Source organism: Pleurodeles waltl, chromosome 7 (genome assembly GCF_031143425.1).
Source record: "Pleurodeles waltl isolate 20211129_DDA chromosome 7, aPleWal1.hap1.20221129, whole genome shotgun sequence".
NCBI classification, from domain to species: domain Eukaryota; kingdom Metazoa; phylum Chordata; class Amphibia; order Caudata; family Salamandridae; genus Pleurodeles; species Pleurodeles waltl.
In genome coordinates, this window is record NC_090446.1 from 749,752,463 (window position 1) to 750,040,820 (window position 288,358).

Consider the following 288,358-nt stretch of genomic DNA (forward strand, 5'->3'; position numbering starts at 1 on the left):
CATTCCAGTCGAGTTCGCCCCTTGCATCCTGGTACATGCAGTTTGAACAATTAACGCTTCCTTGAAAAAATCTGTAGTATTTCACTAAAGTTAGTGCAGACAGTACTGTTCATCTCTAGACACGTGTTTCTGGGTTAGTGCCCTTCATCAGTAGAGACCAAAGAACAACAAAAATATCTGGGGTTGCAGGAAATGCCGCCGATATCGTCTCAGGTTTAGTACCACTCCCCGGCTCACAGGTGCGTCTCCAGAGCTCGTCAGCTCAATGGCTCGAGGGAGCCTTTTAAACATGAAGTCCGATTGGGAGCACACTGCCTAACATTCCAGTCGAGTTCGCCCCTTTCATCCTGGTAAATGCAGTTTGAACAGTTAACGCTTCCTTGAAAAAATCTGTAGTATTTCACTAAAGTTAGTGCAGACAGTACTGTTCATCTCTAGACACGTGTTTCTGGGTTAGTGCCCTTCATCAGTAGAGACCAAAGAACAACAAAAATATCTGGGGTTTCAGGAAATGCCGCCGATATCGTCTCAGGTTTAGTACCACTCCCCGGCTCACAGGTGCATCTCCAGAGCTCGTCAGCTCAATGGCTCGAGGGAGCCTTTTAAACATGAAGTCCGATTGGGAGCACACTGCCTAACATTCCAGTCGAGTTCGCCCCTTGCATCCTGGTACATGCAGTTTGAACAATTAACGCTTCCTTGAAAAAATCTGTAGTATTTCACTAAAGTTAGTGCAGACAGTACTGTTCATCTCTAGACACGTGTTTCTGGGTTAGTGCCCTTCATCAGTAGAGACCAAAGAACAACAAAAATATCTGGGGTTGCAGGAAATGCCGCCGATATCGTCTCAGGTTTAGTACCACTCCCCGACTCACAGGTGCGTCTCCAGAGCTCGTCAGCTCAATGGCTCGAGGGAGCCTTTTAAACATGAAGTCTGATTGGGAGCACACTGCCTACCATTCCAGTCGAGTTCGCCCCTTGCATCCTGGTACATGCAGTTTGAACAATTAACGCTTCCTTGAAAAAATCTGTAGTATTTCACTAAAGTTAGTGCAGACAGTACTGTTCATCTCTAGACACGTGTTTCTGGGTTAGTGCCCTTCATCAGTAGAGACCAAAGAACAACAAAAATATCTGGGGTTGCAGGAAATGCCGCCGATATCGTCTCAGGTTTAGTACCACTCCCCGGCTCACAGGTGCGTCTCCAGAGCTCGTCAGCTCAATGGCTCGAGGGAGCCTTTTAAACATGAAGTCCGATAGGGAGCACACTGCCTAACATTCCAGTCGAGTTCGCCCCTTGCATCCTGGTACATGCAGTTTGAACAATTAACGCTTCCTTGAAAAAATCGGTAGTATTTCACTAAAGTTAGTGCAGACAGTACTGTTCATCTCTAGACACGTGTTTCTGGGTTAGTGCCCTTCATCAGTAGAGACCAAAGAACAACAAAAATATCTGGGGTTGCAGGAAATGCCGCCGATATCGTCTCAGGTTTAGTACCACTCCCCGGCTCACAGGTGCGTCTCCAGAGCTCGTCAGCTCAATGGCTCGAGGGAGCCTTTTAAACACGAAGTCCGATTGGGAGCACACTGCCTAACATTCCAGTCGAGTTCGCCCCTTGCATCCTGGTACATGCAGTTTGAACAATTAACTCTTCCTTGAAAAAATCTGTAGTATTTCACTAAAGTTAGTGCAGAGAGTACTGTTCATCTCTAGACACGTGTTTCTGGGTTAGTGCCCTTCATCAGTAGAGACCAAAGAACAACAAAAATATCTGGGGTTGCAGGAAATGCCGCCGATATCGTCTCAGGTTTAGTACCACTCCCCGGCTCACAGGTGCGTCTCCAGAGCTCGTCCGCTCAATGGCTCGAGGGAGCCTTTTAAACATGAAGTCCGATTGGGAGCACACTGCCTAACATTCCAGTCGAGTTCGCCCCTTGCATCCTGGTACATGCAGTTTGCACAATTAACGCTTCCTTGAAAAAATCTGTAGTATTTCACTAAAGTTAGTGCAGACAGTACTGTTCATCTCTAGACACGTGTTTCTGGGTTAGTGCCCTTCATCAGTAGAGACCAAAGAACAACAAAAATATCTGGGGTTGCAGGAAATGCCGCCGATATCGTCTCAGGTTTAGTACCACTCCCCGGCTCACAGGTGCGTCTCCAGAGCTCGTCAGCTCAATGGCTCGAGGGAGCCTTTTAAACATGAAGTCCGATTGGGAGCACACTGCCTAACATTCCAGTCGAGTTCGCCCCTTGCATCCTGGTACATGCAGTTTGAACAATTAACGCTTCCTTGAAAAAATCTGTAGTATTTCACTAAAGTTAGTGCAGACAGTACTGTTCATCTCTAGACACGTGTTTCTGGGTTAGTGCCCTTCATCAGTAGAGACCAAAGAACAACAAAAATATCTGGGGTTGCAGGAAATGCCGCCGATATCGTCTCAGGTTTAGTACCACTCCCCGGCTCACAGGTGCGTCTCCAGAGCTCATCAGCTCAATGGCTCGAGGGAGCCTTTTAAACATGAAGTCCGATTGGGAGCACACTGCCTAACATTCCAGTCGAGATCGCCCCTTGCATCCAGGTACATGCAGTTTGAACAATTAACGCTTCCTTGAAAAAATCTGTAGTATTTCACTGAAGTTAGTGCAGACAGTACTGTTCATCTCTAGACACGTGTTTCTGGGTTAGTGCCCTTCATCAGTAGAGACCAAAGAACAACAAAAATATGTGGGTTTGCAGGAAATGCCGCCGATATCGTCTCAGGTTTAGTACCACTCCCCGGCTCACAGGTGCGTCTCCAGAGCTCGTCAGCTCAATGGCTCGAGGGAGCCTTTTAAACATGAAGTCCGATTGGGAGCACACTGCCTTACATTCCAGTCAAGTTCGCCCCTTGCATCCTGGTACATGCAGTTTGAACAATTAACGCTTCCTTGAAAAAATCTGTAGTATTTCACTAAAGTTAGTGCAGACAGTACTGTTCATCTCTAGACACGTGTTTCTGGGTTAGTGCCCTTCATCAGTAGAGACCAAAGAACAACAAAAATATCTGGGGTTGCAGGAAATGCCGCCGATATCGTCTCAGGTTTAGTACCAATCCCCGGCTCACAGGTGCGTCTCCAGAGCTCATCAGCTCAATGGCTCGAGGGAGCCTTTTAAACATGAAGTCCGATTGGGAGCACACTGCCTAACATTCCAGTCGAGTTCGCCCCTTGCATCCTGGTACATGCAGTTTGAACAATTAACGCTTCCTTGAAAAAATCTGTAGTATTTCACTAAAGTTAGTGCAGACAGTACTGTTCATCTCTAGACACGTGTTTCTGGGTTAGTGCCCTTCATCAGTACAGAAAAAAAAACAACAAAAATATCTGGGGTTGCAGGAAATGCCGCTGATATCGTCTCAGGTTTAGTACCACTCCCCGGCTCACAGGTGCGTCTCCAGAGCTCGTCAGCTCAATGGCTCGAGGGAGCCTTTTAAACATGAAGTCCAATTGGGAGCACACTGCCTAACATTCCAGACGAGTTCGCCCCTTGCATCCTGGTACATGCAGTTTGAACAATTAACGCTTCCTTGAAAAAATCTGTAGTATTTCACTAAAGTTAGTGCAGACAGTACTGTTCATCTCTAGACACGTGTTTCTGGGTTAGTACCCTTCATCAGTAGAGACCAAAGAACAACAAAAATATCTGGGGTTGCAGGAAATGCCGCCGATATCGTCTCAGGTTTAGTACCACTCCCCGGCTCACAGGTGCGTCTCAAGAGCTCGTCAGCTCAATGGCTCGAGGGAGCCTTTTAAACATGAAGTCCGATTGTGAGCACACTGCCTAACATTCCAGTTGAGTTCGCCCCTTGCATCCTGGTACATGCAGTTGGAACAATTAACGCTTCCTTGAAAAAATCTGTAGTATTTCACTAAAGTTAGTGCAGACAGTACTGTTCATCTCTAGACACGTGTTTCTGGGTTAGTGCCCTTCATCAGTAGAGACCAAAGAACAACAAAAATATCTGGGGTTTCAGGAAATGCCGCCGATATCGTCTCAGGTTTAGTACCACTCCCCGGCTCACAGGTGCATCTCCAGAGCTCGTCAGCTCAATGGCTCGAGGGAGCCTTTTAAACATGAAGTCCGATTGGGAACACACTGCCTAACATTCCAGTCGAGTTCGCCCCTTGCATCCTGGTACATGCAGTTTGAACAATTAACGCTTCCTTGAAAAAATCTGTAGTATTTTACTAAAGTTAGTGCAGACAGTACTGTTCATCTCTAGACACGTGTTTCTGGGTTAGTGCCCTTCATCAGTAGAGACCAAAGAACAACAAAAATATCTGGGGTTGCAGGAAATGCCGCCGATATCGTCTCAGGTTTAGTACCACTCCCCGACTCACAGGTGCGTCTCCAGAGCTCGTCAGCTCAATGGCTCGAGGGAGCCTTTTAAACATGAAGTCCGATTGGGAGCACACTGCCTAACATTCCAGTCGAGTTCGCCCCTTGCATCCTGGTACATGCAGTTTGAACAATTAACGCTTCCTTGAAAAAATCTGTAGTATTTCACTAAAGTTAGTGCAGACAGTACTGTTCATCTCTAGACGCGTGTTTCTGGGTTAGTGCCCTTCATCAGTAGAGACCAAAGAACAACAAAAATATCTGGGGTTGCAAGAAATGCCGCCGATATCGTCTCAGGTTTAGTACCACTCCCCGGCTCACAGGTGCGTCTCCAGAGCTCATCAGCTCAATGGCTCGAGGGAGCCTTTTAAACATGAAGTCCGATTAGGAGCACACTGCCTAACATTCCAGTCGAGTTCGCCCCTTGCATCCTGGTACATGCAGTTTGAACAATTAACGCTTCCTTGAAAAAATCTGTAGTATTTCACTAAAGTTAGTGCAGACAGTACTGTTCATCTCTAGACACGTGTTTCTGGGTTAGTGCCCTTCATCAGTAGAGACCAAAGAACAACAAAAATATCTGGGATTGCAGGAAATGCTGCCGATATCGTCTCAGGTTTAGTACCACTCCCCGGCTCACAGGTGCGTCTCCAGAGCTCGTCAGCTCAATGGCTCGAGGGAGCCTTTTAAACATGAAGTCCGATTGGGAGCACACTGCCTAACATTCCAGTCGAGTTCGCCCCTTGCATCCTGCTACATGCAGTTTGAACAATTAACGCTTCCTTGAAAAAATATGTAGTATTTCACTAAAGTTAGTGCAGACAGTACTGTTCATCTCTAGACACGTGTTTCTGGGTTAGTGCCCTTCATCAGTAGAGACCAAAGAACAACAAAAATATCTGGGGTTGCAGGAAATGCCGCCGATATCGTCTCAGGTTTAGTACCACTACCCGGCTCACAGGTGCGTCTCCAGAGCTCGTCCGCTCAATGGCTCGAGGGAGCCTTTTAAACATGAAGTCCGATTGGGAGCACACTGCCTAACATTCCAGTCGAGTTCGCCCCTTGCATCCTGGTACATGCAGTTTGCACAATTAACGCTTCCTTGAAAAAATCTGTAGTATTTCACTAAAGTTAGTGCAGACAGTACTGTTCATCTCTAGACACGTGTTTCTGGGTTAGTGCCCTTCATCAGTAGAGACCAAAGAACAACAAAAATATCTGGGGTTGCAGGAAATGCCGCCGATATCGTCTCAGGTTTAGTACCACTCCCCGGCTCACAGGTGCGTCTCCAGAGCTCATCAGCTCAATGGCTCGAGGGAGCCTTTTAAACATGAAGTCCGATTGGGAGCACACTGCCTAACATTCCAGTCGAGATCGCCCCTTGCATCCAGGTACATGCAGTTTGAACAATTAACGCTTCCTTGAAAAAATCTGTAGTATTTCACTGAAGTTAGTGCAGACAGTACTGTTCATCTCTAGACACGTGTTTCTGGGTTAGTGCCCTTCATCAGTAGAGACCAAAGAACAACAAAAATATCTGGGTTTGCAGGAAATGCCGCCGATATCGTCTCAGGTTTAGTACCACTCCCCGGCTCACAGGTGCGTCTCCAGAGCTCGTCAGCTCAATGGCTCGAGGGAGCCTTTTAAACATGAAGTCCGATTGGGAGCACACTGCCTAACATTCCAGTCAAGTTCGCCCCTTGCATCCTGGTACATGCAGTTTGAACAATTAACGCTTCCTTGAAAAAATCTGTAGTATTTCACTAAAGTTAGTGCAGACAGTACTGTTCATCTCTAGACACGTGTTTCTGGGTTAGTGCCCTTCATCAGTAGAGACCAAAGAACAACAAAAATATCTGGGGTTGCAGGAAATGCCGCCGATATCGTCTCAGGTTTAGTACCAATCCCCGGCTCACAGGTGCGTCTCCAGAGCTCATCAGCTCAATGGCTCGAGGGAGCCTTTTAAACATGAAGTCCGATTGGGAGCACACTGCCTAACATTCCAGTCGAGTTCGCCCCTTGCATCCTGGTACATGCAGTTTGAACAATTAACGCTTCCTTGAAAAAATCTGTAGTATTTCACTAAAGTTAGTGCAGACAGTACTGTTCATCTCTAGACACGTGTTTCTGGGTTAGTGCCCTTCATCAGTAGAGAAAAAAAAACAACAAAAATATCTGGGGTTGCAGGAAATGCGCTGATATCGTCTCAGGTTTAGTACCACTCCCCGGCTCACAGGTGCGTCTCCAGAGCTCGTCAGCTCAATGGCTCGAGGGAGCCTTTTAAACATGACGTCCAATTGGGAGCACACTGCCTAACATTCCAGACGAGTTCGCCCCTTGCATCCTGGTACATGCAGTTTGAACAATTAACGCTTCCTTGAAAAAATCTGTAGTATTTCACTAAAGTTAGTGCAGACAGTACTGTTCATCTCTAGACACGTGTTTCTGGGTTAGTACCCTTCATCAGTAGAGACCAAAGAACAACAAAAATATCTGGGGTTGCAGGAAATGCCGCCGATATCGTCTCAGGTTTAGTACCACTCCCCGGCTCACAGGTGCGTCTCCAGAGCTCGTCAGCTCAATGGCTCGAGGGAGCCTTTTAAACATGAAGTCCGATTGTGAGCACACTGCCTAACATTCCAGTTGAGTTCGCCCCTTGCATCCTGGTACATGCAGTTGGAACAATTAACGCTTCCTTGAAAAAATCTGTAGTATTTCACTAAAGTTAGTGCAGACAGTACTGTTCATCTCTAGACACGTGTTTCTGGGTTAGTGCCCTTCATCAGTAGAGACCAAAGAACAACAAAAATATCTGGGGTTTCAGGAAATGCCGCCGATATCGTCTCAGGTTTAGTACCACTCCCCGGCTCACAGGTGCATCTCCAGAGCTCGTCAGCTCAATGGCTCGAGGGAGCCTTTTAAACATGAAGTCCGATTGGGAACACACTGCCTAACATTCCAGTCGAGTTGGCCCCTTGCATCCTGGTACATGCAGTTTGAACAATTAACGCTTCCTTGAAAAAATCTGTAGTATTTTACTAAAGTTAGTGCAGACAGTACTGTTCATCTCTAGACACGTGTTTCTGGGTTAGTGCCCTTCATCAGTAGAGACCAAAGAACAACAAAAATATCTGGGGTTGCAGGAAATGCCGCCGATATCGTCTCAGGTTTAGTACCACTCCCCGACTCACAGGTGCGTCTCCAGAGCTCGTCAGCTCAATGGCTCGAGGGAGCCTTTTAAACATGAAGTCCGATTGGGAGCACACTGCCTAACATTCCAGTCGAGTTCGCCCCTTGCATCCTGGTACATGCAGTTTGAACAATTAACGCTTCCTTGAAAAAATCTGTAGTATTTCACTAAAGTTAGTGCAGACAGTACTGTTCATCTCTAGACACGTGTTTCTGGGTTAGTGCCCTTCATCAGTAGAGACCAAAGAAGAACAAAAATATCTGGGGTTGCAGGAAATGCCGCCGATATCGTCTCAGGTTTAGTACCACTCCCCGGCTCACAGGTGCGTCTCCAGAGCTCATCAGCTCAATGGCTCGAGGGAGCCTTTTAAACATGAAGTCCGATTAGGAGCACACTGCCTAACATTCCAGTCGAGTTCGCCCCTTGCATCCTGGTACATGCAGTTTGAACAATTAACGCTTCCTTGAAAAAATCTGTAGTATTTCACTAAAGTTAGTGCAGACAGTACTGTTCATCTCTAGACACGTGTTTCTGGGTTAGTGCCCTTCATCAGTAGAGACCAAAGAACAACAAAAATATCTGGGATTGCAGGAAATGCTGCCGATATCGTCTCAGGTTTAGTACCACTCCCCGGCACACAGGTGCGTCTCCAGAGCTCGTCAGCTCAATGGCTCGAGGGAGCCTTTTAAACATGAAGTCCGATTGGGAGCACACTGCCTAACATTCCAGTCGAGTTCGCCCCTTGCATCCTGGTACATGCAGTTTGAACAATTAACGCTTCCTTGAAAAAATATGTAGTATTTCACTAAAGTTAGTGCAGACAGTACTGTTCATCTCTAGACACGTGTTTCTGGGTTAGTGCCCTTCATCAGTAGAGACCAAAGAACAACAAAAATATCTGGGGTTGCAGGAAATGCCGCCGGTATCGTCTCAGGTTTAGTACCACTCCCCGGCTCACAGGTGCGTCTCCAGAGCTCGTCAGCTCAATGGCTCGAGGGAGGCTTTTAAACATGAAGTCCGATTGGGAGCACACTGCCTAACATTCCAGTCGAGTTCGCCCCTTGCATCCTGGTACATGCAGTTTGAACAATTAACGCTTCCTTGAAAAAATCTGTAGTATTTCACTAAAGTTAGTGCAGACAGTACTGTTCATCTCTAGACACGTGTTTCTGGGTTAGTGCCCTTCATCAGTAGAGACCAAAGAACAACAAAAATATCTGGGGTTGCAGGAAATGCCGCCAATATCGTCTCAGGTTTAGTACCACTCCCCGGCTCACAGGTGCGTCTCCAGAGCTCATCAGCTCAATGGCTCGAGGGAGCCTTTTAAACATGAAGTCCGATTGGGAGCACACTGCCTAACATTCCAGTCGAGTTCGCCCCTTGCATCCTGGTACATGCAGTTTGAACAATTAACGCTTCCTTGAAAAAATCTGTAGTATTTCACTAAAGTTAGTGCAGACAGTACTGTTCATCTCTAGACACGTGTTTCTGGGTTAGTGCCCTTCATCAGTAGAGACCAAAGAACAACAAAAATATCTGGGGTTGCAGGAAATGCCGCCAATATCGTCTCAGGTTTAGTACCACTCCCCGGCTCACAGGTGCGTCTCCAGAGCTCATCAGCTCAATGGCTCGAGGGAGCCTTTTAAACATGAAGTCCGATTGGGAGCACACTGCCTAACATTCCAGTCGAGTTCGCCCCTTGCATCCTGGTACATGCAGTTTGAACAATTAACGCTTCCTTGAAAAAATCTGTAGTATTTCACTAAAGTTAGTGCAGACAGTACTGTTCATCTCTAGACACGTGTTTCTGGGTTAGTGCCCTTCATCAGTAGAGAAAAAAGAACAACAAAAATATCTGGGGTTGCAGGAAATGCCGCCGATATCGTCTCAGGTTTAGTACCACTCCCCGGCTCACAGGTGCGTCTCCAGAGCTCGTCAGCTCAATGGCTCGAGGGAGCCTTTTAAACATGAAGTCCGATTGGGAGCACACTGCCTAACATTCCAGTCGAGTTCGCCCCTTGCATCCTGGTACATGCAGTTTGAACAATTAACGCTTCCTTGAAAAAATCTGTAGTATTTCACTAAAGTTAGTGCAGACAGTACTGTTCATCTCTAGACACGTGTTTCTGGGTTAGTGCCCTTCATCAGTAGAGACCAAAGAACAACAAAAATATCTGGGGTTGCAGGAAATGCCGCCGATATCGTCTCAGGTTTAGTACCACTCCCCGGCTCACAGGTGCGTCTCCAGAGCTCGTCAGCTCAATGGCTCGAGGGAGCCTTTTAAACATGAAGTCCGATTGGGAGCACACTGCCTAACATTCCAGTCGAGTTCGCCCCTTTCATCCTGGTAAATGCAGTTTGAACAATTAACGCTTCCTTGAAAAAATCTGTAGTATTTCACTAAAGTTAGTGCAGACAGTACTGTTCATCTCTAGACACGTGTTTCTGGGTTAGTGCCCTTCATCAGTAGAGACCAAAGAACAACAAAAATATCTGGGGTTTCAGGAAATGCCGCCGATATCGTCTCAGGTTTAGTACCACTCCCCGGCTCACAGGTGCATCTCCAGAGCTCGTCAGCTCAATGGCTCGAGGGAGCCTTTTAAACATGAAGTCCGATTGGGAGCACACTGCCTAACATTCCAGTCGAGTTCGCCCCTTGCATCCTGGTACATGCAGTTTGAACAATTAACGCTTCCTTGAAAAAATCTGTAGTATTTCACTAAAGTTAGTGCAGACAGTACTGTTCATCTCTAGACACGTGTTTCTGGGTTAGTGCCCTTCATCAGTAGAGACCAAAGAACAACAAAAATATCTGGGGTTGCAGGAAATGCCGCCGATATCGTCTCAGGTTTAGTACCACTCCCCGACTCACAGGTGCGTCTCCAGAGCTCGTCAGCTCAATGGCTCGAGGGAGCCTTTTAAACATGAAGTCTGATTGGGAGCACACTGCCTACCATTCCAGTCGAGTTCGCCCCTTGCATCCTGGTACATGCAGTTTGAACAATTAACGCTTCCTTGAAAAAATCTGTAGTATTTCACTAAAGTTAGTGCAGACAGTACTGTTCATCTCTAGACACGTGTTTCTGGGTTAGTGCCCTTCATCAGTAGAGACCAAAGAACAACAAAAATATCTGGGGTTGCAGGAAATGCCGCCAATATCGTCTCAGGTTTAGTACCACTCCCCGGCTCACAGGTGCGTCTCCAGAGCTCATCAGCTCAATGGCTCGAGGGAGCCTTTTAAACATGAAGTCCGATTGGGAGCACACTGCCTAACATTCCAGTCGAGTTCGCCCCTTGCATCCTGGTACATGCAGTTTGAACAATTAACGCTTCCTTGAAAAAATCTGTAGTATTTCACTAAAGTTAGTGCAAACAGTACTGTTCATCTCTAGACACGTGTTTCTTGGTTAGTGCCCTTCATCAGTAGAGAAAAAAGAACAACAAAAATATCTGGGGTTGCAGGAAATGCCGCCGATATCGTCTCAGGTTTAGTACCACTCCCCGGCTCACAGGTGCGTCTCCAGAGCTCGTCAGCTCAATGGCTCGAGGGAGCCTTTTAAACATGAAGTCCGATTGGGAGCACACTGCCTAACATTCCAGTCGAGTTCGCCCCTTGCATCCTGGTACATGCAGTTTGAACAATTAACGCTTCCTTGAAAAAATCTGTAGTATTTCACTAAAGTTAGTGCAGACAGTACTGTTCATCTCTAGACACGTGTTTCTGGGTTAGTGCCCTTCATCAGTAGAGACCAAAGAACAACAAAAATATCTGGGGTTGCAGGAAATGCCGCCGATATCGTCTCAGGTTTAGTACCACTCCCCGGCTCACAGGTGCGTCTCCAGAGCTCGTCAGCTCAATGGCTCGAGGGAGCCTTTTAAACATGAAGTCCGATTGGGAGCACACTGCCTAACATTCCAGTCGAGTTCGCCCCTTTCATCCTGGTAAATGCAGTTTGAACAGTTAACGCTTCCTTGAAAAAATCTGTAGTATTTCACTAAAGTTAGTGCAGACAGTACTGTTCATCTCTAGACACGTGTTTCTGGGTTAGTGCCCTTCATCAGTAGAGACCAAAGAACAACAAAAATATCTGGGGTTTCAGGAAATGCCGCCGATATCGTCTCAGGTTTAGTACCACTCCCCGGCTCACAGGTGCATCTCCAGAGCTCGTCAGCTCAATGGCTCGAGGGAGCCTTTTAAACATGAAGTCCGATTGGGAGCACACTGCCTAACATTCCAGTCGAGTTCGCCCCTTGCATCCTGGTACATGCAGTTTGAACAATTAACGCTTCCTTGAAAAAATCTGTAGTATTTCACTAAAGTTAGTGCAGACAGTACTGTTCATCTCTAGACACGTGTTTCTGGGTTAGTGCCCTTCATCAGTAGAGACCAAAGAACAACAAAAATATCTGGGGTTGCAGGAAATGCCGCCAATATCGTCTCAGGTTTAGTACCACTCCCCGGCTCACAGGTGCGTCTCCAGAGCTCATCAGCTCAATGGCTCGAGGGAGCCTTTTAAACATGAAGTCCGATTGGGAGCACACTGCCTAACATTCCAGTCGAGTTCGCCCCTTGCATCCTGGTACATGCAGTTTGAACAATTAACGCTTCCTTGAAAAAATCTGTAGTATTTCACTAAAGTTAGTGCAGACAGTACTGTTCATCTCTAGACACGTGTTTCTGGGTTAGTGCCCTTCATCAGTAGAGAAAAAAGAACAACAAAAATATCTGGGGTTGCAGGAAATGCCGCCGATATCGTCTCAGGTTTAGTACCACTCCCCGGCTCACAGGTGCGTCTCCAGAGCTCGTCAGCTCAATGGCTCGAGGGAGCCTTTTAAACATGAAGTCCGATTGGGAGCACACTGCCTAACATTCCAGTCGAGTTCGCCCCTTGCATCCTGGTACATGCAGTTTGAACAATTAACGCTTCCTTGAAAAAATCTGTAGTATTTCACTAAAGTTAGTGCAGACAGTACTGTTCATCTCTAGACACGTGTTTCTGGGTTAGTGCCCTTCATCAGTAGAGACCAAAGAACAACAAAAATATCTGGGGTTGCAGGAAATGCCGCCGATATCGTCTCAGGTTTAGTACCACTCCCCGGCTCACAGGTGCGTCTCCAGAGCTCGTCAGCTCAATGGCTCGAGGGAGCCTTTTAAACATGAAGTCCGATTGGGAGCACACTGCCTAACATTCCAGTTGAGTTCGCCCCTTTCATCCTGGTAAATGCAGTTTGAACAATTAACGCTTCCTTGAAAAAATCTGTAGTATTTCACTAAAGTTAGTGCAGACAGTACTGTTCATCTCTAGACACGTGTTTCTGGGTTAGTGCCCTTCATCAGTAGAGACCAAAGAACAACAAAAATATCTGGGGTTTCAGGAAATGCCGCCGATATCGTCTCAGGTTTAGTACCACTCCCCGGCTCACAGGTGCATCTCCAGAGCTCGTCAGCTCAATGGCTCGAGGGAGCCTTTTAAACATGAAGTCCGATTGGGAGCACACTGCCTAACATTCCAGTCGAGTTCGCCCCTTGCATCCTGGTACATGCAGTTTGAACAATTAACGCTTCCTTGAAAAAATCTGTAGTATTTCACTAAAGTTAGTGCAGACAGTACTGTTCATCTCTAGACACGTGTTTCTGGGTTAGTGCCCTTCATCAGTAGAGACCAAAGAACAACAAAAATATCTGGGGTTGCAGGAAATGCCGCCGATATCGTCTCAGGTTTAGTACCACTCCCCGACTCACAGGTGCGTCTCCAGAGCTCGTCAGCTCAATGGCTCGAGGGAGCCTTTTAAACATGAAGTCTGATTGGGAGCACACTGCCTACCATTCCAGTCGAGTTCGCCCCTTGCATCCTGGTACATGCAGTTTGAACAATTAACGCTTCCTTGAAAAAATCTGTAGTATTTCACTAAAGTTAGTGCAGACAGTACTGTTCATCTCTAGACACGTGTTTCTGGGTTAGTGCCCTTCATCAGTAGAGACCAAAGAACAACAAAAATATCTGGGGTTGCAGGAAATGCCGCCAATATCGTCTCAGGTTTAGTACCACTCCCCGGCTCACAGGTGCGTCTCCAGAGCTCATCAGCTCAATGGCTCGAGGGAGCCTTTTAAACATGAAGTCCGATTGGGAGCACACTGCCTAACATTCCAGTCGAGTTCGCCCCTTGCATCCTGGTACATGCAGTTTGAACAATTAACGCTTCCTTGAAAAAATCTGTAGTATTTCACTAAAGTTAGTGCAAACAGTACTGTTCATCTCTAGACACGTGTTTCTTGGTTAGTGCCCTTCATCAGTAGAGAAAAAAGAACAACAAAAATATCTGGGGTTGCAGGAAATGCCGCCGATATCGTCTCAGGTTTAGTACCACTCCCCGGCTCACAGGTGCGTCTCCAGAGCTCGTCAGCTCAATGGCTCGAGGGAGCCTTTTAAACATGAAGTCCGATTGGGAGCACACTGCCTAACATTCCAGTCGAGTTCGCCCCTTGCATCCTGGTACATGCAGTTTGAACAATTAACGCTTCCTTGAAAAAATCTGTAGTATTTCACTAAAGTTAGTGCAGACAGTACTGTTCATCTCTAGACACGTGTTTCTGGGTTAGTGCCCTTCATCAGTAGAGACCAAAGAACAACAAAAATATCTGGGGTTGCAGGAAATGCCGCCGATATCGTCTCAGGTTTAGTACCACTCCCCGGCTCACAGGTGCGTCTCCAGAGCTCGTCAGCTCAATGGCTCGAGGGAGCCTTTTAAACATGAAGTCCGATTGGGAGCACACTGCCTAACATTCCAGTCGAGTTCGCCCCTTTCATCCTGGTAAATGCAGTTTGAACAGTTAACGCTTCCTTGAAAAAATCTGTAGTATTTCACTAAAGTTAGTGCAGACAGTACTGTTCATCTCTAGACACGTGTTTCTGGGTTAGTGCCCTTCATCAGTAGAGACCAAAGAACAACAAAAATATCTGGGGTTTCAGGAAATGCCGCCGATATCGTCTCAGGTTTAGTACCACTCCCCGGCTCACAGGTGCATCTCCAGAGCTCGTCAGCTCAATGGCTCGAGGGAGCCTTTTAAACATGAAGTCCGATTGGGAGCACACTGCCTAACATTCCAGTCGAGTTCGCCCCTTGCATCCTGGTACATGCAGTTTGAACAATTAACGCTTCCTTGAAAAAATCTGTAGTATTTCACTAAAGTTAGTGCAGACAGTACTGTTCATCTCTAGACACGTGTTTCTGGGTTAGTGCCCTTCATCAGTAGAGACCAAAGAACAACAAAAATATCTGGGGTTGCAGGAAATGCCGCCGATATCGTCTCAGGTTTAGTACCACTCCCCGACTCACAGGTGCGTCTCCAGAGCTCGTCAGCTCAATGGCTCGAGGGAGCCTTTTAAACATGAAGTCTGATTGGGAGCACACTGCCTACCATTCCAGTCGAGTTCGCCCCTTGCATCCTGGTACATGCAGTTTGAACAATTAACGCTTCCTTGAAAAAATCTGTAGTATTTCACTAAAGTTAGTGCAGACAGTACTGTTCATCTCTAGACACGTGTTTCTGGGTTAGTGCCCTTCATCAGTAGAGACCAAAGAACAACAAAAATATCTGGGGTTGCAGGAAATGCCGCCGATATCGTCTCAGGTTTAGTACCACTCCCCGGCTCACAGGTGCGTCTCCAGAGCTCGTCAGCTCAATGGCTCGAGGGAGCCTTTTAAACATGAAGTCCGATAGGGAGCACACTGCCTAACATTCCAGTCGAGTTCGCCCCTTGCATCCTGGTACATGCAGTTTGAACAATTAACGCTTCCTTGAAAAAATCGGTAGTATTTCACTAAAGTTAGTGCAGACAGTACTGTTCATCTCTAGACACGTGTTTCTGGGTTAGTGCCCTTCATCAGTAGAGACCAAAGAACAACAAAAATATCTGGGGTTGCAGGAAATGCCGCCGATATCGTCTCAGGTTTAGTACCACTCCCCGGCTCACAGGTGCGTCTCCAGAGCTCGTCAGCTCAATGGCTCGAGGGAGCCTTTTAAACACGAAGTCCGATTGGGAGCACACTGCCTAACATTCCAGTCGAGTTCGCCCCTTGCATCCTGGTACATGCAGTTTGAACAATTAACTCTTCCTTGAAAAAATCTGTAGTATTTCACTAAACTTAGTGCAGAGAGTACTGTTCATCTCTAGACACGTGTTTCTGGGTTAGTGCCCTTCATCAGTAGAGACCAAAGAACAACAAAAATATCTGGGGTTGCAGGAAATGCCGCCGATATCGTCTCAGGTTTAGTACCACTCCCCGGCTCACAGGTGCGTCTCCAGAGCTCGTCCGCTCAATGGCTCGAGGGAGCCTTTTAAACATGAAGTCCGATTGGGAGCACACTGCCTAACATTCCAGTCGAGTTCGCCCCTTGCATCCTGGTACATGCAGTTTGCACAATTAACGCTTCCTTGAAAAAATCTGTAGTATTTCACTAAAGTTAGTGCAGACAGTACTGTTCATCTCTAGACACGTGTTTCTGGGTTAGTGCCCTTCATCAGTAGAGACCAAAGAACAACAAAAATATCTGGGGTTGCAGGAAATGCCGCCGATATCGTCTCAGGTTTAGTACCACTCCCCGGCTCACAGGTGCGTCTCCAGAGCTCGTCAGCTCAATGGCTCGAGGGAGCCTTTTAAACATGAAGTCCGATTGGGAGCACACTGCCTAACATTCCAGTCGAGTTCGCCCCTTGCATCCTGGTACATGCAGTTTGAACAATTAACGCTTCCTTGAAAAAATCTGTAGTATTTCACTAAAGTTAGTGCAGACAGTACTGTTCATCTCTAGACACGTGTTTCTGGGTTAGTGCCCTTCATCAGTAGAGACCAAAGAACAACAAAAATATCTGGGGTTGCAGGAAATGCCGCCGATATCGTCTCAGGTTTAGTACCACTCCCCGGCTCACAGGTGCGTCTCCAGAGCTCATCAGCTCAATGGCTCGAGGGAGCCTTTTAAACATGAAGTCCGATTGGGAGCACACTGCCTAACATTTCAGTCGAGATCGCCCCTTGCATCCAGGTACATGCAGTTTGAACAATTAACGCTTCCTTGAAAAAATCTGTAGTATTTCACTGAAGTTAGTGCAGACAGTACTGTTCATCTCTAGACACGTGTTTCTGGGTTAGTGCCCTTCATCAGTAGAGACCAAAGAACAACAAAAATATGTGGGTTTGCAGGAAATGCCGCCGATATCGTCTCAGGTTTAGTACCACTCCCCGGCTCACAGGTGCGTCTCCAGAGCTCGTCAGCTCAATGGCTCGAGGGAGCCTTTTAAACATGAAGTCCGATTGGGAGCACACTGCCTTACATTCCAGTCAAGTTCGCCCCTTGCATCCTGGTACATGCAGTTTGAACAATTAACGCTTTCTTGAAAAAATCTGTAGTATTTCACTAAAGTTAGTGCAGACAGTACTGTTCATCTCTAGACACGTGTTTCTGGGTTAGTGCCCTTCATCAGTAGAGACCAAAGAACAACAAAAATATCTGGGGTTGCAGGAAATGCCGCCGATATCGTCTCAGGTTTAGTACCAATCCCCGGCTCACAGGTGCGTCTCCAGAGCTCATCAGCTCAATGGCTCGAGGGAGCCTTTTAAACATGAAGTCCGATTGGGAGCACACTGCCTAACATTCCAGTCGAGTTCGCCCCTTGCATCCTGGTACATGCAGTTTGAACAATTAACGCTTCCTTGAAAAAATCTGTAGTATTTCACTAAAGTTAGTGCAGACAGTACTGTTCATCTCTAGACACGTGTTTCTGGGTTAGTGCCCTTCATCAGTAGAGAAAAAAAAACAACAAAAATATCTGGGGTTGCAGGAAATGCCGCTGATATCGTCTCAGGTTTAGTACCACTCCCCGGCTCACAGGTGCGTCTCCAGAGCTCGTCAGCTCAATGGCTCGAGGGAGCCTTTTAAACATGAAGTCCAATTGGGAGCACACTGCCTAACATTCCAGACGAGTTCGCCCCTTGCATCCTGGTACATGCAGTTTGAACAATTAACGCTTCCTTGAAAAAATCTGAAGTATTTCACTAAAGTTAGTGCAGACAGTACTGTTCATCTCTAGACACGTGTTTCTGGGTTAGTACCCTTCATCAGTAGAGACCAAAGAACAACAAAAATATCTGGGGTTGCAGGAAATGCCGCCGATATCGTCTCAGGTTTAGTACCACTCCCCGGCTCACAGGTGCGTCTCAAGAGCTCGTCAGCTCAATGGCTCGAGGGAGCCTTTTAAACATGAAGTCCGATTGTGAGCACACTGCCTAACATTCCAGTTGAGTTCGCCCCTTGCATCCTGGTACATGCAGTTGGAACAATTAACGCTTCCTTGAAAAAATCTGTAGTATTTCACTAAAGTTAGTGCAGACAGTACTGTTCATCTCTAGACACGTGTTTCTGGGTTAGTGCCCTTCATCAGTAGAGACCAAAGAACAACAAAAATATCTGGGGTTTCAGGAAATGCCGCCGATATCGTCTCAGGTTTAGTACCACTCCCCGGCTCACAGGTGCATCTCCAGAGCTCGTCAGCTCAATGGCTCGAGGGAGCCTTTTAAACATGAAGTCCGATTGGGAACACACTGCCTAACATTCCAGTCGAGTTCGCCCCTTGCATCCTGGTACATGCAGTTTGAACAATTAACGCTTCCTTGAAAAAATCTGTAGTATTTTACTAAAGTTAGTGCAGACAGTACTGTTCATCTCTAGACACGTGTTTCTGGGTTAGTGCCCTTCATCAGTAGAGACCAAAGAACAACAAAAATATCTGGGGTTGCAGGAAATGCCGCCGATATCGTCTCAGGTTTAGTACCACTCCCCGACTCACAGGTGCGTCTCCAGAGCTCGTCAGCTCAATGGCTCGAGGGAGCCTTTTAAACATGAAGTCCGATTGGGAGCACACTGCCTAACATTCCAGTCGAGTTCGCCCCTTGCATCCTGGTACATGCAGTTTGAACAATTAACGCTTCCTTGAAAAAATCTGTAGTATTTCACTAAAGTTAGTGCAGACAGTACTGTTCATCTCTAGACGCGTGTTTCTGGGTTAGTGCCCTTCATCAGTAGAGACCAAAGAACAACAAAAATATCTGGGGTTGCAAGAAATGCCGCCGATATCGTCTCAGGTTTAGTACCACTCCCCGGCTCACAGGTGCGTCTCCAGAGCTCATCAGCTCAATGGCTCGAGGGAGCCTTTTAAACATGAAGTCCGATTAGGAGCACACTGCCTAACATTCCAGTCGAGTTCGCCCCTTGCATCCTGGTACATGCAGTTTGAACAATTAACGCTTCCTTGAAAAAATCTGTAGTATTTCACTAAAGTTAGTGCAGACAGTACTGTTCATCTCTAGACACGTGTTTCTGGGTTAGTGCCCTTCATCAGTAGAGACCAAAGAACAACAAAAATATCTGGGATTGCAGGAAATGCTGCCGATATCGTCTCAGGTTTAGTACCACTCCCCGGCTCACAGGTGCGTCTCCAGAGCTCGTCAGCTCAATGGCTCGAGGGAGCCTTTTAAACATGAAGTCCGATTGGGAGCACACTGCCTAACATTCCAGTCGAGTTCGCCCCTTGCATCCTGCTACATGCAGTTTGAACAATTAACGCTTCCTTGAAAAAATATGTAGTATTTCACTAAAGTTAGTGCAGACAGTACTGTTCATCTCTAGACACGTGTTTCTGGGTTAGTGCCCTTCATCAGTAGAGACCAAAGAACAACAAAAATATCTGGGGTTGCAGGAAATGCCGCCGATATCGTCTCAGGTTTAGTACCACTCCCCGGCTCACAGGTGCGTCTCCAGAGCTCGTCCGCTCAATGGCTCGAGGGAGCCTTTTAAACATGAAGTCCGATTGGGAGCACACTGCCTAACATTCCAGTCGAGTTCGCCCCTTGCATCCTGGTACATGCAGTTTGCACAATTAACGCTTCCTTGAAAAAATCTGTAGTATTTCACTAAAGTTAGTGCAGACAGTACTGTTCATCTCTAGACACGTGTTTCTGGGTTAGTGCCCTTCATCAGTAGAGACCAAAGAACAACAAAAATATCTGGGGTTGCAGGAAATGCCGCCGATATCGTCTCAGGTTTAGTACCACTCCCCGGCTCACAGGTGCGTCTCCAGAGCTCGTCAGCTCAATGGCTCGAGGGAGCCTTTTAAACATGAAGTCCGATTGGGAGCACACTGCCTAACATTCCAGTCGAGTTCGCCCCTTGCATCCTGGTACATGCAGTTTGAACAATTAACGCTTCCTTGAAAAAATCTGTAGTATTTCACTAAAGTTAGTGCAGACAGTACTGTTCATCTCTAGACACGTGTTTCTGGGTTAGTGCCCTTCATCAGTAGAGACCAAAGAACAACAAAAATATCTGGGGTTGCAGGAAATGCCGCCGATATCGTCTCAGGTTTAGTACCACTCCCCGGCTCACAGGTGCGTCTCCAGAGCTCATCAGCTCAATGGCTCGAGGGAGCCTTTTAAACATGAAGTCCGATTGGGAGCACACTGCCTAACATTCCAGTCGAGATCGCCCCTTGCATCCAGGTACATGCAGTTTGAACAATTAACGCTTCCTTGAAAAAATCTGTAGTATTTCACTGAAGTTAGTGCAGACAGTACTGTTCATCTCTAGACACGTGTTTCTGGGTTAGTGCCCTTCATCAGTAGAGACCAAAGAACAACAAAAATATCTGGGTTTGCAGGAAATGCCGCCGATATCGTCTCAGGTTTAGTACCACTCCCCGGCTCACAGGTGCGTCTCCAGAGCTCGTCAGCTCAATGGCTCGAGGGAGCCTTTTAAACATGAAGTCCGATTGGGAGCACACTGCCTAACATTCCAGTCAAGTTCGCCCCTTGCATCCTGGTACATGCAGTTTGAACAATTAACGCTTCCTTGAAAAAATCTGTAGTATTTCACTAAAGTTAGTGCAGACAGTACTGTTCATCTCTAGACACGTGTTTCTGGGTTAGTGCCCTTCATCAGTAGAGACCAAAGAACAACAAAAATATCTGGGGTTGCAGGAAATGCCGCCGATATCGTCTCAGGTTTAGTACCAATCCCCGGCTCACAGGTGCGTCTCCAGAGCTCATCAGCTCAATGGCTCGAGGGAGCCTTTTAAACATGAAGTCCGATTGGGAGCACACTGCCTAACATTCCAGTCGAGTTCGCCCCTTGCATCCTGGTACATGCAGTTTGAACAATTAACGCTTCCTTGAAAAAATCTGTAGTATTTCACTAAAGTTAGTGCAGACAGTACTGTTCATCTCTAGACACGTGTTTCTGGGTTAGTGCCCTTCATCAGTAGAGAAAAAAAAACAACAAAAATATCTGGGGTTGCAGGAAATGCGCTGATATCGTCTCAGGTTTAGTACCACTCCCCGGCTCACAGGTGCGTCTCCAGAGCTCGTCAGCTCAATGGCTCGAGGGAGCCTTTTAAACATGACGTCCAATTGGGAGCACACTGCCTAACATTCCAGACGAGTTCGCCCCTTGCATCCTGGTACATGCAGTTTGAACAATTAACGCTTCCTTGAAAAAATCTGTAGTATTTCACTAAAGTTAGTGCAGACAGTACTGTTCATCTCTAGACACGTGTTTCTGGGTTAGTACCCTTCATCAGTAGAGACCAAAGAACAACAAAAATATCTGGGGTTGCAGGAAATGCCGCCGATATCGTCTCAGGTTTAGTACCACTCCCCGGCTCACAGGTGCGTCTCCAGAGCTCGTCAGCTCAATGGCTCGAGGGAGCCTTTTAAACATGAAGTCCGATTGTGAGCACACTGCCTAACATTCCAGTTGAGTTCGCCCCTTGCATCCTGGTACATGCAGTTGGAACAATTAACGCTTCCTTGAAAAAATCTGTAGTATTTCACTAAAGTTAGTGCAGACAGTACTGTTCATCTCTAGACACGTGTTTCTGGGTTAGTGCCCTTCATCAGTAGAGACCAAAGAACAACAAAAATATCTGGGGTTTCAGGAAATGCCGCCGATATCGTCTCAGGTTTAGTACCACTCCCCGGCTCACAGGTGCATCTCCAGAGCTCGTCAGCTCAATGGCTCGAGGGAGCCTTTTAAACATGAAGTCCGATTGGGAACACACTGCCTAACATTCCAGTCGAGTTCGCCCCTTGCATCCTGGTACATGCAGTTTGAACAATTAACGCTTCCTTGAAAAAATCTGTAGTATTTTACTAAAGTTAGTGCAGACAGTACTGTTCATCTCTAGACACGTGTTTCTGGGTTAGTGCCCTTCATCAGTAGAGACCAAAGAACAACAAAAATATCTGGGGTTGCAGGAAATGCCGCCGATATCGTCTCAGGTTTAGTACCACTCCCCGACTCACAGGTGCGTCTCCAGAGCTCGTCAGCTCAATGGCTCGAGGGAGCCTTTTAAACATGAAGTCCGATTGGGAGCACACTGCCTAACATTCCAGTCGAGTTCGCCCCTTGCATCCTGGTACATGCAGTTTGAACAATTAACGCTTCCTTGAAAAAATCTGTAGTATTTCACTAAAGTTAGTGCAGACAGTACTGTTCATCTCTAGACACGTGTTTCTGGGTTAGTGCCCTTCATCAGTAGAGACCAAAGAAGAACAAAAATATCTGGGGTTGCAGGAAATGCCGCCGATATCGTCTCAGGTTTAGTACCACTCCCCGGCTCACAGGTGCGTCTCCAGAGCTCATCAGCTCAATGGCTCGAGGGAGCCTTTTAAACATGAAGTCCGATTAGGAGCACACTGCCTAACATTCCAGTCGAGTTCGCCCCTTGCATCCTGGTACATGCAGTTTGAACAATTAACGCTTCCTTGAAAAAATCTGTAGTATTTCACTAAAGTTAGTGCAGACAGTACTGTTCATCTCTAGACACGTGTTTCTGGGTTAGTGCCCTTCATCAGTAGAGACCAAAGAACAACAAAAATATCTGGGATTGCAGGAAATGCTGCCGATATCGTCTCAGGTTTAGTACCACTCCCCGGCACACAGGTGCGTCTCCAGAGCTCGTCAGCTCAATGGCTCGAGGGAGCCTTTTAAACATGAAGTCCGATTGGGAGCACACTGCCTAACATTCCAGTCGAGTTCGCCCCTTGCATCCTGGTACATGCAGTTTGAACAATTAACGCTTCCTTGAAAAAATATGTAGTATTTCACTAAAGTTAGTGCAGACAGTACTGTTCATCTCTAGACACGTGTTTCTGGGTTAGTGCCCTTCATCAGTAGAGACCAAAGAACAACAAAAATATCTGGGGTTGCAGGAAATGCCGCCGGTATCGTCTCAGGTTTAGTACCACTCCCCGGCTCACAGGTGCGTCTCCAGAGCTCGTCAGCTCAATGGCTCGAGGGAGGCTTTTAAACATGAAGTCCGATTGGGAGCACACTGCCTAACATTCCAGTCGAGTTCGCCCCTTGCATCCTGGTACATGCAGTTTGAACAATTAACGCTTCCTTGAAAAAATCTGTAGTATTTCACTAAAGTTAGTGCAGACAGTACTGTTCATCTCTAGACACGTGTTTCTGGGTTAGTGCCCTTCATCAGTAGAGACCAAAGAACAACAAAAATATCTGGGGTTGCAGGAAATGCCGCCAATATCGTCTCAGGTTTAGTACCACTCCCCGGCTCACAGGTGCGTCTCCAGAGCTCATCAGCTCAATGGCTCGAGGGAGCCTTTTAAACATGAAGTCCGATTGGGAGCACACTGCCTAACATTCCAGTCGAGTTCGCCCCTTGCATCCTGGTACATGCAGTTTGAACAATTAACGCTTCCTTGAAAAAATCTGTAGTATTTCACTAAAGTTAGTGCAGACAGTACTGTTCATCTCTAGACACGTGTTTCTGGGTTAGTGCCCTTCATCAGTAGAGACCAAAGAACAACAAAAATATCTGGGGTTGCAGGAAATGCCGCCAATATCGTCTCAGGTTTAGTACCACTCCCCGGCTCACAGGTGCGTCTCCAGAGCTCATCAGCTCAATGGCTCGAGGGAGCCTTTTAAACATGAAGTCCGATTGGGAGCACACTGCCTAACATTCCAGTCGAGTTCGCCCCTTGCATCCTGGTACATGCAGTTTGAACAATTAACGCTTCCTTGAAAAAATCTGTAGTATTTCACTAAAGTTAGTGCAGACAGTACTGTTCATCTCTAGACACGTGTTTCTGGGTTAGTGCCCTTCATCAGTAGAGAAAAAAGAACAACAAAAATATCTGGGGTTGCAGGAAATGCCGCCGATATCGTCTCAGGTTTAGTACCACTCCCCGGCTCACAGGTGCGTCTCCAGAGCTCGTCAGCTCAATGGCTCGAGGGAGCCTTTTAAACATGAAGTCCGATTGGGAGCACACTGCCTAACATTCCAGTCGAGTTCGCCCCTTGCATCCTGGTACATGCAGTTTGAACAATTAACGCTTCCTTGAAAAAATCTGTAGTATTTCACTAAAGTTAGTGCAGACAGTACTGTTCATCTCTAGACACGTGTTTCTGGGTTAGTGCCCTTCATCAGTAGAGACCAAAGAACAACAAAAATATCTGGGGTTGCAGGAAATGCCGCCGATATCGTCTCAGGTTTAGTACCACTCCCCGGCTCACAGGTGCGTCTCCAGAGCTCGTCAGCTCAATGGCTCGAGGGAGCCTTTTAAACATGAAGTCCGATTGGGAGCACACTGCCTAACATTCCAGTCGAGTTCGCCCCTTTCATCCTGGTAAATGCAGTTTGAACAATTAACGCTTCCTTGAAAAAATCTGTAGTATTTCACTAAAGTTAGTGCAGACAGTACTGTTCATCTCTAGACACGTGTTTCTGGGTTAGTGCCCTTCATCAGTAGAGACCAAAGAACAACAAAAATATCTGGGGTTTCAGGAAATGCCGCCGATATCGTCTCAGGTTTAGTACCACTCCCCGGCTCACAGGTGCATCTCCAGAGCTCGTCAGCTCAATGGCTCGAGGGAGCCTTTTAAACATGAAGTCCGATTGGGAGCACACTGCCTAACATTCCAGTCGAGTTCGCCCCTTGCATCCTGGTACATGCAGTTTGAACAATTAACGCTTCCTTGAAAAAATCTGTAGTATTTCACTAAAGTTAGTGCAGACAGTACTGTTCATCTCTAGACACGTGTTTCTGGGTTAGTGCCCTTCATCAGTAGAGACCAAAGAACAACAAAAATATCTGGGGTTGCAGGAAATGCCGCCGATATCGTCTCAGGTTTAGTACCACTCCCCGACTCACAGGTGCGTCTCCAGAGCTCGTCAGCTCAATGGCTCGAGGGAGCCTTTTAAACATGAAGTCTGATTGGGAGCACACTGCCTACCATTCCAGTCGAGTTCGCCCCTTGCATCCTGGTACATGCAGTTTGAACAATTAACGCTTCCTTGAAAAAATCTGTAGTATTTCACTAAAGTTAGTGCAGACAGTACTGTTCATCTCTAGACACGTGTTTCTGGGTTAGTGCCCTTCATCAGTAGAGACCAAAGAACAACAAAAATATCTGGGGTTGCAGGAAATGCCGCCGATATCGTCTCAGGTTTAGTACCACTCCCCGGCTCACAGGTGCGTCTCCAGAGCTCGTCAGCTCAATGGCTCGAGGGAGCCTTTTAAACATGAAGTCCGATAGGGAGCACACTGCCTAACATTCCAGTCGAGTTCGCCCCTTGCATCCTGGTACATGCAGTTTGAACAATTAACGCTTCCTTGAAAAAATCGGTAGTATTTCACTAAAGTTAGTGCAGACAGTACTGTTCATCTCTAGACACGTGTTTCTGGGTTAGTGCCCTTCATCAGTAGAGACCAAAGAACAACAAAAATATCTGGGGTTGCAGGAAATGCCGCCGATATCGTCTCAGGTTTAGTACCACTCCCCGGCTCACAGGTGCGTCTCCAGAGCTCGTCAGCTCAATGGCTCGAGGGAGCCTTTTAAACACGAAGTCCGATTGGGAGCACACTGCCTAACATTCCAGTCGAGTTCGCCCCTTGCATCCTGGTACATGCAGTTTGAACAATTAACTCTTCCTTGAAAAAATCTGTAGTATTTCACTAAAGTTAGTGCAGAGAGTACTGTTCATCTCTAGACACGTGTTTCTGGGTTAGTGCCCTTCATCAGTAGAGACCAAAGAACAACAAAAATATCTGGGGTTGCAGGAAATGCCGCCGATATCGTCTCAGGTTTAGTACCACTCCCCGGCTCACAGGTGCGTCTCCAGAGCTCGTCCGCTCAATGGCTCGAGGGAGCCTTTTAAACATGAAGTCCGATTGGGAGCACACTGCCTAACATTCCAGTCGAGTTCGCCCCTTGCATCCTGGTACATGCAGTTTGCACAATTAACGCTTCCTTGAAAAAATCTGTAGTATTTCACTAAAGTTAGTGCAGACAGTACTGTTCATCTCTAGACACGTGTTTCTGGGTTAGTGCCCTTCATCAGTAGAGACCAAAGAACAACAAAAATATCTGGGGTTGCAGGAAATGCCGCCGATATCGTCTCAGGTTTAGTACCACTCCCCGGCTCACAGGTGCGTCTCCAGAGCTCGTCAGCTCAATGGCTCGAGGGAGCCTTTTAAACATGAAGTCCGATTGGGAGCACACTGCCTAACATTCCAGTCGAGTTCGCCCCTTGCATCCTGGTACATGCAGTTTGAACAATTAACGCTTCCTTGAAAAAATCTGTAGTATTTCACTAAAGTTAGTGCAGACAGTACTGTTCATCTCTAGACACGTGTTTCTGGGTTAGTGCCCTTCATCAGTAGAGACCAAAGAACAACAAAAATATCTGGGGTTGCAGGAAATGCCGCCGATATCGTCTCAGGTTTAGTACCACTCCCCGGCTCACAGGTGCGTCTCCAGAGCTCATCAGCTCAATGGCTCGAGGGAGCCTTTTAAACATGAAGTCCGATTGGGAGCACACTGCCTAACATTCCAGTCGAGATCGCCCCTTGCATCCAGGTACATGCAGTTTGAACAATTAACGCTTCCTTGAAAAAATCTGTAGTATTTCACTGAAGTTAGTGCAGACAGTACTGTTCATCTCTAGACACGTGTTTCTGGGTTAGTGCCCTTCATCAGTAGAGACCAAAGAACAACAAAAATATGTGGGTTTGCAGGAAATGCCGCCGATATCGTCTCAGGTTTAGTACCACTCCCCGGCTCACAGGTGCGTCTCCAGAGCTCGTCAGCTCAATGGCTCGAGGGAGCCTTTTAAACATGAAGTCCGATTGGGAGCACACTGCCTTACATTCCAGTCAAGTTCGCCCCTTGCATCCTGGTACATGCAGTTTGAACAATTAACGCTTCCTTGAAAAAATCTGTAGTATTTCACTAAAGTTAGTGCAGACAGTACTGTTCATCTCTAGACACGTGTTTCTGGGTTAGTGCCCTTCATCAGTAGAGACCAAAGAACAACAAAAATATCTGGGGTTGCAGGAAATGCCGCCGATATCGTCTCAGGTTTAGTACCAATCCCCGGCTCACAGGTGCGTCTCCAGAGCTCATCAGCTCAATGGCTCGAGGGAGCCTTTTAAACATGAAGTCCGATTGGGAGCACACTGCCTAACATTCCAGTCGAGTTCGCCCCTTGCATCCTGGTACATGCAGTTTGAACAATTAACGCTTCCTTGAAAAAATCTGTAGTATTTCACTAAAGTTAGTGCAGACAGTACTGTTCATCTCTAGACACGTGTTTCTGGGTTAGTGCCCTTCATCAGTAGAGAAAAAAAAACAACAAAAATATCTGGGGTTGCAGGAAATGCCGCTGATATCGTCTCAGGTTTAGTACCACTCCCCGGCTCACAGGTGCGTCTCCAGAGCTCGTCAGCTCAATGGCTCGAGGGAGCCTTTTAAACATGAAGTCCAATTGGGAGCACACTGCCTAACATTCCAGACGAGTTCGCCCCTTGCATCCTGGTACATGCAGTTTGAACAATTAACGCTTCCTTGAAAAAATCTGTAGTATTTCACTAAAGTTAGTGCAGACAGTACTGTTCATCTCTAGACACGTGTTTCTGGGTTAGTACCCTTCATCAGTAGAGACCAAAGAACAACAAAAATATCTGGGGTTGCAGGAAATGCCGCCGATATCGTCTCAGGTTTAGTACCACTCCCCGGCTCACAGGTGCGTCTCAAGAGCTCGTCAGCTCAATGGCTCGAGGGAGCCTTTTAAACATGAAGTCCGATTGTGAGCACACTGCCTAACATTCCAGTCGAGTTCGCCCCTTGCATCCTGGTACATGCAGTTGGAACAATTAACGCTTCCTTGAAAAAATCTGTAGTATTTCACTAAAGTTAGTGCAGACAGTACTGTTCATCTCTAGACACGTGTTTCTGGGTTAGTGCCCTTCATCAGTAGAGACCAAAGAACAACAAAAATATCTGGGGTTTCAGGAAATGCCGCCGATATCGTCTCAGGTTTAGTACCACTCCCCGGCTCACAGGTGCATCTCCAGAGCTCGTCAGCTCAATGGCTCGAGGGAGCCTTTTAAACATGAAGTCCGATTGGGAACACACTGCCTAACATTCCAGTCGAGTTCGCCCCTTGCATCCTGGTACATGCAGTTTGAACAATTAACGCTTCCTTGAAAAAATCTGTAGTATTTTACTAAAGTTAGTGCAGACAGTACTGTTCATCTCTAGACACGTGTTTCTGGGTTAGTGCCCTTCATCAGTAGAGACCAAAGAACAATAAAAATATCTGGGGTTGCAGGAAATGCCGCCGATATCGTCTCAGGTTTAGTACCACTCCCCGACTCACAGGTGCGTCTCCAGAGCTCGTCAGCTCAATGGCTCGAGGGAGCCTTTTAAACATGAAGTCCGATTGGGAGCACACTGCCTAACATTCCAGTCGAGTTCGCCCCTTGCATCCTGGTACATGCAGTTTGAACAATTAACGCTTCCTTGAAAAAATCTGTAGTATTTCACTAAAGTTAGTGCAGACAGTACTGTTCATCTCTAGACGCGTGTTTCTGGGTTAGTGCCCTTCATCAGTAGAGACCAAAGAACAACAAAAATATCTGGGGTTGCAAGAAATGCCGCCGATATCGTCTCAGGTTTAGTACCACTCCCCGGCTCACAGGTGCGTCTCCAGAGCTCATCGGCTCAATGGCTCGAGGGAGCCTTTTAAACATGAAGTCCGATTAGGAGCACACTGCCTAACATTCCAGTCGAGTTCGCCCCTTGCATCCTGGTACATGCAGTTTGAACAATTAACGCTTCCTTGAAAAAATCTGTAGTATTTCACTAAAGTTAGTGCAGACAGTACTGTTCATCTCTAGACACGTGTTTCTGGGTTAGTGCCCTTCATCAGTAGAGACCAAAGAACAACAAAAATATCTGGGATTGCAGGAAATGCTGCCGATATCGTCTCAGGTTTAGTACCACTCCCCGGCTCACAGGTGCGTCTCCAGAGCTCGTCAGCTCAATGGCTCGAGGGAGCCTTTTAAACATGAAGTCCGATTGGGAGCACACTGCCTAACATTCCAGTCGAGTTCGCCCCTTGCATCCTGCTACATGCAGTTTGAACAATTAACGCTTCCTTGAAAAAATATGTAGTATTTCACTAAAGTTAGTGCAGACAGTACTGTTCATCTCTAGACACGTGTTTCTGGGTTAGTGCCCTTCATCAGTAGAGACCAAAGAACAACAAAAATATCTGGGGTTGCAGGAAATGCCGCCGATATCGTCTCAGGTTTAGTACCACTCCCCGGCTCACAGGTGCGTCTCCAGAGCTCGTCCGCTCAATGGCTCGAGGGAGCCTTTTAAACATGAAGTCCGATTGGGAGCACACTGCCTAACATTCCAGTCGAGTTCGCCCCTTGCATCCTGGTACATGCAGTTTGCACAATTAACGCTTCCTTGAAAAAATCTGTAGTATTTCACTAAAGTTAGTGCAGACAGTACTGTTCATCTCTAGACACGTGTTTCTGGGTTAGTGCCCTTCATCAGTAGAGACCAAAGAACAACAAAAATATCTGGGGTTGCAGGAAATGCCGCCGATATCGTCTCAGGTTTAGTACCACTCCCCGGCTCACAGGTGCGTCTCCAGAGCTCGTCAGCTCAATGGCTCGAGGGAGCCTTTTAAACATGAAGTCCGATTGGGAGCACACTGCCTAACATTCCAGTCGAGTTCGCCCCTTGCATCCTGGTACATGCAGTTTGAACAATTAACGCTTCCTTGAAAAAATCTGTAGTATTTCACTAAAGTTAGTGCAGACAGTACTGTTCATCTCTAGACACGTGTTTCTGGGTTAGTGCCCTTCATCAGTAGAGACCAAAGAACAACAAAAATATCTGGGGTTGCAGGAAATGCCGCCGATATCGTCTCAGGTTTAGTACCACTCCCCGGCTCACAGGTGCGTCTCCAGAGCTCATCAGCTCAATGGCTCGAGGGAGCCTTTTAAACATGAAGTCCGATTGGGAGCACACTGCCTAACATTCCAGTCGAGATCGCCCCTTGCATCCAGGTACATGCAGTTTGAACAATTAACGCTTCCTTGAAAAAATCTGTAGTATTTCACTGAAGTTAGTGCAGACAGTACTGTTCATCTCTAGACACGTGTTTCTGGGTTAGTGCCCTTCATCAGTAGAGACCAAAGAACAACAAAAATATCTGGGTTTGCAGGAAATGCCGCCGATATCGTCTCAGGTTTAGTACCACTCCCCGGCTCACAGGTGCGTCTCCAGAGCTCGTCAGCTCAATGGCTCGAGGGAGCCTTTTAAACATGAAGTCCGATTGGGAGCACACTGCCTAACATTCCAGTCAAGTTCGCCCCTTGCATCCTGGTACATGCAGTTTGAACAATTAACGCTTCCTTGAAAAAATCTGTAGTATTTCACTAAAGTTAGTGCAGACAGTACTGTTCATCTCTAGACACGTGTTTCTGGGTTAGTGCCCTTCATCAGTAGAGACCAAAGAACAACAAAAATATCTGGGGTTGCAGGAAATGCCGCCGATATCGTCTCAGGTTTAGTACCAATCCCCGGCTCACAGGTGCGTCTCCAGAGCTCATCAGCTCAATGGCTCGAGGGAGCCTTTTAAACATGAAGTCCGATTGGGAGCACACTGCCTAACATTCCAGTCGAGTTCGCCCCTTGCATCCTGGTACATGCAGTTTGAACAATTAACGCTTCCTTGAAAAAATCTGTAGTATTTCACTAAAGTTAGTGCAGACAGTACTGTTCATCTCTAGACACGTGTTTCTGGGTTAGTGCCCTTCATCAGTAGAGAAAAAAAAACAACAAAAATATCTGGGGTTGCAGGAAATGCGCTGATATCGTCTCAGGTTTAGTACCACTCCCCGGCTCACAGGTGCGTCTCCAGAGCTCGTCAGCTCAATGGCTCGAGGGAGCCTTTTAAACATGAAGTCCAATTGGGAGCACACTGCCTAACATTCCAGACGAGTTCGCCCCTTGCATCCTGGTACATGCAGTTTGAACAATTAACGCTTCCTTGAAAAAATCTGTAGTATTTCACTAAAGTTAGTGCAGACAGTACTGTTCATCTCTAGACACGTGTTTCTGGGTTAGTACCCTTCATCAGTAGAGACCAAAGAACAACAAAAATATCTGGGGTTGCAGGAAATGCCGCCGATATCGTCTCAGGTTTAGTACCACACCCCGGCTCACAGGTGCGTCTCCAGAGCTCGTCAGCTCAATGGCTCGAGGGAGCCTTTTAAACATGAAGTCCGATTGTGAGCACACTGCCTAACATTCCAGTTGAGTTCGCCCCTTGCATCCTGGTACATGCAGTTGGAACAATTAACGCTTCCTTGAAAAAATCTGTAGTATTTCACTAAAGTTAGTGCAGACAGTACTGTTCATCTCTAGACACGTGTTTCTGGGTTAGTGCCCTTCATCAGTAGAGACCAAAGAACAACAAAAATATCTGGGGTTTCAGGAAATGCCGCCGATATCGTCTCAGGTTTAGTACCACTCCCCGGCTCACAGGTGCATCTCCAGAGCTCGTCAGCTCAATGGCTCGAGGGAGCCTTTTAAACATGAAGTCCGATTGGGAACACACTGCCTAACATTCCAGTCGAGTTCGCCCCTTGCATCCTGGTACATGCAGTTTGAACAATTAACGCTTCCTTGAAAAAATCTGTAGTATTTTACTAAAGTTAGTGCAGACAGTACTGTTCATCTCTAGACACGTGTTTCTGGGTTAGTGCCCTTCATCAGTAGAGACCAAAGAACAACAAAAATATCTGGGGTTGCAGGAAATGCCGCCGATATCGTCTCAGGTTTAGTACCACTCCCCGACTCACAGGTGCGTCTCCAGAGCTCGTCAGCTCAATGGCTCGAGGGAGCCTTTTAAACATGAAGTCCGATTGGGAGCACACTGCCTAACATTCCAGTCGAGTTCGCCCCTTGCATCCTGGTACATGCAGTTTGAACAATTAACGCTTCCTTGAAAAAATCTGTAGTATTTCACTAAAGTTAGTGCAGACAGTACTGTTCATCTCTAGACACGTGTTTCTGGGTTAGTGCCCTTCATCAGTAGAGACCAAAGAAGAACAAAAATATCTGGGGTTGCAGGAAATGCCGCCGATATCGTCTCAGGTTTAGTACCACTCCCCGGCTCACAGGTGCGTCTCCAGAGCTCATCAGCTCAATGGCTCGAGGGAGCCTTTTAAACATGAAGTCCGATTAGGAGCACACTGCCTAACATTCCAGTCGAGTTCGCCCCTTGCATCCTGGTACATGCAGTTTGAACAATTAACGCTTCCTTGAAAAAATCTGTAGTATTTCACTAAAGTTAGTGCAGACAGTACTGTTCATCTCTAGACACGTGTTTCTGGGTTAGTGCCCTTCATCAGTAGAGACCAAAGAACAACAAAAATATCTGGGATTGCAGGAAATGCTGCCGATATCGTCTCAGGTTTAGTACCACTCCCCGGCACACAGGTGCGTCTCCAGAGCTCGTCAGCTCAATGGCTCGAGGGAGCCTTTTAAACATGAAGTCCGATTGGGAGCACACTGCCTAACATTCCAGTCGAGTTCGCCCCTTGCATCCTGGTACATGCAGTTTGAACAATTAACGCTTCCTTGAAAAAATATGTAGTATTTCACTAAAGTTAGTGCAGACAGTACTGTTCATCTCTAGACACGTGTTTCTGGGTTAGTGCCCTTCATCAGTAGAGACCAAAGAACAACAAAAATATCTGGGGTTGCAGGAAATGCCGCCGGTATCGTCTCAGGTTTAGTACCACTCCCCGGCTCACAGGTGCGTCTCCAGAGCTCGTCAGCTCAATGGCTCGAGGGAGGCTTTTAAACATGAAGTCCGATTGGGAGCACACTGCCTAACATTCCAGTCGAGTTCGCCCCTTGCATCCTGGTACATGCAGTTTGAACAATTAACGCTTCCTTGAAAAAATCTGTAGTATTTCACTAAAGTTAGTGCAGACAGTACTGTTCATCTCTAGACACGTGTTTCTGGGTTAGTGCCCTTCATCAGTAGAGACCAAAGAACAACAAAAATATCTGGGGTTGCAGGAAATGCCGCCAATATCGTCTCAGGTTTAGTACCACTCCCCGGCTCACAGGTGCGTCTCCAGAGCTCATCAGCTCAATGGCTCGAGGGAGCCTTTTAAACATGAAGTCCGATTGGGAGCACACTGCCTAACATTCCAGTCGAGTTCGCCCCTTCCATCCTGGTACATGCAGTTTGAACAATTAACGCTTCCTTGAAAAAATCTGTAGTATTTCACTAAAGTTAGTGCAGAGAGTACTGTTCATCTCTAGACACGTGTTTCTGGGTTAGTGCCCTTCATCAGTAGAGAAAAAAGAACAACAAAAATATCTGGGGTTGCAGGAAATGCCGCCGATATCGTCTCAGGTTTAGTACCACTCCCCGGCTCACAGGTGCGTCTCCAGAGCTCGTCAGCTCAATGGCTCGAGGGAGCCTTTTAAACATGAAGTCCGATTGTGAGCACACTGCCTAACATTCCAGTTGAGTTCGCCCCTTGCATCCTGGTACATGCAGTTGGAACAATTAACGCTTCCTTGAAAAAATCTGTAGTATTTCACTAAAGTTAGTGCAGACAGTACTGTTCATCTCTAGACACGTGTTTCTGGGTTAGTGCCCTTCATCAGTAGAGACCAAAGAACAACAAAAATATCTGGGGTTTCAGGAAATGCCGCCGATATCGTCTCAGGTTTAGTACCACTCCCCGGCTCACAGGTGCATCTCCAGAGCTCGTCAGCTCAATGGCTCGAGGGAGCCTTTTAAACATGAAGTCCGATTGGGAACACACTGCCTAACATTCCAGTCGAGTTCGCCCCTTGCATCCTGGTACATGCAGTTTGAACAATTAACGCTTCCTTGAAAAAATCTGTAGTATTTCACTAAAGTTAGTGCAGACAGTACTGTTCATCTCTAGACACGTGTTTCTGGGTTAGTGCCCTTCATCAGTAGAGACCAAAGAACAACAAAAATATCTGGGGTTGCAGGAAATGCCGCCGATATCGTCTCAGGTTTAGTACCACTCCCCGACTCACAGGTGCGTCTCCAGAGCTCGTCAGCTCAATGGCTCGAGGGAGCCTTTTAAACATGAAGTCCGATTGGGAGCACACTGCCTAACATTCCAGTCGAGTTCGCCCCTTGCATCCTGGTACATGCAGTTTGAACAATTAACGCTTCCTTGAAAAAATCTGTAGTATTTCACTAAAGTTAGTGCAGACAGTACTGTTCATCTCTAGACACGTGTTTCTGGGTTAGTGCCCTTCATCAGTAGAGACCAAAGAACAACAAAAATATCTGGGGTTGCAGGAAATGCCGCCGATATCGTCTCAGGTTTAGTACCACTCCCCGGCTCACAGGTGCGTCTCCAGAGCTCATCAGCTCAATGGCTCGAGGGAGCCTTTTAAACATGAAGTCCGATTGGGAGCACACTGCCGAACATTCCAGTCTAGATCGCCCCTTGCATCCAGGTACATGCAGTTTGTACAATTAACGCTTCCTTAAAAAAATCTGTAGTATTTCACTGAAGTTAGTGCAGACAGTACTGTTCATCTCTAGACACGTGTTTCTGGGTTAGTGCCCTTCATCAGTAGAGACCAAAGAACAACAAAAATATCTGGGTTTGCAGGAAATGCCGCCGATATCGTCTCAGGTTTAGTACCACTCCCCGGCTCACAGGTGCGTCTCCAGAGCTCATCAGCTCAATGGCTTGAGGGAGCCTTTTAAACATGAAGTCCGATTGGGAGCACACTGCCTAACATTCCAGTCGAGTTCGCCCCTTGCATCCTGGTACATGCAGTTTGAACAATTAACGCTTCCTTGACAAAATCTGTAGTATTTCACTAAAGTTAGTGCAGACAGTACTGTTCATCTCTAGACACGTGTTTCTGGGTTAGTGCCCTTCATCAGTAGAGAAAAAAGAACAACAAAAATATCTGGGGTTGCAGGAAATGCCGCCGATATCGTCTCAGGTTTGGAACCACTCCCCGGCTCACAGGTGCGTCTCCAGAGCTCGTCAGCTCAATGGCTCGAGGGAGCCTTTTAAACATGAAGTCCGATTGGGAGCACACTGCCTAACATTCCAGTCGAGTTCGCCCCTTGCATCCTGGTACATGCAGTTTGAACAATTAACGCTTCCTTGAAAAAATCTGTAGTATTTCACTAAAGTTAGTGCATACATTACTGTTCATCTCTAGACACGTGTTTCTGGGTTAGTGCCCTTCATCAGTAGAGACCAAAGAACAACAAAAATATCTGGGGTTGCAGGAAATGCCGCCAATATCGTCTCAGGTTTAGTACCACTCCCCGGCTCACAGGTGCGTCTCCAGAGCTCATCAGCTCAATGGCTCGAGGGAGCCTTTTAAACATGAAGTCCGATTGGGAGCACACTGCCTAACATTCCAGTCGAGTTCGCCCCTTGCATCCTGGTACATGCAGTTTGAACAATTAACGCTTCCTTGAAAAAATCTGTAGTATTTCACTAAAGTTAGTGCAGACAGTACTGTTCATCTCTAGACACGTGTTTCTGGGTTAGTGCCCTTCATCAGTAGAGAAAAAAGAACAACAAAAATATCTGGGGTTGCAGGAAATGCCGCCGATATCGTCTCAGGTTTAGTACCACTCCCCGGCTCACAGGTGCGTCTCCAGAGCTCGTCAGCTCAATGGCTCGAGGGAGCCTTTTAAACATGAAGTCCGATTGGGAGCACACTGCCTAACATTCCAGTCGAGTTCGCCCCTTGCATCCTGGTACATGCAGTTTGAACAATTAACGCTTCCTTGAAAAAATCTGTAGTATTTCACTAAAGTTAGTGCAGACAGTACTGTTCATCTCTAGACACGTGTTTCTGGGTTAGTGCCCTTCATCAGTAGAGACCAAAGAACAACAAAAATATCTGGGGTTGCAGGAAATGCCACCGATATCGTCTCAGGTTTAGTACCACTCCCCGGCTCACAGGTGCGTCTCCAGAGCTCGTCAGCTCAATGGCTCGAGGGAGCCTTTTAAACATGAAGTCCGATTGGGAGCACACTGCCTAACATTCCAGTCGAGTTCGCCCCTTTCATCCTGGTAAATGCAGTTTGAACAATTAACGCTTCCTTGAAAAAATCTGTAGTATTTCACTAAAGTTAGTGCAGACAGTACTGTTCATCTCTAGACACGTGTTTCTGGGTTAGTGCCCTTCATCAGTAGAGACCAAAGAACAACAAAAATATCTGGGGTTTCAGGAAATGCAGCCGATATCGTCTCAGGTTTAGTACCACTCCCCGGCTCACAGGTGCATCTCCAGAGCTCGTCAGCTCAATGGCTCGAGGGAGCCTTTTAAACATGAAGTCCGATTGGGAGCACACTGCCTAACATTCCAGTCGAGTTCGCCCCTTGCATCCTGGTACATGCAGTTTGAACAATTAACGCTTCCTTGAAAAAATCTGTAGTATTTCACTAAAGTTAGTGCAGACAGTACTGTTCATCTCTAGACACGTGTTTCTGGGTTAGTGCCCTTCATCAGTAGAGACCAAAGAACAACAAAAATATCTGGGGTTTCAGGAAATGCCGCCGATATCGTCTCAGGTTTAGTACCACTCCCCGGCTCACAGGTGCGTCTCCAGAGCTCATCAGCTCAATGGCTCGAGGGAGCCTTTTAAACATGAAGTCCGATTAGGAGCACACTGCCTAACATTCCAGTCGAGTTCGCCCCTTGCATCCTGGTACATGCAGTTTGAACAATTAACGCTTCCTTGAAAAAATCTGTAGTATTTCACTAAAGTTAGTGCAGACAGTACTGTTCATCTCTAGACACGTGTTTCTGGGTTAGTGCCCTTCATCAGTAGAGAACAAAGAACAACAAAAATATCTGGGATTGCAGGAAATGCCGCCGATATCGTCTCAGGTTTAGTACCACTCCCCGGCACACAGGTGCGTCTCCAGAGCTCGTCAGCTCAATGGCTCGAGGGAGCCTTTTAAACATGAAGTCCGATTGGGAGCACACTGCCTAACATTCCAGTCGAGTTCGCCCCTTGCATCCTGGTACATGCAGTTTGAACAATTAACGCTTCCTTGAAAAAATATGTAGTATTTCACTAAAGTTAGTGCAGACAGTACTGTTCATCTCTAGACACGTGTTTCTGGGTTAGTGCCCTTCATCAGTAGAGACCAAAGAACAACAAAAATATCTGGGGTTGCAGGAAATGCCGCCGGTATCGTCTCAGGTTTAGTACCACTCCCCGGCTCACAGGTGCGTCTCCAGAGCTCGTCAGCTCAATGGCTCGAGGGAGGCTTTTAAACATGAAGTCCGATTGGGAGCACACTGCCTAACATTCCAGTCGAGTTCGCCCCTTGCATCCTGGTACATGCAGTTTGAACAATTAACGCTTCCTTGAAAAAATCTGTAGTATTTCACTAAAGTTAGTGCAGACAGTACTGTTCATCTCTAGACACGTGTTTCTGGGTTAGTGCCCTTCATCAGTAGAGACCAAAGAACAACAAAAATATCTGGGGTTGCAGGAAATGCCGCCAATATCGTCTCAGGTTTAGTACCACTCCCCGGCTCACAGGTGCGTCTCCAGAGCTCATCAGCTCAATGGCTCGAGGGAGCCTTTTAAACATGAAGTCCGATTGGGAGCACACTGCCTAACATTCCAGTCGAGTTCGCCCCTTGCATCCTGGTACATGCAGTTTGAACAATTAACGCTTCCTTGAAAAAATCTGTAGTATTTCACTAAAGTTAGTGCAGAGAGTACTGTTCATCTCTAGACACGTGTTTCTGGGTTAGTGCCCTTCATCAGTAGAGAAAAAAGAACAACAAAAATATCTGGGGTTGCAGGAAATGCCGCCGATATCGTCTCAGGTTTAGTACCACTCCCCGGCTCACAGGTGCGTCTCCAGAGCTCGTCAGCTCAATGGCTCGAGGGAGCCTTTTAAACATGAAGTCCGATTGGGAGCACACTGCCTAACATTCCAGTCGAGTTCGCCCCTTGCATCCTGGTACATGCAGTTTGAACAATTAACGCTTCCTTGAAAAAATCTGTAGTATTTCACTAAAGTTAGTGCAGACAGTACTGTTCATCTCTAGACACGTGTTTCTGGGTTAGTGCCCTTCATCACTAGAGACCAAAGAACAACAAAAATATCTGGGGTTGCAGGAAATGCCGCCGATATCGTCTCAGGTTTAGTACCACTCCCCGGCTCACAGGTGCGTCTCCAGAGCTCGTCAGCTCAATGGCTCGAGGGAGCCTTTTAAACATGAAGTCCGATTGGGAGCACACTGCCTAACATTCCAGTCGAGTTCGCCCCTTTCATCCTGGTAAATGCAGTTTGAACAATTAACGCTTCCTTGAAAAAATCTGTAGTATTTCACTAAAGTTAGTGCAGACAGTACTGTTCATCTCTAGACACGTGTTTCTGGGTTAGTGCCCTTCATCAGTAGAGACCAAAGAACAACAAAAATATCTGGGGTTGCAGGAAATGCCGCCGATATCGTCTCAGGTTTAGTACCACTCCCCGGCTCACAGGTGCGTCTCCAGAGCTCGTCAGCTCAATGGCTCGAGGGAGCCTTTTAAACATGAAGTCCGATAGGGAGCACACTGCCTAACATTCCAGTCGAGTTCGCCCCTTGCATCCTGGTACATGCAGTTTGAACAATTAACGCTTCCTTGAAAAAATCGGTAGTATTTCACTAAAGTTAGTGCAGACAGTACTGTTCATCTCTAGACACGTGTTTCTGGGTTAGTGCCCTTCATCAGTAGAGACCAAAGAACAACAAAAATATCTGGGGTTGCAGGAAATGCCGCCGATATCGTCTCAGGTTTAGTACCACTCCCCGGCTCACAGGTGCGTCTCCAGAGCTCGTCAGCTCAATGGCTCGAGGGAGCCTTTTAAACATGAAGTCCGATTGTGAGCACACTGCCTAACATTCCAGTTGAGTTCGCCCCTTGCATCCTGGTACATGCAGTTGGAACAATTAACGCTTCCTTGAAAAAATCTGTAGTATTTCACTAAAGTTAGTGCAGACAGTACTGTTCATCTCTAGACACGTGTTTCTGGGTTAGTGCCCTTCATCAGTAGAGACCAAAGAACAACAAAAATATCTGGGGTTTCAGGAAATGCAGCCGATATCGTCTCAGGTTTAGTACCACTCCCCGGCTCACAGGTGCATCTCCAGAGCTCGTCAGCTCAATGGCTCGAGGGAGCCTTTTAAACATGAAGTCCGATTGGGAACACACTGCCTAACATTCCAGTCGAGTTCGCCCCTTGCATCCTGGTACATGCAGTTTGAACAATTAACGCTTCCTTGAAAAAATCTGTAGTATTTCACTAAAGTTAGTGCAGACAGTACTGTTCATCTCTAGACACGTGTTTCTGGGTTAGTGCCCTTCATCAGTAGAGACCAAAGAACAACAAAAATATCTGGGGTTGCAGGAAATGCCGCCGATATCGTCTCAGGTTTAGTACCACTCCCCGACTCACAGGTGCGTCTCCAGAGCTCGTCAGCTCAATGGCTCGAGGGAGCCTTTTAAACATGAAGTCCGATTGGGAGCACACTGCCTAACATTCCAGTCGAGTTCGCCCCTTGCATCCTGGTACATGCAGTTTGAACAATTAACGCTTCCTTGAAAAAATCTGTAGTATTTCACTAAAGTTAGTGCAGACAGTACTGTTCATCTCTAGACACGTGTTTCTGGGTTAGTGCCCTTCATCAGTAGAGACCAAAGAACAACAAAAATATCTGGGGTTGCAGGAAATGCCGCCGATATCGTCTCAGGTTTAGTACCACTCCCCGGCTCACAGGTGCGTCTCCAGAGCTCATCAGCTCAATGGCTCGAGGGAGCCTTTTAAACATGAAGTCCGATTGGGAGCACACTGCCGAACATTCCAGTCGAGATCGCCCCTTGCATCCAGGTACATGCAGTTTGTACAATTAACGCTTCCTTAAAAAAATCTGTAGTATTTCACTGAAGTTAGTGCAGACAGTACTGTTCATCTCTAGACACGTGTTTCTGGGTTAGTGCCCTTCATCAGTAGAGACCAAAGAACAACAAAAATATCTGGGTTTGCAGGAAATGCCGCCGATATCGTCTCAGGTTTAGTACCACTCCCCGGCTCACAGGTGCGTCTCCAGAGCTCATCAGCTCAATGGCTTGAGGGAGCCTTTTAAACATGAAGTCCGATTGGGAGCACACTGCCTAACATTCCAGTCGAGTTCGCCCCTTGCATCCTGGTACATGCAGTTTGAACAATTAACGCTTCCTTGACAAAATCTGTAGTATTTCACTAAAGTTAGTGCAGACAGTACTGTTCATCTCTAGACACGTGTTTCTGGGTTAGTGCCCTTCATCAGTAGAGAAAAAAGAACAACAAAAATATCTGGGGTTGCAGGAAATGCCGCCGATATCGTCTCAGGTTTGGAACCACTCCCCGGCTCACAGGTGCGTCTCCAGAGCTCGTCAGCTCAATGGCTCGAGGGAGCCTTTTAAACATGAAGTCCGATTGGGAGCACACTGCCTAACATTCCAGTCGAGTTCGCCCCTTGCATCCTGGTACATGCAGTTTGAACAATTAACGCTTCCTTGAAAAAATCTGTAGTATTTCACTAAAGTTAGTGCATACAGTACTGTTCATCTCTAGACACGTGTTTCTGGGTTAGTGCCCTTCATCAGTAGAGACCAAAGAACAACAAAAATATCTGGGGTTGCAGGAAATGCCGCCAATATCGTCTCAGGTTTAGTACCACTCCCCGGCTCACAGGTGCGTCTCCAGAGCTCATCAGCTCAATGGCTCGAGGGAGCCTTTTAAACATGAAGTCCGATTGGGAGCACACTGCCTAACATTCCAGTCGAGTTCGCCCCTTGCATCCTGGTACATGCAGTTTGAACAATTAACGCTTCCTTGAAAAAATCTGTAGTATTTCACTAAAGTTAGTGCAGACAGTACTGTTCATCTCTAGACACGTGTTTCTGGGTTAGTGCCCTTCATCAGTAGAGAAAAAAGAACAACAAAAATATCTGGGGTTGCAGGAAATGCCGCCGATATCGTCTCAGGTTTAGTACCACTCCCCGGCTCACAGGTGCGTCTCCAGAGCTCGTCAGCTCAATGGCTCGAGGGAGCCTTTTAAACATGAAGTCCGATTGGGAGCACACTGCCTAACATTCCAGTCGAGTTCGCCCCTTGCATCCTGGTACATGCAGTTTGAACAATTAACGCTTCCTTGAAAAAATCTGTAGTATTTCACTAAAGTTAGTGCAGACAGTACTGTTCATCTCTAGACACGTGTTTCTGGGTTAGTGCCCTTCATCAGTAGAGACCAAAGAACAACAAAAATATCTGGGGTTGCAGGAAATGCCACCGATATCGTCTCAGGTTTAGTACCACTCCCCGGCTCACAGGTGCGTCTCCAGAGCTCGTCAGCTCAATGGCTCGAGGGAGCCTTTTAAACATGAAGTCCGATTGGGAGCACACTGCCTAACATTCCAGTCGAGTTCGCCCCTTTCATCCTGGTAAATGCAGTTTGAACAATTAACGCTTCCTTGAAAAAATCTGTAGTATTTCACTAAAGTTAGTGCAGACAGTACTGTTCATCTCTGGACACGTGTTTCTGGGTTAGTGCCCTTCATCAGTAGAGACCAAAGAACAACAAAAATATCTGGGGTTTCAGGAAATGCAGCCGATATCGTCTCAGGTTTAGTACCACTCCCCGGCTCACAGGTGCATCTCCAGAGCTCGTCAGCTCAATGGCTCGAGGGAGCCTTTTAAACATGAAGTCCGATTGGGAGCACACTGCCTAACATTCCAGTCGATTTCGCCCCTTGCATCCTGGTACATGCAGTTTGAACAATTAACGCTTCCTTGAAAAAATCTGTAGTATTTCACTAAAGTTAGTGCAGACAGTACTGTTCATCTCTAGACACGTGTTTCTGGGTTAGTGCCCTTCATCAGTAGAGACCAAAGAACAACAAAAATATCTGGGGTTTCAGGAAATGCCGCCGATATCGTCTCAGGTTTAGTACCACTCCCCGACTCACAGGTGCGTCTCCAGAGCTCGTCAGCTCAATGGCTCGAGGGAGCCTTTTAAACATGAAGTCTGATTGGGAGCACACTGCCTACCATTCCAGTCGAGTTCGCCCCTTGCATCCTGGTACATGTAGTTTGAACAATTAACGCTTCCTTGAAAAAATCTGTAGTATTTCACTAAAGTTAGTGCAGACAGTACTGTTCATCTCTAGACACGTGTTTCTGGGTTAGTGCCCTTCATCAGTAGAGACCAAAGAACAACAAAAATATCTGGGGTTGCAGGAAATGCCGCCGATATCGTCTCAGGTTTAGTACCACTCCCCGGCTCACAGGTGCGTCTCCAGAGCTCGTCAGCTCAATGGCTCGAGGGAGCCTTTTAAACATGAAGTCCGATAGGGAGCACACTGCCTAACATTCCAGTCGAGTTCGCCCCTTGCATCCTGGTACATGCAGTTTGAACAATTAACGCTTCCTTGAAAAAATCGGTAGTATTTCACTAAAGTTAGTGCAGACAGTACTGTTCATCTCTAGACACGTGTTTCTGGGTTAGTGCCCTTCATCAGTAGAGACCAAAGAACAACAAAAATATCTGGGGTTACAGGAAATGCCGCCGATATCGTCTCAGGTTTAGTACCACTCCCCGGCTCACAGGTGTGTCTCCAGAGCTCGTCAGCTCAATGGCTCGAGGGAGCCTTTTAAACATGAAGTCCGATTGGGAGCACACTGCCTAACATTCCAGTCGAGTTCGCCCCTTGCATCCTGGTACATGCAGTTTGAACAATTAACGCTTCCTTGAAAAAATCTGTAGTATTTCACTAAAGTTAGTGCAGAGAGTACTGTTCATCTCTAGACACGTGTTTCAGGGTTAGTGCCCTTCATCAGTAGAGACCAAAGAACAACAAAAATATCTGGGGTTGCAGGAAATGCCGCCGATATCGTCTCAGGTTTAGTACCACTCCCCGGCTCACAGATGCGTCTCCAGAGCTCGTCAGCTCAATGGCTCGAGGGAGCCTTTTAAACACGAAGTCCGATTGGGAGCACACTGCCTAACATTCCAGTCGAGTTCGCCCCTTGCATCCTGGTACATGCAGTTTGAACAATTAACGCTTCCTTGAAAAATCTGTAGTATTTCACTAAAGTTAGTGCAGAGAGTACTGTTCATCTCTAGACACGTGTTTCTGGGTTAGTGCCCTTCATCAGTAGAGACCAAAGAACAACAAAAATATCTGGGGTTGCAGGAAATGCCGCCGATATCGTCTCAGGTTTAGTACCACTCCCCGGCTCACAGGTGCGTCTCCAGAGCTCGTCCGCTCAATGGCTCGAGGGAGCCTTTTAAACATGAAGTCCGATTGGGAGCACACTGCCTAACATTCCAGTCGAGTTCGCCCCTTGCATCCTGGTACATGCAGTTTGCACAATTAACGCTTCCTTGAAAAAATCTGTAGTATTTCACTAAAGTTAGTGCAGACAGTACTGTTCATCTCTAGACACGTGTTTCTGGGTTAGTGCCCTTCATCAGTAGAGACCAAAGAACAACAAAAATATCTGGGGTTGCAGGAAATGCCGCCGATATCGTCTCAGGTTTAGTACCACTCCCCGGCTCACAGGTGCGTCTCCAGAGCTCGTCAGCTCAATGGCTCGAGGGAGCCTTTTAAACATGAAGTCCGATTGGGAGCACACTGCCTAACATTCCAGTCGAGTTCGCCCCTTGCATCCTGGTACATGCAGTTTGAACAATTAACGCTTCCTTGAAAAAATCTGTAGTATTTCACTAAAGTTAGTGCAGACAGTACTGTTCATCTCTAGACACGTGTTTCTGGGTTAGTGCCCTTCATCAGTAGAGACCAAAGAACAAAAAAAATATCTGGGGTTGCAGGAAATGCCGCCGATATCGTCTCAGGTTTAGTACCACTCCCCGGCTCACAGGTGCGTCTCCAGAGCTCGTCAGCTCAATGGCTCGAGGGAGCCTTTTAAACATGAAGTCCGATTGGGAGCACACTGCCTAACATTCCAGTCGAGTTCGCCCCTTGCATCCTGGTACATGCAGTTTGAACAATTAACGCTTCCTTGAAAAAATCGATAGTATTTCACTAAAGTTAGTGCAGACAGTACTGTTCATCTCTAGACACGTGTTTCTGGGTTAGTGCCCTTCATCAGTAGAGACCAAAGAACAACAAAAATATCTGGGGTTACAGGAAATGCCGCCGATATCGTCTCAGGTTTAGTACCACTCCCCGGCTCACAGGTGTGTCTCCAGAGCTCGTCAGCTCAATGGCTCGAGGGAGCCTTTTAAACATGAAGTCCGATTGGGAGCACACTGCCTAACATTCCAGTCGAGTTCGCCCCTTGCATCCTGGTACATGCAGTTTGAACAATTAACGCTTCCTTGAAAAAATCTGTAGTATTTCACTAAAGTTAGTGCAGAGAGTACTGTTCATCTCTAGACACGTGTTTCAGGGTTAGTGCCCTTCATCAGTAGAGACCAAAGAACAACAAAAATATCTGGGGTTGCAGGAAATGCCGCCGATATCGTCTCAGGTTTAGTACCACTCCCCGGCTCACAGATGCGTCTCCAGAGCTCGTCAGCTCAATGGCTCGAGGGAGCCTTTTAAACACGAAGTCCAATTGGGAGCACACTGCCTAACATTCCAGTCGAGTTCGCCACTTGCATCCTGGTACATGCAGTTTGAACAATTAACGCTTCCTTGAAAAAATCTGTAGTATTTCACTAAAGTTAGTGCAGAGAGTACTGTTCATCTCTAGACACGTGTTTCTGGGTTAGTGCCCTTCATCAGTAGAGACCAAAGAACAACAAAAATATCTGGGGTTGCAGGAAATGCCGCCGATATCGTCTCAGGTTTAGTACCACTCCCCGGCTCACAGGTGCGTCTCCAGAGCTCGTCCGCTCAATGGCTCGAGGGAGCCTTTTAAACATGAAGTCCGATTGGGAGCACACTGCCTAACATTCCAGTCGAGTTCGCCCCTTGCATCCTGGTACATGCAGTTTGCACAATTAACGCTTCCTTGAAAAAATCTGTAGTATTTCACTAAAGTTAGTGCAGACAGTACTGTTCATCTCTAGACACGTGTTTCTGGGTTAGTGCCCTTCATCAGTAGAGACCAAAGAACAACAAAAATATCTGGGGTTGCAGGAAATGCCGCCGATATCGTCTCAGGTTTAGTACCACTCCCCGGCTCACAGGTGCGTCTCCAGAGCTCGTCAGCTCAATGGCTCGAGGGAGCCTTTTAAACATGAAGTCCGATTGGGAGCACACTGCCTAACATTCCAGTCGAGTTCGCCCCTTGCATCCTGGTACATGCAGTTTGAACAATTAACGCTTCCTTGAAAAAATCTGTAGTATTTTACTAAAGTTAGTGCAGACAGTACTGTTCATCTCTAGACACGTGTTTCTGGGTTAGTGCCCTTCATCAGTAGAGACCAAAGAACAACAAAAATATCTGGGGTTGCAGGAAATGCCGCCGATATCGTCTCAGGTTTAGTACCACTCCCCGGCTCACAGGTGCGTCTCCAGAGCTCGTCAGCTCAATGGCTCGAGGGAGCCTTTTAAACATGAAGTCCGATTGTGAGCACACTGCCTAACATTCCAGTTGAGTTCGCCCCTTGCATCCTGGTACATGCAGTTGGAACAATTAACGCTTCCTTGAAAAAATCTGTAGTATTTCACTAAAGTTAGTGCAGACAGTACTGTTCATCTCTAGACACGTGTTTCTGGGTTAGTGCCCTTCATCAGTAGAGACCAAAGAACAACAAAAATATCTGGGGTTTCAGGAAATGCCGCCGATATCGTCTCAGGTTTAGTACCACTCCCCGGCTCACAGGTGCATCTCCAGAGCTCGTCAGCTCAATGGCTCGAGGGAGCCTTTTAAACATGAAGTCCGATTGGGAACATACTGCCTAACATTCCAGTCGAGTTCGCCCCTTGCATCCTGGTACATGCAGTTTGAACAATTAATGCTTCCTTGAAAAAATCTGTAGTATTTTACTAAAGTTAGTGCAGACAGTACTGTTCATCTCTAGACACGTGTTTCTGGGTTAGTGCCCTTCATCAGTAGAGACCAAAGAACAACAAAAATATCTGGGGTTGCAGGAAATGCCGCCGATATCGTCTCAGGTTTAGTACCACTCCCCGACTCACAGGTGCGTCTCCAGAGCTCGTCAGCTCAATGGCTCGAGGGAGCCTTTTAAACATGAAGTCCGATTGGGAGCACACTGCCTAACATTCCAGTCGAGTTCGCCCCTTGCATCCTGGTACATGCAGTTTGAACAATTAACGCTTCCTTGAAAAAATCTGTAGTATTTCACTAAAGTTAGTGCAGACAGTACTGTTCATCTCTAGACGCGTGTTTCTGGGTTAGTGCCCTTCATCAGTAGAGACCAAAGAACAACAAAAATATCTGGGGTTGCAGGAAATGCCGCCGATATCGTCTCAGGTTTAGTACCACTCCCCGGCTCACAGGTGCGTCTCCAGAGCTCATCAGCTCAATGGCTCGAGGGAGCCTTTTAAACATGAAGTCCGATTAGGAGCACACTGCCTAACATTCCAGTCGAGTTCGCCCCTTGCATCCTGGTACATGCAGTTTGAACAATTAACGCTTCCTTGAAAAAATCTGTAGTATTTCACTAAAGTTAGTGCAGACAGTACTGTTCATCTCTAGACACGTGTTTCTGGGTTAGTGCCCTTCATCAGTAGAGACCAAAGAACAACAAAAATATCTGGGATTGCAGGAAATGCTGCCGATATCGTCTCAGGTTTAGTACCACTCCCCGGCACACAGGTGCGTCTCCAGAGCTCGTCAGCTCAATGGCTCGAGGGAGCCTTTTAAACATGAAGTCCGATTGGGAGCACACTGCCTAACATTCCAGTCGAGTTCGCCCCTTGCATCCTGCTACATGCAGTTTGAACAATTAACGCTTCCTTGAAAAAATATGTAGTATTTCACTAAAGTTAGTGCAGACAGTACTGTTCATCTCTAGACACGTGTTTCTGGGTTAGTGCCCTTCATCAGTAGAGACCAAAGAACAACAAAAATATCTGGGGTTGCAGGAAATGCCGCCGATATCGTCTCAGGTTTAGTACCACTACCCGGCTCACAGGTGCGTCTCCAGAGCTCGTCCGCTCAATGGCTCGAGGGAGCCTTTTAAACATGAAGTCCGATTGGGAGCACACTGCCTAACATTCCAGTCGAGTTCGCCCCTTGCATCCTGGTACATGCAGTTTGAACAATTAACGCTTCCTTGAAAAAATCTGTAGTATTTCACTAAAGTTAGTGCAGACAGTACTGTTCATCTCTAGACACGTGTTTCTGGGTTAGTGCCCTTCATCAGTAGAGACCAAAGAACAACAAAAATATCTGGGGTTGCAGGAAATGCCGCCGATATCGTCTCAGGTTTAGTACCACTCCCCGGCTCACAGGTGCGTCTCCAGAGCTCATCAGCTCAATGGCTCGAGGGAGCCTTTTAAACATGAAGTCTGATTGGGAGCACACTGCCTAACATTCCAGTCGAGATCGCCCCTTGCATCCAGGTACATGCAGTTTGAACAATTAACGCTTCCTTGAAAAAATCTGTAGTATTTCACTGAAGTTAGTGCAGACAGTACTGTTCATCTCTAGACACGTGTTTCTGGGTTAGTGCCCTTCATCAGTAGAGACCAAAGAACAACAAAAATATCTGGGTTTGCAGGAAATGTCGCCGATATCGTCTCAGGTTTAGTACCACTCCCCGGCTCACAGGTGCGTCTCCAGAGCTCGTCAGCTCAATGGCTCGAGGGAGCCTTTTAAACATGAAGTCCGATTGGGAGCACACTGCCTAACATTCCAGTCAAGTTCGCCCCTTGCATCCTGGTACATGCAGTTTGAACAATTAACGCTTCCTTGAAAAAATCTGTAGTATTTCACTAAAGTTAGTGCAGACAGTACTGTTCATCTCTAGACACGTGTTTCTGGGTTAGTGCCCTTCATCAGTAGAGACCAAAGAACAACAAAAATATCTGGGGTTGCAGGAAATGCCGCCGATATCGTCTCAGGTTTAGTACCAATCCCCGGCTCACAGGTGCGTCTCCAGAGCTCATCAGCTCAATGGCTTGAGGGAGCCTTTTAAACATGAAGTCCGATTGGGAGCACACTGCCTAACATTCCAGTCGAGTTCGCCCCTTGCATCCTGGTACATGCAGTTTGAACAATTAACGCTTCCTTGAAAAAATCTGTAGTATTTCACTAAAGTTAGTGCAGACAGTACTGTTCATCTCTAGACACGTGTTTCTGGGTTAGTGCCCTTCATCAGTAGAGAAAAAAAAACAACAAAAATATCTGGGGTTGCAGGAAATGCCGCTGATATCGTCTCAGCTTTAGTACCACTCCCCGGCTCACAGGTGCGTCTCCAGAGCTCGTCAGCTCAATGGCTCGAGGGAGCCTTTTAAACATGAAGTCCAATTGGGAGCACACTGCCTAACATTCCAGACGAGTTCGCCCCTTGCATCCTGGTACATGCAGTTTGAACAATTAATGCTTCCTTGAAAAAATCTGTAGTATTTCACTAAAGTTAGTGCAGACAGTACTGTTCATCTCTAGACACGTGTTTCTGGGTTAGTACCCTTCATCAGTAGAGACCAAAGAACAACAAAAATATCTGGGGTTGCAGGAAATGCCGCCGATATCGTCTCAGGTTTAGTACCACTCCCCGGCTCACAGGTGCGTCTCCAGAGCTCGTCAGCTCAATGGCTCGAGGGAGCCTTTTAAACATGAAGTCCGATTGTGAGCACACTGCCTAACATTCCAGTTGAGTTCGCCCCTTGCATCCTGGTACATGCAGTTGGAACAATTAACGCTTCCTTGAAAAAATCTGTAGTATTTCACTAAAGTTAGTGCAGACAGTACTGTTCATCTCTAGACACGTGTTTCTGGGTTAGTGCCCTTCATCAGTAGAGACCAAAGAACAACAAAAATATCTGGGGTTTCAGGAAATGCCGCCGATATCGTCTCAGGTTTAGTACCACTCCCCGGCTCACAGGTGCATCTCCAGAGCTCGTCAGCTCAATGGCTCGAGGGAGCCTTTTAAACATGAAGTCCGATTGGGAACACACTGCCTAACATTCCAGTCGAGTTCGCCCCTTGCATCCTGGTACATGCAGTTTGAACAATTAACGCTTCCTTGAAAAAATCTGTAGTATTTTACTAAAGTTAGTGCAGACAGTACTGTTCATCTCTAGACACGTGTTTCTGGGTTAGTGCCCTTCATCAGTAGAGACCAAAGAACAACAAAAATATCTGGGGTTGCAGGAAATGCCGCCGATATCGTCTCAGGTTTAGTACCACTCCCCGACTCACAGGTGCGTCTCCAGAGCTCGTCAGCTCAATGGCTCGAGGGAGCCTTTTAAACATGAAGTCCGATTGGGAGCACACTGCCTAACATTCCAGTCGAGTTCGCCCCTTGCATCCTGGTACATGCAGTTTGAACAATTAACGCTTCCTTGAAAAAATCTGTAGTATTTCACTAAAGTTAGTGCAGACAGTACTGTTCATCTCTAGACACGTGTTTCTGGGTTAGTGCCCTTCATCAGTAGAGACCAAAGAAGAACAAAAATATCTGGGGTTGCAGGAAATGCCGCCGATATCGTCTCAGGTTTAGTACCACTCCCCGGCTCACAGGTGCGTCTCCAGAGCTCATCAGCTCAATGGCTCGAGGGAGCCTTTTAAACATGAAGTCCGATTAGGAGCACACTGCCTAACATTCCAGTCGAGTTCGCCCCTTGCATCCTGGTACATGCAGTTTGAACAATTAACGCTTCCTTGAAAAAATCTGTAGTATTTCACTAAAGTTAGTGCAGACAGTACTGTTCATCTCTAGACACGTGTTTCTGGGTTAGTGCCCTTCATCAGTAGAGACCAAAGAACAACAAAAATATCTGGGATTGCAGGAAATGCTGCCGATATCGTCTCAGGTTTAGTACCACTCCCCGGCACACAGGTGCGTCTCCAGAGCTCGTCAGCTCAATGGCTCGAGGGAGCCTTTTAAACATGAAGTCCGATTGGGAGCACACTGCCTAACATTCCAGTCGAGTTCGCCCCTTGCATCCTGGTACATGCAGTTTGAACAATTAACGCTTCCTTGAAAAAATATGTAGTATTTCACTAAAGTTAGTGCAGACAGTACTGTTCATCTCTAGACACGTGTTTCTGGGTTAGTGCCCTTCATCAGTAGAGACCAAAGAACAACAAAAATATCTGGGGTTGCAGGAAATGCCGCCGGTATCGTCTCAGGTTTAGTACCACTCCCCGGCTCACAGGTGCGTCTCCAGAGCTCGTCAGCTCAATGGCTCGAGGGAGGCTTTTAAACATGAAGTCCGATTGGGAGCACACTGCCTAACATTCCAGTCGAGTTCGCCCCTTGCATCCTGGTACATGCAGTTTGAACAATTAACGCTTCCTTGAAAAAATCTGTAGTATTTCACTAAAGTTAGTGCAGACAGTACTGTTCATCTCTAGACACGTGTTTCTGGGTTAGTGCCCTTCATCAGTAGAGACCAAAGAACAACAAAAATATCTGGGGTTGCAGGAAATGCCGCCAATATCGTCTCAGGTTTAGTACCACTCCCCGGCTCACAGGTGCGTCTCCAGAGCTCATCAGCTCAATGGCTCGAGGGAGCCTTTTAAACATGAAGTCCGATTGGGAGCACACTGCCTAACATTCCAGTCGAGTTCGCCCCTTGCATCCTGGTACATGCAGTTTGAACAATTAACGCTTCCTTGAAAAAATCTGTAGTATTTCACTAAAGTTAGTGCAGAGAGTACTGTTCATCTCTAGACACGTGTTTCTGGGTTAGTGCCCTTCATCAGTAGAGAAAAAGGAACAACAAAAATATCTGGGGTTGCAGGAAATGCCGCCGATATCGTCTCAGGTTTAGTACCACTCCCCGGCTCACAGGTGCGTCTCCAGAGCTCGTCAGCTCAATGGCTCGAGGGAGCCTTTTAAACATGAAGTCCGATTGGGAGCACACTGCCTAACATTCCAGTCGAGTTCGCCCCTTGCATCCTGGTACATGCAGTTTGAACAATTAACGCTTCCTTGAAAAAATCTGTAGTATTTCACTAAAGTTAGTGCAGACAGTACTGTTCATCTCTAGACACGTGTTTCTGGGTTAGTGCCCTTCATCACTAGAGACCAAAGAACAACAAAAATATCTGGGGTTGCAGGAAATGCCGCCGATATCGTCTCAGGTTTAGTACCACTCCCCGGCTCACAGGTGCGTCTCCAGAGCTCGTCAGCTCAATGGCTCGAGGGAGCCTTTTAAACATGAAGTCCGATTGGGAGCACACTGCCTAACATTCCAGTCGAGTTCGCCCCTTTCATCCTGGTAAATGCAGTTTGAACAATTAACGCTTCCTTGAAAAAATCTGTAGTATTTCACTAAAGTTAGTGCAGACAGTACTGTTCATCTCTAGACACGTGTTTCTGGGTTAGTGCCCTTCATCAGTAGAGACCAAAGAACAACAAAAATATCTGGGGTTGCAGGAAATGCCGCCGATATCGTCTCAGGTTTAGTACCACTCCCCGGCTCACAGGTGCGTCTCCAGAGCTCGTCAGCTCAATGGCTCGAGGGAGCCTTTTAAACATGAAGTCCGATAGGGAGCACACTGCCTAACATTCCAGTCGAGTTCGCCCCTTGCATCCTGGTACATGCAGTTTGAACAATTAACGCTTCCTTGAAAAAATCTGTAGTATTTCACTAAAGTTAGTGCAGACAGTACTGTTCATCTCTAGACACGTGTTTCTGGGTTAGTGCCCTTCATCAGTAGAGACCAAAGAACAACAAAAATATCTGGGGTTGCAGGAAATGCCGCCGATATCGTCTCAGGTTTAGTACCACTCCCCGGCTCACAGGTGCGTCTCCAGAGCTCGTCAGCTCAATGGCTCGAGGGAGCCTTTTAAACATGAAGTCCGATTGTGAGCACACTGCCTAACATTCCAGTTGAGTTCGCCCCTTGCATCCTGGTACATGCAGTTGGAACAATTAACGCTTCCTTGAAAAAATCTGTTGTATTTCACTAAAGTTAGTGCAGACAGTACTGTTCATCTCTAGACACGTGTTTCTGGGTTAGTGCCCTTCATCAGTAGAGACCAAAGAACAACAAAAATATCTGGGGTTTCAGGAAATGCCGCCGATATCGTCTCAGGTTTAGTACCACTCCCCGGCTCACAGGTGCATCTCCAGAGCTCGTCAGCTCAATGGCTCGAGGGAGCCTTTTAAACATGAAGTCCGATTGGGAACACACTGCCTAACATTCCAGTCGAGTTCGCCCCTTGCATCCTGGTACATGCAGTTTGAACAATTAACGCTTCCTTGAAAAAATCTGTAGTATTTCACTAAAGTTAGTGCAGACAGTACTGTTCATCTCTAGACACGTGTTTCTGGGTTAGTGCCCTTCATCAGTAGAGACCAAAGAACAACAAAAATATCTGGGGTTGCAGGAAATGCCGCCGATATCGTCTCAGGTTTAGTACCACTCCCCGACTCACAGGTGCGTCTCCAGAGCTCGTCAGCTCAATGGCTCGAGGGATCCTTTTAAACATGAAGTCCGATTGGGAGCACACTGCCTAACATTCCAGTCGAGTTCGCCCCTTGCATCCTGGTACATGCAGTTTGAACAATTAACGCTTCCTTGAAAAAATCTGTAGTATTTCACTAAAGTTAGTGCAGACAGTACTGTTCATCTCTAGACACGTGTTTCTGGGTTAGTGCCCTTCATCAGTAGAGACCAAAGAACAACAAAAATATCTGGGGTTGCAGGAAATGCCGCCGATATCGTCTCAGGTTTAGTACCACTCCCCGGCTCACAGGTGCGTCTCCAGAGCTCATCAGCTCAATGGCTCGAGGGAGCCTTTTAAACATGAAGTCCGATTGGGAGCACACTGCCTAACATTCCAGTCGAGATCGCCCCTTGCATCCAGGTACATGCAGTTTGTACAATTAACGCTTCCTTAAAAAAATCTGTAGTATTTCACTGAAGTTAGTGCAGACAGTACTGTTCATCTCTAGACACGTGTTTCTGGGTTAGTGCCCTTCATCAGTAGAGACCAAAGAACAACAAAAATATCTGGGGTTGCAGGAAATGCCGCCGATATCGTCTCAGGTTTAGTACCACTCCCCGGCTCACAGGTGCGTCTCCAGAGCTCATCAGCTCAATGGCTTGAGGGAGCCTTTTAAACATGAAGTCCGATTGGGAGCACACTGCCTAACATTCCAGTCGAGTTCGCCCCTTGCATCCTGGTACATGCAGTTTGAACAATTAACGCTTCCTTGACAAAATCTGTAGTATTTCACTAAAGTTAGTGCAGACAGTACTGTTCATCTCTAGACACGTGTTTCTGGGTTAGTGCCCTTCATCAGTAGAGAAAAAAGAACAACAAAAATATCTGGGGTTGCAGGAAATGCCGCCGATATCGTCTCAGGTTTGGAACCACTCCCCGGCTCACAGGTGCGTCTCCAGAGCTCGTCAGCTCAATGGCTCGAGGGAGCCTTTTAAACATGAAGTCCGATTGGGAGCACACTGCCTAACATTCCAGTCGAGTTCGCCCCTTGCATCCTGGTACATGCAGTTTGAACAATTAACGCTTCCTTGAAAAAATCTGTAGTATTTCACTAAAGTTAGTGCATACAGTACTGTTCATCTCTAGACACGTGTTTCTGGGTTAGTGCCCTTCATCAGTAGAGACCAAAGAACAACAAAAATATCTGGGGTTGCAGGAAATGCCGCCAATATCGTCTCAGGTTTAGTACCACTCCCCGGCTCACAGTTCCGTCTCCAGAGCTCATCAGCTCAATGGCTCGAGGGAGCCTTTTAAACATGAAGTCCGATTGGGAGCACACTGCCTAACATTCCAGTCGAGATCGCCCCTTGCATCCAGGTACATGCAGTTTGTACAATTAACGCTTCCTTAAAAAAATCTGTAGTATTTCACTGAAGTTAGTGCAGACAGTACTGTTCATCTCTAGACACGTGTTTCTGGGTTAGTGCCCTTCATCAGTAGAGACCAAAGAACAACAAAAATATCTGGGTTTGCAGGAAATGCCGCCGATATCGTCTCAGGTTTAGTACCACTCCCCGGCTCACAGGTGCGTCTCCAGAGCTCATCAGCTCAATGGCTTGAGGGAGCCTTTTAAACATGAAGTCCGATTGGGAGCACACTGCCTAACATTCCAGTCGAGTTCGCCCCTTGCATCCTGGTACATGCAGTTTGAACAATTAACGCTTCCTTGACAAAATCTGTAGTATTTCACTAAAGTTAGTGCAGACAGTACTGTTCATCTCTAGACACGTGTTTCTGGGTTAGTGCCCTTCATCAGTAGAGAAAAAAGAACAACAAAAATATCTGGGGTTGCAGGAAATGCCGCCGATATCGTCTCAGGTTTGGAACCACTCCCCGGCTCACAGGTGCGTCTCCAGAGCTCGTCAGCTCAATGGCTCGAGGGAGCCTTTTAAACATGAAGTCCGATTGGGAGCACACTGCCTAACATTCCAGTCGAGATCGCCCCTTGCATCCAGGTACATGCAGTTTGTACAATTAACGCTTCCTTAAAAAAATCTGTAGTATTTCACTGAAGTTAGTGCAGACAGTACTGTTCATCTCTAGACACGTGTTTCTGGGTTAGTGCCCTTCATCAGTAGAGACCAAAGAACAACAAAAATATCTGGGTTTGCAGGAAATGCCGCCAATATCGTCTCAGGTTTAGTACCACTCCCCGGCTCACAGGTGCGTCTCCAGAGCTCATCAGCTCAATGGCTTGAGGGAGCCTTTTAAACATGAAGTCCGATTGGGAGCACACTGCCTAACATTCCAGTCGAGTTCGCCCCTTGCATCCTGGTACATGCAGTTTGAACAATTAACGCTTCCTTGACAAAATCTGTAGTATTTCACTAAAGTTAGTGCAGACAGTACTGTTCATCTCTAGACACGTGTTTCTGGGTTAGTGCCCTTCATCAGTAGAGAAAAAAGAACAACAAAAATATCTGGGGTTGCAGGAAATGCCGCCGATATCGTCTCAGGTTTGGAACCACTCCCCGGCTCACAGGTGCGTCTCCAGAGCTCGTCAGCTCAATGGCTCGAGGGAGCCTTTTAAACATGAAGTCCGATTGGGAGCACACTGCCTAACATTCCAGTCGAGTTCGCCCCTTGCATCCTGGTACATGCAGTTTGAACAATTAACGCTTCCTTGAAAAAATCTGTAGTATTTCACTAAAGTTAGTGCATACAGTACTGTTCATCTCTAGACACGTGTTTCTGGGTTAGTGCCCTTCATCAGTAGAGACCAAAGAACAACAAAAATATCTGGGGTTGCAGGAAATGCCGCCAATATCGTCTCAGGTTTAGTACCACTCCCCGGCTCACAGGTGCGTCTCCAGAGCTCATCAGCTCAATGGCTCGAGGGAGCCTTTTAAACATGAAGTCCGATTGGGAGCACACTGCCTAACATTCCAGTCGAGATCGCCCCTTGCATCCAGGTACATGCAGTTTGTACAATTAACGCTTCCTTAAAAAAATCTGTAGTATTTCACTGAAGTTAGTGCAGACAGTACTGTTCATCTCTAGACACGTGTTTCTGGGTTAGTGCCCTTCATCAGTAGAGACCAAAGAACAACAAAAATATCTGGGTTTGCAGGAAATGCCGCCGATATCGTCTCAGGTTTAGTACCACTCCCCGGCTCACAGGTGCGTCTCCAGAGCTCATCAGCTCAATGGCTTGAGGGAGCCTTTTAAACATGAAGTCCGATTGGGAGCACACTGCCTAACATTCCAGTCGAGTTCGCCCCTTGCATCCTGGTACATGCAGTTCGAACAATTAACGCTTCCTTGACAAAATCTGTAGTATTTCACTAAAGTTAGTGCAGACAGTACTGTTCATCTCTAGACACGTGTTTCTGGGTTAGTGCCCTTCATCAGTAGAGAAAAAAGAACAACAAAAATATCTGGGGTTGCAGGAAATGCCGCCGATATCGTCTCAGGTTTGGAACCACTCCCCGGCTCACAGGTGCGTCTCCAGAGCTCGTCAGCTCAATGGCTCGAGGGAGCCTTTTAAACATGAAGTCCGATTGGGAGCACACTGCCTAACATTCCAGTCGAGTTCGCCCCTTGCATCCTGGTACATGCAGTTTGAACAATTAACGCTTCCTTGAAAAAATCTGTAGTATTTCACTAAAGTTAGTGCATACAGTACTGTTCATCTCTAGACACGTGTTTCTGGGTTAGTGCCCTTCATCAGTAGAGACCAAAGAACAACAAAAATATCAGGGGTTGCAGGAAATGCCGCCAATATCGTCTCAGGTTTAGTACCACTCCCCGGCTCACAGGTGCGTCTCCAGAGCTCATCAGCTCAATGGCTCGAGGGAGCCTTTTAAACATGAAGTCCGATTGGGAGCACACTGCCTAACATTCCAGTCGAGTTCGCCCCTTGCATCCTGGTACATGCAGTTTGAACAATTAACGCTTCCTTGAAAAAATCTGTAGTATTTCACTAAAGTTAGTGCAGACAGTACTGTTCATCTCTAGACACGTGTTTCTGGGTTAGTGCCCTTCATCAGTAGAGAAAAAAGAACAACAAAAATATCTGGGGTTGCAGGAAATGCCGCCGATATCGTCTCAGGTTTAGTACCACTCCCCGGCTCACAGGTGCGTCTCCAGAGCTCATCAGCTCAATGGCTTGAGGGAGCCTTTTAAACATGAAGTCCGATTGGGAGCACACTGCCTAACATTCCAGTCGAGTTCGCCCCTTGCATCCTGGTACATGCAGTTTGAACAATTAACGCTTCCTTGACAAAATCTGTAGTATTTCACTAAAGTTAGTGCAGACAGTACTGTTCATCTCTAGACACGTGTTTCTGGGTTAGTGCCCTTCATCAGTAGAGAAAAAAGAACAACAAAAATATCTGGGGTTGCAGGAAATGCCGCCGATATCGTCTCAGGTTTGGAACCACTCCCCGGCTCACAGGTGCGTCTCCAGAGCTCGTCAGCTCAATGGCTCGAGGGAGCCTTTTAAACATGAAGTCCGATTGGGAGCACACTGCCTAACATTCCAGTCGAGTTCGCCCCTTGCATCCTGGTACATGCAGTTTGAACAATTAACGCTTCCTTGAAAAAATCTGTAGTATTTCACTAAAGTTAGTGCATACAGTACTGTTCATCTCTAGACACGTGTTTCTGGGTTAGTGCCCTTCATCAGTAGAGACCAAAGAACAACAAAAATATCTGGGGTTGCAGGAAATGCCGCCAATATCGTCTCAGGTTTAGTACCACTCCCCGGCTCACAGGTGCGTCTCCAGAGCTCATCAGCTCAATGGCTCGAGGGAGCCTTTTAAACATGAAGTCCGATTGGGAGCACACTGCCTAACATTCCAGTCGAGATCGCCCCTTGCATCCAGGTACATGCAGTTTGTACAATTAACGCTTCCTTAAAAAAATCTGTAGTATTTCACTGAAGTTAGTGCAGACAGTACTGTTCATCTCTAGACACGTGTTTCTGGGTTAGTGCACTTCATCAGTAGAGACCAAAGAACAACAAAAATATCTGGGTTTGCAGGAAATGCCGCCGATATCGTCTCAGGTTTAGTACCACTCCCCGGCTCACAGGTGCGTCTCCAGAGCTCATCAGCTCAATGGCTTGAGGGAGCCTTTTAAACATGAAGTCCGATTGGGAGCACACTGCCTAACATTCCAGTCGAGTTCGCCCCTTGCATCCTGGTACATGCAGTTTGAACAATTAACGCTTCCTTGACAAAATCTGTAGTATTTCACTAAAGTTAGTGCAGACAGTACTGTTCATCTCTAGACACGTGTTTCTGGGTTAGTGCCCTTCATCAGTAGAGAAAAAAGAACAACAAAAATATCTGGGGTTGCAGGAAATGCCGCCGATATCGTCTCAGGTTTGGAACCACTCCCCGGCTCACAGGTGCGTCTCCAGAGCTCGTCAGCTCAATGGCTCGAGGGAGCCTTTTAAACATGAAGTCCGATTGGGAGCACACTGCCTAACATTCCAGTCGAGTTCGCCCCTTGCATCCTGGTACATGCAGTTTGAACAATTAACGCTTCCTTGAAAAAATCTGTAGTATTTCACTAAAGTTAGTGCATACAGTACTGTTCATCTCTAGACACGTGTTTCTGGGTTAGTGCCCTTCATCAGTAGAGACCAAAGAACAACAAAAATATCTGGGGTTGCAGGAAATGCCGCCAATATCGTCTCAGGTTTAGTACCACTCCCCGGCTCACAGGTGCGTCTCCAGAGCTCATCAGCTCAATGGCTCGAGGGAGCCTTTTAAACATGAAGTCCGATAGGGAGCACACTGCCTAACATTCCAGTCGAGTTCGCCCCTTGCATCCTGGTACATGCAGTTTGAACAATTAACGCTTCCTTGAAAAAATCTGTAGTATTTCACTAAAGTTAGTGCAGACAGTACTGTTCATCTCTAGACACGTGTTTCTGGGTTAGTGCCCTTCATCAGTAGAGAAAAAAGAACAACAAAAATATCTGGGGTTGCAGGAAATGCCGCCGATATCGTCTCAGGTTTAGTACCACTCCCCGGCTCACAGGTGCGTCTCCAGAGCTCGTCAGCTCAATGGCTCGAGGGAGCCTTTTAAACATGAAGTCCGATTGGGAGCACACTGCCTAACATTCCAGTCGAGTTCGCCCCTTGCATCCTGGTACATGCAGTTTGAACAATTAACGCTTCCTTGAAAAAATCTGTAGTATTTCACTAAAGTTAGTGCAGACAGTACTATTCATCTCTAGACACGTGTTTCTGGGTTAGTGCCCTTCATCAGTAGAGACCAAAGAACAACAAAAATATCTGGGGTTTCAGGAAATGCCGCCGATATCGTCTCAGGTTTAGTACCACTCCCCGACTCACAGGTGCGTCTCCAGAGCTCGTCAGCTCAATGGCTCGAGGGAGCCTTTTAAACATGAAGTCTGATTGGGAGCACACTGCCTACCATTCCAGTCGAGTTCGCCCCTTGCATCCTGGTACATGTAGTTTGAACAATTAACGCTTCCTTGAAAAAATCTGTAGTATTTCACTAAAGTTAGTGCAGACAGTACTGTTCATCTCTAGACACGTGTTTCTGGGTTAGTGCCCTTCATCAGTAGAGACCAAAGAACAACAAAAATATCTGGGGTTGCAGGAAATGCCGCCGATATCGTCTCAGGTTTAGTACCACTCCCCGGCTCACAGGTGCGTCTCCAGAGCTCGTCAGCTCAATGGCTCGAGGGAGCCTTTTAAACATGAAGTCCGATAGGGAGCACACTGCCTAACATTCCAGTCGAGTTCGCCCCTTGCATCCTGGTACATGCAGTTTGAACAATTAACGCTTCCTTGAAAAAATCGGTAGTATTTCACTAAAGTTAGTGCAGACAGTACTGTTCATCTCTAGACACATGTTTCTGGGTTAGTGCCCTTCATCAGTAGAGACCAAAGAACAACAAAAATATCTGGGGTTACAGGAAATGCCGCCGATATCGTCTCAGGTTTAGTACCACTCCCCGGCTCACAGGTGCGTCTCCAGAGCTCGTCAGCTCAATGGCTCGAGGGAGCCTTTTAAACATGAAGTCCGATTGGGAGCACACTGCCTAACATTCCAGTCGAGTTCGCCCCTTGCATCCTGGTACATGCAGTTTGAACAATTAACGCTTCCTTGAAAAAATCTGTAGTATTTCACTAAAGTTAGTGCAGACAGTACTGTTCATCTCTAGACACGTGTTTCAGGGTTAGTGCCCTTCATCAGTAGAGACCAAAGAACAACAAAAATATCTGGGGTTGCAGGAAATGCCGCCGATATCGTCTCAGGTTTAGTACCACTCCCCGGCTCACAGATGCGTCTCCAGAGCTCGTCAGCTCAATGGCTCGAGGGAGCCTTTTAAACACGAAGTCCGATTGGGAGCACACTGCCTAACATTCCAGTCGAGTTCGCCCCTTGCATCCTGGTACATGCAGTTTGAACAATTAACGCTTCCTTGAAAAAATCTGTAGTATTTCACTAACGTTAGTGCAGAGAGTACTGTTCATCTCTAGACACGTGTTTCTGGGTTAGTGCCCTTCATCAGTAGAGACCAAAGAACAACAAAAATATCTGGGGTTGCAGGAAATGCCGCCGATATCGTCTCAGGTTTAGTACCACTCCCCGGCTCACAGGTGCGTCTCCAGAGCTCGTCCGCTCAATGGCTCGAGGGAGCCTTTTAAACATGAAGTCCGATTGGGAGCACACTGCCTAACATTCCAGTCGAGTTCGCCCCTTGCATCCTGGTACATGCAGTTTGCACAATTAACGCTTCCTTGAAAAAATCTGTAGTATTTCACTAAAGTTAGTGCAGACAGTACTGTTCATCTCTAGACACGTGTTTCTGGGTTAGTGCCCTTCATCAGTAGAGACCAAAGAACAACAAAAATATCTGGGGTTGCAGGAAATGCCGCCGATATCGTCTCAGGTTTAGTACCACTCCCCGGCTCACAGGTGCGTCTCCAGAGCTCGTCAGCTCAATGGCTCGAGGGAGCCTTTTAAACATGAAGTCCGATTGGGAGCACACTGCCTAACATTCCAGTCGAGTTCGCCCCTTGCATCCTGGTACATGCAGTTTGAACAATTAACGCTTCCTTGAAAAAATCTGTAGTATTTCACTAAAGTTAGTGCAGACAGTACTGTTCATCTCTAGACACGTGTTTCAGGGTTAGTGCCCTTCATCAGTAGAGACCAAAGAACAACAAAAATATCTGGGGTTGCAGGAAATGCCGCCGATATCGTCTCAGGTTTAGTACCACTCCCCGGCTCACAGATGCGTCTCCAGAGCTCGTCAGCTCAATGGCTCGAGGGAGCCTTTTAAACATGAAGTCCGATTGGGAGCACACTGCCTAACATTCCAGTCGAGATCGCCCCTTGCATCCAGGTACATGCAGTTTGTACAATTAACGCTTCCTTAAAAAAATCTGTAGTATTTCACTGAAGTTAGTGCAGACAGTACTGTTCATCTCTAGACACGTGTTTCTGGGTTAGTGCCCTTCATCAGTAGAGACCAAAGAACAACAAAAATATCTGGGGTTGCAGGAAATGCCGCCGATATCGTCTCAGGTTTAGTACCACTCCCCGGCTCACAGGTGCGTCTCCAGAGCTCGTCAGCTCAATGGCTCGAGGGAGCCTTTTAAACATGAAGTCCGATTGGGAGCACACTGCCTAACATTCCAGTCGAGTTCGCCCCTTGCATCCTGGTACATGCAGTTTGAACAATTAACGCTTCCTTGAAAAAATCTGTAGTATTTCACTAAAGTTAGTGCAGACAGTACTGTTCATCTCTAGACACGTGTTTCTGGGTTAGTGCCCTTCATCAGTAGAGACCAAAGAACAAAAAAAATATCTGGGGTTGCAGGAAATGCCGCCGATATCGTCTCAGGTTTAGTACCACTCCCCGGCTCACAGGTGCGTCTCCAGAGCTCGTCAGCTCAATGGCTCGAGGGAGCCTTTTAAACATGAAGTCCGATTGGGAGCACACTGCCTAACATTCCAGTCGAGTTCGCCCCTTGCATCCTGGTACATGCAGTTTGAACAATTAACGCTTCCTTGAAAAAATCGATAGTATTTCACTAAAGTTAGTGCAGACAGTACTGTTCATCTCTAGACACGTGTTTCTGGGTTAGTGCCCTTCATCAGTAGAGACCAAAGAACAACAAAAATATCTGGGGTTACAGGAAATGCCGCCGATATCGTCTCAGGTTTAGTACCACTCCCCGGCTCACAGGTGTGTCTCCAGAGCTCGTCAGCTCAATGGCTCGAGGGAGCCTTTTAAACATGAAGTCCGATTGGGAGCACACTGCCTAACATTCCAGTCGAGTTCGCCCCTTGCATCCTGGTACATGCAGTTTGAACAATTAACGCTTCCTTGAAAAAATCTGTAGTATTTCACTAAAGTTAGTGCAGAGAGTACTGTTCATCTCTAGACACGTGTTTCAGGGTTAGTGCCCTTCATCAGTAGAGACCAAAGAACAACAAAAATATCTGGGGTTGCAGGAAATGCCGCCGATATCGTCTCAGGTTTAGTACCACTCCCCGGCTCACAGATGCGTCTCCAGAGCTCGTCAGCTCAATGGCTCGAGGGAGCCTTTTAAACATGAAGTCCGATTGGGAGCACACTGCCTAACATTCCAGTCGAGATCGCCCCTTGCATCCAGGTACATGCAGTTTGTACAATTAACGCTTCCTTAAAAAAATCTGTAGTATTTCACTGAAGTTAGTGCAGACAGTACTGTTCATCTCTAGACACGTGTTTCTGGGTTAGTGCCCTTCATCAGTAGAGACCAAAGAACAACAAAAATATCTGGGGTTGCAGGAAATGCCGCCGATATCGTCTCAGGTTTAGTACCACTCCCCGGCTCACAGGTGCGTCTCCAGAGCTCATCAGCTCAATGGCTTGAGGGAGCCTTTTAAACATGAAGTCCGATTGGGAGCACACTGCCTAACATTCCAGTCGAGTTCGCCCCTTGCATCCTGGTACATGCAGTTTGAACAATTAACGCTTCCTTGACAAAATCTGTAGTATTTCACTAAAGTTAGTGCAGACAGTACTGTTCATCTCTAGACACGTGTTTCTGGGTTAGTGCCCTTCATCAGTAGAGAAAAAAGAACAACAAAAATATCTGGGGTTGCAGGAAATGCCGCCGATATCGTCTCAGGTTTGGAACCACTCCCCGGCTCACAGGTGCGTCTCCAGAGCTCGTCAGCTCAATGGCTCGAGGGAGCCTTTTAAACATGAAGTCCGATTGGGAGCACACTGCCTAACATTCCAGTCGAGTTCGCCCCTTGCATCCTGGTACATGCAGTTTGAACAATTAACGCTTCCTTGAAAAAATCTGTAGTATTTCACTAAAGTTAGTGCATACAGTACTGTTCATCTCTAGACACGTGTTTCTGGGTTAGTGCCCTTCATCAGTAGAGACCAAAGAACAACAAAAATATCTGGGGTTGCAGGAAATGCCGCCAATATCGTCTCAGGTTTAGTACCACTCCCCGGCTCACAGGTGCGTCTCCAGAGCTCATCAGCTCAATGGCTCGAGGGAGCCTTTTAAACATGAAGTCCGATTGGGAGCACACTGCCTAACATTCCAGTCGAGATCGCCCCTTGCATCCAGGTACATGCAGTTTGTACAATTAACGCTTCCTTAAAAAAATCTGTAGTATTTCACTGAAGTTAGTGCAGACAGTACTGTTCATCTCTAGACACGTGTTTCTGGGTTAGTGCCCTTCATCAGTAGAGACCAAAGAACAACAAAAATATCTGGGTTTGCAGGAAATGCCGCCGATATCGTCTCAGGTTTAGTACCACTCCCCGGCTCACAGGTGCGTCTCCAGAGCTCATCAGCTCAATGGCTTGAGGGAGCCTTTTAAACATGAAGTCCGATTGGGAGCACACTGCCTAACATTCCAGTCGAGTTCGCCCCTTGCATCCTGGTACATGCAGTTTGAACAATTAACGCTTCCTTGACAAAATCTGTAGTATTTCACTAAAGTTAGTGCAGACAGTACTGTTCATCTCTAGACACGTGTTTCTGGGTTAGTGCCCTTCATCAGTAGAGAAAAAAGAACAACAAAAATATCTGGGGTTGCAGGAAATGCCGCCGATATCGTCTCAGGTTTGGAACCACTCCCCGGCTCACAGGTGCGTCTCCAGAGCTCGTCAGCTCAATGGCTCGAGGGAGCCTTTTAAACATGAAGTCCGATTGGGAGCACACTGCCTAACATTCCAGTCGAGATCGCCCCTTGCATCCAGGTACATGCAGTTTGTACAATTAACGCTTCCTTAAAAAAATCTGTAGTATTTCACTGAAGTTAGTGCAGACAGTACTGTTCATCTCTAGACACGTGTTTCTGGGTTAGTGCCCTTCATCAGTAGAGACCAAAGAACAACAAAAATATCTGGGTTTGCAGGAAATGCCGCCGATATCGTCTCAGGTTTAGTACCACTCCCCGGCTCACAGGTGCGTCTCCAGAGCTCATCAGCTCAATGGCTTGAGGGAGCCTTTTAAACATGAAGTCCGATTGGGAGCACACTGCCTAACATTCCAGTCGAGTTCGCCCCTTGCATCCTGGTACATGCAGTTTGAACAATTAACGCTTCCTTGACAAAATCTGTAGTATTTCACTAAAGTTAGTGCAGACAGTACTGTTCATCTCTAGACACGTGTTTCTGGGTTAGTGCCCTTCATCAGTAGAGAAAAAAGAACAACAAAAATATCTGGGGTTGCAGGAAATGCCGCCGATATCGTCTCAGGTTTGGAACCACTCCCCGGCTCACAGGTGCGTCTCCAGAGCTCGTCAGCTCAATGGCTCGAGGGAGCCTTTTAAACATGAAGTCCGATTGGGAGCACACTGCCTAACATTCCAGTCGAGTTCGCCCCTTGCATCCTGGTACATGCAGTTTGAACAATTAACGCTTCCTTGAAAAAATCTGTAGTATTTCACTAAAGTTAGTGCATACAGTACTGTTCATCTCTAGACACGTGTTTCTGGGTTAGTGCCCTTCATCAGTAGAGACCAAAGAACAACAAAAATATCTGGGGTTGCAGGAAATGCCGCCAATATCGTCTCAGGTTTAGTACCACTCCCCGGCTCACAGGTGCGTCTCCAGAGCTCATCAGCTCAATGGCTCGAGGGAGCCTTTTAAACATGAAGTCCGATTGGGAGCACACTGCCTAACATTCCAGTCGAGATCGCCCCTTGCATCCAGGTACATGCAGTTTGTACAATTAACGCTTCCTTAAAAAAATCTGTAGTATTTCACTGAAGTTAGTGCAGACAGTACTGTTCATCTCTAGACACGTGTTTCTGGGTTAGTGCCCTTCATCAGTAGAGACCAAAGAACAACAAAAATATCTGGGTTTGCAGGAAATGCCGCCGATATCGTCTCAGGTTTAGTACCACTCCCCGGCTCACAGGTGCGTCTCCAGAGCTCATCAGCTCAATGGCTTGAGGGAGCCTTTTAAACATGAAGTCCGATTGGGAGCACACTGCCTAACATTCCAGTCGAGTTCGCCCCTTGCATCCTGGTACATGCAGTTCGAACAATTAACGCTTCCTTGACAAAATCTGTAGTATTTCACTAAAGTTAGTGCAGACAGTACTGTTCATCTCTAGACACGTGTTTCTGGGTTAGTGCCCTTCATCAGTAGAGAAAAAAGAACAACAAAAATATCTGGGGTTGCAGGAAATGCCGCCGATATCGTCTCAGGTTTGGAACCACTCCCCGGCTCACAGGTGCGTCTCCAGAGCTCGTCAGCTCAATGGCTCGAGGGAGCCTTTTAAACATGAAGTCCGATTGGGAGCACACTGCCTAACATTCCAGTCGAGTTCGCCCCTTGCATCCTGGTACATGCAGTTTGAACAATTAACGCTTCCTTGAAAAAATCTGTAGTATTTCACTAAAGTTAGTGCATACAGTACTGTTCATCTCTAGACACGTGTTTCTGGGTTAGTGCCCTTCATCAGTAGAGACCAAAGAACAACAAAAATATCAGAGTTGCAGGAAATGCCGCCAATATCGTCTCAGGTTTAGTACCACTCCCCGGCTCACAGGTGCGTCTCCAGAGCTCATCAGCTCAATGGCTCGAGGGAGCCTTTTAAACATGAAGTCCGATTGGGAGCACACTGCCTAACATTCCAGTCGAGTTCGCCCCTTGCATCCTGGTACATGCAGTTTGAACAATTAACGCTTCCTTGAAAAAATCTGTAGTATTTCACTAAAGTTAGTGCAGACAGTACTGTTCATCTCTAGACACGTGTTTCTGGGTTAGTGCCCTTCATCAGTAGAGAAAAAAGAACAACAAAAATATCTGGGTTTGCAGGAAATGCCGCCGATATCGTCTCAGGTTTAGTACCACTCCCCGGCTCACAGGTGCGTCTCCAGAGCTCATCAGCTCAATGGCTTGAGGGAGCCTTTTAAACATGAAGTCCGATTGGGAGCACACTGCCTAACATTCCAGTCGAGTTCGCCCCTTGCATCCTGGTACATGCAGTTCGAACAATTAACGCTTCCTTGACAAAATCTGTAGTATTTCACTAAAGTTAGTGCAGACAGTACTGTTCATCTCTAGACACGTGTTTCTGGGTTAGTGCCCTTCATCAGTAGAGAAAAAAGAACAACAAAAATATCTGGGGTTGCAGGAAATGCCGCCGATATCGTCTCAGGTTTGGAACCACTCCCCGGCTCACAGGTGCGTCTCCAGAGCTCGTCAGCTCAATGGCTCGAGGGAGCCTTTTAAACATGAAGTCCGATTGGGAGCACACTGCCTAACATTCCAGTCGAGTTCGCCCCTTGCATCCTGGTACATGCAGTTTGAACAATTAACGCTTCCTTGAAAAAATCTGTAGTATTTCACTAAAGTTAGTGCATACAGTACTGTTCATCTCTAGACACGTGTTTCTGGGTTAGTGCCCTTCATCAGTAGAGACCAAAGAACAACAAAAATATCAGGGGTTGCAGGAAATGCCGCCAATATCGTCTCAGGTTTAGTACCACTCCCCGGCTCACAGGTGCGTCTCCAGAGCTCATCAGCTCAATGGCTCGAGGGAGCCTTTTAAACATGAAGTCCGATTGGGAGCACACTGCCTAACATTCCAGTCGAGTTCGCCCCTTGCATCCTGGTACATGCAGTTTGAACAATTAACGCTTCCTTGAAAAAATCTGTAGTATTTCACTAAAGTTAGTGCAGACAGTACTGTTCATCTCTAGACACGTGTTTCTGGGTTAGTGCCCTTCATCAGTAGAGAAAAAAGAACAACAAAAATATCTGGGGTTGCAGGAAATGCCGCCGATATCGTCTCAGGTTTAGTACCACTCCCCGGCTCACAGGTGCGTCTCCAGAGCTCATCAGCTCAATGGCTTGAGGGAGCCTTTTAAACATGAAGTCCGATTGGGAGCACACTGCCTAACATTCCAGTCGAGTTCGCCCCTTGCATCCTGGTACATGCAGTTTGAACAATTAACGCTTCCTTGACAAAATCTGTAGTATTTCACTAAAGTTAGTGCAGACAGTACTGTTCATCTCTAGACACGTGTTTCTGGGTTAGTGCCCTTCATCAGTAGAGAAAAAAGAACAACAAAAATATCTGGGGTTGCAGGAAATGCCGCCGATATCGTCTCAGGTTTGGAACCACTCCCCGGCTCACAGGTGCGTCTCCAGAGCTTGTCAGCTCAATGGCTCGAGGGAGCCTTTTAAACATGAAGTCCGATTGGGAGCACACTGCCTAACATTCCAGTCGAGTTCGCCCCTTGCATCCTGGTACATGCAGTTTGAACAATTAACGCTTCCTTGAAAAAATCTGTAGTATTTCACTAAAGTTAGTGCATACAGTACTGTTCATCTCTAGACACGTGTTTCTGGGTTAGTGCCCTTCATCAGTAGAGACCAAAGAACAACAAAAATATCTGGGGTTGCAGGAAATGCCGCCAATATCGTCTCAGGTTTAGTACCACTCCCCGGCTCACAGGTGCGTCTCCAGAGCTCATCAGCTCAATGGCTCGAGGGAGCCTTTTAAACATGAAGTCCGATTGGGAGCACACTGCCTAACATTCCAGTCGAGATCGCCCCTTGCATCCAGGTACATGCAGTTTGTACAATTAACGCTTCCTTAAAAAAATCTGTAGTATTTCACTGAAGTTAGTGCAGACAGTACTGTTCATCTCTAGACACGTGTTTCTGGGTTAGTGCCCTTCATCAGTAGAGACCAAAGAACAACAAAAATATCTGGGTTTGCAGGAAATGCCGCCGATATCGTCTCAGGTTTAGTACCACTCCCCGGCTCACAGGTGCGTCTCCAGAGCTCATCAGCTCAATGGCTTGAGGGAGCCTTTTAAACATGAAGTCCGATTGGGAGCACACTGCCTAACATTCCAGTCGAGTTCGCCCCTTGCATCCTGGTACATGCAGTTTGAACAATTAACGCTTCCTTGACAAAATCTGTAGTATTTCACTAAAGTTAGTGCAGACAGTACTGTTCATCTCTAGACACGTGTTTCTGGGTTAGTGCCCTTCATCAGTAGAGAAAAAAGAACAACAAAAATATCTGGGGTTGCAGGAAATGCCGCCGATATCGTCTCAGGTTTGGAACCACTCCCCGGCTCACAGGTGCGTCTCCAGAGCTCGTCAGCTCAATGGCTCGAGGGAGCCTTTTAAACATGAAGTCCGATTGGGAGCACACTGCCTAACATTCCAGTCGAGTTCGCCCCTTGCATCCTGGTACATGCAGTTTGAACAATTAACGCTTCCTTGAAAAAATCTGTAGTATTTCACTAAAGTTAGTGCATACAGTACTGTTCATCTCTAGACACGTGTTTCTGGGTTAGTGCCCTTCATCAGTAGAGACCAAAGAACAACAAAAATATCTGGGGTTGCAGGAAATGCCGCCAATATCGTCTCAGGTTTAGTACCACTCCCCGGCTCACAGGTGCGTCTCCAGAGCTCATCAGCTCAATGGCTCGAGGGAGCCTTTTAAACATGAAGTCCGATAGGGAGCACACTGCCTAACATTCCAGTCGAGTTCGCCCCTTGCATCCTGGTACATGCAGTTTGAACAATTAACGCTTCCTTGAAAAAATCTGTAGTATTTCACTAAAGTTAGTGCAGACAGTACTGTTCATCTCTAGACACGTGTTTCTGGGTTAGTGCCCTTCATCAGTAGAGAAAAAAGAACAACAAAAATATCTGGGGTTGCAGGAAATGCCGCCGATATCGTCTCAGGTTTAGTACCACTCCCCGGCTCACAGGTGCGTCTCCAGAGCTCGTCAGCTCAATGGCTCGAGGGAGCCTTTTAAACATGAAGTCCGATTGGGAGCACACTGCCTAACATTCCAGTCGAGTTCGCCCCTTGCATCCTGGTACATGCAGTTTGAACAATTAACGCTTCCTTGAAAAAATCTGTAGTATTTCACTAAAGTTAGTGCAGACAGTACTATTCATCTCTAGACACGTGTTTCTGGGTTAGTGGCCTTCATCAGTAGAGACCAAAGAACAACAAAAATATCTGGGGTTTCAGGAAATGCCGCCGATATCGTCTCAGGTTTAGTACCACTCCCCGACTCACAGGTGCGTCTCCAGAGCTCGTCAGCTCAATGGCTCGAGGGAGCCTTTTAAACATGAAGTCTGATTGGGAGCACACTGCCTACCATTCCAGTCGAGTTCGCCCCTTGCATCCTGGTACATGTAGTTTGAACAATTAACGCTTCCTTGAAAAAATCTGTAGTATTTCACTAAAGTTAGTGCAGACAGTACTGTTCATCTCTAGACACGTGTTTCTGGGTTAGTGCCCTTCATCAGTAGAGACCAAAGAACAACAAAAATATCTGGGGTTGCAGGAAATGCCGCCGATATCGTCTCAGGTTTAGTACCACTCCCCGGCTCACAGGTGCGTCTCCAGAGCTCGTCAGCTCAATGGCTCGAGGGAGCCTTTTAAACATGAAGTCCGATAGGGAGCACACTGCCTAACATTCCAGTCGAGTTCGCCCCTTGCATCCTGGTACATGCAGTTTGAACAATTAACGCTTCCTTGAAAAAATCGGTAGTATTTCACTAAAGTTAGTGCAGACAGTACTGTTCATCTCTAGACACATGTTTCTGGGTTAGTGCCCTTCATCAGTAGAGACCAAAGAACAACAAAAATATCTGGGGTTACAGGAAATGCCGCCGATATCGTCTCAGGTTTAGTACCACTCCCCGGCTCACAGGTGCGTCTCCAGAGCTCGTCAGCTCAATGGCTCGAGGGAGCCTTTTAAACATGAAGTCCGATTGGGAGCACACTGCCTAACATTCCAGTCGAGTTCGCCCCTTGCATCCTGGTACATGCAGTTTGAACAATTAACGCTTCCTTGAAAAAATCTGTAGTATTTCACTAAAGTTAGTGCAGACAGTACTGTTCATCCCTAGACACGTGTTTCAGGGTTAGTGCCCTTCATCAGTAGAGACCAAAGAACAACAAAAATATCTGGGGTTGCAGGAAATGCCGCCGATATCGTCTCAGGTTTAGTACCACTCCCCGGCTCACAGATGCGTCTCCAGAGCTCGTCAGCTCAATGGCTCGAGGGAGCCTTTTAAACACGAAGTCCGATTGGGAGCACACTGCCTAACATTCCAGTCGAGTTCGCCCCTTGCATCCTGGTACATGCAGTTTGAACAATTAACGCTTCCTTGAAAAAATCTGTAGTATTTCACTAACGTTAGTGCAGAGAGTACTGTTCATCTCTAGACACGTGTTTCTGGGTTAGTGCCCTTCATCAGTAGAGACCAAAGAACAACAAAAATATCTGGGGTTGCAGGAAATGCCGCCGATATCGTCTCAGGTTTAGTACCACTCCCCGGCTCACAGGTGCGTCTCCAGAGCTCGTCCGCTCAATGGCTCGAGGGAGCCTTTTAAACATGAAGTCCGATTGGGAGCACACTGCCTAACATTCCAGTCGAGTTCGCCCCTTGCATCCTGGTACATGCAGTTTGCACAATTAACGCTTCCTTGAAAAAATCTGTAGTATTTCACTAAAGTTAGTGCAGACAGTACTGTTCATCTCTAGACACGTGTTTCTGGGTTAGTGCCCTTCATCAGTAGAGACCAAAGAACAACAAAAATATCTGGGGTTGCAGGAAATGCCGCCGATATCGTCTCAGGTTTAGTACCACTCCCCGGCTCACAGGTGCGTCTCCAGAGCTCGTCAGCTCAATGGCTCGAGGGAGCCTTTTAAACATGAAGTCCGATTGGGAGCACACTGCCTAACATTCCAGTCGAGTTCGCCCCTTGCATCCTGGTACATGCAGTTTGAACAATTAACGCTTCCTTGAAAAAATCTGTAGTATTTCACTAAAGTTAGTGCAGACAGTACTGTTCATCTCTAGACACGTGTTTCTGGGTTAGTGCCCTTCATCAGTAGAGACCAAAGAACAAAAAAAATATCTGGGGTTGCAGGAAATGCCGCCGATATCGTCTCAGGTTTAGTACCACTCCCCGGCTCACAGGTGCGTCTCCAGAGCTCGTCAGCTCAATGGCTCGAGGGAGCCTTTTAAACATGAAGTCCGATTGGGAGCACACTGCCTAACATTCCAGTCGAGTTCGCCCCTTGCATCCTGGTACATGCAGTTTGAACAATTAACGCTTCCTTGAAAAAATCTGTAGTATTTCACTAAAGTTAGTGCATACAGTACTGTTCATCTCTAGACACGTGTTTCTGGGTTAGTGCCCTTCATCAGTAGAGACCAAAGAACAACAAAAATATCTGGGGTTGCAGGAAATGCCGCCAATATCGTCTCAGGTTTAGTACCACTCCCCGGCTCACAGGTGCGTCTCCAGAGCTCATCAGCTCAATGGCTCGAGGGAGCCTTTTAAACATGAAGTCCGATTGGGAGCACACTGCCTAACATTCCAGTCGAGATCGCCCCTTGCATCCAGGTACATGCAGTTTGTACAATTAACGCTTCCTTAAAAAAATCTGTAGTATTTCACTGAAGTTAGTGCAGACAGTACTGTTCATCTCTAGACACGTGTTTCTGGGTTAGTGCCCTTCATCAGTAGAGACCAAAGAACAACAAAAATATCTGGGTTTGCAGGAAATGCCGCCGATATCGTCTCAGGTTTAGTACCACTCCCCGGCTCACAGGTGCGTCTCCAGAGCTCATCAGCTCAATGGCTTGAGGGAGCCTTTTAAACATGAAGTCCGATTGGGAGCACACTGCCTAACATTCCAGTCGAGTTCGCCCCTTGCATCCTGGTACATGCAGTTTGAACAATTAACGCTTCCTTGACAAAATCTGTAGTATTTCACTAAAGTTAGTGCAGACAGTACTGTTCATCTCTAGACACGTGTTTCTGGGTTAGTGCCCTTCATCAGTAGAGAAAAAAGAACAACAAAAATATCTGGGGTTGCAGGAAATGCCGCCGATATCGTCTCAGGTTTGGAACCACTCCCCGGCTCACAGGTGCGTCTCCAGAGCTCGTCAGCTCAATGGCTCGAGGGAGCCTTTTAAACATGAAGTCCGATTGGGAGCACACTGCCTAACATTCCAGTCGAGTTCGCCCCTTGCATCCTGGTACATGCAGTTTGAACAATTAACGCTTCCTTGAAAAAATCTGTAGTATTTCACTAAAGTTAGTGCATACAGTACTGTTCATCTCTAGACACGTGTTTCTGGGTTAGTGCCCTTCATCAGTAGAGACCAAAGAACAACAAAAATATCTGGGGTTGCAGGAAATGCCGCCAATATCGTCTCAGGTTTAGTACCACTCCCCGGCTCACAGGTGCGTCTCCAGAGCTCATCAGCTCAATGGCTCGAGGGAGCCTTTTAAACATGAAGTCCGATAGGGAGCACACTGCCTAACATTCCAGTCGAGTTCGCCCCTTGCATCCTGGTACATGCAGTTTGAACAATTAACGCTTCCTTGAAAAAATCTGTAGTATTTCACTAAAGTTAGTGCAGACAGTACTGTTCATCTCTAGACACGTGTTTCTGGGTTAGTGCCCTTCATCAGTAGAGAAAAAAGAACAACAAAAATATCTGGGGTTGCAGGAAATGCCGCCGATATCGTCTCAGGTTTAGTACCACTCCCCGGCTCACAGGTGCGTCTCCAGAGCTCGTCAGCTCAATGGCTCGAGGGAGCCTTTTAAACATGAAGTCCGATTGGGAGCACACTGCCTAACATTCCAGTCGAGTTCGCCCCTTGCATCCTGGTACATGCAGTTTGAACAATTAACGCTTCCTTGAAAAAATCTGTAGTATTTCACTAAAGTTAGTGCAGACAGTACTATTCATCTCTAGACACGTGTTTCTGGGTTAGTGGCCTTCATCAGTAGAGACCAAAGAACAACAAAAATATCTGGGGTTTCAGGAAATGCCGCCGATATCGTCTCAGGTTTAGTACCACTCCCCGACTCACAGGTGCGTCTCCAGAGCTCGTCAGCTCAATGGCTCGAGGGAGCCTTTTAAACATGAAGTCTGATTGGGAGCACACTGCCTACCATTCCAGTCGAGTTCGCCCCTTGCATCCTGGTACATGTAGTTTGAACAATTAACGCTTCCTTGAAAAAATCTGTAGTATTTCACTAAAGTTAGTGCAGACAGTACTGTTCATCTCTAGACACGTGTTTCTGGGTTAGTGCCCTTCATCAGTAGAGACCAAAGAACAACAAAAATATCTGGGGTTGCAGGAAATGCCGCCGATATCGTCTCAGGTTTAGTACCACTCCCCGGCTCACAGGTGCGTCTCCAGAGCTCGTCAGCTCAATGGCTCGAGGGAGCCTTTTAAACATGAAGTCCGATAGGGAGCACACTGCCTAACATTCCAGTCGAGTTCGCCCCTTGCATCCTGGTACATGCAGTTTGAACAATTAACGCTTCCTTGAAAAAATCGGTAGTATTTCACTAAAGTTAGTGCAGACAGTACTGTTCATCTCTAGACACATGTTTCTGGGTTAGTGCCCTTCATCAGTAGAGACCAAAGAACAACAAAAATATCTGGGGTTACAGGAAATGCCGCCGATATCGTCTCAGGTTTAGTACCACTCCCCGGCTCACAGGTGCGTCTCCAGAGCTCGTCAGCTCAATGGCTCGAGGGAGCCTTTTAAACATGAAGTCCGATTGGGAGCACACTGCCTAACATTCCAGTCGAGTTCGCCCCTTGCATCCTGGTACATGCAGTTTGAACAATTAACGCTTCCTTGAAAAAATCTGTAGTATTTCACTAAAGTTAGTGCAGACAGTACTGTTCATCCCTAGACACGTGTTTCAGGGTTAGTGCCCTTCATCAGTAGAGACCAAAGAACAACAAAAATATCTGGGGTTGCAGGAAATGCCGCCGATATCGTCTCAGGTTTAGTACCACTCCCCGGCTCACAGATGCGTCTCCAGAGCTCGTCAGCTCAATGGCTCGAGGGAGCCTTTTAAACACGAAGTCCGATTGGGAGCACACTGCCTAACATTCCAGTCGAGTTCGCCCCTTGCATCCTGGTACATGCAGTTTGAACAATTAACGCTTCCTTGAAAAAATCTGTAGTATTTCACTAACGTTAGTGCAGAGAGTACTGTTCATCTCTAGACACGTGTTTCTGGGTTAGTGCCCTTCATCAGTAGAGACCAAAGAACAACAAAAATATCTGGGGTTGCAGGAAATGCCGCCGATATCGTCTCAGGTTTAGTACCACTCCCCGGCTCACAGGTGCGTCTCCAGAGCTCGTCCGCTCAATGGCTCGAGGGAGCCTTTTAAACATGAAGTCCGATTGGGAGCACACTGCCTAACATTCCAGTCGAGTTCGCCCCTTGCATCCTGGTACATGCAGTTTGCACAATTAACGCTTCCTTGAAAAAATCTGTAGTATTTCACTAAAGTTAGTGCAGACAGTACTGTTCATCTCTAGACACGTGTTTCTGGGTTAGTGCCCTTCATCAGTAGAGACCAAAGAACAACAAAAATATCTGGGGTTGCAGGAAATGCCGCCGATATCGTCTCAGGTTTAGTACCACTCCCCGGCTCACAGGTGCGTCTCCAGAGCTCGTCAGCTCAATGGCTCGAGGGAGCCTTTTAAACATGAAGTCCGATTGGGAGCACACTGCCTAACATTCCAGTCGAGTTCGCCCCTTGCATCCTGGTACATGCAGTTTGAACAATTAACGCTTCCTTGAAAAAATCTGTAGTATTTCACTAAAGTTAGTGCAGACAGTACTGTTCATCTCTAGACACGTGTTTCTGGGTTAGTGCCCTTCATCAGTAGAGACCAAAGAACAAAAAAAATATCTGGGGTTGCAGGAAATGCCGCCGATATCGTCTCAGGTTTAGTACCACTCCCCGGCTCACAGGTGCGTCTCCAGAGCTCGTCAGCTCAATGGCTCGAGGGAGCCTTTTAAACATGAAGTCCGATTGGGAGCACACTGCCTAACATTCCAGTCGAGTTCGCCCCTTGCATCCTGGTACATGCAGTTTGAACAATTAACGCTTCCTTGAAAAAATCGATAGTATTTCACTAAAGTTAGTGCAGACAGTACTGTTCATCTCTAGACACGTGTTTCTGGGTTAGTGCCCTTCATCAGTAGAGACCAAAGAACAACAAAAATATCTGGGGTTACAGGAAATGCCGCCGATATCGTCTCAGGTTTAGTACCACTCCCCGGCTCACAGGTGTGTCTCCAGAGCTCGTCAGCTCAATGGCTCGAGGGAGCCTTTTAAACATGAAGTCCGATTGGGAGCACACTGCCTAACATTCCAGTCGAGTTCGCCCCTTGCATCCTGGTACATGCAGTTTGAACAATTAACGCTTCCTTGAAAAAATCTGTAGTATTTCACTAAAGTTAGTGCAGAGAGTACTGTTCATCTCTAGACACGTGTTTCAGGGTTAGTGCCCTTCATCAGTAGAGACCAAAGAACAACAAAAATATCTGGGGTTGCAGGAAATGCCGCCGATATCGTCTCAGGTTTAGTACCACTCCCCGGCTCACAGATGCGTCTCCAGAGCTCGTCAGCTCAATGGCTCGAGGGAGCCTTTTAAACACGAAGTCCGATTGGGAGCACACTGCCTAACATTCCAGTCGAGTTCGCCACTTGCATCCTGGTACATGCAGTTTGAACAATTAACGCTTCCTTGAAAAAATCTGTAGTATTTCACTAAAGTTAGTGCAGAGAGTACTGTTCATCTCTAGACACGTGTTTCTGGGTTAGTGCCCTTCATCGGTAGAGACCAAAGAACAACAAAAATATCTGGGGTTGCAGGAAATGCCGCCGATATCGTCTCAGGTTTAGTACCACTCCCCGGCTCACAGGTGCGTCTCCAGAGCTCGTCCGCTCAATGGCTCGAGGGAGCCTTTTAAACATGAAGTCCGATTGGGAGCACACTGCCTAACATTCCAGTCGAGTTCGCCCCTTGCATCCTGGTACATGCAGTTTGCACAATTAACGCTTCCTTGAAAAAATCTGTAGTATTTCACTAAAGTTAGTGCAGACAGTACTGTTCATCTCTAGACACGTGTTTCTGGGTTAGTGCCCTTCATCAGTAGAGACCAAAGAACAACAAAAATATCTGGGGTTGCAGGAAATGCCGCCGATATCGTCTCAGGTTTAGTACCACTCCCCGGCTCACAGGTGCGTCTCCAGAGCTCGTCAGCTCAATGGCTCGAGGGAGCCTTTTAAACATGAAGTCCGATTGGGAGCACACTGCCTAACATTCCAGTCGAGTTCGCCCCTTGCATCCTGGTACATGCAGTTTGAACAATTAACGCTTCCTTGAAAAAATCTGTAGTATTTTACTAAAGTTAGTGCAGACAGTACTGTTCATCTCTAGACACGTGTTTCTGGGTTAGTGCCCTTCATCAGTAGAGACCAAAGAACAACAAAAATATCTGGGGTTGCAGGAAATGCCGCCGATATCGTCTCAGGTTTAGTACCACTCCCCGGCTCACAGGTGCGTCTCCAGAGCTCGTCAGCTCAATGGCTCGAGGGAGCCTTTTAAACATGAAGTCCGATTGTGAGCACACTGCCTAACATTCCAGTTGAGTTCGCCCCTTGCATCCTGGTACATGCAGTTGGAACAATTAACGCTTCCTTGAAAAAATCTGTAGTATTTCACTAAAGTTAGTGCAGACAGTACTGTTCATCTCTAGACACGTGTTTCTGGGTTAGTGCCCTTCATCAGTAGAGACCAAAGAACAACAAAAATATCAGGGGTTTCAGGAAATGCCGCCGATATCGTCTCAGGTTTAGTACCACTCCCCGGCTCACAGGTGCATCTCCAGAGCTCGTCAGCTCAATGGCTCGAGGGAGCCTTTTAAACATGAAGTCCGATTGGGAACACACTGCCTAACATTCCAGTCGAGTTCGCCCCTTGCATCCTGGTACATGCAGTTTGAACAATTAACGCTTCCTTGAAAAAATCTGTAGTATTTTACTAAAGTTAGTGCAGACAGTACTGTTCATCTCTAGACACGTGTTTCTGGGTTAGTGCCCTTCATCAGTAGAGACCAAAGAACAACAAAAATATCTGGGGTTGCAGGAAATGCCGCCGATATCGTCTCAGGTTTAGTACCACTCCCCGACTCACAGGTGCGTCTCCAGAGCTCGTCAGCTCAATGGCTCGAGGGAGCCTTTTAAACATGAAGTCCGATTGGGAGCACACTGCCTAACATTCCAGTCGAGTTCGCCCCTTGCATCCTGGTACATGCAGTTTGAACAATTAACGCTTCCTTGAAAAAATCTGTAGTATTTCACTAAAGTTAGTGCAGACAGTACTGTTCATCTCTAGACGCGTGTTTCTGGGTTAGTGCCCTTCATCAGTAGAGACCAAAGAACAACAAAAATATCTGGGGTTGCAGGAAATGCCGCCGATATCGTCTCAGGTTTAGTACCACTCCCCGGCTCACAGGTGCGTCTCCAGAGCTCATCAGCTCAATGGCTCGAGGGAGCCTTTTAAACATGAAGTCCGATTAGGAGCACACTGCCTAACATTCCAGTCGAGTTCGCCCCTTGCATCCTGGTACATGCAGTTTGAACAATTAACGCTTCCTTGAAAAAATCTGTAGTATTTCACTAAAGTTAGTGCAGACAGTACTGTTCATCTCTAGACACGTGTTTCTGGGTTAGTGCCCTTCATCAGTAGAGACCAAAGAACAACAAAAATATCTGGGATTGCAGGAAATGCTGCCGATATCGTCTCAGGTTTAGTACCACTCCCCGGCACACAGGTGCGTCTCCAGAGCTCGTCAGCTCAATGGCTCGAGGGAGCCTTTTAAACATGAAGTCCGATTGGGAGCACACTGCCTAACATTCCAGTCGAGTTCGCCCCTTGCATCCTGCTACATGCAGTTTGAACAATTAACGCTTCCTTGAAAAAATATGTAGTATTTCACTAAAGTTAGTGCAGACAGTACTGTTCATCTCTAGACACGTGTTTCTGGGTTAGTGCCCTTCATCAGTAGAGACCAAAGAACAACAAAAATATCTGGGGTTGCAGGAAATGCCGCCGATATCGTCTCAGGTTTAGTACCACTCCCCGGCTCACAGGTGCGTCTCCAGAGCTCGTCCGCTCAATGGCTCGAGGGAGCCTTTTAAACATGAAGTCCGATTGGGAGCACACTGCCTAACATTCCAGTCGAGTTCGCCCCTTGCATCCTGGTACATGCAGTTTGCACAATTAACGCTTCCTTGAAAAAATCTGTAGTATTTCACTAAAGTTAGTGCAGACAGTACTGTTCATCTCTAGACACGTGTTTCTGGGTTAGTGCCCTTCATCAGTAGAGACCAAAGAACAACAAAAATATCTGGGGTTGCAGGAAATGCCGCCGATATCGTCTCAGGTTTAGTACCACTCCCCGGCTCACAGGTGCGTCTCCAGAGCTCGTCAGCTCAATGGCTCGAGGGAGCCTTTTAAACATGAAGTCCGATTGGGAGCACACTGCCTAACATTCCAGTCGAGTTTGCCCCTTGCATCCTGGTACATGCAGTTTGAACAATTAACGCTTCCTTGAAAAAATCTGTAGTATTTCACTAAAGTTAGTGCAGACAGTACTGTTCATCTCTAGACACGTGTTTCTGGGTTAGTGCCCTTCATCAGTAGAGACCAAAGAACAACAAAAATATCTGGGGTTGCAGGAAATGCCGCCGATATCGTCTCAGGTTTAGTACCACTCCCCGGCTCACAGGTGCGTCTCCAGAGCTCATCAGCTCAATGGCTCGAGGGAGCCTTTTAAACATGAAGTCCGATTGGGAGCACACTGCCTAACATTCCAGTCGAGATCGCCCCTTGCATCCAGGTACATGCAGTTTGAACAATTAACGCTTCCTTGAAAAAATCTGTAGTATTTCACTGAAGTTAGTGCAGACAGTACTGTTCATCTCTAGACACGTGTTTCTGGGTTAGTGCCCTTCATCAGTAGAGACCAAAGAACAACAAAAATATCTGGGTTTGCAGGAAATGCCGCCGATATCGTCTCAGGTTTAGTACCACTCCCCGGCTCACAGGTGCGTCTCCAGAGCTCGTCAGCTCAATGGCTCGAGGGAGCCTTTTAAACATGAAGTCCGATTGGGAGCACACTGCCTAACATTCCAGTCAAGTTCGCCCCTTGCATCCTGGTACATGCAGTTTGAACAATTAACGCTTCCTTGAAAAAATCTGTAGTATTTCACTAAAGTTAGTGCAGACAGTACTGTTCATCTCTAGACACGTGTTTCTGGGTTAGTGCCCTTCATCAGTAGAGACCAAAGAACAACAAAAATATCTGGGGTTGCAGGAAATGCCGCCGATATCGTCTCAGGTTTAGTACCAATCCCCGGCTCACAGGTGCGTCTCCAGAGCTCATCAGCTCAATGGCTCGAGGGAGCCTTTTAAACATGAAGTCCGATTGGGAGCACACTGCCTAACATTCCAGTCGAGTTCGCCCCTTGCATCCTGGTACATGCAGTTTGAACAATTAACGCTTCCTTGAAAAAATCTGTAGTATTTCACTAAAGTTAGTGCAGACAGTACTGTTCATCTCTAGACACGTGTTTCTGGGTTAGTGCCCTTCATCAGTAGAGAAAAAAAAACAACAAAAATATCTGGGGTTGCAGGAAATGCCGCTGATATCGTCTCAGGTTTAGTACCACTCCCCGGCTCACAGGTGCGTCTCCAGAGCTCGTCAGCTCAATGGCTCGAGGGAGCCTTTTAAACATGAAGTCCAATTGGGAGCACACTGCCTAATATTCCAGACGAGTTCGCCCCTTGCATCCTGGTACATGCAGTTTGAACAATTAACGCTTCCTTGAAAAAATCTGTAGTATTTCACTAAAGTTAGTGCAGACAGTACTGTTCATCTCTAGACACGTGTTTCTGGGTTAGTACCCTTCATCAGTAGAGACCAAAGAACAACAAAAATATCTGGGGTTGCAGGAAATGCCGCCGATATCGTCTCAGGTTTAGTACCACTCCCCGGCTCACAGGTGCGTCTCCAGAGCTCGTCAGCTCAATGGCTCGAGGGAGCCTTTTAAACATGAAGTCCGATTGTGAGCACACTGCCTAACATTCCAGTTGAGTTCGCCCCTTGCATCCTGGTACATGCAGTTGGAACAATTAACGCTTCCTTGAAAAAATCTGTAGTATTTCACTAAAGTTAGTGCAGACAGTACTGTTCATCTCTAGACACGTGTTTCTGGGTTAGTGCCCTTCATCAGTAGAGACCAAAGAACAACAAAAATATCTGGGGTTTCAGGAAATGCCGCCGATATCGTCTCAGGTTTAGTACCACTCCCCGGCTCACAGGTGCATCTCCAGAGCTCGTCAGCTCAATGGCTCGAGGGAGCCTTTTAAACATGAAGTCCGATTGGGAACACACTGCCTAACATTCCAGTCGAGTTCGCCCTTTGCATCCTGGTACATGCAGTTTGAACAATTAACGCTTCCTTGAAAAAATCTGTAGTATTTTACTAAAGTTAGTGCAGACAGTACTGTTCATCTCTAGACACGTGTTTCTGGGTTAGTGCCCTTCATCAGTAGAGACCAAAGAACAACAAAAATATCTGGGGTTGCAGGAAATGCCGCCGATATCGTCTCAGGTTTAGTACCACTCCCCGACTCACAGGTGCGTCTCCAGAGCTCGTCAGCTCAATGGCTCGAGGGAGCCTTTTAAACATGAAGTCCGATTGGGAGCACACTGCCTAACATTCCAGTCGAGTTCGCCCCTTGCATCCTGGTACATGCAGTTTGAACAATTAACGCTTCCTTGAAAAAATCTGTAGTATTTCACTAAAGTTAGTGCAGACAGTACTGTTCATCTCTAGACACGTGTTTCTGGGTTAGTGCCCTTCATCAGTAGAGACCAAAGAAGAACAAAAATATCTGGGGTTGCAGGAAATGCCGCCGATATCGTCTCAGGTTTAGTACCACTCCCCGGCTCACAGGTGCGTCTCCAGAGCTCATCAGCTCAATGGCTCGAGGGAGCCTTTTAAACATGAAGTCCGATTAGGAGCACACTGCCTAACATTCCAGTCGAGTTCGCCCCTTGCATCCTGGTACATGCAGTTTGAACAATTAACGCTTCCTTGAAAAAATCTGTAGTATTTCACTAAAGTTAGTGCAGACAGTACTGTTCATCTCTAGACACGTGTTTCTGGGTTAGTGCCCTTCATCAGTAGAGACCAAAGAACAACAAAAATATCTGGGATTGCAGGAAATGCTGCCGATATCGTCTCAGGTTTAGTACCACTCCCCAGCACACAGGTGCGTCTCCAGAGCTCGTCAGCTCAATGGCTCGAGGGAGCCTTTTAAACATGAAGTCCGATTGGGAGCACACTGCCTAACATTCCAGTCGAGTTCGCCCCTTGCATCCTGGTACATGCAGTTTGAACAATTAACGCTTCCTTGAAAAAATATGTAGTATTTCACTAAAGTTAGTGCAGACAGTACTGTTCATCTCTAGACACGTGTTTCTGGGTTAGTGCCCTTCATCAGTAGAGACCAAAGAACAACAAAAATATCTGGGGTTGCAGGAAATGCCGCCGGTATCGTCTCAGGTTTAGTACCACTCCCCGGCTCACAGGTGCGTCTCCAGAGCTCGTCAGCTCAATGGCTCGAGGGAGGCTTTTAAACATGAAGTCCGATTGGGAGCACACTGCCTAACATTCCAGTCGAGTTCGCCCCTTGCATCCTGGTACATGCAGTTTGAACAATTAACGCTTCCTTGAAAAAATCTGTAGTATTTCACTAAAGTTAGTGCAGACAGTACTGTTCATCTCTAGACACGTGTTTCTGGGTTAGTGCCCTTCATCAGTAGAGACCAAAGAACAACAAAAATATCTGGGGTTGCAGGAAATGCCGCCAATATCGTCTCAGGTTTAGTACCACTCCCCGGCTCACAGGTGCGTCTCCAGAGCTCATCAGCTCAATGGCTCGAGGGAGCCTTTTAAACATGAAGTCCGATTGGGAGCACACTGCCTAACATTCCAGTCGAGTTCGCCCCTTGCATCCTGGTACATGCAGTTTGAACAATTAACGCTTCCTTGACAAAATCTGTAGTATTTCACTAAAGTTAGTGCAGAGAGTACTGTTCATCTCTAGACACGTGTTTCTGGGTTAGTGCCCTTCATCAGTAGAGAAAAAAGAACAACAAAAATATCTGGGGTTGCAGGAAATGCCGCCGATATCGTCTCAGGTTTAGTACCACTCCCCGGCTCACAGGTGCGTCTCCAGAGCTCGTCAGCTCAATGGCTCGAGGGAGCCTTTTAAACATGAAGTCCGATTGGGAGCACACTGCCTAACATTCCAGTCGAGTTCGCCCCTTGCATCCTGGTACATGCAGTTTGAACAATTAACGCTTCCTTGAAAAAATCTGTAGTATTTCACTAAAGTTAGTGCAGACAGTACTGTTCATCTCTAGACACGTGTTTCTGGGTTAGTGCCCTTCATCACTAGAGACCAAAGAACAACAAAAATATCTGGGGTTGCAGGAAATGCCGCCGATATCGTCTCAGGTTTAGTACCACTCCCCGGCTCACAGGTGCGTCTCCAGAGCTCGTCAGCTCAATGGCTCGAGGGAGCCTTTTAAACATGAAGTCCGATTGGGAGCACACTGCCTAACATTCCAGTCGAGTTCGCCCCTTTCATCCTGGTAAATGCAGTTTGAACAATTAACGCTTCCTTGAAAAAATCTGTAGTATTTCACTAAAGTTAGTGCAGACAGTACTGTTCATCTCTAGACACGTGTTTCTGGGTTAGTGCCCTTCATCAGTAGAGACCAAAGAACAACAAAAATATCGGGGTTGCAGGAAATGCCGCCGATATCGTCTCAGGTTTAGTACCACTCCCCGGCTCACAGGTGCGTCTCCAGAGCTCGTCAGCTCAATGGCTCGAGGGAGCCTTTTAAACATGAAGTCCGATAGGGAGCACACTGCCTAACATTCCAGTCGAGTTCGCCCCTTGCATCCTGGTACATGCAGTTTGAACAATTAACGCTTCCTTGAAAAAATCGGTAGTATTTCACTAAAGTTAGTGCAGACAGTACTGTTCATCTCTAGACACGTGTTTCTGGGTTAGTGCCCTTCATCAGTAGAGACCAAAGAACAACAAAAATATCTGGGGTTGCAGGAAATGCCGCCGATATCGTCTCAGGTTTAGTACCACTCCCCGGCTCACAGGTGCGTCTCCAGAGCTCGTCAGCTCAATGGCTCGAGGGAGCCTTTTAAACATGAAGTCCGATTGTGAGCACACTGCCTAACATTCCAGTTGAGTTCGCCCCTTGCATCCTGGTACATGCAGTTGGAACAATTAACGCTTCCTTGAAAAAATCTGTAGTATTTCACTAAAGTTAGTGCAGACAGTACTGTTCATCTCTAGACACGTGTTTCTGGGTTAGTGCCCTTCATCAGTAGAGACCAAAGAACAATAAAAATATCTGGGGTTTCAGGAAATGCCGCCGATATCGTCTCAGGTTTAGTACCACTCCCCGGCTCACAGGTGCATCTCCAGAGCTCGTCAGCTCAATGGCTCGAGGGAGCCTTTTAAACATGAAGTCCGATTGGGAACACACTGCCTAACATTCCAGTCGAGTTCGCCCCTTGCATCCTGGTACATGCAGTTTGAACAATTAACGCTTCCTTGAAAAAATCTGTAGTATTTCACTAAAGTTAGTGCAGACAGTACTGTTCATCTCTAGACACGTGTTTCTGGGTTAGTGCCCTTCATCAGTAGAGACCAAAGAACAACAAAAATATCTGGGGTTGCAGGAAATGCCGCCGATATCGTCTCAGGTTTAGTACCACTCCCCGACTCACAGGTGCGTCTCCAGAGCTCGTCAGCTCAATGGCTCGAGGGATCCTTTTAAACATGAAGTCCGATTGGGAGCACACTGCCTAACATTCCAGTCGAGTTCGCCCCTTGCATCCTGGTACATGCAGTTTGAACAATTAACGCTTCCTTGAAAAAATCTGTAGTATTTCACTAAAGTTAGTGCAGACAGTACTGTTCATCTCTAGACACGTGTTTCTGGGTTAGTGCCCTTCATCAGTAGAGACCAAAGAACAACAAAAATATCTGGGGTTGCAGGAAATGCCGCCGATATCGTCTCAGGTTTAGTACCACTCCCCGGCTCACAGGTGCGTCTCCAGAGCTCATCAGCTCAATGGCTTGAGGGAGCCTTTTAAACATGAAGTCCGATTGGGAGCACACTGCCTAACATTCCAGTCGAGTTCGCCCCTTGCATCCTGGTACATGCAGTTTGAACAATTAACGCTTCCTTGACAAAATCTGTAGTATTTCACTAAAGTTAGTGCAGACAGTACTGTTCATCTCTAGACACGTGTTTCTGGGTTAGTGCCCTTCATCAGTAGAGAAAAAAGAACAACAAAAATATCTGGGGTTGCAGGAAATGCCGCCGATATCGTCTCAGGTTTGGAACCACTCCCCGGCTCACAGGTGCGTCTCCAGAGCTCGTCAGCTCAATGGCTCGAGGGAGCCTTTTAAACATGAAGTCCGATTGGGAGCACACTGCCTAACATTCCAGTCGAGTTCGCCCCTTGCATCCTGGTACATGCAGTTTGAACAATTAACGCTTCCTTGAAAAAATCTGTAGTATTTCACTAAAGTTAGTGCATACAGTACTGTTCATCTCTAGACACGTGTTTCTGGGTTAGTGCCCTTCATCAGTAGAGACCAAAGAACAACAAAAATATCTGGGGTTGCAGGAAATGCCGCCAATATCGTCTCAGGTTTAGTACCACTCCCCGGCTCACAGGTGCGTCTCCAGAGCTCATCAGCTCAATGGCTCGAGGGAGCCTTTTAAACATGAAGTCCGATTGGGAGCACACTGCCTAACATTCCAGTCGAGATCGCCCCTTGCATCCAGGTACATGCAGTTTGTACAATTAACGCTTCCTTAAAAAAATCTGTAGTATTTCACTGAAGTTAGTGCAGACAGTACTGTTCATCTCTAGACACGTGTTTCTGGGTTAGTGCCCTTCATCAGTAGAGACCAAAGAACAACAAAAATATCTGGGTTTGCAGGAAATGCCGCCGATATCGTCTCAGGTTTAGTACCACTCCACGGCTCACAGGTGCGTCTCCAGAGCTCATCAGCTCAATGGCTTGAGGGAGCCTTTTAAACATGAAGTCCGATTGGGAGCACACTGCCTAACATTCCAGTCGAGTTCGCCCCTTGCATCCTGGTACATGCAGTTTGAACAATTAACGCTTCCTTGACAAAATCTGTAGTATTTCACTAAAGTTAGTGCAGACAGTACTGTTCATCTCTAGACACGTGTTTCTGGGTTAGTGCCCTTCATCAGCAGAGAAAAAAGAACAACAAAAATATCTGGGGTTGCAGGAAATGCCGCCGATATCGTCTCAGGTTTGGAACCACTCCCCGGCTCACAGGTGCGTCTCCAGAGCTCGTCAGCTCAATGGCTCGAGGGAGCCTTTTAAACATGAAGTCCGATTGGGAGCACACTGCCTAACATTCCAGTCGAGATCGCCCCTTGCATCCAGGTACATGCAGTTTGTACAATTAACGCTTCCTTAAAAAAATCTGTAGTATTTCACTGAAGTTAGTGCAGACAGTACTGTTCATCTCTAGACACGTGTTTCTGGGTTAGTGCCCTTCATCAGTAGAGACCAAAGAACAACAAAAATATCTGGGTTTGCAGGAAATGCCGCCGATATCGTCTCAGGTTTAGTACCACTCCCCGGCTCACAGGTGCGTCTCCAGAGCTCATCAGCTCAATGGCTTGAGGGAGCCTTTTAAACATGAAGTCCGATTGGGAGCACACTGCCTAACATTCCAGTCGAGTTCGCCCCTTGCATCCTGGTACATGCAGTTTGAACAATTAACGCTTCCTTGACAAAATCTGTAGTATTTCACTAAAGTTAGTGCAGACAGTACTGTTCATCTCTAGACACGTGTTTCTGGGTTAGTGCCCTTCATCAGTAGAGAAAAAAGAACAACAAAAATATCTGGGGTTGCAGGAAATGCCGCCGATATCGTCTCAGGTTTGGAACCACTCCCCGGCTCACAGGTGCGTCTCCAGAGCTCGTCAGCTCAATGGCTCGAGGGAGCCTTTTAAACATGAAGTCCGATTGGGAGCACACTGCCTAACATTCCAGTCGAGTTCGCCCCTTGCATCCTGGTACATGCAGTTTGAACAATTAACGCTTCCTTGAAAAAATCTGTAGTATTTCACTAAAGTTAGTGCATACAGTACTGTTCATCTCTAGACACGTGTTTCTGGGTTAGTGCCCTTCATCAGTAGAGACCAAAGAACAACAAAAATATCTGGGGTTGCAGGAAATGCCGCCAATATCGTCTCAGGTTTAGTACCACTCCCCGGCTCACAGGTGCGTCTCCAGAGCTCATCAGCTCAATGGCTCGAGGGAGCCTTTTAAACATGAAGTCCGATTGGGAGCACACTGCCTAACATTCCAGTCGAGATCGCCCCTTGCATCCAGGTACATGCAGTTTGTACAATTAACGCTTCCTTAAAAAAATCTGTAGTATTTCACTGAAGTTAGTGCAGACAGTACTGTTCATCTCTAGACACGTGTTTCTGGGTTAGTGCCCTTCATCAGTAGAGACCAAAGAACAACAAAAATATCTGGGTTTGCAGGAAATGCCGCCGATATCGTCTCAGGTTTAGTACCACTCCCCGGCTCACAGGTGCGTCTCCAGAGCTCATCAGCTCAATGGCTTGAGGGAGCCTTTTAAACATGAAGTCCGATTGGGAGCACACTGCCTAACATTCCAGTCGAGTTCGCCCCTTGCATCCTGGTACATGCAGTTTGAACAATTAACGCTTCCTTGACAAAATCTGTAGTATTTCACTAAAGTTAGTGCAGACAGTACTGTTCATCTCTAGACACGTGTTTCTGGGTTAGTGCCCTTCATCAGTAGAGAAAAAAGAACAACAAAAATATCTGGGGTTGCAGGAAATGCCGCCGATATCGTCTCAGGTTTGGAACCACTCCCCGGCTCACAGGTGCGTCTCCAGAGCTCGTCAGCTCAATGGCTCGAGGGAGCCTTTTAAACATGAAGTCCGATTGGGAGCACACTGCCTAACATTCCAGTCGAGTTCGCCCCTTGCATCCTGGTACATGCAGTTTGAACAATTAACGCTTCCTTGAAAAAATCTGTAGTATTTCACTAAAGTTAGTGCATACAGTACTGTTCATCTCTAGACACGTGTTTCTGGGTTAGTGCCCTTCATCAGTAGAGACCAAAGAACAACAAAAATATCTGGGGTTGCAGGAAATGCCGCCAATATCGTCTCAGGTTTAGTACCTCTCCCCGGCTCACAGGTGCGTCTCCAGAGCTCATCAGCTCAATGGCTCGAGGGAGCCTTTTAAACATGAAGTCCGATTGGGAGCACACTGCCTAACATTCCAGTCGAGTTCGCCCCTTGCATCCTGGTACATGCAGTTTGAACAATTAACGCTTCCTTGAAAAAATCTGTAGTATTTCACTAAAGTTAGTGCAGACAGTACTGTTCATCTCTAGACACGTGTTTCTGGGTTAGTGCCCTTCATCAGTAGAGAAAAAAGAACAACAAAAATATCTGGGGTTGCAGGAAATGCCGCCGATATCGTCTCAGGTTTAGTACCACTCCCCGGCTCACAGGTGCGTCTCCAGAGCTCATCAGCTCAATGGCTTGAGGGAGCCTTTTAAACATGAAGTCCGATTGGGAGCACACTGCCTAACATTCCAGTCGAGTTCGCCCCTTGCATCCTGGTACATGCAGTTTGAACAATTAACGCTTCCTTGACAAAATCTGTAGTATTTCACTAAAGTTAGTGCAGACAGTACTGTTCATCTCTAGACACGTGTTTCTGGGTTAGTGCCCTTCATCAGTAGAGAAAAAAGAACAACAAAAATATCTGGGGTTGCAGGAAATGCCGCCGATATCGTCTCAGGTTTGGAACCACTCCCCGGCTCACAGGTGCGTCTCCAGAGCTCGTCAGCTCAATGGCTCGAGGGAGCCTTTTAAACATGAAGTCCGATTGGGAGCACACTGCCTAACATTCCAGTCGAGTTCGCCCCTTGCATCCTGGTACATGCAGTTTGAACAATTAACGCTTCCTTGAAAAAATATGTAGTATTTCACTAAAGTTAGTGCATACAGTACTGTTCATCTCTAGACACGTGTTTCTGGGTTAGTGCCCTTCATCAGTAGAGACCAAAGAACAACAAAAATATCTGGGGTTGCAGGAAATGCCGCCAATATCGTCTCAGGTTTAGTACCACTCCCCGGCTCACAGGTGCGTCTCCAGAGCTCATCAGCTCAATGGCTCGAGGGAGCCTTTTAAACATGAAGTCCGATTGGGAGCACACTGCCTAACATTCCAGTCGAGATCGCCCCTTGCATCCAGGTACATGCAGTTTGTACAATTAACGCTTCCTTAAAAAAATCTGTAGTATTTCACTGAAGTTAGTGCAGACAGTACTGTTCATCTCTAGACACGTGTTTCTGGGTTAGTGCCCTTCATCAGTAGAGACCAAAGAACAACAAAAATATCTGGGTTTGCAGGAAATGCCGCCGATATCGTCTCAGGTTTAGTACCACTCCCCGGCTCACAGGTGCGTCTCCAGAGCTCATCAGCTCAATGGCTTGAGGGAGCCTTTTAAACATGAAGTCCGATTGGGAGCACACTGCCTAACATTCCAGTCGAGTTCGCCCCTTGCATCCTGGTACATGCAGTTTGAACAATTAACGCTTCCTTGACAAAATCTGTAGTATTTCACTAAAGTTAGTGCAGACAGTACTGTTCATCTCTAGACACGTGTTTCTGGGTTAGTGCCCTTCATCAGTAGAGAAAAAAGAACAACAAAAATATCTGGGGTTGCAGGAAATGCCGCCGATATCGTCTCAGGTTTGGAACCACTCCCCGGCTCACAGGTGCGTCTCCAGAGCTCGTCAGCTCAATGGCTCGAGGGAGCCTTTTAAACATGAAGTCCGATTGGGAGCACACTGCCTAACATTCCAGTCGAGTTCGCCCCTTGCATCCTGGTACATGCAGTTTGAACAATTAACGCTTCCTTGAAAAAATCTGTAGTATTTCACTAAAGTTAGTGCATACAGTACTGTTCATCTCTAGACACGTGTTTCTGGGTTAGTGCCCTTCATCAGTAGAGACCAAAGAACAACAAAAATATCTGGGGTTGCAGGAAATGCCGCCAATATCGTCTCAGGTTTAGTACCACTCCCCGGCTCACAGGTGCGTCTCCAGAGCTCATCAGCTCAATGGCTCGAGGGAGCCTTTTAAACATGAAGTCCGATTGGGAGCACACTGCCTAACATTCCAGTCGAGTTCGCCCCTTGCATCCTGGTACATGCAGTTTGAACAATTAACGCTTCCTTGAAAAAATCTGTAGTATTTCACTAAAGTTAGTGCAGACAGTACTGTTCATCTCTAGACACGTGTTTCTGGGTTAGTGCCCTTCATCAGTAGAGAAAAAAGAACAACAAAAATATCTGGGGTTGCAGGAAATGCCGCCGATATCGTCTCAGGTTTAGTACCACTCCCCGGCTCACAGGTGCGTCTCCAGAGCTCGTCAGCTCAATGGCTCGAGGGAGCCTTTTAAACATGAAGTCCGATTGGGAGCACACTGCCTAACATTCCAGTCGAGTTCGCCCCTTGCATCCTGGTACATGCAGTTTGAACAATTAACGCTTCCTTGAAAAAATCTGTAGTATTTCACTAAAGTTAGTGCAGACAGTACTGTTCATCTCTAGACACGTGTTTCTGGGTTAGTGCCCTTCATCAGTAGAGACCAAAGAACAACAAAAATATCTGGGGTTGCAGGAAATGCCACCGATATCGTCTCAGGTTTAGTACCACTCCCCGGCTCACAGGTGCGTCTCCAGAGCTCGTCAGCTCAATGGCTCGAGGGAGCCTTTTAAACATGAAGTCCGATTGGGAGCACACTGCCTAACATTCCAGTCGAGTTCGCCCCTTTCATCCTGGTAAATGCAGTTTGAACAATTAACGCTTCCTTGAAAAAATCTGTAGTATTTCACTAAAGTTAGTGCAGACAGTACTGTTCATCTCTAGACACGTGTTTCTGGGTTAGTGCCCTTCATCAGTAGAGACCAAAGAACAACAAAAATATCTGGGGTTTCAGGAAATGCCGCCGATATCGTCTCAGGTTTAGTACCACTCCCCGGCTCACAGGTGCATCTCCAGAGCTCGTCAGCTCAATGGCTCGAGGGAGCCTTTTAAACATGAAGTCCGATTGGGAGCACACTGCCTAACATTCCAGTCGAGTTCGCCCCTTGCATCCTGGTACATGCAGTTTGAACAATTAACGCTTCCTTGAACAAATCTGTAGTAGTTCACTAAAGTTAGTGCAGACAGTACTGTTCATCTCTAGACACGTGTTTCTGGGTTAGTGCCCTTCATCAGTAGAGACCAAAGAACAACAAAAATATCTGGGGTTTCAGGAAATGCCGCCGATATCGTCTCAGGTTTAGTACCACTCCCCGACTCACAGGTGCGTCTCCAGAGCTCGTCAGCTCAATGGCTCGAGGGAGCCTTTTAAACATGAAGTCTGATTGGGAGCACACTGCCTAACATTCCAGTCGAGTTCGCCCCTTGCATCCTGGTACATGCAGTTTGAACAATTAACGCTTCCTTGAAAAAATCTGTAGTATTTCACTAAAGTTAGTGCAGACAGTACTGTTCATCTCTAGACACGTGTTTCTGGGTTAGTGCCCTTCATCAGTAGAGACCAAAGAACAACAAAAATATCTGGGGTTACAGGAAATGCCGCCGATATCGTCTCAGGTTTAGTACCACTCCCCGGCTCACAGGTGTGTCTCCAGAGCTCGTCAGCCCAATGGCTCGAGGGAGCCTTTTAAACATGAAGTCCGATTGGGAGCACACTGTCTAACATTCCAGTCGAGTTCGCCCCTTGCATCCTGGTACATGCAGTTTGAACAATTAACGCTTCCTTGAAAAAATCTGTAGTATTTCACTAAAGTTAGTGCAGAGAGTACTGTTCATCTCTAGACACGTGTTTCAGGGTTAGTGCCCTTCATCAGTAGAGACCAAAGAACAACAAAAATATCTGGGGTTGCAGGAAATGCCGCCGATATCGTCTCAGGTTTAGTACCACTCCCCGGCTCACAGATGCGTCTCCAGAGCTCGTCAGCTCAATGGCTCGAGGGAGCCTTTTAAACACGAAGTCCGATTGGGAGCACACTGCCTAACATTCCAGTCGAGTTCGCCCCTTGCATCCTGGTACATGCAGTTTGAAGAATTAACGCTTCCTTGAAAAAATCTGTAGTATTTCACTAAAGTTAGTGCAGAGAGTACTGTTCATCTCTAGACACGTGTTTCTGGGTTAGTGCCCTTCATCAGTAGAGACCAAAGAACAACAAAAATATCTGGGGTTGCAGGAAATGCCGCCGATATCGTCTCAGGTTTAGTACCACTCCCCGGCTCACAGGTGCGTCTCCAGAGCTCGTCCGCTCAATGGCTCGAGGGAGCCTTTTAAACATGAAGTCCGATTGGGAGCACACTGCCTAACATTCCAGTCGAGTTCGCCCCTTGCATCCTGGTACATGCAGTTTGCACAATTAACGCTTCCTTGAAAAAATCTGTAGTATTTCACTAAAGTTAGTGCAGACAGTACTGTTCATCTCTAGACACGTGTTTCTGGGTTAGTGCCCTTCATCAGTAGAGACCAAAGAACAACAAAAATATCTGGGGTTGCAGGAAATGCCGCCGATATCGTCTCAGGTTTAGTACCACTCCCCGGCTCACAGGTGCGTCTCCAGAGCTCGTCAGCTCAATGGCTCGAGGGAGCCTTTTAAACATGAAGTCCGATTGGGAGCACACTGCCTAACATTCCAGTCGAGTTCGCCCCTTGCATCCTGGTACATGCAGTTTGAACAATTAACGCTTCCTTGAAAAAATCTGTAGTATTTCACTAAAGTTAGTGCAGACAGTACTGTTCATCTCTAGACACGTGTTTCTGGGTTAGTGCCCTTCATCAGTAGAGACCAAAGAACAAAAAAAATATCTGGGGTTGCAGGAAATGCCGCCGATATCGTCTCAGGTTTAGTACCACTCCCCGGCTCACAGGTGCTTCTCCAGAGCTCGTCAGCTCAATGGCTCGAGGGAGCCTTTTAAACATGAAGTCCGATTGGGAGCACACTGCCTAACATTCCAGTCGAGTTCGCCCCTTGCATCCTGGTACATGCAGTTTGAACAATTAACGCTTCCTTGAAAAAATCGATAGTATTTCACTAAAGTTAGTGCAGACAGTACTGTTCATCTCTAGACACGTGTTTCTGGGTTAGTGCCCTTCATCAGTAGAGACCAAAGAACAACAAAAATATCTGGGGTTACAGGAAATGCCGCCGATATCGTCTCAGGTTTAGTACCACTCCCCGGCTCACAGGTGTGTCTCCAGAGCTCGTCAGCTCAATGGCTCGAGGGAGCCTTTTAAACATGAAGTCCGATTGGGAGCACACTGCCTAACATTCCAGTCGAGTTCGCCCCTTGCATCCTGGTACATGCAGTTTGAACAATTAACGCTTCCTTGAAAAAATCTGTAGTATTTCACTAAAGTTAGTGCAGAGAGTACTGTTCATCTCTAGACACGTGTTTCAGGGTTAGTGCCCTTCATCAGTAGAGACCAAAGAACAACAAAAATATCTGGGGTTGCAGGAAATGCCGCCGATATCGTCTCAGGTTTAGTACCACTCCCCGGCTCACAGATGCGTCTCCAGAGCTCGTCAGCTCAATGGCTCGAGGGAGCCTTTTAAACACGAAGTCCGATTGGGAGCACACTGCCTAACATTCCAGTCGAGTTCGCCACTTGCATCCTGGTACATGCAGTTTGAACAATTAACGCTTCCTTGAAAAAATCTGTAGTATTTCACTAAAGTTAGTGCAGACAGTACTGTTCATCTCTAGACACGTGTTTCTGGGTTAGTGCCCTTCATCAGTAGAGACCAAAGAACAACAAAAATATCTGGGGTTGCAGGAAATGCCGCCGATATCGTCTCAGGTTTAGTACCACTCCCCGGCTCACAGGTGCGTCTCCAGAGCTCGTCCGCTCAATGGCTCGAGGGAGCCTTTTAAACATGAAGTCCGATTGGGAGCACACTGCCTAACATTCCAGTCGAGTTCGCCCCTTGCATCCTGGTACATGCAGTTTGCACAATTAACGCTTCCTTGAAAAAATCTGTAGTATTTCACTAAAGTTAGTGCAGACAGTACTGTTCATCTCTAGACACGTGTTTCTGGGTTAGTGCCCTTCATCAGTAGAGACCAAAGAACAACAAAAATATCTGGGGTTGCAGGAAATGCCGCCGATATCGTCTCAGGTTTAGTACCACTCCCCGGCTCACAGGTGCGTCTCCAGAGCTCGTCAGCTCAATGGCTCGAGGGAGCCTTTTAAACATGAAGTCCGATTGGGAGCACACTGCCTAACATTCCAGTCGAGTTCGCCCCTTGCATCCTGGTACATGCAGTTTGAACAATTAACGCTTCCTTGAAAAAATCTGTAGTATTTCACTAAAGTTAGTGCAGACAGTACTGTTCATCTCTAGACACGTGTTTCTGGGTTAGTGCCCTTCATCAGTAGAGACCAAAGAACAAAAAAAATATCTGGGGTTGCAGGAAATGCCGCCGATATCGTCTCAGGTTTAGTACCACTCCCCGGCTCACAGGTGCGTCTCCAGAGCTCGTCAGCTCAATGGCTCGAGGGAGCCTTTTAAACATGAAGTCCGATTGGGAGCACACTGTCTAACATTCCAGTCGAGTTCGCCCCTTGCATCCTGGTACATGCAGTTTGAACAATTAACGCTTCCTTGAAAAAATCTGTAGTATTTCACTAAAGTTAGTGCAGACAGTACTGTTCATCTCTAGACACGTGTTTCTGGGTTAGTTCCCTTCATCAGTAGAGAAAAAAGAACAACAAAAATATCTGGGGTTGCAGGAAATGCCGCCGATATCGTCTCAGGTTTAGTACCACTCCCCGGCTCACAGGTGCGTCTCCAGAGCTCGTCAGCTCAATGGCTCGAGGGAGCCTTTTAAACATGAAGTCCGATTAGGAGCACACTGCCTAACATTCCAGTCGAGTTCGCCCCTTGCATCCTGGTACATGCAGTTTGAACAATTAACGCTTCCTTGAAAAAATCTGTAGTATTTCACTAAAGTTAGTGCAGACAGTACTGTTCATCTCTAGACACGTGTTTCTGGGTTAGTGCCCTTCATCAGTAGAGACCAAAGAACAACAAAAATATCTGGGATTGCAGGAAATGCTGCCGATATCGTCTCAGGTTTAGTACCACTCCCCGGCACACAGGTGCGTCTCCAGAGCTCGTCAGCTCAATGGCTCGAGGGAGCCTTTTAAACATGAAGTCCGATTGGGAGCACACTGCCTAACATTCCAGTCGAGTTCGCCCCTTGCATCCTGGTACATGCAGTTTGAACAATTAACGCTTCCTTGAAAAAATATGTAGTATTTCACTAAAGTTAGTGCAGACAGTACTGTTCATCTCTAGACACGTGTTTCTGGGTTAGTGCCCTTCATCAGTAGAGACCAAAGAACAACAAAAATATCTGGGGTTGCAGGAAATGCCGCCGGTATCGTCTCAGGTTTAGTACCACTCCCCGGCTCACAGGTGCGTCTACAGAGCTCATCAGCTCAATGGCTCGAGGGAGCCTTTTAAACATGAAGTCCGATTGGGAGCACACTGCCTAACATTCCAGTCGAGTTCGCCCCTTGCATCCAGGTACATGCAGTTTGAACAATTAACGCTTCCTTGAACAAATCTGTAGTATTTCACTGAAGTTAGTGCAGACAGTACTGTTCATCTCTAGACACGTGTTTCTGGGTTAGTGCCCTTCATCAGTAGAGACCAAAGAACAACAAAAATATCTGGGGTTGCAGGAAATGCCGCCGATATCGTCTCAGGTTTAGTACCACTCCCCGGCTCACAGGTGCGTCTCCAGAGCTCGTCAGCTCAATGGCTCGAGGGAGCCTTTTAAACATGAAGTCCGATTGGGAGCACACTGCCTAACATTCCAGTCGAGTTCGCCCCTTGCATCCTGGTACATGCAGTTTGAACAATTAACGCTTCCTTGAAAAAATCTGTAGTATTTCACTAAAGTTAGTGCAGACAGTACTGTTCATCTCTAGACACGTGTTTCTGGGTTAGTGCCCTTCATCAGTAGAGACCAAAGAACAAAAAAAATATCTGGGGTTGCAGGAAATGCCGCCGATATCGTCTCAGGTTTAGTACCACTCCCCGGCTCACAGGTGTGTCTCCAGAGCTCGTCAGCTCAATGGCTCGAGGGAGCCTTTTAAACATGAAGTCCGATTGGGAGCACACTGCCTAACATTCCAGTCGAGTTCGCCCCTTGCATCCTGGTACATGCAGTTTGAACAATTAACGCTTCCTTGAAAAAATCTGTAGTATTTCACTAAAGTTAGTGCAGAGAGTACTGTTCATCTCTAGACACGTGTTTCAGGGTTAGTGCCCTTCATCAGTAGAGACCAAAGAACAACAAAAATATCTGGGGTTGCAGGAAATGCCGCCGATATCGTCTCAGGTTTAGTACCACTCCCCGGCTCACAGATGCGTCTCCAGAGCTCGTCAGCTCAATGGCTCGAGGGAGCCTTTTAAACACGAAGTCCGATTGGGAGCACACTGCCTAACATTCCAGTCGAGTTCGCCACTTGCATCCTGGTACATGCAGTTTGAACAATTAACGCTTCCTTGAAAAAATCTGTAGTATTTCACTAAAGTTAGTGCAGACAGTACTGTTCATCTCTAGACACGTGTTTCTGGGTTAGTGCCCTTCATCAGTAGAGACCAAAGAACAACAAAAATATCTGGGGTTGCAGGAAATGCCGCCGATATCGTCTCAGGTTTAGTACCACTCCCCGGCTCACAGGTGCGTCTCCAGAGCTCGTCCGCTCAATGGCTCGAGGGAGCCTTTCAAACATGAAGTCCGATTGGGAGCACACTGCCTAACATTCCAGTCGAGTTCGCCCCTTGCATCCTGGTACATGCAGTTTGCACAATTAACGCTTCCTTGAAAAAATCTGTAGTATTCCACTAAAGTTAGTGCAGACAGTACTGTTCATCTCTAGACACGTGTTTCTGGGTTAGTGCCCTTCATCAGTAGAGACCAAAGAACAACAAAAATATCTGGGGTTGCAGGAAATGCCGCCGATATCGTCTCAGGTTTAGTACCACTCCCCGGCTCACAGGTGCGTCTCCAGAGCTCGTCAGCTCAATGGCTCGAGGGAGCCTTTTAAACATGAAGTCCGATTGGGAGCACACTGCCTAACATTCCAGTCGAGTTCGCCCCTTGCATCCTGGTACATGCAGTTTGAACAATTAACGCTTCCTTGAAAAAATCTGTAGTATTTCACTAAAGTTAGTGCAGACAGTACTGTTCATCTCTAGACACGTGTTTCTGGGTTAGTGCCCTTCATCAGTAGAGAAAAAAGAACAACAAAAATATCTGGGGTTGCAGGAAATGCCGCCGATATCGTCTCAGGTTTAGTACCACTCCCCGGCTCACAGGTGCGTCTCCAGAGCTCATCAGCTCAATGGCTTGAGGGAGCCTTTTAAACATGAAGTCCGATTGGGAGCACACTGCCTAACATTCCAGTCGAGTTCGCCCCTTGCATCCTGGTACATGCAGTTTGAACAATTAACGCTTCCTTGACAAAATCTGTAGTATTTCACTAAAGTTAGTGCAGACAGTACTGTTCATCTCTAGACACGTGTTTCTGGGTTAGTGCCCTTCATCAGTAGAGAAAAAAGAACAACAAAAATATCTGGGGTTGCAGGAAATGCCGCCGATATCGTCTCAGGTTTGGAACCACTCCCCGGCTCACAGGTGCGTCTCCAGAGCTCGTCAGCTCAATGGCTCGAGGGAGCCTTTTAAACATGAAGTCCGATTGGGAGCACACTGCCTAACATTCCAGTCGAGTTCGCCCCTTGCATCCTGGTACATGCAGTTTGAACAATTAACGCTTCCTTGAAAAAATATGTAGTATTTCACTAAAGTTAGTGCATACAGTACTGTTCATCTCTAGACACGTGTTTCTGGGTTAGTGCCCTTCATCAGTAGAGACCAAAGAACAACAAAAATATCTGGGGTTGCAGGAAATGCCGCCAATATCGTCTCAGGTTTAGTACCACTCCCCGGCTCACAGGTGCGTCTCCAGAGCTCATCAGCTCAATGGCTCGAGGGAGCCTTTTAAACATGAAGTCCGATTGGGAGCACACTGCCTAACATTCCAGTCGAGATCGCCCCTTGCATCCAGGTACATGCAGTTTGTACAATTAACGCTTCCTTAAAAAAATCTGTAGTATTTCACTGAAGTTAGTGCAGACAGTACTGTTCATCTCTAGACACGTGTTTCTGGGTTAGTGCCCTTCATCAGTAGAGACCAAAGAACAACAAAAATATCTGGGTTTGCAGGAAATGCCGCCGATATCGTCTCAGGTTTAGTACCACTCCCCGGCTCACAGGTGCGTCTCCAGAGCTCATCAGCTCAATGGCTTGAGGGAGCCTTTTAAACATGAAGTCCGATTGGGAGCACACTGCCTAACATTCCAGTCGAGTTCGCCCCTTGCATCCTGGTACATGCAGTTTGAACAATTAACGCTTCCTTGACAAAATCTGTAGTATTTCACTAAAGTTAGTGCAGACAGTACTGTTCATCTCTAGACACGTGTTTCTGGGTTAGTGCCCTTCATCAGTAGAGAAAAAAGAACAACAAAAATATCTGGGGTTGCAGGAAATGCCGCCGATATCGTCTCAGGTTTGGAACCACTCCCCGGCTCACAGGTGCGTCTCCAGAGCTCGTCAGCTCAATGGCTCGAGGGAGCCTTTTAAACATGAAGTCCGATTGGGAGCACACTGCCTAACATTCCAGTCGAGTTCGCCCCTTGCATCCTGGTACATGCAGTTTGAACAATTAACGCTTCCTTGAAAAAATCTGTAGTATTTCACTAAAGTTAGTGCATACAGTACTGTTCATCTCTAGACACGTGTTTCTGGGTTAGTGCCCTTCATCAGTAGAGACCAAAGAACAACAAAAATATCTGGGGTTGCAGGAAATGCCGCCAATATCGTCTCAGGTTTAGTACCACTCCCCGGCTCACAGGTGCGTCTCCAGAGCTCATCAGCTCAATGGCTCGAGGGAGCCTTTTAAACATGAAGTCCGATTGGGAGCATACTGCCTAACATTCCAGTCGAGTTCGCCCCTTGCATCCTGGTACATGCAGTTTGAACAATTAACGCTTCCTTGAAAAAATCTGTAGTATTTCACTAAAGTTAGTGCAGACAGTACTGTTCATCTCTAGACACGTGTTTCTGGGTTAGTGCCCTTCATCAGTAGAGAAAAAAGAACAACAAAAATATCTGGGGTTGCAGGAAATGCCGCCGATATCGTCTCAGGTTTAGTACCACTCCCCGGCTCACAGGTGCGTCTCCAGAGCTCGTCAGCTCAATGGCTCGAGGGAGCCTTTTAAACATGAAGTCCGATTGGGAGCACACTGCCTAACATTCCAGTCGAGTTCGCCCCTTGCATCCTGGTACATGCAGTTTGAACAATTAACGCTTCCTTGAAAAAATCTGTAGTATTTCACTAAAGTTAGTGCAGACAGTACTGTTCATCTCTAGACACGTGTTTCTGGGTTAGTGCCCTTCATCAGTAGAGACCAAAGAACAACAAAAATATCTGGGGTTGCAGGAAATGCCACCGATATCGTCTCAGGTTTAGTACCACTCCCCGGCTCACAGGTGCATCTCCAGAGCTCGTCAGCTCAATGGCTCGAGGGAGCCTTTTAAACATGAAGTCCGATTGGGAGCACACTGCCTAACATTCCAGTCGAGTTCGCCCCTTTCATCCTGGTAAATGCAGTTTGAACAATTAACGCTTCCTTGAAAAAATCTGTAGTATTTCACTAAAGTTAGTGCAGACAGTACTGTTCATCTCTAGACACGTGTTTCTGGGTTAGTGCCCTTCATCAGTAGAGACCAAAGAACAACAAAAATATCTGGGGTTTCAGGAAATGCCGCCGATATCGTCTCAGGTTTAGTACCACTCCCCGGCTCACAGGTGCATCTCCAGAGCTCGTCAGCTCAATGGCTCGAGGGAGCCTTTTAAACATGAAGTCCGATTGGGAGCACACTGCCTAACATTCCAGTCGAGTTCGCCCCTTGCATCCTGGTACATGCAGTTTGAACAATTAACGCTTCCTTGAACAAATCTGTAGTAGTTCACTAAAGTTAGTGCAGACAGTACTGTTCATCTCTAGACACGTGTTTCTGGGTTAGTGCCCTTCATCAGTAGAGACCAAAGAACAACAAAAATATCTGGGGTTTCAGGAAATGCCGCCGATATCGTCTCAGGTTTAGTACCACTCCCCGACTCACAGGTGCGTCTCCAGAGCTCGTCAGCTCAATGGCTCGAGGGAGCCTTTTAAACATGAAGTCTGATTGGGAGCACACTGCCTAACATTCCAGTCGAGTTCGCCCCTTGCATCCTGGTACATGCAGTTTGAACAATTAACGCTTCCTTGAAAAAATCTGTAGTATTTCACTAAAGTTAGTGCAGACAGTACTGTTCATCTCTAGACACGTGTTTCTGGGTTAGTGCCCTTCATCAGTAGAGACCAAAGAACAACAAAAATATCTGGGGTTACAGGAAATGCCGCCGATATCGTCTCAGGTTTAGTACCACTCCCCGGCTCACAGGTGTGTCTCCAGAGCTCGTCAGCCCAATGGCTCGAGGGAGCCTTTTAAACATGAAGTCCGATTGGGAGCACACTGTCTAACATTCCAGTCGAGTTCGCCCCTTGCATCCTGGTACATGCAGTTTGAACAATTAACGCTTCCTTGAAAAAATCTGTAGTATTTCACTAAAGTTAGTGCAGAGAGTACTGTTCATCTCTAGACACGTGTTTCAGGGTTAGTGCCCTTCATCAGTAGAGACCAAAGAACAACAAAAATATCTGGGGTTGCAGGAAATGCCGCCGATATCGTCTCAGGTTTAGTACCACTCCCCGGCTCACAGATGCGTCTCCAGAGCTCGTCAGCTCAATGGCTCGAGGGAGCCTTTTAAACACGAAGTCCGATTGGGAGCACACTGCCTAACATTCCAGTCGAGTTCGCCCCTTGCATCCTGGTACATGCAGTTTGAAGAATTAACGCTTCCTTGAAAAAATCTGTAGTATTTCACTAAAGTTAGTGCAGAGAGTACTGTTCATCTCTAGACACGTGTTTCTGGGTTAGTGCCCTTCATCAGTAGAGACCAAAGAACAACAAAAATATCTGGGGTTGCAGGAAATGCCGCCGATATCGTCTCAGGTTTAGTACCACTCCCCGGCTCACAGGTGCGTCTCCAGAGCTCGTCCGCTCAATGGCTCGAGGGAGCCTTTTAAACATGAAGTCCGATTGGGAGCACACTGCCTAACATTCCAGTCGAGTTCGCCCCTTGCATCCTGGTACATGCAGTTTGCACAATTAACGCTTCCTTGAAAAAATCTGTAGTATTTCACTAAAGTTAGTGCAGACAGTACTGTTCATCTCTAGACACGTGTTTCTGGGTTAGTGCCCTTCATCAGTAGAGACCAAAGAACAACAAAAATATCTGGGGTTGCAGGAAATGCCGCCGATATCGTCTCAGGTTTAGTACCACTCCCCGGCTCACAGGTGCGTCTCCAGAGCTCGTCAGCTCAATGGCTCGAGGGAGCCTTTTAAACATGAAGTCCGATTGGGAGCACACTGCCTAACATTCCAGTCGAGTTCGCCCCTTGCATCCTGGTACATGCAGTTTGAACAATTAACGCTTCCTTGAAAAAATCTGTAGTATTTCACTAAAGTTAGTGCAGACAGTACTGTTCATCTCTAGACACGTGTTTCTGGGTTAGTGCCCTTCATCAGTAGAGACCAAAGAACAAAAAAAATATCTGGGGTTGCAGGAAATGCCGCCGATATCGTCTCAGGTTTAGTACCACTCCCCGGCTCACAGGTGCTTCTCCAGAGCTCGTCAGCTCAATGGCTCGAGGGAGCCTTTTAAACATGAAGTCCGATTGGGAGCACACTGCCTAACATTCCAGTCGAGTTCGCCCCTTGCATCCTGGTACATGCAGTTTGAACAATTAACGCTTCCTTGAAAAAATCGATAGTATTTCACTAAAGTTAGTGCAGACAGTACTGTTCATCTCTAGACACGTGTTTCTGGGTTAGTGCCCTTCATCAGTAGAGACCAAAGAACAACAAAAATATCTGGGGTTACAGGAAATGCCGCCGATATCGTCTCAGGTTTAGTACCACTCCCCGGCTCACAGGTGTGTCTCCAGAGCTCGTCAGCTCAATGGCTCGAGGGAGCCTTTTAAACATGAAGTCCGATTGGGAGCACACTGCCTAACATTCCAGTCGAGTTCGCCCCTTGCATCCTGGTACATGCAGTTTGAACAATTAACGCTTCCTTGAAAAAATCTGTAGTATTTCACTAAAGTTAGTGCAGAGAGTACTGTTCATCTCTAGACACGTGTTTCAGGGTTAGTGCCCTTCATCAGTAGAGACCAAAGAACAACAAAAATATCTGGGGTTGCAGGAAATGCCGCCGATATCGTCTCAGGTTTAGTACCACTCCCCGGCTCACAGATGCGTCTCCAGAGCTCGTCAGCTCAATGGCTCGAGGGAGCCTTTTAAACACGAAGTCCGATTGGGAGCACACTGCCTAACATTCCAGTCGAGTTCGCCACTTGCATCCTGGTACATGCAGTTTGAACAATTAACGCTTCCTTGAAAAAATCTGTAGTATTTCACTAAAGTTAGTGCAGACAGTACTGTTCATCTCTAGACACGTGTTTCTGGGTTAGTGCCCTTCATCAGTAGAGACCAAAGAACAACAAAAATATCTGGGGTTGCAGGAAATGCCGCCGATATCGTCTCAGGTTTAGTACCACTCCCCGGCTCACAGGTGCGTCTCCAGAGCTCGTCCGCTCAATGGCTCGAGGGAGCCTTTTAAACATGAAGTCCGATTGGGAGCACACTGCCTAACATTCCAGTCGAGTTCGCCCCTTGCATCCTGGTACATGCAGTTTGCACAATTAACGCTTCCTTGAAAAAATCTGTAGTATTTCACTAAAGTTAGTGCAGACAGTACTGTTCATCTCTAGACACGTGTTTCTGGGTTAGTGCCCTTCATCAGTAGAGACCAAAGAACAACAAAAATATCTGGGGTTGCAGGAAATGCCGCCGATATCGTCTCAGGTTTAGTACCACTCCCCGGCTCACAGGTGCGTCTCCAGAGCTCGTCAGCTCAATGGCTCGAGGGAGCCTTTTAAACATGAAGTCCGATTGGGAGCACACTGCCTAACATTCCAGTCGAGTTCGCCCCTTGCATCCTGGTACATGCAGTTTGAACAATTAACGCTTCCTTGAAAAAATCTGTAGTATTTCACTAAAGTTAGTGCAGACAGTACTGTTCATCTCTAGACACGTGTTTCTGGGTTAGTGCCCTTCATCAGTAGAGACCAAAGAACAAAAAAAATATCTGGGGTTGCAGGAAATGCCGCCGATATCGTCTCAGGTTTAGTACCACTCCCCGGCTCACAGGTGCGTCTCCAGAGCTCGTCAGCTCAATGGCTCGAGGGAGCCTTTTAAACATGAAGTCCGATTGGGAGCACACTGTCTAACATTCCAGTCGAGTTCGCCCCTTGCATCCTGGTACATGCAGTTTGAACAATTAACGCTTCCTTGAAAAAATCTGTAGTATTTCACTAAAGTTAGTGCAGACAGTACTGTTCATCTCTAGACACGTGTTTCTGGGTTAGTTCCCTTCATCAGTAGAGAAAAAAGAACAACAAAAATATCTGGGGTTGCAGGAAATGCCGCCGATATCGTCTCAGGTTTAGTACCACTCCCCGGCTCACAGGTGCGTCTCCAGAGCTCGTCAGCTCAATGGCTCGAGGGAGCCTTTTAAACATGAAGTCCGATTAGGAGCACACTGCCTAACATTCCAGTCGAGTTCGCCCCTTGCATCCTGGTACATGCAGTTTGAACAATTAACGCTTCCTTGAAAAAATCTGTAGTATTTCACTAAAGTTAGTGCAGACAGTACTGTTCATCTCTAGACACGTGTTTCTGGGTTAGTGCCCTTCATCAGTAGAGACCAAAGAACAACAAAAATATCTGGGATTGCAGGAAATGCTGCCGATATCGTCTCAGGTTTAGTACCACTCCCCGGCACACAGGTGCGTCTCCAGAGCTCGTCAGCTCAATGGCTCGAGGGAGCCTTTTAAACATGAAGTCCGATTGGGAGCACACTGCCTAACATTCCAGTCGAGTTCGCCCCTTGCATCCTGGTACATGCAGTTTGAACAATTAACGCTTCCTTGAAAAAATATGTAGTATTTCACTAAAGTTAGTGCAGACAGTACTGTTCATCTCTAGACACGTGTTTCTGGGTTAGTGCCCTTCATCAGTAGAGACCAAAGAACAACAAAAATATCTGGGGTTGCAGGAAATGCCGCCGGTATCGTCTCAGGTTTAGTACCACTCCCCGGCTCACAGGTGCGTCTACAGAGCTCATCAGCTCAATGGCTCGAGGGAGCCTTTTAAACATGAAGTCCGATTGGGAGCACACTGCCTAACATTCCAGTCGAGTTCGCCCCTTGCATCCAGGTACATGCAGTTTGAACAATTAACGCTTCCTTGAACAAATCTGTAGTATTTCACTGAAGTTAGTGCAGACAGTACTGTTCATCTCTAGACACGTGTTTCTGGGTTAGTGCCCTTCATCAGTAGAGACCAAAGAACAACAAAAATATCTGGGGTTGCAGGAAATGCCGCCGATATCGTCTCAGGTTTAGTACCACTCCCCGGCTCACAGGTGCGTCTCCAGAGCTCGTCAGCTCAATGGCTCGAGGGAGCCTTTTAAACATGAAGTCCGATTGGGAGCACACTGCCTAACATTCCAGTCGAGTTCGCCCCTTGCATCCTGGTACATGCAGTTTGAACAATTAACGCTTCCTTGAAAAAATCTGTAGTATTTCACTAAAGTTAGTGCAGACAGTACTGTTCATCTCTAGACACGTGTTTCTGGGTTAGTGCCCTTCATCAGTAGAGACCAAAGAACAAAAAAAATATCTGGGGTTGCAGGAAATGCCGCCGATATCGTCTCAGGTTTAGTACCACTCCCCGGCTCACAGGTGTGTCTCCAGAGCTCGTCAGCTCAATGGCTCGAGGGAGCCTTTTAAACATGAAGTCCGATTGGGAGCACACTGCCTAACATTCCAGTCGAGTTCGCCCCTTGCATCCTGGTACATGCAGTTTGAACAATTAACGCTTCCTTGAAAAAATCTGTAGTATTTCACTAAAGTTAGTGCAGAGAGTACTGTTCATCTCTAGACACGTGTTTCAGGGTTAGTGCCCTTCATCAGTAGAGACCAAAGAACAACAAAAATATCTGGGGTTGCAGGAAATGCCGCCGATATCGTCTCAGGTTTAGTACCACTCCCCGGCTCACAGATGCGTCTCCAGAGCTCGTCAGCTCAATGGCTCGAGGGAGCCTTTTAAACACGAAGTCCGATTGGGAGCACACTGCCTAACATTCCAGTCGAGTTCGCCACTTGCATCCTGGTACATGCAGTTTGAACAATTAACGCTTCCTTGAAAAAATCTGTAGTATTTCACTAAAGTTAGTGCAGACAGTACTGTTCATCTCTAGACACGTGTTTCTGGGTTAGTGCCCTTCATCAGTAGAGACCAAAGAACAACAAAAATATCTGGGGTTGCAGGAAATGCCGCCGATATCGTCTCAGGTTTAGTACCACTCCCCGGCTCACAGGTGCGTCTCCAGAGCTCGTCCGCTCAATGGCTCGAGGGAGCCTTTCAAACATGAAGTCCGATTGGGAGCACACTGCCTAACATTCCAGTCGAGTTCGCCCCTTGCATCCTGGTACATGCAGTTTGCACAATTAACGCTTCCTTGAAAAAATCTGTAGTATTCCACTAAAGTTAGTGCAGACAGTACTGTTCATCTCTAGACACGTGTTTCTGGGTTAGTGCCCTTCATCAGTAGAGACCAAAGAACAACAAAAATATCTGGGGTTGCAGGAAATGCCGCCGATATCGTCTCAGGTTTAGTACCACTCCCCGGCTCACAGGTGCGTCTCCAGAGCTCGTCAGCTCAATGGCTCGAGGGAGCCTTTTAAACATGAAGTCCGATTGGGAGCACACTGCCTAACATTCCAGTCGAGTTCGCCCCTTGCATCCTGGTACATGCAGTTTGAACAATTAACGCTTCCTTGAAAAAATCTGTAGTATTTCACTAAAGTTAGTGCAGAGAGTACTGTTCATCTCTAGACACGTGTTTCTGGGTTAGTGCCCTTCATCAGTAGAGACCAAAGAACAAAAAAAATATCTGGGGTTGCAGGAAATGCCGCCGATATCGTCTCAGGTTTAGTACCACTCCCCGGCTCACAGGTGCGTCTCCAGAGCTCGTCAGCTCAATGGCTCGAGGGAGCCTTTTAAACATGAAGTCCGATTGGGAGCACACTGTCTAACATTCCAGTCGAGTTCGCCCCTTGCATCCTGGTACATGCAGTTTGAACAATTAACGCTTCCTTGAAAAAATCTGTAGTATTTCACTAAAGTTAGTGCAGACAGTACTGTTCATCTCTAGACACGTGTTTCTGGGTTAGTTCCCTTCATCAGTAGAGAAAAAAGAACAACAAAAATATCTGGGGTTGCAGGAAATGCCGCCGATATCGTCTCAGGTTTAGTACCACTCCCCGGCTCACAGGTACGTCTCCAGAGCTCGTCAGCTCAATGGCTCGAGGGAGCCTTTTAAACATGAAGTCCGATTAGGAGCACACTGCCTAACATTCCAGTCGAGTTCGCCCCTTGCATCCTGGTACATGCAGTTTGAACAATTAACGCTTCCTTGAAAAAATCTGTAGTATTTCACTAAAGTTAGTGCAGACAGTACTGTTCATCTCTAGACACGTGTTTCTGGGTTAGTGCCCTTCATCAGTAGAGACCAAAGAACAACAAAAATATCTGGGATTGCAGGAAATGCTGCCGATATCGTCTCAGGTTTAGTACCACTCCCCGGCACACAGGTGCGTCTCCAGAGCTCGTCAGCTCAATGGCTCGAGGGAGCCTTTTAAACATGAAGTCCGATTGGGAGCACACTGCCTAACATTCCAGTCGAGTTCGCCCCTTGCATCCTGGTACATGCAGTTTGAACAATTAACGCTTCCTTGAAAAAATATGTAGTATTTCACTAAAGTTAGTGCAGACAGTACTGTTCATCTCTAGACACGTGTTTCTGGGTTAGTGCCCTTCATCAGTAGAGACCAAAGAACAACAAAAATATCTGGGGTTGCAGGAAATGCCGCCGGTATCGTCTCAGGTTTAGTACCACTCCCCGGCTCACAGGTGCATCTACAGAGCTCATCAGCTCAATGGCTCGAGGGAGCCTTTTAAACATGAAGTCCGATTGGGAGCACACTGCCTAACATTCCAGTCGAGTTCGCCCCTTGCATCCAGGTACATGCAGTTTGAACAATTAACGCTTCCTTGAACAAATCTGTAGTATTTCACTGAAGTTAGTGCAGACAGTACTGTTCATCTCTAGACACGTGTTTCTGGGTTAGTGCCCTTCATCAGTAGAGACCAAAGAACAACAAAAATATCTGGGGTTGCAGGAAATGCCGCCGATATCGTCTCAGGTTTAGTACCACTCCCCGGCTCACAGGTGCGTCTCCAGAGCTCGTCAGCTCAATGGCTCGAGGGAGCCTTTTAAACATGAAGTCCGATTGGGAGCACACTGCCTAACAATCCAGTCGAGTTCGCCCCTTGCATCCTGGTACATGCAGTTTGAACAATTAATGCTTCCTTGAAAAAATCTGTAGTATTTCACTAAAGTTAGTGCAGACAGTACTGTTCATCTCTAGACACGTGTTTCTGGGTTAGTGCCCTTCATCAGTAGAGACCAAAGAACAACAAAAATATCTGGGGTTGCAGGAAATGCCGCCGATATCGTCTCAGGTTTAGTACCACTCCCCGGCTCACAGGTGCGTCTCCAGAGCTCATCAGCTCAATGGCTCGAGGGAGCCTTTTAAACATGAAGTCCGATTGGGAGCACACTGCCTAACATTCCAGTCGAGTTCGCCCCTTGCATCCTGGTACATGCAGTTTGAACAATTAACGCTTCCTTGAAAAAATCTGTAGTATTTCACTAAAGTTAGTGCAGACAGTACTGTTCATCTCTAGACACGTGTTTCTGGGTTAGTGCCCTTCATCAGTAGAGACCAAAGAACAAAAAAAATATCTGGGGTTGCAGGAAATGCCGCCGATATCGTCTCAGGTTTAGTACCACTCCCCGGCTCACAGGTGCGTCTCCAGAGCTCGTCAGCTCAATGGCTCGAGGGAGCCTTTTAAACATGAAGTCCGATTGGGAGCACACTGTCTAACATTCCAGTCGAGTTCGCCCCTTGCATCCTGGTACATGCAGTTTGAACAATTAACGCTTCCTTGAAAAAATCTGTAGTATTTCACTAAAGTTAGTGCAGACAGTACTGTTCATCTCTAGACACGTGTTTCTGGGTTAGTTCCCTTCATCAGTAGAGAAAAAAGAACAACAAAAATATCTGGGGTTGCAGGAAATGCCGCCGATATCGTCTCAGGTTTAGTACCACTCCCCGGCTCACAGGTGCGTCTCCAGAGCTCGTCAGCTCAATGGCTCGAGGGAGCCTTTTAAACATGAAGTCCGATTAGGAGCACACTGCCTAACATTCCAGTCGAGTTCGCCCCTTGCATCCTGGTACATGCAGTTTGAACAATTAACGCTTCCTTGAAAAAATCTGTAGTATTTCACTAAAGTTAGTGCAGACAGTACTGTTCATCTCTAGACACGTGTTTCTGGGTTAGTGCCCTTCATCAGTAGAGACCAAAGAACAACAAAAATATCTGGGATTGCAGGAAATGTTGCCGATATCGTCTCAGGTTTAGTACCACTCCCCGGCACACAGGTGCGTCTCCAGAGCTCGTCAGCTCAATGGCTCGAGGGAGCCTTTTAAACATGAAGTCCGATTGGGAGCACACTGCCTAACATTCCAGTCGAGTTCGCCCCTTGCATCCTGGTACATGCAGTTTGAACAATTAACGCTTCCTTGAAAAAATATGTAGTATTTCACTAAAGTTAGTGCAGACAGTACTGTTCATCTCTAGACACGTGTTTCTGGGTTAGTGCCCTTCATCAGTAGAGACCAAAGAACAAAAAAAATATCTGGGGTTGCAGGAAATGCCGCCGGTATCGTCTCAGGTTTAGTACCACTCCCCGGCTCACAGGTGCGTCTACAGAGCTCATCAGCTCAATGGCTCGAGGGAGCCTTTTAAACATGAAGTCCGATTGGGAGCACACTGCCTAACATTCCAGTCGAGTTCGCCCCTTGCATCCAGGTACATGCAGTTTGAACAATTAACGCTTCCTTGAACAAATCTGTAGTATTTCACTGAAGTTAGTGCAGACAGTACTGTTCATCTCTAGACACGTGTTTCTGGGTTAGTGCCCTTCATCAGTAGAGACCAAAGAACAACAAAAATATCTGGGGTTGCAGGAAATGCCGCCGATATCGTCTCAGGTTTAGTACCACTCCCCGGCTCACAGGTGCGTCTCCAGAGCTCATCAGCTCAATGGCTCGAGGGAGCCTTTTAAACATGAAGTCCGATTGGGAGCACACTGCCTAACAATCCAGTCGAGTTCGCCCCTTGCATCCTGGTACATGCAGTTTGAACAATTAATGCTTCCTTGAAAAAATCTGTAGTATTTCACTAAAGTTAGTGCAGACAGTACTGTTCATCTCTAGACACGTGTTTCTGGGTTAGTGCCCTTCATCAGTAGAGACCAAAGAACAACAAAAATATCTGGGGTTGCAGGAAATGCCGCCGATATCGTCTCAGGTTTAGTACCACTCCCCGGCTCACAGGTGCGTCTCCAGAGCTCGTCAGCTCAATGGCTCGAGGGAGCCTTTTAAACATGAAGTCCGATTGGGAGCACACTGCCTAACATTCCAGTCGAGTTCGCCCCTTGCATCCTGGTAAATGCAGTTTGAACAATTAACGCTTCCTTGAAAAAATCTGTAGTATTTCACTAAAGTTAGTGCAGACAGTACTGTTCATCTCTAGACACGTGTTTCTGGGTTAGTGCCCTTCATCAGTAGAGACCAAAGAACAACAAAAATATCTGGGGTTGCAGGAAATGCCGCCGATATCGTCTCAGGTTTAGTACCACTCCCCGGCTCACAGGTGCATCTCCAGAGCTCGTCAGCTCAATGGCTCGAGGTAGCCTTTTAAACATGAAGTCCGATTGGGAGCACACTGCCTAACATTCCAGTCGAGTTCGCCCCTTGCATCCTGGTACATGCAGTTTGAACAATTAACGCTTCCTTGAAAAAATCTGTAGTATTTCACTAAAGTTAGTGCAGACAGTACTGTTCATCTCTAGACACGTGTTTCTGGGTTAGTGCCCTTCATCAGTAGAGACCAAAGAACAACAAAAATATCTGGGGTTGCAGGAAATGCCGCCGATATCGTCTCAGGTTTAGTACCACTCCCCGACTCACAGGTGCGTCTCCAGAGCTCGTCAGCTCAATGGCTCGAGGGAGCCTTTTAAACATGAAGTCCGATTGGGAGCACACTGCCTAACATTCCAGTCGAGTTCGCCCCTTGCATCCTGGTACATGCAGTTTGAACAATTAACGCTTCCTTGAAAAAATCTGTAGTATTTCACTAAAGTTAGTGCAGACAGTACTGTTCATCTCTAGACACGTGTTTCTGGGTTAGTGCCCTTCATCAGTAGAGACCAAAGAACAACAAAAATATCTGGGGTTGCAGGAAATGCCGCCGATATCGTCTCAGGTTTAGTACCACTCCCCGGCTCACAGGTGCGTCTCCAGAGCTCGTCAGCTCAATGGCTCGAGGGAGCCTTTTAAACATGAAGTCCGATTGGGAGCACACTGCCTAACATTCCAGTCGAGTTCGCCCCTTGCATCCTGGTACATGCAGTTTGAACAATTAACGCTTCCTTGAAAAAATCGGTAGTATTTCACTAAAGTTAGTGCAGACAGTACTGTTCATCTCTAGACACGTGTTTCTGGGTTAGTGCCCTTCATCAGTAGAGACCAAAGAACAACAAAAATATCTGGGGTTACAGGAAATGCCGCCGATATCGTCTCAGGTTTAGTACCACTCCCCGGCTCACAGGTGTGTCTCCAGAGCTCGTCAGCTCAATGGCTCGAGGGAGCCTTTTAAACATGAAGTCCGATTGGGAGCACACTGCCTAACATTCCAGTCGAGTTCGCCCCTTGCATCCTGGAACATGCAGTTTGAACAATTAACGCTTCCTTGAAAAAATCTGTAGTATTTCACTAAAGTTAGGGCAGAGAGTACTGTTCATCTCTAGACACGTGTTTCAGGGTTAGTGCCCTTCATCAGTAGAGACCAAAGAACAACAAAAATATCTGGGGTTGCAGGAAATGCCGCCGATATCGTCTCAGGTTTAGTACCACTCCCCGGCTCACAGATGCGTCTCCAGAGCTCGTCAGCTCAATGGCTCGAGGGAGCCTTTTAAACACGAAGTCCGATTGGGAGCACACTGCCTAACATTCCAGTCGAGTTCGCCACTTGCATCCTGGTACATGCAGTTTGAACAATTAACGCTTCCTTGAAAAAATCTGTAGTATTTCACTAAAGTTAGTGCAGAGAGTACTGTTCATCTCTAGACACGTGTTTCTGGGTTAGTGCCCTTCATCAGTAGAGACCAAAGAACAACAAAAATATCTGGGGTTGCAGGAAATGCCGCCGATATCGTCTCAGGTTTAGTACCACTCCCCGGCTCACAGGTGCGTCTCCAGAGCTCGTCCGCTCAATGGCTCGAGGGAGCCTTTTAAACATGAAGTCCGATTGGGAGCACACTGCCTAACATTCCAGTCGAGTTCGCCCCTTGCATCCTGGTACATGCAGTTTGCACAATTAACGCTTCCTTGAAAAAATCTGTAGTATTTCACTAAAGTTAGTGCAGACAGTACTGTTCATCTCTAGACACGTGTTTCTGGGTTAGTGCCCTTCATCAGTAGAGACCAAAGAACAACAAAAATATCTGGGGTTGCAGGAAATGCCGCCGATATCGTCTCAGGTTTAGTACCACTCCCCGGCTCACAGGTGCGTCTCCAGAGCTCGTCAGCTCAATGGCTCGAGGGAGCCTTTTAAACATGAAGTCCGATTGGGAGCACACTGCCTAACATTCCAGTCGAGTTCGCCCCTTGCATCCTGGTACATGCAGTTTGAACAATTAACGCTTCCTTGAAAAAATCTGTAGTATTTCACTAAAGTTAGTGCAGACAGTACTGTTCATCTCTAGACACGTGTTTCTGGGTTAGTGCCCTTCATCAGTAGAGACCAAAGAACAAAAAAAATATCTGGGGTTGCAGGAAATGCCGCCGATATCGTCTCAGGTTTAGTACCACTCCCTGGCTCACAGGTGCGTCTCCAGAGCTCGTCAGCTCAATGGCTCGAGGGAGCCTTTTAAACATGAAGTCCGATTGGGAGCACACTGTCTAACATTCCAGTCGAGTTCGCCCCTTGCATCCTGGTACATGCAGTTTGAACAATTAACGCTTCCTTGAAAAAATCTGTAGTATTTCTCTAAAGTTAGTGCAGACAGTACTGTTCATCTCTAGACACGTGTTTCTGGGTTAGTTCCCTTCATCAGTAGAGAAAAAAGAACAACAAAAATATCTGGGGTTGCAGGAAATGCCGCCGATATCGTCTCAGGTTTAGTACCACTCCCCGGCTCACAGGTGCGTCTCCAGAGCTCGTCAGCTCAATGGCTCGAGGGAGCCTTTTAAACATGAAGTCCGATTAGGAGCACACTGCCTAACATTCCAGTCGAGTTCGCCCCTTGCATCCTGGTACATGCAGTTTGAACAATTAACGCTTCCTTGAAAAAATCTGTAGTATTTCACTAAAGTTAGTGCAGACAGTACTGTTCATCTCTAGACACGTGTTTCTGGGTTAGTGCCCTTCATCAGTAGAGACCAAAGAACAACAAAAATATCTGGGATTGCAGGAAATGCTGCCGATATCGTCTCAGGTTTAGTACCACTCCCCGGCACACAGGTGCGTCTCCAGAGCTCGTCAGCTCAATGGCTCGAGGGAGCCTTTTAAACATGAAGTCCGATTGGGAGCACACTGCCTAACATTCCAGTCGAGTTCGCCCCTTGCATCCTGGTACATGCAGTTTGAACAATTAACGCTTCCTTGAAAAAATATGTAGTATTTCACTAAAGTTAGTGCAGACAGTACTGTTCATCTCTAGACACGTGTTTCTGGGTTAGTGCCCTTCATCAGTAGAGACCAAAGAACAACAAAAATATCTGGGGTTGCAGGAAATGCCGCCGGTATCGTCTCAGGTTTAGTACCACTCCCCGGCTCACAGGTGCGTCTACAGAGCTCATCAGCTCAATGGCTCGAGGGAGCCTTTTAAACATGAAGTCCGATTGGGAGCACACTGCCTAACATTCCAGTCGAGTTCGCCCCTTGCATCCAGGTACATGCAGTTTGAACAATTAACGCTTCCTTGAACAAATCTGTAGTATTTCACTGAAGTTAGTGCAGACAGTACTGTTCATCTCTAGACACGTGTTTCTGGGTTAGTGCCCTTCATCAGTAGAGACCAAAGAACAACAAAAATATCTGGGGTTGCAGGAAATGCCGCCGATATCGTCTCAGGTTTAGTACCACTCCCCGGCTCACAGGTACGTCTCCAGAGCTCGTCAGCTCAATGGCTCGAGGGAGCCTTTTAAACATGAAGTCCGATTGGGAGCACACTGCCTAACAATCCAGTCGAGTTCGCCCCTTGCATCCTGGTACATGCAGTTTGAACAATTAATGCTTCCTTGAAAAAATCTGTAGTATTTCACTAAAGTTAGTGCAGACAGTACTGTTCATCTCTAGACACGTGTTTCTGGGTTAGTGCCCTTCATCAGTAGAGACCAAAGAACAACAAAAATATCTGGGGTTGCAGGAAATGCCGCCGATATCGTCTCAGGTTTAGTACCACTCCCCGGCTCACAGGTGCGTCTCCAGAGCTCATCAGCTCAATGGCTCGAGGGAGCCTTTTAAACATGAAGTCCGATTGGGAGCACACTGCCTAACATTCCAGTCGAGTTCGCCCCTTGCATCCTGGTACATGCAGTTTGAACAATTAACGCTTCCTTGAAAAAATCTGTAGTATTTCACTAAAGTTAGTGCAGACAGTACTGTTCATCTCTAGACACGTGTTTCTGGGTTAGTGCCCCTCATCAGTAGAGAAAAAAGAACAACAAAAATATCTGGGGTTGCAGGAAATGCCGCCGATATTGTCTCAGGTTTAGTACCACTCCCCGGCTCACAGGTGCGTCTCCAGGGCTCATCAGCTCAATGGCTCGAGGGAGCCTTTTAAACATGAAGTCCGATTGGGAGCACACTGCCTAACATTCCAGTCGACTTCGCCCCTTGCATCCTGGTACATGCAGTTTGAACAATTAACGCTTCCTTGAAAAAATCTGTAGTATTTCACTAAAGTTAGTGCAGACAGTACTGTTCATCTCTAGACACGTGTTTCTGGGTTAGTGCCCTTCATCAGTAGAGAAAAAAGAACAACAAAAATATCTGGGGTTGCAGGAAATGCCGCCGATATCGTCTCAGGTTTAGTACCACTCCCCGGCTCACAGGTGCGTCTCCAGAGCTCGTCAGCTCAATGGCTCGAGGGAGCCTTTTAAACATGAAGTCCGATTGGGAGCACACTGCCTAACATTCCAGTCGAGTTCGCCCCTTGCATCCTGGTACATGCAGTTTGAACAATTAACGCTTCCTTGAAAAAATCTGTAGTATTTCACTAAAGTTAGTGCAGACAGTACTGTTCATCTCTAGACACGTGTTTCTGGGTTAGTGCCCTTCATCAGTAGAGACCAAAGAACAACAAAAATATCTGGGGTTGCAGGAAATGCCGCCGATATCGTCTCAGGTTTAGTACCACTCCCCGGCTCACAGGTGCATCTCCAGAGCTCGTCAGCTCAATGGCTCGAGGTAGCCTTTTAAACATGAAGTCCGATTGGGAGCACACTGCCTAACATTCCAGTCGAGTTCGCCCCTTGCATCCTGGTACATGCAGTTTGAACAATTAACGCTTCCTTGAAAAAATCTGTAGTATTTCACTAAAGTTAGTGCAGACAGTACTGTTCATCTCTAGACACGTGTTTCTGGGTTAGTGCCCTTCATCAGTAGAGACCAAAGAACAACAAAAATATCTGGGGTTGCAGGAAATGCCGCCGATATCGTCTCAGGTTTAGTACCACTCCCCGACTCACAGGTGCGTCTCCAGAGCTCGTCAGCTCAATGGCTCGAGGGAGCCTTTTAAACATGAAGTCTGATTGGGAGCACACTGCCTAACATTCCAGTCGAGTTCGCCCCTTGCATCCTGGTACATGCAGTTTGAACAATTAACGCTTCCTTGAAAAAATCTGTAGTATTTCACTAAAGTTAGTGCAGACAGTACTGTTCATCTCTAGACACGTGTTTCTGGGTTAGTGCCCTTCATCAGTAGAGACCAAAGAACAACAAAAATATCTGGGGTTGCAGGAAATGCCGCCGATATCGTCTCAGGTTTAGTACCACTCCCCGGCTCACAGGTGCGTCTCCAGAGCTCGTCAGCTCAATGGCTCGAGGGAGCCTTTTAAACATGAAGTCCGATTGGGAGCACACTGCCTAACATTCCAGTCGAGTTCGCCCCTTGCATCCTGGTACATGCAGTTTGAACAATTAACGCTTCCTTGAAAAAATCTGTAGTATTTCACTAAAGTTAGTGCAGAGAGTACTGTTCATCTCTAGACACGTGTTTCAGGGTTAGTGCCCTTCATCAGTAGAGACCAAAGAACAACAAAAATATCTGGGGTTGCAGGAAATGCCGCCGATATCGTCTCAGGTTTAGTACCACTCCCCGGCTCACAGGTGCGTCTCCAGAGCTCGTCAGCTCAATGGCTCGAGGGAGCCTTTTAAACATGAAGTCCGATTGTGAGCACACTGCCTAACATTCCAGTTGAGTTCGCCCCTTGCATCCTGGTACATGCAGTTGGAACAATTAACGCTTCCTTGAAAAAATCTGTAGTATTTCACTAAAGTTAGTGCAGACAGTACTGTTCATCTCTAGACACGTGTTTCTGGGTTAGTGCCCTTCATCAGTAGAGACCAAAGAACAACAAAAATATCTGGGGTTTCAGGAAATGCCGCCGATATCGTCTAAGGTTTAGTACCACTCCCCGGCTCACAGGTGCATCTCCAGAGCTCGTCAGCTCAATGGCTCGAGGGAGCCTTTTAAACATGAAGTCCGATTGGGAACACACTGCCTAACATTCCAGTCGAGTTCGCCCCTTGCATCCTGGTACATGCAGTTTGAACAATTAACGCTTCCTTGAAAAAATCTGTAGTATTTCACTAAAGTTAGTGCAGACAGTACTGTTCATCTCTAGACACGTGTTTCTGGGTTAGTGCGCTTCATCAGTAGAGACCAAAGAACAACAAAAATATCTGGGGTTGCAGGAAATGCCGCCGATATCGTCTCAGGTTTAGTACCACTCCCCGACTCACAGGTGCGTCTCCAGAGCTCGTCAGCTCAATGGCTCGAGGGAGCCTTTTAAACATGAAGTCCGATTGGGAGCACACTGCCTAACATTCCAGTCGAGTTCGCCCCTTGCATCCTGGTACATGCAGTTTGAACAATTAACGCTTCCTTGAAAAAATCTGTAGTATTTCACTAAAGTTAGTGCAGACAGTACTGTTCATCTCTAGACACGTGTTTCTGGGTTAGTGCCCTTCATCAGTAGAGACCAAAGAACAACAAAAATATCTGGGGTTGCAGGAAATGCCGCCGATATCGTCTCAGGTTTAGTACCACTCCCCGGCTCACAGGTGCGTCTCCAGAGCTCATCAGCTCAATGGCTCGAGGGAGCCTTTTAAACATGAAGTCCGATTGGGAGCACACTGCCTAACATTCCAGTCGAGATCGCCCCTTGCATCCAGGTACATGCAGTTTGTACAATTAACGCTTCCTTAAAAAAATCTGTAGTATTTCACTGAAGTTAGTGCAGACAGTACTGTTCATCTCTAGACACGTGTTTCTGGGTTAGTGCCCTTCATCAGTAGAGACCAAAGAACAACAAAAATATCTGGGTTTGCAGGAAATGCCGCCGATATCGTCTCAGGTTTAGTACCACTCCCCGGCTCACAGGTGCGTCTCCAGAGCTCATCAGCTCAATGGCTTGAGGGAGCCTTTTAAACATGAAGTCCGATTGGGAGCACACTGCCTAACATTCCAGTCGAGTTCGCCCCTTGCATCCTGGTACATGCAGTTTGAACAATTAACGCTTCCTTGACAAAATCTGTAGTATTTCACTAAAGTTAGTGCAGACAGTACTGTTCATCTCTAGACACGTGTTTCTGGGTTAGTGCCCTTCATCAGTAGAGAAAAAAGAACAACAAAAATATCTGGGGTTGCAGGAAATGCCGCCGATATCGTCTCAGGTTTGGAACCACTCCCCGGCTCACAGGTGCGTCTCCAGAGCTCGTCAGCTCAATGGCTCGAGGGAGCCTTTTAAACATGAAGTCCAATTGGGAGCACACTGCCTAACATTCCAGTCGAGTTCGCCCCTTGCATCCTGGTACATGCAGTTTGAACAATTAACGCTTCCTTGAAAAAATCTGTAGTATTTCACTAAAGTTAGTGCAGACAGTACTGTTCATCTCTAGACACGTGTTTCTGGGTTAGTACCCTTCATCAGTAGAGACCAAAGAACAACAAAAATATCTGGGGTTGCAGGAAATGCCGCCGATATCGTCTCAGGTTTAGTACCACTCCCCGGCTCACAGGTGCGTCTCCAGAGCTCGTCAGCTCAATGGCTCGAGGGAGCCTTTTAAACATGAAGTCCGATTGTGAGCACACTGCCTAACATTCCAGTTGAGTTCGCCCCTTGCATCCTGGTACATGCAGTTTGAACAATTAACGCTTCCTTGAAAAAATCTGTAGTATTTCACTAAAGTTAGTGCAGACAGTACTGTTCATCTCTAGACACGTGTTTCTGGGTTAGTGCCCTTCATCAGTAGAGACCAAAGAACAACAAAAATATCTGGGGTTTCAGGAAATGCCGCCGATATCGTCTCAGGTTTAGTACCACTCCCCGGCTCACAGGTGCATCTCCAGAGCTCGTCAGCTCAATGGCTCGAGGGAGCCTTTTAAACATGAAGTCCGATTGGGAACACACTGCCTAACATTCCAGTCGAGTTCGCCCCTTGCATCCTGGTACATGCAGTTTGAACAATTAACGCTTCCTTGAAAAAATCTGTAGTATTTTACTAAAGTTAGTGCAGACAGTACTGTTCATCTCTAGACACGTGTTTCTGGGATAGTGCCCTTCATCAGTAGAGACCAAAGAACAACAAAAATATCTGGGGTTGCAGGAAATGCCGCCGATATCGTCTCAGGTTTAGTACCACTCCCCGACTCACAGGTGCGTCTCCAGAGCTCGTCAGCTCAATGGCTCGAGGGAGCCTTTTAAACATGAAGTCCGATTGGGAGCACACTGCCTAACATTCCAGTCGAGTTCGCCCCTTGCATCCTGGTACATGCAGTTTGAACAATTAACGCTTCCTTGAAAAAATCTGTAGTATTTCACTAAAGTTAGTGCAGACAGTACTGTTCATCTCTAGACACGTGTTTCTGGGTTAGTGCCCTTCATCAGTAGAGACCAAAGAACAACAAAAATATCTGGGGTTGCAGGAAATGCCGACGATATCGTCTCAGGTTTAGTACCACTCCCCGGCTCACAGGTGCGTCTCCAGAGCTCATCAGCTCAATGGCTCGAGGGAGCCTTTTAAACATGAAGTCCGATTAGGAGCACACTGCCTAACATTCCAGTCGAGTTCGCCCCTTGCATCCTGGTACATGCAGTTTGAACAATTAACGCGTCCTTGAAAAAATCTGTAGTATTTCACTAAAGTTAGTGCAGACAGTACTGTTCATCTCTAGACACGTGTTTCTGGGTTAGTGCCCTTCATCAGTAGAGACCAAAGAACAACAAAAATATCTGGGATTGCAGGAAATGCTGCCGATATCGTCTCAGGTTTAGTACCACTCCCCGGCACACAGGTGCGTCTCCAGAGCTCGTCAGCTCAATGGCTCGAGGGAGCCTTTTAAACATGAAGTCCGATTGGGAGCACACTGCCTAACATTCCAGTCGAGTTCGCCCCTTGCATCCTGGTACATGCAGTTTGAACAATTAACGCTTCCTTGAAAAAATATGTAGTATTTCACTAAAGTTAGTGCAGACAGTACTGTTCATCTCTAGACACGTGTTTCTGGGTTAGTGCCCTTCATCAGTAGAGACCAAAGAACAACAAAAATATCTGGGGTTGCAGGAAATGCCGCCGGTATCGTCTCAGGTTTAGTACCACTCCCCGGCTCACAGGTGCGTCTCCAGAGCTCGTCAGCTCAATGGCTCGAGGGAGCCTTTTAAACATGAAGTCCGATTGGGAGCACACTGCCTAACATTCCAGTCGAGTTCGCCCCTTGCATCCTGGTACATGCAGTTTGAACAATTAACGCTTCCTTGAAAAAATCTGTAGTATTTCACTAAAGTTAGTGCAGACAGTACTGTTCATCTCTAGACACGTGTTTCTGGGTTAGTGCCCTTCATCAGTAGAGACCAAAGAACAACAAAAATATCTGGGGTTGCAGGAAATGCCGCCAATATCGTCTCAGGTTTAGTACCACTCCCCGGCTCACAGGTGCGTCTCCAGAGCTCATCAGCTCAATGGCTCGAGGGAGCCTTTTAAACATGAAGTCCGATTGGGAGCACACTGCCTAACATTCCAGTCGAGTTCGCCCCTTGCATCCTGGTACATGCAGTTTGAACAATTAACGCTTCCTTGAAAAAATCTGTAGTATTTCACTAAAGTTAGTGCAGACAGTACTGTTCATCTCTAGACACGTGTTTCTGGGTTAGTGCCCTTCATCAGTAGAGAAAAAAGAACAACAAAAATATCTGGGGTTGCAGGAAATGCCGCCGATATCGTCTCAGGTTTAGTACCACTCCCCGGCTCACAGGTGCGTCTCCAGAGCTCGTCAGCTCAATGGCTCGAGGGAGCCTTTTAAACATGAAGTCCGATTGGGAGCACACTGCCTAACATTCCAGTCGAGTTCGCCCCTTGCATCCTGGTACATGCAGTTTGAACAATTAACGCTTCCTTGAAAAAATCTGTAGTATTTCACTAAAGTTAGTGCAGACAGTACTGTTCATCTCTAGACACGTGTTTCTGGGTTAGTGCCCTTCATCACTAGAGACCAAAGAACAACAAAAATATCTGGGGTTGCAGGAAATGCCGCCGATATCGTCTCAGGTTTAGTACCACTCCCCGGCTCACAGGTGCGTCTCCAGAGCTCGTCAGCTCAATGGCTCGAGGGAGCCTTTTAAACATGAAGTCCGATTGGGAGCACACTGCCTAACATTCCAGTCGAGTTCGCCCCTTTCATCCTGGTAAATGTAGTTTGAACAATTAACGCTTCCTTGAAAAAATCTGTAGTATTTCACTAAAGTTAGTGCAGACAGTACTGTTCATCTCTAGACACGTGTTTCTGGGTTAGTGCCCTTCATCAGTAGAGACCAAAGAACAACAAAAATATCTGGGGTTTCAGGAAATGCCGCCGATATCGTCTCAGGTTTAGTACCACTCCCCGGCTCACAGGTGCATCTCCAGAGCTCGTCAGCTCAATGGCTCGAGGGAGCCTTTTAAACATGAAGTCCGATTGGGAGCACACTACCTAACATTCCAGTCGAGTTCGCCCCTTGCATCCTGGTACATGCAGTTTGAACAATTAACGCTTCCTTGAAAAAATCTGTAGTATTTCACTAAAGTTAGTGCAGACAGTACTGTTCATCTCTAGACACGTGTTTCTGGGTTAGTGCCCTTCATCAGTAGAGACCAAAGAACAACAAAAATATCTGGGGTTGCAGGAAATGCCGCCGATATCGTCTCAGGTTTAGTACCACTCCCCGGCTCACAGGTGCGTCTCCAGAGCTCGTCAGCTCAATGGCTCGAGGGAGCCTTTTAAACATGAAGTCCGATAGGGAGCACACTGCCTAACATTCCAGTCGAGTTCGCCCCTTGCATCCTGGTACAATCAGTTTGAACAATTAACGCTTCCTTGAAAAAATCGGTAGTATTTCACTAAAGTTAGTGCAGACAGTACTGTTCATCTCTAGACACGTGTTTCTGGGTTAGTGCCCTTCATCAGTAGAGACCAAAGAACAACAAAAATATCTGGGGTTGCAGGAAATGCCGCCGATATCGTCTCAGGTTTAGTACCACTCCCCGGCTCACAGGTGCGTCTCCAGAGCTCGTCAGCTCAATGGCTCGAGGGAGCCTTTTAAACATGAAGTCCGATTGTGAGCACACTGCCTAACATTCCAGTTGAGTTCGCCCCTTGCATCCTGGTACATGCAGTTGGAACAATTAACGCTTCCTTGAAAAAATCTGTAGTATTTCACTAAAGTTAGTGCAGACAGTACTGTTCATCTCTAGACACGTGTTTCTGGGTTAGTGCCCTTCATCAGTAGAGACCAAAGAACAACAAAAATATCTGGGGTTTCAGGAAATGCCGCCGATATCGTCTAAGGTTTAGTACCACTCCCCGGCTCACAGGTGCATCTCCAGAGCTCGTCAGCTCAATGGCTCGAGGGAGCCTTTTAAACATGAAGTCCGATTGGGAACACACTGCCTAACATTCCAGTCGAGTTCGCCCCTTGCATCCTGGTACATGCAGTTTGAACAATTAACGCTTCCTTGAAAAAATCTGTAGTATTTCACTAAAGTTAGTGCAGACAGTACTGTTCATCTCTAGACACGTGTTTCTGGGTTAGTGCGCTTCATCAGTAGAGACCAAAGAACAACAAAAATATCTGGGGTTGCAGGAAATGCCGCCGATATCGTCTCAGGTTTAGTACCACTCCCCGACTCACAGGTGCGTCTCCAGAGCTCGTCAGCTCAATGGCTCGAGGGAGCCTTTTAAACATGAAGTCCGATTGGGAGCACACTGCCTAACATTCCAGTCGAGTTCGCCCCTTGCATCCTGGTACATGCAGTTTGAACAATTAACGCTTCCTTGAAAAAATCTGTAGTATTTCACTAAAGTTAGTGCAGACAGTACTGTTCATCTCTAGACACGTGTTTCTGGGTTAGTGCCCTTCATCAGTAGAGACCAAAGAACAACAAAAATATCTGGGGTTGCAGGAAATGCCGCCGATATCGTCTCAGGTTTAGTACCACTCCCCGGCTCACAGGTGCGTCTCCAGAGCTCATCAGCTCAATGGCTCGAGGGAGCCTTTTAAACATGAAGTCCGATTGGGAGCACACTGCCTAACATTCCAGTCGAGATCGCCCCTTGCATCCAGGTACATGCAGTTTGTACAATTAACGCTTCCTTAAAAAAATCTGTAGTATTTCACTGAAGTTAGTGCAGACAGTACTGTTCATCTCTAGACACGTGTTTCTGGGTTAGTGCCCTTCATCAGTAGAGACCAAAGAACAACAAAAATATCTGGGTTTGCAGGAAATGCCGCCGATATCGTCTCAGGTTTAGTACCACTCCCCGGCTCACAGGTGCGTCTCCAGAGCTCATCAGCTCAATGGCTTGAGGGAGCCTTTTAAACATGAAGTCCGATTGGGAGCACACTGCCTAACATTCCAGTCGAGTTCGCCCCTTGCATCCTGGTACATGCAGTTTGAACAATTAACGCTTCCTTGACAAAATCTGTAGTATTTCACTAAAGTTAGTGCAGACAGTACTGTTCATCTCTAGACACGTGTTTCTGGGTTAGTGCCCTTCATCAGTAGAGAAAAAAGAACAACAAAAATATCTGGGGTTGCAGGAAATGCCGCCGATATCGTCTCAGGTTTGGAACCACTCCCCGGCTCACAGGTGCGTCTCCAGAGCTCGTCAGCTCAATGGCTCGAGGGAGCCTTTTAAACATGAAGTCCGATTGGGAGCACACTGCCTAACATTCCAGTCGAGTTCGCCCCTTGCATCCTGGTACATGCAGTTTGAACAATTAACGCTTCCTTGAAAAAATCTGTAGTATTTCACTAAAGTTAGTGCAGACAGTACTGTTCATCTCTAGACACGTGTTTCTGGGTTAGTGCCCTTCATCAGTAGAGACCAAAGAACAACAAAAATATCTGGGGTTGCAGGAAATGCCGCCAATATCGTCTCAGGTTTAGTACCACTCCCCGGCTCACAGGTGCGTCTCCAGAGCTCATCAGCTCAATGGCTCGAGGGAGCCTTTTAAACATGAAGTCCGATTGGGAGCACACTGCCTAACATTCCAGTCGAGTTCGCCCCTTGCATCCTGGTACATGCAGTTTGAACAATTAACGCTTCCTTGAAAAAATCTGTAGTATTTCACTAAAGTTAGTGCAGACAGTACTGTTTATCTCTAGACACGTGTTTCTGGGTTAGTGCCCTTCATCAGTAGAGAAAAAAGAACAACAAAAATATCTGGGGTTGCAGGAAATGCCGCCGATATCGTCTCAGGTTTAGTACCACTCCCCGGCTCACAGGTGCGTCTCCAGAGCTCGTCAGCTCAATGGCTCGAGGGAGCCTTTTAAACATGAAGTCCGATTGGGAGCACACTGCCTAACATTCCAGTCGAGTTCGCCCCCTGCATCCTGGTACATGCAGTTTGAACAATTAACGCTTCCTTGAAAAAATCTGTAGTATTTCACTAAAGTTAGTGCAGACAGTACTGTTCATCTCTAGACACGTGTTTCTGGGTTAGTGCCCTTCATCAGTAGAGACCAAAGAACAACAAAAATATCTGGGGTTGCAGGAAATGCCGCCGATATCGTCTCAGGTTTAGTACCACTCCCCGGCTCACAGGTGCGTCTCCAGAGCTCGTCAGCTCAATGGCTCGAGGGAGCCTTTTAAACATGAAGTCCGATTGGGAGCACACTGCCTAACATTCCAGTCGAGTTCGCCCCTTGCATCCTGGTACATGCAGTTTGAACAATTAACGCTTCCTTGAAAAAATCTGTAGAATTTCACTAAAGTTAGTGCAGAGAGTACTGTTCATCTCTAGACACGTGTTTCAGGGTTAGTGCCCTTCATCAGTAGAGACCAAAGAACAACAAAAATATCTGGGGTTGCAGGAAATGCCGCCGATATCGTCTCAGGTTTAGTACCACTCCCCGGCTCACAGGTGCGTCTCTAGAGCTCGTCAGCTCAATGGCTCGAGGGAGCCTTTTAAACACGAAGTCCGATTGGGAGCACACTGCCTAACATTCCAGTCGAGTTCGCCCCTTGCATCCTGGTACATGCAGTTTGAACAATTAACGCTTCCTTGAAAAAATCTGTAGTATTTCACTAAAGTTAGTGCAGAGAGTACTGTTCATCTCTAGACACGTGTTTCTGGGTTAGTGCCCTTCATCAGTAGAGACCAAAGAACAACAAAAATATCTGGGGTTGCAGGAAATTCCGCCGATATCGTCTCAGGTTTAGTACCACTCCCCGGCTCACATGTGCGTCTCCAGAGCTCGTCAGCTCAATGGCTCGAGGGAGCCTTTTAAACATGAAGTCCGATTGGGAGCACACTGCTTAACATTCCAGTAGAGTTCGCCCCTTGCATCCTGGTACATGCAGTTTGAACAATTAACGCTTCCTTGAAAAAATCTGTAGTATTTCACTAAAGTTAGTGCAGACAGTACTGTTCATCTCTAGACACTTGTTTCTGGGTTAGTGCCCTTCATCAGTAGAGACCAAAGAACAACAAAAATATCTGGGGTTGCAGGAAATGCCGCCGATATCGTCTCAGGTTTAGTACCACTCCCCGGCTCACAGGTGCGTCTCCAGAGCTCGTCAGCTCAATGGCTCGAGGGAGCCTTTTAAACATGAAGTCCGATTGGGAGCACACTGCCTAACATTCCAGTCGAGTTCGCCCCCTGCATCCTGGTACATGCAGTTTGAACAATTAACGCTTCCTTGAAAAAATCTGTAGTATTTCACTAAAGTTAGTGCAGACAGTACTGTTCATCTCTAGACACGTGTTTCTGGGTTAGTGCCCTTCATCAGTAGAGACCAAAGAACAACAAAAATATCTGGGGTTGCAGGAAATGCCGCCGATATCGTCTCAGGTTTAGTACCACTCCCCGGCTCACAGGTGCGTCTCCAGAGCTCGTCAGCTCAATGGCTCGAGGGAGCCTTTTAAACATGAAGTCCGATTGGGAGCACACTGCCTAACATTCCAGTCGAGTTCGCCCCTTGCATCCTGGTACATGCAGTTTGAACAATTAACGCTTCCTTGAAAAAATCTGTAGTATTTCACTAAAGTTAGTGCAGAGAGTACTGTTCATCTCTAGACACGTGTTTCAGGGTTAGTGCCCTTCATCAGTAGAGACCAAAGAACAACAAAAATATCTGGGGTTGCAGGAAATGCCGCCGATATCGTCTCAGGTTTAGTACCACTCCCCGGCTCACAGGTGCGTCTCTAGAGCTCGTCAGCTCAATGGCTCGAGGGAGCCTTTTAAACACGAAGTCCGATTGGGAGCACTGCCTAACATTCCAGTCGAGTTCGCCCCTTGCATCCTGGTACATGCAGTTTGAACAATTAACGCTTCCTTGAAAAAATCTGTAGTATTTCACTAAAGTTAGTGCAGAGAGTACTGTTCATCTCTAGACACGTGTTTCTGGGTTAGTGCCCTTCATCAGTAGAGACCAAAGAACAACAAAAATATCTGGGGTTGCAGGAAATTCCGCCGATATCGTCTCAGGTTTAGTACCACTCCCCGGCTCACATGGCTCGAGGGAGCCTTTTAAACATGAAGTCCGATTGGGAGCACACTGCCTAACATTCCATTCGAGTTCGCCCCTTGCATCCTGGTACATGCAGTTTGAACAATTAACGCTTCCTTGAAAAAATCTGTAGTATTTCACTAAAGTTATTGCAGACAGTACTGTTCATCTCTAGACACGTGTTTCTGGGTTAGTGCCCTTCATCAGTAGAGACCAAAGAACAACAAAAATATCTGGGGTTGCAGGAAATGCCGCCGATATCGTCTCAGGTTTAGTACCACTCCCCGGCTCACAGGTGCGTCTCCAGAGCTCGTCAGCTCAATGGCTCGAGGGAGCCTTTTAAACACGAAGTCCGATTGGGAGCACACTGCCTAACATTCCAGTCGAGTTCGCCCCTTGCATCCTGGTACATGCAGTTTGAACAATTAACGCTTCCTTGAAAAAATCTGTAGTATTTCACTAAAGTTAGTGCAGACAGTACTGTTCATCTCTAGACACGTGTTTCTGGGTTAGTGCCCTTCATCAGTAGAGACCAAAGAACAACAAAAATATCTGGGATTGCAGGAAATGTTGCCGATATCGTCTCAGGTTTAGTACCACTCCCCGGCACACAGGTGCGTCTCCAGAGCTCGTCAGCTCAATGGCTCGAGGGAGCCTTTTAAACATGAAGTCCGATTGGGAGCACACTGCCTAACATTCCAGTCGAGTTCGCCCCCTGCATCCTGGTACATGCAGTTTGAACAATTAACGCTTCCTTGAAAAAATCTGTAGTATTTCACTAAAGTTAGTGCAGACAGTACTGTTCATCTCTAGACACGTGTTTCTGGGTTAGTGCCCTTCATCAGTAGAGACCAAAGAACAACAAAAATATCTGGGGTTGCAGGAAATGCCGCCGATATCGTCTCAGGTTTAGTACCACTCCCCGGCTCACAGGTGCGTCTCCAGAGCTCGTCAGCTCAATGGCTCGAGGGAGCCTTTTAAACATGAAGTCCGATTGGGAGCACACTGCCTAACATTCCAGTCGAGTTCGCCCCTTGCATCCTGGTACATGCAGTTTGAACAATTAACGCTTCCTTGAAAAAATCTGTAGAATTTCACTAAAGTTAGTGCAGAGAGTACTGTTCATCTCTAGACACGTGTTTCAGGGTTAGTGCCCTTCATCAGTAGAGACCAAAGAACAACAAAAATATCTGGGGTTGCAGGAAATGCCGCCGATATCGTCTCAGGTTTAGTACCACTCCCCGGCTCACAGGTGCGTCTCTAGAGCTCGTCAGCTCAATGGCTCGAGGGAGCCTTTTAAACACGAAGTCCGATTGGGAGCACACTGCCTAACATTCCAGTCGAGTTCGCCCCTTGCATCCTGGTACATGCAGTTTGAACAATTAACGCTTCCTTGAAAAAATCTGTAGTATTTCACTAAAGTTAGTGCAGAGAGTACTGTTCATCTCTAGACACGTGTTTCTGGGTTAGTGCCCTTCATCAGTAGAGACCAAAGAACAACAAAAATATCTGGGGTTGCAGGAAATTCCGCCGATATCGTCTCAGGTTTAGTACCACTCCCCGGCTCACATGTGCGTCTCCAGAGCTCGTCAGCTCAATGGCTCGAGGGAGCCTTTTAAACATGAAGTCCGATTGGGAGCACACTGCTTAACATTCCAGTAGAGTTCGCCCCTTGCATCCTGGTACATGCAGTTTGAACAATTAACGCTTCCTTGAAAAAATCTGTAGTATTTCACTAAAGTTAGTGCAGACAGTACTGTTCATCTCTAGACACTTGTTTCTGGGTTAGTGCCCTTCATCAGTAGAGACCAAAGAACAACAAAAATATCTGGGGTTGCAGGAAATGCCGCCGATATCGTCTCAGGTTTAGTACCACTCCCCGGCTCACAGGTGCGTCTCCAGAGCTCGTCAGCTCAATGGCTCGAGGGAGCCTTTTAAACATGAAGTCCGATTGGGAGCACACTGCCTAACATTCCAGTCGAGTTCGCCCCCTGCATCCTGGTACATGCAGTTTGAACAATTAACGCTTCCTTGAAAAAATCTGTAGTATTTCACTAAAGTTAGTGCAGACAGTACTGTTCATCTCTAGACACGTGTTTCTGGGTTAGTGCCCTTCATCAGTAGAGACCAAAGAACAACAAAAATATCTGGGGTTGCAGGAAATGCCGCCGATATCGTCTCAGGTTTAGTACCACTCCCCGGCTCACAGGTGCGTCTCCAGAGCTCGTCAGCTCAATGGCTCGAGGGAGCCTTTTAAACATGAAGTCCGATTGGGAGCACACTGCCTAACATTCCAGTCGAGTTCGCCCCTTGCATCCTGGTACATGCAGTTTGAACAATTAACGCTTCCTTGAAAAAATCTGTAGTATTTCACTAAAGTTAGTGCAGAGAGTACTGTTCATCTCTAGACACGTGTTTCAGGGTTAGTGCCCTTCATCAGTAGAGACCAAAGAACAACAAAAATATCTGGGGTTGCAGGAAATGCCGCCGATATCGTCTCAGGTTTAGTACCACTCCCCGGCTCACAGGTGCGTCTCTAGAGCTCGTCAGCTCAATGGCTCGAGGGAGCCTTTTAAACACGAAGTCCGATTGGGAGCACTGCCTAACATTCCAGTCGAGTTCGCCCCTTGCATCCTGGTACATGCAGTTTGAACAATTAACGCTTCCTTGAAAAAATCTGTAGTATTTCACTAAAGTTAGTGCAGAGAGTACTGTTCATCTCTAGACACGTGTTTCTGGGTTAGTGCCCTTCATCAGTAGAGACCAAAGAACAACAAAAATATCTGGGGTTGCAGGAAATTCCGCCGATATCGTCTCAGGTTTAGTACCACTCCCCGGCTCACATGTGCGTCTCCAGAGCTCGTCAGCTCAATGGCTCGAGGGAGCCTTTTAAACATGAAGTCCGATTGGGAGCACACTGCTTAACATTCCAGTAGAGTTCGCCCCTTGCATCCTGGTACATGCAGTTTGAACAATTAACGCTTCCTTGAAAAAATCTGTAGTATTTCACTAAAGTTAGTGCAGACAGTACTGTTCATCTCTAGACACTTGTTTCTGGGTTAGTGCCCTTCATCAGTAGAGACCAAAGAACAACAAAAATATCTGGGGTTGCAGGAAATGCCGCCGATATCGTCTCAGGTTTAGTACCACTCCCCGGCTCACAGGTGCGTCTCCAGAGCTCGTCAGCTCAATGGCTCGAGGGAGCCTTTTAAACATGAAGTCCGATTGGGAGCACACTGCCTAACATTCCATTCGAGTTCGCCCCTTGCATCCTGGTACATGCAGTTTGAACAATTAACGCTTCCTTGAAAAAATCTGTAGTATTTCACTAAAGTTATTGCAGACAGTACTGTTCATCTCTAGACACGTGTTTCTGGGTTAGTGCCCTTCATCAGTAGAGACCAAAGAACAACAAAAATATCTGGGGTTGCAGGAAATGCCGCCGATATCGTCTCAGGTTTAGTACCACTCCCCGGCTCACAGGTGCGTCTCCAGAGCTCGTCAGCTCAATGGCTCGAGGGAGCCTTTTAAACATGAAGTCCGATTGGGAGCACACTGCCTAACATTCCAGTCGAGTTCGCCCCTTGCATCCTGGTACATGCAGTTTGAACAATTAACGCTTCCTTGAAAAAATCTGTAGTATTTCACTAAAGTTAGTGCAGACAGTACTGTTCATCTCTAGACACGTGTTTCTGGGTTAGTGCCCTTCATCAGTAGAGACCAAAGAACAACAAAAATATCTGGGGTTGCAGGAAATGCCGCCGATATCGTCTCAGGTTTAGTACCAATCCCCGGCTCACAGGTGCGTCTCCAGAGCTCATCAGCTCAATGGCTCGAGGGAGCCTTTTAAACATGAAGTCCGATTGGGAGCACACTGCCTAACATTCCAGTCGAGTTCGCCCCTTGCATCCTGGTACATGCAGTTTGAACAATTAACGCCTCCTTGAAAAAATCTGTAGTATTTCACTAAAGTTAGTGCAGACAGTACTGTTCATCTCTAGACACGTGTTTCTGGGTTAGTGCCCTTCATCAGTAGAGAAAAAAGAACAACAAAAATATCTGGGGTTGCAGGAAATGCCGCTGATATCGTCTCAGGTTTAGTACCACTCCCCGGCTCACAGGTGCGTCTCCAGAGCTCGTCAGCTCAATGGCTCGAGGGAGCCTTTTAAACATGAAGTCCAATTGGGAGCACACTGCCTAACATTCCAGTCGAGTTCGCCCCTTGCATCCTGGTACATGCAGTTTGAACAATTAACGCTTCCTTGAAAAAATCTGTAGTATTTCACTAAAGTTAGTGCAGACAGTACTGTTCATCTCTAGACACGTGTTTCTGGGTTAGTACCCTTCATCAGTAGAGACCAAAGAACAACAAAAATATCTGGGGTTGCAGGAAATGCCGCCGATATCGTCTCAGGTTTAGTACCACTCCCTGGCTCACAGGTGCGTCTCCAGAGCTCGTCAGCTCAATGGCTCGAGGGAGCCTTTTAAACATGAAGTCCGATTGTGAGCACACTGCCTAACATTCCAGTTGAGTTCGCCCCTTGCATCCTGGTACATGCAGTTTGAACAATTAACGCTTCCTTGAAAAAATCTGTAGTATTTCACTAAAGTTAGTGCAGACAGTACTGTTCATCTCTAGACACGTGTTTCTGGGTTAGTGCCCTTCATCAGTAGAGACCAAAGAACAACAAAAATATCTGGGGTTTCAGGAAATGCCGCCGATATCGTCTCAGGTTTAGTACCACTCCCCGGCTCACAGGTGCATCTCCAGAGCTCGTCAGCTCAATGGCTCGAGGGAGCCTTTTAAACATGAAGTCCGATTGGGAACACACTGCCTAACATTCCTGTCGAGTTCGCCCCTTGCATCCTGGTACATGCAGTTTGAACAATTAACGCTTCCTTGAAAAAATCTGTAGTATTTCACTAAAGTTAGTGCAGACAGTACTGTTCATCTCTAGACACGTGTTTCTGGGTTAGTGCCCTTCATCAGTAGAGACCAAAGAACAACAAAAATATCTGGGGTTGCAGGAAATGCCGCCGATATCGTCTCAGGTTTAGTACCACTCCCCGACTCACAGGTGCGTCTCCAGAGCTCGTCAGCTCAATGGCTCGAGGGAGCCTTTTAAACATGAAGTCCGATTGGGAGCACACTGCCTAACATTCCAGTCGAGTTCGCCCCTTGCATCCTGGTACATGCAGTTTGAACAATTAACGCTTCCTTGAAAAAATCTGTAGTATTTCACTAAAGTTAGTGCAGACAGTACTGTTCATCTCTAGACACGTGTTTCTGGGTTAGTGCCCTTCATCAGTAGAGACCAAAGAACAACAAAAATATCTGGGGTTGCAGGAAATGCCGCCGATATCGTCTCAGGTTTAGTACCACTCCCCGGCTCACAGGTGCGTCTCCAGAGCTCATCAGCTCAATGGCTCGAGGGAGCCTTTTAAACATGAAGTCCGATTGGGAGCACACTGCCTAACATTCCAGTCGAGATCGCCCCTTGCATCCAGGTACATGCAGTTTGAACAATTAACGCTTCCTTGAAAAAATCTGTATTATTTCACTGAAGTTAGTGCAGACAGTACTGTTCATCTCTAGACACTTGTTTCTGGGTTAGTGCCCTTCATCAGTAGAGACCAAAGAACAACAAAAATATCTGGGGTTGCAGGAAATGCCGCCGATATCGTCTCAGGTTTAGTACCACTCCCCGGCTCACAGGTGCGTCTCCAGAGCTCGTCAGCTCAATGGCTCGAGGGAGCCTTTTAAACATGAAGTCCGATTGGGAGCACACTGCCTAACATTCCAGTCGAGTTCGCCCCTTGCATCCTGGTACATGCAGTTTGAACAATTAACGCTTCCTTGAAAAAATCTGTAGTATTTCACTAAAGTTAGTGCAGACAGTACTGTTCATCTCTAGACACGTGTTTCTGGGTTAGTGCCCTTCATCAGTAGAGACCAAAGAACAACAAAAATATCTGGGGTTGCAGGAAATGCCGCCGATATCGTCTCAGGTTTAGTACCAATCCCCGGCTCACAGGTGCGTCTCCAGAGCTCGTCAGCTCAATGGCTCGAGGGAGCCTTTTAAACATGAAGTCCGATTGGGAGCACCCTGCCTAACATTCCAGTCGAGTTCGCCCCTTGCATCCTGGTACATGCAGTTTGAACAATTAACGCTTCCTTGAAAAAATCTGTAGTATTTCACTAAAGTTAGTTCAGACAGTACTGTTCATCTCTAGACACGTGTTTCTGGGTTAGTGCCCTTCATCAGTAGAGAAAAAAGAACAACAAAAATATCTGGGGTTGCAGGAAATGCCGCTGATATCGTCTCAGGTTTAGTACCACTCCCCGGCTCACAGGTGCGTCTCCAGAGCTCGTCAGCTCAATGGCTCGAGGGAGCCTTTTAAACATGAAGTCCAATTGGGAGCACACTGCCTAACATTCCAGTCGAGTTCGCCCCTTGCATCCTGGTACATGCAGTTTGAACAATTAACGCTTCCTTGAAAAAATCTGTAGTATTTCACTAAAGTTAGTGCAGACAGTACTGTTCATCTCTAGACACGTGTTTCTGGGTTAGTACCCTTCATCAGTAGAGACCAAAGAACAATAAAAATATCTGGGGTTGCAGGAAATGCCGCCGATATCGTCTCAGGTTTAGTACCACTCCCCGGCTCACAGGTGCGTCTCCAGAGCTCGTCAGCTCAATGGCTCGAGGGAGCCTTTTAAACATGAAGTCCGATTGTGAGCACACTGCCTAACATTCCAGTCGAGTTCGCCCCTTGCATCCTGGTACATGCAGTTTGAACAATTAACGCTTCCTTGAAAAAATCTGTAGTATTTCACTAAAGTTAGTGCAGACAGTACTGTTCATCTCTAGACACGTGTTTCTGGGTTAGTGCCCTTCATCAGTAGAGACCAAAGAACAACAAAAATATCTGGGGTTTCAGGAAATGCCGCCGATATCGTCTCAGGTTTAGTACCACTCCCCGGCTCACAGGTGCATCTCCAGAGCTCGTCAGCTCAATGGCTCGAGGGAGCCTTTTAAACATGAAGTCCGATTGGGAACACACTGCCTAACATTCCAGTCGAGTTCGCCCCTTGCATCCTGGTACATGCAGTTTGAACAATTAACGCTTCCTTGAAAAAATCTGTAGTATTTCACTAAAGTTAGTGCAGACAGTACTGTTCATCTCTAGACACGTGTTTCTGGGTTAGTGCCCTTCATCAGTAGAGACCAAAGAACAACAAAAATATCTGGGGTTGCAGGAAATGCCGCCGATATCGTCTCAGGTTTAGTACCACTCCCCGACTCACAGGTGCGTCTCCAGAGCTCGTCAGCTCAATGGCTCGAGGGAGCCTTTTAAACATGAAGTCCGATTGGGAGCACACTGCCTAACATTCCAGTCGAGTTCGCCCCTTGCATCCTGGTAAATGCAGTTTGAACAATTAACGCTTCCTTGAAAAAATCTGTAGTATTTCACTAAAGTTAGTGCAGACAGTACTGTTCATCTCTAGACACGTGTTTCTGGGTTAGTGCCCTTCATCAGTAGAGACCAAAGAACAACAAAAATATCTGGGTTGCAGGAAATGCCGCCGATATCGTCTCAGGTTTAGTACCACTCCCCGGCTCACAGGTGCGTCTCCAGAGCTCGTCAGCTCAATGGCTCGAGGGAGCCTTTTAAACATGAAGTCCGATTGGGAGCACACTGCCTAACATTCCAGTCGAGTTCGCCCCTTGCATCCTGGTACATGCAGTTTGAACAATTAACGCTTCCTTGAAAAAATCTGTAGTATTTCACTAAAGTTAGTGCAGACAGTACTGTTCATCTCTAGACACGTGTTTCTGGGTTAGTGCCCTTCATCAGTAGAGACCAAAGAACAACAAAAATATCTGGGGTTGCAGGAAATGCCGCCGATATCGTCTCAGGTTTAGTACCACTCCCCGGCTCACAGGTGCATCTCCAGAGCTCGTCAGCTCAATGGCTCGAGGGAGCCTTTTAAACATGAAGTCCGATTGGGAGCACACTGCCTAACATTCCAGTCGAGTTCGCCCCTTGCATCCTGGTACATGCAGTTTGAACAATTAACGCTTCCTTGAAAAAATCTGTAGTATTTCACTAAAGTTAGTGCAGACAGTACTGTTCATCTCTAGACACGTGTTTCTGGGTTAGTGCCCTTCATCAGTAGAGACCAAAGAACAACAAAAATATCTGGGGTTGCAGGAAATGCCGCCGATATCGTCTCAGGTTTAGTACCACTCCCCGACTCACAGGTGCGTCTCCAGAGCTCGTCAGCTCAATGGCTCGAGGGAGCCTTTTAAACATGAAGTCCGATTGGGAGCACACTGCCTAACATTCCAGTCGAGTTCGCCCCTTGCATCCTGGTACATGCAGTTTGAACAATTAACGCTTCCTTGAAAAAATCTGTAGTATTTCACTAAAGTTAGTGCAGACAGTACTGTTCATCTCTAGACACGTGTTTCTGGGTTAGTGCCCTTCATCAGTAGAGACCAAAGAACAACAAAAATATCTGGGGTTGCAGGAAATGCCGCCGATATCGTCTCAGGTTTAGTACCACTCCCCGGCTCACAGGTGCGTCTCCAGAGCTCGTCAGCTCAATGGCTCGAGGGAGCTTTTTAAACATGAAGTCCGATTGGGAACACACTGCCTAACATTCCAGTCGAGTTCGCCCCTTGCATCCTGGTACATGCAGTTTGAACAATTAACGCTTCCTTGAAAAAATCTGTAGTATTTCACTAAAGTTAGTGCAGAGAGTACTGTTCATCTCTAGACACGTGTTTCAGGGTTAGTGCCCTTCATCAGTAGAGACCAAAGAACAACAAAAATATCTGGGGTTGCAGGAAATGCCGCCGATATCGTCTCAGGTTTAGTACCACTCCCCGGCTCACAGGTGCGTCTCCAGAGCTCGTCAGCTCAATGGCTCGAGGGAGCCTTTTAAACACGAAGTCCGATTGGGAGCACACTGCCTAACATTCCAGTCGAGTTCGCCCCTTGCATCCTGGTACATGCAGTTTGAACAATTAACGCTTCCTTGAAAAAATCTGTAGTATTTCACTAAAGTTAGTGCAGAGAGTACTGTTCATCTCTAGACACGTGTTTCTGGGTTAGTGCCCTTCATCAGTAGAGACCAAAGAACAACAAAAATATCTGGGGTTGCAGGAAATGGCGCCGATATCGTCTCAGGTTTAGTACCACTCCCCGGCTCACATGTGCGTCTCCAGAGCTCGTCAGCTCAATGGCTCGAGGGAGCCTTTTAAACATGAAGTCCGATTGGGAGCACACTGCCTAACATTCCAGTCGAGTTCGCCCCTTGCATCCTGGTACATGCAGTTTGAACAATTAACGCTTCCTTGAAAAAATCTGTAGTATTTCACTAAAGTTAGTGCAGACAGTACTGTTCATCTCTAGACACTTGTTTCTGGGTTAGTGCCCTTCATCAGTAGAGACCAAAGAACAACAAAAATATCTGGGGTTGCAGGAAATGCCGCCGATATCGTCTCAGGTTTAGTACCACTCCCCGGCTCACAGGTGCGTCTCCAGAGCTCGTCAGCTCAATGGCTCGAGGGAGCCTTTTAAACATGAAGTCCGATTGGGAGCACACTGCCTAACATTCCATTCGAGTTCGCCCCTTGCATCCTGGTACATGCAGTTTGAACAATTAACGCTTCCTTGAAAAAATCTGTAGTATTTCACTAAAGTTATTGCAGACAGTACTGTTCATCTCTAGACACGTGTTTCTGGGTTAGTGCCCTTCATCAGTAGAGACCAAAGAACAACAAAAATATCTGGGGTTGCAGGAAATGCCGCCGATATCGTCTCAGGTTTAGTACCACTCCCCGGCTCACAGGTGCGTCTCCAGAGCTCGTCAGCTCAATGGCTCGAGGGAGCCTTTTAAACATGAAGTCCGATTGGGAGCACACTGCCTAACATTCCAGTCGAGTTCGCCCCTTGCATCCTGGTACATGCAGTTTGAACAATTAACGCTTCCTTGAAAAAATCTGTAGTATTTCACTAAAGTTAGTGCAGACAGTACTGTTCATCTCTAGACACGTGTTTCTGGGTTAGTGCCCTTCATCAGTAGAGACCAAAGAACAACAAAAATATCTGGGGTTGCAGGAAATGCCGCCGATATCGTCTCAGGTTTAGTACCAATCCCCGGCTCACAGGTGCGTCTCCAGAGCTCATCAGCTCAATGGCTCGAGGGAGCCTTTTAAACATGAAGTCCGATTGGGAGCACACTGCCTAACATTCCAGTCGAGTTCGCCCCTTGCATCCTGGTACATGCAGTTTGAACAATTAACGCCTCCTTGAAAAAATCTGTAGTATTTCACTAAAGTTAGTGCAGACAGTACTGTTCATCTCTAGACACGTGTTTCTGGGTTAGTGCCCTTCATCAGTAGAGAAAAAAGAACAACAAAAATATCTGGGGTTGCAGGAAATGCCGCTGATATCGTCTCAGGTTTAGTACCACTCCCCGGCTCACAGGTGCGTCTCCAGAGCTCGTCAGCTCAATGGCTCGAGGGAGCCTTTTAAACATGAAGTCCAATTGGGAGCACACTGCCTAACATTCCAGTCGAGTTCGCCCCTTGCATCCTGGTACATGCAGTTTGAACAATTAACGCTTCCTTGAAAAAATCTGTAGTATTTCACTAAAGTTAGTGCAGACAGTACTGTTCATCTCTAGACACGTGTTTCTGGGTTAGTACCCTTCATCAGTAGAGACCAAAGAACAACAAAAATATCTGGGGTTGCAGGAAATGCCGCCGATATCGTCTCAGGTTTAGTACCACTCCCCGGCTCACAGGTGCGTCTCCAGAGCTCGTCAGCTCAATGGCTCGAGGGAGCCTTTTAAACATGAAGTCCGATTGTGAGCACACTGCCTAACATTCCAGTTGAGTTCGCCCCTTGCATCCTGGTACATGCAGTTTGAACAATTAACGCTTCCTTGAAAAAATCTGTAGTATTTCACTAAAGTTAGTGCAGACAGTACTGTTCATCTCTAGACACGTGTTTCTGGGTTAGTGCCCTTCATCAGTAGAGACCAAAGAACAACAAAAATATCTGGGGTTTCAGGAAATGCCGCCGATATCGTCTCAGGTTTAGTACCACTCCCCGGCTCACAGGTGCATCTCCAGAGCTCGTCAGCTCAATGGCTCGAGGGAGCCTTTTAAACATGAAGTCCGATTGGGAACACACTGCCTAACATTCCTGTCGAGTTCGCCCCTTGCATCCTGGTACATGCAGTTTGAACAATTAACGCTTCCTTGAAAAAATCTGTAGTATTTCACTAAAGTTAGTGCAGACAGTACTGTTCATCTCTAGACACGTGTTTCTGGGTTAGTGCCCTTCATCAGTAGAGACCAAAGAACAACAAAAATATCTGGGGTTGCAGGAAATGCCGCCGATATCGTCTCAGGTTTAGTACCACTCCCCGACTCACAGGTGCGTCTCCAGAGCTCGTCAGCTCAATGGCTCGAGGGAGCCTTTTAAACATGAAGTCCGATTGGGAGCACACTGCCTAACATTCCAGTCGAGTTCGCCCCTTGCATCCTGGTACATGCAGTTTGAACAATTAACGCTTCCTTGAAAAAATCTGTAGTATTTCACTAAAGTTAGTGCAGACAGTACTGTTCATCTCTAGACACGTGTTTCTGGGTTAGTGCCCTTCATCAGTAGAGACCAAAGAACAACAAAAATATCTGGGGTTGCAGGAAATGCCGCCGATATCGTCTCAGGTTTAGTACCACTCCCCGGCTCACAGGTGCGTCTCCAGAGCTCATCAGCTCAATGGCTCGAGGGAGCCTTTTAAACATGAAGTCCGATTGGGAGCACACTGCCTAACATTCCAGTCGAGATCGCCCCTTGCATCCAGGTACATGCAGTTTGTACAATTAACGCTTCCTTGAAAAAATCTGTATTATTTCACTGAAGTTAGTGCAGACAGTACTGTTCATCTCTAGACACTTGTTTCTGGGTTAGTGCCCTTCATCAGTAGAGACCAAAGAACAACAAAAATATCTGGGGTTGCAGGAAATGCCGCCGATATCGTCTCAGGTTTAGTACCACTCCCCGGCTCACAGGTGCGTCTCCAGAGCTCGTCAGCTCAATGGCTCGAGGGAGCCTTTTAAACATGAAGTCCGATTGGGAGCACACTGCCTAACATTCCAGTCGAGTTCGCCCCTTGCATCCTGGTACATGCAGTTTGAACAATTAACGCTTCCTTGAAAAAATCTGTAGTATTTCACTAAAGTTAGTGCAGACAGTACTGTTCATCTCTAGACACGTGTTTCTGGGTTAGTGCCCTTCATCAGTAGAGACCAAAGAACAACAAAAATATCTGGGGTTGCAGGAAATGCCGCCGATATCGTCTCAGGTTTAGTACCAATCCCCGGCTCACAGGTGCGTCTCCAGAGCTCGTCAGCTCAATGGCTCGAGGGAGCCTTTTAAACATGAAGTCCGATTGGGAGCACCCTGCCTAACATTCCAGTCGAGTTCGCCCCTTGCATCCTGGTACATGCAGTTTGAACAATTAACGCTTCCTTGAAAAAATCTGTAGTATTTCACTAAAGTTAGTTCAGACAGTACTGTTCATCTCTAGACACGTGTTTCTGGGTTAGTGCCCTTCATCAGTAGAGAAAAAAGAACAACAAAAATATCTGGGGTTGCAGGAAATGCCGCTGATATCGTCTCAGGTTTAGTACCACTCCCCGGCTCACAGGTGCGTCTCCAGAGCTCGTCAGCTCAATGGCTCGAGGGAGCCTTTTAAACATGAAGTCCAATTGGGAGCACACTGCCTAACATTCCAGTCGAGTTCGCCCCTTGCATCCTGGTACATGCAGTTTGAACAATTAACGCTTCCTTGAAAAAATCTGTAGTATTTCACTAAAGTTAGTGCAGACAGTACTGTTCATCTCTAGACACGTGTTTCTGGGTTAGTACCCTTCATCAGTAGAGACCAAAGAACAATAAAAATATCTGGGGTTGCAGGAAATGCCGCCGATATCGTCTCAGGTTTAGTACCACTCCCCGGCTCACAGGTGCGTCTCCAGAGCTCGTCAGCTCAATGGCTCGAGGGAGCCTTTTAAACATGAAGTCCGATTGTGAGCACACTGCCTAACATTCCAGTCGAGTTCGCCCCTTGCATCCTGGTACATGCAGTTTGAACAATTAACGCTTCCTTGAAAAAATCTGTAGTATTTCACTAAAGTTAGTGCAGACAGTACTGTTCATCTCTAGACACGTGTTTCTGGGTTAGTGCCCTTCATCAGTAGAGACCAAAGAACAACAAAAATATCTGGGGTTTCAGGAAATGCCGCCGATATCGTCTCAGGTTTAGTACCACTCCCCGGCTCACAGGTGCATCTCCAGAGCTCGTCAGCTCAATGGCTCGAGGGAGCCTTTTAAACATGAAGTCCGATTGGGAACACACTGCCTAACATTCCAGTCGAGTTCGCCCCTTGCATCCTGGTACATGCAGTTTGAACAATTAACGCTTCCTTGAAAAAATCTGTAGTATTTCACTAAAGTTAGTGCAGACAGTACTGTTCATCTCTAGACACGTGTTTCTGGGTTAGTGCCCTTCATCAGTAGAGACCAAAGAACAACAAAAATATCTGGGGTTGCAGGAAATGCCGCCGATATCGTCTCAGGTTTAGTACCACTCCCCGACTCACAGGTGCGTCTCCAGAGCTCGTCAGCTCAATGGCTCGAGGGAGCCTTTTAAACATGAAGTCCGATTGGGAGCACACTGCCTAACATTCCAGTCGAGTTCGCCCCTTGCATCCTGGTAAATGCAGTTTGAACAATTAACGCTTCCTTGAAAAAATCTGTAGTATTTCACTAAAGTTAGTGCAGACAGTACTGTTCATCTCTAGACACGTGTTTCTGGGTTAGTGCCCTTCATCAGTAGAGACCAAAGAACAACAAAAATATCTGGGTTGCAGGAAATGCCGCCGATATCGTCTCAGGTTTAGTACCACTCCCCGGCTCACAGGTGCGTCTCCAGAGCTCGTCAGCTCAATGGCTCGAGGGAGCCTTTTAAACATGAAGTCCGATTGGGAACACACTGCCTAACATTCCAGTCGAGTTCGCCCCTTGCATCCTGGTACATGCAGTTTGAACAATTAACGCTTCCTTGAAAAAATCTGTAGTATTTCACTAAAGTTAGTGCAGACAGTACTGTTCATCTCTAGACACGTGTTTCTGGGTTAGTGCCCTTCATCAGTAGAGACCAAAGAACAACAAAAATATCTGGGGTTGCAGGAAATGCCGCCGATATCGTCTCAGGTTTAGTACCACTCCCCGGCTCACAGGTGCATCTCCAGAGCTCGTCAGCTCAATGGCTCGAGGGAGCCTTTTAAACATGAAGTCCGATTGGGAGCACACTGCCTAACATTCCAGTCGAGTTCGCCCCTTGCATCCTGGTACATGCAGTTTGAACAATTAACGCTTCCTTGAAAAAATCTGTAGTATTTCACTAAAGTTAGTGCAGAGAGTACTGTTCATCTCTAGACACGTGTTTCTGGGTTAGTGCCCTTCATCAGTAGAGACCAAAGAACAACAAAAATATCTGGGGTTGCAGGAAATGCCGCCGATATCGTCTCAGGTTTAGTACCACTCCCCGACTCACAGGTGCGTCTCCAGAGCTCGTCAGCTCAATGGCTCGAGGGAGCCTTTTAAACATGAAGTCCGATTGGGAGCACACTGCCTAACATTCCAGTCGAGTTCGCCCCTTGCATCCTGGTACATGCAGTTTGAACAATTAACGCTTCCTTGAAAAAATCTGTAGTATTTCACTAAAGTTAGTGCAGACAGTACTGTTCATCTCTAGACACGTGTTTCTGGGTTAGTGCCCTTCATCAGTAGAGACCAAAGAACAACAAAAATATCTGGGGTTGCAGGAAATGCCGCCGATATCGTCTCAGGTTTAGTACCACTCCCCGGCTCACAGGTGCGTCTCCAGAGCTCGTCAGCTCAATGGCTCGAGGGAGCCTTTTAAACATGAAGTCCGATTGGGAACACACTGCCTAACATTCCAGTCGAGTTCGCCCCTTGCATCCTGGTACATGCAGTTTGAACAATTAACGCTTCCTTGAAAAAATCTGTAGTATTTCACTAAAGTTAGTGCAGAGAGTACTGTTCATCTCTAGACACGTGTTTCAGGGTTAGTGCCCTTCATCAGTAGAGACCAAAGAACAACAAAAATATCTGGGGTTGCAGGAAATGCCGCCGATATCGTCTCAGGTTTAGTACCACTCCCCGGCTCACAGGTGCGTCTCCAGAGCTCGTCAGCTCAATGGCTCGAGGGAGCCTTTTAAACACGAAGTCCGATTGGGAGCACACTGCCTAACTATCCAGTCGAGTTCGCCCCTTGCATCCTGGTACATGCAGTTTGAACAATTAACGCTTCCTTGAAAAAATCTGTAGTATTTCACTAAAGTTAGTGCAGAGAGTACTGTTCATCTCTAGACACGTGTTTCTGGGTTAGTGCCCTTCATCAGTAGAGACCAAAGAACAACAAAAATATCTGGGGTTGCAGGAAATGGCGCCGATATCGTCTCAGGTTTAGTACCACTCCCCGGCTCACATGTGCGTCTCCAGAGCTCGTCAGCTCAATGGCTCGAGGGAGCCTTTTAAACATGAAGTCCGATTGGGAGCACACTGCCTAACATTCCAGTCGAGTTCGCCCCTTGCATCCTGGTACATGCAGTTTGAACAATTAACGCTTCCTTGAAAAAATCTGTAGTATTTCACTAAAGTTAGTGCAGACAGTACTGTTCATCTCTAGACACGTGTTTCTGGGTTAGTGCCCTTCATCAGTAGAGACCAAAGAACAACAAAAATATCTGGGGTTGCAGGAAATGCCGCCGATATCGTCTCAGGTTTAGTACCACTCCCCGGCTCACAGGTGCGTCTCCAGAGCTCGTCAGCTCAATGGCTCGAGGGAGCCTTTTAAACATGAAGTCCGATTGGGTGCACACTGCCTAACATTCCAGTCGAGTTCGCCCCTTGCATCCTGGTACATGCAGTTTGAACAATTAACGCTTCCTTGAAAAAATCTGTAGTATTTCACTAAAGTTAGTGCAGACAGTACTGTTCATCTCTAGACACTTGTTTCTGGGTTAGTGCCCTTCATCAGTAGAGACCAAAGAACAACAAAAATATCTGGGGTTGCAGGAAATGCCGCCGATATCGTCTCAGGTTTAGTACCACTCCCCGGCTCACAGGTGCGTCTCCAGAGCTCGTCAGCTCAATGGCTCGAGGGAGCCTTTTAAACATGAAGTCCGATTGGGAGCACACTGCCTAACATCCCAGTCGAGTTCGCCCCTTGCATCCTGGTACATGCAGTTTGAACAATTAACGCTTCCTTGAAAAAATCTGTAGTATTTCACTAAAGTTAGTGCAGACAGTACTGTTCATCTCTAGACACGTGTTTCTGGGTTAGTGCCCTTCATCAGTAGAGACCAAAGAACAACAAAAATATCTGGGGTTGCAGGAAATGCCGCCGATATCGTCTCAGGTTTAGTACCAATCCCCGCCTCACAGGTGCGTCTCCAGAGCTCATCAGCTCAATGGCTCGAGGGAGCCTTTTAAACATGAAGTCCGATTGGGAGCACACTGCCTAACATTCCAGTCGAGTTCGCCCCTTGCATCCTGGTACATGCAGTTTGAACAATTAACGCTTCCTTGAAAAAATCTGTAGTATTTCACTAAAGTTAGTGCAGACAGTACTGTTCATCTCTAGACACGTGTTTCTGGGTTAGTGCCCTTCATCAGTAGAGAAAAAAGAACAACAAAAATATCTGGGGTTGCAGGAAATGCCGCTGATATCGTCTCAGGTTTAGTACCACTCCCCGGCTCACAGGTGCGTCTCCAGAGCTCGTCAGCTCAATGGCTCGAGGGAGCCTTTTAAACATGAAGTCCAATTGGGAGCACACTGCCTAACATTCCAGTCGAGTTCGCCCCTTGCATCCTGGTACATGCAGTTTGAACAATTAACGCTTCCTTGAAAAAATCTGTAGTATTTCACTAAAGTTAGTGCAGACAGTACTGTTCATCTCTAGACACGTGTTTCTGGGTTAGTACCCTTCATCAGTAGAGACCAAAGAACAATAAAAATATCTGGGGTTGCAGGAAATGCCGCCGATATCGTCTCAGGTTTAGTACCACTCCCCGGCTCACAGGTGCGTCTCCAGAGCTCGTCAGCTCAATGGCTCGAGGGAGCCTTTTAAACATGAAGTCCGATTGTGAGCACACTGCCTAACATTCCAGTTGAGTTCGCCCCTTGCATCCTGGTACATGCAGTTTGAACAATTAACGCTTCCTTGAAAAAATCTGTAGTATTTCACTAAAGTTAGTGCAGACAGTACTGTTCATCTCTAGACACGTGTTTCTGGGTTAGTGCCCTTCATCAGTAGAGACCAAAGAACAACAAAAATATCTGGGGTTTCAGGAAATGCCGCCGATATCGTCTCAGGTTTAGTACCACTCCCCGGCTCACAGGTGCATCTCCAGAGCTCGTCAGCTCAATGGCTCGAGGGAGCCTTTTAAACATGAAGTCCGATTGGGAACACACTGCCTAACATTCCAGTCGAGTTCGCCCCTTGCATCCTGGTACATGCAGTTTGAACAATTAACGCTTCCTTGAAAAAATCTGTAGTATTTCACTAAAGTTAGTGCAGACAGTACTGTTCATCTCTAGACACGTGTTTCTGGGTTAGTGCCCTTCATCAGTAGAGACCAAAGAACAACAAAAATATCTGGGGTTGCAGGAAATGCCGCCGATATCGTCTCAGGTTTAGTACCACTCCCCGACTCACAGGTGCGTCTCCAGAGCTCGTCAGCTCAATGGCTCGAGGGAGCCTTTTAAACATGAAGTCCGATTGGGAGCACACTGCCTAACATTCCAGTCGAGTTCGCCCCTTGCATCCTGGTACATGCAGTTTGAACAATTAACGCTTCCTTGAAAAAATCTGTAGTATTTCACTAAAGTTAGTGCAGACAGTACTGTTCATCTCTAGACACGTGTTTCTGGGTTAGTGCCCTTCATCAGTAGAGACCAAAGAACAACAAAAATATCTGGGTTGCAGGAAATGCCGCCGATATCGTCTCAGGTTTAGTACCACTCCCCGGCTCACAGGTGCGTCTCCAGAGCTCGTCAGCTCAATGGCTCGAGGGAGCCTTTTAAACATGAAGTCCGATTGGGAGCACACTGCCTAACATTCCAGTCGAGTTCGCCCCTTGCATCCTGGTACATGCAGTTTGAACAATTAACGCTTCCTTGAAAAAATCTGTAGTATTTCACTAAAGTTAGTGCAGACAGTACTGTTCATCTCTAGACACGTGTTTCTGGGTTAGTGCCCTTCATCAGTAGAGACCAAAGAACAACAAAAATATCTGGGGTTGCAGGAAATGCCGCCGATATCGTCTCAGGTTTAGTACCACTCCCCGGCTCACAGGTGCATCTCCAGAGCTCGTCAGCTCAATGGCTCGAGGGAGCCTTTTAAACATGAAGTCCGATTGGGAGCACACTGCCTAACATTCCAGTCGAGTTCGCCCCTTGCATCCTGGTACATGCAGTTTGAACAATTAACGCTTCCTTGAAAAAATCTGTAGTATTTCACTAAAGTTAGTGCAGACAGTACTGTTCATCTCTAGACACGTGTTTCTGGGTTAGTGCCCTTCATCAGTAGAGACCAAAGAACAACAAAAATATCTGGGGTTGCAGGAAATGCCGCCGATATCGTCTCAGGTTTAGTACCACTCCCCGACTCACAGGTGCGTCTCCAGAGCTCGTCAGCTCAATGGCTCGAGGGAGCCTTTTAAACATGAAGTCCGATTGGGAGCACACTGCCTAACATTCCAGTCGAGTTCGCCCCTTGCATCCTGGTACATGCAGTTTGAACAATTAACGCTTCCTTGAAAAAATCTGTAGTATTTCACTAAAGTTAGTGCAGACAGTACTGTTCATCTCTAGACACGTGTTTCTGGGTTAGTGCCCTTCATCAGTAGAGACCAAAGAACAACAAAAATATCTGGGGTTGCAGGAAATGCCGCCGATATCGTCTCAGGTTTAGTACCACTCCCCGGCTCACAGGTGCGTCTCCAGAGCTCGTCAGCTCAATGGCTCGAGGGAGCCTTTTAAACATGAAGTCCGATTGGGAACACACTGCCTAACATTCCAGTCGAGTTCGCCCCTTGCATCCTGGTACATGCAGTTTGAACAATTAACGCTTCCTTGAAAAAATCTGTAGTATTTCACTAAAGTTAGTGCAGAGAGTACTGTTCATCTCTAGACACGTGTTTCAGGGTTAGTGCCCTTCATCAGTAGAGACCAAAGAACAACAAAAATATCTGGGGTTGCAGGAAATGCCGCCGATATCGTCTCAGGTTTAGTACCACTCCCCGGCTCACAGGTGCGTCTCCAGAGCTCGTCAGCTCAATGGCTCGAGGGAGCCTTTTAAACACGAAGTCCGATTGGGAGCACACTGCCTAACATTCCAGTCGAGTTCGCCCCTTGCATCCTGGTACATGCAGTTTGAACAATTAACGCTTCCTTGAAAAAATCTGTAGTATTTCACTAAAGTTAGTGCAGAGAGTACTGTTCATCTCTAGACACGTGTTTCTGGGTTAGTGCCCTTCATCAGTAGAGACCAAAGAACAACAAAAATATCTGGGGTTGCAGGAAATGCCGCCGATATCGTCTCAGGTTTAGTACCACTCCCCGGCTCACATGTGCGTCTCCAGAGCTCGTCAGCTCAATGGCTCGAGGGAGCCTTTTAAACATGAAGTCCGATTGGGAGCACACTGCCTAACATTCCAGTCGAGTTCGCCCCTTGCATCCTGGTACATGCAGTTTGAACAATTAACGCTTCCTTGAAAAAATCTGTAGTATTTCACTAAAGTTAGTGCAGACAGTACTGTTCATCTCTAGACACGTGTTTCTGGGTTAGTGCCCTTCATCAGTAGAGACCAAAGAACAACAAAAATATCTGGGGTTGCAGGAAATGCCGCCGATATCGTCTCAGGTTTAGTACCACTCCCCGGCTCACAGGTGCGTCTCCAGAGCTCGTCAGCTCAATGGCTCGAGGGAGCCTTTTAAACATGAAGTCCGATTGGGTGCACACTGCCTAACATTCCAGTCGAGTTCGCCCCTTGCATCCTGGTACATGCAGTTTGAACAATTAACGCTTCCTTGAAAAAATCTGTAGTATTTCACTAAAGTTAGTGCAGACAGTACTGTTCATCTCTAGACACTTGTTTCTGGGTTAGTGCCCTTCATCAGTAGAGACCAAAGAACAACAAAAATATCTGGGGTTGCAGGAAATGCCGCCGATATCGTCTCAGGTTTAGTACCACTCCCCGGCTCACAGGTGCGTCTCCAGAGCTCGTCAGCTCAATGGCTCGAGGGAGCCTTTTAAACATGAAGTCCGATTGGGAGCACACTGCCTAACATTCCAGTCGAGTTCGCCCCTTGCATCCTGGTACATGCAGTTTGAACAATTAACGCTTCCTTGAAAAAATCTGTAGTATTTCACTAAAGTTAGTGCAGACAGTACTGTTCATCTCTAGACACGTGTTTCTGGGTTAGTGCCCTTCATCAGTAGAGACCAAAGAACAACAAAAATATCTGGGGTTGCAGGAAATGCCGCCGATATCGTCTCAGGTTTAGTACCAATCCCCGCCTCACAGGTGCGTCTCCAGAGCTCATCAGCTCAATGGCTCGAGGGAGCCTTTTAAACATGAAGTCCGATTGGGAGCACACTGCCTAACATTCCAGTCGAGTTCGCCCCTTGCATCCTGGTACATGCAGTTTGAACAATTAACGCTTCCTTGAAAAAATCTGTAGTATTTCACTAAAGTTAGTGCAGACAGTACTGTTCATCTCTAGACACGTGTTTCTGGGTTAGTGCCCTTCATCAGTAGAGAAAAAAGAACAACAAAAATATCTGGGGTTGCAGGAAATGCCGCTGATATCGTCTCAGGTTTAGTACCACTCCCCGGCTCACAGGTGCGTCTCCAGAGCTCGTCAGCTCAATGGCTCGAGGGAGCCTTTTAAACATGAAGTCCAATTGGGAGCACACTGCCTAACATTCCAGACGAGTTCGCCCCTTGCATCCTGGTACATGCAGTTTGAACAATTAACGCTTCCTTGAAAAAATCTGTAGTATTTCACTAAAGTTAGTGCAGACAGTACTGTTCATCTCTAGACACGTGTTTCTGGGTTAGTACCCTTCATCAGTAGAGACCAAAGAACAACAAAAATATCTGGGGTTGCAGGAAATGCCGCCGATATCGTCTCAGGTTTAGTACCACTCCCCGGCTCACAGGTGCGTCTCCAGAGCTCGTCAACTCAATGGCTCGAGGGAGCCTTTTAAACATGAAGTCCGATTGTGAGCACACTGCCTAACATTCCAGTTGAGTTCGCCCCTTGCATCCTGGTACATGCAGTTGGAACAATTAACGCTTCCTTGAAAAAATCTGTAGTATTTCACTAAAGTTAGTGCAGACAGTACTGTTCATCTCTAGACACGTGTTTCTGGGTTAGTGCCCTTCATCAGTAGAGACCAAAGAACAACAAAAATATCTGGGGTTTCAGGAAATGCCGCCACTATCGTCTCAGGTTTAGTACCACTCCCCGGCTCACAGGTGCATCTCCAGAGCTCGTCAGCTCAATGGCTCGAGGGAGCCTTTTAAACATGAAGTCCGATTGGGAACACACTGCCTAACATTCCAGTCGAGTTCGCCCCTTGCATCCTGGTACATGCAGTTTGAACAATTAACGCTTCCTTGAAAAAATCTGTAGTATTTCACTAAAGTTAGTGCAGACAGTACTGTTCATCTCTAGACACGTGTTTCTGGGTTAGTGCCCTTCATCAGTAGAGACCAAAGAACAACAAAAATATCTGGGGTTGCAGGAAATGCCGCCGATATCGTCTCAGGTTTAGTACCACTCCCCGACTCACAGGTGCGTCTCCAGAGCTCGTCAGCTCAATGGCTCGAGGGAGCCTTTTAAACATGAAGTCCAATTGGGAGCACACTGCCTAACATTCCAGTCGAGTTCGCCCCTTGCATCCTGGTACATGCAGTTTGAACAATTAACGCTTCCTTGAAAAAATCTGTAGTATTTCACTAAAGTTAGTGCAGACAGTACTGTTCATCTTTAGTCACTTGTTTCTGGGTTAGTGCCCTTCATCAGTAGAGACCAAAGAACAACAAAAATATCTGGGGTTGCAGGAAATGCCGCTGATATCGTCTCAGGTTTAGTACCACTCCCCGGCTCACAGGTGCGTCTCCAGAGCTCGTCAGCTCAATGGCTCGAGGGAGCCTTTTAAACATGAAGTCCGATTGGGAGCACACTGCCTAACATTCCAGTCGAGTTCGCCCCTTGCATCCTGGTACATGCAGTTTGAACAATTAACGCTTCCTTGAAAAAATCTGTAGTATTTCACTAAAGTTAGTGCAGACAGTACTGTTCATCTCTAGACACGTGTTTCTGGGTTAGTGCCCTTCATCAGTAGAGACCAAAGAACAACAAAAATATCTGGGGTTGCAGGAAATGCCGCCGATATCGTCTCAGGTTTAGTACCACTCCCCGGCTCACAGGTGCGTCTCCAGAGCTCATCAGCTCAATGGCTCGAGGGAGCCTTTTAAACATGAAGTCCGATTGGGAGCACACTGCCTAACATTCCAGTCGAGATCGCCCCTTGCATCCAGGTACATGCAGTTTGAACAATTAACGCTTCCTTGAAAAAATCTGTAGTATTTCACTGAAGTTAGTGCAGACAGTACTGTTCATCTCTAGACACGTGTTTCTGGGTTAGTGCCCTTCATCAGTAGAGACCAAAGAACAACAAAAATATCTGGGTTTGCAGGAAATGCCGCCGATATCGTCCCAGGTTTAGTACCACTCCCCGGCTCACAGGTGCGTCTCCAGAGCTCGTCAGCTCAATGGCTCGAGGGAGCCTTTTAAACATGAAGTCCGATTGGGAGCACACTGCCTAACATTCCAGTCGAGTTCGCCCCTTGCATCCTGGTACATGCAGTTTGAACAATTAACGCTTCCTTGAAAAAATCTGTAGTATTTCACTAAAGTTAGTGCAGACAGTACTGTTCATCTCTAGACACGTGTTTCTGGGTTAGTGCCCTTCATCAGTAGAGACCAAAGAACAACAAAAATATCTGGGGTTGCAGGAAATGCAGCCGATATCGTCTCAGGTTTAGTACCAATCCCCGGCTCACAGGTGCGTCTCCAGAGCTCATCAGCTCAATGGCTCGAGGGAGCCTTTTAAACATGAAGTCCGATTGGGAGCACACTGCCTAACATTCCAGTCGAGTTCGCCCCTTGCATCCTGGTACATGCAGTTTGAACAATTAACGCTTCCTTGAAAAAATCTGTAGTATTTCACTAAAGTTAGTGCAGACAGTACTGTTCATCTCTAGACACGTGTTTCTGGGTTAGTGCCCTTCATCAGTAGAGAAAAAAGAACAACAAAAATATCTGGGGTTGCAGGAAATGCCGCTGATATCGTCTCAGGTTTAGTACCACTCCCCGGCTCACAGGTGCGTCTCCAGAGCTCGTCAGCTCAATGGCTCGAGGGAGCCTTTTAAACATGAAGTCCAATTGGGAGCACACTGCCTAACATTCCAGACGAGTTCGCCCCTTGCATCCTGGTACATGCAGTTTGAACAATTAACGCTTCCTTGAAAAAATCTGTAGTATTTCACTAAAGTTAGTGCAGACAGTACTGTTCATCTCTAGACACGTGTTTCTGGGTTAGTACCCTTCATCAGTAGAGACCAAAGAACAACAAAAATATCTGGGGTTGCAGGAAATGCCGCCGATATCGTCTCAGGTTTAGTACCACTCCCCGGCTCACAGGTGCGTCTCCAGAGCTCGTCAGCTCAATGGCTCGAGGGAGCCTTTTAAACATGAAGTCCGATTGTGAGCACACTGCCTAACATTCCAGTTGAGTTCGCCCCTTGCATCCTGGTACATGCAGTTGGAACAATTAACACTTCCTTGAAAAAATCTGTAGTATTTCACTAAAGTTAGTGCAGACAGTACTGTTCATCTCTAGACACGTGTTTCTGGGTTAGTGCCCTTCATCGGTAGAGACCAAAGAACAACAAAAATATCTGGGGTTTCAGGAAATGCCGCCGATATCGTCTCAGGTTTAGTACCACTCCCCGGCTCACAGGTGCATCTCCAGAGCTCGACAGCTCAATGGCTCGAGGGAGCCTTTTAAACATGAAGTCCGATTGGGAACACACTGCCTAACATTCCAGTCGAGTTCGCCCCTTGCATCCTGGTACATGCAGTTTGAACAATTAACGCTTCCTTGAAAAAATCTGTAGTATTTCACTAAAGTTAGTGCAGACAGTACTGTTCATCTCTAGACACGTGTTTCTGGGTTAGTGCCCTTCATCAGTAGAGACCAAAGAACAACAAAAATATCTGGGGTTGCAGGAAATGCCGCCGATATCGTCTCAGGTTTAGTACCACTCCCCGACTCACAGGTGCGTCTCCAGAGCTCGTCAGCTCAATGGCTCGAGGGAGCCTTTTAAACATGAAGTCCGATTGGGAGCACACTGCCTAACATTCCAGTCGAGTTCGCCCCTTGCATCCTGGTACATGCAGTTTGAACAATTAACACTTCCTTGAAAAAATCTGTAGTATTTCACTAAAGTTAGTGCAGACAGTACTGTTCATCTCTAGACACGTGTTTCTGGGTTAGTGCCCTTCATCAGTAGAGACCAAAGAACAACAAAAATATCTGGGGTTGCAGGAAATGCCGCCGATATCGTCTCAGGTTTAGTACCACTCCCCGGCTCACAGGTGCGTCTCCAGAGCTCATCAGCTCAATGGCTCGAGGGAGCCTTTTAAACATGAAGTCCGATTGGGAGCACACTGCCTAACATTCCAGTCGAGATCGCCCCTTGCATCCAGGTACATGCAGTTTTTCCAATTAACACTTCCTTAAAAAAATCTGTAGTATTTCACTGAAGTTAGTGCAGACAGTACTGTTCATCTCTAGACACGTGTTTCTGGGTTAGTGCCCTTCATCAGTAGAGACCAAAGAACAACAAAAATATCTGGGTTTGCAGGAAATGCCGCCAATATCGTCTCATGTTTAGTACCACTCCCCGGCTCACAGGTGCGTCTCCAGAGCTCATCAGCTCAATGGCTTGAGGGAGCCTTTTAAACATGAAGTCCGATTGGGAGCACACTGCCTAACATTCCAGTCGAGTTCGCCCCTTGCATCCTGGTACATGCAGTTTGAACAATTAACGCTTCCTTGACAAAATCTGTAGTATTTCACTAAAGTTAGTGCAGACAGTACTGTTCATCTCTAGACACGTGTTTCTGGGTTAGTGCCCTTCATCAGTAGAGAAAAAAGAACAACAAAAATATCTGGATTTGCAGGAAATGCCGCCGATATCGTCTCAGGTTTAGTACCACTCCCCGGCTCACAGGTGCGTCTCCAGAGCTCGTCAGCTCAATGGCTCGAGGGAGCCTTTTAAACATGAAGTCCGATTGGGAGCACACTGCCTAACATTCCAGTCGAGTTCGCCCCTTGCATCCTGGTACATGCAGTTTGAACAATTAACGCTTCCTTGAAAAAATCTGTAGTATTTCACTAAAGTTAGTGCAGAGAGTACTGTTCATCTCTAGACACGTGTTTCTGGGTTAGTGCCCTTCATCAGTAGAGACCAAAGAACAACAAAAATATCTGGGGTTGCAGGAAATGCCGCCAATATCGTCTCAGGTTTAGTACCACTCCCCGGCTCACAGGTGCGTCTCCAGAGCTCATCAGCTCAATGGCTCGAGGGAGCCTTTTAAACATGAAGTCCGATTGGGAGCACACTGCCTAACATTCCAGTCGAGTTCGCCCCTTGCATCCTGGTACATGCAGTTTGAACAATTAACGCTTCCTTGAAAAAATCTGTAGTATTTCACTAAAGTTAGTGCAGACAGTACTGTTCATCTCTAGACACGTGTTTCTGGGTTAGTGCCCTTCATCAGTAGAGAAAAAAGAACAACAAAAATATCTGGGGTTGCAGGAAATGCCGCCGATATCGTCTCAGGTTTAGTACCACTCCCCGGCTCACAGGTGCGTCTCCAGAGCTCGTCAGCTCAATGGCTCGAGGGAGCCTTTTAAACATGAAGTCCGATTGGGAGCACACTGCCTAACATTCCAGTCGAGTTCGCCCCTTGCATCCTGGTACATGCAGTTTGAACAATTAACGCTTCCTTGAAAAAATCTGTAGTATTTCACTAAAGTTAGTGCAGACAGTACTGTTCATCTCTAGACACGTGTTTCTGGGTTAGTGCCCTTCATCACTAGAGACCAAAGAACAACAAAAATATCTGGGGTTGCAGGAAATGCCGCCGATATCGTCTCAGGTTTAGTACCACTCCCCGGCTCACAGGTGCGTCTCCAGAGCTCGTCAGCTCAATGGCTCGAGGGAGCCTTTTAAACATGAAGTCCGATTGGGAGCACACTGCCTAACATTCCAGTTGAGTTCGCCCCTTCCATCCTGGTAAATGCAGTTTGAACAATTAACGCTTCCTTGAAAAAATCTGTAGTATTTCACTAAAGTTAGTGCAGACAGTACTGTTCATCTCTAGACACGTGTTTCTGGGTTAGTGCCCTTCATCAGTAGAGACCAAAGAACAACAAAAATATCTGGGGTTTCAGGAAATGCCGCCGATATCGTCTCAGGTTTAGTACCACTCCCCGGCTCACAGGTGCATCTCCAGAGCTCGTCAGCTCAATGGCTCGAGGGAGCCTTTTAAACATGAAGTCCGATTGGGAGCACACTGCCTAACATTCCAGTCGAGTTCGCCCCTTGCATCCTGGTACATGCAGTTTGAACAATTAACGCTTCCTTGAAAAAATCTGTAGTATTTCACTAAAGTTAGTGCAGACAGTACTGTTCATCTCTAGACACGTGTTTCTGGGTTAGTGCCCTTCATCAGTAGAGACCAAAGAACAACAAAAATATCTGGGGTTGCAGGAAATGCCGCCGATATCGTCTCAGGTTTAGTACCACTCCCCAACTCACAGGTGCGTCTCCAGAGCTCGTCAGCTCAATGGCTCGAGGGAGCCTTTTAAACATGAAGTCTGATTGGGAGCACACTGCCTAACATTCCAGTCGAGTTCGCCCCTTGCATCCTGGTACATGCAGTTTGAACAATTAACGCTTCCTTGAAAAAATCTGTAGTATTTCACTAAAGTTAGTGCAGACAGTACTGTTCATCTCTAGACACGTGTTTCTGGGTTAGTGCCCTTCATCAGTAGAGACCAAAGAACAACAAAAATATCTGGGGTTGCAGGAAATGCCGCCGATATCGTCTCAGGTTTAGTACCACTCCCCGGCTCACAGGTGCGTCTCCAGAGCTCGTCAGCTCAATGGCTCGAGGGAGCCTTTTAAACATGAAGTCCGATAGGGAGCACACTGCCTAACATTCCAGTCGAGTTCGCCCCTTGCATCCTGGTACATGCAGTTTGAACAATTAACGCTTCCTTGAAAAAATCGGTAGTATTTCACTAAAGTTAGTGCAGACAGTACTGTTCATCTCTAGACACGTGTTTCTGGGTTAGTGCCCTTCATCAGTAGAGACCAAAGAACAACAAAAATATCTGGGGTTGCAGGAAATGCCGCCGATATCGTATCAGGTTTAGTACCACTCCCCGGCTCACAGGTGCGTCTCCAGAGCTCGTCAGCTCAATGGCTCGAGGGAGCCTTTTAAACATGAAGTCCGATTGTGAGCACACTGCCTAACATTCCAGTTGAGTTCGCCCCTTGCATCCTGGTACATGCAGTTGGAACAATTAACGCTTCCTTGAAAAAATCTGTAGTATTTCACTAAAGTTAGTGCAGACAGTACTGTTCATCTCTAGACACGTGTTTCTGGGTTAGTGCCCTTCATCAGTAGAGACCAAAGAACAACAAAAATATCTGGGGTTTCAGGAAATGCCGCCGATATCGTCTCAGGTTTAGTACCACTCCCCGGCTCACAGGTGCATCTTCAGAGCTCGTCAGCTCAATGGCTCGAGGGAGCCTTTTAAACATGAAGTCCGATTGGGAACACACTGCCTAACATTCCAGTCGAGTTCGCCCCTTGCATCCTGGTACATGCAGTTTGAACAATTAACGCTTCCTTGAAAAAATCTGTAGTATTTCACTAAAGTTAGTGCAGACAGTACTGTTCATCTCTAGACACGTGTTTCTGGGTTAGTGCCCTTCATCAGTAGAGACCAAAGAACAACAAAAATATCTGGGGTTGCAGGAAATGCCGCCGATATCGTCTCAGGTTTAGTACCACTCCCCGACTCACAGGTGCGTCTCCAGAGCTCGTCAGCTCAATGGCTCGAGGGAGCCTTTTAAACATGAAGTCCGATTGGGAGCACACTGCCTAACATTCCAGTCGAGTTCGCCCCTTGCATCCTGGTACATGCAGTTTGAACAATTAACGCTTCCTTGAAAAAATCTGTAGTATTTCACTAAAGTTAGTGCAGACAGTACTGTTCATCTCTAGACACGTGTTTCTGGGTTAGTGCCCTTCATCAGTAGAGACCAAAGAACAACAAAAATATCTGGGGTTGCAGGAAATGCCGCCGATATCGTCTCAGGTTTAGTACCACTCCCCGGCTCACAGGTGCGTCTCCAGAGCTCATCAGCTCAATGGCTCGAGGGAGCCTTTTAAACATGAAGTCCGATTGGGAGCACACTGCCTAACATTCCAGTCGAGATCGCCCCTTGCATCCAGGTACATGCAGTTTGTACAATTAACGCTTCCTTTAAAAAATCTGTAGTATTTCACTGAAGTTAGTGCAGACAGTACTGTCCATCTCTAGACACGTGTTTCTGGGTTAGTGCCCTTCATCAGTAGAGACCAAAGAACAACAAAAATATCTGGGTTTGCAGGAAATGCCGCAGATATCGTCTCAGGTTTAGTACCACTCCCCGGCTCACAGGTGCGTCTCCAGAGCTCATCAGCTCAATGGCTTGAGGGAGCCTTTTAAACATGAAGTCCGATTGGGAGCACACTGCCTAACATTCCAGTCGAGTTCGCCCCTTGCATCCTGGTACATGCAGTTTGAACAATTAACGCTTCCTTGACAAAATCTGTAGTATTTCACTAAAGTTAGTGCAGACAGTACTGTTCATCTCTAGACACGTGTTTCTGGGTTAGTGCCCTTCATCAGTAGAGAAAAATGAACAACAAAAATATCTGGGGTTGCAGGAAATGCCGCCGATATCGTCTCAGGTTTGGAACCACTCCCCGGCTCACAGGTGCGTCTCCAGAGCTCGTCAGCTCAATGGCTCGAGAGAGCCTTTTAAACATGAAGTCCGATTGGGAGCACACTGCCTAACATTCCAGTCGAGTTCGCCCCTTGCATCCTGGTACATGCAGTTTGAACAATTAACGCTTCCTTGAAAAAATCTGTAGTATTTCACTAAAGTTAGTGCAGACAGTACTGTTCATCTCTAGACACGTGTTTCTGGGTTAGTGCCCTTCATCAGTAGAGACCAAAGAACAACAAAAATATCTGGGGTTGCAGGAAATGCCGCCAATATCGTCTCAGGTTTAGTACCACTCCCCGGCTCACAGGTGCGTCTCCAGAGCTCATCAGCTCAATGGCTCGAGGGAGCCTTTTAAACATGAAGTCCGATTGGGAGCACACTGCCTAACATTCCAGTCGAGTTCGCCCCTTGCATCCTGGTACATGCAGTTTGAACAATTAACGCTTCCTTGAAAAAATCTGTAGTATTTCACTAAAGTTAGTGCAGACAGTACTGTTCATCTCTAGACACGTGTTTCTGGGTTAGTGCCCTTCATCAGTAGAGAAAAAAGAACAACAAAAATATCTGGGGTTGCAGGAAATGCCGCCGATATCGTCTCAGGTTTAGTACCACTCCCCGGCTCACAGGTGCGTCTCCAGAGCTCGTCAGCTCAATGGCTCGAGGGAGCCTTTTAAACATGAAGTCCGATTGGGAGCACACTGCCTAACATTCCAGTCGAGTTCGCCCCTTGCATCCTGGTACATGCAGTTTGAACAATTAACGCTTCCTTGAAAAAATCTGTAGTATTTCACTAAAGTTAGTGCAGACAGTACTGTTCATCTCTAGACACGTGTTTCTGGGTTAGTGCCCTTCATCAGTAGAGACCAAAGAACAACAAAAATATCTGGGGTTGCAGGAAATGCCGCCGATATCGTCTCAGGTTTAGTACCACTCCCCGGCTCACAGGTGCGTCTCCAGAGCTCGTCAGCTCAATGGCTCGAGGGAGCCTTTTAAACATGAAGTCCGATTGGGAGCACACTGCCTAACATTCCAGTCGAGTTCGCCCCTTTCATCCTGGGAAATGCAGTTTGAACAATTAACGCTTCCTTGAAAAAATCTGTAGTATTTCACTAAAGTTAGTGCAGACAGTACTGTTCATCTCTAGACACGTGTTTCTGGGTTAGTGCCCTTCATCAGTAGAGACCAAAGAACAACAAAAATATCTGGGGTTTCAGGAAATGCCGCCGATATCGTCTCAGGTTTAGTACCACTCTCCGGCTCACAGGTGCATCTCCAGAGCTCGTCAGCTCAATGGCTCGAGGGAGCCTTTTAAACATGAAGTCCGATTGGGAGCACACTGCCTAACATTCCAGTCGAGTTCGCCCCTTGCATCCTGGTACATGCAGTTTGAACAATTAACGCTTCCTTGAAAAAATCTGTAGTATTTCACTAAAGTTAGTGCAGACAGTACTGTTCATCTTTAGACACGTCTTTCTGGGTTAGTGCCCTTCATCAGTAGAGACCAAAGAACAACAAAAATATCTGAGGTTGCAGGAAATGCCACCGATATCGTCTCAGGTTTAGTACCACTCCCCGACTCACAGGTGCGTCTCCAGAGCTCGTCAGCTCAATGGCTCGAGGGAGCCTTTTAAACATGAAGTCTGATTGGGAGCACACTGCCTACCATTCCAGTCGAGTTCGCCCCTTGCATCCTGGTACATGCAGTTTGAACAATTAACGCTTCCTTGAAAAAATCTGTAGTATTTCACTAAAGTTAGTGCAGACAGTACTGTTCATCTCTAGACACGTGTTTCTGGGTTAGTGCCCTTCATCAGTAGAGACCAAAGAACAACAAAAATATCTGGGGTTGCAGGAAATGCCGCCGATATCGTCTCAGGTTTAGTACCACTCCCCGGCTCACAGGTGCGTCTCCAGAGCTCGTCAGCTCAATGGCTCGAGGGAGCCTTTTAAACATGAAGTCCGATAGGGAGCACACTGCCTAACATTCCAGTCGAGTTCGCCCCTTGCATCCTGGTACATGCAGTTTGAACAATTAACGCTTCCTTGAAAAAATCGGTAGTATTTCACTAAAGTTAGTGCAGACAGTACTGTTCATCTCTAGACACGTGTTTCTGGGTTAGTGCCCTTCATCAGTAGAGACCAAAGAACAACAAAAATATCTGGGGTTGCAGGAAATGCCGCCGATATCGTCTCAGGTTTAGTACCACTCCCCGGCTCACAGGTGTGTCTCCAGAGCTCGTCAGCTCAATGGCTCGAGGGAGCCTTTTAAACATGAAGTCCGATTGGGAGCACACTGCCTAACATTCCAGTCGAGTTCGCCCCTTGCATCCTGGTACATGCAGTTTGAACAATTAACGCTTCCTTGAAAAAATCTGTAGTATTTCACTAAAGTTAGTGCAGACAGTACTGTTCATCTCTAGACACGTGTTTCAGGGTTAGTGCCCTTCATCAGTAGAGACCAAAGAACAACAAAAATATCTGGGGTTGCAGGAAATGCCGCCGATATCGTCTCAGGTTTAGTACCACTCCCCGGCTCACAGATGCGTCTCCAGAGCTCGTCAGCTCAATGGCTCGAGGGAGCCTTTTAAACACGAAGTCCGATTGGGAGCACACTGCCTAACATTCCAGTCGAGTTCGCCCCTTGCATCCTGGTACATGCAGTTTGAACAATTAACGCTTCCTTGAAAAAATCTGTAGTATTTCACTAAAGTTAGTGCAGAGAGTACTGTTCATCTCTAGACACGTGTTTCTGGGTTAGTGCCCTTCATCAGTAGAGACCAAAGAACAACAAAAATATCTGGGGTTGCAGGAAATGCCGCCAATATCGTCTCAGGTTTAGTTCCACTCCCCGACTCACAGGTGCGTCTCCAGAGCTCGTCAGCTCAATGGCTCGAGGGAGCCTTTTAAACATGAAGTCCGATTGGGAGCACACTGCCTAACATTCCAGTCGAGTTCGCCCCTTGCATCCTGGTACATGCAGTTTGAACAATTAACGCTTCCTTGAAAAAATCTGTAGTATTTCACTAAAGTTAGTGCAGACAGTACTGTTCATCTCTAGACACGTGTTTCTGGGTTAGTGCCCTTCATCAGTAGAGACCAAAGAACAACAAAAATATCTGGGGTTGCAGGAAATGCCGCCGATATCGTCTCAGGTTTAGTACCACTCCCCGGCTCACAGGTGCGTCTCCAGAGCTCATCAGCTCAATGGCTCGAGGGAGCCTTTTAAACATGAAGTCCGATTGGGAGCACACTGCCTAACATTCCAGTCGAGATCGCCCCTTGCATCCAGGTACATGCAGTTTGTACAATTAACGCTTCCTTAAAAAAATCTGTAGTATTTCACTGAAGTTAGTGCAGACAGTACTGTCCATCTCTAGACACGTGTTTCTGGGTTAGTGCCCTTCATCAGTAGAGACCAAAGAACAACAAAAATATCTGGGTTTGCAGGAAATGCCGCAGATATCGTCTCAGGTTTAGTACCACTCCCCGGCTCACAGGTGCGTCTCCAGAGCTCATCAGCTCAATGGCTTGAGGGAGCCTTTTAAACATGAAGTCCGATTGGGAGCACACTGCCTAACATTCCAGTCGAGTTCGCCCCTTGCATCCTGGTACATGCAGTTTGAACAATTAACGCTTCCTTGACAAAATCTGTAGTATTTCACTAAAGTTAGTGCAGACAGTACTGTTCATCTCTAGACACGTGTTTCTGGGTTAGTGCCCTTCATCAGTAGAGAAAAATGAACAACAAAAATATCTGGGGTTGCAGGAAATGCCGCCGATATCGTCTCAGGTTTGGAACCACTCCCCGGCTCACAGGTGCGTCTCCAGAGCTCGTCAGCTCAATGGCTCGAGAGAGCCTTTTAAACATGAAGTCCGATTGGGAGCACACTGCCTAACATTCCAGTCGAGTTCGCCCCTTGCATCCTGGTACATGCAGTTTGAACAATTAACGCTTCCTTGAAAAAATCTGTAGTATTTCACTAAAGTTAGTGCAGACAGTACTGTTCATCTCTAGACACGTGTTTCTGGGTTAGTGCCCTTCATCAGTAGAGACCAAAGAACAACAAAAATATCTGGGGTTGCAGGAAATGCCGCCAATATCGTCTCAGGTTTAGTACCACTCCCCGGCTCACAGGTGCGTCTCCAGAGCTCATCAGCTCAATGGCTCGAGGGAGCCTTTTAAACATGAAGTCCGATTGGGAGCACACTGCCTAACATTCCAGTCGAGTTCGCCCCTTGCATCCTGGTACATGCAGTTTGAACAATTAACGCTTCCTTGAAAAAATCTGTAGTATTTCACTAAAGTTAGTGCAGACAGTACTGTTCATCTCTAGACACGTGTTTCTGGGTTAGTGCCCTTCATCAGTAGAGAAAAAAGAACAACAAAAATATCTGGGGTTGCAGGAAATGCCGCCGATATCGTCTCAGGTTTAGTACCACTCCCCGGCTCACAGGTGCGTCTCCAGAGCTCGTCAGCTCAATGGCTCGAGGGAGCCTTTTAAACATGAAGTCCGATTGGGAGCACACTGCCTAACATTCCAGTCGAGTTCGCCCCTTGCATCCTGGTACATGCAGTTTGAACAATTAACGCTTCCTTGAAAAAATCTGTAGTATTTCACTAAAGTTAGTGCAGACAGTACTGTTCATCTCTAGACACGTGTTTCTGGGTTAGTGCCCTTCATCAGTAGAGACCAAAGAACAACAAAAATATCTGGGGTTGCAGGAAATGCCGCCGATATCGTCTCAGGTTTAGTACCACTCCCCGGCTCACAGGTGCGTCTCCAGAGCTCGTCAGCTCAATGGCTCGAGGGAGCCTTTTAAACATGAAGTCCGATTGGGAGCACACTGCCTAACATTCCAGTCGAGTTCGCCCCTTTCATCCTGGTAAATGCAGTTTGAACAATTAACGCTTCCTTGAAAAAATCTGTAGTATTTCACTAAAGTTAGTGCAGACAGTACTGTTCATCTCTAGACACGTGTTTCTGGGTTAGTGCCCTTCATCAGTAGAGACCAAAGAACAACAAAAATATCTGGGGTTTCAGGAAATGCCGCCGATATCGTCTCAGGTTTAGTACCACTCTCCGGCTCACAGGTGCATCTCCAGAGCTCGTCAGCTCAATGGCTCGAGGGAGCCTTTTAAACATGAAGTCCGATTGGGAGCACACTGCCTAACATTCCAGTCGAGTTCGCCCCTTGCATCCTGGTACATGCAGTTTGAACAATTAACGCTTCCTTGAAAAAATCTGTAGTATTTCACTAAAGTTAGTGCAGACAGTACTGTTCATCTCTAGACACGTCTTTCTGGGTTAGTGCCCTTCATCAGTAGAGACCAAAGAACAACAAAAATATCTGGGGTTGCAGGAAATGCCGCCGATATCGTCTCAGGTTTAGTACCACTCCCCGACTCACAGGTGCGTCTCCAGAGCTCGTCAGCTCAATGGCTCGAGGGAGCCTTTTAAACATGAAGTCTGATTGGGAGCACACTGCCTACCATTCCAGTCGAGTTCGCCCCTTGCATCCTGGTACATGCAGTTTGAACAATTAACGCTTCCTTGAAAAAATCTGTAGTATTTCACTAAAGTTAGTGCAGACAGTACTGTTCATCTCTAGACACGTGTTTCTGGGTTAGTGCCCTTCATCAGTAGAGACCAAAGAACAACAAAAATATCTGGGGTTGCAGGAAATGCCGCCGATATCGTCTCAGGTTTAGTACCACTCCCCGGCTCACAGGTGCGTCTCCAGAGCTCGTCAGCTCAATGGCTCGAGGGAGCCTTTTAAACATGAAGTCCGATAGGGAGCACACTGCCTAACATTCCAGTCGAGTTCGCCCCTTGCATCCTGGTACATGCAGTTTGAACAATTAACGCTTCCTTGAAAAAATCGGTAGTATTTCACTAAAGTTAGTGCAGACAGTACTGTTCATCTCTAGACACGTGTTTCTGGGTTAGTGCCCTTCATCAGTAGAGACCAAAGAACAACAAAAATATCTGGGGTTGCAGGAAATGCCGCCGATATCGTCTCAGGTTTAGTACCACTCCCCGGCTCACAGGTGTGTCTCCAGAGCTCGTCAGCTCAATGGCTCGAGGGAGCCTTTTAAACATGAAGTCCGATTGGGAGCACACTGCCTAACATTCCAGTCGAGTTCGCCCCTTGCATCCTGGTACATGCAGTTTGAACAATTAACGCTTCCTTGAAAAAATCTGTAGTATTTCACTAAAGTTAGTGCAGAGAGTACTGTTCATCTCTAGACACGTGTTTCAGGGTTAGTGCCCTTCATCAGTAGAGACCAAAGAACACCAAAATATCTGGGGTTGCAGGAAATGCCGCCGATATCGTCTCAGGTTTAGTACCACTCCCTGGCTCACAGATGCGTCTCCAGAGCTCGTCAGCTCAATTGCTCGAGGGAGCCTTTTAAACACGAAGTCCGATTGGGAGCACACTGCCTAACATTCCAGTCGAGTTCGCCCCTTGCATCCTGGTACATGCAGTTTGAACAATTAACGCTTCCTTGAAAAAATCTGTAGTATTTCACTAAAGTTAGTGCAGAGAGTACTGTTCATCTCTAGACACGTGTTTCAGGGTTAGTGCCCTTCATCAGTAGAGACCAAAGAACAACAAAAATATCTGGGGTTGCAGGAAATGCCGCCGATATCGTCTCAGGTTTAGTACCACTCCCCGGCTCACAGATGCGTCTCCAGAGCTCGTCAGCTCAATGGCTCGAGGGAGCCTTTTAAACACGAAGTCCGATTGGGAGCACACTGCCTAACATTCCAGTCGAGTTCGCCCCTTGCATCCTGGTACATGCAGTTTGAACAATTAACGCTTCCTTGAAAAAATCTGTAGTATTTCACTAAAGTTAGTGCAGACAGTACTGTTCATCTCTAGACACGTGTTTCTGGGTTAGTGCCCTTCATCAGTAGAGACCAAAGAACAAAAAAAATATCTGGGGTTGCAGGAAATGCCGCCGATATCGTCTCAGGTTTAGTACCACTCCCCGGCTCACAGGTGCGTCTCCAGAGCTCGTCAGCTCAATGGCTCGAGGGAGCCTTTTAAACATGAAGTCCGATTGGGAGCACACTGTCTAACATTCCAGTCGAGTTCGCCCCTTGCATCCTGGTACATGCAGTTTGAACAATTAACGCTTCCTTGAAAAAATCTGTAGTATTTCACTAAAGTTAGTGCAGACAGTACTGTTCATCTCTAGACACGTGTTTCTGGGTTAGTTCCCTTCATCAGTAGAGAAAAAAGAACAACAAAAATATCTGGGGTTACAGGAAATGCCGCCGATATCGTCTCAGGTTTAGTACCACTCCCCGGCTCACAGGTGCGTCTCCAGAGCTCGTCAGCTCAATGGCTCGAGGGAGCCTTTTAAACATGAAGTCCGATTAGGAGCACACTGCCTAACATTCCAGTCGAGTTCGCCCCTTGCATCCTGGTACATGCAGTTTGAACAATTAACGCTTCCTTGAAAAAATCTGTAGTATTTCACTAAAGTTAGTGCAGACAGTACTGTTCATCTCTAGACACGTGTTTCTGGGTTAGTGCCCTTCATCAGTAGAGACCAAAGAACAACAAAAATATCTGGGATTGCAGGAAATGCTGCCGATATCGTCTCAGGTTTAGTACCACTCCCCGGCACACAGGTGCGTCTCCAGAGCTCGTCAGCTCAATGGCTCGAGGGAGCCTTTTAAACATGAAGTCCGATTGGGAGCACACTGCCTAACATTCCAGTCGAGTTCGCCCCTTGCATCCTGGTACATGCAGTTTGAACAATTAACGCTTCCTTGAAAAAATATGTAGTATTTCACTAAAGTTAGTGCAGACAGTACTGTTCATCTCTAGACACGTGTTTCTGGGTTAGTGCCCTTCATCAGTAGAGACCAAAGAACAACAAAAATATCTGGGGTTGCAGGAAATGCCGCCGGTATCGTCTCAGGTTTAGTACCACTCCCCGGCTCACAGGTGCGTCTCCAGAGCTCGTCAGCTCAATGGCTCGAGGGAGCCTTTTAAACATGAAGTCCGATTGGGAGCACACTGCCTAACATTCCAGTCGAGTTCGCCCCTTGCATCCTGGTACATGCAGTTTGAACAATTAACGCTTCCTTGAAAAAATCTGTAGTATTTCACTAAAGTTAGTGCAGAGAGTACTGTTCATCTCTAGACACGTGTTTCTGGGTTAGTGCCCTTCATCAGTAGAGACCAAAGAACAACAAAAATATCTGGGGTTGCAGGAAATGCCGCCGATATCGTCTCAGGTTTAGTACCACTCCCCGGCTCACAGGTGCGTCTCCAGAGCTCGTCCGCTCAATGGCTCGAGGGAGCCTTTTAAACATGAAGTCCGATTGGGAGCACACTGCCTAACATTCCAGTCGAGTTCGCCCCTTGCATCCTGGTACATGCAGTTTGAACAATTAACGCTTCCTTGAAAAAATCGGTAGTATTTCACTAAAGTTAGTGCAGACAGTACTGTTCATCTCTAGACACGTGTTTCTGGGTTAGTGCCCTTCATCAGTAGAGACCAAAGAACAACAAAAATATCTGGGGTTGCAGGAAATGCCGCCGATATCGTCTCAGGTTTAGTACCACTCCCCGGCTCACAGGTGCGTCTCCAGAGCTCGTCAGCTCAGTGGCTCGAGGGAGCCTTTTAAACATGAAGTCCGATTGGGAGCACACTGCCTAACATTCCAGTCGAGTTCGCCCCTTGCATCCTGGTACATGCAGTTTGAACAATTAACGCTTCCTTGAAAAAATCTGTAGTATTTCACTAAAGTTAGTGCAGACAGTACTGTTCATCTCTAGACACGTGTTTCTGGGTTAGTGCCCTTCATCAGTAGAGACCAAAGAACAACAAAAATATCTGGGATTGCAGGAAATGCTGCCGATATCGTCTCAGGTTTAGTACCACTCCCCGGCACACAGGTGCGTCTCCAGAGCTCGTCAGCTCAATGGCTCGAGGGAGCCTTTTAAACATGAAGTCCGATTGGGAGCACACTGCCTAACATTCCAGTCGAGTTCGCCCCTTGCATCCTGGTACATGCAGTTTGAACAATTAACGCTTCCTTGAAAAAATATGTAGTATTTCACTAAAGTTAGTGCAGACAGTACTGTTCATCTCTAGACACGTGTTTCTGGGTTAGTGCCCTTCATCAGTAGAGACCAAAGAACAACAAAAATATCTGGGGTTGCAGGAAATGCCGCCGGTATCGTCTCAGGTTTAGTACCACTCCCCGGCTCACAGGTGCGTCTCCAGAGCTCGTCAGCTCAATGGCTCGAGGGAGCCTTTTAAACATGAAGTCCGATTGGGAGCACACTGCCTAACATTCCAGTCGAGTTCGCCCCTTGCATCCTGGTACATGCAGTTTGAACAATTAACGCTTCCTTGAAAAAATCTGTAGTATTTCACTAAAGTTAGTGCAGAGAGTACTGTTCATCTCTAGACACGTGTTTCTGGGTTAGTGCCCTTCATCAGTAGAGACCAAAGAACAACAAAAATATCTGGGGTTGCAGGAAATGCCGCCGATATCGTCTCAGGTTTAGTACCACTCCCCGGCTCACAGGTGCGTCTCCAGAGCTCGTCCGCTCAATGGCTCGAGGGAGCCTTTTAAACATGAAGTCCGATTGGGAGCACACTGCCTAACATTCCAGTCGAGTTCGACCCTTGCATCCTGGTACATGCAGTTTGAACAATTAACGCTTCCTTGAAAAAATCTGTAGTATTTCATTAAAGTTAGTGCAGACAGTACTGTTCATCTCTAGACACGTGTTTCTGGGTTAGTGCCCTTCATCAGTAGAGACCAAAGAACAACAAAAATATCTGGGGTTGCAGGAAATGCCGCCGATATCGTCTCAGGTTTAGTACCACTCCCCGGCTCACAGGTGCGTCTCCAGAGCTCGTCAGCTCAGTGGCTCGAGGGAGCCTTTTAAACATGAAGTCCGATTGGGAGCACACTGCCTAACATTCCAGTCGAGTTCGCCCCTTGCATCCTGGTACATGCAGTTTGAACAATTAACGCTTCCTTGAAAAATCTGTAGTATTTCACTAAAGTTAGTGCAGACAGTACTGTTCATCTCTAGACACGTGTTTCTGGGTTAGTGCCCTTCATCAGTAGAGACCAAAGAACAAAAAAAATATCTGGGGTTGCAGGAAATGCCGCCGATATCGTCTCAGGTTTAGTACCACTCCCCGGCTCACAGGTGCGTCTCCAGAGCTCGTCAGCTCAATGGCTCGAGGGAGCCTTTTAAACATGAAGTCCGATTGGGAGCACACTGTCTAACATTCCAGTCGAGTTCGCCCCTTGCATCCTGGTACATGCAGTTTGAACAATTAACGCTTCCTTGAAAAAATCTGTAGTATTTCACTAAAGTTAGTGCAGACAGTACTGTTCATCTCTAGACACGTGTTTCTGGGTTAGTTCCCTTCATCAGTAGAGAAAAAAGAACAACAAAAATATCTGGGGTTGCAGGAAATGCCGCCGATATCGTCTCAGGTTTAGTACCACTCCCCGGCTCACAGGTGCGTCTCCAGAGCTCGTCAGCTCAATGGCTCGAGGGAGCCTTTTAAACATGAAGTCCGATTAGGAGCACACTGCCTAACATTCCAGTCGAGTTCGCCCCTTGCATCCTGGTACATGCAGTTTGAACAATTAACGCTTCCTTGAAAAAATCTGTAGTATTTCACTAAAGTTAGTGCAGACAGTACTGTTCATCTCTAGACACGTGTTTCTGGGTTAGTGCCCTTCATCAGTAGAGACCAAAGAACAACAAAAATATCTGGGATTGCAGGAAATGCTGCCGATATCGTCTCAGGTTTAGTACCACTCCCCGGCACACAGGTGCGTCTCCAGAGCTCGTCAGCTCAATGGCTCGAGGGAGCCTTTTAAACATGAAGTCCGATTGGGAGCACACTGCCTAACATTCCAGTCGAGTTCGCCCCTTGCATCCTGGTACATGCAGTTTGAACAATTAACGCTTCCTTGAAAAAATATGTAGTATTTCACTAAAGTTAGTGCAGACAGTACTGTTCATCTCTAGACACGTGTTTCTGGGTTAGTGCCCTTCATCAGTAGAGACCAAAGAACAACAAAAATATCTGGGGTTGCAGGAAATGCCGCCGGTATCGTCTCAGGTTTAGTACCACTCCCCGGCTCACAGGTGCGTCTACAGAGCTCATCAGCTCAATGGCTCGAGGGAGCCTTTTAAACATGAAGTCCGATTGGGAGCACACTGCCTAACATTCCAGTCGAGTTCGCCCCTTGCATCCAGGTACATGCAGTTTGAACAATTAACGCTTCCTTGAACAAATCTGTAGTATTTCACTGAAGTTAGTGCAGACAGTACTGTTCATCTCTAGACACGTGTTTCTGGGTTAGTGCCCTTCATCAGTAGAGACCAAAGAACAACAAAAATATCTGGGGTTGCAGGAAATGCCGCCGATATCGTCTCAGGTTTAGTACCACTCCCCGGCTCACAGGTGCGTCTCCAGAGCTCGTCAGCTCAATGGCTCGAGGGAGCCTTTTAAACATGAAGTCCGATTGGGAGCACACTGCCTAACAATCCAGTCGAGTTCGCCCCTTGCATCCTGGTACATGCAGTTTGAACAATTAATGCTTCCTTGAAAAAATCTGTAGTATTTCACTAAAGTTAGTGCAGACAGTACTGTTCATCTCTAGACACGTGTTTCTGGGTTAGTGCCCTTCATCAGTAGAGACCAAAGAACAACAAAAATATCTGGGGTTGCAGGAAATGCCGCCGATATCGTCTCAGGTTTAGTACCACTCCCCGGCTCACAGGTGCGTCTCCAGAGCTCATCAGCTCAATGGCTCGAGGGAGCCTTTTAAACATGAAGTCCGATTGGGAGCACACTGCCTAACATTCCAGTCGAGTTCGCCCCTTGCATCCTGGTACATGCAGTTTGAACAATTAACGCTTCCTTGAAAAAATCTGTAGTATTTCACTAAAGTTAGTGCAGACTGTACTGTTCATCTCTAGACACGTGTTTCTGGGTTAGTGCCCCTCATCAGTAGAGAAAAAAGAACAACAAAAATATCTGGGGTTGCAGGAAATGCCGCCGATATTGTCTCAGGTTTAGTACCACTCCCCGGCTCACAGGTGCGTCTCCAGGGCTCATCAGCTCAATGGCTCGAGGGAGCCTTTTAAACATGAAGTCCGATTGGGAGCACACTGCCTAACATTCCAGTCGACTTCGCCCCTTGCTTCCTGGTACATGCAGTTTGAACAATTAACGCTTCCTTGAAAAAATCTGTAGTATTTCACTAAAGTTAGTGCAGACAGTACTGTTCATCTCTAGACACGTGTTTCTGGGTTAGTGCCCTTCATCAGTAGAGAAAAAAGAACAACAAAAATATCTGGGGTTGCAGGAAATGCCGCCGATATCGCCTCAGGTTTAGTACCACTCCCCGGCTCACAGGTGCGTCTCCAGAGCTCGTCAGCTCAATGGCTCGAGGGAGCCTTTTAAACATGAAGTCCGATTGGGAGCACACTGCCTAACATTCCAGTCGAGTTCGCCCCTTGCATCCTGGTAAATGCAGTTTGAACAATTAAAGCTTCCTTGAAAAAATCTGTAGTATTTCACTAAAGTTAGTGCAGATAGTACTGTTCATCTCTAGACACGTGTTTCTGGGTTAGTGCCCTTCATCAGTAGAGACCAAAGAACAACAAAAATATCTGGGGTTGCAGGAAATGCCGCCGATATCGTCTCAGGTTTAGTACCACTCCCCGGCTCACAGGTGCGTCTCCAGAGCTCGTCAGCTCAATGGCTCGAGGGAGCCTTTTAAACATGAAGTCCGATTGGGAGCACACTGCCTAACATTCCAGTCGAGTTCGCCCCTTGCATCCTGGTAAATGCAGTTTGAACAATTAACGCTTCCTTGAAAAAATCTGTAGTATTTCACTAAAGTTAGTGCAGACAGTACTGTTCATCTCTAGACACGTGTTTCTGGGTTAGTGCCCTTCATCAGTAGAGACCAAAGAACAACAAAAATATCTGGGGTTGCAGGAAATGCCGCCGATATCGTCTCAGGTTTAGTACCACTCCCCGGCTCACAGGTGCATCTCCAGAGCTCGTCAGCTCAATGGCTCGAGGTAGCCTTTTAAACATGAAGTCCGATTGGGAGCACACTGCCTAACATTCCAGTCGAGTTCGCCCCTTGCATCCTGGTACATGCAGTTTGAACAATTAACGCTTCCTTGAAAAAATCTGTAGTATTTCACTAAAGTTAGTGCAGACAGTACTGTTCATCTCTAGACACGTGTTTCTGGGTTAGTGCCCTTCATCAGTAGAGACCAAAGAACAACAAAAATATCTGGGGTTGCAGGAAATGCCGCCGATATCGTCTCAGGTTTAGTACCACTCCCCGACTCACAGGTGCGTCTCCAGAGCTCGTCAGCTCAATGGCTCGAGGGAGCCTTTTAAACATGAAGTCCGATTGGGAGCACACTGCCTAACATTCCAGTCGAGTTCGCCCCTTGCATCCTGGTACATGCAGTTTGAACAATTAACGCTTCCTTGAAAAAATCTGTAGTATTTCACTAAAGTTAGTGCAGACAGTACTGTTCATCTCTAGACACGTGTTTCTGGGTTAGTGCCCTTCATCAGTAGAGACCAAAGAACAACAAAAATATCTGGGGTTGCAGGAAATGCCGCCGATATCGTCTCAGGTTTAGTACCACTCCCCGGCTCACAGGTGCGTCTCCAGAGCTCGTCAGCTCAATGGCTCGAGGGAGCCTTTTAAACATGAAGTCCGATTGGGAGCACACTGCCTAACATTCCAGTCGAGTTCGCCCCTTGCATCCTGGTACATGCAGTTTGAACAATTATGCTTCCTTGAAAAAATCTGTAGTATTTCACTAAAGTTAGTGCAGAGAGTACTGTTCATCTCTAGACACGTGTTTCAGGGTTAGTGCCCTTCATCAGTAGAGACCAAAGAACAACAAAAATATCTGGGGTTGCAGGAAATGCCGCCGATATCGTCTCAGGTTTAGTACCACTCCCCGGCTCACAGGTGCGTCTCTAGAGCTCGTCAGCTCAATGGCTCGAGGGAGCCTTTTAAACACGAAGTCCGATTGGGAGCACACTGCCTAACATTCCAGTCGAGTTCGCCCCTTGCATCCTGGTACATGCAGTTTGAACAATTAACGCTTCCTTGAAAAAATCTGTAGTATTTCACTAAAGTTAGTGCAGAGAGTACTGTTCATCTCTAGACACGTGTTTCTGGGTTAGTGCCCTTCATCAGTAGAGACCAAAGAACAACAAAAATATCTGGGGTTGCAGGAAATTCCGCCGATATCGTCTCAGGTTTAGTACCACTCCCCGGCTCACATGTGCGTCTCCAGAGCTCGTCAGCTCAATGGCTCGAGGGAGCCTTTTAAACATGAAGTCCGATTGGGAGCACACTGCCTAACATTCCAGTAGAGTTCGCCCCTTGCATCCTGGTACATGCAGTTTGAACAATTAACGCTTCCTTGAAAAAATCTGTAGTATTTCACTAAAGTTAGTGCAGAGAGTACTGTTCATCTCTAGACACGTGTTTCTGGGTTAGTGCCCTTCATCAGTAGAGACCAAAGAACAACAAAAATATCTGGGGTTGCAGGAAATGCCGCCGATATCGTCTCAGGTTTAGTACCACTCCCCGGCTCACAGGTGCGTCTCCAGAGCTCGTCCGCTCAATGGCTCGAGGGAGCCTTTTAAACATGAAGTCCGATTGGGAGCACACTGCCTAACATTCCAGTCGAGTTCGCCCCTTGCATCCTGGTACATGCAGTTTGAACAATTAACGCTTCCTTGAAAAAATCTGTAGTATTTCACTAAAGTTAGTGCAGACAGTACTGTTCATCTCTAGACACGTGTTTCTGGGTTAGTGCCCTTAATCAGTAGAGACCAAAGAACAACAAAAATATCTGGGGTTGCAGGAAATGCCGCCGATATCGTCTCAGGTTTAGTACCACTCCCCGGCTCACAGGTGCGTCTCCAGAGCTCGTCAGCTCAATGGCTCGAGGGAGCCTTTTAAACATGAAGTCCGATTGGGAGCACACTGCCTAACATTCCAGTCGAGTTCGCCCCTTGCATCCTGGTACATGCAGTTTGAACAATTAACGCTTCCTTGAAAAAATCTGTAGTATTTCACTAAAGTTAGTGCAGACAGTACTGTTCATCTCTAGACACGTGTTTCTGGGTTAGTGCCCTTCATCAGTAGAGACCAAAGAACAAAAAAAATATCTGGGGTTGCAGGAAATGCCGCCGATATCGTCTCAGGTTTAGTACCACTCCCCGGCTCACAGGTGCGTCTCCAGAGCTCGTCAGCTCAATGGCTCGAGGGAGCCTTTTAAACATGAAGTCCGATTGGGAGCACACTGTCTAACATTCCAGTCGAGTTCGCCCCTTGCATCCTGGTACATGCAGTTTGAACAATTAACGCTTCCTTGAAAAAATCTGTAGTATTTCACTAAAGTTAGTGCAGACAGTACTGTTCATCTCTAGACACGTGTTTCTGGGTTAGTTCCCTTCATCAGTAGAGAAAAAAGAACAACAAAAATATCTGGGGTTGCAGGAAATGCCGCCGATATCGTCTCAGGTTTAGTACCACTCCCCGGCTCACAGGTGCGTCTCCAGAGCTCGTCAGCTCAATGGCTCGAGGGAGCCTTTTAAACATGAAGTCCGATTAGGAGCACACTGCCTAACATTCCAGTCGAGTTCGCCCCTTGCATCCTGGTACATGCAGTTTGAACAATTAACGCTTCCTTGAAAAAATCTGTAGTATTTCACTAAAGTTAGTGCAGACAGTACTGTTCATCTCTAGACACGTGTTTCTGGGTTAGTGCCCTTCATCAGTAGAGACCAAAGAACAACAAAAATATCTGGGATTGCAGGAAATGCTGCCGATATCGTCTCAGGTTTAGTACCACTCCCCGGCACACAGGTGCGTCTCCAGAGCTCGTCAGCTCAATGGCTCGAGGGAGCCTTTTAAACATGAAGTCCGATTGGGAGCACACTGCCTAACATTCCAGTCGAGTTCGCCCCTTGCATCCTGGTACATGCAGTTTGAACAATTAACGCTTCCTTGAAAAAATATGTAGTATTTCACTAAAGTTAGTGCAGACAGTACTGTTCATCTCTAGACACGTGTTTCTGGGTTAGTGCCCTTCATCAGTAGAGACCAAAGAACAACAAAAATATCTGGGGTTGCAGGAAATGCCGCCGGTATCGTCTCAGGTTTAGTACCACTCCCCGGCTCACAGGTGCGTCTACAGAGCTCATCAGCTCAATGGCTCGAGGGAGCCTTTTAAACATGAAGTCCGATTGGGAGCACACTGCCTAACATTCCAGTCGAGTTCGCCCCTTGCATCCAGGTACATGCAGTTTGAACAATTAACGCTTCCTTGAACAAATCTGTAGTATTTCACTGAAGTTAGTGCAGACAGTACTGTTCATCTCTAGACACGTGTTTCTGGGTTAGTGCCCTTCATCAGTAGAGACCAAAGAACAACAAAAATATCTGGGGTTGCAGGAAATGCCGCCAATATCGTCTCAGGTTTAGTACCACTCCCCGGCTCACAGGTGCGTCTCCAGAGCTCGTCAGCTCAATGGCTCGAGGGAGCCTTTTAAACATGAAGTCCGATTGGGAGCACACTGCCTAACAATCCAGTCGAGTTCGCCCCTTGCATCCTGGTACATGCAGTTTGAACAATTAATGCTTCCTTGAAAAAATCTGTAGTATTTCACTAAAGTTAGTGCAGACAGTACTGTTCATCTCTAGACACGTGTTTCTGGGTTAGTGCCCTTCATCAGTAGAGACCAAAGAACAACAAAAATATCTGGGGTTGCAGGAAATGCCGCCGATATCTTCTCAGGTTTAGTACCACTCCCCGGCTCACAGGTGCGTCTCCAGAGCTCATCAGCTCAATGGCTCGAGGGAGCCTTTTAAACATGAAGTCCGATTGGGAGCACACTGCCTAACATTCCAGTCGAGTTCGCCCCTTGCATCCTGGTACATGCAGTTTGAACAATTAACGCTTCCTTGAAAAAATCTGTAGTATTTCACTAAAGTTAGTGCAGACAGTACTGTTCATCTCTAGACACGTGTTTCTGGGTTAGTGCCCCTCATCAGTAGAGAAAAAAGAACAACAAAAATATCTGGGGTTGCAGGAAATGCCGCCGATATTGTCTCAGGTTTAGTACCACTCCCCGGCTCACAGGTGCGTCTCCAGGGCTCATCAGCTCAATGGCTCGAGGTAGCCTTTTAAACATGAAGTCCGATTGGGAGCACACTGCCTAACATTCCAGTCGAGTTCGCCCCTTGCATCCTGGTACATGCAGTTTGAACAATTAACGCTTCCTTGAAAAAATCTGTAGTATTTCACTAAAGTTAGTGCAGACAGTACTGTTCATCTCTAGACACGTGTTTCTGGGTTAGTGCCCTTCATCAGTAGAGACCAAAGAACAACAAAAATATCTGGGGTTGCAGGAAATGCCGCCGATATCGTCTCAGGTTTAGTACCACTCCCTGACTCACAGGTGCGTCTCCAGAGCTCGTCAGCTCAATGGCTCGAGGGAGCCTTTTAAACATGAAGTCCGATTGGGAGCACACTGCCTAACATTCCAGTCGAGTTCGCCCCTTGCATCCTGGTACATGCAGTTTGAACAATTAACGCTTCCTTGAAAAAATCTGTAGTATTTCACTAAAGTTAGTGCAGACAGTACTGTTCATCTCTAGACACGTGTTTCTGGGTTAGTGCCCTTCATCAGTAGAGACCAAAGAACAACAAAAATATCTGGGGTTGCAGGAAATGCCGCCGATATCGTCTCAGGTTTAGTACCACTCCCCGGCTCACAGGTGCGTCTCCAGAGCTCGTCAGCTCAATGGCTCGAGGGAGCCTTTTAAACATGAAGTCCGATTGGGAGCACACTGCCTAACATTCCAGTCGAGTTCGCCCCTTGCATCCTGGTACATGCAGTTTGAACAATTATGCTTCCTTGAAAAAATCTGTAGTATTTCACTAAAGTTAGTGCAGAGAGTACTGTTCATCTCTAGACACGTGTTTCAGGGTTAGTGCCCTTCATCAGTAGAGACCAAAGAACAACAAAAATATCTGGGGTTGCAGGAAATGCCGCCGATATCGTCTCAGGTTTAGTACCACTCCCCGGCTCACAGGTGCGTCTCTAGAGCTCGTCAGCTCAATGGCTCGAGGGAGCCTTTTAAACACGAAGTCCGATTGGGAGCACACTGCCTAACATTCCAGTCGAGTTCGCCCCTTGCATCCTGGTACATGCAGTTTGAACAATTAACGCTTCCTTGAAAAAATCTGTAGTATTTCACTAAAGTTAGTGCAGAGAGTACTGTTCATCTCTAGACACGTGTTTCTGGGTTAGTGCCCTTCATCAGTAGAGACCAAAGAACAACAAAAATATCTGGGGTTGCAGGAAATTCCGCCGATATCGTCTCAGGTTTAGTACCACTCCCCGGCTCACATGTGCGTCTCCAGAGCTCGTCAGCTCAATGGCTCGAGGGAGCCTTTTAAACATGAAGTCCGATTGGGAGCACACTGCCTAACATTCCAGTAGAGTTCGCCCCTTGCATCCTGGTACATGCAGTTTGAACAATTAACGCTTCCTTGAAAAAATCTGTAGTATTTCACTAAAGTTAGTGCAGACAGTACTGTTCATCTCTAGACACTTGTTTCTGGGTTAATGCCCTTCATCAGTAGAGACCAAAGAACAACAAAAATATCTGGGGTTGCAGGAAATGCCGCCGATATCGTCTCAGGTTTAGTACCACTCCCCGGCTCACAGGTGCGTCTCCAGAGCTCGTCAGCTCAATGGCTCGAGGGAGCCTTTTAAACATGAAGTCCGATTGGGAGCACACTGCCTAACATTCCAGTCGAGTTCGCCCCTTGCATCCTGGTACATGCAGTTTGAACAATTAACGCTTCCTTGAAAAAATCTGTAGTATTTCACTAAAGTTATTGCAGACAGTACTGTTCATCTCTAGACACGTGTTTCTGGGTTAGTGCCCTTCATCAGTAGAGACCAAAGAACAACAAAAATATCTGGGGTTGCAGGAAATGCCGCTGATATCGTCTCAGGTTTAGTACCACTCCCCGACTCACAGGTGCGTCTCCAGAGCTCGTCAGCTCAATGGCTCGAGGGAGCCTTTTAAACATGAAGTCTGATTGGGAGCACACTGCCTACCATTCCAGTCGAGTTCGCCCCTTGCATCCTGGTACATGCAGTTTGAACAATTAACGCTTCCTTGAAAAAATCTGTAGTATTTCACTAAAGTTAGTGCAGACAGTACTGTTCATCTCTAGACACGTGTTTCTGGGTTAGTGCCCTTCATCAGTAGAGACCAAAGAACAACAAAAATATCTGGGGTTGCAGGAAATGCCGCCGATATCGTCTCAGGTTTAGTACCACTCCCCGGCTCACAGGTGCGTCTCCAGAGCTCGTCAGCTCAATGGCTCGAGGGAGCCTTTTAAACATGAAGTCCGATAGGGAGCACACTGCCTAACATTCCAGTCGAGTTCGCCCCTTGCATCCTGGTACATGCAGTTTGAACAATTAACGCTTCCTTGAAAAAATCGGTAGTATTTCACTAAAGTTAGTGCAGACAGTACTGTTCATCTCTAGACACGTGTTTCTGGGTTAGTGCCCTTCATCAGTAGAGACCAAAGAACAACAAAAATATCTGGGGTTGCAGGAAATGCCGCCGATATCGTCTCAGGTTTAGTACCACTCCCCGGCTCACAGGTGCGTCTCCAGAGCTCGTCAGCTCAATGGCTCGAGGGAGCCTTTTAAACATGAAGTCCGATTGTGAGCACACTGCCTAACGTTCCAGTTGAGTTCGCCCCTTGCATCCTGGTACATGCAGTTGGAACAATTAACGCTTCCTTGAAAAAATCTGTAGTATTTCACTAAAGTTAGTGCAGACAGTACTGTTCATCTCTAGACACGTGTTTCTGGGTTAGTGCCCTTCATCAGTAGAGACCAAAGAACAACAAAAATATCTGGGGTTTCAGGAAATGCCGCCGATATCGTCTCAGGTTTAGTACCACTCCCCGGCTCACAGGTGCGTCTCCAGAGCTCGTCAGCTCAATGGCTCGAGGGAGCCTTTTAAACATGAAGACCGATTGGGAACACACTGCCTAACATTCCAGTCGAGTTCGCCCCTTGCATCCTGGTACATGCAGTTTGAACAATTAACGCTTCCTTGAAAAAATCTGTAGTATTTCACTAAAGTTAGTGCAGACAGTACTGTTCATCTCTAGACACGTGTTTCTGGGTTAGTGCCCTTCATCAGTAGAGACCAAAGAACAACAAAAATATCTGGGGTTGCAGGAAATGCCGCCGATATCGTCTCAGGTTTAGTACCACTCCCCGACTCACAGGTGCGTCTCCAGAGCTCGTCAGCTCAATGGCTCGAGGGAGCCTTTTAAACATGAAGTCCGATTGGGAGCACACTGCCTAACATTCCAGTCGAGTTCGCCCCTTGCATCCTGGTACATGCAGTTTGAACAATTAACGCTTCCTTGAAAAAATCTGTAGTATTTCACTAAAGTTAGTGCAGACAGTACTGTTCATCTCTAGACACGTGTTTCTGGGTTAGTGCCCTTCATCAGTAGAGAAAAAAAAACAACAAAAATATCTGGGGTTGCAGGAAATGCCGCTGATATCGTCTCAGGTTTAGTACCACTCCCCGGCTCACAGGTGCGTCTCCAGAGCTCGTCAGCTCAATGGCTCGAGGGAGCCTTTTAAACATGAAGTCCAATTGGGAGCACACTGCCTAACATTCCAGACGAGTTCGCCCCTTGCATCCTGGTACATGCAGTTTGAACAATTAACGCTTCCTTGAAAAAATCTGTAGTATTTCACTAAAGTTAGTGCAGACAGTACTGTTCATCTCTAGACACGTGTTTCTGGGTTAGTACCCTTCATCAGTAGAGACCAAAGAACAACAAAAATATCTGGGGTTGCAGGAAATGCCGCCGATATCGTCTCAGGTTTAGTACCACTCCCCGGCTCACAGGTGCGTCTCCAGAGCTCGTCAGCTCAGTGGCTCGAGGGAGCCTTTTAAACATGAAGTCCGATTGTGAGCACACTGCCTAACATTCCAGTTGAGTTCGCCCCTTGCATCCTGGTACATGCAGTTGGAACAATTAACGCTTCCTTGAAAAAATCGGTAGTATTTCACTAAAGTTAGTGCAGACAGTACTGTTCATCTCTAGACACGTGTTTCTGGGTTAGTGCCCTTCATCAGTAGAGACCAAAGAACAACAAAAATATCTGGGGTTTCAGGAAATGCCGCCGTTATCGTCTCAGGTTTAGTACCACTCCCCGGCTCACAGGTGCATCTCCAGAGCTCGTCAGCTCAATGGCTCGAGGGAGCCTTTTAAACATGAAGTCCGATTGGGAACACACTGCCTAACATTCCAGTCGAGTTCGCCCCTTGCATCCTGGTACATGCAGTTTGAACAATTAACGCTTCCTTGAAAAAATCTGTAGTATTTTACTAAAGTTAGTGCAGACAGTACTGTTCATCTCTAGACACGTGTTTCTGGGTTAGTGCCCTTCATCAGTAGAGACCAAAGAACAACAAAAATATCTGGGGTTGCAAGAAATGCCGCCGATATCGTCTCAGGTTTAGTACCACTCCCCGACTCACAGGTGCGTCTCCAGAGCTCGTCAGCTCAATAGCTCGAGGGAGCCTTTTAAACATGAAGTCCGATTGGGAGCACACTGCCTAACATTCCAGTCGAGTTCGCCCCTTGCATCCTGGTACATGCAGTTTGAACAATTAACGCTTCCTTGAAAAAATCTGATAGTATTTCACTAAAGTTAGTGCAGACAGTACTGTTCATCTCTAGACACGTGTTTCTGGGTTAGTGCCCTTCATCAGTAGAGACCAAAGAACAACAAAAATATCTGGGGTTGCAGGAAATGCCGCCGATATCGTCTCAGGTTTAGTACCACTCCCCGGCTCACAGGTGCGTCTCCAGAGCTCATCAGCTCAATGGCTCGAGGGAGCCTTTTAAACATGAAGTCCGATTAGGAGCACACTGCCTAACATTCCAGTCGAGTTCACCCCTTGCATCCTGGTACATGCAGTTTGAACAATTAACGCTTCCTTGAAAAAATCTGTAGTATTTCACTAAAGTTAGTGCAGACAGTACTGTTCATCTCTAGACACGTGTTTCTGGGTTAGTGCCCTTCATCAGTAGAGACCAAAGAACAACAAAAATATCTGGGATTGCAGGAAATGCTGCCGATATCGTCTCAGGTTTAGTACCACTCCCCGGCACACAGGTGCGTCTCCAGAGCTCGTCAGCTCAATGGCTCGAGGGAGCCTTTTAAACATGAAGTCCGATTGGGAGCACACTGCCTAACATTCCAGTCGAGTTCGCCCCTTGCATCCTGGTACATGCAGTTTGAACAATTAACGCTTCCTTGAAAAAATATGTAGTATTTCACTAAAGTTAGTGCAGACAGTACTGTTCATCTCTAGACACGTGTTTCTGGGTTAGTGCCCTTCATCAGTAGAGACCAAAGAACAACAAAAATATCTGGGGTTGCAGGAAATGCCGCCGGTATCGTCTCAGGTTTAGTACCACTCCCCGGCTCACAGGTGCGTCTCCAGAGCTCGTCAGCTCAATGGCTCGAGGGAGCCTTTTAAACATGAAGTCCGATTGGGAGCACACTGCCTAACATTCCAGTCGAGTTCGCCCCTTGCATCCTGGTACATGCAGTTTGAACAATTAACGCTTCCTTGAAAAAATCTGTAGTATTTCACTAAAGTTAGTGCAGACAGTACTGTTCATCTCTAGACACGTGTTTCTGGGTTAGTGCCCTTCATCAGTAGAGACCAAAGAACAACAAAAATATCTGGGGTTGCAGGAAATGCCGCCAATATCGTCTCAGGTTTAGTACCACTCCCCGGCTCACAGGTGCGTCTCCAGAGCTCATCAGCTCAATGGCTCGAGGGAGCCTTTTAAACATGAAGTCCGATTGGGAGCACACTGCCTAACATTCCAGTCGAGTTCGCCCCTTGCATCCTGGTACATGCAGTTTGAACAATTAACGCTTCCTTGAAAAAATCTGTAGTATTTCACTAAAGTTAGTGCAGACAGTACTGTTCATCTCTAGACACGTGTTTCTGGGTTAGTGCCCTTCATCAGTAGAGAAAAAAGAACAACAAAAATATCTGGGGTTGCAGGAAATGCCGCCGATATCGTCTCAGGTTTAGTACCACTCCCCGGCTCACAGGTGCGTCTCCAGAGCTCGTCAGCTCAATGGCTCGAGGGAGCCTTTTAAACATGAAGTCCGATTGGGAGCACACTGCCTAACATTCCAGTCGAGTTCGCCCCTTGCATCCTGGTACATGCAGTTTGAACAATTAACGCTTCCTTGAAAAAATCTGTAGTATTTCACTAAAGTTAGTGCAGACAGTACTGTTCATCTCTAGACACGTGTTTCTGGGTTAGTGCCCTTCATCAGTAGAGACCAAAGAACAACAAAAATATCTGGGGTTGCAGGAAATGCCGCCGATATCGTCTCAGGTTTAGTACCAATCCCCGGCTCACAGGTGCGTCTCCAGAGCTCATCAGCTCAATGGCTCGAGGGAGCCTTTTAAACATGAAGTCCGATTGGGAGCACACTGCCTAACATTCCAGTCGAGTTCGCCCCTTGCATCCTGGTACATGCAGTTTGAACAATTAACGCTTCCTTGAAAAAATCTGTAGTATTTCACTAAAGTTAGTGCAGACAGTACTGTTCATCTCTAGACACGTGTTTCTGGGTTAGTGCCCTTCATCAGTAGAGACCAAAGAACAACAAAAATATCTGGGGTTGCAGGAAATGCCGCCGATATCGTCTCAGGTTTAGTACCACTCCCCGGCTCACAGGTGCGTCTCCAGAGCTCATCAGCTCAATGGCTCGAGGGAGCCTTTTAAACATGAAGTCCGATTGGGAGCACACTGCCTAACATTCCAGTCGAGATCGCCCCTTGCATCCAGGTACATGCAGTTTGAACAATTAACGCTTCCTTGAAAAAATCTGTAGTATTTCACTGAAGTTAGTGCAGACAGTACTGTTCATCTCTAGACACGTGTTTCTGGGTTAGTGCCCTTCATCAGTAGAGACCAAAGAACAACAAAAATATCTGGGTTTGCAGGAAATGCCGCCGATATCGTCTCAGGTTTAGTACCACTCCCCGGCTCACAGGTGCGTCTCCAGAGCTCGTCAGCTCAATGGCTCGAGGGAGCCTTTTAAACATGAAGTCCGATTGGGAGCACACTGCCTAACATTCCAGTCAAGTTCGCCCCTTGCATCCTGGTACATGCAGTTTGAACAATTAACGCTTCCTTGAAAAAATCTGTAGTATTTCACTAAAGTTAGTGCAGACAGTACTGTTCATCTCTAGACACGTGTTTCTGGGTTAGTGCCCTTCATCAGTAGAGACCAAAGAACAACAAAAATATCTGGGGTTGCAGGAAATGCCGCCGATATCGTCTCAGGTTTAGTACCAATCCCCGGCTCACAGGTGCGTCTCCAGAGCTCATCAGCTCAATGGCTCGAGGGAGCCTTTTAAACATGAAGTCCGATTGGGAGCACACTGCCTAACATTCCAGTCGAGTTCGCCCCTTGCATCCTGGTACATGCAGTTTGAACAATTAACGCTTCCTTGAAAAAATCTGTAGTATTTCACTAAAGTTAGTGCAGACAGTACTGTTCATCTCTAGACACGTGTTTCTGGGTTAGTGCCCTTCATCAGTAGAGAAAAAAAAACAACAAAAATATCTGGGGTTGCAGGAAATGCCGCCGATATCGTCTCAGGTTTAGTACCACTCCCCGGCTCACAGGTGCGTCTCCAGAGCTCGTCAGCTCAATGGCTCGAGGGAGCCTTTTAAACATGAAGTCCGATTGTGAGCACACTGCCTAACATTCCAGTTGAGTTCGCCCCTTGCATCCTGGTACATGCAGTTGGAACAATTAACGCTTCCTTGAAAAAATCTGTAGTATTTCACTAAAGTTAGTGCAGACAGTACTGTTCATCTCTAGACACGTGTTTCTGGGTTAGTGCCCTTCATCAGTAGAGACCAAAGAACAACAAAAATATCTGGGGTTTCAGGAAATGCCGCCGATATCGTCTCAGGTTTAGTACCACTCCCCGGCTCACAGGTGCATCTCCAGAGCTCGTCAGCTCAATGGCTCGAGGGAGCCTTTTAAACATGAAGTCCGATTGGGAACACACTGCCTAACATTCCAGTCGAGTTCGCCCCTTGCATCCTGGTACATGCAGTTTGAACAATTAACGCTTCCTTGAAAAAATCTGTAGTATTTTATTAAAGTTAGTGCAGACAGTACTGTTCATCTCTAGACACGTGTTTCTGGGTTAGTGCCCTTCATCAGTAGAGACCAAAGAACAACAAAAATATCTGGGGTTGCAGGAAATGCCGCCGATATCGTCTCAGGTTTAGTACCACTCCCCGGCTCACAGGTGCGTCTCCAGAGCTCATCAGCTCATTGGCTCGAGGGAGCCTTTTAAACATGAAGTCCGATTAGGAGCACACTGCCTAACATTCCAGTCGAGTTCGCCCCTTGCATCGTGGTACATGCAGTTTGAACAATTAACGCTTCCTTGAAAAAATCTGTAGTATTTCACTAAAGTTAGTGCAGACAGTACTGTTCATCTCTAGACACGTGTTTCTGGGTTAGTGCCCTTCATCAGTAGAGACCAAAGAACAACAAAAATATCTGGGGTTGCAGGAAATGCCGCCGATATCGTCTCAGGTTTAGTACCACTCCCCGGCTCACAGGTGCATCTCCAGAGCTCGTCAGCTCAATGGCTCGAGGTAGCCTTTTAAACATGAAGTCCGATTGGGAGCACACTGCCTAACATTCCAGTCGAGTTCGCCCCTTGCATCCTGGTACATGCAGTTTGAACAATTAACGCTTCCTTGAAAAAATCTGTAGTATTTCACTAAAGTTAGTGCAGACAGTACTGTTCATCTCTAGACACGTGTTTCTGGGTTAGTGCCCTTCATCAGTAGAGACCAAAGAACAACAAAAATATCTGGGGTTGCAGGAAATGCCGCCGATATCGTCTCAGGTTTAGTACCACTCCCCGACTCACAGGTGCGTCTCCAGAGCTCGTCAGCTCAATGGCTCGAGGGAGCCTTTTAAACATGAAGTCCGATTGGGAGCACACTGCCTAACATTCCAGTCGAGTTCGCCCCTTGCATCCTGGTACATGCAGTTTGAACAATTAACGCTTCCTTGAAAAAATCTGTAGTATTTCACTAAAGTTAGTGCAGACAGTACTGTTCATCTCTAGACACGTGTTTCTGGGTTAGTGCCCTTCATCAGTAGAGACCAAAGAACAACAAAAATATCTGGGGTTGCAGGAAATGCCGCCGATATCGTCTCAGGTTTAGTACCACTCCCCGGCTCACAGGTGCGTCTCCAGAGCTCGTCAGCTCAATGGCTCGAGGGAGCCTTTTAAACATGAAGTCCGATTGGGAGCACACTGCCTAACATTCCAGTCGAGTTCGCCCCTTGCATCCTGGTACATGCAGTTTGAACAATTATGCTTCCTTGAAAAAATCTGTAGTATTTCACTAAAGTTAGTGCAGAGAGTACTGTTCATCTCTAGACACGTGTTTCAGGGTTAGTGCCCTTCATCAGTAGAGACCAAAGAACAACAAAAATATCTGGGGTTGCAGGAAATGCCGCCGATATCGTCTCAGGTTTAGTACCACTCCCCGGCTCACAGGTGCGTCTCTAGAGCTCGTCAGCTCAATGGCTCGAGGGAGCCTTTTAAACACGAAGTCCGATTGGGAGCACACTGCCTAACATTCCAGTCGAGTTCGCCCCTTGCATCCTGGTACATGCAGTTTGAACAATTAACGCTTCCTTGAAAAAATCTGTAGTATTTCACTAAAGTTAGTGCAGAGAGTACTGTTCATCTCTAGACACGTGTTTCTGGGTTAGTGCCCTTCATCAGTAGAGACCAAAGAACAACAAAAATATCTGGGGTTGCAGGAAATTCCGCCGATATCGTCTCAGGTTTAGTACCACTCCCCGGCTCACATGTGCGTCTCCAGAGCTCGTCAGCTCAATGGCTCGAGGGAGCCTTTTAAACATGAAGTCCGATTGGGAGCACACTGCCTAACATTCCAGTAGAGTTCGCCCCTTGCATCCTGGTACATGCAGTTTGAACAATTAACGCTTCCTTGAAAAAATCTGTAGTATTTCACTAAAGTTAGTGCAGAGAGTACTGTTCATCTCTAGACACGTGTTTCTGGGTTAGTGCCCTTCATCAGTAGAGACCAAAGAACAACAAAAATATCTGGGGTTGCAGGAAATGCCGCCGATATCGTCTCAGGTTTAGTACCACTCCCCGGCTCACAGGTGCGTCTCCAGAGCTCGTCCGCTCAATGGCTCGAGGGAGCCTTTTAAACATGAAGTCCGATTGGGAGCACACTGCCTAACATTCCAGTCGAGTTCGCCCCTTGCATCCTGGTACATGCAGTTTGAACAATTAACGCTTCCTTGAAAAAATCTGTAGTATTTCACTAAAGTTAGTGCAGACAGTACTGTTCATCTCTAGACACGTGTTTCTGGGTTAGTGCCCTTAATCAGTAGAGACCAAAGAACAACAAAAATATCTGGGGTTGCAGGAAATGCCGCCGATATCGTCTCAGGTTTAGTACCACTCCCCGGCTCACAGGTGCGTCTCCAGAGCTCGTCAGCTCAATGGCTCGAGGGAGCCTTTTAAACATGAAGTCCGATTGGGAGCACACTGCCTAACATTCCAGTCGAGTTCGCCCCTTGCATCCTGGTACATGCAGTTTGAACAATTAACGCTTCCTTGAAAAAATCTGTAGTATTTCACTAAAGTTAGTGCAGACAGTACTGTTCATCTCTAGACACGTGTTTCTGGGTTAGTGCCCTTCATCAGTAGAGACCAAAGAACAAAAAAAATATCTGGGGTTGCAGGAAATGCCGCCGATATCGTCTCAGGTTTAGTACCACTCCCCGGCTCACAGGTGCGTCTCCAGAGCTCGTCAGCTCAATGGCTCGAGGGAGCCTTTTAAACATGAAGTCCGATTGGGAGCACACTGTCTAACATTCCAGTCGAGTTCGCCCCTTGCATCCTGGTACATGCAGTTTGAACAATTAACGCTTCCTTGAAAAAATCTGTAGTATTTCACTAAAGTTAGTGCAGACAGTACTGTTCATCTCTAGACACGTGTTTCTGGGTTAGTTCCCTTCATCAGTAGAGAAAAAAGAACAACAAAAATATCTGGGGTTGCAGGAAATGCCGCCGATATCGTCTCAGGTTTAGTACCACTCCCCGGCTCACAGGTGCGTCTCCAGAGCTCGTCAGCTCAATGGCTCGAGGGAGCCTTTTAAACATGAAGTCCGATTAGGAGCACACTGCCTAACATTCCAGTCGAGTTCGCCCCTTGCATCCTGGTACATGCAGTTTGAACAATTAACGCTTCCTTGAAAAAATCTGTAGTATTTCACTAAAGTTAGTGCAGACAGTACTGTTCATCTCTAGACACGTGTTTCTGGGTTAGTGCCCTTCATCAGTAGAGACCAAAGAACAACAAAAATATCTGGGATTGCAGGAAATGCTGCCGATATCGTCTCAGGTTTAGTACCACTCCCCGGCACACAGGTGCGTCTCCAGAGCTCGTCAGCTCAATGGCTCGAGGGAGCCTTTTAAACATGAAGTCCGATTGGGAGCACACTGCCTAACATTCCAGTCGAGTTCGCCCCTTGCATCCTGGTACATGCAGTTTGAACAATTAACGCTTCCTTGAAAAAATATGTAGTATTTCACTAAAGTTAGTGCAGACAGTACTGTTCATCTCTAGACACGTGTTTCTGGGTTAGTGCCCTTCATCAGTAGAGACCAAAGAACAACAAAAATATCTGGGGTTGCAGGAAATGCCGCCGGTATCGTCTCAGGTTTAGTACCACTCCCCGGCTCACAGGTGCGTCTTCAGAGCTCATCAGCTCAATGGCTCGAGGGAGCCTTTTAAACATGAAGTCCGATTGGGAGCACACTGCCTAACATTCCAGTCGAGTTCGCCCCTTGCATCCAGGTACATGCAGTTTGAACAATTAACGCTTCCTTGAACAAATCTGTAGTATTTCACTGAAGTTAGTGCAGACAGTACTGTTCATCTCTAGACACGTGTTTCTGGGTTAGTGCCCTTCATCAGTAGAGACCAAAGAACAACAAAAATATCTGGGGTTGCAGGAAATGCCGCCAATATCGTCTCAGGTTTAGTACCACTCCCCGGCTCACAGGTGCGTCTCCAGAGCTCGTCAGCTCAATGGCTCGAGGGAGCCTTTTAAACATGAAGTCCGATTGGGAGCACACTGCCTAACAATCCAGTCGAGTTCGCCCCTTGCATCCTGGTACATGCAGTTTGAACAATTAATGCTTCCTTGAAAAAATCTGTAGTATTTCACTAAAGTTAGTGCAGACAGTACTGTTCATCTCTAGACACGTGTTTCTGGGTTAGTGCCCTTCATCAGTAGAGACCAAAGAACAACAAAAATATCTGGGATTGCAGGAAATGCCGCCGATATCTTCTCAGGTTTAGTACCACTCCCCGGCTCACAGGTGCGTCTCCAGAGCTCATCAGCTCAATGGCTCGAGGGAGCCTTTTAAACATGAAGTCCGATTGGGAGCACACTGCCTAACATTCCAGTCGAGTTCGCCCCTTGCATCCTGGTACATGCAGTTTGAACAATTAACGCTTCCTTGAAAAAATCTGTAGTATTTCACTAAAGTTAGTGCAGACAGTACTGTTCATCTCTAGACACGTGTTTCTGGGTTAGTGCCCCTCATCAGTAGAGAAAAAAGAACAACAAAAATATCTGGGGTTGCAGGAAATGCCGCCGATATTGTCTCAGGTTTAGTACCACTCCCCGGCTCACAGGTGCGTCTCCAGGGCTCATCAGCTCAATGGCTCGAGGTAGCCTTTTAAACATGAAGTCCGATTGGGAGCACACTGCCTAACATTCCAGTCGAGTTCGCCCCTTGCATCCTGGTACATGCAGTTTGAACAATTAACGCTTCCTTGAAAAAATCTGTAGTATTTCACTAAAGTTAGTGCAGACAGTACTGTTCATCTCTAGACACGTGTTTCTGGGTTAGTGCCCTTCATCAGTAGAGACCAAAGAACAACAAAAATATCTGGGGTTGCAGGAAATGCCGCCGATATCGTCTCAGGTTTAGTACCACTCCCTGACTCACAGGTGCGTCTCCAGAGCTCGTCAGCTCAATGGCTCGAGGGAGCCTTTTAAACATGAAGTCCGATTGGGAGCACACTGCCTAACATTCCAGTCGAGTTCGCCCCTTGCATCCTGGTACATGCAGTTTGAACAATTAACGCTTCCTTGAAAAAATCTGTAGTATTTCACTAAAGTTAGTGCAGACAGTACTGTTCATCTCTAGACACGTGTTTCTGGGTTAGTGCCCTTCATCAGTAGAGACCAAAGAACAACAAAAATATCTGGGGTTGCAGGAAATGCCGCCGATATCGTCTCAGGTTTAGTACCACTCCCCGGCTCACAGGTGCGTCTCCAGAGCTCGTCAGCTCAATGGCTCGAGGGAGCCTTTTAAACATGAAGTCCGATTGGGAGCACACTGCCTAACATTCCAGTCGAGTTCGCCCCTTGCATCCTGGTACATGCAGTTTGAACAATTATGCTTCCTTGAAAAAATCTGTAGTATTTCACTAAAGTTAGTGCAGAGAGTACTGTTCATCTCTAGACACGTGTTTCAGGGTTAGTGCCCTTCATCAGTAGAGACCAAAGAACAACAAAAATATCTGGGGTTGCAGGAAATGCCGCCGATATCGTCTCAGGTTTAGTACCACTCCCCGGCTCACAGGTGCGTCTCTAGAGCTCGTCAGCTCAATGGCTCGAGGGAGCCTTTTAAACACGAAGTCCGATTGGGAGCACACTGCCTAACATTCCAGTCGAGTTCGCCCCTTGCATCCTGGTACATGCAGTTTGAACAATTAACGCTTCCTTGAAAAAATCTGTAGTATTTCACTAAAGTTAGTGCAGAGAGTACTGTTCATCTCTAGACACGTGTTTCTGGGTTAGTGCCCTTCATCAGTAGAGACCAAAGAACAACAAAAATATCTGGGGTTGCAGGAAATTCCGCCGATATCGTCTCAGGTTTAGTACCACTCCCCGGCTCACATGTGCGTCTCCAGAGCTCGTCAGCTCAATGGCTCGAGGGAGCCTTTTAAACATGAAGTCCGATTGGGAGCACACTGCCTAACATTCCAGTAGAGTTCGCCCCTTGCATCCTGGTACATGCAGTTTGAACAATTAACGCTTCCTTGAAAAAATCTGTAGTATTTCACTAAAGTTAGTGCAGACAGTACTGTTCATCTCTAGACACTTGTTTCTGGGTTAGTGCCCTTCATCAGTAGAGACCAAAGAACAACAAAAATATCTGGGGTTGCAGGAAATGCCGCCGATATCGTCTCAGGTTTAGTACCACTCCCCGGCTCACAGGTGCGTCTCCAGAGCTCGTCAGCTCAATGGCTCGAGGGAGCCTTTTAAACATGAAGTCCGATTGGGAGCACACTGCCTAACATTCCAGTCGAGTTCGCCCCTTGCATCCTGGTACATGCAGTTTGAACAATTAACGCTTCCTTGAAAAAATCTGTAGTATTTCACTAAAGTTATTGCAGACAGTACTGTTCATCTCTAGACACGTGTTTCTGGGTTAGTGCCCTTCATCAGTAGAGACCAAAGAACAACAAAAATATCTGGGGTTGCAGGAAATGCCGCTGATATCGTCTCAGGTTTAGTACCACTCCCCGACTCACAGGTGCGTCTCCAGAGCTCGTCAGCTCAATGGCTCGAGGGAGCCTTTTAAACATGAAGTCTGATTGGGAGCACACTGCCTACCATTCCAGTCGAGTTCGCCCCTTGCATCCTGGTACATGCAGTTTGAACAATTAACGCTTCCTTGAAAAAATCTGTAGTATTTCACTAAAGTTAGTGCAGACAGTACTGTTCATCTCTAGACACGTGTTTCTGGGTTAGTGCCCTTCATCAGTAGAGACCAAAGAACAACAAAAACATCTGGGGTTGCAGGAAATGCCGCCGATATCGTCTCAGGTTTAGTACCACTCCCCGGCTCACAGGTGCGTCTCCAGAGCTCGTCAGCTCAATGGCTCGAGGGAGCCTTTTAAACATGAAGTCCGATAGGGAGCACACTGCCTAACATTCCAGTCGAGTTCGCCCCTTGCATCCTGGTACATGCAGTTTGAACAATTAACGCTTCCTTGAAAAAATCGGTAGTATTTCACTAAAGTTAGTGCAGACAGTACTGTTCATCTCTAGACACGTGTTTCTGGGTTAGTGCCCTTCATCAGTAGAGACCAAAGAACAACAAAAATATCTGGGGTTGCAGGAAATGCCGCCGATATCGTCTCAGGTTTAGTACCACTCCCCGGCTCACAGGTGCGTCTCCAGAGCTCGTCAGCTCAATGGCTCGAGGGAGCCTTTTAAACATGAAGTCCGATTGTGAGCACACTGCCTAACGTTCCAGTTGAGTTCGCCCCTTGCATCCTGGTACATGCAGTTGGAACAATTAACGCTTCCTTGAAAAAATCTGTAGTATTTCACTAAAGTTAGTGCAGACAGTACTGTTCATCTCTAGACACGTGTTTCTGGGTTAGTGCCCTTCATCAGTAGAGACCAAAGAACAACAAAAATATCTGGGGTTTCAGGAAATGCCGCCGATATCGTCTCAGGTTTAGTACCACTCCCCGGCTCACAGGTGCGTCTCCAGAGCTCGTCAGCTCAATGGCTCGAGGGAGCCTTTTAAACATGAAGACCGATTGGGAACACACTGCCTAACATTCCAGTCGAGTTCGCCCCTTGCATCCTGGTACATGCAGTTTGAACAATTAACGCTTCCTTGAAAAAATCTGTAGTATTTCACTAAAGTTAGTGCAGACAGTACTGTTCATCTCTAGACACGTGTTTCTGGGTTAGTGCCCTTCATCAGTAGAGACCAAAGAACAACAAAAATATCTGGGGTTGCAGGAAATGCCGCCGATATCGTCTCAGGTTTAGTACCACTCCCCGACTCACAGGTGCGTCTCCAGAGCTCGTCAGCTCAATGGCTCGAGGGAGCCTTTTAAACATGAAGTCCGATTGGGAGCACACTGCCTAACATTCCAGTCGAGTTCGCCCCTTGCATCCTGGTACATGCAGTTTGAACAATTAACGCTTCCTTGAAAAAATCTGTAGTATTTCACTAAAGTTAGTGCAGACAGTACTGTTCATCTCTAGACACGTGTTTCTGGGTTAGTGCCCTTCATCAGTAGAGAAAAAAAAACAACAAAAATATCTGGGGTTGCAGGAAATGCCGCTGATATCGTCTCAGGTTTAGTACCACTCCCCGGCTCACAGGTGCGTCTCCAGAGCTCGTCAGCTCAATGGCTCGAGGGAGCCTTTTAAACATGAAGTCCAATTGGGAGCACACTGCCTAACATTCCAGACGAGTTCGCCCCTTGCATCCTGGTACATGCAGTTTGAACAATTAACGCTTCCTTGAAAAAATCTGTAGTATTTCACTAAAGTTAGTGCAGACAGTACTGTTCATCTCTAGACACGTGTTTCTGGGTTAGTACCCTTCATCAGTAGAGACCAAAGAACAACAAAAATATCTGGGGTTGCAGGAAATGCCGCCGATATCGTCTCAGGTTTAGTACCACTCCCCGGCTCACAGGTGCGTCTCCAGAGCTCGTCAGCTCAGTGGCTCGAGGGAGCCTTTTAAACATGAAGTCCGATTGTGAGCACACTGCCTAACATTCCAGTTGAGTTCGCCCCTTGCATCCTGGTACATGCAGTTGGAACAATTAACGCTTCCTTGAAAAAATCGGTAGTATTTCACTAAAGTTAGTGCAGACAGTACTGTTCATCTCTAGACACGTGTTTCTGGGTTAGTGCCCTTCATCAGTAGAGACCAAAGAACAACAAAAATATCTGGGGTTTCAGGAAATGCCGCCGTTATCGTCTCAGGTTTAGTACCACTCCGCGGCTCACAGGTGCATCTCCAGAGCTCGTCAGCTCAATGGCTCGAGGGAGCCTTTTAAACATGAAGTCCGATTGGGAACACACTGCCTAACATTCCAGTCGAGTTCGCCCCTTGCATCCTGGTACATGCAGTTTGAACAATTAACGCTTCCTTGAAAAAATCTGTAGTATTTTACTAAAGTTAGTGCAGACAGTACTGTTCATCTCTAGACACGTGTTTCTGGGTTAGTGCCCTTCATCAGTAGAGACCAAAGAACAACAAAAATATCTGGGGTTGCAAGAAATGCCGCCGATATCGTCTCAGGTTTAGTACCACTCCCCGACTCACAGGTGCGTCTCCAGAGCTCGTCAGCTCAATAGCTCGAGGGAGCCTTTTAAACATGAAGTCCGATTGGGAGCACACTGCCTAACATTCCAGTCGAGTTCGCCCCTTGCATCCTGGTACATGCAGTTTGAACAATTAACGCTTCCTTGAAAAAATCTGATAGTATTTCACTAAAGTTAGTGCAGACAGTACTGTTCATCTCTAGACACGTGTTTCTGGGTTAGTGCCCTTCATCAGTAGAGACCAAAGAACAACAAAAATATCTGGGGTTGCAGGAAATGCCGCCGATATCGTCTCAGGTTTAGTACCACTCCCCGGCTCACAGGTGCGTCTCCAGAGCTCATCAGCTCAATGGCTCGAGGGAGCCTTTTAAACATGAAGTCCGATTAGGAGCACACTGCCTAACATTCCAATCGAGTTCACCCCTTGCATCCTGGTACATGCAGTTTGAACAATTAACGCTTCCTTGAAAAAATCTGTAGTATTTCACTAAAGTTAGTGCAGACAGTACTGTTCATCTCTAGACACGTGTTTCTGGGTTAGTGCCCTTCATCAGTAGAGACCAAAGAACAACAAAAATATCTGGGATTGCAGGAAATGCTGCCGATATCGTCTCAGGTTTAGTACCACTCCCCGGCACACAGGTGCGTCTCCAGAGCTCGTCAGCTCAATGGCTCGAGGGAGCCTTTTAAACATGAAGTCCGATTGGGAGCACACTGCCTAACATTCCAGTCGAGTTCGCCCCTTGCATCCTGGTACATGCAGTTTGAACAATTAACGCTTCCTTGAAAAAATATGTAGTATTTCACTAAAGTTAGTGCAGACAGTACTGTTCATCTCTAGACACGTGTTTCTGGGTTAGTGCCCTTCATCAGTAGAGACCAAAGAACAACAAAAATATCTGGGGTTGCAGGAAATGCCGCCGGTATCGTCTCAGGTTTAGTACCACTCCCCGGCTCACAGGTGCGTCTCCAGAGCTCGTCAGCTCAATGGCTCGAGGGAGCCTTTTAAACATGAAGTCCGATTGGGAGCACACTGCCTAACATTCCAGTCGAGTTCGCCCCTTGCATCCTGGTACATGCAGTTTGAACAATTAACGCTTCCTTGAAAAAATCTGTAGTATTTCACTAAAGTTAGTGCAGACAGTACTGTTCATCTCTAGACACGTGTTTCTGGGTTAGTGCCCTTCATCAGTAGAGACCAAAGAACAACAAAAATATCTGGGGTTGCAGGAAATGCCGCCAATATCGTCTCAGGTTTAGTACCACTCCCCGGCTCACAGGTGCGTCTCCAGAGCTCATCAGCTCAATGGCTCGAGGGAGCCTTTTAAACATGAAGTCCGATTGGGAGCACACTGCCTAACATTCCAGTCGAGTTCGCCCCTTGCATCCTGGTACATGCAGTTTGAACAATTAACGCTTCCTTGAAAAAATCTGTAGTATTTCACTAAAGTTAGTGCAGACAGTACTGTTCATCTCTAGACACGTGTTTCTGGGTTAGTGCCCTTCATCAGTAGAGAAAAAAGAACAACAAAAATATCTGGGGTTGCAGGAAATGCCGCCGATATCGTCTCAGGTTTAGTACCACTCCCCGGCTCACAGGTGCGTCTCCAGAGCTCGTCAGCTCAATGGCTCGAGGGAGCCTTTTAAACATGAAGTCCGATTGGGAGCACACTGCCTAACATTCCAGTCGAGTTCGCCCCTTGCATCCTGGTACATGCAGTTTGAACAATTAACGCTTCCTTGAAAAAATCTGTAGTATTTCACTAAAGTTAGTGCAGACAGTACTGTTCATCTCTAGACACGTGTTTCTGGGTTAGTGCCCTTCATCAGTAGAGACCAAAGAACAACAAAAATATCTGGGGTTGCAGGAAATGCCGCCGATATCGTCTCAGGTTTAGTACCAATCCCCGGCTCACAGGTGCGTCTCCAGAGCTCATCAGCTCAATGGCTCGAGGGAGCCTTTTAAACATGAAGTCCGATTGGGAGCACACTGCCTAACATTCCAGTCGAGTTCGCCCCTTGCATCCTGGTACATGCAGTTTGAACAATTAACGCTTCCTTGAAAAAATCTGTAGTATTTCACTAAAGTTAGTGCAGACAGTACTGTTCATCTCTAGACACGTGTTTCTGGGTTAGTGCCCTTCATCAGTAGAGACCAAAGAACAACAAAAATATCTGGGGTTGCAGGAAATGCCGCCGATATCGTCTCAGGTTTAGTACCACTCCCCGGCTCACAGGTGCGTCTCCAGAGCTCATCAGCTCAATGGCTCGAGGGAGCCTTTTAAACATGAAGTCCGATTGGGAGCACACTGCCTAACATTCCAGTCGAGATCGCCCCTTGCATCCAGGTACATGCAGTTTGAACAATTAACGCTTCCTTGAAAAAATCTGTAGTATTTCACTGAAGTTAGTGCAGACAGTACTGTTCATCTCTAGACACGTGTTTCTGGGTTAGTGCCCTTCATCAGTAGAGACCAAAGAACAACAAAAATATCTGGGTTTGCAGGAAATGCCGCCGATATCGTCTCAGGTTTAGTACCACTCCCCGGCTCACAGGTGCGTCTCCAGAGCTCGTCAGCTCAATGGCTCGAGGGAGCCTTTTAAACATGAAGTCCGATTGGGAGCACACTGCCTAACATTCCAGTCAAGTTCGCCCCTTGCATCCTGGTACATGCAGTTTGAACAATTAACGCTTCCTTGAAAAAATCTGTAGTATTTCACTAAAGTTAGTGCAGACAGTACTGTTCATCTCTAGACACGTGTTTCTGGGTTAGTGCCCTTCATCAGTAGAGACCAAAGAACAACAAAAATATCTGGGGTTGCAGGAAATGCCGCCGATATCGTCTCAGGTTTAGTACCAATCCCCGGCTCACAGGTGCGTCTCCAGAGCTCATCAGCTCAATGGCTCGAGGGAGCCTTTTAAACATGAAGTCCGATTGGGAGCACACTGCCTAACATTCCAGTCGAGTTCGCCCCTTGCATCCTGGTACATGCAGTTTGAACAATTAACGCTTCCTTGAAAAAATCTGTAGTATTTCACTAAAGTTAGTGCAGACAGTACTGTTCATCTCTAGACACGTGTTTCTGGGTTAGTGCCCTTCATCAGTAGAGAAAAAAAAACAACAAAAATATCTGGGGTTGCAGGAAATGCCGCCGATATCGTCTCAGGTTTAGTACCACTCCCCGGCTCACAGGTGCGTCTCCAGAGCTCGTCAGCTCAATGGCTCGAGGGAGCCTTTTAAACATGAAGTCCGATTGTGAGCACACTGCCTAACATTCCAGTTGAGTTCGCCCCTTGCATCCTGGTACATGCAGTTGGAACAATTAACGCTTCCTTGAAAAAATCTGTAGTATTTCACTAAAGTTAGTGCAGACAGTACTGTTCATCTCTAGACACGTGTTTCTGGGTTAGTGCCCTTCATCAGTAGAGACCAAAGAACAACAAAAATATCTGGGGTTTCAGGAAATGCCGCCGATATCGTCTCAGGTTTAGTACCACTCCCCGGCTCACAGGTGCATCTCCAGAGCTCGTCAGCTCAATGGCTCGAGGGAGCCTTTTAAACATGAAGTCCGATTGGGAACACACTGCCTAACATTCCAGTCGAGTTCGCCCCTTGCATCCTGGTACATGCAGTTTGAACAATTAACGCTTCCTTGAAAAAATCTGTAGTATTTTATTAAAGTTAGTGCAGACAGTACTGTTCATCTCTAGACACGTGTTTCTGGGTTAGTGCCCTTCATCAGTAGAGACCAAAGAACAACAAAAATATCTGGGGTTGCAGGAAATGCCGCCGATATCGTCTCAGGTTTAGTACCACTCCCCGGCTCACAGGTGCGTCTCCAGAGCTCATCAGCTCATTGGCTCGAGGGAGCCTTTTAAACATGAAGTCCGATTAGGAGCACACTGCCTAACATTCCAGTCGAGTTCGCCCCTTGCATCGTGGTACATGCAGTTTGAACAATTAACGCTTCCTTGAAAAAATCTGTAGTATTTCACTAAAGTTAGTGCAGACAGTACTGTTCATCTCTAGACACGTGTTTCTGGGTTAGTGCCCTTCATCAGTAGAGACCAAAGAACAACAAAAATATCTGGGATTGCAGGAAATGCTGCCGATATCGTCTCAGGTTTAGTACCACTCCCCGGCACACAGGTGCGTCTCCAGAGCTCGTCAGCTCAATGGCTCGAGGGAGCCTTTTAAACATGAAGTCCGATTGGGAGCACACTGCCTAACATTCCAGTAGAGTTCGCCCCTTGCATCCTGGTACATGCAGTTTGAACAATTAACGCTTCCTTGAAAAAATCTGTAGTATTTCACTAAAGTTAGTGCAGACAGTACTGTTTATCTCTAGACACTTGTTTCTGGGTTAGTGCCCTTCATCAGTAGAGACCAAAGAACAACAAAAATATCTGGGGTTGCAGGAAATGCCGCCGATATCGTCTCAGGTTTAGTACCACTCCCCGGCTCACAGGTGCGTCTCCAGAGCTCGTCAGCTCAATGGCTCGAGGGAGCCTTTTAAACATGAAGTCCGATTGGGAGCACACTGCCTAACATTCCAGTCGAGTTCGCCCCTTGCATCCTGGTACATGCAGTTTGAACAATTAACGCTTCCTTGAAAAAATCTGTAGTATTTCACTAAAGTTATTGCAGACAGTACTGTTCATCTCTAGACACGTGTTTCTGGGTTAGTGCCCTTCATCAGTAGAGACCAAAGAACAACAAAAATATCTGGGGTTGCAGGAAATGCCGCCGATATCGTCTCAGGTTTAGTACCACTCCCCGGCTCACAGGTGCGTCTCCAGAGCTCGTCAGCTCAATGGCTCGAGGGAGCCTTTTAAACATGAAGTCCGATTGGGAGCACACTGCCTAACATTCCAGTCGAGTTCGCCCCTTGCATCCTGGTACATGCAGTTTGAACAATTAACGCTTCCTTGAAAAAATCTGTAGTATTTCACTAAAGTTAGTGCAGACAGTACTGTTCATCTCTAGACACGTGTTTCTGGGTTAGTGCCCTTCATCAGTAGAGACCAAAGAACAACAAAAATATCTGGGGTTGCAGGAAATGCCGCCGATATCGTCTCAGGTTTAGTACCAATCCCCGGCTCACAGGTGCGTCTCCAGAGCTCATCAGCTCAATGGCTCGAGGGAGCCTTTTAAACATGAAGTCCGATTGGGAGCACACTGCCTAACATTCCAGTCGAGTTCGCCCCTTGCATCCTGGTACATGCAGTTTGAACAATTAACGCTTCCTTGAAAAAATCTGTAGTATTTCACTAAAGTTAGTGCAGACAGTACTGTTCATCTCTAGACACGTGTTTCTGGGTTAGTGCCCTTCATCAGTAGAGACCAAAGAACAACAAAAATATCTGGGGTTGCAGGAAATGCCGCCGATATCGTCTCAGGTTTAGTACCACTCCCCGGCTCACAGGTGCGTCTCCAGAGCTCATCAGCTCAATGGCTCGAGGGAGCCTTTTAAACATGAAGTCCGATTGGGAGCACACTGCCTAACATTCCAGTCGAGATCGCCCCTTGCATCCAGGTACATGCAGTTTGAACAATTAACGCTTCCTTGAAAAAATCTGTAGTATTTCACTGAAGTTAGTGCAGACAGTACTGTTCATCTCTAGACACGTGTTTCTGGGTTAGTGCCCTTCATCAGTAGAGACCAAAGAACAACAAAAATATCTGGGTTTGCAGGAAATGCCGCCGATATCGTCTCAGGTTTAGTACCACTCCCCGGCTCACAGGTGCGTCTCCAGAGCTCGTCAGCTCAATGGCTCGAGGGAGCCTTTTAAACATGAAGTCCGATTGGGAGCACACTGCCTAACATTCCAGTCAAGTTCGCCCCTTGCATCCTGGTACATGCAGTTTGAACAATTAACGCTTCCTTGAAAAAATCTGTACTATTTCACTAAAGTTAGTGCAGACAGTACTGTTCATCTCTAGACACGTGTTTCTGGGTTAGTGCCCTTCATCAGTAGAGACCAAAGAACAACAAAAATATCTGGGGTTGCAGGAAATGCCGCCGATATCGTCTCAGGTTTAGTACCAATCCCCGGCTCACAGGTGCGTCTCCAGAGCTCATCAGCTCAATGGCTCGAGGGAGCCTTTTAAACATGAAGTCCGATTGGGAGCACACTGCCTAACATTCCAGTCGAGTTCGCCCCTTGCATCCTGGTACATGCAGTTTGAACAATTAACGCTTCCTTGAAAAAATCTGTAGTATTTCACTAAAGTTAGTGCAGACAGTACTGTTCATCTCTAGACACGTGTTTCTGGGTTAGTGCCCTTCATCAGTAGAGACCAAAGAACAACAAAAATATCTGGGGTTGCAGGAAATGCCGCCGATATCGTCTCAGGTTTAGTACCACTCCCCGGCTCACAGGTGCGTCTCCAGAGCTCATCAGCTCAATGGCTCGAGGGAGCCTTTTAAACATGAAGTCCGATTGGGAGCACACTGCCTAACATTCCAGTCGAGATCGCCCCTTGCATCCAGGTACATGCAGTTTGTACAATTAACGCTTCCTTAAAAAAATCTGTAGTATTTCACTGAAGTTAGTGCAGACAGTACTGTTCATCTCTAGACACGTGTTTCTGGGTTAGTGCCCTTCATCAGTAGAGACCAAAGAACAACAAAAATATCTGGGTTTGCAGGAAATGCCGCCGATATCGTCTCAGGTTTAGTACCACTCCCCGGCTCACAGGTGCGTCTCCAGAGCTCATCAGCTCAATGGCTTGAGGGAGCCTTTTAAACATGAAGTCCGATTGGGAGCACACTGCCTAACATTCCAGTCGAGTTCGCCCCTTGCATCCTGGTACATGCAGTTTGAACAATTAACGCTTCCTTGAAAAAACATGTAGTATTTCACTAAAGTTAGTGCAGACAGTACTGTTCATCTCTAGACACGTGTTTCTGGGTTAGTGCCCTTCATCAGTAGAGAAAAAAGAACAACAAAAATATCTGGGGTTGCAGGAAATGCCGCCGATATCGTCTCAGGTTTGGAACCACTCCCCGGCTCACAGGTGCGTCTCCAGAGCTCGTCAGCTCAATGGCTCGAGGGAGCCTTTTAAACATGAAGTCCGATTGGGAGCACACTGCCTAACATTCCAGTCGAGTTCGCCCCTTGCATCCTGGTACATGCAGTTTGAACAATTAACGCTTCCTTGAAAAAATCTGTAGTATTTCACTAAAGTTAGTGCAGACAGTACTGTTCATCTCTAGACACGTGTTTCTGGGTTAGTGCCCTTCATCAGTAGAGACCAAAGAACAACAAAAATATCTGGGGTTGCAGGAAATGCCGCCGATATCGTCTCAGGTTTAGTACCACTCCCCGGCTCACAGATGCGTCTCCAGAGCTCGTCAGCTCAATGGCTCGAGGGAGCCTTTTAAACACGAAGTCCGATTGGGAGCACACTGCCTAACATTCCAGTCGAGTTCGCCCCTTGCATCCTGGTACATGCAGTTTGAACAATTAACGCTTCCTTGAAAAAATCTGTAGTATTTCACTAAAGTTAGTGCAGAGAGTACTGTTCATCTCTAGACACGTGTTTCTGGGTTAGTGCCCTTCATCAGTAGAGACCAAAGAACAACAAAAATATCTGGGGTTGCAGGAAATGCTGCCGATATCGTCTCAGGTTTAGTACCACTCCCCGGCTCACAGGTGCGTCTCCAGAGCTCGTCCGCTCAATGGCTCGAGGGAGCCTTTTAAACATGAAGTCCGATTGGGAGCACACTGCCTAACATTCCAGTCGAGTTCGCCCCTTGCATCCTGGTACATGCAGTTTGCACAATTAACGCTTCCTTGAAAAAATCTGTAGTATTTCACTAAAGTTAGTGCAGACAGTACTGTTCATCTCTAGACACGTGTTTCTGGGTTAGTGCCCTTCATCAGTAGAGACCAAAGAACAACAAAAATATCTGGGGTTGCAGGAAATGCCGCCGATATCGTCTCAGGTTTAGTACCACTCCCCGGCTCACAGGTGCGTCTCCAGAGCTCGTCAGCTCAATGGCTCGAGGGAGCCTTTTAAACATGAAGTCCGATTGGGAGCACACTGCCTAACATTCCAGTCGAGTTCGCCCCTTGCATCCTGGTACATGCAGTTTGAACAATTAACGCTTCCTTGAAAAAATCTGTAGTATTTCACTAAAGTTAGTGCAGACAGTACTGTTCATCTCTAGACACGTGTTTCTGGGTTAGTGCCCTTCATCAGTAGAGACCAAAGAACAAAAAAAATATCTGGGGTTGCAGGAAATGCCGCCGATATCGTCTCAGGTTTAGTACCACTCCCCGGCTCACAGGTGCGTCTCCAGAGCTCGTCAGCTCAATGGCTCGAGGGAGCCTTTTAAACATGAAGTCCGATTGGGAGCACACTGCCTAACATTCCAGTCGAGTTCGCCCCTTGCATCCTGGTACATGCAGTTTGAACAATTAACGCTTCCTTGAAAAAATCGGTAGTATTTCACTAAAGTTAGTGCAGACAGTACTGTTCATCTCTAGACACGTGTTTCTGGGTTAGTGCCCTTCATCAGTAGAGACCAAAGAACAACAAAAATATCTGGGGTTACAGGAAATGCCGCCGATATCGTCTCAGGTTTAGTACCACTCCCCGGCTCACAGGTGTGTCTCCAGAGCTCGTCAGCTCAATGGCTGGAGGGAGCTTTTTAAACATGAAGTCCGATTGGGAGCACACTGCCTAACATTCCAGTCGAGTTCGCCCCTTGCATCCTGGTACATGCAGTTTGAACAATTAACGCTTCCTTGAAAAAATCTGTAGTATTTCACTAAAGTTAGTGCAGAGAGTACTGTTCATCTCTAGACACGTGTTTCAGGGTTAGTGCCCTTCATCAGTAGAGACCAAAGAACAACAAAAATATCTGGGGTTGCAGGAAATGCCGCCGATATCGTCTCAGGTTTAGTACCACTCCCCGGCTCACAGATGCGTCTCCAGAGCTCGTCAGCTCAATGGCTCGAGGGAGCCTTTTAAACACGAAGTCCGATTGGGAGCACACTGCCTAACATTCCAGTCGAGTTCGCCCCTTGCATCCTGGTACATGCAGTTTGAACAATTAACGCTTCCTTGAAAAAATCTGTAGTATTTCACTAAAGTTAGTGCAGAGAGTACTGTTCATCTCTAGACACGTGTTTCTGGGTTAGTGCCCTTCATCAGTAGAGACCAAAGAACAACAAAAATATCTGGGGTTACAGGAAATGCCGCCGATATCGTCTCAGGTTTAGTACCACTCCCCGGCTCACAGGTGTGTCTCCAGAGCTCGTCAGCTCAATGGCTCGAGGGAGCCTTTTAAACATGAAGTCCGATTGGGAGCACACTGCCTAACATTCCAGTCGAGTTCGCCCCTTGCATCCTGGTACATGCAGTTTGAACAATTAACGCTTCCTTGAAAAAATCTGTAGTATTTCACTAAAGTTAGTGCAGAGAGTACTGTTCATCTCTAGACACGTGTTTCAGGGTTAGTGCCCTTCATCAGTAGAGACCAAAGAACAACAAAAATATCTGGGGTTGCAGAAAATGCCGCCGATACCGTCTCAGGTTTAGTACCACTCCCCGGCTCACAGATGCGTCTCCAGAGCTCGTCAGCTCAATGGCTTGAGGGAGCCTTTTAAACATGAAGTCCGATTGGGAGCACACTGCCTAACATTCCAGTCGAGTTAGCCCCTTGCATCCTGGTACATGCAGTTTGAACAATTAACGCTTCCTTGAAAAAATCTGTAGTATTTCACTAAAGTTAGTGCAGACAGTACTGTTCATCTCTAGACACGTGTTTCTGGGTTAGTGCCCTTCATCAGTAGAGACCAAAGAACAAAAAAAATATCTGGGGTTGCAGGAAATGCCGCCGATATCGTCTCAGGTTTAGTACCACTCCCCGGCTCACAGGTGCGTCTCCAGAGCTCGTCAGCTCAATGGCTCGAGGGAGCCTTTTAAACATGAAGTCCGATTGGGAGCACACTGTCTAACATTCCAGTCGAGTTCGCCCCTTGCATCCTGGTACATGCAGTTTGAACAATTAACGCTTCCTTGAAAAAATCTGTAGTATTTCACTAAAGTTAGTGCAGACAGTACTGTTCATCTCTAGACACGTGTTTCTGGGTTAGTTCCCTTCATCAGTAGAGAAAAAAGAACAACAAAAATATCTGGGGTTGCAGGAAATGCCGCCGATATCGTCTCAGGTTTAGTACCACTCCCCGGCTCACAGGTGCGTCTCCAGAGCTCGTCAGCTCAATGGCTCGAGGGAGCCTTTTAAACATGAAGTCCGATTAGGAGCACACTGCCTAACATTCCAGTCGAGTTCGCCCCTTGCATCCTGGTACATGCAGTTTGAACAATTAACGCTTCCTTGAAAAAATCTGTAGTATTTCACTAAAGTTAGTGCAGACAGTACTGTTCATCTCTAGACACGTGTTTCTGGGTTAGTGCCCTTCATCAGTAGAGACCAAAGAACAACAAAAATATCTGGGATTGCAGGAAATGCTGCCGATATCGTCTCAGGTTTAGTACCACTCCCCGGCACACAGGTGCGTCTCCAGAGCTCGTCAGCTCAATGGCTCGAGGGAGCCTTTTAAACATGAAGTCCGATTGGGAGCACACTGCCTAACATTCCAGTCGAGTTCGCCCCTTGCATCCTGGTACAGGCAGTTTGAACAATTAAAGCTTCCTTGAAAAAATATGTAGTATTTCACTAAAGTTAGTGCAGACAGTACTGTTCATCTCTAGACACGTGTTTCTGGGTTAGTGCCCTTCATCAGTAGAGACCAAAGAACAACAAAAATATCTGGGGTTGCAGGAAATGCCGCCGGTATCGTCTCAGGTTTAGTACCACTCCCCGGCTCACAGGTGCGTCTACAGAGCTCATCAGCTCAATGGCTCGAGGGAGCCTTTTAAACATGAAGTCCGATTGGGAGCACACTGCCTAACATTCCAGTCGAGTTCGCCCCTTGCATCCAGGTACATGCAGTTTGAACAATTAACGCTTCCTTGAACAAATCTGTAGTATTTCACTGAAGTTAGTGCAGACAGTACTGTTCATCTCTAGACACGTGTTTCTGGGTTAGTGCCCTTCATCAGTAGAGACCAAAGAACAACAAAAATATCTGGGGTTGCAGGAAATGCCGCCGATATCGTCTCAGGTTTAGTACCACTCCCCGGCTCACAGGTGCGTCTCCAGAGCTCGTCAGCTCAATGGCTCGAGGGAGCCTTTTAAACATGAAGTCCGATTGGGAGCACACTGCCTAACAATCCAGTCGAGTTCGCCCCTTGCATCCTGGTACATGCAGTTTGAACAATTAATGCTTCCTTGAAAAAATCTGTAGTATTTCACTAAAGTTAGTGCAGACAGTACTGTTCATCTCTAGACACGTGTTTCTGGGTTAGTGCCCTTCATCAGTAGAGACCAAAGAACAACAAAAATATCTGGGGTTGCAGGAAATGCCGCCGATATCGTCTCAGGTTTAGTACCACTCCCGGCTCACAGGTGCGTCTCCAGAGCTCATCAGCTCAATGGCTCGAGGGAGCCTTTTAAACATGAAGTCCGATTGGGAGCACACTGCCTAACATTCCAGTCGAGTTCGCCCCTTGCATCCTGGTACATGCAGTTTGAACAATTAACGCTTCCTTGAAAAAATCTGTAGTATTTCACTAAAGTTAGTGCAGACAGTACTGTTCATCTCTAGACACGTGTTTCTGGGTTAGTGCCCCTCATCAGTAGAGAAAAAAGAACAACAAAAATATCTGGGGTTGCAGGAAATGCCGCCGATATTGTCTCAGGTTTAGTACCACTCCCCGGCTCACAGGTGCGTCTCCAGGGCTCATCAGCTCAATGGCTCGAGGGAGCCTTTTAAACATGAAGTCCGATTGGGAGCACACTGCCTAAAATTCCAGTCGACTTCGCCCCTTGCATCCTGGTACATGCAGTTTGAACAATTAACGCTTCCTTGAAAAAATCTGTAGTATTTCACTAAAGTTAGTGCAGACAGTACTGTTCATCTCTAGACACGTGTTTCTGGGTTAGTGCCCTTCATCAGTAGAGAAAAAAGAACAACAAAAATATCTGGGGTTGCAGGAAATGCCGCCGATATCGTCTCAGGTTTAGTACCACTCCCCGGCTCACAGGTGCGTCTCCAGAGCTCGTCAGCTCAATGGCTCGAGGGAGCCTTTTAAACATGAAGTCCGATTGGGAGCACACTGCCTAACATTCCAGTCGAGTTCGCCCCTTGCATCCTGGTAAATGCAGTTTGAACAATTAACGCTTCCTTGAAAAAATCTGTAGTATTTCACTAAAGTTAGTGCAGACAGTACTGTTCATCTCTAGACACGTGTTTCTGGGTTAGTGCCCTTCATCAGTAGAGACCAAAGAACAACAAAAATATCTGGGGTTGCAGGAAATGCCGCCGATATCGTCTCAGGTTTAGTACCACTCCCCGGCTCACAGGTGCATCTCCAGAGCTCGTCAGCTCAATGGCTCGAGGTAGCCTTTTAAACATGAAGTCCGATTGGGAGCACACTGCCTAACATTCCAGTCGAGTTCGCCCCTTGCATCCTGGTACATGCAGTTTGAACAATTAACGCTTCCTTGAAAAAATCTGTAGTATTTCACTAAAGTTAGTGCAGACAGTACTGTTCATCTCTAGACACGTGTTTCTGGGTTAGTGCCCTTCATCAGTAGAGACCAAAGAACAACAAAAATATCTGGGGTTGCAGGAAATGCCGCCGATATCGTCTCAGGTTTAGTACCACTCCCCGACTCACAGGTGCTTCTCCAGAGCTCGTCAGCTCAATGGCTCGAGGGAGCCTTTTAAACATGAAGTCCGATTGGGAGCACACTGCCTAACATTCCAGTCGAGTTCGCCCCTTGCATCCTGGTACATGCAGTTTGAACAATTAACGCTTCCTTGAAAAAATCTGTAGTATTTCACTAAAGTTAGTGCAGACAGTACTGTTCATCTCTAGACACGTGTTTCTGGGTTAGTGCCCTTCATCAGTAGAGACCAAAGAACAACAAAAATATCTGGGGTTGCAGGAAATGCCGCCGATATCGTCTCAGGTTTAGTACCACTCCCCGGCTCACAGGTGCGTCTCCAGAGCTCGTCAGCTCAATGGCTCGAGGGAGCCTTTTAAACATGAAGTCCGATTGGGAGCACACTGCCTAACATTCCAGTCGAGTTCGCCCCTTGCATCCTGGTACATGCAGTTTGAACAATTAACGCTTCCTTGAAAAAATCTGTAGTATTTCACTAAAGTTAGTGCAGAGAGTACTGTTCATCTCTAGACACGTGTTTCAGGGTTAGTGCCCTTCATCAGTAGAGACCAAAGAACAACAAAAATATCTGGGGTTGCAGGAAATGCCGCCGATATCGTCTCAGGTTTAGTACCACTCCCCGGCTCACAGGTGCGTCTCTAGAGCTCGTCAGCTCAATGGCTCGAGGGAGCCTTTTAAACACGAAGTCCGATTGGGAGCACACTGCCTAACATTCCAGTCGAGTTCGCCCCTTGCATCCTGGTACATGCAGTTTGAACAATTAACGCTTCCTTGAAAAAATCTGTAGTATTTCACTAAAGTTAGTGCAGAGAGTACTGTTCATCTCTAGACACGTGTTTCTGGGTTAGTGCCCTTCATCAGTAGAGACCAAAGAACAACAAAAATATCTGGGGTTGCAGGAAATTCCGCCGATATCGTCTCAGGTTTAGTACCACTCCCCGGCTCACATGTGCGTCTCCAGAGCTCGTCAGCTCAATGGCTCGAGGGAGCCTTTTAAACATGAAGTCCGATTGGGAGCACACTGCTTAACATTCCAGTAGAGTTCGCCCCTTGCATCCTGGTACATGCAGTTTGAACAATTAACGCTTCCTTGAAAAAATCTGTAGTATTTCACTAAAGTTAGTGCAGACAGTACTGTTCATCTCTAGACACTTGTTTCTGGGTTAGTGCCCTTCATCAGTAGAGACCAAAGAACAACAAAAATATCTGGGGTTGCAGGAAATGCCGCCGATATCGTCTCAGGTTTAGTACCACTCCCCGGCTCACAGGTGCGTCTCCAGAGCTCGTCAGCTCAATGGCTCGAGGGAGCCTTTTAAACATGAAGTCCGATTGGGAGCACACTGCCTAACATTCCAGTCGAGTTCGCCCCTTGCATCCTGGTACATGCAGTTTGAACAATTAACGCTTCCTTGAAAAAATCTGTAGTATTTCACTAAAGTTATTGCAGACAGTACTGTTCATCTCTAGACACGTGTTTCTGGGTTAGTGCCCTTCATCAGTAGAGACCAAAGAACAACAAAAATATCTGGGGTTGCAGGAAATGCCGCCGATATCGTCTCAGGTTTAGTACCACTCCCCGGCTCACAGGTGCGTCTCCAGAGCTCGTCAGCTCAATGGCTCGAGGGAGCCTTTTAAACATGAAGTCTGATTGGGAGCACACTGCCTAACATTCCAGTCGAGTTCGCCCCTTGCATCCTGGTACATGCAGTTTGAACAATTAACGCTTCCTTGAAAAAATCTGTAGTATTTCACTAAAGTTAGTGCAGACAGTACTGTTCATCTCTAGACACGTGTTTCTGGGTTAGTGCCCTTCATCAGTAGAGACCAAAGAACAACAAAAATATCTGGGGTTGCAGGAAATGCCGCCGATATCGTCTCAGGTTTAGTACCAATCCCCGGCTCACAGGTGCGTCTCCAGAGCTCATAAGCTCAATGGCTCGAGGGAGCCTTTTAAACATGAAGTCCGATTGGGAGCACACTGCCTAACATTCCAGTCGAGTTCGCCCCTTGCATCCTGGTACATGCAGTTTGAACAATTAACGCCTCCTTGAAAAAATCTGTAGTATTTCACTAAAGTTAGTGCAGACAGTACTGTTCATCTCTAGACACGTGTTTCTGGGTTAGTGCCCTTCATCAGTAGAGAAAAAAGAACAACAAAAATATCTGGGGTTGCAGGAAATGCCGCTGATATCGTCTCAGGTTTAGTACCACTCCCCGGCTCACAGGTGCGTCTCCAGAGCTCGTCAGCTCAATGGCTCGAGGGAGCCTTTTAAACATGAAGTCCGATTGGGAGCACACTGCCTAACATTCCAGTCGAGTTCGCCCCTTGCATCCTGGTACATGCAGTTTGAACAATTAACGCTTCCTTGAAAAAATCTGTAGTATTTCACTAAAGTTAGTGCAGACAGTACTGTTCATCTCTAGACACGTGTTTCTGGGTTAGTGCCCCTCATCAGTAGAGAAAAAAGAACAACAAAAATATCTGGGGTTGCAGGAAATGCCGCCGATATTGTCTCAGGTTTAGTACCACTCCCCGGCTCACAGGTGCGTCTCCAGGGCTCATCAGCTCAATGGCTCGAGGGAGCCTTTTAAACATGAAGTCCGATTGGGAGCACACTGCCTAACATTCCAGTCGACTTCGCCCCTTGCATCCTGGTACATGCAGTTTGAACAATTAACGCTTCCTTGAAAAAATCTGTAGTATTTCACTAAAGTTAGTGCAGACAGTACTGTTCATCTCTAGACACGTGTTTCTGGGTTAGTGCCCTTCATCAGTAGAGAAAAAAGAACAACAAAAATATCTGGGGTTGCAGGAAATGCCGCCGATATCGTCTCAGGTTTAGTACCACTCCCCGGCTCACAGGTGCGTCTCCAGAGCTCGTCAGCTCAATGGCTCGAGGGAGCCTTTTAAACATGAAGTCCGATTGGGAGCACACTGCCTAACATTCCAGTCGAGTTCGCCCCTTGCATCCTGGTAAATGCAGTTTGAACAATTAACGCTTCCTTGAAAAAATCTGTAGTATTTCACTAAAGTTAGTGAAGACAGTACTGTTCATCTCTAGACACGTGTTTCTGGGTTAGTGCCCTTCATCAGTAGAGACCAAAGAACAACAAAAATATCTGGGGTTGCAGGAAATGCCGCCGATATCGTCTCAGGTTTAGTACCACTCCCCGGCTCACAGGTGCATCTCCAGAGCTCGTCAGCTCAATGGCTCGAGGTAGCCTTTTAAACATGAAGTCCGATTGGGAGCACACTGCCTAACATTCCAGTCGAGTTCGCCCCTTGCATCCTGGTACATGCAGTTTGAACAATTAACGCTTCCTTGAAAAAATCTGTAGTATTTCACTAAAGTTAGTGCAGACAGTACTGTTCATCTCTAGACACGTGTTTCTGGGTTAGTGCCCTTCATCAGTAGAGACCAAAGAACAACAAAAATATCTGGGGTTGCAGGAAATGCCGCCGATATCGTCTCAGGTTTAGTACCACTCCCCGACTCACAGGTGCGTCTCCAGAGCTCGTCAGCTCAATGGCTCGAGGGAGCCTTTTAAACATGAAGTCCGATTGGGAGCACACTGCCTAACATTCCAGTCGAGTTCGCCCCTTGCATCCTGGTACATGCAGTTTGAACAATTAACGCTTCCTTGAAAAAATCTGTAGTATTTCACTAAAGTTAGTGCAGACAGTACTGTTCATCTCTAGACACGTGTTTCTGGGTTAGTGCCCTTCATCAGTAGAGACCAAAGAACAACAAAAATATCTGGGGTTGCAGGAAATGCCGCCGATATCGTCTCAGGTTTAGTACCACTCCCCGGCTCACAGGTGCGTCTCCAGAGCTCGTCAGCTCAATGGCTCGAGGGAGCCTTTTAAACATGAAGTCCGATTGGGAGCACACTGCCTAACATTCCAGTCGAGTTCGCCCCTTGCATCCTGGTACATGCAGTTTGAACAATTAACGCTTCCTTGAAAAAATCTGTAGTATTTCACTAAAGTTAGTGCAGACAGTACTGTTCATCTCTAGACACGTGTTTCAGGGTTAGTGCCCTTCATCAGTAGAGACCAAAGAACAACAAAAATATCTGGGGTTGCAGGAAATGCCGCCGATATCGTCTCAGGTTTAGTACCACTCCCCGGCTCACAGGTGCGTCTCTAGAGCTCGTCAGCTCAATGGCTCGAGGGAGCCTTTTAAACACGAAGTCCGATTGGGAGCACACTGCCTAACATTCCAGTCGAGTTCGCCCCTTGCATCCTGGTACATGCAGTTTGAACAATTAACGCTTCCTTGAAAAAATCTGTAGTATTTCACTAAAGTTAGTGCAGAGAGTACTGTTCATCTCTAGACACGTGTTTCTGGGTTAGTGCCCTTCATCAGTAGAGACCAAAGAACAACAAAAATATCTGGGGTTGCAGGAAATTCCGCCGATATCGTCTCAGGTTTAGTACCACTCCCCGGCTCACATGTGCGTCTCCAGAGCTCGTCAGCTCAATGGCTCGAGGGAGCCTTTTAAACATGAAGTCCGATTGGGAGCACACTGCTTAACATTCCAGTAGAGTTCGCCCCTTGCATCCTGGTACATGCAGTTTGAACAATTAACGCTTCCTTGAAAAAATCTGTAGTATTTCACTAAAGTTAGTGCAGACAGTACTGTTCATCTCTAGACACTTGTTTCTGGGTTAGTGCCCTTCATCAGTAGAGACCAAAGAACAACAAAAATATCTGGGGTTGCAGGAAATGCCGCCGATATCGTCTCAGGTTTAGTACCACTCCCCGGCTCACAGGTGCGTCTCCAGAGCTCGTCAGCTCAATGGCTCGAGGGAGCCTTTTAAACATGAAGTCCGATTGGGAGCACACTGCCTAACATTCCAGTCGAGTTCGCCCCTTGCATCCTGGTACATGCAGTTTGAACAATTAACGCTTCCTTGAAAAAATCTGTAGTATTTCACTAAAGTTATTGCAGACAGTACTGTTCATCTCTAGACACGTGTTTCTGGGTTAGTGCCCTTCATCAGTAGAGACCAAAGAACAACAAAAATATCTGGGGTTGCAGGAAATGCCGCCGATATCGTCTCAGGTTTAGTACCACTCCCCGGCTCACAGGTGCGTCTCCAGAGCTCGTCAGCTCAATGGCTCGAGGGAGCCTTTTAAACATGAAGTCTGATTGGGAGCACACTGCCTAACATTCCAGTCGAGTTCGCCCCTTGCATCCTGGTACATGCAGTTTGAACAATTAACGCTTCCTTGAAAAAATCTGTAGTATTTCACTAAAGTTAGTGCAGACAGTACTGTTCATCTCTAGACACGTGTTTCTGGGTTAGTGCCCTTCATCAGTAGAGACCAAAGAACAACAAAAATATCTGGGGTTGCAGGAAATGCCGCCGATATCGTCTCAGGTTTAGTACCAATCCCCGGCTCACAGGTGCGTCTCCAGAGCTCATAAGCTCAATGGCTCGAGGGAGCCTTTTAAACATGAAGTCCGATTGGGAGCACACTGCCTAACATTCCAGTCGAGTTCGCCCCTTGCATCCTGGTACATGCAGTTTGAACAATTAACGCCTCCTTGAAAAAATCTGTAGTATTTCACTAAAGTTAGTGCAGACAGTACTGTTCATCTCTAGACACGTGTTTCTGGGTTAGTGCCCTTCATCAGTAGAGAAAAAAGAACAACAAAAATATCTGGGGTTGCAGGAAATGCCGCTGATATCGTCTCAGGTTTAGTACCACTCCCCGGCTCACAGGTGCGTCTCCAGAGCTCGTCAGCTCAATGGCTCGAGGGAGCCTTTTAAACATGAAGTCCGATTGGGAGCACACTGCCTAACATTCCAGTCGAGTTCGCCCCTTGCATCCTGGTACATGCAGTTTGAACAATTAACGCTTCCTTGAAAAAATCTGTAGTATTTCACTAAAGTTAGTGCAGACAGTACTGTTCATCTCTAGACACGTGTTTCTGGGTTAGTGCCCCTCATCAGTAGAGAAAAAAGAACAACAAAAATATCTGGGGTTGCAGGAAATGCCGCCGATATTGTCTCAGGTTTAGTACCACTCCCCGGCTCACAGGTGCGTCTCCAGGGCTCATCAGCTCAATGGCTCGAGGGAGCCTTTTAAACATGAAGTCCGATTGGGAGCACACTGCCTAACATTCCAGTCGACTTCGCCCCTTGCATCCTGGTACATGCAGTTTGAACAATTAACGCTTCCTTGAAAAAATCTGTAGTATTTCACTAAAGTTAGTGCAGACAGTACTGTTCATCTCTAGACACGTGTTTCTGGGTTAGTGCCCTTCATCAGTAGAGAAAAAAGAACAACAAAAATATCTGGGGTTGCAGGAAATGCCGCCGATATCGTCTCAGGTTTAGTACCACTCCCCGGCTCACAGGTGCGTCTCCAGAGCTCGTCAGCTCAATGGCTCGAGGGAGCCTTTTAAACATGAAGTCCGATTGGGAGCACACTGCCTAACATTCCAGTCGAGTTCGCCCCTTGCATCCTGGTAAATGCAGTTTGAACAATTAACGCTTCCTTGAAAAAATCTGTAGTATTTCACTAAAGTTAGTGCAGACAGTACTGTTCATCTCTAGACATGTGTTTCTGGGTTAGTGCCCTTCATCAGTAGAGACCAAAGAACAACAAAAATATCTGGGGTTGCAGGAAATGCCGCCGATATCGTCTCAGGTTTAGTACCACTCCCCGGCTCACAGGTGCATCTCCAGAGCTCGTCAGCTCAATGGCTCGAGGTAGCCTTTTAAACATGAAGTCCGATTGGGAGCACACTGCCTAACATTCCAGTCGAGTTCGCCCCTTGCATCCTGGTACATGCAGTTTGAACAATTAACGCTTCCTTGAAAAAATCTGTAGTATTTCACTAAAGTTAGTGCAGACAGTACTGTTCATCTCTAGACACGTGTTTCTGGGTTAGTGCCCTTCATCAGTAGAGACCAAAGAACAACAAAAATATCTGGGGTTGCAGGAAATGCCGCCGATATCGTCTCAGGTTTAGTACCACTCCCCGACTCACAGGTGCGTCTCCAGAGCTCGTCAGCTCAATGGCTCGAGGGAGCCTTTTAAACATGAAGTCCGATTGGGAGCACACTGCCTAACATTCCAGTCGAGTTCGCCCCTTGCATCCTGGTACATGCAGTTTGAACAATTAACGCTTCCTTGAAAAAATCTGTAGTATTTCACTAAAGTTAGTGCAGACAGTACTGTTCATCTCTAGACACGTGTTTCTGGGTTAGTGCCCTTCATCAGTAGAGACCAAAGAACAACAAAAATATCTGGGGTTGCAGGAAATGCCGCCGATATCGTCTCAGGTTTAGTACCACTCCCCGGCTCACAGGTGCGTCTCCAGAGCTCGTCAGCTCAATGGCTCGAGGGAGCCTTTTAAACATGAAGTCCGATTGGGAGCACACTGCCTAACATTCCAGTCGAGTTCGCCCCTTGCATCCTGGTACATGCAGTTTGAACAATTAACGCTTCCTTGAAAAAATCTGTAGTATTTCACTAAAGTTAGTGCAGACAGTACTGTTCATCTCTAGACACGTGTTTCAGGGTTAGTGCCCTTCATCAGTAGAGACCAAAGAACAACAAAAATATCTGGGGTTGCAGGAAATGCCGCCGATATCGTCTCAGGTTTAGTACCACTCCCCGGCTCACAGGTGCGTCTCTAGAGCTCGTCAGCTCAATGGCTCGAGGGAGCCTTTTAAACACGAAGTCCGATTGGGAGCACACTGCCTAACATTCCAGTCGAGTTCGCCCCTTGCATCCTGGTACATGCAGTTTGAACAATTAACGCTTCCTTGAAAAAATCTGTAGTATTTCACTAAAGTTAGTGCAGAGAGTACTGTTCATCTCTAGACACGTGTTTCTGGGTTAGTGCCCTTCATCAGTAGAGACCAAAGAACAACAAAAATATCTGGGGTTGCAGGAAATTCCGCCGATATCGTCTCAGGTTTAGTACCACTCCCCGGCTCACATGTGCGTCTCCAGAGCTCGTCAGCTCAATGGCTCGAGGGAGCCTTTTAAACATGAAGTCCGATTGGGAGCACACTGCTTAACATTCCAGTAGAGTTCGCCCCTTGCATCCTGGTACATGCAGTTTGAACAATTAACGCTTCCTTGAAAAAATCTGTAGTATTTCACTAAAGTTAGTGCAGACAGTACTGTTCATCTCTAGACACTTGTTTCTGGGTTAGTGCCCTTCATCAGTAGAGACCAAAGAACAACAAAAATATCTGGGGTTGCAGGAAATGCCGCCGATATCGTCTCAGGTTTAGTACCACTCCCCGGCTCACAGGTGCGTCTCCAGAGCTCGTCAGCTCAATGGCTCGAGGGAGCCTTTTAAACATGAAGTCCGATTGGGAGCACACTGCCTAACATTCCAGTCGAGTTCGCCCCTTGCATCCTGGTACATGCAGTTTGAACAATTAACGCTTCCTTGAAAAAATCTGTAGTATTTCACTAAAGTTATTGCAGACAGTACTGTTCATCTCTAGACACGTGTTTCTGGGTTAGTGCCCTTCATCAGTAGAGACCAAAGAACAACAAAAATATCTGGGGTTGCAGGAAATGCCGCCGATATCGTCTCAGGTTTAGTACCACTCCCCGGCTCACAGGTGCGTCTCCAGAGCTCGTCAGCTCAATGGCTCGAGGGAGCCTTTTAAACATGAAGTCCGATTGGGAGCACACTGCCTAACATTCCAGTCGAGTTCGCCCCTTGCATCCTGGTACATGCAGTTTGAACAATTAACGCTTCCTTGAAAAAATCTGTAGTATTTCACTAAAGTTAGTGCAGACAGTACTGTTCATCTCTAGACACGTGTTTCTGGGTTAGTGCCCTTCATCAGTAGAGACCAAAGAACAACAAAAATATCTGGGGTTGCAGGAAATGCCGCCGATATCGTCTCAGGTTTAGTACCAATCCCCGGCTCACAGGTGCGTCTCCAGAGCTCATCAGCTCAATGGCTCGAGGGAGCCTTTTAAACATGAAGTCCGATTGGGAGCACACTGCCTAACATTCCAGTCGAGTTCGCCCCTTGCATCCTGGTACATGCAGTTTGAACAATTAACGCCTCCTTGAAAAAATCTGTAGTATTTCACTAAAGTTAGTGCAGACAGTACTGTTCATCTCTAGACACGTGTTTCTGGGTTAGTGCCCTTCATCAGTAGAGAAAAAAGAACAACAAAAATATCTGGGGTTGCAGGAAATGCCGCTGATATCGTCTCAGGTTTAGTACCACTCCCCGGCTCACAGGTGCGTCTCCAGAGCTCGTCAGCTCAATGGCTCGAGGGAGCCTTTTAAACATGAAGTCCAATTGGGAGCACACTGCCTAACATTCCAGTCGAGTTCGCCCCTTGCATCCTGGTACATGCAGTTTGAACAATTAACGCTTCCTTGAAAAAATCTGTAGTATTTCACTAAAGTTAGTGCAGACAGTACTGTTCATCTCTAGACACGTGTTTCTGGGTTAGTACCCTTCATCAGTAGAGACCAAAGAACAACAAAAATATCTGGGGTTGCAGGAAATGCCGCCGATATCGTCTCAGGTTTAGTACCACTCCCCGGCTCACAGGTGCGTCTCCAGAGCTCGTCAGCTCAATGGCTCGAGGGAGCCTTTTAAACATGAAGTCCGATTGTGAGCACACTGCCTAACATTCCAGTTGAGTTCGCCCCTTGCATCCTGGTACATGCAGTTTGAACAATTAACGCTTCCTTGAAAAAATCTGTAGTATTTCACTAAAGTTAGTGCAGACAGTACTGTTCATCTCTAGACACGTGTTTCTGGGTTAGTGCCCTTCATCAGTAGAGACCAAAGAACAACAAAAATATCTGGGGTTTCAGGAAATGCCGCCGATATCGTCTCAGGTTTAGTACCACTCCCCGGCTCACAGGTGCATCTCCAGAGCTCGTCAGCTCAATGGCTCGAGGGAGCCTTTTAAACATGAAGTCCGATTGGGAACACACTGCCTAACATTCCAGTCGAGTTCGCCCCTTGCATCCTGGTACATGCAGTTTGAACAATTAACGCTTCCTTGAAAAAATCTGTAGTATTTTACTAAAGTTAGTGCAGACAGTACTGTTCATCTCTAGACACGTGTTTCTGGGTTAGTGCCCTTCATCAGTAGAGACCAAAGAACAACAAAAATATCTGGGGTTGCAGGAAATGCCGCCGATATCGTCTCAGGTTTAGAACCACTCCCCGACTCACAGGTGCGTCTCCAGAGCTCGTCAGCTCAATGGCTCGAGGGAGCCTTTTAAACATGAAGTCCGATTGGGAGCACACTGCCTAACATTCCAGTCGAGTTCGCCCCTTGCATCCTGGTACATGCAGTTTGAACAATTAACGCTTCCTTGAAAAAATCTGTAGTATTTCACTAAAGTTAGTGCAGACAGTACTGTTCATCTCTAGACACGTGTTTCTGGGTTAGTGCCCTTCATCAGTAGAGACCAAAGAACAACAAAAATATCTGGGGTTGCAGGAAATGCCGCCGATATCGTCTCAGGTTTAGTACCACTCCCCGGCTCACAGGTGCGTCTCCAGAGCTCATCAGCTCAATGGCTCGAGGGAGCCTTTTAAACATGAAGTCCGATTAGGAGCACACTGCCTAACATTCCAGTCGAGTTCGCCCCTTGCATCCTGGTACATGCAGTTTGAACAATTAACGCTTCCTTGAAAAAATCTGTAGTATTTCACTAAAGTTAGTGCAGACAGTACTGTTCATCTCTAGACACGTGTTTCTGGGTTAGTGCCCTTCATCAGTAGAGACCAAAGAACAACAAAAATATCTGGGATTGCAGGAAATGCTGCCGATATCGTCTCAGGTTTAGTACCACTCCCCGGCACACAGGTGCGTCTCCAGAGCTCGTCAGCTCAATGGCTCGAGGGAGCCTTTTAAACATGAAGTCCGATTGGGAGCACACTGCCTAACATTCCAGTCGAGTTCGCCCCTTGCATCCTGGTACATGCAGTTTGAACAATTAACGCTTCCTTGAAAAAATATGTAGTATTTCACTAAAGTTAGTGCAGACAGTACTGTTCATCTCTAGACACGTGTTTCTGAGTTAGTGCCCTTCATCAGTAGAGACCAAAGAACAACAAAAATATCTGGGGTTGCAGGAAATGCCGCCGGTATCGTCTCAGGTTTAGTACCACTCCCCGGCTCACAGGTGCGTCTCCAGAGCTAGTCAGCTCAATGGCTCGAGGGAGCCTTTTAAACATGAAGTCCGATTGGGAGCACACTGCCTAACATTCCAGTCGAGTTCGCCCCTTGCATCCTGGTACATGCAGTTTGAACAATTAACGCTTCCTTGAAAAAATCTGTAGTATTTCACTAAAGTTAGTGCAGACAGTACTGTTCATCTCTAGACACGTGTTTCTGGGTTAGTGCCCTTCATCAGTAGAGACCAAAGAACAACAAAAATATCTGGGGTTGCAGGAAATGCCGCCAATATCGTCTCAGGTTTAGTACCACTCCCTGGCTCACAGGTGCGTCTCCAGAGCTCATCAGCTCAATGGCTCGAGGGAGCCTTTTAAACATGAAGTCCGATTGGGAGCACACTGCCTAACATTCCAGTCGAGTTCGCCCCTTGCATCCTGGTATATGCAGTTTGAACAATTAACGCTTCCTTGAAAAAATCTGTAGTATTTCACTAAAGTTAGTGCAGACAGTACTGTTCATCTCTAGACACGTGTTTCTGGGTTAGTGCCCTTCATCAGTAGAGAAAAAAGAACAACAAAAATATCTGGGGTTGCAGGAAATGCCGCCGATATCGTCTCAGGTTTAGTACCACTCCCCGGCTCACAGGTGCGTCTCCAGAGCTCGTCAGCTCAATGGCTCGAGGGAGCCTTTTAAACATGAAGTCCGATTGGGAGCACACTGCCTAACATTCCAGTCGAGTTCGCCCCTTGCATCCTGGTACATGCAGTTTGAACAATTAACGCTTCCTTGAAAAAATCTGTAGTATTTCACTAAAGTTAGTGCAGACAGTACTGTTCATCTCTAGACACGTGTTTCTGGGTTAGTGCCCTTCATCACTAGAGACCAAAGAACAACAAAAATATCTGGGGTTGCAGGAAATGCCGCCGATATCGTCTCAGGTTTAGTACCACTCCCCGGCTCACAGGTGCGTCTCCAGAGCTCGTCAGCTCAATGGCTCGAGGGAGCCTTTTAAACATGAAGTCCGATTGGGAGCACACTGCCTAACATTCCAGTCGAGTTCGCCCCTTTCATCCTGGTAAATGTAGTTTGAACAATTAACGCTTCCTTGAAAAAATCTGTAGTATTTCACTAAAGTTAGTGCAGACAGTACTGTTCATCTCTAGACACGTGTTTCTGGGTTAGTGCCCTTCATCAGTAGAGACCAAAGAACAACAAAAATATCTGGGGTTTCAGGAAATGCCGCCGATATCGTCTCAGGTTTAGAACCACTCCCCGGCTCACAGGTGCATCTCCAGAGCTCGTCAGCTCAATGGCTCGAGGGAGCCTTTTAAACATGAAGTCCGATTGGGAGCAAACTGCCTAACATTCCAGTCGAGTTCGCCCCTTGCATCCTGGTACATGCAGTTTGAACAATTAACGCTTCCTTGAAAAAATCTGTAGTATTTCACTAAAGTTAGTGCAGACAGTACTGTTCATCTCTAGACACGTGTTTCTGGGTTAGTGCCCTTCATCAGTAGAGACCAAAGAACAACAAAAATATCTGGGGTTGCAGGAAATGCCGCCGATATCGTCTCAGGTTTAGTACCACTCCCCGACTCACAGGTGCGTCTCCAGAGCTCGTCAGCTCAATGGCTCGAGGGAGCCTTTTAAACATGAAGTCTGATTGGGAGCACACTGCCTACCATTCCAGTCGAGTTCGCCCCTTGCATCCTGGTACATGCAGTTTGAACAATTAACGCTTCCTTGAAAAAATCTGTAGTACTTCACTAAAGTTAGTGCAGACAGTACTGTTCATCTCTAGACACGTGTTTCTGGGTTAGTGCCCTTCATCAGTAGAGACCAAAGAACAACAAAAATATCTGGGGTTGCAGGAAATGCCGCCGATATCGTCTCAGGTTTAGTACCACTCCCCGGCTCACAGGTGCGTCTCCAGAGCTCGTCAGCTCAATGGCTCGAGGGAGCCTTTTAAACATGAAGTCCAATAGGGAGCACACTGCCTAACATTCCAGTCGAGTTCGCCCCTTGCATCCTGGTACATGCAGTTTGAACAATTAACGCTTCCTTGAAAAAATCGGTAGTATTTCACTAAAGTTAGTGCAGACAGTACTGTTCATCTCTAGACACGTGTTTCTGGGTTAGTGCCCTTCATCAGTAGAGACCAAAGAACAACAAAAATATCTGGGGTTGCAGGAAATGCCGCCGATATCGTCTCAGGTTTAGTACCACTCCCCGGCTCACAGGTGCGTCTCCAGAGCTCGTCAGCTCAATGGCACGAGGGAGCCTTTTAAACATGAAGTCCGATTGTGAGCACACTGCCTAACATTCCAGTTGAGTTCGCCCCTTGCATCCTGGTACATGCAGTTGGAACAATTAACGCTTCCTTGAAAAAATCTGTAGTATTTCACTAAAGTTAGTGCAGACAGTACTGTTCATCTCTAGACACGTGTTTCTGGGTTAGTGCCCTTCATCAGTAGAGACCAAAGAACAACAAAAATATCTGGGGTTTCAGGAAATGCCGCCGATATCGTCTCAGGTTTAGTACCACTCCCCGGCTCACAGGTGCATCTCCAGAGCTCGTCAGCTCAATGGCTCGAGGGAGCCTTTTAAACATGAAGTCCGATTGGGAACACACTGCCTAACATTCCAGTCGAGTTCGCCCCTTGCATCCTGGTACATGCAGTTTGAACAATTAACGCTTCCTTGAAAAAATCTGTAGTATTTCACTAAAGTTAGTGCAGACAGTACTGTTCATCTCTAGACACGTGTTTCTGGGTTAGTGCCCTTCATCAGTAGAGACCAAAGAACAACAAAAATATCTGGGGTTGCAGGAAATGCCGCCGATATCGTCTCAGGTTTAGTACCACTCCCCGACTCACAGGTGCGTCTCCAGAGCTCGTCAGCTCAATGGCTCGAGGGAGCCTTTTAAACATGAAGTCCGATTGGGAGCACACTGCCTAACATTCCAGTCGAGTTCGCCCCTTGCATCCTGGTACATGCAGTTTGAACAATTAACGCTTCCTTGAAAAAATCTGTAGTATTTCACTAAAGTTAGTGCAGACAGTACTGTTCATCTCTAGACACGTGTTTCTGGGTTAGTGCCCTTCATCAGTAGAGACCAAAGAACAACAAAAATATCTGGGGTTGCAGGAAATGCCGCCGATATCGTCTCAGGTTTAGTACCACTCCCCGGCTCACAGGTGCGTCTCCAGAGCTCATCAGCTCAATGGCTCGAGGGAGCCTTTTAAACATGAAGTCCGATTGGGAGCACACTGCCTAACATTCCAGTCGAGATCGCCCCTTGCATCCAGGTACATGCAGTTTGTACAATTAACGCTTCCTTAAAAAAATCTGTAGTATTTCACTGAAGTTAGTGCAGACAGTACTGTTCATCTCTAGACACGTGTTTCTGGGTTAGTGCCCTTCATCAGTAGAGACCAAAGAACAACAAAAATATCTGGGTTTGCAGGAAATGCCGCCGATATCGTCTCAGGTTTAGTACCACTCCCCGGCTCACAGGTGCGTCTCCAGAGCTCATCAGCTCAATGGCTTGAGGGAGCCTTTTAAACATGAAGTCCGATTGGGAGCACACTGCCTAACATTCCAGTCGAGTTCGCCCCTTGCATCCTGGTACATGCAGTTTGAACAATTAACGCTTCCTTGACAAAATCTGTAGTATTTCACTAAAGTTAGTGCAGACAGTACTGTTCATCTCTAGACACGTGTTTCTGGGTTAGTGCCCTTCATCAGTAGAGAAAAAAGAACAACAAAAATATCTGGGGTTGCAGGAAATGCCGCCGATATCGTCTCAGGTTTGGAACCACTCCCCGGCTCACAGGTGCGTCTCCAGAGCTCGTCAGCTCAATGGATCGAGGGAGCCTTTTAAACATGAAGTCCGATTGGGAGCACACTGCCTAACATTCCAGTCGAGTTCGCCCCTTGCATCCTGGTACATGCAGTTTGAACAATTAACGCTTCCTTGAAAAAATCTGTAGTATTTCACTAAAGTTAGTGCAGACAGTACTGTTCATCTCTAGACACGTGTTTCTGGGTTAGTGCCCTTCATCAGTAGAGACCAAAGAACAACAAAAATATCTGGGGTTGCAGGAAATGCCGCCAATATCGTCTCAGGTTTAGTACCACTCCCCGGCTCACAGGTGCGTCTCCAGAGCTCATCAGCTCAATGGCTCGAGGGAGCCTTTTAAACATGAAGTCCGATTGGGAGCACACTGCCTAACATTCCAGTCGAGTTCGCCCCTTGCATCCTGGTACATGCAGTTTGAACAATTAACGCTTCCTTGAAAAAATCTGTAGTATTTCACTAAAGTTAGTGCAGACAGTACTGTTCATCTCTAGACACGTGTTTCTGGGTTAGTGCCCTTCATCAGTAGAGAAAAAAGAACAACAAAAATATCTGGGGTTGCAGGAAATGCCGCCGATATCGTCTCAGGTTTAGTACCACTCCCCGGCTCACAGGTGCGTCTCCAGAGCTCGTCAGCTCAATGGCTCGAGGGAGCCTTTTAAACATGAAGTCCGATTGGGAGCACACTGCCTAACATTCCAGTCGAGTTCGCCCCTTGCATCCTGGTACATGCAGTTTGAACAATTAACGCTTCCTTGAAAAAATCTGTAGTATTTCACTAAAGTTAGTGCAGACAGTACTGTTCATCTCTAGACACGTGTTTCTGGGTTAGTGCCCTTCATCAGTAGAGACCAAAGAACAACAAAAATATCTGGGGTTGCAGGAAATGCCGCCGATATCGTCTCAGGTTTAGTACCACTCCCCGGCTCACAGGTGCGTCTCCAGAGCTCGTCAGCTCAATGGCTCGAGGGAGCCTTTTAAACATGAAGTCCGATTGGGAGCACACTGCCTAACATTCCAGTCGAGTTCGCCCCTTTCATCCTGGTAAATGCAGTTTGAACAATTAACGCTTCCTTGAAAAAATCTGTAGTATTTCACTAAAGTTAGTGCAGACAGTACTGTTCATCTCTAGACACGTGTTTCTGGGTTAGTGCCCTTCATCAGTAGAGACCAAAGAACAACAAAAATATCTGGGGTTTCAGGAAATGCCGCCGATATCGTCTCAGGTTTAGTACCACTCCCCGGCTCACAGGTGCATCTCCAGAGCTCGTCAGCTCAATGGCTCGAGGGAGCCTTTTAAACATGAAGTCCGATTGGGAGCACACTGCCTAACATTCCAGTCGAGTTCGCCCCTTGCATCCTGGTACATGCAGTTTGAACAATTAACGCTTCCTTGAAAAAATCTGTAGTATTTCACTAAAGTTAGTGCAGACAGTACTGTTCATCTCTAGACACGTGTTTCTGGGTTAGTGCCCTTCATCAGTAGAGACCAAAGAACAACAAAAATATCTGGGGTTGCAGGAAATGCCGCCGATATCGTCTCAGGTTTAGTACCACTCCCCGACTCACAGGTGCGTCTCCAGAGCTCGTCAGCTCAATGGCTCGAGGGAGCCTTTTAAACATGAAGTCCGATAGGGAGCACACTGCCTAACATTCCAGTCGAGTTCGCCCCTTGCATCCTGGTACATGCAGTTTGAACAATTAACGCTTCCTTGAAAAAATCGGTAGTATTTCACTAAAGTTAGTGCAGACAGTACTGTTCATCTCTAGACACGTGTTTCTGGGTTAGTGCCCTTCATCAGTAGAGACCAAAGAACAACAAAAATATCTGGGGTTACAGGAAATGCCGCCGATATCGTCTCAGGTTTAGTACCACTCCCCGGCTCACAGGTGTGTCTCCAGAGCTCGTCAGCTCAATGGCTTGAGGGAGCCTTTTAAACATGAAGTCCGATTGGGAGCACACTGCCTAACATTCCAGTCGAGTTCGCCCCTTGCATCCTGGTACATGCAGTTTGAACAATTAACGCTTCCTTGAAAAAATCTGTAGTATTTCACTAAAGTTAGTGCAGAGAGTACTGTTCATCTCTAGACACGTGTTTCAGGGTTAGTGCCCTTCATCAGTAGAGACCAAAGAACAACAAAAATATCTGGGGTTGCAGGAAATGCCGCCGATATCGTCTCAGGTTTAGTACCACTCCCCGGCTCACAGATGCGTCTCCAGAGCTCGTCAGCTCAATGGCTCGAGGGAGCCTTTTAAACACGAAGTCCGATTGGGAGCACACTGCCTAACATTCCAGTCGAGTTCGCCCCTTGCATCCTGGTACATGCAGTTTGAACAATTAACGCTTCCTTGAAAAAATCTGTAGTATTTCACTAAAGTTAGTGCAGAGAGTACTGTTCATCTCTAGACACGTGTTTCTGGGTTAGTGCCCTTCATCAGTAGAGACCAAAGAACAACAAAAATATCTGGGGTTGCAGGAAATGCCGCCGATATCGTCTGAGGTTTAGTACCACTCCCCGGCTCACAGGTGCGTCTCCAGAGCTCGTCCGCTCAATGGCTCGAGGGAGCCTTTTAAACATGAAGTCCGATTGGGAGCACACTGCCTAACATTCCAGTCGAGTTCGCCCCTTGCATCCTGGTACATGCAGTTTGCACAATTAACGCTTCCTTGAAAAAATCTGTAGTATTTCACTAAAGTTAGTGCAGACAGTACTGTTCATCTCTAGACACGTGTTTCTGGGTTAGTGCCCTTCATCAGTAGAGACCAAAGAACAACAAAAATATCTGGGGTTGCAGGAAATGCCGCCGATATCGTCTCAGGTTTAGTACCACTCCCCGGCTCACAGGTGCGTCTCCAGAGCTCGTCAGCTCAATGGCTCGAGGGAGCCTTTTAAACATGAAGTCCGATTGGGAGCACACTGCCTAACATTCCAGTCGAGTTCGCCCCTTGCATCCTGGTACATGCAGTTTGAACAATTAACGCTTCCTTGAAAAAATCTGTAGTATTTCACTAAAGTTAGTGCAGACAGTACTGTTCATCTCTAGACACGTGTTTCTGGGTTAGTGCCCTTCATCAATAGAGACCAAAGAACAAAAAAAATATCTGGGGTTGCAGGAAATGCCGCCGATATCGTCTCAGGTTTAGTACCACTCCCCGGCTCACAGGTGCGTCTCCAGAGCTCGTCAGCTCAATGGCTCGAGGGAGCCTTTTAAACATGAAGTCCGATTGGGAGCACACTGTCTAACATTCCAGTCGAGTTCGCCCCTTGCATCCTGGTACATGCAGTTTGAACAATTAACGCTTCCTTGAAAAAATCCGTAGTATTTCACTAAAGTTAGTGCAGACAGTACTGTTCATCTCTAGACACGTGTTTCTGGGTTAGTTCCCTTCATCAGTAGAGAAAAAAGAACAACAAAAATATCTGGGGTTGCAGGAAATGCCGCCGATATCGTCTCAGGTTTAGTACCACTCCCCGGCTCACAGGTGCGTCTCCAGAGCTCATCAGCTCAATGGCTCGAGGGAGCCTTTTAAACATGAAGTCCGATTAGGAGCACACTGCCTAACATTCCAGTCGAGTTCGCCCCTTGCATCCTGGTACATGCAGTTTGAACAATTAACGCTTCCTTGAAAAAATCTGTAGTATTTCACTAAAGTTAGTGCAGACAGTACTGTTCATCTCTAGACACGTGTTTCTGGGTTAGTGCCCTTCATCAGTAGAGACCAAAGAACAACAAAAATATCTGGGATTGCAGGAAATGCTGCCGATATCATCTCAGGTTTAGTACCACTCCCCGGCACACAGGTGCGTCTCCAGAGCTCGTCAGCTCAATGGCTCGAGGGAGCCTTTTAAACATGAAGTCCGATTGGGAGCACACTGCCTAACATTCCAGTCGAGTTCGCCCCTTGCATCCTGGTACATGCAGTTTGAACAATTAACGCTTCCTTGAAAAAATATGTAGTATTTCACTAAAGTTAGTGCAGACAGTACTGTTCATCTCTAGACACGTGTTTCTGGGTTAGTGCCCTTCATCAGTAGAGACCAAAGAACAACAAAAATATCTGGGGTTGCAGGAAATGCCGCCGGTATCGTCTCAGGTTTAGTACCACTCCCCGGCTCACAGGTGCGTCTACAGAGCTCATCAGCTCAATGGCTCGAGGGAGCCTTTTAAACATGAAGTCCGATTGGGAGCACACTGCCTAACATTCCAGTCGAGTTCGCCCCTTGCATCCAGGTACATGCAGTTTGAACAATTAACGCTTCCTTGAACAAATCTGTAGTATTTCACTGAAGTTAGTGCAGACAGTACTGTTCATCTCTAGACACGTGTTTCTGGGTTAGTGCCCTTCATCAGTAGAGACCAAAGAACAACAAAAATATCTGGGGTTGCAGGAAATGCCGCCGATATCGTCTCAGGTTTAGTACCACTCCCCGGCTCACAGGTGCGTCTCCAGAGCTCGTCAGCTCAATGGCTCGAGGGAGCCTTTTAAACATGAAGTCCGATTGGGAGCACACTGCCTAACAATCCAGTCGAGTTCGCCCCTTGCATCCTGGTACATGCAGTTTGAACAATTAATGCTTCCTTGAAAAAATCTGTAGTATTTCACTAAAGTTAGTGCAGACAGTACTGTTCATCTCTAGACACTTGTTTCTGGGTTAGTGCCCTTCATCAGTAGAGACCAAAGAACAACAAAAATATCTGGGGTTGCAGGAAATGCCGCCGATATCGTCTCAGGTTTAGTACCACTCCCCGGCTGACAGGTGCGTCTCCAGAGCTCATCAGCTCAATGGCTCGAGGGAGCCTTTTAAACATGAAGTCCGATTGGGAGCACACTGCCTAACATTCCAGTCGAGTTCGCCCCTTGCATCCTGGTACATGCAGTTTGAACAATTAACGCTTCCTTGAAAAAATCTGTAGTATTTCACTAAAGTTAGTGCAGACAGTACTGTTCATCTCTAGACACGTGTTTCTGGGTTAGTGCCCCTCATCAGTAGAGAAAAAAGAACAACAAAAATATCTGGGGTTGCAGGAAATGCCGCCTATATTGTCTCAGGTTTAGTACCACTCCCCGGCTCACAGGTGCGTCTCCAGGGCTCATCAGCTCAATGGCTCGAGGGAGCCTTTTAAACATGAAGTCCGATTGGGAGCACACTGCCTAACATTCCAGTCGACTTCGCCCCTTGCATCCTGGTACATGCAGTTTGAACAATTAACGCTTCCTTGAAAAAATCTGTAGTATTTCACTAAAGTTAGTGCAGACAGTACTGTTCATCTCTAGACACGTGTTTCTGGGTTAGTGCCCTTCATCAGTAGAGAAAAAAGAACAACAAAAATATCTGGGGTTGCAGGAAATGCCGCCGATATCGTCTCAGGTTTAGTACCACTCCCCGGCTCACAGGTGCGTCTCCAGAGCTCGTCAGCTCAATGGCTCGAGGGAGCCTTTTCAACATGAAGTCCGATTGGGAGCACACTGCCTAACATTCCAGTCGAGTTCGCCCCTTGCATCCTGGTAAATGCAGTTTGAACAATTAAAGCTTCCTTGAAAAAATCTGTAGTATTTCACTAAAGTTAGTGCAGATAGTACTGTTCATCTCTAGACACGTGTTTCTGGGTTAGTGCCCTTCATCAGTAGAGACCAAAGAACAACAAAAATATCTGGGGTTGCAGGAAATGCCGCCGATATCGTCTCAGGTTTAGTACCACTCCCAGGCTCACAGGTGCGTCTCCAGAGCTCGTCAGCTCAATGGCTCGAGGGAGCCTTTTAAACATGAAGTCCGATTGGGAGCACACTGCCTAACATTCCAGTCGAGTTCGCCCCTTGCATCCTGGTACATGCAGTTTGAACAATTAACGCTTCCTTGAAAAAATCTGTAGTATTTCACTAAAGTTAGTGCAGACAGTACTGTTCATCTCTAGACACGTGTTTCTGGGTTAGTGCCCTTCATCAATAGAGACCAAAGAACAAAAAAAATATCTGGGGTTGCAGGAAATGCCGCCGATATCGTCTCAGGTTTAGTACCACTCCCCGGCTCACAGGTGCGTCTCCAGAGCTCGTCAGCTCAATGGCTCGAGGGAGCCTTTTAAACATGAAGTCCGATTGGGAGCACACTGTCTAACATTCCAGTCGAGTTCGCCCCTTGCATCCTGGTACATGCAGTTTGAACAATTAACGCTTCCTTGAAAAAATCCGTAGTATTTCACTAAAGTTAGTGCAGACAGTACTGTTCATCTCTAGACACGTGTTTCTGGGTTAGTTCCCTTCATCAGTAGAGAAAAAAGAACAACAAAAATATCTGGGGTTGCAGGAAATGCCGCCGATATCGTCTCAGGTTTAGTACCACTCCCCGGCTCACAGGTGCGTCTCCAGAGCTCATCAGCTCAATGGCTCGAGGGAGCCTTTTAAACATGAAGTCCGATTAGGAGCACACTGCCTAACATTCCAGTCGAGTTCGCCCCTTGCATCCTGGTACATGCAGTTTGAACAATTAACGCTTCCTTGAAAAAATCTGTAGTATTTCACTAAAGTTAGTGCAGACAGTACTGTTCATCTCTAGACACGTGTTTCTGGGTTAGTGCCCTTCATCAGTAGAGACCAAAGAACAACAAAAATATCTGGGATTGCAGGAAATGCTGCCGATATCATCTCAGGTTTAGTACCACTCCCCGGCACACAGGTGCGTCTCCAGAGCTCGTCAGCTCAATGGCTCGAGGGAGCCTTTTAAACATGAAGTCCGATTGGGAGCACACTGCCTAACATTCCAGTCGAGTTCGCCCCTTGCATCCTGGTACATGCAGTTTGAACAATTAACGCTTCCTTGAAAAAATATGTAGTATTTCACTAAAGTTAGTGCAGACAGTACTGTTCATCTCTAGACACGTGTTTCTGGGTTAGTGCCCTTCATCAGTAGAGACCAAAGAACAACAAAAATATCTGGGGTTGCAGGAAATGCCGCCGGTATCGTCTCAGGTTTAGTACCACTCCCCGGCTCACAGGTACGTCTACAGAGCTCATCAGCTCAATGGCTCGAGGGAGCCTTTTAAACATGAAGTCCGATTGGGAGCACACTGCCTAACATTCCAGTCGAGTTCGCCCCTTGCATCCAGGTACATGCAGTTTGAACAATTAACGCTTCCTTGAACAAATCTGTAGTATTTCACTGAAGTTAGTGCAGACAGTACTGTTCATCTCTAGACACGTGTTTCTGGGTTAGTGCCCTTCATCAGTAGAGACCAAAGAACAACAAAAATATCTGGGGTTGCAGGAAATGCCGCCGATATCGTCTCAGGTTTAGTACCACTCCCCGGCTCACAGGTGCGTCTCCAGAGCTCGTCAGCTCAATGGCTCGAGGGAGCCTTTTAAACATGAAGTCCGATTGGGAGCACACTGCCTAACAATCCAGTCGAGTTCGCCCCTTGCATCCTGGTACATGCAGTTTGAACAATTAATGCTTCCTTGAAAAAATCTGTAGTATTTCACTAAAGTTAGTGCAGACAGTACTGTTCATCTCTAGACACTTGTTTCTGGGTTAGTGCCCTTCATCAGTAGAGACCAAAGAACAACAAAAATATCTGGGGTTGCAGGAAATGCCGCCGATATCGTCTCAGGTTTAGTACCACTCCCCGGCTGACAGGTGCGTCTCCAGAGCTCATCAGCTCAATGGCTCGAGGGAGCCTTTTAAACATGAAGTCCGATTGGGAGCACACTGCCTAACATTCCAGTCGAGTTCGCCCCTTGCATCCTGGTACATGCAGTTTGAACAATTAACGCTTCCTTGAAAAAATCTGTAGTATTTCACTAAAGTTAGTGCAGACAGTACTGTTCATCTCTAGACACGTGTTTCTGGGTTAGTGCCCCTCATCAGTAGAGAAAAAAGAACAACAAAAATATCTGGGGTTGCAGGAAATGCCGCCTATATTGTCTCAGGTTTAGTACCACTCCCCGGCTCACAGGTGCGTCTCCAGGGCTCATCAGCTCAATGGCTCGAGGGAGCCTTTTAAACATGAAGTCCGATTGGGAGCACACTGCCTAACATTCCAGTCGACTTCGCCCCTTGCATCCTGGTACATGCAGTTTGAACAATTAACGCTTCCTTGAAAAAATCTGTAGTATTTCACTAAAGTTAGTGCAGACAGTACTGTTCATCTCTAGACACGTGTTTCTGGGTTAGTGCCCTTCATCAGTAGAGAAAAAAGAACAACAAAAATATCTGGGGTTGCAGGAAATGCCGCCGATATCGTCTCAGGTTTAGTACCACTCCCCGGCTCACAGGTGCGTCTCCAGAGCTCGTCAGCTCAATGGCTCGAGGGAGCCTTTTCAACATGAAGTCCGATTGGGAGCACACTGCCTAACATTCCAGTCGAGTTCGCCCCTTGCATCCTGGTAAATGCAGTTTGAACAATTAAAGCTTCCTTGAAAAAATCTGTAGTATTTCACTAAAGTTAGTGCAGATAGTACTGTTCATCTCTAGACACGTGTTTCTGGGTTAGTGCCCTTCATCAGTAGAGACCAAAGAACAACAAAAATATCTGGGGTTGCAGGAAATGCCGCCGATATCGTCTCAGGTTTAGTACCACTCCCAGGCTCACAGGTGCGTCTCCAGAGCTCGTCAGCTCAATGGCTCGAGGGAGCCTTTTAAACATGAAGTCCGATTGGGAGCACACTGCCTAACATTCCAGTCGAGTTCGCCCCTTGCATCCTGGTAAATGCAGTTTGAACAATTAACGCTTCCTTGAAAAGATCTGTAGTATTTCACTAAAGTTAGTGCAGACAGTACTGTTCATCTCTAGACACGTGTTTCTGGGTTAGTGCCCTTCATCAGTAGAGACCAAAGAACAACAAAAATATCTGGGGTTGCAGGAAATGCCGCCGATATCGTCTCAGGTTTAGTACCACTCCCCGGCTCACAGGTGCATCTCCAGAGCTCGTCAGCTCAATGGCTCGAGGTAGCCTTTTAAACATGAAGTCCGATTGGGAGCACACTGCCTAACATTCCAGTCGAGTTCGCCCCTTGCATCCTGGTACATGCAGTTTGAACAATTAACGCTTCCTTGAAAAAATCTGTAGTATTTCACTAAAGTTAGTGCAGACAGTACTGTTCATCTCTAGACACGTGTTTCTGGGTTAGTGCCCTTCATCAGTAGAGACCAAAGAACAACAAAAATATCTGGGGTTGCAGGAAATGCCGCCGATATCGTCTCAGGTTTAGTACCACTCCCCGACTCACAGGTGCGTCTCCAGAGCTCGTCAGCTCAATGGCTCGAAGGAGCCTTTTAAACATGAAGTCCGATTGGGAGCACACTGCCTAACATTCCAGTCGAGTTCGCCCCTTGCATCCTGGTACATGCAGTTTGAACAATTAACGCTTCCTTGAAAAAATCTGTAGTATTTCACTAAAGTTAGTGCAGACAGTACTGTTCATCTCTAGACACGTGTTTCTGGGTTAGTGCCCTTCATCAGTAGAGACCAAAGAACAACAAAAATATCTGGGGTTGCAGGAAATGCCGCCGATATCGTCTCAGGTTTAGTACCACTCCCCGGCTCACAGGTGCGTCTCCAGAGCTCGTCAGCTCAATGGCTCGAGGGAGCCTTTTAAACATGAAGTCCGATTGGGAGCACACTGCCTAACATTCCAGTCGAGTTCACCCCTTGCATCCTGGTACATGCAGTTTGAACAATTAACGCTTCCTTGAAAAAATCTGTAGTATTTCACTAAAGTTAGTGCAGAGAGTACTGTTCATCTCTAGACACGTGTTTCAGGGTTAGTGCCCTTCATCAGTAGAGACCAAAGAACAACAAAAATATCTGGGGTTGCAGGAAATGCCGCCGATATCGTCTCAGGTTTAGTACCACTCCCCGGCTCACAGGTGCGTCTCTAGAGCTCGTCAGCTCAATGGCTCGAGGGAGCCTTTTAAACACGAAGTCCGATTGGGAGCACACTGCCTAACATTCCAGTCGAGTTCGCCCCTTGCATCCTGGTACATGCAGTTTGAACAATTAACGCTTCCTTGAAAAAATCTGTAGTATTTCACTAAAGTTAGTGCAGAGAGTACTGTTCATCTCTAGACACGTGTTTCTGGGTTAGTGCCCTTCATCAGTAGAGACCAAAGAACAACAAAAATATCTGGGGTTGCAGGAAATTCCGCCGATATCGTCTCAGGTTTAGTACCACTCCCCGGCTCACATGTGCGTCTCCAGAGCTCGTCAGCTCAATGGCTCGAGGGAGCCTTTTAAACATGAAGTCCGATTGGGAGCACACTGCTTAACATTCCAGTAGAGTTCGCCCCTTGCATCCTGGTACATGCAGTTTGAACAATTAACGCTTCCTTGAAAAAATCTGTAGTATTTCACTAAAGTTAGTGCAGACAGTACTGTTCATCTCTAGACACTTGTTTCTGGGTTAGTGCCCTTCATCAGTAGAGACCAAAGAACAACAAAAATATCTGGGGTTGCAGGAAATGCCGCCGATATCGTCTCAGGTTTAGTACCACTCCCCGGCTCACAGGTGCGTCTCCAGAGCTCGTCAGCTCAATGGCTCGAGGGAGCCTTTTAAACATGAAGTCCGATTGGGAGCACACTGCCTAACATTCCAGTCGAGTTCGCCCCTTGCATCCAGGTACATGCAGTTTGAACAATTAACGCTTCCTTGAACAAATCTGTAGTATTTCACTGAAGTTAGTGCAGACAGTACTGTTCATCTCTAGACACGTGTTTCTGGGTTAGTGCCCTTCATCAGTAGAGACCAAAGAACAACAAAAATATCTGGGGTTGCAGGAAATGCCGCCGATATCGTCTCAGGTTTAGTACCACTCCCCGGCTCACAGGTGCGTCTCTAGAGCTCGTCAGCTCAATGGCTCGAGGGAGCCTTTTAAACACGAAGTCCGATTGGGAGCACACTGCCTAACATTCCAGTCGAGTTCGCCCCTTGCATCCTGGTACATGCAGTTTGAACAATTAACGCTTCCTTGAAAAAATCTGTAGTATTTCACTAAAGTTAGTGCAGACAGTACTGTTCATCTCTAGACACGTGTTTCTGGGTTAGTGCCCTTCATCAGTAGAGACCAAAGAACAACAAAAATATCTGGGGTTGCAGGAAATGCCGCCGATATCGTCTCAGGTTTAGTACCACTCCCGGCTCACAGGTGCGTCTCCAGAGCTCATCAGCTCAATGGCTCGAGGGAGCCTTTTAAACATGAAGTCCGATTGGGAGCACACTGCCTAACATTCCAGTCGAGTTCGCCCCTTGCATCCTGGTACATGCAGTTTGAACAATTAACGCTTCCTTGAAAAAATCTGTAGTATTTCACTAAAGTTAGTGCAGAGAGTACTGTTCATCTCTAGACACGTGTTTCAGGGTTAGTGCCCTTCATCAGTAGAGACCAAAGAACAACAAAAATATCTGGGGTTGCAGGAAATGCTGCCGATATCGTCTCAGGTTTAGTACCACTCCCCGGCACACAGGTGCGTCTCCAGAGCTCGTCAGCTCAATGGCTCGAGGGAGCCTTTTAAACATGAAGTCCGATTGGGAGCACACTGCCTAACATTCCAGTCGAGTTCGCCCCTTGCATCCTGGTACATGCAGTTTGAACAATTAACGCTTCCTTGAAAAAATCTGTAGTATTTCACTAAAGTTAGTGCAGAGAGTACTGTTCATCTCTAGACACGTGTTTCTGGGTTAGTGCCCTTCATCAGTAGAGACCAAAGAACAACAAAAATATCTGGGGTTGCAGGAAATTCCGCCGATATCGTCTCAGGTTTAGTACCACTCCCCGGCTCACATGTGCGTCTCCAGAGCTCGTCAGCTCAATGGCTCGAGGGAGCCTTTTAAACATGAAGTCCGATTGGGAGCACACTGCTTAACATTCCAGTAGAGTTCGCCCCTTGCATCCTGGTACATGCAGTTTGAACAATTAACGCTTCCTTGAAAAAATCTGTAGTATTTCACTAAAGTTAGTGCAGACAGTACTGTTCATCTCTAGACACTTGTTTCTGGGTTAGTGCCCTTCATCAGTAGAGACCAAAGAACAACAAAAATATCTGGGGTTGCAGGAAATGCCGCCGATATCGTCTCAGGTTTAGTACCACTCCCCGGCTCACAGGTGCGTCTCCAGAGCTCGTCAGCTCAATGGCTCGAGGGAGCCTTTTAAACATGAAGTCCGATTGGGAGCACACTGCCTAACATTCCAGTCGAGTTCGCCCCTTGCATCCTGGTACATGCAGTTTGAACAATTAACGCTTCCTTGAAAAAATCTGTAGTATTTCACTAAAGTTATTGCAGACAGTACTGTTCATCTCTAGACACGTGTTTCTGGGTTAGTGCCCTTCATCAGTAGAGACCAAAGAACAACAAAAATATCTGGGGTTGCAGGAAATGCCGCCGATATCGTCTCAGGTTTAGTACCACTCCCCGGCTCACAGGTGCGTCTCCAGAGCTCGTCAGCTCAATGGCTCGAGGGAGCCTTTTAAACATGAAGTCCGATTGGGAGCACACTGCCTAACATTCCAGTCGAGTTCGCCCCTTGCATCCTGGTACATGCAGTTTGAACAATTAACGCTTCCTTGAAAAAATCTGTAGTATTTCACTAAAGTTAGTGCAGACAGTACTGTTCATCTCTAGACACGTGTTTCTGGGTTAGTGCCCTTCATCAGTAGAGACCAAAGAACAACAAAAATATCTGGGGTTGCAGGAAATGCCGCCGATATCGTCTCAGGTTTAGTACCAATCCCCGGCTCACAGGTGCGTCTCCAGAGCTCATCAGCTCAATGGCTCGAGGGAGCCTTTTAAACATGAAGTCCGATTGGGAGCACACTGCCTAACATTCCAGTCGAGTTCGCCCCTTGCATCCTGGTACATGCAGTTTGAACAATTAACGCCTCCTTGAAAAAATCTGTAGTATTTCACTAAAGTTAGTGCAGACAGTACTGTTCATCTCTAGACACGTGTTTCTGGGTTAGTGCCCTTCATCAGTAGAGAAAAAAGAACAACAAAAATATCTGGGGTTGCAGGAAATGCCGCTGATATCGTCTCAGGTTTAGTACCACTCCCCGGCTCACAGGTGCGTCTCCAGAGCTCGTCAGCTCAATGGCTCGAGGGAGCCTTTTAAACATGAAGTCCGATTGGGAGCACACTGCCTAACATTCCAGTCGAGTTCGCCCCTTGCATCCTGGTACATGCAGTTTGAACAATTAACGCTTCCTTGAAAAAATCTGTAGTATTTCACTAAAGTTAGTGCAGACAGTACTGTTCATCTCTAGACACGTGTTTCTGGGTTAGTACCCTTCATCAGTAGAGACCAAAGAACAACAAAAATATCTGGGGTTGCAGGAAATGCCGCCGATATCGTCTCAGGTTTAGTACCACTCCCCGGCTCACAGGTGCGTCTCCAGAGCTCGTCAGCTCAATGGCTCGAGGGAGCCTTTTAAACATGAAGTCCGATTGTGAGCACACTGCCTAACATTCCAGTTGAGTTCGCCCCTTGCATCCTGGTACATGCAGTTTGAACAATTAACGCTTCCTTGAAAAAATCTGTAGTATTTCACTAAAGTTAGTGCAGACAGTACTGTTCATCTCTAGACACGTGTTTCTGGGTTAGTGCCCTTCATCAGTAGAGACCAAAGAACAACAAAAATATCTGGGGTTTCAGGAAATGCCGCCGATATCGTCTCAGGTTTAGTACCACTCCCCGGCTCACAGGTGCATCTCCAGAGCTCGTCAGCTCAATGGCTCGAGGGAGCCTTTTAAACATGAAGTCCGATTGGGAACACACTGCCTAACATTCCAGTCGAGTTCGCCCCTTGCATCCTGGTACATGCAGTTTGAACAATTAACGCTTCCTTGAAAAAATCTGTAGTATTTTACTAAAGTTAGTGCAGACAGTACTGTTCATCTCTAGACACGTGTTTCTGGGTTAGTGCCCTTCATCAGTAGAGACCAAAGAACAACAAAAATATCTGGGGTTGCAGGAAATGCCGCCGATATCGTCTCAGGTTTAGAACCACTCCCCGACTCACAGGTGCGTCTCCAGAGCTCGTCAGCTCAATGGCTCGAGGGAGCCTTTTAAACATGAAGTCCGATTGGGAGCACACTGCCTAACATTCCAGTCGAGTTCGCCCCTTGCATCCTGGTACATGCAGTTTGAACAATTAACGCTTCCTTGAAAAAATCTGTAGTATTTCACTAAAGTTAGTGCAGACAGTACTGTTCATCTCTAGACACGTGTTTCTGGGTTAGTGCCCTTCATCAGTAGAGACCAAAGAACAACAAAAATATCTGGGGTTGCAGGAAATGCCGCCGATATCGTCTCAGGTTTAGTACCACTCCCCGGCTCACAGGTGCGTCTCCAGAGCTCATCAGCTCAATGGCTCGAGGGAGCCTTTTAAACATGAAGTCCGATTAGGAGCACACTGCCTAACATTCCAGTCGAGTTCGCCCCTTGCATCCTGGTACATGCAGTTTGAACAATTAACGCTTCCTTGAAAAAATCTGTAGTATTTCACTAAAGTTAGTGCAGACAGTACTGTTCATCTCTAGACACGTGTTTCTGGGTTAGTGCCCTTCATCAGTAGAGACCAAAGAACAACAAAAATATCTGGGATTGCAGGAAATGCTGCCGATATCGTCTCAGGTTTAGTACCACTCCCCGGCACACAGGTGCGTCTCCAGAGCTCGTCAGCTCAATGGCTCGAGGGAGCCTTTTAAACATGAAGTCCGATTGGGAGCACACTGCCTAACATTCCAGTCGAGTTCGCCCCTTGCATCCTGGTACATGCAGTTTGAACAATTAACGCTTCCTTGAAAAAATATGTAGTATTTCACTAAAGTTAGTGCAGACAGTACTGTTCATCTCTAGACACGTGTTTCTGAGTTAGTGCCCTTCATCAGTAGAGACCAAAGAACAACAAAAATATCTGGGGTTGCAGGAAATGCCGCCGGTATCGTCTCAGGTTTAGTACCACTCCCCGGCTCACAGGTGCGTCTCCAGAGCTAGTCAGCTCAATGGCTCGAGGGAGCCTTTTAAACATGAAGTCCGATTGGGAGCACACTGCCTAACATTCCAGTCGAGTTCGCCCCTTGCATCCTGGTACATGCAGTTTGAACAATTAACGCTTCCTTGAAAAAATCTGTAGTATTTCACTAAAGTTAGTGCAGACAGTACTGTTCATCTCTAGACACGTGTTTCTGGGTTAGTGCCCTTCATCAGTAGAGACCAAAGAACAACAAAAATATCTGGGGTTGCAGGAAATGCCGCCAATATCGTCTCAGGTTTAGTACCACTCCCTGGCTCACAGGTGCGTCTCCAGAGCTCATCAGCTCAATGGCTCGAGGGAGCCTTTTAAACATGAAGTCCGATTGGGAGCACACTGCCTAACATTCCAGTCGAGTTCGCCCCTTGCATCCTGGTATATGCAGTTTGAACAATTAACGCTTCCTTGAAAAAATCTGTAGTATTTCACTAAAGTTAGTGCAGACAGTACTGTTCATCTCTAGACACGTGTTTCTGGGTTAGTGCCCTTCATCAGTAGAGAAAAAAGAACAACAAAAATATCTGGGGTTGCAGGAAATGCCGCCGATATCGTCTCAGGTTTAGTACCACTCCCCGGCTCACAGGTGCGTCTCCAGAGCTCGTCAGCTCAATGGCTCGAGGGAGCCTTTTAAACATGAAGTCCGATTGGGAGCACACTGCCTAACATTCCAGTCGAGTTCGCCCCTTGCATCCTGGTACATGCAGTTTGAACAATTAACGCTTCCTTGAAAAAATCTGTAGTATTTCACTAAAGTTAGTGCAGACAGTACTGTTCATCTCTAGACACGTGTTTCTGGGTTAGTGCCCTTCATCACTAGAGACCAAAGAACAACAAAAATATCTGGGGTTGCAGGAAATGCCGCCGATATCGTCTCAGGTTTAGTACCACTCCCCGGCTCACAGGTGCGTCTCCAGAGCTCGTCAGCTCAATGGCTCGAGGGAGCCTTTTAAACATGAAGTCCGATTGGGAGCACACTGCCTAACATTCCAGTCGAGTTCGCCCCTTTCATCCTGGTAAATGTAGTTTGAACAATTAACGCTTCCTTGAAAAAATCTGTAGTATTTCACTAAAGTTAGTGCAGACAGTACTGTTCATCTCTAGACACGTGTTTCTGGGTTAGTGCCCTTCATCAGTAGAGACCAAAGAACAACAAAAATATCTGGGGTTTCAGGAAATGCCGCCGATATCGTCTCAGGTTTAGAACCACTCCCCGGCTCACAGGTGCATCTCCAGAGCTCGTCAGCTCAATGGCTCGAGGGAGCCTTTTAAACATGAAGTCCGATTGGGAGCAAACTGCCTAACATTCCAGTCGAGTTCGCCCCTTGCATCCTGGTACATGCAGTTTGAACAATTAACGCTTCCTTGAAAAAATCTGTAGTATTTCACTAAAGTTAGTGCAGACAGTACTGTTCATCTCTAGACACGTGTTTCTGGGTTAGTGCCCTTCATCAGTAGAGACCAAAGAACAACAAAAATATCTGGGGTTGCAGGAAATGCCGCCGATATCGTCTCAGGTTTAGTACCACTCCCCGACTCACAGGTGCGTCTCCAGAGCTCGTCAGCTCAATGGCTCGAGGGAGCCTTTTAAACATGAAGTCTGATTGGGAGCACACTGCCTACCATTCCAGTCGAGTTCGCCCCTTGCATCCTGGTACATGCAGTTTGAACAATTAACGCTTCCTTGAAAAAATCTGTAGTACTTCACTAAAGTTAGTGCAGACAGTACTGTTCATCTCTAGACACGTGTTTCTGGGTTAGTGCCCTTCATCAGTAGAGACCAAAGAACAACAAAAATATCTGGGGTTGCAGGAAATGCCGCCGATATCGTCTCAGGTTTAGTACCACTCCCCGGCTCACAGGTGCGTCTCCAGAGCTCGTCAGCTCAATGGCTCGAGGGAGCCTTTTAAACATGAAGTCCAATAGGGAGCACACTGCCTAACATTCCAGTCGAGTTCGCCCCTTGCATCCTGGTACATGCAGTTTGAACAATTAACGCTTCCTTGAAAAAATCGGTAGTATTTCACTAAAGTTAGTGCAGACAGTACTGTTCATCTCTAGACACGTGTTTCTGGGTTAGTGCCCTTCATCAGTAGAGACCAAAGAACAACAAAAATATCTGGGGTTGCAGGAAATGCCGCCGATATCGTCTCAGGTTTAGTACCACTCCCCGGCTCACAGGTGCGTCTCCAGAGCTCGTCAGCTCAATGGCACGAGGGAGCCTTTTAAACATGAAGTCCGATTGTGAGCACACTGCCTAACATTCCAGTTGAGTTCGCCCCTTGCATCCTGGTACATGCAGTTGGAACAATTAACGCTTCCTTGAAAAAATCTGTAGTATTTCACTAAAGTTAGTGCAGACAGTACTGTTCATCTCTAGACACGTGTTTCTGGGTTAGTGCCCTTCATCAGTAGAGACCAAAGAACAACAAAAATATCTGGGGTTTCAGGAAATGCCGCCGATATCGTCTCAGGTTTAGTACCACTCCCCGGCTCACAGGTGCATCTCCAGAGCTCGTCAGCTCAATGGCTCGAGGGAGCCTTTTAAACATGAAGTCCGATTGGGAACACACTGCCTAACATTCCAGTCGAGTTCGCCCCTTGCATCCTGGTACATGCAGTTTGAACAATTAACGCTTCCTTGAAAAAATCTGTAGTATTTCACTAAAGTTAGTGCAGACAGTACTGTTCATCTCTAGACACGTGTTTCTGGGTTAGTGCCCTTCATCAGTAGAGACCAAAGAACAACAAAAATATCTGGGGTTGCAGGAAATGCCGCCGATATCGTCTCAGGTTTAGTACCACTCCCCGACTCACAGGTGCGTCTCCAGAGCTCGTCAGCTCAATGGCTCGAGGGAGCCTTTTAAACATGAAGTCCGATTGGGAGCACACTGCCTAACATTCCAGTCGAGTTCGCCCCTTGCATCCTGGTACATGCAGTTTGAACAATTAACGCTTCCTTGAAAAAATCTGTAGTATTTCACTAAAGTTAGTGCAGACAGTACTGTTCATCTCTAGACACGTGTTTCTGGGTTAGTGCCCTTCATCAGTAGAGACCAAAGAACAACAAAAATATCTGGGGTTGCAGGAAATGCCGCCGATATCGTCTCAGGTTTAGTACCACTCCCCGGCTCACAGGTGCGTCTCCAGAGCTCATCAGCTCAATGGCTCGAGGGAGCCTTTTAAACATGAAGTCCGATTGGGAGCACACTGCCTAACATTCCAGTCGAGATCGCCCCTTGCATCCAGGTACATGCAGTTTGTACAATTAACGCTTCCTTAAAAAAATCTGTAGTATTTCACTGAAGTTAGTGCAGACAGTACTGTTCATCTCTAGACACGTGTTTCTGAGTTAGTGCCCTTCATCAGTAGAGACCAAAGAACAACAAAAATATCTGGGTTTGCAGGAAATGCCGCCGATATCGTCTCAGGTTTAGTACCACTCCCCGGCTCACAGGTGCGTCTCCAGAGCTCATCAGCTCAATGGCTTGAGGGAGCCTTTTAAACATGAAGTCCGATTGGGAGCACACTGCCTAACATTCCAGTCGAGTTCGCCCCTTGCATCCTGGTACATGCAGTTTGAACAATTAACGCTTCCTTGACAAAATCTGTAGTATTTCACTAAAGTTAGTGCAGACAGTACTGTTCATCTCTAGACACGTGTTTCTGGGTTAGTGCCCTTCATCAGTAGAGAAAACAGAACAACAAAAATATCTGGGGTTGCAGGAAATGCCGCCGATATCGTCTCAGGTTTGGAACCACTCCCCGGCTCACAGGTGCGTCTCCAGAGCTCGTCAGCTCAATGGATCGAGGGAGCCTTTTAAACATGAAGTCCGATTGGGAGCACACTGCCTAACATTCCAGTCGAGTTCGCCCCTTGCATCCTGGTACATGCAGTTTGAACAATTAACGCTTCCTTGAAAAAATCTGTAGTATTTCACTAAAGTTAGTGCAGACAGTACTGTTCATCTCTAGACACGTGTTTCTGGGTTAGTGCCCTTCATCAGTAGAGACCAAAGAACAACAAAAATATCTGGGGTTGCAGGAAATGCCGCCAATATCGTCTCAGGTTTAGTACCACTCCCCGGCTCACAGGTGCGTCTCCAGAGCTCATCAGCTCAATGGCTCGAGGGAGCCTTTTAAACATGAAGTCCGATTGGGAGCACACTGCCTAACATTCCAGTCGAGTTCGCCCCTTGCATCCTGGTACATGCAGTTTGAACAATTAACGCTTCCTTGAAAAAATCTGTAGTATTTCACTAAAGTTAGTGCAGACAGTACTGTTCATCTCTAGACACGTGTTTCTGGGTTAGTGCCCTTCATCAGTAGAGAAAAAAGAACAACAAAAATATCTGGGGTTGCAGGAAATGCCGCCGATATCGTCTCAGGTTTAGTACCACTCCCCGGCTCACAGGTGCGTCTCCAGAGCTCGTCAGCTCAATGGCTCGAGGGAGCCTTTTAAACATGAAGTCCGATTGGGAGCACACTGCCTAACATTCCAGTCGAGTTCGCCCCTTGCATCCTGGTACATGCAGTTTGAACAATTAACGCTTCCTTGAAAAAATCTGTAGTATTTCACTAAAGTTAGTGCAGACAGTACTGTTCATCTCTAGACACGTGTTTCTGGGTTAGTGCCCTTCATCAGTAGAGACCAAAGAACAACAAAAATATCTGGGGTTGCAGGAAATGCCGCCGATATCGTCTCAGGTTTAGTACCACTCCCCGGCTCACAGGTGCGTCTCCAGAGCTCGTCAGCTCAATGGCTCGAGGGAGCCTTTTAAACATGAAGTCCGATTGGGAGCACACTGCCTAACATTCCAGTCGAGTTCGCCCCTTTCATCCTGGTAAATGCAGTTTGAACAATTAACGCTTCCTTGAAAAAATCTGTAGTATTTCACTAAAGTTAGTGCAGACAGTACTGTTCATCTCTAGACACGTGTTTCTGGGTTAGTGCCCTTCATCAGTAGAGACCAAAGAACAACAAAAATATCTGGGGTTTCAGGAAATGCCGCCGATATCGTCTCAGGTTTAGTACCACTCCCCGGCTCACAGGTGCATCTCCAGAGCTCGTCAGCTCAATGGCTCGAGGGAGCCTTTTAAACATGAAGTCCGATTGGGAGCACACTGCCTAACATTCCAGTCGAGTTCGCCCCTTGCATCCTGGTACATGCAGTTTGAACAATTAACGCTTCCTTGAAAAAATCTGTAGTATTTCACTAAAGTTAGTGCAGACAGTACTGTTCATCTCTAGACACGTGTTTCTGGGTTAGTGCCCTTCATCAGTAGAGACCAAAGAACAACAAAAATATCTGGGGTTGCAGGAAATGCCGCCGATATCGTCTCAGGTTTAGTACCACTCCCCGACTCACAGGTGCGTCTCCAGAGCTCGTCAGCTCAATGGCTCGAGGGAGCCTTTTAAACATGAAGTCCGATAGGGAGCACACTGCCTAACATTCCAGTCGAGTTCGCCCCTTGCATCCTGGTACATGCAGTTTGAACAATTAACGCTTCCTTGAAAAAATCGGTAGTATTTCACTAAAGTTAGTGCAGACAGTACTGTTCATCTCTAGACACGTGTTTCTGGGTTAGTGCCCTTCATCAGTAGAGACCAAAGAACAACAAAAATATCTGGGGTTACAGGAAATGCCGCCGATATCGTCTCAGGTTTAGTACCACTCCCCGGCTCACAGGTGTGTCTCCAGAGCTCGTCAGCTCAATGGCTCGAGGGAGCCTTTTAAACATGAAGTCCGATTGGGAGCACACTGCCTAACATTCCAGTCGAGTTCGCCCCTTGCATCCTGGTACATGCAGTTTGAACAATTAACGCTTCCTTGAAAAAATCTGTAGTATTTCACTAAAGTTAGTGCAGAGAGTACTGTTCATCTCTAGACACGTGTTTCAGGGTTAGTGCCCTTCATCAGTAGAGACCAAAGAACAACAAAAATATCTGGGGTTGCAGGAAATGCCGCCGATATCGTCTCAGGTTTAGTACCACTCCCCGGCTCACAGATGCGTCTCCAGAGCTCGTCAGCTCAATGGCTCGAGGGAGCCTTTTAAACACGAAGTCCGATTGGGAGCACACTGCCTAACATTCCAGTCGAGTTCGCCCCTTGCATCCTGGTACATGCAGTTTGAACAATTAACGCTTCCTTGAAAAAATCTGTAGTATTTCACTAAAGTTAGTGCAGAGAGTACTGTTCATCTCTAGACACGTGTTTCTGGGTTAGTGCCCTTCATCAGTAGAGACCAAAGAACAACAAAAATATCTGGGGTTGCAGGAAATGCCGCCGATATCGTCTGAGGTTTAGTACCACTCCCCGGCTCACAGGTGCGTCTCCAGAGCTCGTCCGCTCAATGGCTCGAGGGAGCCTTTTAAACATGAAGTCCGATTGGGAGCACACTGCCTAACATTCCAGTCGAGTTCGCCCCTTGCATCCTGGTACATGCAGTTTGCACAATTAACGCTTCCTTGAAAAAATCTGTAGTATTTCACTAAAGTTAGTGCAGACAGTACTGTTCATCTCTAGACACGTGTTTCTGGGTTAGTGCCCTTCATCAGTAGAGACCAAAGAACAACAAAAATATCTGGGGTTGCAGGAAATGCCGCCGATATCGTCTCAGGTTTAGTACCACTCCCCGGCTCACAGGTGCGTCTCCAGAGCTCGTCAGCTCAATGGCTCGAGGGAGCCTTTTAAACATGAAGTCCGATTGGGAGCACACTGCCTAACATTCCAGTCGAGTTCGCCCCTTGCATCCTGGTACATGCAGTTTGAACAATTAACGCTTCCTTGAAAAAATCTGTAGTATTTCACTAAAGTTAGTGCAGACAGTACTGTTCATCTCTAGACACGTGTTTCTGGGTTAGTGCCCTTCATCAATAGAGACCAAAGAACAAAAAAAATATCTGGGGTTGCAGGAAATGCCGCCGATATCGTCTCAGGTTTAGTACCACTCCCCGGCTCACAGGTGCGTCTCCAGAGCTCGTCAGCTCAATGGCTCGAGGGAGCCTTTTAAACATGAAGTCCGATTGGGAGCACACTGTCTAACATTCCAGTCGAGTTCGCCCCTTGCATCCTGGTACATGCAGTTTGAACAATTAACGCTTCCTTGAAAAAATCCGTAGTATTTCACTAAAGTTAGTGCAGACAGTACTGTTCATCTCTAGACACGTGTTTCTGGGTTAGTTCCCTTCATCAGTAGAGAAAAAAGAACAACAAAAATATCTGGGGTTGCAGGAAATGCCGCCGATATCGTCTCAGGTTTAGTACCACTCCCCGGCTCACAGGTGCGTCTCCAGAGCTCATCAGCTCAATGGCTCGAGGGAGCCTTTTAAACATGAAGTCCGATTAGGAGCACACTGCCTAACATTCCAGTCGAGTTCGCCCCTTGCATCCTGGTACATGCAGTTTGAACAATTAACGCTTCCTTGAAAAAATCTGTAGTATTTCACTAAAGTTAGTGCAGACAGTACTGTTCATCTCTAGACACGTGTTTCTGGGTTAGTGCCCTTCATCAGTAGAGACCAAAGAACAACAAAAATATCTGGGATTGCAGGAAATGCTGCCGATATCATCTCAGGTTTAGTACCACTCCCCGGCACACAGGTGCGTCTCCAGAGCTCGTCAGCTCAATGGCTCGAGGGAGCCTTTTAAACATGAAGTCCGATTGGGAGCACACTGCCTAACATTCCAGTCGAGTTCGCCCCTTGCATCCTGGTACATGCAGTTTGAACAATTAACGCTTCCTTGAAAAAATATGTAGTATTTCACTAAAGTTAGTGCAGACAGTACTGTTCATCTCTAGACACGTGTTTCTGGGTTAGTGCCCTTCATCAGTAGAGACCAAAGAACAACAAAAATATCTGGGGTTGCAGGAAATGCCGCCGGTATCGTCTCAGGTTTAGTACCACTCCCCGGCTCACAGGTGCGTCTACAGAGCTCATCAGCTCAATGGCTCGAGGGAGCCTTTTAAACATGAAGTCCGATTGGGAGCACACTGCCTAACATTCCAGTCGAGTTCGCCCCTTGCATCCAGGTACATGCAGTTTGAACAATTAACGCTTCCTTGAACAAATCTGTAGTATTTCACTGAAGTTAGTGCAGACAGTACTGTTCATCTCTAGACACGTGTTTCTGGGTTAGTGCCCTTCATCAGTAGAGACCAAAGAACAACAAAAATATCTGGGGTTGCAGGAAATGCCGCCGATATCGTCTCAGGTTTAGTACCACTCCCCGGCTCACAGGTGCGTCTCCAGAGCTCGTCAGCTCAATGGCTCGAGGGAGCCTTTTAAACATGAAGTCCGATTGGGAGCACACTGCCTAACAATCCAGTCGAGTTCGCCCCTTGCATCCTGGTACATGCAGTTTGAACAATTAATGCTTCCTTGAAAAAATCTGTAGTATTTCACTAAAGTTAGTGCAGACAGTACTGTTCATCTCTAGACACTTGTTTCTGGGTTAGTGCCCTTCATCAGTAGAGACCAAAGAACAACAAAAATATCTGGGGTTGCAGGAAATGCCGCCGATATCGTCTCAGGTTTAGTACCACTCCCCGGCTGACAGGTGCGTCTCCAGAGCTCATCAGCTCAATGGCTCGAGGGAGCCTTTTAAACATGAAGTCCGATTGGGAGCACACTGCCTAACATTCCAGTCGAGTTCGCCCCTTGCATCCTGGTACATGCAGTTTGAACAATTAACGCTTCCTTGAAAAAATCTGTAGTATTTCACTAAAGTTAGTGCAGACAGTACTGTTCATCTCTAGACACGTGTTTCTGGGTTAGTGCCCCTCATCAGTAGAGAAAAAAGAACAACAAAAATATCTGGGGTTGCAGGAAATGCCGCCTATATTGTCTCAGGTTTAGTACCACTCCCCGGCTCACAGGTGCGTCTCCAGGGCTCATCAGCTCAATGGCTCGAGGGAGCCTTTTAAACATGAAGTCCGATTGGGAGCACACTGCCTAACATTCCAGTCGACTTCGCCCCTTGCATCCTGGTACATGCAGTTTGAACAATTAACGCTTCCTTGAAAAAATCTGTAGTATTTCACTAAAGTTAGTGCAGACAGTACTGTTCATCTCTAGACACGTGTTTCTGGGTTAGTGCCCTTCATCAGTAGAGAAAAAAGAACAACAAAAATATCTGGGGTTGCAGGAAATGCCGCCGATATCGTCTCAGGTTTAGTACCACTCCCCGGCTCACAGGTGCGTCTCCAGAGCTCGTCAGCTCAATGGCTCGAGGGAGCCTTTTCAACATGAAGTCCGATTGGGAGCACACTGCCTAACATTCCAGTCGAGTTCGCCCCTTGCATCCTGGTAAATGCAGTTTGAACAATTAAAGCTTCCTTGAAAAAATCTGTAGTATTTCACTAAAGTTAGTGCAGATAGTACTGTTCATCTCTAGACACGTGTTTCTGGGTTAGTGCCCTTCATCAGTAGAGACCAAAGAACAACAAAAATATCTGGGGTTGCAGGAAATGCCGCCGATATCGTCTCAGGTTTAGTACCACTCCCAGGCTCACAGGTGCGTCTCCAGAGCTCGTCAGCTCAATGGCTCGAGGGAGCCTTTTAAACATGAAGTCCGATTGGGAGCACACTGCCTAACATTCCAGTCGAGTTCGCCCCTTGCATCCTGGTACATGCAGTTTGAACAATTAACGCTTCCTTGAAAAAATCTGTAGTATTTCACTAAAGTTAGTGCAGACAGTACTGTTCATCTCTAGACACGTGTTTCTGGGTTAGTGCCCTTCATCAATAGAGACCAAAGAACAAAAAAAATATCTGGGGTTGCAGGAAATGCCGCCGATATCGTCTCAGGTTTAGTACCACTCCCCGGCTCACAGGTGCGTCTCCAGAGCTCGTCAGCTCAATGGCTCGAGGGAGCCTTTTAAACATGAAGTCCGATTGGGAGCACACTGTCTAACATTCCAGTCGAGTTCGCCCCTTGCATCCTGGTACATGCAGTTTGAACAATTAACGCTTCCTTGAAAAAATCCGTAGTATTTCACTAAAGTTAGTGCAGACAGTACTGTTCATCTCTAGACACGTGTTTCTGGGTTAGTTCCCTTCATCAGTAGAGAAAAAAGAACAACAAAAATATCTGGGGTTGCAGGAAATGCCGCCGATATCGTCTCAGGTTTAGTACCACTCCCCGGCTCACAGGTGCGTCTCCAGAGCTCATCAGCTCAATGGCTCGAGGGAGCCTTTTAAACATGAAGTCCGATTAGGAGCACACTGCCTAACATTCCAGTCGAGTTCGCCCCTTGCATCCTGGTACATGCAGTTTGAACAATTAACGCTTCCTTGAAAAAATCTGTAGTATTTCACTAAAGTTAGTGCAGACAGTACTGTTCATCTCTAGACACGTGTTTCTGGGTTAGTGCCCTTCATCAGTAGAGACCAAAGAACAACAAAAATATCTGGGATTGCAGGAAATGCTGCCGATATCATCTCAGGTTTAGTACCACTCCCCGGCACACAGGTGCGTCTCCAGAGCTCGTCAGCTCAATGGCTCGAGGGAGCCTTTTAAACATGAAGTCCGATTGGGAGCACACTGCCTAACATTCCAGTCGAGTTCGCCCCTTGCATCCTGGTACATGCAGTTTGAACAATTAACGCTTCCTTGAAAAAATATGTAGTATTTCACTAAAGTTAGTGCAGACAGTACTGTTCATCTCTAGACACGTGTTTCTGGGTTAGTGCCCTTCATCAGTAGAGACCAAAGAACAACAAAAATATCTGGGGTTGCAGGAAATGCCGCCGGTATCGTCTCAGGTTTAGTACCACTCCCCGGCTCACAGGTACGTCTACAGAGCTCATCAGCTCAATGGCTCGAGGGAGCCTTTTAAACATGAAGTCCGATTGGGAGCACACTGCCTAACATTCCAGTCGAGTTCGCCCCTTGCATCCAGGTACATGCAGTTTGAACAATTAACGCTTCCTTGAACAAATCTGTAGTATTTCACTGAAGTTAGTGCAGACAGTACTGTTCATCTCTAGACACGTGTTTCTGGGTTAGTGCCCTTCATCAGTAGAGACCAAAGAACAACAAAAATATCTGGGGTTGCAGGAAATGCCGCCGATATCGTCTCAGGTTTAGTACCACTCCCCGGCTCACAGGTGCGTCTCCAGAGCTCGTCAGCTCAATGGCTCGAGGGAGCCTTTTAAACATGAAGTCCGATTGGGAGCACACTGCCTAACAATCCAGTCGAGTTCGCCCCTTGCATCCTGGTACATGCAGTTTGAACAATTAATGCTTCCTTGAAAAAATCTGTAGTATTTCACTAAAGTTAGTGCAGACAGTACTGTTCATCTCTAGACACTTGTTTCTGGGTTAGTGCCCTTCATCAGTAGAGACCAAAGAACAACAAAAATATCTGGGGTTGCAGGAAATGCCGCCGATATCGTCTCAGGTTTAGTACCACTCCCCGGCTGACAGGTGCGTCTCCAGAGCTCATCAGCTCAATGGCTCGAGGGAGCCTTTTAAACATGAAGTCCGATTGGGAGCACACTGCCTAACATTCCAGTCGAGTTCGCCCCTTGCATCCTGGTACATGCAGTTTGAACAATTAACGCTTCCTTGAAAAAATCTGTAGTATTTCACTAAAGTTAGTGCAGACAGTACTGTTCATCTCTAGACACGTGTTTCTGGGTTAGTGCCCCTCATCAGTAGAGAAAAAAGAACAACAAAAATATCTGGGGTTGCAGGAAATGCCGCCTATATTGTCTCAGGTTTAGTACCACTCCCCGGCTCACAGGTGCGTCTCCAGGGCTCATCAGCTCAATGGCTCGAGGGAGCCTTTTAAACATGAAGTCCGATTTGGAGCACACTGCCTAACATTCCAGTCGACTTCGCCCCTTGCATCCTGGTACATGCAGTTTGAACAATTAACGCTTCCTTGAAAAAATCTGTAGTATTTCACTAAAGTTAGTGCAGACAGTACTGTTCATCTCTAGACACGTGTTTCTGGGTTAGTGCCCTTCATCAGTAGAGAAAAAAGAACAACAAAAATATCTGGGGTTGCAGGAAATGCCGCCGATATCGTCTCAGGTTTAGTACCACTCCCCGGCTCACAGGTGCGTCTCCAGAGCTCGTCAGCTCAATGGCTCGAGGGAGCCTTTTCAACATGAAGTCCGATTGGGAGCACACTGCCTAACATTCCAGTCGAGTTCGCCCCTTGCATCCTGGTAAATGCAGTTTGAACAATTAAAGCTTCCTTGAAAAAATCTGTAGTATTTCACTAAAGTTAGTGCAGATAGTACTGTTCATCTCTAGACACGTGTTTCTGGGTTAGTGCCCTTCATCAGTAGAGACCAAAGAACAACAAAAATATCTGGGGTTGCAGGAAATGCCGCCGATATCGTCTCAGGTTTAGTACCACTCCCAGGCTCACAGGTGCGTCTCCAGAGCTCGTCAGCTCAATGGCTCGAGGGAGCCTTTTAAACATGAAGTCCGATTGGGAGCACACTGCCTAACATTCCAGTCGAGTTCGCCCCTTGCATCCTGGTAAATGCAGTTTGAACAATTAACGCTTCCTTGAAAAGATCTGTAGTATTTCACTAAAGTTAGTGCAGACAGTACTGTTCATCTCTAGACACGTGTTTCTGGGTTAGTGCCCTTCATCAGTAGAGACCAAAGAACAACAAAAATATCTGGGGTTGCAGGAAATGCCGCCGATATCGTCTCAGGTTTAGTACCACTCCCCGGCTCACAGGTGCATCTCCAGAGCTCGTCAGCTCAATGGCTCGAGGTAGCCTTTTAAACATGAAGTCCGATTGGGAGCACACTGCCTAACATTCCAGTCGAGTTCGCCCCTTGCATCCTGGTACATGCAGTTTGAACAATTAACGCTTCCTTGAAAAAATCTGTAGTATTTCACTAAAGTTAGTGCAGACAGTACTGTTCATCTCTAGACACGTGTTTCTGGGTTAGTGCCCTTCATCAGTAGAGACCAAAGAACAACAAAAATATCTGGGGTTGCAGGAAATGCCGCCGATATCGTCTCAGGTTTAGTACCACTCCCCGACTCACAGGTGCGTCTCCAGAGCTCGTCAGCTCAATGGCTCGAAGGAGCCTTTTAAACATGAAGTCCGATTGGGAGCACACTGCCTAACATTCCAGTCGAGTTCGCCCCTTGCATCCTGGTACATGCAGTTTGAACAATTAACGCTTCCTTGAAAAAATCTGTAGTATTTCACTAAAGTTAGTGCAGACAGTACTGTTCATCTCTAGACACGTGTTTCTGGGTTAGTGCCCTTCATCAGTAGAGACCAAAGAACAACAAAAATATCTGGGGTTGCAGGAAATGCCGCCGATATCGTCTCAGGTTTAGTACCACTCCCCGGCTCACAGGTGCGTCTCCAGAGCTCGTCAGCTCAATGGCTCGAGGGAGCCTTTTAAACATGAAGTCCGATTGGGAGCACACTGCCTAACATTCCAGTCGAGTTCACCCCTTGCATCCTGGTACATGCAGTTTGAACAATTAACGCTTCCTTGAAAAAATCTGTAGTATTTCACTAAAGTTAGTGCAGAGAGTACTGTTCATCTCTAGACACGTGTTTCAGGGTTAGTGCCCTTCATCAGTAGAGACCAAAGAACAACAAAAATATCTGGGGTTGCAGGAAATGCCGCCGATATCGTCTCAGGTTTAGTACCACTCCCCGGCTCACAGGTGCGTCTCTAGAGCTCGTCAGCTCAATGGCTCGAGGGAGCCTTTTAAACACGAAGTCCGATTGGGAGCACACTGCCTAACATTCCAGTCGAGTTCGCCCCTTGCATCCTGGTACATGCAGTTTGAACAATTAACGCTTCCTTGAAAAAATCTGTAGTATTTCACTAAAGTTAGTGCAGAGAGTACTGTTCATCTCTAGACACGTGTTTCTGGGTTAGTGCCCTTCATCAGTAGAGACCAAAGAACAACAAAAATATCTGGGGTTGCAGGAAATTCCGCCGATATCGTCTCAGGTTTAGTACCACTCCCCGGCTCACATGTGCGTCTCCAGAGCTCGTCAGCTCAATGGCTCGAGGGAGCCTTTTAAACATGAAGTCCGATTGGGAGCACACTGCTTAACATTCCAGTAGAGTTCGCCCCTTGCATCCTGGTACATGCAGTTTGAACAATTAACGCTTCCTTGAAAAAATCTGTAGTATTTCACTAAAGTTAGTGCAGACAGTACTGTTCATCTCTAGACACTTGTTTCTGGGTTAGTGCCCTTCATCAGTAGAGACCAAAGAACAACAAAAATATCTGGGGTTGCAGGAAATGCCGCCGATATCGTCTCAGGTTTAGTACCACTCCCCGGCTCACAGGTGCGTCTCCAGAGCTCGTCAGCTCAATGGCTCGAGGGAGCCTTTTAAACATGAAGTCCGATTGGGAGCACACTGCCTAACATTCCAGTCGAGTTCGCCCCTTGCATCCTGGTACATGCAGTTTGAACAATTAACGCTTCCTTGAAAAAATCTGTAGTATTTCACTAAAGTTAGTGCAGACAGTACTGTTCATCTCTAGACACGTGTTTCTGGGTTAGTGCCCTTCATCAGTAGAGACCAAAGAACAACAAAAATATCTGGGGTTGCAGGAAATGCCGCCGATATCGTCTCAGGTTTAGTACCACTCCCCGGCTCACAGGTGCGTCTCCAGAGCTCGTCAGCTCAATGGCTCGAGGGAGCCTTTTAAACATGAAGTCCGATTGGGAGCACACTGCCTAACATTCCAGTCGAGTTCGCCCCTTGCATCCTGGTACATGCAGTTTGAACAATTAACGCTTCCTTGAAAAAATCTGTAGTATTTCACTAAAGTTAGTGCAGACAGTACTGTTCATCTCTAGACACGTGTTTCTGGGTTAGTGCCCTTCATCAGTAGAGACCAAAGAACAACAAAAATATCTGGGGTTGCAGGAAATGCCGCCGATATCGTCTCAGGTTTAGTACCAATCCCCGGCTCACAGGTGCGTCTCCAGAGCTCATCAGCTCAATGGCTCGAGGGAGCCTTTTAAACATGAAGTCCGATTGGGAGCACACTGCCTAACATTCCAGTCGAGTTCGCCCCTTGCATCCTGGTACATGCAGTTTGAACAATTAACGCCTCCTTGAAAAAATCTGTAGTATTTCACTAAAGTTAGTGCAGACAGTACTGTTCATCTCTAGACACGTGTTTCTGGGTTAGTGCCCTTCATCAGTAGAGAAAAAAGAACAACAAAAATATCTGGGGTTGCAGGAAATGCCGCTGATATCGTCTCAGGTTTAGTACCACTCCCCGGCTCACAGGTGCGTCTCCAGAGCTCGTCAGCTCAATGGCTCGAGGGAGCCTTTTAAACATGAAGTCCAATTGGGAGCACACTGCCTAACATTCCAGTCGAGTTCGCCCCTTGCATCCTGGTACATGCAGTTTGAACAATTAACGCTTCCTTGAAAAAATCTGTAGTATTTCACTAAAGTTAGTGCAGACAGTACTGTTCATCTCTAGACACGTGTTTCTGGGTTAGTACCCTTCATCAGTAGAGACCAAAGAACAACAAAAATATCTGGGGTTGCAGGAAATGCCGCCGATATCGTCTCAGGTTTAGTACCACTCCCCGGCTCACAGGTGCGTCTCCAGAGCTCGTCAGCTCAATGGCTCGAGGGAGCCTTTTAAACATGAAGTCCGATTGTGAGCACACTGCCTAACATTCCAGTTGAGTTCGCCCCTTGCATCCTGGTACATGCAGTTTGAACAATTAACGCTTCCTTGAAAAAATCTGTAGTATTTCACTAAAGTTAGTGCAGACAGTACTGTTCATCTCTAGACACGTGTTTCTGGGTTAGTGCCCTTCATCAGTAGAGACCAAAGAACAACAAAAATATCTGGGGTTTCAGGAAATGCCGCCGATATCGTCTCAGGTTTAGTACCACTCCCCGGCTCACAGGTGCATCTCCAGAGCTCGTCAGCTCAATGGCTCGAGGGAGCCTTTTAAACATGAAGTCCGATTGGGAACACACTGCCTAACATTCCAGTCGAGTTCGCCCCTTGCATCCTGGTACATGCAGTTTGAACAATTAACGCTTCCTTGAAAAAATCTGTAGTATTTCACTAAAGTTAGTGCAGACAGTACTGTTCATCTCTAGACACGTGTTTCTGGGTTAGTGCCCTTCATCAGTAGAGACCAAAGAACAACAAAAATATTTGGGGTTGCAGGAAATGCCGCCGATATCGTCTCAGGTTTAGTACCACTCCCCGACTCACAGGTGCGTCTCCAGAGCTCGTCAGCTCAATGGCTCGAGGGAGCCTTTTAAACATGAAGTCGGATTGGGAGCACACTGCCTAACATTCCAGTCGAGTTCGCCCCTTGCATCCTGGTACATGCAGTTTGAACAATTAACGCTTCCTTGAAAAAATCTGTAGTATTTCACTAAAGTTAGTGCAGAGAGTACTGTTCATCTCTAGACACGTGTTTCTGGGTTAGTGCCCTTCATCAGTAGAGACCAAAGAACAACAAAAATATCTGGGGTTGCAGGAAATGCCGCCGATATCGTCTCAGGTTTAGTACCACTCCCCGGCTCACAGGTGCGTCTCCAGAGCTCATCAGCTCAATGGCTCGAGGGAGCCTTTTAAACATGAAGTCCGATTGGGAGCACACTGCCTAACATTCCAGTCGAGATCGCCCCTTGCATCCAGGTACATGCAGTTTGTACAATTAACGCTTCCTTGAAAAAATCTGTATTATTTCACTGAAGTTAGTGCAGACAGTACTGTTCATCTCTAGACACGTGTTTCTGGGTTAGTGCCCTTCATCAGTAGAGACCAAAGAACAACAAAAATATCTGGGTTTGCAGGAAATGCCGCCGATATCGTCTCAGGTTTAGTACCACTCCCCGGCTCACAGGTGCGTCTCCAGAGCTCGTCAGCTCAATGGCTCCAGGGAGCCTTTTAAACATGAAGTCCGATTGGGAGCACACTGCCTAACATTGCAGTCGAGTTCGCCCCTTGCATCCTGGTACATGCAGTTTGAACAATTAACGCTTCCTTGAAAAAATCTGTAGTATTTCACTAAAGTTAGTGCAGACAGTACTGTTCATCTCTAGACACGTGTTTCTGGGTTAGTGCCCTTCATCAGTAGAGACCAAAGAACAACAAAAATATCTGGGGTTGCAGGAAATGCCGCCGATATCGTCTCAGGTTTAGTACCAATCCCCGGCTCACAGGTGCGTCTCCAGAGCTCATCAGCTCAATGGCTCGAGGGAGCCTTTTAAACATGAAGTCCGATTGGGACCACACTGCCTAACATTCCAGTCGAGTTCGCCCCTTGCATCCTGGTACATGCAGTTTGAACAATTAACGCTTCCTTGAACAAATCTGTAGTATTTCACTGAAGTTAGTGCAGACAGTACTGTTCATCTCTAGACACGTGTTTCTGGGTTAGTGCCCTTCATCAGTAGAGACCAAAGAACAACAAAAATATCTGGGGTTGCAGGAAATGCCGCCGATATCGTCTCAGGTTTAGTACCACTCCCCGGCTCACAGGTGCGTCTCCAGAGCTCGTCAGCTCAATGGCTCGAGGGAGCCTTTTAAACATGAAGTCCGATTGGGAGCACACTGCCTAACATTCCAGTCGAGTTCGCCCCTTGCATCCTGGTACATGCAGTTTGAACAATTAATGCTTCCTTGAAAAAATCTGTAGTATTTCACTAAAGTTAGTGCAGACAGTACTGTTCATCTCTAGACACGTGTTTCTGGGTTAGTGCCCTTCATCAGTAGAGACCAAAGAACAACAAAAATATCTGGGGTTGCAGGAAATGCCGCCGATATCGTCTCAGGTTTAGTACCACTCCCCGGCTCACAGGTGCGTCTCCAGAGCTCATCAGCTCAATGGCTCGAGGGAGCCTTTTAAACATGAAGTCCGATTGGGAGCACACTGCCTAACATTCCAGTCGAGTTCGCCCCTTGCATCCTGGTACATGCAGTTTGAACAATTAACTCTTCCTTGAAAAAATCTGTAGTATTTCACTAAAGTTAGTGCAGACAGTACTGTTCATCTCTAGACACGTGTTTCTGGGTTAGTGCCCCTCATCAGTAGAGAAAAAAGAACAACAAAAATATCTGGGGTTGCAGGAAATGCCGCTGATATTGTCTCAGGTTTAGTACCACTCCCCGGCTCACAGGTGCGTCTCCAGGGCTCATCAGCTCAATGGCTCGAGGGAGCCTTTTAAACATGAAGTCCGATTGGGAGCACACTGCCTAACATTCCAGTCGACTTCGCCCCTTGCATCCTGGTACATGCAGTTTGAACAATTAACGCTTCCTTGAAAAAATCTGTAGTTTTCACTAAAGTTAGTGCAGACAGTACTGTTCATCTCTAGACACGTGTTTCTGGGTTAGTGCCCTTCATCAGTAGAGAAAAAAGAACAACAAAAATATCTGGGGTTGCAGGAAATGCCGCCGATATCGTCTCAGGTTTAGTACCACTCCCCGGCTCACAGGTGCGTCTCCAGAGCTCATCAGCTCAATGGCTCGAGGGAGCCTTTTAAACATGAAGTCCGATTGGGAGCACACTGCCTAACATTCCAGTCGAGATCGCCCCTTGCATCCAGGTACATGCAGTTTGTACAATTAACGCTTCCTTGAAAAAATCTGTATTATTTCACTGAAGTTAGTGCATACAGTACTGTTCATCTCTAGACACGTGTTTCTGGGTTAGTGCCCTTCATCAGTAGAGACCAAAGAACAACAAAAATATCTGGGTTTGCAGGAAATGCCGCCGATATCGTCTCAGGTTTAGTACCACTCCCCGGCTCACAGGTGCGTCTCCAGAGCTCGTCAGCTCAATGGCTCGAGGGAGCCTTTTAAACATGAAGTCCGATTGGGAGCACACTGCCTAACATTCCAGTCGAGTTCGCCCCTTGCATCCTGGTACATGCAGTTTGAACAATTAACGCTTCCTTGAAAAAATCTGTAGTATTTCACTAAAGTTAGTGCAGACAGTACTGTTCATCTCTAGACACGTGTTTCTGGGTTAGTGCCCTTCATCAGTAGAGACCAAAGAACAACAAAAATATCTGGGGTTGCAGGAAATGCCGCCGATATCGTCTCAGGTTTAGTACCAATCCCCGGCTCACAGGTGCGTCTCCAGAGCTCATCAGCTCAATGGCTCGAGGGAGCCTTTTAAACATGAAGTCCGATTGGGACCACACTGCCTAACATTCCAGTCGAGTTCGCCCCTTGCATCCTGGTACATGCAGTTTGAACAATTAACGCTTCCTTGAACAAATCTGTAGTATTTCACTGAAGTTAGTGCAGACAGTACTGTTCATCTCTAGACACGTGTTTCTGGGTTAGTGCCCTTCATCAGTAGAGACCAAAGAACAACAAAAATATCTGGGGTTGCAGGAAATGCCGCCGATATCGTCTCAGGTTTAGTACCACTCCCCGGCTCACAGGTGCGTCTCCAGAGCTCGTCAGCTCAATGGCTCGAGGGAGCCTTTTAAACATGAAGTCCGATTGGGAGCACACTGCCTAACATTCCAGTCGAGTTCGCCCCTTGCATCCTGGTACATGCAGTTTGAACAATTAATGCTTCCTTGAAAAAATCTGTAGTATTTCACTAAAGTTAGTGCAGACAGTACTGTTCATCTCTAGACACGTGTTTCTGGGTTAGTGCCCTTCATCAGTAGAGACCAAAGAACAACAAAAATATCTGGGGTTGCAGGAAATGCCGCCGATATCGTCTCAGGTTTAGTACCACTCCCCGGCTCACAGGTGCGTCTCCAGAGCTCATCAGCTCAATGGCTCGAGGGAGCCTTTTAAACATGAAGTCCGATTGGGAGCACACTGCCTAACATTCCAGTCGAGTTCGCCCCTTGCATCCTGGTACATGCAGTTTGAACAATTAACTCTTCCTTGAAAAAATCTGTAGTATTTCACTAAAGTTAGTGCAGACAGTACTGTTCATCTCTAGACACGTGTTTCTGGGTTAGTGCCCCTCATCAGTAGAGAAAAAAGAACAACAAAAATATCTGGGGTTGCAGGAAATGCCGCTGATATTGTCTCAGGTTTAGTACCACTCCCCGGCTCACAGGTGCGTCTCCAGGGCTCATCAGCTCAATGGCTCGAGGGAGCCTTTTAAACATGAAGTCCGATTGGGAGCACACTGCCTAACATTCCAGTCGACTTCGCCCCTTGCATCCTGGTACATGCAGTTTGAACAATTAACGCTTCCTTGAAAAAATATGTAGTATTTCACTAAAGTTAGTGCAGACAGTACTGTTCATCTCTAGACACGTGTTTCTGGGTTAGTGCCCTTCATCAGTAGAGAAAAAAGAACAACAAAAATATCTGGGGTTGCAGGAAATGCCGCCGATATCGTCTCAGGTTTAGTACCACTCCCCGGCTCACAGGTGCGTCTCCAGAGCTCGTCAGCTCAATGGCTCGAGGGAGCCTTTTAAACATGAAGTCCGATTGGGAGCACACTGCCTAACATTCCAGTCGAGTTCGCCCCTTGCATCCTGGTAAATGCAGTTTGAACAATTAACGCTTCCTTGAAAAAATCTGTAGTATTTCACTAAAGTTAGTGCAGATAGTACTGTTCATCTCTAGACACGTGTTTCTGGGTTAGTGCCCTTCATCAGTAGAGACCAAAGAACAACAAAAATATCTGGGGTTGCAGGAAATGCCGCCGATATCGTCTCAGGTTTAGTACCACTCCCCGCTCACAGGTGCGTCTCCAGAGCTCGTCAGCTCAATGGCTCGAGGGAGCCTTTTAAACATGAAGTCCGATTGGGAGCACACTGCCTAACATTCCAGTCGAGTTCGCCCCTTGCATCCTGGTAAATGCAGTTTGAACAATTAACGCTTCCTCGAAAAAATCTGTAGTATTTCACTAAAGTTAGTGCAGACAGTACTGTTCATCTCTAGACACGTGTTTCTGGGTTAGTGCCCTTCATCAGTAGAGACCAAAGAACAACAAAAATATCTGGGGTTGCAGGAAATGCCGCCGATATCGTCTCAGGTTTAGTACCACTCCCCGGCTCACAGGTGCATCTCCAGAGCTCGTCAGCTCAATGGCTCGAGGGAGCCTTTTAAACATGAAGTCCGATTGGGAGCACACTGCCTAACATTCCAGTCGAGTTCGCCCCTTGCATCCTGGTATATGCAGTTTGAACAATTAACGCTTCCTTGAAAAAATCTGTAGTATTTCACTAAAGTTAGTGCAGACAGTACTGTTCATCTCTAGACACGTGTTTCTGGGTTAGTGCCCTTCATCAGTAGAGACCAAAGAACAACAAAAATATCTGGGGTTGCAGGAAATGCCGCCGATATCGTCTCAGGTTTAGTACCACTCCCCGACTCACAGGTGCGTCTCCAGAGCTCGTCAGCTCAATGGCTCGAGGGAGCCTTTTAAACATGAAGTCCGATTGGGAGCACACTGCCTAACATTCCAGTCGAGTTCGCCCCTTGCATCCTGGTACATGCAGTTTGAACAATTAACGCTTCCTTGAAAAAATCTGTAGTATTTCACTAAAGTTAGTGCAGACAGTACTGTTCATCTCTAGACACGTGTTTCTGGGTTAGTGCCCTTCATCAGTAGAGACCAAAGAACAACAAAAATATCTGGGGTTGCAGGAAATGCCGCCGATATCGTCTCAGGTTTAGTACCACTCCCCGGCTCACAGGTGCGTCTCCAGAGCTCGTCAGCTCAATGGCTCGAGGGAGCCTTTTAAACATGAAGTCCGATTGGGAGCACACTGCCTAACATTCCAGTCGAGTTCGCCCCTTGCATCCTGGTACATGCAGTTTGAACAATTAACGCTTCCTTGAAAAAATCTGTAGTATTTCACTAAAGTTAGTGCAGAGAGTACTGTTCATCTCTAGACACGTGTTTCTGGGTTAGTGCCCTTCATCAGTAGAGACCAAAGAACAACAAAAATATCTGGGGTTGCAGGAAATGCCGCCGATATCGTCTCAGGTTTAGTACCACTCCCCGGCTCACAGGTGCGTCTCCAGAGCTCGTCAGCTCAATGGCTCGAGGGAGCCTTTTAAACATGAAGTCCGATTGGGAGCACACTGCCTAACATTCCAGTCGAGTTCGCCCCTTGCATCCTGGTACATGCAGTTTGAACAATTAACGCTTCCTTGAAAAAATCTGTAGTATTTCACTAAAGTTAGTGCAGACAGTACTGTTCATCTCTAGACACGTGTTTCTGGGTTAGTGCCCTTCATCAATAGAGACCAAAGAACAAAAAAAATATCTGGGGTTGCAGGAAATGCCGCCGATATCGTCTCAGGTTTAGTACCACTCCCCGGCTCACAGGTGCGTCTCCAGAGCTCGTCAGCTCAATGGCTCGAGGGAGCCTTTTAAACATGAAGTCCGATTGGGAGCACACTGTCTAACATTCCAGTCGAGTTCGCCCCTTGCATCCTGGTACATGCAGTTTGAAAAATTAACGCTTCCTTGAAAAAATCTGTAGTATTTCACTAAAGTTAGTGCAGACAGTACTGTTCATCTCTAGACACGTGTTTCTGGGTTAGTTCCCTTCATCAGTAGAGAAAAAAGAACAACAAAAATATCTGGGGTTTCAGGAAATGCCGCCGATATCGTCTCAGGTTTAGTACCACTCCCCGGCTCACAGGTGCGTCTCCAGAGCTCGTCAGCTCAATGGCTCGAGGGAGCCTTTTAAACATGAAGTCCGATTAGGAGCACACTGCCTAACATTCCAGTCGAGTTCGCCCCTTGCATCCTGGTACATGCAGTTTGAACAATTAACGCTTCCTTGAAAAAATCTGTAGTATTTCACTAAAGTTAGTGCAGACAGTACTGTTCATCTCTAGACACGTGTTTCTGGGTTAGTGCCCTTCATCAGTAGAGACCAAAGAACAACAAAAATATCTGGGATTGCAGGAAATGCTGCCGATATCGTCTCAGGTTTAGTACCACTCCCCGGCACACAGGTGCGTCTCCAGAGCTCGTCAGCTCAATGGCTCGAGGGAGCCTTTTAAACATGAAGTCCGATTGGGAGCACACTGCCTAACATTCCAGTCGAGTTCGCCCCTTGCATCCTGGTACATGCAGTTTGAACAATTAACGCTTCCTTGAAAAAATATGTAGTATTTCACTAAAGTTAGTGCAGACAGTACTGTTCATCTCTAGACACGTGTTTCTGGGTTAGTGCCCTTCATCAGTAGAGACCAAAGAACAACAAAAATATCTGGGGTTGCAGGAAATGCCGCCGGTATCGTCTCAGGTTTAGTACCACTCCCCGGCTCACAGGTGCGTCTACAGAGCTCATCAGCTCAATGGCTCGAGGGAGCCTTTTAAACATGAAGTCCGATTGGGAGCACACTGCCTAACATTCCAGTCGAGTTCGCCCCTTGCATCCAGGTACATGCAGTTTGAACAATTAACGCTTCCTTGAACAAATCTGTAGTATTTCACTGAAGTTAGTGCAGACAGTACTGTTCATCTCTAGACACGTGTTTCTGGGTTAGTGCCCTTCATCAGTAGAGACCAAAGAACAACAAAAATATCTGGGGTTGCAGGAAATGCCGCCGATATCGTCTCAGGTTTAGTACCACTCCCCGGCTCACAGGTGCGTCTCCAGAGCTCGTCAGCTCAATGGCTCGAGGGAGCCTTTTAAACATGAAGTCCGATTGGGAGCACACTGCCTAACAATCCAGTCGAGTTCGCCCCTTGCATCCTGGTACATGCAGTTTGAACAATTAATGCTTCCTTGAAAAAATCTGTAGTATTTCACTAAAGTTAGTGCAGACAGTACTGTTCATCTCTAGACACTTGTTTCTGGGTTAGTGCCCTTCATCAGTAGAGACCAAAGAACAACAAAAATATCTGGGGTTGCAGGAAATGCCGCCGATATCGTCTCAGGTTTAGTACCACTCCCCGGCTGACAGGTGCGTCTCCAGAGCTCATCAGCTCAATGGCTCGAGGGAGCCTTTTAAACATGAAGTCCGATTGGGAGAACACTGCCTAGCATTCCAGTCGAGTTCGCCCCTTGCATCCTGGTACATGCAGTTTGAACAATTAACGCTTCCTTGAAAAAATCTGTAGTATTTCACTAAAGTTAGTGCAGACAGTACTGTTCATCTCTAGACACGTGTTTCTGGGTTAGTGCCCCTCATCAGTAGAGAAAAAAGAACAACAAAAATATCTGGGGTTGCAGGAAATGCCGCCTATATTGTCTCAGGTTTAGTACCACTCCCCGGCTCACAGGTGCGTCTCCAGGGCTCATCAGCTCAATGGCTCGAGGGAGCCTTTTAAACATGAAGTCCGATTGGGAGCACACTGCCTAACATTCCAGTCGACTTCGCCCCTTGCATCCTGGTACATGCAGTTTGAACAATTAACGCTTCCTTGAAAAAATCTGTAGTATTTCACTAAAGTTAGTGCAGACAGTACTGTTCATCTCTAGACACGTGTTTCTGGGTTAGTGCCCTTCATCAGTAGAGAAAAAAGAACAACAAAAATATCTGGGGTTGCAGGAAATGCCGCCGATATCGTCTCAGGTTTAGTACCACTCCCCGGCTCACAGGTGCGTCTCCAGAGCTCGTCAGCTCAATGGCTCGAGGGAGCCTTTTCAACATGAAGTCCGATTGGGAGCACACTGCCTAACATTCCAGTCGAGTTCGCCCCTTGCATCCTGGTAAATGCAGTTTGAACAATTAAAGCTTCCTTGAAAAAATCTGTAGTATTTCACTAAAGTTAGTGCAGATAGTACTGTTCATCTCTAGACACGTGTTTCTGGGTTAGTGCCCTTCATCAGTAGAGACCAAAGAACAACAAAAATATCTGGGGTTGCAGGAAATGCCGCCGATATCGTCTCAGGTTTAGTACCACTCCCCGGCTCACAGGTGCGTCTCCAGAGCTCGTCAGCTCAATGGCTCGAGGGAGCCTTTTAAACATGAAGTCCGATTGGGAGCACACTGCCTAACATTCCAGTCGAGTTCGCCCCTTGCATCCTGGTAAATGCAGTTTGAACAATTAACGCTTCCTTGAAAAAATCTGTAGTATTTCACTAAAGTTAGTGCAGACAGTACTGTTCATCTCTAGACACGTGTTTCTGGGTTAGTGCCCTTCATCAGTAGAGACCAAAGAACAACAAAAATATCTGGGGTTGCAGGAAATGCCGCCGATATCGTCTCAGGTTTAGTACCACTCCCCGGCTCACAGGTGCATCTCCAGAGCTCGTCAGCTCAATGGCTCGAGGTAGCCTTTTAAACATGAAGTCCGATTGGGAGCACACTGCCTAACATTCCAGTCGAGTTCGCCCCTTGCATCCTGGTACATGCAGTTTGAACAATTAACGCTTCCTTGAAAAAATCTGTAGTATTTCACTAAAGTTAGTGCAGACAGTACTGTTCATCTCTAGACACGTGTTTCTGGGTTAGTGCCCTTCATCAGTAGAGACCAAAGAACAACAAAAATATCTGGGGTTGCAGGAAATGCCGCCGATATCGTCTCAGGTTTAGTACCACTCCCCGACTCACAGGTGCGTCTCCAGAGCTCGTCAGCTCAATGGCTCGAAGGAGCCTTTTAAACATGAAGTCCGATTGGGAGCACACTGCCTAACATTCCAGTCGAGTTCGCCCCTTGCATCCTGGTACATGCAGTTTGAACAATTAACGCTTCCTTGAAAAAATCTGTGGTATTTCACTAAAGTTAGTGCAGACAGTACTGTTCATCTCTAGACACGTGTTTCTGGGTTAGTGCCCTTCATCAGTAGAGACCAAAGAACAACAAAAATATCTGGGGTTGCAGGAAATGCCGCCGATATCGTCTCAGGTTTAGTACCACTCCCCGGCTCACAGGTGCGTCTCCAGAGCTCGTCAGCTCAATGGCTCGAGGGAGCCTTTTAAACATGAAGTCCGATTGGGAGCACACTGCCTAACATTCCAGTCGAGTTCACCCCTTGCATCCTGGTACATGCAGTTTGAACAATTAACGCTTCCTTGAAAAAATCTGTAGTATTTCACTAAAGTTAGTGCAGAGAGTACTGTTCATCTCTAGACACGTGTTTCAGGGTTAGTGCCTTCATCAGTAGAGACCAAAGAACAACAAAAATATCTGGGGTTGCAGGAAATGCCGCCGATATCGTCTCAGGTTTAGTACCACTCCCCGGCTCACAGGTGCGTCTCTAGAGCTCGTCAGCTCAATGGCTCGAGGGAGCCTTTTAAACACGAAGTCCGATTGGGAGCACACTGCCTAACATTCCAGTCGAGTTCGCCCCTTGCATCCTGGTACATGCAGTTTGAACAATTAACGCTTCCTTGAAAAAATCTGTAGTATTTCACTAAAGTTAGTGCAGAGAGTACTGTTCATCTCTAGACACGTGTTTCTGGGTTAGTGCCCTTCATCAGTAGAGACCAAAGAACAACAAAAATATCTGGGGTTGCAGGAAATTCCGCCGATATCGTCTCAGGTTTAGTACCACTCCCCGGCTCACATGTGCGTCTCCAGAGCTCGTCAGCTCAATGGCTCGAGGGAGCCTTTTAAACATGAAGTCCGATTGGGAGCACACTGCTTAACATTCCAGTAGAGTTCGCCCCTTGCATCCTGGTACATGCAGTTTGAACAATTAACGCTTCCTTGAAAAAATCTGTAGTATTTCACTAAAGTTAGTGCAGACAGTACTGTTCATCTCTAGACACTTGTTTCTGGGTTAGTGCCCTTCATCAGTAGAGACCAAAGAACAACAAAAATATCTGGGGTTGCAGGAAATGCCGCCGATATCGTCTCAGGTTTAGTACCACTCCCCGGCTCACAGGTGCGTCTCCAGAGCTCGTCAGCTCAATGGCTCGAGGGAGCCTTTTAAACATGAAGTCCGATTGGGAGCACACTGCCTAACATTCCAGTCGAGTTCGCCCCTTGCATCCTGGTACATGCAGTTTGAACAATTAACGCTTCCTTGAAAAAATCTGTAGTATTTCACTAAAGTTATTGCAGACAGCACTGTTCATCTCTAGACACGTGTTTCTGGGATAGTGCCCTTCATCAGTAGAGACCAAAGAACAACAAAAATATCTGGGGTTGCAGGAAATGCCGCCGATATCGTCTCAGGTTTAGTACCACTCCCCGGCTCACAGGTGCGTCTCCAGAGCTCGTCAGCTCAATGGCTCGAGGGAGCCTTTTAAACATGAAGTCCGATTGGGAGCACACTGCCTAACATTCCAGTCGAGTTCGCCCCTTGCATCCTGGTACATGCAGTTTGAACAATTAACGCTTCCTTGAAAAAATCTGTAGTATTTCACTAAAGTTAGTGCAGACAGTACTGTTCATCTCTAGACACGTGTTTCTGGGTTAGTGCCCTTCATCAGCAGAGACCAAAGAACAACAAAAATATCTGGGGTTGCAGGAAATGCCGCCGATATCGTCTCAGGTTTAGTACCAATCCCCGGCTCACAGGTGCGTCTCCAGAGCTCATCAGCTCAATGGCTCGAGGGAGCCTTTTAAACATGAAGTCCGATTGGGAGCACACTGCCTAACATTCCAGTCGAGTTCGCCCCTTGCATCCTGGTACATGCAGTTTGAACAATTAACGCCTCCTTGAAAAAATCTGTAGTATTTCACTAAAGTTAGTGCAGACAGTACTGTTCATCTCTAGACACGTGTTTCTGGGTTAGTGCCCTTCATCAGTAGAGAAAAAAGAACAACAAAAATATCTGGGGTTGCAGGAAATGCCGCTGATATCGTCTCAGGTTTAGTACCACTCCCCGGCTCACAGGTGCGTCTCCAGAGCTCGTCAGCTCAATGGCTCGAGGGAGCCTTTTAAACATGAAGTCCAATTGGGAGCACACTGCCTAACATTCCAGTCGAGTTCGCCCCTTGCATCCTGGTACATGCAGTTTGAACAATTAACGCTTCCTTGAAAAAATCTGTAGTATTTCACTAAAGTTAGTGCAGACAGTACTGTTCATCTCTAGACACGTGTTTCTGGGTTAGTACCCTTCATCAGTAGAGACCAAAGAACAACAAAAATATCTGGGGTTGCAGGAAATGCCGCCGATATCGTCTCAGGTTTAGTACCACTCCCCGGCTCACAGGTGCGTCTCCAGAGCTCGTCAGCTCAATGGCTCGAGGGAGCCTTTTAAACATGAAGTCCGATTGTGAGCACACTGCCTAACATTCCAGTTGAGTTCGCCCCTTGCATCCTGGTACATGCAGTTTGAACAATTAACGCTTCCTTGAAAAAATCTGTAGTATTTCACTAAAGTTAGTGCAGACAGTACTGTTCATCTCTAGACACGTGTTTCTGGGTTAGTGCCCTTCATCAGTAGAGACCAAAGAACAACAAAAATATCTGGGGTTTCAGGAAATGCCGCCGATATCGTCTCAGGTTTAGTACCACTCGCCGGCTCACAGGTGCATCTCCAGAGCTCGTCAGCTCAATGGCTCGAGGGAGCCTTTTAAACATGAAGTCCGATTGGGAACACACTGCCTAACATTCCAGTCGAGTTCGCCCCTTGCATCCTGGTACATGCAGTTTGAACAATTAACGCTTCCTTGAAAAAATCTGTAGTATTTCACTAAAGTTAGTGCAGACAGTACTGTTCATCTCTAGACACGTGTTTCTGGGTTAGTGCCCTTCATCAGTAGAGACCAAAGAACAACAAAAATATTTGGGGTTGCAGGAAATGCCGCCGATATCGTCTCAGGTTTAGTACCACTCCCCGACTCACAGGTGCGTCTCCAGAGCTCGTCAGCTCAATGGCTCGAGGGAGCCTTTTAAACATGAAGTCCGATTGGGAGCACACTGCCTAACATTCCAGTCGAGTTCGCCCCTTGCATCCTGGTACATGCAGTTTGAACAATTAACGCTTCCTTGAAAAAATCTGTAGTATTTCACTAAAGTTATTGCAGACAGTACTGTTCATCTCTAGACACGTGTTTCTGGGATAGTGCCCTTCATCAGTAGAGACCAAAGAACAACAAAAATATCTGGGGTTGCAGGAAATGCCGCCGATATCGTCTCAGGTTTAGTACCACTCCCCGGCTCACAGGTGCGTCTCCAGAGCTCGTCAGCTCAATGGCTCGAGGGAGCCTTTTAAACATGAAGTCCGATTGGGAGCACACTGCCTAACATTCCAGTCGAGTTCGCCCCTTGCATCCTGGTACATGCAGTTTGAACAATTAACGCTTCCTTGAAAAAATCTGTAGTATTTCACTAAAGTTAGTGCAGACAGTACTGTTCATCTCTAGACACGTGTTTCTGGGTTAGTGCCCTTCATCAGCAGAGACCAAAGAACAACAAAAATATCTGGGGTTGCAGGAAATGCCGCCGATATCGTCTCAGGTTTAGTACCAATCCCCGGCTCACAGGTGCGTCTCCAGAGCTCATCAGCTCAATGGCTCGAGGGAGACTTTTAAACATGAAGTCCGATTGGGAGCACACTGCCTAACATTCCAGTCGAGTTCGCCCCTTGCATCCTGGTACATGCAGTTTGAACAATTAACGCCTCCTTGAAAAAATCTGTAGTATTTCACTAAAGTTAGTGCAGACAGTACTGTTCATCTCTAGACACGTGTTTCTGGGTTAGTGCCCTTCATCAGTAGAGAAAAAAGAACAACAAAAATATCTGGGGTTGCAGGAAATGCCGCTGATATCGTCTCAGGTTTAGTACCACTCCCCGGCTCACAGGTGCGTCTCCAGAGCCCGTCAGCTCAATGGCTCGAGGGAGCCTTTTAAACATGAAGTCCAATTGGGAGCACACTGCCTAACATTCCAGTCGAGTTCGCCCCTTGCATCCTGGTACATGCAGTTTGAACAATTAACGCTTCCTTGAAAAAATCTGTAGTATTTCACTAAAGTTAGTGCAGACAGTACTGTTCATCTCTAGACACGTGTTTCTGGGTTAGTACCCTTCATCAGTAGAGACCAAAGAACAACAAAAATATCTGGGGTTGCAGGAAATGCCGCCGATATCGTCTCAGGTTTAGTACCACTCCCCGGCTCACAGGTGCGTCTCCAGAGCTCGTCAGCTCAATGGCTCGAGGGAGCCTTTTAAACATGAAGTCCGATTGTGAGCACACTGCCTAACATTCCAGTTGAGTTCGCCCCTTGCATCCTGGTACATGCAGTTTGAACAATTAACGCTTCCTTGAAAAAATCTGTAGTATTTCACTAAAGTTAGTGCAGACAGTACTGTTCATCTCTAGACACGTGTTTCTGGGTTAGTGCCCTTCATCAGTAGAGACCAAAGAACAACAAAAATATCTGGGGTTTCAGGAAATGCCGCCGATATCGTCTCAGGTTTAGTACCACTCGCCGGCTCACAGGTGCATCTCCAGAGCTCGTCAGCTCAATGGCTCGAGGGAGCCTTTTAAACATGAAGTCCGATTGGGAACACACTGCCTAACATTCCAGTCGAGTTCGCCCCTTGCATCCTGGTACATGCAGTTTGAACAATTAACGCTTCCTTGAAAAAATCTGTAGTATTTCACTAAAGTTAGTGCAGACAGTACTGTTCATCTCTAGACACGTGTTTCTGGGTTAGTGCCCTTCATCAGTAGAGACCAAAGAACAACAAAAATATTTGGGGTTGCAGGAAATGCCGCCGATATCGTCTCAGGTTTAGTACCACTCCCCGACTCACAGGTGCGTCTCCAGAGCTCGTCAGCTCAATGGCTCGAGGGAGCCTTTTAAACATGAAGTCCGATTGGGAGCACACTGCCTAACATTCCAGTCGAGTTCGCCCCTTGCATCCTGGTACATGCAGTTTGAACAATTAACGCTTCCTTGAAAAAATCTGTAGTATTTCACTAAAGTTAGTGCAGACAGTACTGTTCATCTCTAGACACGTGTTTCTGGGTTAGTGCCCTTCATCAGTAGAGACCAAAGAACAACAAAAATATCTGGGGTTGCAGGAAATGCCGCCGATATCGTCTCAGGTTTAGTACCACTCCCCGGCTCACAGGTGCGTCTCCAGAGCTCATCAGCTCAATGGCTCGAGGGAGCCTTTTAAACATGAAGTCCGATTGGGAGCACACTGCCTAACATTCCAGTCGAGATCGCCCCTTGCATCCAGGTACATGCAGTTTGTACAATTAACGCTTCCTTGAAAAAATCTGTATTATTTCACTGAAGTTAGTGCAGACAGTACTGTTCATCTCTAGACACGTGTTTCTGGGTTAGTGCCCTTCATCAGTAGAGACCAAAGAACAACAAAAATATCTGGGTTTGCAGGAAATGCCGCCGATATCGTCTCAGGTTTAGTACCACTCCCCGGCTCACAGGTGCGTCTCCAGAGCTCGTCAGCTCAATGGCTCGAGGGAGCCTTTTAAACATGAAGTCCGATTGGGAGCACACTGCCTAACATTCCAGTCGAGTTCGCCCCTTGCATCCTGGTACATGCAGTTTGAACAATTAACGCTTCCTTGAAAAAATCTGTAGTATTTCACTAAAGTTAGTGCAGACAGTACTGTTCATCTCTAGACACGTGTTTCTGGGTTAGTGCCCTTCATCAGTAGAGACCAAAGAACAACAAAAATATCTGGGGTTGCAGGAAATGCCGCCGATATCGTCTCAGGTTTAGTACCAATCCCCGGCTCACAGGTGCGTCTCCAGAGCTCATCAGCTCAATGGCTCGAGGGAGCCTTTTAAACATGAAGTCCGATTGGGACCACACTGCCTAACATTCCAGTCGAGTTCGCCCCTTGCATCCTGGTACATGCAGTTTGAACAATTAACGCTTCCTTGAACAAATCTGTAGTATTTCACTGAAGTTAGTGCAGACAGTACTGTTCATCTCTAGACACGTGTTTCTGGGTTAGTGCCCTTCATCAGTAGAGACCAAAGAACAACAAAAATATCTGGGGTTGCAGGAAATGCCGCCGATATCGTCTCAGGTTTAGTACCACTCCCCGGCTCACAGGTGCGTCTCCAGAGCTCGTCAGCTCAATGGCTCGAGGGAGCCTTTTAAACATGAAGTCCGATTGGGAGCACACTGCCTAACATTCCAGTCGAGTTCGCCCCTTGCATCCTGGTACATGCAGTTTGAACAATTAATGCTTCCTTGAAAAAATCTGTAGTATTTCACTAAAGTTAGTGCAGACAGTACTGTTCATCTCTAGACACGTGTTTCTGGGTTAGTGCCCTTCATCAGTAGAGACCAAAGAACAACAAAAATATCTGGGGTTGCAGGAAATGCCGCCGATATCGTCTCAGGTTTAGTACCACTCCCCGGCTCACAGGTGCGTCTCCAGAGCTCATCAGCTCAATGGCTCGAGGGAGCCTTTTAAACATGAAGTCCGATTGGGAGCACACTGCCTAACATTCCAGTCGAGTTCGCCCCTTGCATCCTGGTACATGCAGTTTGAACAATTAACTCTTCCTTGAAAAAATCTGTAGTATTTCACTAAAGTTAGTGCAGACAGTACTGTTCATCTCTAGACACGTGTTTCTGGGTTAGTGCCCCTCATCAGTAGAGAAAAAAGAACAACAAAAATATCTGGGGTTGCAGGAAATGCCGCCGATATTGTCTCAGGTTTAGTACCACTCCCCGGCTCACAGGTGCGTCTCCAGGGCTCATCAGCTCAATGGCTCGAGGGAGCCTTTTAAACATGAAGTCCGATTGGGAGCACACTGCCTAACATTCCAGTCGACTTCGCCCCTTGCATCCTGGTACATGCAGTTTGAACAATTAACGCTTCCTTGAAAAAATCTGTAGTATTTCACTAAAGTTAGTGCAGACAGTACTGTTCATCTCTAGACACGTGTTTCTGGGTTAGTGCCCTTCATCAGTAGAGAAAAAAGAACAACAAAAATATCTGGGGTTGCAGGAAATGCCGCCGATATCGTCTCAGGTTTAGTACCACTCCCCGGCTCACAGGTGCGTCTCCAGAGCTCGTCAGCTCAATGGCTCGAGGGAGCCTTTTAAACATGAAGTCCGATTGGGAGCACACTGCCTAACATTCCAGTCGAGTTCGCCCCTTGCATCCTGGTAAATGCAGTTTGAACAATTAACGCTTCCTTGAAAAAATCTGTAGTATTTCACTAAAGTTAGTGCAGACAGTACTGTTCATCTCTAGACACGTGTTTCTGGGTTAGTACCCTTCATCAGTAGAGACCAAAGAACAACAAAAATATCTGGGGTTGCAGGAAATGCCGCCGATATCGTCTCAGGTTTAGTACCACTCCCCGGCTCACAGGTGCGTCTCCAGAGCTCGTCAGCTCAATGGCTCGAGGGAGCCTTTTAAACATGAAGTCCGATTGTGAGCACACTGCCTAACATTCCAGTTGAGTTCGCCCCTTGCATCCTGGTACATGCAGTTTGAACAATTAACGCTTCCTTGAAAAAATCTGTAGTATTTCACTAAAGTTAGTGCAGACAGTACTGTTCATCTCTAGACACGTGTTTCTGGGTTAGTGCCCTTCATCAGTAGAGACCAAAGAACAACAAAAATATCTGGGGTTTCAGGAAATGCCGCCGATATCGTCTCAGGTTTAGTACCACTCCCCGGCTCACAGGTGCATCTCCAGAGCTCGTCAGCTCAATGGCTCGAGGGAGCCTTTTAAACATGAAGTCCGATTGGGAACACACTGCCTAACATTCCAGTCGAGTTCGCCCCTTGCATCCTGGTACATGCAGTTTGAACAATTAACGCTTCCTTGAAAAAATCTGTAGTATTTCACTAAAGTTAGTGCAGACAGTACTGTTCATCTCTAGACACGTGTTTCTGGGTTAGTGCCCTTCATCAGTAGAGACCAAAGAACAACAAAAATATTTGGGGTTGCAGGAAATGCCGCCGATATCGTCTCAGGTTTAGTACCACTCCCCGACTCACAGGTGCGTCTCCAGAGCTCGTCAGCTCAATGGCTCGAGGGAGCCTTTTAAACATGAAGTCCGATTGGGAGCACACTGCCTAACATTCCAGTCGAGTTCGCCCCTTGCATCCTGGTACATGCAGTTTGAACAATTAACGCTTCCTTGAAAAAATCTGTAGTATTTCACTAAAGTTAGTGCAGACAGTACTGTTCATCTCTAGACACGTGTTTCTGGGTTAGTGCCCTTCATCAGTAGAGACCAAAGAACAACAAAAATATCTGGGGTTGCAGGAAATGCCGCCGATATCGTCTCAGGTTTAGTACCACTCCCCGGCTCACAGGTGCGTCTCCAGAGCTCATCAGCTCAATGGCTCGAGGGAGCCTTTTAAACATGAAGTCCGATTGGGAGCACACTGCCTAACATTCCAGTCGAGATCGCCCCTTGCATCCAGGTACATGCAGTTTGTACAATTAACGCTTCCTTGAAAAAATCTGTATTATTTCACTGAAGTTAGTGCAGACAGTACTGTTCATCTCTAGACATGTGTTTCTGGGTTAGTGCCCTTCATCAGTAGAGACCAAAGAACAACAAAAATATCTGGGTTTGCAGGAAATGCCGCCGATATCGTCTCAGGTTTAGTACCACTCCCCGGCTCACAGGTGCGTCTCCAGAGCTCGTCAGCTCAATGGCTCGAGGGAGCCTTTTAAACATGAAGTCCGATTGGGAGCACACTGCCTAACATTCCAGTCGAGTTCGCCCCTTGCATCCTGGTACATGCAGTTTGAACAATTAACGCTTCCTTGAAAAAATCTGTAGTATTTCACTAAAGTTAGTGCAGACAGTACTGTTCATCTCTAGACACGTGTTTCTGGGTTAGTGCCCTTCATCAGTAGAGACCAAAGAACAACAAAAATATCTGGGGTTGCAGGAAATGCCGCCGATATCGTCTCAGGTTTAGTACCAATCCCCGGCTCACAGGTGCGTCTCCAGAGCTCATCAGCTCAATGGCTCGAGGGAGCCTTTTAAACATGAAGTCCGATTGGGACCACACTGCCTAACATTCCAGTCGAGTTCGCCCCTTGCATCCTGGTACATGCAGTTTGAACAATTAACGCTTCCTTGAACAAATCTGTAGTATTTCACTGAAGTTAGTGCAGACAGTACTGTTCATCTCTAGACACGTGTTTCTGGGTTAGTGCCCTTCATCAGTAGAGACCAAAGAACAACAAAAATATCTGGGGTTGCAGGAAATGCCGCCGATATCGTCTCAGGTTTAGTACCACTCCCCGGCTCACAGGTGCGTCTCCAGAGCTCGTCAGCTCAATGGCTCGAGGGAGCCTTTTAAACATGAAGTCCGATTGGGAGCACACTGCCTAACATTCCAGTCGAGTTCGCCCCTTGCATCCTGGTACATGCAGTTTGAACAATTAATGCTTCCTTGAAAAAATCTGTAGTATTTCACTAAAGTTAGTGCAGACAGTACTGTTCATCTCTAGACACGTGTTTCTGGGTTAGTGCCCTTCATCAGTAGAGACCAAAGAACAACAAAAATATCTGGGGTTGCAGGAAATGCCGCCGATATCGTCTCAGGTTTAGTACCACTCCCCGGCTCACAGGTGCGTCTCCAGAGCTCATCAGCTCAATGGCTCGAGGGAGCCTTTTAAACATGAAGTCCGATTGGGAGCACACTGCCTAACATTCCAGTCGAGTTCGCCCCTTGCATCCTGGTACATGCAGTTTGAACAATTAACTCTTCCTTGAAAAAATCTGTAGTATTTCACTAAAGTTAGTGCAGACAGTACTGTTCATCTCTAGACACGTGTTTCTGGGTTAGTGCCCCTCATCAGTAGAGAAAAAAGAACAACAAAAATATCTGGGGTTGCAGGAAATGCCGCCGATATTGTCTCAGGTTTAGTACCACTCCCCGGCTCACAGGTGCGTCTCCAGGGCTCATCAGCTCAATGGCTCGAGGGAGCCTTTTAAACATGAAGTCCGATTGGGAGCACACTGCCTAACATTCCAGTCGACTTCGCCCCTTGCATCCTGGTACATGCAGTTTGAACAATTAACGCTTCCTTGAAAAAATCTGTAGTATTTCACTAAAGTTAGTGCAGACAGTACTGTTCATCTCTAGACACGTGTTTCTGGGTTAGTGCCCTTCATCAGTAGAGAAAAAAGAACAACAAAAATATCTGGGGTTGCAGGAAATGCCGCCGATATCGTCTCAGGTTTAGTACCACTCCCCGGCTCACAGGTGCGTCTCCAGAGCTCGTCAGCTCAATGGCTCGAGGGAGCCTTTTAAACATGAAGTCCGATTGGGAGCACACTGCCTAACATTCCAGTCGAGTTCGCCCCTTGCATCCTGGTACATGCAGTTTGAACAATTAACGCTTCCTTGAAAAAATCTGTAGTATTTCACTAAAGTTAGTGCAGACAGTACTGTTCATCTCTAGACACGTGTTTCTGGGTTAGTGCCCTTCATCAGTAGAGACCAAAGAACAACAAAAATATCTGGGGTTGCAGGAAATGCCGCCGATATCGTCTCAGGTTTAGTACCACTCCCCGACTCACAGGTGCGTCTCCAGAGCTCGTCAGCTCAATGGCTCGAGGGAGCCTTTTAAACATGAAGTCCGATTGGGAGCACACTGCCTAACATTCCAGTCGAGTTCGCCCCTTGCATCCTGGTACATGCAGTTTGAACAATTAACGCTTCCTTGAAAAAATCTGTAGTATTTCACTAAAGTTAGTGCAGACAGTACTGTTCATCTCTAGACACGTGTTTCTGGGTTAGTGCCCTTCATCAGTAGAGACCAAAGAACAACAAAAATATCTGGGGTTGCAGGAAATGCCGCCGATATCGTCTCAGGTTTAGTACCACTCCCCGGCTCACAGGTGCGTCTCCAGAGCTCGTCAGCTCAATGGCTCGAGGGAGCCTTTTAAACATGAAGTCCGATTGGGAGCACACTGCCTAACATTCCAGTCGAGTTCGCCCCTTGCATCCTGGTACATGCAGTTTGAACAATTAACGCTTCCTTGAAAAAATCTGTAGTATTTCACTAAAGTTAGTGCAGAGAGTACTGTTCATCTCTAGACACGTGTTTCAGGGTTAGTGCCCTTCATCAGTAGAGACCAAAGAACAACAAAAATATCTGGGGTTGCAGGAAATGCCGCCGATATCGTCTCAGGTTTAGTACCACTCCCCGGCTCACAGGTGCGTCTCCAGAGCTCGTCAGCTCAATGGCTCGAGGGAGCCTTTTAAACACGAAGTCCGATTGGGAGCACACTGCCTAACATTCCAGTCGAGTTCGCCCCTTGCATCCTGGTACATGCAGTTTGAACAATTAACGCTTCCTTGAAAAAATCTGTAGTATTTCACTAAAGTTAGTGCAGAGAGTACTGTTCATCTCTAGACACGTGTTTCTGGGTTAGTGCCCTTCATCAGTAGAGACCAAAGAACAACAAAAATATCTGGGGTTGCAGGAAATGCCACCGATATCGTCTCAGGTTTAGTACCACTCCCCGGCTCACATGTGCGTCTCCAGAGCTCGTCAGCTCAATGGCTTGAGGGAGCCTTTTAAACATGAAGTCCGATTGGGAGCACACTGCCTAACATTCCAGTCGAGTTCGCCCCTTGCATCCTGGTACATGCAGTTTGAACAATTAACGCTTCCTTGAAAAAATCGGTAGTATTTCACTAAAGTTAGTGCAGACAGTACTGTTCATCTCTAGACACGTGTTTCTGGGTTAGTGCCCTTCATCAGTAGAGACCAAAGAACAACAAAAATATCTGGGGTTGCAGGAAATGCCGCCGATATCGTCTCAGGTTTAGTACCACTCCCCGGCTCACAGGTGCGTCTCCAGAGCTCGTCAGCTCAATGGCTCGAGGGAGCCTTTTAAACATGAAGTCCGATTGGGAGCACACTGCCTAACATTCCAGTCGAGTTCGCCCCTTGCATCCTGGTACATGCAGTTTGAACAATTAACGCTTCCTTGAAAAAATCTGTAGTATTTCACTAAAGTTAGTGCAGACAGTACTGTTCATCTCTAGACACTTGTTTCTGGGTTAGTGCCCTTCATCAGTAGAGACCAAAGAACAACAAACATATCTGGGGTTGCTGGAAATGCCGCCGATATCGTCTCAGGTTTAGTACCACTCCCCGGCTCACAGGTGCGTCTCCAGAGCTCGTCAGCTCAATGGCTCGAGGGAGCCTTTTAAACATGAAGTCCGATTGGGAGCACACTGCCTAACATTCCAGTCGAGTTCGCCCCTTGCATCCTGGTACATGCAGTTTGAACAATTAACGCTTCCTTGAAAAAATCTGTAGTATTTCACTAAAGTTAGTGCAGACAGTACTGTTCATCTCTAGACACGTGTTTCTGGGTTAGTGCCCTTCATCAGTAGAGACCAAAGAACAACAAAAATATCTGGGGTTGCAGGAAATGCCGCCGATATCGTCTCAGGTTTAGTACCACTCCCCGGCTCACAGGTGCGTCTCCAGAGCTCGTCAGCTCAATGGCTCGAGGGAGCCTTTTAAACATGAAGTCCGATTGGGAGCACCCTGCCTAACATTCCAGTCGAGTTCGCCCCTTGCATCCTGGTACATGCAGTTTGAACAATTAACGCTTCCTTGAAAAAATCTGTAGTATTTCACTAAAGTTAGTTCAGACAGTACTGTTCATCTCTAGACACGTGTTTCTGGGTTAGTGCCCTTCATCAGTAGAGAAAAAAGAACAACAAAAATATCTGGGGTTGCAGGAAATGCCGCTGATATCGTCTCAGGTTTAGTACCACTCCCCGGCTCACAGGTGCGTCTCCAGAGCTCGTCAGCTCAATGGCTCGAGGGAGCCTTTTAAACATGAAGTCCAATTGGGAGCACACTGCCTAACATTCCAGTCGAGTTCGCCCCTTGCATCCTGGTACATGCAGTTTGAACAATTAACGCTTCCTTGAAAAAATCTGTAGTATTTCACTAAAGTTAGTGCAGACAGTACTGTTCATCTCTAGACACGTGTTTCTGGGTTAGTACCCTTCATCAGTAGAGACCAAAGAGCAACAAAAATATCTGGGGTTGCAGGAAATGCCGCCGATATCGTCTCATGTTTAGTACCACTCCCCGGCTCACAGGTGCGTCTCCAGAGCTCGTCAGCTCAATGGCTCGAGGGAGCCTTTTAAACATGAAGTCCGATTGTGAGCACACTGCCTAACATTCCAGTTGAGTTCGCCCCTTGCATCCTGGTACATGCAGTTTGAACAATTAACGCTTCCTTGAAAAAATCTGTAGTATTTCACTAAAGTTAGTGCAGACAGTACTGTTCATCTCTAGACACATGTTTCTGGGTTAGTGCCCTTCATCAGTAGAGAAAAAAGAACAACAAAAATATCTGGGGTTTCAGGAAATGCCGCCGATATCGTCTCAGGTTTAGTACCACTCCCCGGCTCACAGGTGCATCTCCAGAGCTCGTCAGCTCAATGGCTCGAGGGAGCCTTTTAAACATGAAGTCCGATTGGGAACACACTGCCTAACATTCCAGTCGAGTTCGCCCCTTGCATCCTGGTACATGCAGTTTGAACAATTAACACTTCCTTGAAAAAATCTGTAGTATTTCACTAAAGTTAGTGCAGACAGTACTGTTCATCTCTAGACACTTGTTTCTGGGTTAGTGCCCTTCATCAGTAGAGACCAAAGAACAACAAAAATATCTGGGGTTGCAGGAAATGCCGCCGATATCGTCTCAGGTTTAGTACCACTCCCCGGCTCACAGGTGCGTCTCCAGAGCTCGTCAGCTCAATGGCTCGAGGGAGCCTTTTAAACATGAAGTCCGATTGGGAGCACACTGCCTAACATTCCAGTCGAGTTCGCCCCTTGCATCCTGGTACATGCAGTTTGAACAATTAACGCTTCCTTGAAAAAATCTGTAGTATTTCACTAAAGTTAGTGCAGACAGTACTGTTCATCTCTAGACACGTGTTTCTGGGTTAGTGCCCTTCATCAGTAGAGACCAAAGAACAACAAAAATATCTGGGGTTGCAGGAAATGCCGCCGATATCGTCTCAGGTTTAGTACCACTCCCCGGCTCACAGGTGCGTCTCCAGAGCTCGTCAGCTCAATGGCTCGAGGGAGCCTTTTAAACATGAAGTCCGATTGGGAGCACCCTGCCTAACATTCCAGTCGAGTTCGCCCCTTGCATCCTGGTACATGCAGTTTGAACAATTAACGCTTCCTTGAAAAAATCTGTAGTATTTCACTAAAGTTAGTTCAGACAGTACTGTTCATCTCTAGACACGTGTTTCTGGGTTAGTGCCCTTCATCAGTAGAGAAAAAAGAACAACAAAAATATCTGGGGTTGCAGGAAATGCCGCTGATATCGTCTCAGGTTTAGTACCACTCCCCGGCTCACAGGTGCGTCTCCAGAGCTCGTCAGCTCAATGGCTCGAGGGAGCCTTTTAAACATGAAGTCCAATTGGGAGCACACTGCCTAACATTCCAGTCGAGTTCGCCCCTTGCATCCTGGTACATGCAGTTTGAACAATTAACGCTTCCTTGAAAAAATCTGTAGTATTTCACTAAAGTTAGTGCAGACAGTACTGTTCATCTCTAGACACGTGTTTCTGGGTTAGTACCCTTCATCAGTAGAGACCAAAGAACAAAAAAAATATCTGGGGTTGCAGGAAATGCCGCCGATATCGTCTCAGGTTTAGTACCACTCCCCGGCTCACAGGTGCGTCTCCAGAGCTCGTCAGCTCAATGGCTCGAGGGAGCCTTTTAAACATGAAGTCCGATTGGGAGCACCCTGCCTAACATTCCAGTCGAGTTCGCCCCTTGCATCCTGGTACATGCAGTTTGAACAATTAACGCTTCCTTGAAAAAATCTGTAGTATTTCACTAAAGTTAGTTCAGACAGTACTGTTCATCTCTAGACACGTGTTTCTGGGTTAGTGCCCTTCATCAGTAGAGAAAAAAGAACAACAAAAATATCTGGGGTTGCAGGAAATGCCGCTGATATCGTCTCAGGTTTAGTACCACTCCCCGGCTCACAGGTGCGTCTCCAGAGCTCGTCAGCTCAATGGCTCGAGGGAGCCTTTTAAACATGAAGTCCAATTGGGAGCACACTGCCTAACATTCCAGTCGAGTTCGCCCCTTGCATCCTGGTACATGCAGTTTGAACAATTAACGCTTCCTTGAAAAAATCTGTAGTATTTCACTAAAGTTAGTGCAGACAGTACTGTTCATCTCTAGACACGTGTTTCTGGGTTAGTACCCTTCATCAGTAGAGACCAAAGAACAACAAAAATATCTGGGGTTGCAGGAAATGCCGCCGATATCGTCTCAGGTTTAGTACCACTCCCCGGCTCACAGGTGCGTCTCCAGAGCTCGTCAGCTCAATGGCTCGAGGGAGCCTTTTAAACATGAAGTCCGATTGTGAGCACACTGCCTAACATTCCAGTTGAGTTCGCCCCTTGCATCCTGGTACATGCAGTTTGAACAATTAACGCTTCCTTGAAAAAATCTGTAGTATTTCACTAAAGTTAGTGCAGACAGTACTGTTCATCTCTAGACACGTGTTTCTGGGTTAGTGCCCTTCATCAGTAGAGACCAAAGAACAACAAAAATATCTGGGGTTTCAGGAAATGCCGCCGATATCGTCTCAGGTTTAGTACCACTCCCCGGCTCACAGGTGCATCTCCAGAGCTCGTCAGCTCAATGGCTCGAGGGAGCCTTTTAAACATGAAGTCCGATTGGGAACACACTGCCTAACATTCCAGTCGAGTTCGCCCCTTGCATCCTGGTACATGCAGTTTGAACAATTAACGCTTCCTTGAAAAAATCTGTAGTATTTCACTAAAGTTAGTGCAGACAGTACTGTTCATCTCTAGACACGTGTTTCTGGGTTAGTGCCCTTCATCAGTAGAGACCAAAGAACAACAAAAATATCTGGGGTTGCAGGAAATGCCGCCGATATCGTCTCAGGTTTAGTACCACTCCCCGACTCACAGGTGCGTCTCCAGAGCTCGTCAGCTCAATGGCTCGAGGGAGCCTTTTAAACATGAAGTCCGATTGGGAGCACACTGCCTAACATTCCAGTCGAGTTCGCCCCTTGCATCCTGGTACATGCAGTTTGAACAATTAACGCTTCCTTGAAAAAATCTGTAGTATTTCACTAAAGTTAGTGCAGACAGTACTGTTCATCTCTAGACACGTGTTTCTGGGTTAGTGCCCTTCATCAGTAGAGACCAAAGAACAACAAAAATATCTGGGGTTGCAGGAAATGCCGCCGATATCGTCTCAGGTTTAGTACCACTCCCCGGCTCACAGGTGCGTCTCCAGAGCTCGTCAGCTCAATGGCTCGAGGGAGCCTTTTAAACATGAAGTCCGATTGGGAGCACACTGCCTAACATTCCAGTCGAGTTCGCCCCTTGCATCCTGGTACATGCAGTTTGAACAATTAACGCTTCCTTGAAAAAATCTGTAGTATTTCACTAAAGTTAGTGCAGACAGTACTGTTCATCTCTAGACACGTGTTTCTGGGTTAGTGCCCTTCATCAGTAGAGACCAAAGAACAACAAAAATATCTGGGGTTGCAGGAAATGCCGCCGATATCGTCTCAGGTTTAGTACCACTCCCCGACTCACAGGTGCGTCTCCAGAGCTCGTCAGCTCAATGGCTCGAGGGAGCCTTTTAAACATGAAGTCCGATTGGGAGCACACTGCCTAACATTCCAGTCGAGTTCGCCCCTTGCATCCTGGTACATGCAGTTTGAACAATTAACGCTTCCTTGAAAAAATCTGTAGTATTTCACTAAAGTTAGTGCAGACAGTACTGTTCATCTCTAGACACGTGTTTCTGGGTTAGTGCCCTTCATCAGTAGAGACCAAAGAACAACAAAAATATCTGGGGTTGCAGGAAATGCCGCCGATATCGTCTCAGGTTTAGTACCACTCCCCGGCTCACAGGTGCGTCTCCAGAGCTCGTCAGCTCAATGGCTCGAGGGAGCCTTTTAAACATGAAGTCCGATTGGGAGCACACTGCCTAACATTCCAGTCGAGTTCGCCCCTTGCATCCTGGTACATGCAGTTTGAACAATTAACGCTTCCTTGAAAAAATCTGTAGTATTTCACTAAAGTTAGTGCAGAGAGTACTGTTCATCTCTAGACACGTGTTTCAGGGTTAGTGCCCTTCATCAGTAGAGACCAAAGAACAACAAAAATATCTGGGGTTGCAGGAAATGCCGCCGATATCGTCTCAGGTTTAGTACCACTCCCCGGCTCACAGGTGCGTCTCCAGAGCTCGTCAGCTCAATGGCTCGAGGGAGCCTTTTAAACACGAAGTCCGATTGGGAGCACACTGCCTAACATTCCAGTCGAGTTCGCCCCCTTGCATCCTGGTACATGCAGTTTGAACAATTAACGCTTCCTTGAAAAAATCTGTAGTATTTCACTAAAGTTAGTGCAGAGAGTACTGTTCATCTCTAGACACGTGTTTCTGGGTTAGTGCCCTTCATCAGTAGAGACCAAAGAACAACAAAAATATCTGGGGTTGCAGGAAATGCCGCCGATATCGTCTCAGGTTTAGTATCACTCCCCGGCTCACATGTGCGTCTCCAGAGCTCGTCAGCTCAATGGCTCGAGGGAGCCTTTTAAACATGAAGTCCGATTGGGAGCACACTGCCTAACATTCCAGTCGAGTTCGCCCCTTGCATCCTGGTACATGCAGTTTGAACAATTAACGCTTCCTTGAAAAAATCTGTAGTATTTCACTAAAGTTAGTGCAGACAGTACTGTTCATCTCTAGACACGTGTTTCTGGGTTAGTGCCCTTCATCAGTAGAGACCAAAGAACAACAAAAATATCTGGGGTTGCAGGAAATGCCGCCGATATCGTCTCAGGTTTAGTACCACTCCCCGGCTCACAGGTGCGTCTCCAGAGCTCGTCAGCTCAATGGCTCGAGGGAGCCTTTTAAACATGAAGTCCGATTGGGAGCACACTGCCTAACATTCCAGTCGAGTTCGCCCCTTGCATCCTGGTACATGCAGTTTGAACAATTAACGCTTCCTTGAAAAAATCTGTAGTATTTCACTAAAGTTAGTGCAGACAGTACTGTTCATCTCTAGACACTTGTTTCTGGGTTAGTGCCCTTCATCAGTAGAGACCAAAGAACAACAAAAATATCTGGGGTTGCAGGAAATGCCGCCGATATCGTCTCAGGTTTAGTACCACTCCCCGGCTCACAGGTGCGTCTCCAGAGCTCGTCAGCTCAATGGCTCGAGGGAGCCTTTTAAACATGAAGTCCGATTGGGAGCACACTGCCTAACATTCCAGTCGAGTTCGCCCCTTGCATCCTGGTACATGCAGTTTGAACAATTAACGCTTCCTTGAAAAAATCTGTAGTATTTCACTAAAGTTAGTGCAGACAGTACTGTTCATCTCTAGACACGTGTTTCTGGGTTAGTGCCCTTCATCAGTAGAGACCAAAGAACAACAAAAATATCTGGGGTTGCAGGAAATGCCGCCGATATCGTCTCAGGTTTAGTACCACTCCCCGGCTCACAGGTGCGTCTCCAGAGCTCATCAGCTCAATGGCTCGAGGGAGCCTTTTAAACATGAAGTCCGATTGGGAGCACACTGCCTAACATTCCAGTCGAGATCGCCCCTTGCATCCAGGTACATGCAGTTTGTACAATTAACGCTTCCTTGAAAAAATCTGTAGTATTTCACTGAAGTTAGTGCAGACAGTACTGTTCATCTCTAGACACGTGTTTCTGGGTTAGTGCCCTTCATCAGTAGAGACCAAAGAACAACAAAAATATCTGGGTTTGCAGGAAATGCCGCCGATATCGTCTCAGGTTTAGTACCACTCCCCGGCTCACAGGTGCGTCTCCAGAGCTCGTCAGCTCAATGGCTCGAGGGAGCCTTTTAAACATGAAGTCCGATTGGGAGCACACTGCCTAACATTCCAGTCGAGTTCGCCCCTTGCATCCTGGTACATGCAGTTTGAACAATTAACGCTTCCTTGAAAAAATCTGTAGTATTTCACTAAAGTTAGTGCAGACAGTACTGTTCATCTCTAGACACGTGTTTCTGGGTTAGTGCCCTTCATCAGTAGAGACCAAAGAACAACAAAAATATCTGGGGTTGCAGGAAATGCCGCCGATATCGTCTCAGGTTTAGTACCAATCCCCGGCTCACAGGTGCGTCTCCAGAGCTCATCAGCTCAATGGCTCGAGGGAGCCTTTTAAACATGAAGTCCGATTGGGAGCACACTGCCTAACATTCCAGTCGAGTTCGCCCCTTGCATCCTGGTACATGCAGTTTGAACAATTAACGCTTCCTTGAATAAATCTGTAGTATTTCACTAAAGTTAGTGCAGACAGTACTGTTCATCTCTAGACACGTGTTTCTGGGTTAGTGCCCTTCATCAGTAGAGAAAAAAGAACAACAAAAATATCTGGGGTTGCAGGAAATGCCGCTGATATCGTCTCAGGTTTAGTACCACTCCCCGACTCACAGGTGCGTCTCCAGAGCTCGTCAGCTCAATGGCTCGAGGGAGCCTTTTAAACATGAAGTCCGATTGGGAGCACACTGCCTAACATTCCAGTCGAGTTCGCCCCTTGCATCCTGGTACATGCAGTTTGAACAATTAACGCTTCCTTGAAAAAATCTGTAGTATTTCACTAAAGTTAGTGCAGACAGTACTGTTCATCTCTAGACACGTGTTTCTGGGTTAGTGCCCTTCATCAGTAAAGACCAAAGAACAACAAAAATATCTGGGGTTGCAGGAAATGCCGCCGATATCGTCTCAGGTTTAGTACCACTCCCCGGCTCACAGGTGCGTCTCCAGAGCTCGTCAGCTCAATGGCTCGAGGGAGCCTTTTAAACATGAAGTCCGATTGTGAGCACACTGCCTAACATTCCAGTTGAGTTCGCCCCTTGCATCCTGGTACATGCAGTTTGAACAATTAACGCTTCCTTGAAAAAATCTGTAGTATTTCACTAAAGTTAGTGCAGACAGTACTGTTGATCTCTAGACACGTGTTTCTGGGTTAGTGCCCTTTATCAGTAGAGACCAAAGAACAACAAAAATATCTGGGGTTTCAGGAAATACCGCCGATATCGTCTCAGGTTTAGTACCACTCCCCGGCTCACAGGTGCATCTCCAGAGCTCGTCAGCTCAATGGCTCGAGGGAGCCTTTTAAACATGAAGTCCGATTGGGAACACACTGCCTAACATTCCAGTCGAGTTCGCCCCTTGCATCCTGGTACATGCAGTTTGAACAATTAACGCTTCCTTGAAAAAATCTGTAGTATTTCACTAAAGTTAGTGCAGACAGTACTGTTCATCTCTAGACACGTGTTTCTGGGTTAGTGCCCTTCATCAGTAGAGACCAAAGAACAACAAAAATATCTGGGGTTGCAGGAAATGCCGCCGATATCGTCTCAGGTTTAGTACCACTCCCCGACTCACAGGTGCGTCTCCAGAGCTCGTCAGCTCAATGGCTCGAGGGAGCCTTTTAAACATGAAGTCCGATTGGGAGCACACTGCCTAACATTCCAGTCGAGTTCGCCCCTTGCATCCTGGTACATGCAGTTTGAACAATTAACGCTTCCTTGAAAAAATCTGTAGTATTTCACTAAAGTTAGTGCAGACAGTACTGTTCATCTCTAGACACGTGTTTCTGGGTTAGTGCCCTTCATCAGTAAAGACCAAAGAACAACAAAAATATCTGGGGTTGCAGGAAATGCCGCCGATATCGTCTCAGGTTTAGTACCACTCCACGGCTCACAGGTGCGTCTCCAGAGCTCGTCAGCTCAATGGCTCGAGGGAGCCTTTTAAACATGAAGTCCGATTGGGAGCACACTGCCTAACATTCCAGTCGAGTTCGCCCCTTGCATCCTGGTACATGCAGTTTGAACAATTAACGCTTCCTTGAAAAAATCTGTAGTATTTCACTAAAGTTAGTGCAGACAGTACTGTTCATCTCTAGACACGTGTTTCTGGGTTAGTGCCCTTCATCAGTAGAGACCAAAGAACAACAAAAATATCTGGGGTTGCAGGAAATGCCGCCGATATCGTCTCAGGTTTAGTACCACTCCCCGGCTCACAGGTGCGTCTCCAGAGCTCGTCAGCTCAATGGCTCGAGGGAGCCTTTTAAACATGAAGTCCGATTGGGAGCACACTACCTAACATTCCAGTCGAGTTCGCCCCTTGCATCCTGGCACATGCAGTTTGAACAATTAACGCTTCCTTGAAAAAATCTGTAGTATTTCACTAAAGTTAGTGCAGAGAGTACTGTTCATCTCTAGACACGTGTTTCTGGGTTAGTGCCCTTCATCAGTAGAGACCAAAGAACAACAAATATATCTGGGGTTGCAGGAAATGCCGCCGATATCGTCTCAGGTTTAGTACCACTCCCCGGCTCACAGGTCCGTCTCCAGAGCTCGTCAGCTCAATGGCTCGAGGGAGCCTTTTAAACATGAAGTCCAATTGGGAGCACACTGCCTAACATTCCAGTCGAGTTCGCCCCTTGCATCCAGGTACATGTAGTTTGAACAATTAACGCTTCCTTGAAAAAATCTGTAGTATTTCACTGAAGTTAGTGCAGACAGTACTGTTCATCTCTAGACACGTGTTTCTGGGTTAGTGCCCTTCATCAGTAGAGACCAAAGAACAACAAAAATATCTGGGGTTGCAGGAAATGCCGCCGATATCGTCTCAGGTTTAGTACCACTCCCCGGCTCACAGGTGCGTCTCCAGAGCTCGTCAGCTCAATGGCTCGAGGGAGCCTTTTAAACATGAAGTCCGATTGGGAGCACACTGCCTAACATTCCAGTCGAGTTCGCCCCTTGCATCCTGGTACATGCAGTTTGAACAATTAACGCTTCCTTGAAAAAATCTGTAGTATTTCACTAAAGTTAGTGCAGACAGTACTGTTCATCTCTAGACACGTGTTTCTGGGTTAGTGCCCTTCATCAGTAGAGACCAAAGAACAACAAAAATATCTGGGGTTGCAGGAAATGCCGCCGATATCGTCTCAGGTTTAGTACCACTCCCCGGCTCACAGGTGCGTCTCCAGAGCTCGTCAGCTCAATGGCTCGAGGGAGCCTTTTAAACATGAAGTCCGATTGGGAGCACACTGCCTAACATTCCAGTCGAGTTCGCCCCTTGCATCCTGGTACATGCAGTTTGAACAATTAACGCTTCCTTGAAAAAATCTGTAGTATTTCACTAAAGTTAGTGCAGACAGTACTGTTCATCTCTAGACACTTGTTTCTGGGTTAGTGCCCTTCATCAGTAGAGACCAAAGAACAACAAAAATATCTGGGGTTGCAGGAAATGCCGCCGATATCGTCTCAGGTTTAGTACCACTCCCCGGCTCACAGGTGCGTCTCCAGAGCTCGTCAGCTCAATGGCTCGAGGGAGCCTTTTAAACATGAAGTCCGATTGGGAGCACACTGCCTAACATTCCAGTCGAGTTCGCCCCTTGCATCCTGGTACATGCAGTTTGAACAATTAACGCTTCCTTGAAAAAATCTGTAGTATTTCACTAAAGTTAGTGCAGACAGTACTGTTCATCTCTAGACACGTGTTTCTGGGTTAGTGCCCTTCATCAGTAGAGACCAAAGAACAACAAAAATATCTGGGGTTGCAGGAAATGCCGCCGATATCGTCTCAGGTTTAGTACCACTCCCCGGCTCACAGGTGCGTCTCCAGAGCTCATCAGCTCAATGGCTCGAGGGAGCCTTTTAAACATGAAGTCCGATTGGGAGCACACTGCCTAACATTCCAGTCGAGATCGCCCCTTGCATCCAGGTACATGCAGTTTGTACAATTAACGCTTCCTTGAAAAAATCTGTAGTATTTCACTGAAGTTAGTGCAGACAGTACTGTTCATCTCTAGACACGTGTTTCTGGGTTAGTGCCCTTCATCAGTAGAGACCAAAGAACAACAAAAATATCTGGGTTTGCAGGAAATGCCGCCGATATCGTCTCAGGTTTAGTACCACTCCCCGGCTCACAGGTGCGTCTCCAGAGCTCGTCAGCTCAATGGCTCGAGGGAGCCTTTTAAACATGAAGTCCGATTGGGAGCACACTGCCTAACATTCCAGTCGAGTTCGCCCCTTGCATCCTGGTACATGCAGTTTGAACAATTAACGCTTCCTTGAAAAAATCTGTAGTATTTCACTAAAGTTAGTGCAGACAGTACTGTTCATCTCTAGACACGTGTTTCTGGGTTAGTGCCCTTCATCAGTAGAGACCAAAGAACAACAAAAATATCTGGGGTTGCAGGAAATGCCGCCGATATCGTCTCAGGTTTAGTACCAATCCCCGCCTCACAGGTGCGTCTCCAGAGCTCATCAGCTCAATGGCTCGAGGGAGCCTTTTAAACATGAAGTCCGATTGGGAGCACACTGCCTAACATTCCAGTCGAGTTCGCCCCTTGCATCCTGGTACATGCAGTTTGAACAATTAACGCTTCCTTGAAAAAATCTGTAGTATTTCACTAAAGTTAGTGCAGACAGTACTGTTCATCTCTAGACACGTGTTTCTGGGTTAGTGCCCTTCATCAGTAGAGACCAAAGAACAACAAAAATATCTGGGGTTGCAGGAAATGCCGCCGATATCGTCTCAGGTTTAGTACCACTCCCCGGCTCACAGGTGCGTCTCCAGAGCTCGTCAGCTCAATGGCTCGAGGGAGCCTTTTAAACATGAAGTCCGATTGGGAGCACACTACCTAACATTCCAGTCGAGTTCGCCCCTTGCATCCTGGCACATGCAGTTTGAACAATTAACGCTTCCTTGAAAAAATCTGTAGTATTTCACTAAAGTTAGTGCAGAGAGTACTGTTCATCTCTAGACACGTGTTTCTGGGTTAGTGCCCTTCATCAGTAGAGACCAAAGAACAACAAATATATCTGGGGTTGCAGGAAATGCCGCCGATATCGTCTCAGGTTTAGTACCACTCCCCGGCTCACAGGTGCGTCTCCAGAGCTCGTCAGCTCAATGGCTCGAGGGAGCCTTTTAAACATGAAGTCCAATTGGGAGCACACTGCCTAACATTCCAGTCGAGTTCGCCCCTTGCATCCAGGTACATGTAGTTTGAACAATTAACGCTTCCTTGAAAAAATCTGTAGTATTTCACTGAAGTTAGTGCAGACAGTACTGTTCATCTCTAGACACGTGTTTCTGGGTTAGTGCCCTTCATCAGTAGAGACCAAAGAACAACAAAAATATCTGGGGTTGCAGGAAATGCCGCCGATATCGTCTCAGGTTTAGTACCACTCCCCGGCTCACAGGTGCGTCTCCAGAGCTCGTCAGCTCAATGGCTCGAGGGAGCCTTTTAAACATGAAGTCCGATTGGGAGCACACTGCCTAACATTCCAGTCGAGTTCGCCCCTTGCATCCTGGTACATGCAGTTTGAACAATTAACGCTTCCTTGAAAAAATCTGTAGTATTTCACTAAAGTTAGTGCAGACAGTACTGTTCATCTCTAGACACGTGTTTCTGGGTTAGTGCCCTTCATCAGTAGAGACCAAAGAACAACAAAAATATCTGGGGTTGCAGGAAATGCCGCCGATATCGTCTCAGGTTTAGTACCACTCCCCGGCTCACAGGTGCGTCTCCAGAGCTCGTCAGCTCAATGGCTCGAGGGAGCCTTTTAAACATGAAGTCCGATTGGGAGCACACTGCCTAACATTCCAGTCGAGTTCGCCCCTTGCATCCTGGTACATGCAGTTTGAACAATTAACGCTTCCTTGAAAAAATCTGTAGTATTTCACTAAAGTTAGTGCAGACAGTACTGTTCATCTCTAGACACTTGTTTCTGGGTTAGTGCCCTTCATCAGTAGAGACCAAAGAACAACAAAAATATCTGGGGTTGCAGGAAATGCCGCCGATATCGTCTCAGGTTTAGTACCACTCCCCGGCTCACAGGTGCGTCTCCAGAGCTCGTCAGCTCAATGGCTCGAGGGAGCCTTTTAAACATGAAGTCCGATTGGGAGCACACTGCCTAACATTCCAGTCGAGTTCGCCCCTTGCATCCTGGTACATGCAGTTTGAACAATTAACGCTTCCTTGAAAAAATCTGTAGTATTTCACTAAAGTTAGTGCAGACAGTACTGTTCATCTCTAGACACGTGTTTCTGGGTTAGTGCCCTTCATCAGTAGAGACCAAAGAACAACAAAAATATCTGGGGTTGCAGGAAATGCCGCCGATATCGTCTCAGGTTTAGTACCACTCCCCGGCTCACAGGTGCGTCTCCAGAGCTCATCAGCTCAATGGCTCGAGGGAGCCTTTTAAACATGAAGTCCGATTGGGAGCACACTGCCTAACATTCCAGTCGAGATCGCCCCTTGCATCCAGGTACATGCAGTTTGTACAATTAACGCTTCCTTGAAAAAATCTGTAGTATTTCACTGAAGTTAGTGCAGACAGTACTGTTCATCTCTAGACACGTGTTTCTGGGTTAGTGCCCTTCATCAGTAGAGACCAAAGAACAACAAAAATATCTGGGTTTGCAGGAAATGCCACCGATATCGTCTCAGGTTTAGTACCACTCCCCGGCTCACAGGTGCGTCTCCAGAGCTCGTCAGCTCAATGGCTCGAGGGAGCCTTTTAAACATGAAGTCCGATTGGGAGCACACTGCCTAACATTCCAGTCGAGTTCGCCCCTTGCATCCTGGTACATGCAGTTTGAACAATTAACGCTTCCTTGAAAAAATCTGTAGTATTTCACTAAAGTTAGTGCAGACAGTACTGTTCATCTCTAGACACGTGTTTCTGGGTTAGTGCCCTTCATCAGTAGAGACCAAAGAACAACAAAAATATCTGGGGTTGCAGGAAATGCCGCCGATATCGTCTCAGGTTTAGTACCAATCCCCGGCTCACAGGTGCGTCTCCAGAGCTCATCAGCTCAATGGCTCGAGGGAGCCTTTTAAACATGAAGTCCGATTGGGAGCACACTGCCTAACATTCCAGTCGAGTTCGCCCCTTGCATCCTGGTACATGCAGTTTGAACAATTAACGCTTCCTTGAATAAATCTGTAGTATTTCACTAAAGTTAGTGCAGACAGTACTGTTCATCTCTAGACACGTGTTTCTGGGTTAGTGCCCTTCATCAGTAGAGAAAAAAGAACAACAAAAATATCTGGGGTTGCAGGAAATGCCGCTGATATCGTCTCAGGTTTAGTACCACTCCCCGACTCACAGGTGCGTCTCCAGAGCTCGTCAGCTCAATGGCTCGAGGGAGCCTTTTAAACATGAAGTCCAATTGGGAGCACACTGCCTAACATTCCAGTCGAGTTCGCCCCTTGCATCCTGGTACATGCAGTTTGAACAATTAATGCTTCCTTGTAAAAATCTGTAGTATTTCACTAAAGTTAGTGCAGACAGTACTGTTCATCTCTAGACACGTGCTTCTGGGTTAGTACCCTTCATCAGTAGAGACCAAAGAACAACAAAAATATCTGGGGTTGCAGGAAATGCCGCCGATATCGTCTCAGGTTTAGTACCACTCCCCGGCTCACAGGTGCGTCTCCAGAGCTCGTCAGCTCAATGGCTCGAGGGAGCCTTTTAAACATGAAGTCCGATTGTGAGCACACTGCCTAACATTCCAGTTGAGTTCGCCCCTTGCATCCTGGTACATGCAGTTTGAACAATTAACGCTTCCTTGAAAAAATCTGTAGTATTTCACTAAAGTTAGTGCAGACAGTACTGTTGATCTCTAGACACGTGTTTCTGGGTTAGTGCCCTTTATCAGTAGAGACCAAAGAACAACAAAAATATCTGGGGTTTCAGGAAATGCCGCCGATATCGTCTCAGGTTTAGTACCACTCCCCGGCTCACAGGTGCATCTCCAGAGCTCGTCAGCTCAATGGCTCGAGGGAGCCTTTTAAACATGAAGTCCGATTGGGAACACACTGCCTAACATTCCAGTCGAGTTCGCCCCTTGCATCCTGGTACATGCAGTTTGAACAATTAACGCTTCCTTGAAAAAATCTGTAGTATTTCACTAAAGTTAGTGCAGACAGTACTGTTCATCTCTAGACACGTGTTTCTGGGTTAGTGCCCTTCATCAGTAGAGACCAAAGAACAACAAAAATATCTGGGGTTGCAGGAAATGCCGCCGATATCGTCTCAGGTTTAGTACCACTCCCCGACTCACAGGTGCGTCTCCAGAGCTCGTCAGCTCAATGGCTCGAGGGAGCCTTTTAAACATGAAGTCCGATTGGGAGCACACTGCCTAACATTCCAGCCGAGTTTGCCCCTTGCATCCTGGTACATGCAGTTTGAACAATTAACGCTTCCTTGAAAAAATCTGTAGTATTTCACTAAAGTTAGTGCAGACAGTACTGTTCATCTCTAGACACGTGTTTCTGGGTTAGTGCCCTTCATCAGTAAAGACCTAAGAACAACAAAAATATCTGGGGTTGCAGGAAATGCCGCCGATATCGTCTCAGGTTTAGTACCACTCCACGGCTCACAGGTGCGTCTCCAGAGCTCGTCAGCTCAATGGCTCGAGGGAGCCTTTTAAACATGAAGTCCGATTGGGAGCACACTGCCTAACATTCCAGTCGAGTTCGCCCCTTGCATCCTGGTACATGCAGTTTGAACAATTAACGCTTCCTTGAAAAAATCTGTAGTATTTCACTAAAGTTAGTGCAGACAGTACTGTTCATCTCTAGACACGTGTTTCTGGGTTAGTGCCCTTCATCAGTAGAGACCAAAGAACAACAAAAATATCTGGGGTTGCAGGAAATGCCGCCGATATCGTCTCAGGTTTAGTACCACTCCCCGGCTCACAGGTGCGTCTCCAGAGCTCGTCAGCTCAATGGCTCGAGGGAGCCTTTTAAACATGAAGTCCGATTGGGAGCACACTACCTAACATTCCAGTCGAGTTCGCCCCTTGCATCCTGGCACATGCAGTTTGAACAATTAACGCTTCCTTGAAAAAATCTGTAGTATTTCACTAAAGTTAGTGCAGAGAGTACTGTTCATCTCTAGACACGTGTTTCTGGGTTAGTGCCCTTCATCAGTAGAGACCAAAGAACAACAAAAATATCTGGGTTTGCAGGAAATGCCGCCGATATCGTCTCAGGTTTAGTACCACTCCCCGGCTCACAGGTGCGTCTCCAGAGCTCGTCAGCTCAATGGCTCGAGGGAGCCTTTTAAACATGAAGTCCGATTGGGAGCACACTGCCTAACATTCCAGTCGAGTTCGCCCCTTGCATCCTGGTACATGCAGTTTGAACAATTAACGCTTCCTTGAAAAAATCTGTAGTATTTCACTAAAGTTAGTGCAGACAGTACTGTTCATCTCTAGACACGTGTTTCTGGGTTAGTGCCCTTCATCAGTAGAGACCAAAGAACAACAAAAATATCTGGGGTTGCAGGAAATGCCGCCGATATCGTCTCAGGTTTAGTACCACTCCCCGGCTCACAGGTGCGTCTCCAGAGCTCATCAGCTCAATGGCTCGAGGGAGCCTTTTAAACATGAAGTCCGATTGGGAGCACACTGCCTAACATTCCAGTCGAGTTCGCCCCTTGCATCCTGGTACATGCAGTTTGAACAATTAACGCTTCCTTGAAAAAATCTGTAGTATTTCACTGAAGTTAGTGCAGACAGTACTGTTCATCTCTAGACACGTGTTTCTGGGTTAGTGCCCTTCATCAGTAGAGAAAAAAGAACAACAAAAATATCTGGGGTTGCAGGAAATGCCGCCGATATCTTCTCAGGTTTAGTACCACTCCCCGGCTCACAGGTGCGTCTCCAGAGCTCGTCAGCTCAATGGCTCGAGGGAGCCTTTTAAACATGAAGTCCGATTGGGAGCACACTGCCAACATTCCAGTCGAGTTCGCCCCTTGCATCCTGGTACATGCAGTTTGAACAATTAACGCTTCCTTGAAAAAATCTGTAGTATTTCACTAAAGTTAGTGCAGACAGTACTGTTGATCTCTAGACACGTGTTTCTGGGTTAGTGCCCTTCATCAGTAGAGACCAAAGAACAACAAAAATATCTGGGGATTCAGGAAATGCCGCCGATATCGTCTCAGGTTTAGTACCACTCCCCGGCTCACAGGTGCATCTCCAGAGCTCGTCAGCTCAATGGCTCGAGGGAGCCTTTTAAACATGAAGTCCGATTGGGAACACACTGCCTAACATTCCAGTCGAGTTCGCCCCTTGCATCCTGGTACATGCAGTTTGAACAATTAACGCTTCCTTGAAAAAATCTGTAGTATTTCACTAAAGTTAGTGCAGACAGTACTGTTCATCTCTAGACACGTGTTTCTGGGTTAGTGCCCTTCATCAGTAGAGACCAAAGAACAACAAAAATATCTGGGGTTGCAGGAAATGCCGCCGATATCGTCTCAGGTTTAGTACCACTCCCCGACTCACAGGTGCGTCTCCAGAGCTCGTCAGCTCAATGGCTCGAGGGAGCCTTTTAAACATGAAGTCCGATTGGGAGCACACTGCCTAACATTCCAGTCGAGTTCGCCCCTTGCATCCTGGTACATGCAGTTTGAACAATTAACGCTTCCTTGAAAAAATCTGTAGTATTTCACTAAAGTTAGTGCAGACAGTACTGTTCATCTCTAGACACGTGTTTCTGGGTTAGTGCCCTTCATCAGTAAAGACCAAAGAACAACAAAAATATCTGGGGTTGCAGGAAATGCCGCCGATATCGTCTCAGGTTTAGTACCACTCCACGGCTCACAGGTGCGTCTCCAGAGCTCGTCAGCTCAATGGCTCGAGGGAGCCTTTTAAACATGAAGTCCGATTGGGAGCACACTGCCTAACATTCCAGTCGAGTTCGCCCCTTGCATCCTGGTACATGCAGTTTGAACAATTAACGCTTCCTTGAAAAAATCTGTAGTATTTCACTAAAGTTAGTGCAGACAGTACTGTTCATCTCTAGACACGTGTTTCTGGGTTAGTGCCCTTCATCAGTAGAGACCAAAGAACAACAAAAATATCTGGGGTTGCAGGAAATGCCGCCGATATCGTCTCAGGTTTAGTACCACTCCCCGGCTCACAGGTGCGTCTCCAGAGCTCGTCAGCTCAATGGCTCGAGGGAGCCTTTTAAACATGAAGTCCGATTGGGAGCACACTACCTAACATTCCAGTCGAGTTCGCCCCTTGCATCCTGGCACATGCAGTTTGAACAATTAACGCTTCCTTGAAAAAATCTGTAGTATTTCACTAAAGTTAGTGCAGAGAGTACTGTTCATCTCTAGACACGTGTTTCTGGGTTAGTGCCCTTCATCAGTAGAGACCAAAGAACAACAAATATATCTGGGGTTGCAGGAAATGCCGCCGATATCGTCTCAGGTTTAGTACCACTCCCCGGCTCACAGGTGCGTCTCCAGAGCTCGTCAGCTCAATGGCTCGAGGGAGCCTTTTAAACATGAAGTCCGATTGGGAGCACACTGCCTAACATTCCAGTCGAGTTCGCCCCTTGCATCCAGGTACATGTAGTTTGAACAATTAACGCTTCCTTGAAAAAATCTGTAGTATTTCACTGAAGTTAGTGCAGACAGTACTGTTCATCTCTAGACACGTGTTTCTGGGTTAGTGCCCTTCATCAGTAGAGACCAAAGAACAACAAAAATATCTGGGGTTGCAGGAAATGCCGCCGATATCGTCTCAGGTTTAGTACCACTCCCCAGCTCACAGGTGCGTCTCCAGAGCTCGTCAGCTCAATGGCTCGAGGGAGCCTTTTAAACATGAAGTCCGATTGGGAGCACACTGCCTAACATTCCAGTCGAGTTCGCCCCTTGCATCCTGGTACATGCAGTTTGAACAATTAACGCTTCCTTGAAAAAATCTGTAGTATTTCACTAAAGTTAGTGCAGACAGTACTGTTCATCTCTAGACACGTGTTTCTGGGTTAGTGCCCTTCATCAGTAGAGACCAAACAACAACAAAAATATCTGGGGTTGCAGGAAATGCCGCCGATATCGTCTCAGGTTTAGTACCACTCCCCGGCTCACAGGTGCGTCTCCAGAGCTCATCAGCTCAATGGCTCGAGGGAGCCTTTTAAACATGAAGTCCGATTGGGAGCACACTGCCTAACATTCCAGTCGAGTTCGCCCCTTGCATCCTGG